Source organism: Amphibalanus amphitrite, unplaced genomic scaffold (genome assembly GCF_019059575.1).
Source record: "Amphibalanus amphitrite isolate SeventyFive unplaced genomic scaffold, NRLGWU_Aamphi_draft 001035F_arrow, whole genome shotgun sequence".
NCBI classification, from domain to species: domain Eukaryota; kingdom Metazoa; phylum Arthropoda; class Thecostraca; order Balanomorpha; family Balanidae; genus Amphibalanus; species Amphibalanus amphitrite.
The window spans coordinates 1-260,006 of NW_024882529.1; the positions used below are offsets into that span (position 1 = coordinate 1).

Genomic DNA, 260,006 nt, shown 5'->3' on the forward strand with positions numbered 1-260,006 from the left:
GGGTCGTTTCGTCGGGCGGACACACTGTGCGGCGGTCGTTCGAAACAGTCGTGCGGTGACGGCGTGTCGTGGTTCCTGCGGTACCGGGACCCGTGCTGCCATCTATTGACAATCAGCGGAACTAAATGTAGGTGTGGGCTGTGTTGCGTAATTGTATGGTGTTACTAACGACAGCTTTGTATGTTTCTCTCCCTCACAGATGTAATTTGTAGTGATAGGAGAAGTGTATATAACCGACACATTTAAATTTGTATGCGCTTTTGTATGTATTTGTGAGTGGCCTAGGCCTTGGGAAGTTGAGCACGAGCTGACATGTTTTACCCTGTGTTTTCCAGTGAAGATTCGCTGGGTGGACGCGCCGGAGGAGCAAAACCCTTCGCTGGCACCCGTGCCACCATCAAGTGTCTCGTCAAGGCCAACCCGCCGGCGATCGTTGAATGGCTAGACGGAAACGGAGACTTCATCCGGAAAACGGACAGGTCAGTGACATAGCACAGGTCAGAAACCTGAGGGAACCTACCTGGTGTCCCATGGCAAGCTCGCTCCTAATATCTGGCAAGGACTTAAAACGCCATAGACGGAACACTTTTGGAGAATCTGGGCCGTCCATGAAATGAGCACATCTCTAGAAAGTTCTGAACACCAGCTATAAAGTTACCATCATCCGACATTGTGGGAACATGCCGCCCTTCCCCTAACATCACCGTCTTTTCTAACCGCCGCGGATGCCGCGCTGAGAGCCGCCGGGAGACACCTTTGACCGGTCGGGGTCACGCTGGGGTCACGCGTGTTCCGGCCGCCGTGAGAGGGGTCACCGAATCGCGTGCATACCGGCCGTCTGAGCAGGATTTGAGCGGGCCGACGGTGTACAGGGTGTCCCATAAGTTCGTTCTCACATTTTATTTGCATGTGAAACAGAGTACTTTGCGTTTTGATATATTTATGACCCCTCAATGTGCTCCCCATTTAATAGGCAAACACATGAACACATGCTGCGGCATGCCAACCGGCATGTTTGGCTGCATAGCAGGCTTAAAGTTAACCCAGACTGACTTGACATGCGCCGTGAGCTCCTCGAGGCTGGAACAGCGCTACGCTTCGACGAGCCTAAATTTCAGCATAACCAACAATTTTTTATGAAATTTTGATCCGATGAGGTGCCTGGCATGTGGTCTTGCCACAAACGCCTGTCACAGTCTCCTTCCACCGCTTTTAAGCTCTGCTTGGCCTGTGCACTGATGCACTGTCTTGCCTGAAGATGGGCCTACGACCTCTCGGATGCCATTTTCTCCTCTATAAATGTGTTCATACTCGCGGTTCGAGTTCAGCTTGAGGGCTGAAACTCCTCCTAGATTTTCTTGGAAAAGCATTATGCTTCCCAAAGCTGTTTCTGGGACACCAATCGCTACCTGGTCAGCGTCTGGACGCCTATAACCCCACAATACCGTGATCTTGGCCTTTCGCATAGGAACATAACGGGACGAAACGGAGGCCTCCTCCTTCGCCCTTATGGGGTTGTTTTCGGGTTTGGACGGGTGTTTCATCTCGAACGTGGACTAGTTAGTCCAGATGACCTGGTTGATGTCCTCAGCCCTTTAGTTTTTTAGCCTCAGGCATAACGAAACTCATGTTTGGCCATTTTAAGACGTTTTTGACTGTTTTGAGCCCTCCGGTAAGCAAAGCTTAAGTCACCTTGAGTTATGTACCCCGTAAGAACAATTTTAGACAGCTGGTAATCCATCCTGAAAAGTCTGCTTACCAACTTTCTAACCCTTTGACCTTTTTGATGGCCACTTTGGCGCCACACAGTTTTGGCCACATGGCTCACTCCTGAGAGCTGACAAAAAAGAGGATAAACTTGCAATGATTGACTCCCGACAAATCATCGGTGTCACTTGCTGACTGTGCGTCCAGTTAGCGATGGACATTGTCTACAGACTGGTAGGCCTCAATCACCCTCAATCGTCGCGAATGGTCACGTGCTGACTAAATACCGAGACGTACCCGTATTGGAGACCTCTATGTTGCGGCGTTAGCCGTCTGTGTAGGAAACGGGCTCTCTAGCAAAAACTATTTTGTCTACAGAAATTAGTTACTGTGGAGCATATTTCTACCAGCCATGGCAACCACGTAAGCTCAGTAACGAACCAATTTCAGCGTGCCTTTAAGCAAGAGAGCCTAAAAACGTAAAATTTAGGTGAGAACGAACTTATGGGACACCCTGTAGTATAGTTGAAAAGTGCAACGAGGACGGTTTTATTAGACGGGTCGGCTGGTTAGTTGCATAGATAGTTAACCACGATCAATCAGGAAATGGGCTGTGGTCTTTCTTGATTAGGTATGTAAGGCAAAATCATCTTATGGATAAACGATCGTAATGATCATTCTCATATGACAACTCTGGATTATATAGGCAAGGTTTTTACAAAACATGAGTTGCATGACGATCAATAATCAATATCGGAGACCTGTTACTGTTTCTACATTTGCGCATGCTCTCGGCGAAATCTATGTGCCGTTCCATACGATTTTCTGCCTCGAGGAAGGAACGCTCCAAATTGGCCTAATTTGGGTGTGAGTGTACCAAAATTGTCAAATCCGGGCTGTTGTGTGGTCAGTAGTGGACACCGCTAGCGGGGGCGTGGGAGGGGCGATTTCACACCTGACAGATCAGTCACCGGATGTTCTGCAGGTCTGTCGCGCCGGGAACAGCGCTGATATTTGCCTCTGGAAGAAATGAGGGGGGGGGGGGCATCCAAATAGAATCATATCAAGGTAATCCGTAGGTTGAATGAATCAACTACTTTGGTGTTAAAGAAGCTGCTTCTGTACGATTATGTTCAAGCGAGTTTGATAGTGTTTATGTGCTGAACCGTATGAAAAACACTGGAATGACGCGTTTATGCATGCATGTTAACACCATGCTTACGTATTGCCCACTCGATTCGGCCTTAGACTTGTTAGGTCTCTTCACCACCTAACGTCTGGAACTCATCACAGGTTTTGGTAAACAACCACATTGCCCACCACTTATGTCCATACGGAAGCATAGCGGCAGAAATTATGGAAACGAGCGACGTCGGCGTAACAGCTGTGGTGACAGTGTCCAGGGCTAAGGAAAAATGCTGTATGATTGCTATGGTGATTGTATTACGGTCCGCAGATCTAATGATAGTCATGGCTGAATGCTGATAGGTTGATGTTTTTTTTTGTATTCCCGATTGCGTCTTAGAAATCGTTGCTGATTTTACTCTATGAAATCCCTAGTTCTTTCTTATGTTTTGTTTCTAATTTATTTTGTGCTACATCATTTATGAGCATTTCGATTCGGAGATGTGCCGTGTATTTATCACCGTCATGAGTCAGTAACACTGAAACAGTCATCCTGTCAGAGCGGTCGACACGGGCGGTCGGACGACTCAGCGGCCGGTCCGCTGTTCACTGGGATGACTCCTCAACATACCCCGGATAGCGTCCCCTGCAGTAGCCCCCTGACAGCCGCCGCCCGATCCAGCAGTTTATTTTCCGTGGACGACCCTTCAGTTCATGGGAAACCCCCTAGACCACCCGTCAGAAAATGCTAGGCCGTCGGGCTGAAAGGCGATCCCCGGCGTTCTCAGAGCCAACAGAGTTGATTGGTGACCCTTGTCGGGTGCTGTTGGTTCTTTAGCGTCGGCTTTCTTGGTACACTTCCGGTGGAACTCTGGGGAAGGATTGGGTCTTAATTTCGGAAACTATAAGACAGTTTGAGAGATGTGGATGTTTGATGAGTGTCTGAGTCGTTAAAGCGCTCATCTCAAACCTGAGCGCTCGTCTCGGTCTCTCCTTATGAACGACGATTTAAGTATGAGTCATGCCGGGTATCGTTACTCATGATGCTGCCCGTGTTGTGGCTGAGATGTATCTGATTCACAGAAATATCCGAACACTGTTTACTGTTGAACTCTTTAGCCTTTTGACCTGCTTCACATAACAGGATGTAGCTTTCTCGGCTACTGTATACAAGCACAGAGGAAATGTCAGAAATAGTAGCCCAACCCTGTGCTTTGCATATAATGAGCTGCAATCACCTGCACTTATGACTGTCTACATAACCATCTAACCGGCACCTTTTCTGCCGTATCCCAGGTACACCCCTCTGGACTCGGGCCTGCTGTACATCGAGAACATCACCTCGGCTGATGATGGCGAGTTTCTATGCCGGGCCAAGGTGCCCGCCGAGGGAGAGATGTCCGAACGACGCATCAAAGTCGAGGTAAGCACCACCGGCGCGCCGTCCCGCCCTGTTTGGCGCAGACATTGCGTCAGGTTTAGTACCGTGTCGGGGGCCGTCAAACCGTCGCGGCGAAAAATCACAACACTCGAGCGTCGACAAGCTTTCTGACTTCGCAGCTGCGCCAGAACTGTAATTAGGCTGTCAGTAAATGTCAAAAGTTTTCTGAATGCTCGTTGCTAAGTTGAAGTAAGGTAGAAGTTGTGTGGAAGAAATTTATTGGTAGTGTTCACGATAACCAAAAGGCATTTTGTGATAGCGCCTGAATCGTGCACACGACTTGCATTTCTCCAGTATGAAACGGTGGCATTTATTTCATTGAACCTTTATGGGTTACAGCGAAATGCACTTGGTTTATCTTTTACCTACAGTATACACAGCTGAAATTTGACCTTTCGCAAACGTCCAACGCTATTACCTATCAGCCAAAAACTGTCGTGAGCCTCACTTTCAGAACAGAACCATTGAAAGTCATTTCCTCATCCATCAAACTATTAATTATCGTCCTCCCCACATATGCCCTTTCTGCCGACCTTCTTCCTTCCCCCCCCCCCCCTCCGGCCGGTCACGTCCGCCCCCTGAGGCGCAGGGGCGGGGTCACGGGGCGGGGCATTGATTGCCGCTGGCGATGGCCTGGGAAGGTCGTCTGGCTCAGCCGCTCGGCCATCGATTGGCTGAGGATCCCCCCACTGTGGGGGGGGGGGGGCAGATCGCTGAGGGGGGGGGCAGCTCAGACGCAGCTGAGACTGACGGCCGATCCCCGGGAGAAAAAAAGTCGCAGAGAAACATGTGAGGCCATAACGCTGAGGCCGTGATCAAAGTGGGGGAAGATAAAAAAGAGCCAAGTTAAGATAATTAAATTACGATTTTCTTTGAAATTTCATTATTTTTATGGATGACAGATTGCTCCTGGTTGACGCATCGAGGGGCTTTCGTCTTCAAAACAATGCGCCTATTTTGATATAAGCTAGTAACTACTGTATGTGGTAGATGAGGGTGGCTTGCGAAACGCGATTACTGAAACTGCGGTGCAAGATAGGTACACGACATTTGGACCTTTTAACTTTTGATAACATCAATGTGAGAATCTAACAAAGTCATAGCCAAACTATAACCAAAAAACTGCATGTAGATCCAGAGTGTAGTATGACGTTATCACTTTAAAAAAGTCGCCAGTAAAACAGAAGCTGTCTGCGCTTCCGGCCATACACCACTGATATTTCTATATTTACAACTCCGAGCGCCAGATATATTTAACCCTGCAGTGGCTGCGTCTTTTATTGCGAAGCCGATATACGACGTCATTTGTCAGAGTTTTCCGCGACTCGGCCAAGCACGGGCGCCCGATAGTCGATCGGTCTGGAGAGCTCTGGAGCTGTCTGGAACCCTCCATCCCCGCGGTCGGACCCCCTGTCAGCGTGAGCCTGATATAGCCCCAGTGGGAGGACTAGTGGGTCTGTTAGCTGACCTAACTATACAGTCGGGCCGGCTCGGCTGACTGGTCAGTCGGCAGAGGAAGTTTGGACCGGACTTGTTCAGGTAGTTGTAGAGTTTTACTGTGTTCGGTTTGGCAGGAGTTACTCTGATGACTAGGCGCTAGCAGGCGTTCATTACGCAACGCTGTGTCCACTCTAGTATGAATAAATCCGATGCCGTGATTACCCAGTTACGGAAAAAATAAGGGCAGAATGGAGCGGTAGTTGTCCATCAGCGTCACAATCGAGCCACTCAAAGAAGTAAGCGAACATTACCATGCAATATGCATCCATCAATGATGGATGTTGTCGGTTGCGTGACCGTGATATCTTACAACTCCATGGTATGTTACGTGTCAACTGCTGTCGTCATCGCACGGAACACACTCCCGCCAGGAATGCCAGCGCAGTGCTTCCGTGCGTCCATTAAGGCACGATATGCCAATAAAGGTTGTACATAATGAATCGTCTAACGACTCACAAGAAATGCTTGCATCGCTCGCCAAAGATTTTACTAGTCGTCACCGCATATTTTGTCTTGCTCTTAGACCTTAGTGTGTATTATCGAACATCTGCCTCGGCCTGAAGCACCTGACCTGCCAGTATTTGATGCCTCGGCCTCTTTGACTCAGGCGTACTGCACATCGTCTTCCTCCTTTATCCCCTCTTAGTGTCAACTCTGTCCCTTTGGTGACCACTCTCCCTCACTCCCGGCAGGTCTACTCTCGTCCCGAGATCACTCTACCCGTGCGCGACTCCGAGGTCGAGATCATCGAGTCCCAGGAGGGCAGCATCCGGTGTCAGGCCACTGGGAAGCCAGAGCCGGAGCGCACCTGGTACGGACCGTCGGGCACCAGCGCCGCGGAGGTGCCCGGGCTGCGTGTGGACGGAGACGGCACGTTGAGCTTCCTGCCTGCCGACCGCAGTATGGCCGGCCAGTACCGGTGCCAGGCCAAGAACCAGGTGGCCTCCGTGGAAACGACCGTCAATGTGGTGGTCATCGTGCGGCCAGAGATCGTACGGTGAGTGCGGGAGGAAGGGGATCAAGTGGAGCTAGGTGGGGGCCGGCGCTGAAGCGGATGTGTAGTTTGGGGCCAGTTGTGGAAATTTGCGTCGGTGGTGAGGCGGGACAGAGGCGCACGCTCAGGAGGCAGGCTGGGAGATGGGGAGACTGGTCGAAAGATACTCTTTGTCCAAATTATCTTTTTTTTGTTATGCTGGCTAGTCTCGTTGAATTCTTTCCCAAAACAAACCACTAGCGACTATGGAATCCCAAACTGACGGTTTTTTCGCGTATGAGGATTTGTGAATAGTCAGTTTCATTTCCGTGGCCCTTAGTTTTATTGTTCATGCTTTCTAGCTGCGCTGCAGTAATTATCCGTTTGTAATAAATGTAACGTTAATCCGTCAGTAATCCGTTTGTTTTCGGCTTCGTTATTTGTTTCTGAAGCCCCCTCCTGTATTCGCCATATTCATCAACCCGAGCACACAGCCGCACCCCGCTGTTTGTCGCTGACAGTAATACCATTCAGCAATGTTTCATTAGCTTGCGCAGGTCCAGGCCGCGGCTTTCTGAGCCGCCTGTCGCCAAATATATGGCCTCATGCATAGACTGTTAATTGGAGTCTAGCTGTATTTATTGCGGTGTAATTTCTTCGGATTGGAACGTTACGAGCCCAGAAAAGCGCTACACTCGATGTGTGATTGTTTGTCAGGGCAGGAAAACGTTTGTCATTCGCTTACAGCCCCAGTCGTAGCATTGCTTTAGCAAGTTAGTAGTGTCTGTGGCACTTCAGTTGTTTCGATAGCCGCGCGGATCCTCCGTTCATTCGACGTAACGCGCTATAACTGCATATGAAGGCCGTACCAGTCATGAGCGAGACCGAATCTATTGTTTCATGATAATGCCTATTGCCTAATCCAATATAGAAGCGAGCGTTTCAAGTGCGTTTTCCTCGTGGTACATTATGGTGATCTCATTCGAATTGTGTTCATCTTAAAAACCAGGAACCATTATTAACCCAACCTTGCAATGCCTCGTTCACTGAATTTCACTTGGCCTATCTTGACCTCGCCCCCCCCCCCCATCCCAGGTACGAGAACGTCACCTTTGCCGACGGCCAGTCGGCCACACTGGTATGCCGAGTGACGGGCTCTCCCCCGCCTACCGTGTCCTTCCGTAAGACGGGCACGGACATTACCTACGAGAAGGATGTGATTCCTGTGGATGACCGTGTGATGGTGCGGCAGACTCAGGAGGGCGACGAACAGGTACGGAGAGAGGAGAGAGGAGAGGGAGGGAGAGAGAGAGAGAGAGAGAGAGAGAGAGAGAGAGAGAGAGAGAGAGAGAGAGAGAGAGAGAGAGAGAGAGAGAGAGAGAGAGAGAGAGAGAGAGAGAGAGAGAGAGAGAGACCGGAAGGTGCGGAAGTAGGTAGAGATCGTAAATAGGGAGAGTGCGGAATCAGGAAAAAGATGATTCAAGCGAACAGACTGGATTTGGATTGGGAGATAAAACGTTCAGGCGTCGGGTATTCTCGACTCCATCATTTCAGGATTTAGCCGGTGCGTGTGCCGGTTTGGCGTCTCATTAGGAGATAATTATCAAATAATTGCTTCTGCTAATGGCTGCCACCTGATAAGAACTGGAGATGTTTGCACGCAATATTGCGTTGACGGTCCGGTAGCAGCTTGTAAAAACTTGTATTTCAGCGCAGCCGTTCTGTATAATAAAACAATTGTCCGTATGTGATGCGAGAATCCTGTAATTTTTACTCTCTAGCGGCATTTCTCATCTGTGTTGCACTGCTCTGAGTCGTTGCTAAAAGAGTCTGGCTCTGCATTGTCGAGATAAGAGAACCATTATAGGATTCTCAGCTCGCCCTGCTGTTGTTTCTATCCCCGTGCTTTTCGTTTGGTCGATGATTTGGCATCTGGGCTGAGGCGACCTTTTCTGAAGGAGGAAGGGAATGGTTGTCCTGGATCTTGGCGAGAAATGAAAGTAAGTTAAAGTGGTCACTGATGCTTGAAGCTGAAGTGGTAGGTAACTGATTATTGAACTTCTCTCTCGCTGTGACTTGAATCTCTCGCTCTAACCGACCCCTCTATCGCTCTAACTGACCCATCAACTCCCTCCCCTCTCCTCGGCAGGTCGGCGAGCTATCCATCCGTGACCTCACCCGTGCCGACTCGGGCACCTACGACTGCGTCGCCTCCAACTCTGGCGGCCAGATCTCTGCGCCGGCCCGACTGACCGTCCAGTACCAGCCCGTGCTGACCGCCCCGGAGACCCCCGAGGTGTTCACCTGGGCCGGACACCCCGCCGAGCTGAGGTGCGGGGTGGAGGCCGAGCCACGCGCGGAGGTCGGCTGGTCGTTCGGAGGACGCAGGCCGGAGGAGGACGTCCATATGGAGCAGAGGATGGAGGGAGAGACGTCCGTTCTGACGGTGAGGAGAGAGGAGGGCAGGAGAGGAGTAAGATGGAGGAAGGGACTGGGTCACTGGACGATGGGTCTTTGCTAGGTGGAGGGAGGTGTTTGGTCACAAGCACGCATACTTGAAAAAGCGGCATGGGGCGAACGATTTCACGTTATTGCTGAACTCTGCCATCATTTGTCAAGTAAAACACAGTACATGAATCTTCAACTAACATCCGATTGTGCTACATCTCGGTGAATGGGCGATTGACTCTGTTCTAGCTTCAGTGTTGGTACGAACGTCGCAGCTTTTTTCACTTGTCTCAAGTATCACCTCTTCTGACCGTCCCCCCACCTCCTCCCTCAGGTGACCCCAGTGGACGCGGGCTACTTTGGCGTGTACCAGTGCTCGGCGTCCAACTCCCAGGGCTCGGCAACGCTGGACTTTACTCTGCGCGAGGCCACTGCGCCGGGACTGATCCACGGAGCTGCCGTGCAGGTCAGACTAGCGTCACAAATGGGCGGGAGGACCTCGGTCAGGGCGATTATAATGCAGACAGTTGTCGCACTCGCGACTACCAGCAGCTGCTGATATTGTTGGAAACCGTGTGCCAAGAGTTGCTGTTATGTTGACGTTATATGATATTTGACATATGATATAAGGCGAGTCCCAGGCATTGTCTGTTAGTGTTACCGATACTTTGTTCAGAGGAGAGGCTGATCAGAGGAGTGACTGGCGTTGACACGCCATGGCTTCAGTCTACGACTCTGGAGTACTCTTTACCTACTCATATCTGACTCTCCCTCTCTCTCTCTCTCCCTCCCTCTCTCTCTCTCTCTCTCTCTCTCTCTCTCTCTTTCTCTCTTTCTCTCTCTCTCTCTCTCTCTCTCTCTCTCTCTCTCTCTCTCTCTCTCTCTCTCTCTCTCTCTCTCTCTCTCCCTCTCTCTCCAACAGGCACCCCTCTCATATCTGACCCTCCCTCCGCTCTCTCCGACAGGCCATCACCTCCACGACTCTGGAGTTCTCACTGCCTCCCCCGGAGAGCGACGGCGGCCTGCCCGTGCACACTTATCTGGTGCAGTACGTCCAGCAGGGCCAGCAGTGGGACGCTGCGCTCACTCGAGAGTGGCCTGCGGACGGAGATTTCAAGGTGGAGGAGCTGGTGCCCAAACAGACCTACCTGTTCAGGTGAGAATGGGTCGATAGCTAGAGGATTGTATGTACAGCCCTCTGCAAACTGCGTGTTAGGTATTCTTTTTTCGACAAAACCGAGAATAACGCGGGTACTTTGCTATCGGTCACTCGGAAATCGTAACAGCAAGACGCACGAGACTCCGCACCTTAGATTGGCATTACCATCGTATACATTTTCCATCCAGTTTTACAACAAAACGTAAAAGTTTATATTTGCCCCAAAATCAAACTTTTGCATTTTGTTGCCACGCAAGGCATATACTTAGTTTAGTGATAGACCCAATCGAAGGAGTAGAGCATGACGCATCTATGTGCAATGAGTTCCGACCAACTGACAACATAGTCTTTGAGTTATTACCGGTTTTGTCGAAAAAAAGAATACCTACCACGCAGTCTGCTGAGGGCTGTACAATCAGATGGGTAGGCATACTGACAAACGGACGGTTTTATTAGATCACGCTGGACTTATCTTTGATGACGCAACAGTGAATCTACGTTGACTGATATTTAAGACTAGAAACTGGGTTTGTGACGGTCAGTTACAAAAATTCAGCTCATGCGCTACTATTTTACGAATGTGCCCCTGTCTTTGTTCTCCATGTTCGCCGCTGAGGAGACGGTCCCGGCGACTGGTTAGAGGATCTATCTCACTCGTTTGCTCTTGTCTCTGTTCCAGGTTCACCGCAGAGAACGAGGTCGGGGCGGGCGACTGGTCGGAGCAGCTGGAGCAACAGATGCCCAAAGTGGACGTGCCGCAGCCGCCCACCCTCGTCTGTAAGTGACTGAGGGAGGGGACCGACGGGGAACTCAGCTCCGAGCTGAACTCGAAGCTGAGCTGTGCTGGGAACTCCACTCAGTTATGAGTAGGAGTGGCTGATGATGACGTTTGGTTGGGTCGGGGAATAATAAGGGGATATTTAAGGGACTGTTAGTGTCTACACATTTACAATATGTTCACTGTCCAAGTCAGTACTGTAACTCAAAAATCAAAATTAATGTGCTGCGGGTAACCCGTACCCCATGTCCTCGTTTTCATCGGTCGAGGGGGTAATCTTGTGTTCTTCCAGGAACCCCACTATCCAACCTCTACCCGTCTGCCCCTATTCCAGCGGCCGACGGTAATCCCGTGGTGGCCGCGGGGGCCGGCCCAGACGTGGTCATCGCCTCGGACGAGTCCGACTCGTACCAGGCCCGATGGACGGCCGGCGCTGACAACGGGGCAGACATCGACAACTACCAGGTCTCCTTCCGCAAGGTGAGGGTCACCAGGAGCGCTGGATGGACAGGTAGCGATTAGTGATGGTGGTAAGGACCGGGGAGAACTGACGCCATGGTGATGTTGGTGGTTACGATTCAATGTGATGTGATGAATCGTGAATCGTATTAGACAGCGATGGGTGATGTGAAGTTGAGCCCAATTTGATCTTGAGGTGGTAAGCAAGACGAGTATGATGTTGGCTGTGAATTCAGCTTGATTTGAGATAAATTTCATGAAATGAATTTGATGGCGGTTCCGAGTAACGACTCTGTATTAAGCATGCCAAGCAACCGGAACGGTAATGTGATGTCTGAACATTTGGTTGATACGTGAGACCGGTCCTAACCCTGCACTCCCCACTGGTTTCGCAGCTGATCTACTTTAAGAAGAAGTGGCAGGTGGTGTCCTCTGCACCGCGGCGGACCTCCGTCGTGGAGATGCCCGGCTCGCCGGCGTTCCGTCTCACTGGTCTGAAGCCGGACAGCTACTACCGGCTTGAGGTGCGCGCACACAACGAGATCGGCTACAGCCAGCCCGCCCAGGTCATCATCCACACGGCCGAAGGTGGGTTCGGAGCGCGCGGAGAGGTGGTCGGGTTCGGGGGACTGGGTGAGAGGGAATGGTGGAAAGGGTGGTGAGCATATTGGGTGTTGTGGAGTTGTCACAGTTGTGTGCTCATTTAGGGAACGGGGTGTGATCTTGTCCGCTTCATTGTCGGAGTTGTGAAGTTTTCTCAAATTTAAATGCCCCTGAACGCCGAGAACTCATCACAAACGGACCTAAGTTACCTCCAGTGCCAGTGAACAATAAGCGACTTGAGTGCTAGTGAGTCGCCACGTAGCTCGTCAAAGCACTCGTTTGAACTCAATGTCGCCCGTCCAGCGCGTGGCGCTCAGAACTCCGTGTTCTGACGCCCCGCCCCGCCCCGCAGGTAAATTCTCGGCCTCCACCAGCGGTTCTGGCCAGGTTGTTCCCATCACTGCCGCTTCTGCTGCCGCCCTGTTATTGCTATTCCTTCCCGTCCACCTGTGATTTCCGCGCCGGCCGCACCGCGGCGCTAGTATCACACCAGGCCTCGGCAGTGCTGAGACGGCGTTATCTAGCCTCGGCCGCTTATGATGCTTAATGTGGGTGGTTCAGCACTTGAAGTGTAGCATTGCGAAGCATTCCAATGTGTGGCCTGGAAAATCTGTGTGATTAGCCAACGGCAAGAGAAGAGAATCGCCAGAGATGATGAAAGTCTGGAGCAGCTGCTGCCTGGTGCCTGCGGATATATTTGACGTCGGTGCCTGACGGATCATTCGTACTCCTATTGGTGACGGTAGTTGACGCGGTGGTGACCTCCATGTGTTCAGTTCGCGCCATTTCTATATACAGTGTGCGCAGTTTCCGTACACCGATACGACTTTGTGTAGAGTGACAGGGATTAGGACAGCTCAGATTCCATATTCCGTATTTAATTGCTGCGTCCCGAAATAGAACGGCATTTCCACGCAGCGTGGCTACCGTTTAAAGTGGGAATGATGTCCTTAGCTTGCAGTGGTTCCTATTTCCTACCCAAGGCTGGGTGTTGTGGCCTGTATCGTGTCCAAATGATTAGGCTATTTAATTGGAAAATGGTACGAATGGGAACGGATCTAGCATAGATGTTGTGGGATGTTATACACTTATGTCTTCCTGTATCGCGAGATTTCGAGCGTATGTACGGGTGATCGCGGGTTGGGCGCTATGATGACGGGGTGCTACCCACTTGGAAGAGCCTGGTGCGAAAGTGGTAATGTGGTGATATACGATGATGCCGTTTGAACTCCGGGGCATGAGGCAAGATAGTATAGGCTGAAGATAGTCCGATCTTCACAGTTACAGCTGGACGCTTTGCGAGAATATGATCGTGGAACAAAATCATAGAACATAGTGAGAACAGTGACTTGAAGGCTGAGTGGATATTTCGAACTGCCGGCTGGCTGTTGTGCAAATGCTCTGCGTGATCTGCCAAGCGCTGTGTGCGGTAGAGCTGGGCAGTGCGCGAGTGCTTTAGTGGTGGGCGCTGTGCGGTACCGTAGTGCTGGGCATTCCGCGTGATTTGAGTACTCTAGTGCCAGCCTGGAGTGAGCCAGTAGTCGAACTGATATCGTGCATCGTGGTGCTCTGCTCCCCCACTCTGCCTGGACGCTCTTCCCTCTCTCCTGTCGCTGTGTCTGTGCGGTGCCGATGTGACTCTCGCTCGATCTGCCCCTCTCTCCCGTGGTGTGCTCCCCCTCTCTCTTTTCTTCCTCTCTCGTTCTGCTCGGGAGGGGTTTCCGTGCGAGATAGCCTGCCGTTGCCAGCCTCTCGCTCTGCCTGAGCCGACACTAGCCTTCGGGAGAGTGCTGAGAGCTGCCGGGTAGAGGCCGAGAGGCGGCGCCTGGCCCGCCTTCCGGAGGCGGGCGGAAGGCGGACTGAGGCGGCAGGCGGCGGCGCCAGGCGGGCTGGCCAGGTAAATGGGATGCATGGCACCTGTAGCGTCCATGTAACCTGTATGAAGGCTGGCACGACGCGGCCGAGTGTTAAATGTACTTTCTGAACCCTTGTCTGGATGTTGTTAGTGCGTGCTGTCGCCCACGACCCTGTATTGGACTAGATTGAAAACGAATGGAGATGTTTCATTTGTGTAGCTTTTGATATTTGAAGCTCTGGGGCGCACTGTTTGTAGAGAACATTTGTAGCTTCCGTCGACCTGCGCATGGTTTGTAGACGTTTTGGTGACAGTGTGACCGTTGATGTAGTTTGAAGCACGTTTGTAGTTCGTATTGGTGTGTTTGATTACCGATTTAGGTAGCACAGCAGCCTTAGTTTACTTAGATTTAAGGCGTCGCGACGCGAGTCGAAAATATGAACGTAGGTACTTAAAACATGGTTTAATTCCGCTGAATATTCGACTTCGCCAGGCATCAAGAACTTCTTATTGTTGCGTTTTACTTATCGTATTGTTTACGCATTGAGCGCGAAAGGTGTGATTTAATGTTGTCGCTTCTCCGCTGTGTGTTTGAAGTTAAACTTGTTCATCTACTTCCCATGCGCACTGTACCGTGGTGCAGTTTCCCTTCGACGCCATGCACGTAACTGATCAATGATGGTAGCTTTTTGCGCCTTCGGCCCTTCATGTTAGTTATTTTCTGCAGTATATTCTAGCGAGGCGCATAGACGCTCATGAAACTAAGCTACAGTGTTTTCAAGTTTGCATTTCCGTGTGTCATCACCACACCTTGTTTGTGAGTCTTTCTGAAGACCCCACTACCACTCCGAGAAAGTCCTGACGAGTTGTTATTTGGAAGGTGTGTTGAGCTCCGCTTGAAGTCACCGTCACAGATTGAAGCAAATATCAAATGTTTATTTTCAAACCCGCTCATGTAAATAATTTACTGCATGTTTAAAAGCAGTCAGCGAAAGCCTGAGATGTATAATGCATGAACTTTGCGTTATCAAGGGTGGAGACTTCCATTTCGCGTCTAGCTAGACGCGTCTAAGTCTTAGACGCGTCTAGCTGGACGGCGGCGACGTCTATCTGGCGACTGCTAACTTAAGACGCGTCTGGCTTGGAAGTCTCCGTCCAACAGTTAGACGCCAAGTTAGACGCCAACTTGGACGTCTGCTCAGTTAGACGCCAGTTGGACGCCAGTGGAAGTCTCCACCCCAAATGTTACAAAGTGGCTCAAATCATTCAAACAGCTCAAATAACAAAGATATGCTTTTGTCGACTTCGTTTCTAGAGCAAGTGCCTCTCTGGCTGCACCATGACGAGATGCCGTCTCGTCTGACGAGTATTACGTTGTCTCGTCTCGTCTCTCGTCCTACAACTCCCGTCTCCCGTCTCCGTCTCCCATCTAACCCTCTCCGTATCCCCGTGTCTCGCGCAGGTGTGGCCCAGGAGGCGGCGGCGGCGCCGGTGAGTCGCTCCTCCAGTCTGGTGGTCGGCGTCGTCATCGCCGTACTCCTCGCGCTGGTCATACTCTGTGACCTGACCTGCTACGCCGTCAATAAGCGCGGCATCACGCACATGCTGTGCTCGCGTGCGCGCGGCTCATCCGACGTCGCCAAACTCACGGAGGAGGCCGCCAGGTGAGCTGATGGGCTGGGTTTGGAGACGGTCCTTAGGTTATAGGGGTCTTTGTTTCTTTGTGTGGATAAAGAGATATGATAAAAGCAACGAATCGGTGTGATTGTTACAAATTAGTTATTGAGTATGAATCAGACACAAGAAGCTTCTTTATAGAGTGGTTGACTTATTTATCAATGATATCGTTTCTTTAACATTTAGTCTGGTGTATACTACACTTAGGCGAATAACAATTAGATCAGCATGTGGGTGAGCAACGTCCACCACGTGGCTGCTCGTCGTTTCACGGTCGCCGCTCGCTCGTTTCAGTGAGAAGGAGCCTCTCCAGGAGAACGGTAACGGCAACAAGAGCTCTCCGCCGCCGCCAGAGGCCAACGGTGAACGGTAGGTGGCTGGGCTGTGTGCTGTCCGAACCCCGGAGAGGTGGAGGGAGGGCCTGGTGCCGGTGCTGGGTCCACGGTCCCCCATCACAGCCCCATTCCACCCATCCCCGACCTAGTCTGCTGAGATGTGAAGGATACAGGAACGTCGAGTGTTGCGATTGAAATTTTGTGTCGTGGTGTCTCGCGGCGCTATCTGTCGCCCTTCTCTCTTTCTTCTCTCACTTTATCTTCGCTCTCTCGTTCTCTGCTGCCTGTGTCGCCTCCGGGCAGGGTGATACGGCTGCCGAAGCAGACCAGTGTGTAGACGGCGCCACTGGTAAGTTTTAGCATTATAGGTGGCGCCACTGAACCGGCATGCGACGAAGCGGCGCCATCTTTCTCAGCCTGCGACTGCACTTTATTTCCTTTATCACCTGCATTTCTCCTAAGGTTTACGTGGTGCAGCGCGGTTGTGTTATGTTGGACATATTATACCCGGCTATCGTAAAGGCTTATCCGTCTTTTCACCTCAGTTTCACCGATTATCAAAGGCCGTAGCAGAAACCACGATAGACCCTATGTTCGTTTTGTACCGTAGTGCCTTTCACAGATGCTGGAGATGCTTGAATTGATATTTGATATTTCACTTGTATCCTAGTGACCGGCTTTATAGTGATGTAGTAAGCTGAAAGAAAATTACGCAGTTTATTTTTATTTTAACTGCTTCCGCCCGTTACTCAATTGTGTAGCCCCATTCCATCACACTTCACCACAAATGAGAATGAACTGTCATCTTCCGCTCACCTACCCACTAGCACTTGTCTGGCGTTTTAGCTTGCACAGAAATGTAAAAAGCCGTGCGCTGTCTACGAATGTCGCTCCTCACTTGCTGTGATCGATCGTGGTTCGTACACAATACGCGTCGCCAATCGTGCCATGGAAGTAATCTGTGACATCTCTCGCTCCCCATCACCACCAAACGCACTAACTAACCCCGCGTTCGATGTCTCTCGGCCGACGAAGATTCTACGTCGTCCGGCCAATCCCGTCCAAGGTCAGCGGGGGCTCGGCTGCAGTTATGGAACGTGATTGGCCGGACGGCATAGAATCTTCGCCGTCCGAGAGACATCGAACGCGGGGTAAAGCACGAAACGCTTCCTAGAAGTAGATGCAACTCCATGCAGTATTATGTGGGAAGAACGCGCTCCCTTTGTTTTCGTTGCTTCATTCCGTGTACTTTCACACGAACGAAAATACGTTCCCGTGTCGTGCTGTACCTACCTGACTCTGTGCCGAGCTAATGCCCCCTGTGACTATCCTTACGCATGTTGTTAGCCCTCTGCGGCTCTCTGACATTATATGTCTGAGCCTCTGTGACTGCCGTAACACCCCTTGTCGGTGTTAAAACCTTCTATGACTGTGTTGTAACACCCCCTGTGCCGGTGTTACATCCTGTACGACTGGTCTGACACCTTCTTTCGATGTAACACCCCCTATTATTGTATAGTAACACCCTGTGTCGGTGTTACACCAATGGTGACTGTGTGGCACTCTCCGTGACGTCTGACACCATCTAGTGGTGTAGCTCTGACTGTGAAGTAATACTCCCTGTATGGGTGTAAGCTGCTGTATGGTAACACGCTGTGTCGGTGTTACACCAATGGTGACTGTGTGGCACTCTCCGTGACGTCTGACACCATCTGACGGCGTAGCTGCCTCTGTGACTGTGTAGTATGTGTAGTAGTACTCCCTGTGTTGGTGTAACAGCTGTATGGTAACACCCTTTGTCGGTGTTTCAGCGGGGCCGGTGACGCCAGCGAGGAGGAGCCTCTGAAAATTGACAAGGCGCAGCTGGATGCTGCCAAAGACTCGGCCGTCTAGATGACGTCAGAGTGACGTCTCCAGCCGACCGTCGTGAGACACGTCATATAGCCCAGATACAGTGACCTCACAAGACGTGTGATGACGTCACACCGACCAACTGACGTTAACCCAGCGGGCAGTGATGTGAGGAAGCCCGACAAGACTAAGAGTGACCATGACGTCAGACAGTTGTCTAGGTGACGTCATATGTGAGGTGACGTCACCGCCGCCCTGATGAGGCGTTCTCCAGCAGTATGGGGGGCGGCCTCAGCCGCCGCCGCTGCCTCGTTTAGATCTGTGTTTTATCGTTCACCTTTTTCATTTTGTGTACGGCATTGTCGAGAAGTTCTCCTTGGTTCCCGTCCTTAGGCGCCGCCCACCGGCTGGCTCTCGGCCAATCGGGTGCGGCGAGCGCTCTCAGGACGGCTGTGATTGGCCGCCCGGCCCCGCCCCGCGCTTTCCTTGGAGCGCGGCTCGAAGGGCCGTTCGAGGGTCGCGTTTTGTACGCCGATGTTTTCCAGTATACATATACATTAGTGTCGCCGCGCTAAGATGTAGAGCCAACTAGTCGGCCTGGGGGTGCAGAGATGAAAACTAGCGCCAGAACGGGCCACACCACGACTGTGTTTGGATTATCCATCACTTCAAAATAAATGTACCGAACTTGTGTGAGCGAGTGAGGGCAATCGTTCAACAAATGTTCGTTGTATTCGCTAAATTTAATGTAATCAAACAAACCCTGTACCAAGTAAGCTGAATACCGTCCCGACCTCGGATTGCCTTTTTTCTAAAAATAATACGGTGCACCATGCTGTCAGAAAATCCCCCAGTTTCTGTCGTGGTGTGACCGATTCTCGCCGTGTTTTCAGCTCTGTCGGCGGCCGCGTATGCGGAACACAGGGCCGCCGCCGTTCTCATGTCTGCGAACGTGAATGTGTGTCTTCTAAGGGGCTGCCACGGTGTCTGAAGGGGGAATGTGTCCTGAGGGGGAGCGGGCTCAAAGTGCGTGCGGGGAGGGGGGACAACCCTGGGGGAGAATAGGCTGAACCTTGATTGTACGACGTCCGGTGCGAATGAGATTCTGAGTAGCCGTTGGCCGGCGTTCGGCCGTGTCGATCCCACTCCCAGATGTGTACATAAGCGATGTTCTTAATGGCGAATACAGTTCATGTGGTCGATGCGGCGCGTCTGGTCGATGGTTGTCGGGTTGGTGATTTGACACAGGAGAGTTGAAGACACGCCTGTGAAAGAATGCTTCAACAGCCTAGCAGGATTTGAATCTTCGCTGAAAGCTAAGAATGGTGGGAGAATTAAGGGTTGCTTATACCCTGTAGTGTGTCATTCACACGTGACGGGGCGAGTTTTTCTTTGACAGCTCTTGGTCCGCGAAAAAAAAAACTATTCGCCAATCGCCATCGATAAAAAAGCTGAGTTTCTGTTACGTTTTCATTTCGAAAATATTGTTCGTTGTGACTATATAATGATGTATGCACTAGACCTGAACAGTTAATGACGAAGCAGTGGCGGCGTACACAAAACTGCAACAAATATCACTGGAATAACACTGGAATAATGGCATATCACGTATCACTCAGACCTTTGCGAAATCGGGTCTAGATTCGGATTGAAGCACAAACATTAAAAAGTCTACATTCTATGAAGCTCGAATATACCTAATTTTTCATCCAATAAACCCTCATATTGTCATCGGTGACCTCAAGGCAGTGTAGAAGCAGCCATAACAATATTTCTACCAATGTTGAGCGACCTGCCCAGCCGTGCTCAACCACTAGCGTACGGTACCTTCGTGTTCGTTCGGCATCCGCTAGGCCCTGCTCCTCTCCACCTAACTAACCTCTCGTGGTCCTGATGGCTGAACATCACCACGCCAAGGCAGAACCGGAGCGCTGCTCCCCCGATACCTAGGAGTTCGCTGACAGCAGTGGGTGAACTAAGGCGAGCAGATGGGAATCATGCTCGGTATGAGCCGTACTTGGCCTGTAGCGTCTTCACTTCCTTGATTATTGCATCGTCCTGAAAAAAGAAAATAATAGTACCCCTGAACCTGATGCATGATAGCTAAAAAGTGATGGACACTGGAAAAAGCCCGTCGTTGATTCAGACACGGCAGGTTGCGTACATGTTAAACTGACCTACACATTCAGTTGCCAGCTCGCCCACATCCAGTGCAGGACAGAAACGTAATCCATTTCCAAACTGAGCCCAATGATCGTCGACTTTGACAGGGTGGAGATGCTACGTTCACTCACCAGTTCTGAAGTCACGGCGCATTTCACCGCCTTGTCAATCCACTTGATGGCGTCTTTGTACTTTTTATCGTCGATGTAGCACCTGTGGATGAAGCGGGGAGTTATTACCATAGAGTGTGGCTATAACGTCATCGTACAGACTTTGTAAGCAGGCAGAGAAAAACGACTGCCACGCATAGCACTCTCAACCGCACCTGGCACATTCACGTTTCCAAGGACTTCGATGCATGCCTCGGTACATTGAACACCCATGCCAACTCGAGAGCCCGACTTACCGCGCGATAATGTATCGGTTCTCCAGCCAGGGTTTCTTGGACAGCTCCTCGGCCTTCAGGAGACACTGGAGAGCCTCCTCTGTGGTGGACTGAGGCACGGAGCCGAACAGCGCCGCTGCAGCCCGCCGCTCGATCCACGACAGGCCCGACACCTATCGGCGAGAGCGGGAGGTAGCGGAGGGGCTGACATCTAGCGGACCTGGCGAAGGGGCTGACATCTAGCGGCAGGGGAGGGCGACATTAGGCAGGGATGAGACCTCTGAACAGGGAGCCAGCGACAGGCCATTGATTTGGGCTGGATGTAGACGCTCAATGATGACAATAGTGAAGATCGTAGATTGCACATTGTCTCGACATGCAACTCCGAACTGCCTCACACTGACCTCATAGTTGAACCTTCCGAGCAGGTGGTGCAGTACCGGGTCCTTGGGGTTCAGTTTGACCGCCTTGTCGATGTGTTCTTTAAACGTGAAACCGTCCTTGATTTTCTCCTGGACGGTGCCAAACTCTGACCTCGCTCCCACCGAGACGCCATACCACTTATGGGCCTCGGCACTCGGCTTCTTGGCCAGGGCACGTTCGGCGAACGCAATAGCTGCGGAAAAACGGGGCAGGCATGGGTCAGACCCTGGGGCAGCGATAGAAGTGCTTAACATAGCCCTATGGCTAATAATGCGCTGAAACGATAGCAACTCAAAATGGCGATAAAAGTAGTCGAATTGTATCACACTTGCCTGATGAGTCTAGAAATGACTGCAACTCATGAATGAGATGGAAAAGTGCGGGAAAGAATTCCGTTTTTAGATGAAAACGCTCCATACACGATGGGTTTGGCTGAGTCGTCAACAAAATATGTTCATACGTGGCATATGTTCGGCGTCAACATGACGTCAGTGCGTGATAAGTCTCTCCAGTTACCTTTGTAGAGCTCTGCCTTGCGTTTATCGGCGTCCTTGGTCTGCAGGGCCACCAATCGGTGTCCCTTGGCCATCCTCCACAGCCAGCCGGCACGGTTCTGGAACTGGGAATGACAGTCGAGGGGTCAGAAAGGGAATGGAATGGGGGCCACGGCACAGGCGAACAAGCAAATGATGGGACGGCAACAATGACAGAAGGACGAGGTACAGAACGGCAACATCGACAGATAAGCGGGAGAACTAAACGGTAACAACGGCATACGAACGGTGGGCGGATAACATCGAGAGGCAAACGAGAGAACGGAATAAGATATACAGATGAACGAGCAAGGGGACGGTAATATCGGTAGACGAACACAAAACGGAACGGTTACGCTGTCAGAGGGTAGCGGAAGCTCTGTGCTTAGTTCGACGCGTGTCTTTTTTCATCAAACAGGAAATTCAGCAATGAAACAATATCAGCCAAACGCGAAAGTTTCTTTCGTTTCACGTACAAATTCTAAGAAATTGCCGACAAGTGTGTTTGCTGTATCAGGGTGCTTTGGAAAAGCAAATCGTTTCTGCCGCAAGACCTCAGAAACTAAATTTTTACCGACCTGTTTCTACAAAGAGATCCTGTCAGAAGCCGTTAGTTGGACGTGATCTTTTGAATGCGCTTTTAATCGCCACCTTTCTCTTAAAAGCGTCATAAAAGACAAAGCCATTATAACACACATAAATATCTTTTATTTTTTCTACTCGACTATTATATAAACCACACAGCTGCACTACACGACAAAAAAAAAACTTCAATCAAGAAGGCCTATAAACAGAGGCCAAATGATCACGTAGGCAATCATGCATAGGCCATGAGTCAGGGAATGTCTTAATTGCAATGTGTTCGGCATTGTAGTTTTCAACTATGAAACGAATGTGTTCTATACCGCATGACTAACGCCTGTTCACCTAAAATGTTTATTATTGATAGATAGATAGAGAAGGGATAAGCTAACGCCTATTCACACTACGCACTTCTGTACTAAACACACCAAATTTCTATATGTGACTGGGAGTCGTAACACATTTGACATGCACACCATGATTGAACACATGTTTGAACTTGGTTTTACAAACCGCACAACAGTCAGGTTAGCTCTGCTGTGAAGAGCGTTACACATCTTCGTTGCAACTATACCAAAGTAAATTCGACACGGGACAGGCAGTGACTGATTACATCTAACTGCTTTTCAAACTGGCCCTGGCCCGAGTGCTGGCTACTACCAAAACAAAACACCATCCAACGACAAAGTATGACATCAGGCTAGTTTCTCAGTTACACCAGACACACGTGGACACTATACGTAACCTTCCCAGTGACTGACTGGAGATGAAACCCAAGCGGCCCTGCTCTACCTATAACCCTGTCGCTGCGAGAAGCTCTCCCCTCTGTCTACCGCTCTGAGGAGGCTCGTCCTCTCCCTCTCCGTCACCCGGCCGACGCCGCCGGCGGCTCGGCGTCTGCCCAGCTCTCGCTGCTGCTCCCCCTGCTCTCCCCGGCCACACTCTGCCCTCCCTCGCTCTCCCCGGAGCCGCTCCCAGTGCCCACCTCGGCCTTGCGCTGCTCCAGCGCCTGGACGGCCTGCAGCGGGTGCTCGTCGATACACTGGTCCACCTTCTCGTAGAACTTCTTCTCGGAGGAGGCCGACCACATGTCGGCGGACGGGTCCGAGTCGGGGTCGTAGAACGAGCCCGTGGTAGTGGAAGTCAGACGGCTGACGGCCTTCTTCAGCTCGCCGGTCTGCCGGCCGCCGGCGATCGCCTGCGACTCCTCCACGAGGACGTGCAGCTCCGAGACGGAGGCCTGCAGTTGGAGACAGAGCCGGTAGAGCCGCTCCACCTGCGGCAGAGGGAGGGTTATAAGGGCACTGCAGAGTGGGGAGTTACTGCTGGTATGCACAGCCACTCCACCTGAGAGAAGGGGAGGGTGGAGATCAGGGGACACTGCAGTGTGAGGAGTTTTGGTAAACTTATTACTATAGGTACATATCTCAATGATTAAGGTTTGGGGCGTAAAATGTGAAAAGTTTAGGCATAACAGACGTAGTTAAAAATTGTATGAATTGTTTTTAAATGATACGTAGCAATGACATGAGAACCAAGAAATGATTTTATTCACTCAACCTAGAACTAGGAACAGATACTTTCACGTGCAAAATACTAAAAAAAATAATGGAGGTAGAACACAATAAAGGTTTAGTTGTTAGGAAATATTACTGCTTACCTTATACATCAGAATGAGGGTGGCAATCCCAAGGGATGCTCCTATCCCCATCGATATTGTCATGTATTGCTTTGGATCCATCTTGATCTCTGAACCGAAAAATACGAAATCCAAAACAATTGCCTGCAATGAAGGGGCACTGCCTTAATGACTGAATATTTAAGTGAGACAAAATAGCACACAAGTGCACACATTAAGAACGTGTGATAACATAATGGCTTAAAATGTCTTAAAATCCGCTTTTGATGAAATTGGAATGCAGCAACAAAGCTTAAATGATTAGAGTTACGTGTCAAGTAAAATAATAATGTATTTTATCTGAAGGAGCAAACAAATACTCCAATTACCTTTTGATTCCTCTCAAAACTTAGCCAATGCCGCCTAACTACCCTCAGGCGACTTGCCTCAGCACCTCCGCCTCAGCCTCAGTCTTGACAAACGTTAGTCACTTTAGGGGCCTGTTCCAGCGCCTCCAGAAGAAATTCTTGACTGGAGGCTCTACCAGAGGTTTTACTGGAGGCGCTGGAACGCAATCTGGAGATTTCTGGAGATTGGCGTCATAGATACCAAAAGAATGACGATTGTTCTCTCTTGAAACGCAAAATTTGTTTTCAATTTTAGTTAAAAAGATAAATAAAATTATAACAATGTAATTTTCTTTACATTCAAGTTGTAAAATAATCAGTTAAATGTCCTTTGTTTACATTCGTGATTGTCACATGTGCACCATAATTGTAGACCAGAGCCTCCAGAGAAATTTGGACCTCTCAACTCTCTGGAGGCTACTGGAGGTTTCTGGAGCTTTGGCGAGAGCTTTCTGGAGCTTTCTGGAGGCGCTGGAACGCTCTCTGGAGGATTCTAGAGCTTTCTGGAGCTTTCTGGAGGTTTCTGGAGGCGCTGGAACAGGCCCTAGGATTACATTTCAGTACGAGTAAAGGTATACCACTTCCAATTTTTCAAAATTACAGGGCAAGTTCCCCCTTTGAAAATTAATGGGATCACATCAGATAACTTCCAATTTACTATACTTGCGTAAATACAACAAAAACTCGAAGATTTCCGATTGTCCGCGCAAATAAAAAATTTGTTTACATCAGTCTCGTCTCTCCTGCGTCATTAATGTAAAAAAGAGATACGACTAGCAAATAAAAAGCCTTAATACAGGATCAGCACTAATCAACTGCTATTTTTGCGGCTATCGTTTTGTCAAGCAGCTACTCAGCTGATCACAATAAAAATGAAAATACTTAAATGACTTTATGCAATTCCATGTGTTTTTTAAGCCAGCGATTTTCAATGACTTCAGGTTTCTCGACAAGTCGAATGCGTACATTATCCCGCAGATATAGATCTGTATTTACTATTTACTATTTTAAGCATATGCCTATTGGTAAATGCTTAATGCCTAATGCCTAGTAATGCCATCCGATCAACCCTATCGCTGGGTTCATCGATGGAAACCATATCCGTCAGTAATGTCACGATTCACGTCATACCATGACACACGGGCCTCGATGAATGGCGCAGTCGTGTGCCCCCTCTGCACCCCCCTCCCACTCTCCTCTCAGGGGTGGTCCGTCCAATAGACACTCCAATCTCGTGTTGAAAAATGGAGGAACCTGTCTCCGGAATGGCTGACACGACGGACGCGCGCGGCATTTACAAACCAGAGGCGCATAATTCAGCATTTCTGAGACGGACGCGCGTGCCACGAAGTACTGTGGGGGTGGGGAGGGGTGGGACGGATGGGAGCGTGGGCTGCCCGGATCTGCGCCCAGCTGGGGTCAAGGTTGTGCCCCCGAGAGGTGACCTTCCCGATTGGCGGAGTTCGGACGGGCTGGGGAGACTGAGGCGGGAATATTCGGTACCTAGTAGATGAGTGATGACGCCGTCATTGACAGGTGCAGGCAGGTCGTTGGCCACGACCAATGTCATTTGGTTCTCGGTTCAGACGGTCCAGCCTACAGCGGTAAAAATCAAAAGTTTGTAGAATGTTTGTCCCGGCAACCAATTATCGGTGATCTGCCTGTTAAAACCAAAACAAGATTTATAAAAATGACTTTTACGCCATGTGTTGTCGATCTACAATTCGGCGCTAACCGGGCCTGTGAATAAGTGCAGTCTCAATTTCAAAGTCCTGGTGTTATTGACCTGTGAGTGATTGTAGTCTCCAACCCTGGTGTTATTGACATGTGAATGATTGCAGTCTCTTATTCTTGTGCTACTGACCTGTGATTTTCTGCAGTCTCCAATCATGATGTTAGTGACTTGTGAGTAACTGCAGTCTCCAATCCTGGTGTTATTGACCTGTGAGTGATAGGGGTCCCCAGTCCCGGTGTTAGTGACTTGTGAGTATCTGACGTCTTCGATCCTGGTGTTAGTGACTGACTTGTGAGTGACTGCAGTCTCTAATACTGGCGTGACATGTGAGTATGTAAGTACCTAACGGCAGTCTCTATATAATACTGGTGTTAGTGACATGTGAGTAATTGCAGTCTCTAATACCGTGTTAGTGACATGTGGGTAACTGTAGTCTCTAATACTGTTGTTAGTGACATGTGAAACTGCAGTCTCTGATACCTACTGGTGTTAGTGACATGTGAGTAACTGCAGTCTCCAATCCTGGTGTTATTGACATGTGAGTAACTGCAGTCTCCAATCCTGGTGCTAGTGACATGTGAGTAACTGCAGTCTCTCCAGTTTCGGCGCAATTGAGATGTGAATTACTGCAGTCTCCAGATCTGATTGTCTTTTAAAACAATGTCCTAGAAATGATTTGGTAGCACTGTCTGATCAAATGGTTATCTGTCTGATATAGCCAGCGTGACTGAGGATCTGACAATCCATCTGAAATTTTGAAGGGGACGAATATTTATCTGACTGATAGGATGGCCCGATTGAGCATCTGGAAATCCATCTCAAGTCTGAGGCGGATGCCGTTCCACTCCTCTGCCGTCCATCTCAGCCGGCACACGTCTTTAACCCGCGCCCCAGTGGCGGTCTCGGCCAACTTCGCCCTAGTGAGGGGGGGCATATGTTACCACCCACCTATAACTCAAAAACTAAGAGGGCTAGAAAGACGCGGTAAAAAGCAGTCGATAGCTCTCAATACGTACGTTTGAAAGTAATTCGGTCATTTTTCACCTTAGAGCAATATTGGGGTCACCAGAGGTCATCAAAGGTCAAAATTTGCCAATTGTCATTATATTTTTCAGAAAACATGCCGCTATCTCAGGAACTATGGTAGCTAGAAAAGCGCATGGAAAAGCAATCGATAGCTTTTGAACTCTTCTTTTGAAAAGGTTATTATCAATATTGTCCTCAGGTCAACGGTTTAGCCTCCAGAGGGCAAAAACTCCAAAAATAGCTGTTTTTACGAAAAGTGTTTTTCGCCAATAACTTTCGACTACAAAAAGCCACGACATTTCTATTCCCAGAATCGTGTTCCCCTCACCGAGACGCGTCGAATGAACTATAATTTGACCTTGAAAGGTCAACTTAAAAATTTGACCTCAGGTCAAGGTCATGACCTGACCGGAAAAGGTCATGTTGCATATCAGTCGATGCGTCTCAACAAGACAAACACAATGAGACCATCCCCAGCGTTCTATCTCTTTCCAATCGCGAGTTATTGGCAAAAAACTGTTTGTAGCCTCAAATGACCTCGGATGACCTTCCTAGAGGCTATCAGCAAAAATGACACCTTGGTCATCACGAGTGGACTAAATCATTGTGATTCTGAAATAGTTGGACTGTTCCTATGCGTACACACGGATCTAGAGGCATTTTCATTTTTCTCCATTGACTTGTAATGGAAAGGTCATGCCACTGACCTGACCTTAGGTCACGGATATAAAAAAAATCCGAGATATACAAATTGTAGGCTCCCATAACAGCATGCAATCCACCAAGTTTCAAACCTTTCTGACAAACACTGCAGGCTGGACATGATTGCAAACTTTTTTTAAGGCTTGGTCAGTTAACTTGACCTGGTGACCTGACCTGACATGACCTGGGGTCAAAAATTTCACACATTGTCCAAAATTGATGTACCAAAAGCTACCCTAAGCGGCGCGGCGCTACGCGCCGCGGTTTTTTATTCACACGCGAAAAACGCGACAGGGTGGTAACATATGCCCCCCCCCCCCACTGGGGCGAAGATTAAGGCACCATCTGACACACCCCTTAGCTATGATAAGCGTGATTCCCCATATACACAGGCCAGACGGAAACAGGTGGAACGGGGAGTGCCCTTATCGTTCACTGGTCTATAAGATAGCGAGCCCCGGTCCCAGATCTGAACACAAACCCTGTCAGCCAGGGTATCCCGGCCACAACACCGTGATATTACATCAGCGTGACAACATCGGCTCGCATTACCAGGTTAAGCTGGCCAGTTTTATGTTTCAGTGCGGCTCCAGGCGCGTAGATAAGTACAAAAAAGGTGTAGGTGCTCTTGTAGAGATCACTGCGAGCCATGCAATGTCTGCAAATAGCAGCGAGAGGCTGAAATAATCCAACTCAGGGCACCTGTTAAGCAGCGCTGCCGTTTCAGGATCTCAGCTCGGATTATCTGCAGGTATTTGTAGATGTGCCTCCAAGCTGCAACTGCTTGTAAATACATACCAGGATGCAACGGAAGTAAAAAATGTTATGTACGTGTTTGTGGTTTTGTGTGGCATTCATACACAATTATCTGTGATGTTTTCATCTAACTACTTTCATTTATTTTCAGTTATCCGCATTCACATGCTGAAAACAGCTTGCTGCCAACATCAATAACCTGACTTGAGACACAGGTACTATTTTTAAGTGGGTATAATATTTTTGTTTGAAAAAATTGATTGATTCAAATGCAAATAAGAAAAAGGGAAATGCGACTTATCGTTGTTTCTAATTTTACGATTTGTAAAACACAATGCTCGACATTGATTTTAAGCACCTTACCTATATGAATCTAGGAAATGGTTAGAAAATTATACTTTTAGACACAACGACTGATTTTCTGGACGAGATAGCTCTCATATCGTATGAAACATCGCTGAGCTAGCGACGCGATAAGATTGGACTTTATATGATGATCGCTCATGCAACACACATATTATACTCATCTTTTGGCCACCCTGTCCCTGTAGGATAATTTGCATTAATTTATTTTTGTCATTACTGTGTATAATGCATAAACCCAATGAGGTCATGTGCCATCTAATCTTCGTATCCTGGTATATGCAGATTAAGGCGATGCAAGATGTTAAGAATGTGACATAATACATTAAAGCATTGGATGCAATGCATTTTAATTAGAGATCCTACGAGCACGTGGCAACCAGTTTCTTAGCGTAATCCGTTTACTTTGTTGCGCTATGTTCGCTTTGGAAGGCTAAGCCCAACGTACGCTCCTCGCCACCGTGCTACTGTAGCTTCCATCTCAACTTCTCTCGTCTCCACCTGTCTCCATTTCATCTCCGCCCTGTCTCCGTCCCGTCTCCGCCCGTCTCCGCCCCATCTCCGTCCCGTCTCCGTCCCGTCTCCGTCCCGTCTCCGTCGCGTCTCCGTCCCGTCTCCGTCCCGTCTCCGTCCCGTCTCCGTCCCGTCATCCACCATATACTCGACCCGGTGGTCCTCTGACGGCACATCTCTGTCTCCCGATTGACAGTTGTCACGAGCGATACACGCTGTCAGCACCTCCTCTAAGAATCTCTCCGCGAGGGTCTCGGTGTCGGACAAGCTCTCCGATGTCAGATCTTCCTCTAGACAGGCCGATATGTCGCCGGAGCTGTCGCGAGCCTGTCGTCGGAGCTGTCGCGTGCCTGTCGTCGGAGCTGTCGCGTGCCTGTCGTCGGAGCTGTCGCGTGCCTGTCGCGTGCCTGTCGCACGATATGTCGCCAGTGGTGTCGCATTGTGCCGCATCGGGCCAGACCTGGTGGTCTACATGCGGATGTGGTGTGTCTGGCAGTCACGAGTGGGGCGCAGAGTCGAATCCAGGGATCGAATGAGGGTCAAGAGCAGTCTGAACGGTCCGGCGGGCATTGTGGATCGGGCTGCAGTGGCTCCCAGAAAGGAGGCGACGACAGGCGGTCTGTGGCTCACTCGGCATGACAATGTCAACACAAGATCGGCGAGTCAGCACAGATTATCCGGTTCTAACTTATTGAATATGGGTTGCGAGAAGTCATATTCAAAGGTAACATATTTATTTTTGTTCGATGTCTAAGTGGTAATTGGTATTAATTAAACGTAACATGATATACAAAATCTTAATTACCGTCAACAGAGTGCATTTCAACCATCGTGGACTGAGGCTTACGCTTGGTTTTTCCAATCCCTTTAATTAAGCTACCCAATAGGCGGATCTTTGCAGCTGACAAACCCATGGCATGGTATTTTGCAAATATGCAGCTGTCTGTATATACATGATTTTCTAATTAGTTGGGTCATACAAACAAATATGATTTACATGCCGCAGCGCATTCCTTGAATGCGTCGTGGCATGACACTTGCCGGAATGGGATAGCATTAAGACGCATCTTTGTCAACTTCCCTTTAGCATATAATGGCGGGACCGTGTAGCCTCGTTCAACACACAAGGTCTTGCATGTTACCTAACGGGGCGATGGTTGAACACGTCCCACTCTGAGAAGACATTTGTTATGCGAGTGATTCTTTACAACACTATCTGCGCGGAGTCCGGTTGGTCATTAAGCACTGAGAAAGGTCAGCACTGTGTGACCATTTGCCAAGGACCATTCGCCTACAGCTCGGAGTTACACGATCTGCGGGCGGGTCTCTGTCTCTGAATTCGCTTGCCATGTCGGGTAAAATACTACCAAACCTACGGAGCTTTCCATCTGTACTCTGATCTGGCCTTGCCCTCTGTGCGATATCACCGGCGCCTGATCCCCATCCAGCGAGGGGTTTCCTCGGTCAATCCTCCCTCAGACTCTGCTTGTGATGATGTCAATGACGGCTCGTGCCTGCATGCAGTCGTGCACGACTCGACACTGCGCCGCCCGCGCGCACCACTGGCATTTTAATGGCACGCTCGTGACTGGGCAGCGGAACCTACCTCCGGTTGGAGTCCGTAGATAACCGCAGATTTTCACAGATTTCGACAGATCTTCGTCAAATTTCAGCCATGTCGATCAAACACACGGATATGGACGAGGAGATTTATCACACGGATGAAATTGTATCGCATCTCAAAATGTGCGAACTCGAGTACGGCGCAGACATTCAGCTTCAGGTATGATGAACATTTGAATATTCTGTTCGATCTTTAACTTTCCAAATCTAATGTAAAGACGCCTCGCCATCATGTCTCATGTCTATTTAATCAAACAGACCCTGTAGTTGGTAAAGGAAGAGAGAGAGAGAGAGAGAGAGAGAGAGAGAGAGAGAGAGAGAGAGAGAGAGAGAGAGAGAGAGAGAGAGAGAGAGAGAGAGAGAGAGAGAGAGAGAGAGAGAGAGAGAGAGAGAGAGAGCGAGAGAGGGCACGACCGGGGTGCGTGTCAATCACACCGACATCGTGCGACGTGTCACTGGTGTCACGACACTCGGAGTCGTGATCTCCTCACCCCTCACCCGGAATGCCAATCACAGCCCGCGACAGTAGTATTTCGCATCGCTGTCGGTGTCGATCCTGTGACGTCATGAGTGACGTATGACGTCATCAGTCAAAGGTGAGCGTGCGGCAGGCCTGTCAGAGGCCGGCGAGACAGAGTGATGTGTGATGACAGCCGCCTGCGAATATCCGGGCGGGAACTGACAGCCGGCACACTAGTTCCGCGCGGCGAATGCTGACCAAACGCTCGTAGATTCTCTTGGACTGTCTTAGACATATCGAGGCACTGACATGTCTATGCTAGTCTAAGACAGGTATGCCTACAGTACATGACCCCGCTATTCGAACTCGAAAATCAGCCGACGCTTGCTGGACTTGGCCAATGTTTTTGCTGATCATATCCAGTTTCGTGCTAAACAGGCGCTACCAAAAAAAGGCTGCACCTATGCTGCCTTGGTAGTCGCCTGTGATGACCGAGGAGTGTAATCGGCGACCAATATGGCATAGCAAAACCCGCAGACACGCTCTATGCCAACCACATTAAAAGATTTTGTATGTTTTCAATGGTAATATCAATCTCGCAATTTGGAGGATGCTATAAAATCGTGGCCGCAATACTTCCAAAAGTGCCGTATTTACGATGGTTAAGCACCATCTGGCATTTATCTGATAACGTGTTTGTGAGCTCCGACCCGGAGACGGTCGGACAGATGGCGACATCTGAGCGGATAAAACCTGGCCAAAACGCGTCCTGTACGCTGTTTTTGGAAACAGGTGAACGGAGGATTTACTAAATGGTTAGCTGAAAATCTACCGGCTCATATAACTGCATTTGCTTACCACATAAGCAGCCACATATGCATGTGAGCTCATGAATAGTAGCGGCGGAACACCTTCAATTGAGGGGGATGGGGGGGGGGGAGCACTGCCGACTTTCGGTCCCATTCTTTCCATGCAACGCCCATAAGGCTAATGTTAAAATGCCAAAATCAAAGGGGGGCACGGTACCCCGATGCCCTCCCCGTTCCGCCGCCTATGCACATCAAAATGAATTGCCCGGCTGCAAAGCCAAGGCAATCGCATTATGTGGGAGGACTGTAGCTAAGTAAACTCGTGGTATGTAAATGAGCAAACTCGTATAAAGTATAATCTAAAACAGGCACTTCAGCAAGCTTGGATGCAGTCAGGTGCTCTTTAGGTACAATGTAAATGTGTTTACATGCTTTAGGCTGTGGGGCATTAGTGAAATTTCTATAAAAGGTAGGTAGGTACTTCATTTCTGCCTACATCATCACTGCATATAACTGCTCGATCCGTTTAATTTTATGGTAGCCGCATTGCACTTTCAGTCGACCCGTGATAGATGCTGGCACTGGGCGTGGGTAGGTATCCATTTGATGCATATTCTTGCGTAGTATTTTACCGTCAAACAAAAGTCAAGAATTAGCCTACTTTTTAGAATATATAATATATATGTAGTGAACATCCATACTAATTTTAGTCTTGACGAAACATGATATTTCGAAAGTCTTTCCATAGTAAACGGTACTCCGCTTACCTCAAATGCAACCGAATAGCTGGACGTAAATATCTAAGTTCTGAAAATGAATTAATCTGATGCACCGTCACCACATCCTTCTCTGATGTAACCAAAACGAATTAAAGGTGACTAGCGTCTCCTCCGCCTCCCACGCAGAAATTCCTCCCTAGTACCTAACTGTTCCCTAATGAAAATCTGTCACAACAATCAGATTTTACCGCTCAACATGACGTGTGCCAGTCGTTACTTGCATAAAAATGGACAGAGCTGCGAATGATATTTATGATGTGGTTAAGGCGAAGGAAAAACAAATTGTGTGGTAACTTTAACAATGAATAGGAATAACATAAATCTAACGAAAAGTACATTTTTGCTCTTTTAAGCATTCAAATCACCTTATATGCAACGCACATTCAGTGAATTGTAGAACAACGATCGTGTACCATGCAGTGCAAAACGTGGGCCTTTAATACCACACACCGAAGGAGCACAAGAGACCGCGGAGACTGCGCTGTCAAACACCAAAACGGCACCCCGCTCAGAAAGAATTGTTGGACTGGACAGCGTGAAAACCTACTGAATAGAGTTTTGACCATTTCCTAGATGCTGTTTTTTGTGGTCAAATTAGCCATGTTATTGAAAATATCGGACGAAATAATTTGACTGCTGTACACGCCTAGCAACTGTGTATTTAGTACCTAAGTGTAAGCGAGCGAAACTAGTTAATGAAGACCAACTTCAACTGTAGTATGACAGTCCGGAGCAAATGCAAGCCACTGTGCCAATATTCAAAACTTCGCAATATATCATCTTTGGTCGTGAGCATTTAACTGATATAGTTAACTACACCTAAATCACTGACTAATTCAATAGGATCCCTTGCATTAAAGACTATTTGGCATATTCATGTTTCTTGGCTGAAAATCACCACTTAAGTCATAAATAAGGATTAGCTGAAACGTGCAATTTATATTTAATCACAATGTGCCACTTAATATCTAATCGTCGCACAAGGATGTGTTGCATTAGCTCAACTATCTTTTCACTAAATAAATTACATCAAATACCAACCAGCAGAGCTCATTGTTTTTAACCACCCTACACAACTACAAATTACCCCATCAGCGTGCACCGAAAACCTACATCAGTGTGAGCCTGACGATCACCTCCGGGCGGCGTGGTCCGCCGGCGCTGGTTTGGCTGCGCGTCGGATCCTTCTCCGGGGTCGCGACCCCGTGAGGCAGGGGTCACACCAGTATCCGGGTCCGGCTCGGCACGTGGAACCGCCCCGCCCCTCCCCGTGGTCCCTCCCCCCCCCCACAGCACGAGCAGGTCAGTTGCCGCACCGCCGTGATCATGTAACGAGCGTCATTAGCCAATGCGATTAGCGCGATAAAGGCATTAACTGAGATTTCATTAAGTATATACAGGATGGTTGGTTTTGTCGCTAGATCCGGTTAGCTGAGTTTCCCAGGCAGTCAAGTGGCTGTGCAGCTGATATGATGGTACAGGTGTGCAGAAAACGTGCAGGGTAGTGCTAAGTAAATGACAGCTGCTTCATGACGTAGGGATAATACGAGTATACTTAATTTGCACAGCAGTGATTGACATTTGCTGCTGATCTGACAAATGTATCAGTTTGAATCGGTTAAAACATTTCCCTTATGGCCGGATTTCATGGTACGTATAAGAAATTTAGAATTTCCACTAGACGGGTAATGACACCTTATTTGTATTTGCCACTGAAACGGACATTTGTTCAAGCTTTAAGGCAGCGTTAAGTTGCATTCAGCCTTAAATTTTGCAGAATATATTGGTACTGAAATGCAGAGGCAATATGTAAAAACGTTGTTTTGACACCAGCTTTATAGTTTTATTGGGAGCTTTCTAAAACTATAAAGCTGGTGTCAAAACAACGTTTTTACACATTAATTATGTCCCAGCTGAATAACAACATATACAACTACAGCAGAGGCAATAAAAAACTTGTGCCTAACAGAAATAACCGAGTTCCCACCGAAGTTCATTCATTCATTCATTCATTTATTGATTCATTTCTTCACTCATTTATTTCTTTATCTATGCATTTATGTGTTGATTTACTCATTAATTTATTCATTCTGTCATTCATTCATTCATTGTTTCATTTATTCACTCATTTATTCAGTTATTTATGCATTTATGTGTTGATTTGCTCATTGATTTAATTCATTCATTCAACTGGTCAATCCATCTATTCATTTATTCATCCATTCATTTATTCATGCTTGCATTCATTCATTTAAAATATTGGATAATAATTGCTGCAAACTCAATCAGGTATCTAGTCCTTTTCTTACTGTAAGCTTATTTATCCTCTAAAATTGAATATCAGTGATTCTGACATTAATTTTCGTGCATCACTTATGCACTGGGCAATTTATTTTAGGTCCAAGCCACTTACTTCCAAGGTGAGTACATCATATGATGATATTCAGATAACCAAAGCCAGATGACTTCATATATGCTGCTTGGTCCTTGTCCGACAAAAGAAAGCTAGCGACTTGTGTTTTGTGAGATAAGCTCACGTCACTGTAGAATGGACATAACATTTGTCGCCTAAAAATAAGAAGAGCTGGCATTTCCATGGCATTGACCTCGAACCTGCTCAGAGGCTTACATAAACAAGACGGGTGACTTCACAATCATAGCAACATCAACATCGTATCATCATTATGATGAACACTCTTAGTTACTTCTCCCAATTTGACTCGGCCGATATGATATCACGGATGTATAGACGGATCCATGAGCTTATCGTTGAGCAGTCATTGAGCTGTCACTGATGTAACAATAAAGCCCACTGGCGCACGCGTCCATTCAGACGACTCCCGACTCAGTGCGGGCTTACGCCGGCGCCAAATTTGGCTCGTTAGCTAGGTGTTGGCCGGAGACGCGGAGGGGAGAGTCCGGCCGGCCCCCGGTCCGGTGACGCCCGGCCCGAATACGGCCTGTGACCGGGTCCAGAGGGTCCACCGGCCGCGGCGGACACCCCTGACCAGGACCTGGGCCGCGCGCGCCAGTGCAGCGGAGGACGCTCAAAGGGCCGCGGCGCGCGCCCGGCCGGCACGCGACAGCGCCGGCGCCGGGCGGCAGCCGGGCAGCAGGGCGGTGGCGGCCCCAGCAGGACGGCAAGGTCCGGATTCCTAGAGGTGGTCCGGCCCCCCGCGAGTGTTACTACATCCCAGTGTGGGGCGGTGCTCCATGTTAAGTCGTGCTCCCTGTTGTGTCATGAATGAGGAGTTGAATCGTTGCGACGCATATACGAGTACTCGTAACAAGGCTCTTATACCTGAGGTATGGAATGTCAACAACAAGCACCAATGCAATAAAGTCAAATAGAGAAGCTTTCTGAAAGTCGTCGTCCTTGTCTGGCGTGTCTGCATAGACGAAGTTCTGCAACATCCAAGTTCTGCAACATCCAAGTTCCAATATCGCTTATAGCAAGTCACCAATGAAATTGGTTCAGGGATTTCAGCTAATATACCTGGGTTCGAATGCTCATCCCCCTGAAAAGTTAAAAAAAGTATTAAGATTCTTTCAGAATTGCAACGTGGTTTTCTCAGAGCACTGAAGTCCACAAGACTACAATAGCACAGATGACCTTCAAGGGGCCGCACTGGTGTCAATTTCATGTGACGCGAGTCTGAAGCTAATTCTAGTATTGCGTCGTCTCCTTATAACAAGACGACTTGTAGAAGATAACGATGATAATCGTGATCTTGCACGAGAAAGATTCAAAGCAGCTAATATACCTTGTAGATATGCTTGCGACTCCGCTCCCTTTATCACGCCTGTACCGTGTGACCTAACTGATGTTAGGCTCTTGAGATGCTTTGAGGATTAAATATCATTCATAAGTCCCGGAATGTGACTTAACATGTAATTACACCGCGGTGAATAGCACTATTATGTAATCTTCTAAATTTGCTCGCATTGTTCACCAAAATCTTGCCCAAAAAGATCAGGCACCTGGTTGGATCCATAAGTAACGCTCAATAAATATGACGAGCGATTACGAGCTTTTGCCTGAAAATCCTCTTGATACAGCGCGTTTACAAATGGAATTACACGTTTTGGCAGAAAAAGCGAGTGTGCAGTATAGGACGAGACAGGCGTCTTAGATTATGACATGCACGCCTTGCTTTTTCCGGTGGAAAAATAAAGATTTCGCCCTACGACGTAACATTAGTCCGCGTGTGATCAGTTGCCGTGTAACAACACAATCGAGAGTCGTTCGCATCTGATTGCTTCGACCTGGTAGCTGAAATTCGGAACTTCATTGGACGCGGAACAAGGCGCTGCACTCGACAGGGGAATCTCAGCCCATGTCTCGCTCGACATGGGACGCGGATTCTTCTTTGGCGTGGATCCCGTGTCTCGGCACGGGTCCGATGTCTCGCTGACACGGGCCAGGGAGCTGTAGGAGCCGGATGTTGGCCGCTTGCCCGACGGGTAATTCCCAGACCTTACACAGCTCGGTCGCCTTGGCTGGCAGTCTCGGTCTCTTCGGGACAACTTAAGCCAGTCGCTGAACGCTCAGCCAGATCCGCCTCTGCCAGCCGTCAGCCTGCGCCGGCAGTAGCCAAAGAGGTCTTTGGATGTCCCCACTTCACCCAGTACACACGGATAAAGTACAGCATGGTGTCACGAATGTCGGCGAGCTCGTGGACAATCTGACATGAGGCACACAGCGATGGACAGAGAAGAGTGAACAGTGAACAATGAATAGTGCAGCATTAGAGCTTCCGGGCCTCTGAGACTTAAGAGGAAGTGTTTGAGACATGCAAGCACAACACAACAAAAATAGCACAATTTCTCTTCGAAAGATGAATTTATGTCTAAAAGGCGAGCTCTACTTCATTGATGCAAACGAAGGATTACGCCGATTTTTTTCATTTGGCTTGGGAGTGGTCTAACTGCAGTAGTCATTTTGCGCCTATAAACCCTCTTCTCATCTTTCGTACTTTTATGCGAGAAACACTCTTTGAAATGCCTAATCGTTGAGAAATCGTAAACGGTTCAGGTCAGGCTAAACGTTCGAAGCAAATATACAACATGACCTTCCTGCACTTTAAATCTGCTCTGCACAACACCAAACATCCTGAAGCAGGACCTGAACTCTTGCTCCACGCACCCAAAATCCGAGCCCAGACGTAACAGCGGATTGTCTACTATCGCGACATTGCAGATCCGTGACTAGTTGTCTCGGACCGTCCGCTTATCCCGTAATTACAGGCCGGACAGGACAGCTGGCAGCTGCAACTCCTACCCGGAGCTACGCCGGATCTGGGGAGGGGCGGAGAGGGGATGGGAGGGGAGAGAGGGGAAGAGGTGAAGGAAGGAAAGACCTGGGATTGGTAAAGCTCAACCAGATGACTGTGAAAGACGTGTGATTGAAGGGTTAAAGCGGTTTACTTGCTGTCAGCGGCAGGCGCCAAAATTGATCATCGGCCATTCAAATTTGTCCTTTTTCTACATGTACATGCCAAAAATCGAATATTTCTCCTCCCCATGCCGCCGCCAGGGAAAGCAGTTCTGACGTTTAAACATTTATCCTACGAGTCAAGCGCAGAGCGGCCAGCGCCGCCTGGTGGAACGGGAGGTATACTGCACCGCATAGCACCGAGGCGGCACGCGGCACGGGTGCTGCTTCTCGATGGAGCTTCAGAGAGCTCGGCTTGTTTAGGGAAGAGTTGCTTTGGGACTGGGAGCGCACTGAATTTGACAGGCCCCGGAAGTGAGCTGTGGTGCACGACTTGCAGGATTGTCTGATTCAACAATCGTGCAGAAATCAATTTTTCACCACAAGGATCGACATGTCTGAGTCCAAATACATTACTTTCCGTATTACTTTCCGCTCGCTGTTCTTCACAAATCTTTTTATCTTAGCAACTTATAGTGACGAAAAATATTGAAGGTTGTATTATATGTAAAATATCTTATAACTTTGCGCTATGTTGAAAAAAGACGACGGACAACCAAAACCAGACGAATGAATAACACATGCATCGCAATAAACCGACGCTTCCCGTTCTGCAGCATAAACTGCAAGTTGCAACGTCACACAATGACTAATGAGTGCAGCAACGTGACAAAGACGGCGGCCGGCACTGAGCCACTCTGTCTCCTCGGCTGTTCCGTGATGGATGGCCTGCTGGTCGGGACATAGATAGCCCATATCGAGTTAAATCGTCCGTGTCAGCGGGGGGACATTCGGGGTAGAGTGGAGAGATCAGAGACCTGGCAGAGGTGTGGTCGTGTAAACCGTGAGTGTGTAATCCGTGGATGCACCAGATGTCAACAAAAAGACCAGCTATGACGCCCTGTAAACACTGTGAATGGGAGTGCGCGGAAGAAACGACACACGCGGTCATTTAAATAACGAGACGTAGCCAACGCCATGTGATCGAATTAGTTTACTATACCTTCTTTCCGATCGACATAATCGGGACGTTTAATATCTTATAGATCTAGCCGCGCAGTTCGAACTTATGCGCTCATTTCATCATTTACGTTAGCATTCAAATTGTACCGTGAGCCGATATCGCTTCATGTTAGCGAACGCGCTGCTTGTAATGGAGCAGACACCCCGGGGAGTGTATATAGAGCGGAGTGAATCAACTGTAGCTCGGACCGCGGGTCGAGGACCTACCATCAGACCGTCATGTCCTCTCCAAACTCGCGCAGCGGCGCTGTTTTACCAGCAATTTACGACCATTCTAAATGCATTAGCGATCTGTTGCATTATGCAGACATTTGTCATACCAGCACCGGCGAACGACAAATAGGGAGAGGGACCTTCCTATTAATCGAAACAAGGAATGCAGGACGTCATTTCAATCGTACGCGACACTTCGGGGAGGTATGAAATGAATGACTTCTGCTAAGAAGCACGGGTAGCATGTGCATGAAGTATGAACGGCCCAGAGCCCGATACCTACTCAACTCACGAATCTGCGACCAAAGTGAGGAAGCCGGCAGAGCGGACGGTGGCTCGATTCGGTGCCGTGATTGGTGGTGACGTAGCCAGGGGGCGGGGCTTCCTACATCCGCCTGGCTGGCAGTGGAGGTCGACGGAGCGTGACGTCAGCAAAAGAGCTCATTAGGGAGATCGCTACTGTCAGGGGCGTAGGCAGGGGGGGGGCCACTGGGCCATGGCCCCCCCCTTGGGCGCCGAAGGCGCCCTTTGCGATTGGAGGGCGCCGAAGGCGCCCTCCAATCGCTAATGCAATTGTGATATAATCGAATCGAAAAACAATCGCGACTGGAGGGCGCCCTCCAATCGCGAATGTGTTTACAGGGAAAATACGGATGGAGGGCGCCCTCGGAGGACGCCCATTCCAAATACGCCCTCCAAATACGGTTGGAGGGCTCCCTCGGGCGCCCTCCAACCACATTTGTAGGCTGTAGCTCTCTAAGCGTAACGGTGGTCGCCTATGTAAGCCGCTGTCCTGTAAATAAGCGCCCTCTCACCCGAAGGCGCCCTCCTGTAGGTCGCCACCCTGCTACACATTGCCGCCCTTCTGCTGATCGGCGTCCTCATAATTATTGGCGCTCTTCTACCTATTGCGCCCTCATGTGAAATTTTGAAGGCCGCCTTTCTCCCTTTTGGCACCCTCTTGTTCAGTGCCGCCCTCCTACCTATTGGTTCCCTAGTCCTTCCTGTTGAATGCTAATCGGGGCCCTTCTCCTATTGGCGCCCTCGTGTTGATCGCCGCCCTCCTAACCACTGGCACCCTCCTGTTGATCACCGCCCTCCTATCTACTGGCACCTTCCTGTTGACCAGCGCCCTCCGCACAGACGCCGTCCTGTTCGTGTCATCCTCTTGAGCAAAGGCGTCCTCCTCACCATTGCCACCCCCATTTTAATCGTCACCCTTCCGCTCATTGGCGACTTGCAGTTGATGACCGCCCTCCCACCTATTGGCGACCTCTTGTTGATCGCCACCCTCCTATTGGTGCTCTCCTGTTCCTCGCCACCCTCTTACCTGGTGGCGCCCTCCTGTTGATTGTTGATCGGGGCCCTCCTACCTATTGGTGCCCTCCTGTTGATCGCTGCCCTTCTATCCATTGGCGCCCTCCTGCTGCTCGCCAACTTCCTACCTATCGGTGCCCTACTGTCGAAACTCGGGATGTTGATCGGGGCTCTTCTACCTATTAGCGCCCTCCTGTGGATCGCAGCCCTTCTACCTATTGGCAACATCCGTTGATCGCTGCCCTCCTATCATTTATTTACTCCTTTGGCATGTTCTTCAACTTAGTCGTTCTATTGCACATATGTAGTTGATGTCTTGCCTGTGAAAACTGCCACAAATGAACGTGCATTCAGCACAATGAATGAAGTACCTATACCTACCAAAACTATCTACGCTCTACGATGCATAAAACACGTCTTCGGATTGATCCTACTTTACGTGCATCATGGCATCTATATGTATTACGATTAAGTATTGTCAACAGGTTCGGCCGCAACAGCAGGCATCTGAAGTTTCGGTGATTGAAACTGGTTATGTGGGTACACTGTATGCACCTGTGAGAAGGCTATGAAGGCTGGTCTGAGGTAATTTGGATGATGTTTACGCATCTCGCGCTCCGGTATCAATCCGATACGGTGATCTGGTGCGTAGATATGCCACCGCCAATAAACTTTTATACATCGACACCCATGAGCCAAGCTTTCTATACAGTTTGTGTGGCAGCGGCCCGACCAAACCTTAGGTATTTTTTATACCTTCAAATTTGGTAAAAGAGCGAGAGGAGCTTTGAACAGTGATCGTATAAAAGGCGTGCCTAAAAAGCGGAGGAAAAGGTTGTTTTCAAAAATTTCGCGCGCCTTCGGCGCAGCATTTCAAGACCACTTGACCTTTTGTGACCTGGAGTATAAAGAATACACTCGATGCAAAATCAATGCAGCACGACCTATACGAGGTTACGCAAAAAAAAAACTGGTGGCATGGTAAAAAACGCCTCCCAACCCCCCCCCCCCCCCCGTTGAGTGATTTTTTATCTCGCGACCGTATGGCGCCCTCCTTGGGTGAGGTGGCGCCCTCCAAACCCTTGGCCCCCCCCTTCGCGATTTTCTAAATACGCCGCTGGCTACTGTTTTATCCACCGGCAGCCCAACCCGAGGAGATAGGGGGATGGAGGTGGAGTTGAGGCCGAGGGGATGACAGGGTGTCTTTTTATTTCGATGCATTGCGTTACACAGGCGTTATGATAAATGTTCGGTATACCTACTCACTATGTTCGCTGGACGTTTGTATCGGTTTTATTCCTACGCGTCGGCCGCAGGGCGTTGAAGGTCTCGGGTCAACCGGTGACCTCCGAGGTCAGGTCAAAGGCCCGAAGGTAGAGGTCCGGATTTTGATAAATAACTTCGCCAGAAAAATGTTCATAGAGGCGAGCTGCGCTTTGGGTCCACCACGTTTGACGTTCTTCATATTCACCTGCATCGAATTACATAAATGCTTTAGGTGTGTTTGGAAAAGGTCAACTTATGACTTGACTTATGAGTTAACCCGCGCCCGGCTGGGGGTCCTGGATTTCCACGCCCTGCTGGGGGGGGGGGTTTGAACACCCCCCTTCTAACTCGGGGCTCCTGGGCCACGTAGCGATACGCGGAAGGCGGCGTTCGAAAGAGCGCCAAAAATAGTGACGAAATCACTTCAGTCACTTTTTTGGTCAGGTCAAAGGTCAGGTCACCAGAGGTCATTGAAGGCAAAATTTCGCCGATTTTCAGGTCGAATGTCGATAATTTCCAGGAAGCCAACGCATAACTCGAGAACCAATAGAGCTAAAGCGCCGCGGAAGAGCGCATTCGATAGCCCTATTAACGCCCTTTCTGAGTAATTCCCTCAGATTTGACCTAACGTTAACGGTTTTGCCTGCAGGGGGCAAAAACTGCAAAAATAGCCGATTTTTTTTCGGAAACAGTTTTTCTGCAATAATTTTTTACCCAAGCTTTGTACGAGCTTACTTTTACCGGCATCGTGTTCCTCTCGTCAAGACGTATCGAATGAACTATAACTTGACCTTGAAAGGTCAACTTGAAAATTTGACCTCAGGTCAAGGTCATGACCTGACCGGAACAGGCCATGTTGCATATCAGTCGATCCGTATCGTCGAGCTGAACACATCTAAGGCGTTTTCATCGCTCTAGCATGCCTCTATCAAAAGTTATTTGCGAAAAACTGTTAGACACCATTCGTGACCTGAGATGACCTCAGGGGCATAAATAGGGGTCACAGACACCATTTTCATGTTCAGTGTGTTTAAACCACTTGTAATTCAGTGTTTGGGAGTGTTTATAATGTCTTTCGTCTATAAGAGGCGCATTTCAGTTTTCTCCCATTGACTTATAATGGGGAGGTCACAAAATTGACCTGACCTTAGGTCACCGATATCAAAATTCTGAGATATAAATTTTATAGATACTGTTACCCTTATCAATCGCTGAAAGTTTCAAAGCGATCGGTCTCTCGGTGTAGCTATGACAGACATTGAAACTTTTTATGAGGTGAGGTCACTTCAAGTGACCTGGTGACCTGACCTTGAATGACCTTGGTCTGAAATTTTCACATCCTGTGTAGAATTGATGTATGATAAGGTGTACCAAAAACGGCGGCGCTCCGCGCCGCCGTTTTTGAGATATTCGCGAAAAACCACAAGGGGGAGTGTTCAAACACACCCCCCCCCAGCAGGGCGCGGGTTAATCTGAGGTCTAGGCCGAAATCACTCAAAGTTGAAAGCCACTCGGTCATGAAGCTGATTGAGGGAGCCCGAGGAGGTCATAGCGCATATCGTTCGATTAGTTAACTCATCCAGAATGCATTGGCACTTTTCTCGACTCGCTAGGTTAATTTAGCCGGGAGACGAAAGGAGGAGAGGAGGAGATGAGAGGAGGGAGACGAAAAACTCCGATGACCTCAAGCGACCTTAGTGACGTAGTCACTTAGGTCACCTGACCACAGGTCACCCTCATGAAAAATCCGAGAAATACAAATTACGAGAACTTGTCAGCTTAATAGTTCGTAGCTCGTTGAATAGCTTCATCTCCATGCATAAAATTCCCTGGTGCACGGAGAACATTGCAAAGCTGCATTATTTTTGGACCGTGCAGAGATTCTCTTATGATGTCAAACACCACTGACCTGACCTATCCCGGAAATGCGGCTGATTTCAAAAGATTCGGCTTGAATTAGTATCCCTGAATGTCCCGGCAGGCCTTTGAACTATTCTGATCTTTTTGGTGATCTTGGCTGTTACTGTTTTTACGAATACCTAGCTGGCTTTATCGAGATACGAGTGTCTCAATTCCGGTGGTTGATTTTTTCACGCATATACTTCTACGAAATTTTCGGCTTTTTACTAGACCTTTCAGCCCGTCAAACCACAGATGCAGTAGGTCGGGGTAGGTCGGTGGGAGGTCGGACGGGGTCGGTGAGAGGTCGGGGGTAGGAGCAGGGTGCCGCCGGTCGTCGTCCCGCCGCCGCCGCCGGGTATAAATGGTGCGCGCCCGGCGCCGGCCGGCAGACGCCTCTCGCCATGGCCCGGCTCGCGAGTCTCGCTCTGCGCTGGCTGGTGCTGGTGACGGTGCTGGTGGCGGCGGCGGCGCGGCCCAGCGGCGTCGGATCACCACTCAATGAGAGGATACCGCCGCGGCCGCCGGGCGGGCCCATCCCGCTCTCACCGGCCGCCTGCCTGCTGATCGGCGGCGGCCTCAGCATTGACCAGCTGCAGGGCGGAGGACTGCCGGAAGGCGTACCGCGGCCGTCCCGAGAGCGACCAGGTCAGTGGGGTACTCTGAGGGGGTCAGAGACCCTCCCGAGAGCGACCAGGTCAGTGGGGTACTCTGAGGGGGTCAGAGACCGTCCCGGGAGCGACCAGGTCAGTGGGATTCCTAGTGAGGTCAGAACTGCAGGAAGCGTGCCGTGACCCTCCCGTGAGCGATCAGGTCAGTGGGTAAACCTCAGCGACCAGATCAGTGGGTACCGTGAAGTCAGCTTCAAGGAGCGTTTCAGGAGGGAGATGTCCTTGACAATTATACGACCGGCGCTGTTCCTAGAAGATCGGACGAAAAAAGTCAACGGCGAGCAATAAATACGGGCCGAGCACAAAACGCATCGCCATCCGGGGAAAATTTTGTGCATTTGCCTTATTTGCAAACATGCAAACAATTTCATTTGGGACCACAAGCAATGCAAAACTAGCTTCAAAACTATGCCAGTTCAGCGTTCTAAGTCGCATGCTAAATAAACATTTAGCATGCGACTAAATAAACACCGTACGCATGCTAAATAAACATTGTCTTGCTGGTAGCGCCTAAGTGGCAGGTCTACAACGTGCTTGAAATGCCTCAGGGATGATGCAAACACATTTGAATACTGCACCATTTCTCATTCTAACCAGCTGTTCTCGAGGTCAATGGCATGCCGTTTGTATGGAACTTTCGGTATGCCCATGTGCTAATGCGACATTCCTTCGAACAATTGGAATGAAAAGTGCAACCGAGAAAGAGAAGCGCAGAGTCCGTCACCCTTCGTCTGCCAGAATTGTACTATTATTGCAGTTGCAGCAGGGTACCGGCGTAAAATGCTAGTTTTCCGGCTACCTGGCCCAGCTTTCAGATAAACACAGACCCCGAAAGACAAAAAAGGACAACTGCATCCAGTTACCGAACCACGAATCCAACTAAAAACTAGTCTTCCTATCGAAATATCCATCATTTTTCAATATCAAGCATATATCAAGCCATTCTGTCACAGAATCTCGAATTGTTTTAATGCCTGCTTTAAAAATCCAGCTTTGCATGAGGTGCTCTAGTTTTCTGTCGTCCCCTCCCCCGCCCCTCACGGCCTTGTGGGTGCTGACCACAACACGGATACAGTAATCCTATCGGACGGAACTGAGGACAGGAGCACAGCACATAAATTAAGACGGCGGTATGCGCAGCATCCAATGCTGTCGAATAAAAACGGATCTCTGGTACACAATAAGCCGATTATCAGAGATAAGACTACCTCCCGTAGAGTGCAACCGGACTTCTGACTAATTACTACGATAAACACTTAAAACGACCGCTTCAAATTTGTCAACAGCTGTCAAACTGTGGCTTTGCCTCATGTATTTGATAAACACACAAGGAGTCGTGACATAACAAACATGAACATCGTTGGCTCAGTCATCAAAACAGTGCTCACAGCACAGCAAATCTAGGCAGCTTGGATTATGACTCGACAATTCGAAATGCATGGCATACATAAAGTGCAAGTGTTGACCAAAGATCAGTGCACAGATTATCACAGAAGCGTTCTACATGCTTAAACTCACTACCCGATACGTGTCGTACTATCAGCTGACTTGCAATCACGCAACAATTAATTCAAAAACACCCGAAAGCCGGGCTAAAATCACGCTCACAACCAGCTGGCACTGACCCATGTTTCTCCTTTCGCAGACGGTTTGGACGGTGGCGAAAAGTACGAGTAACTCTTCGGAGAGCTGACCCGTTCAAATCATGACCCGACATCACGTCCTGAGCCCAGATCGCACACAACGGCAGCGGCACCTTCTACGTCACATAACGACATCGTCACTCCGAGAAAAGCGCCCGGCTGAGGCAGGCCCTACTATGGGCTGCGACGGCTGACAGCACACTGTGGTTACTGGCGGAAGATTGCGACTACCGGCATAATCATCAGCGGTGGCAGCGTCAGCCAGACTTCTACTGAAGGCGTTGTTTGTGTCGAGGATGTCTGAGCAACAGTGGGCGGAATGGCAGCTTCAACACACCTGTTTTCTGAGGCGACAAGCACCATTGGAGCAGCCTGCTGACAGCATGGCAGATCGTCTCGCATTCCCCAGCATTCATGGAGAGACCGATCGTGATCATCTCAGCACCTATACTTCCATCAGCCGCGTTCTTGACATTCCATAGACGTTTCGCCCATCGAAGCTGACGTGCGCCGCGAGTCGCCTCGATACCTGTAGAGGAAATAGATCTCATGTCTCACTCTTCGACCGATATGGAACGTTTCCGGAATATTCACCCGGTAGTGACGCGGGTGCGCATGCGAACGCTCGAGGCGGGCGCGGTGACTGTTGGACGCGTGGTCGACTGCTAGGTCAGTCGACGAAGACGTATAGAGCGGCGCACGCAGCCCGAGGTTAGGGCGCTGGCGAATCTGGCTCTGCTATAACGTACGGCGATTTCTAAGCCGATCTGTGTTAGTGTTACTGTTATCGCATGCATGTCTGCAAATATAGTATTTATCTGTGGAAGCTTGGAGAGTGAAATGAAACGGAACAGCGGCGGGTACCACACATGGGACAAGGGATAGCTTAGAGCTATTATCGTCAGTTGCATCTTCATACTCCTCTGGAAATGACACAAATAGTCATCGGCATACACCCGAGAATACATACTAGACAGACATGAACATCCTAATTATAAATTATAGCCAAGATTCCAAAGCGGGAATGCGAGATTGCTTAAAGCCTCAAGGCCTTGCTACTAGCCCACAACTGCACTGAAAATATAAATAGAATGTGACATCACCCTGCATACAACGAAGCATCATCTGCTGTGAATCGGCTGCGCTTTAGCGACCACCTGCACATTTGGCTGAAATATGAGCCGGACCTTCGTGGCCTAACAACTCACAGCGGTGGCTGGATTTGACTGAGGGTAATGAATTTCAGAAAACGCTAACGATTAGTCTCTATGAGTAAACGTTTCATTGCTTAGTGCTGCATGGTCAGCGTAGTAATGCTGCACCACAGGCCATGCCGGAGCATTTCCACTTTAACTTAGTATATCCAAAGCTTACGATTGAACAGTTCCTGCATCTTTAATGTTACGTCGTCATGTAGCAAAGATTCAAACGAATGAGCGATACATTTGGCAATGCAAGGGATCCATTCGTTTTAATTCAACGTTTTGACACCTTGATTTTTTTAACGTTCAGAATGATCAACGCACGGACCAGTAACATCTCAGAAGAGTACAAGGGCCAGCGGCCACAGAGTGATTTTTTTCCGCCTGACCAGGTCCATTCACAACGCTTCAAAAAGCTTTATGAAGTTTAGGGGCACTCAAAAAAAAAAAAAAAAACTAATCGTACAGAAAGATTTTGGTCATTTCAAGGGTTAGATAAAACGTTGTTGTTTTAGTTGAAGTCAACGTTGAGACCTTTTTCAAATTCACCAAAGGTCAGCTTTTTTGCGGCTGGTAACCAATAAGCGCTCTTTTTTAGCTTCTTACCGACCTCATAATCGCAATAAAAATACACTGTCCAAAAAGTAGGTACGCGACTCGCCGAGCTGTCTACAGCTTGCTTCTGTCGATCGCCAAATCATATTGTCAGTTGCTACTCGCCACTCACAATTACTGGCAGACTACAGTTGCTACTGTCTCGCAAGCTTCGGCAGATACGTTGGTGGCCACGTAATACCAGGAGCTATAGGCGGACACGGAGCCAGTAACAGACATCTTATCCTCGCATCGCGCATCGGCGCAGATTCATGGTCCAATCTCGGACGCAATGACGCAATAGTTATAGTTATCCAGGCGGCGATTGCTATCACCGAAAACAGACTCGGGCCGGGACTTTCCGCTCCCATATCGCCCTGGCGACTCTGGCCGCGTCACCCCCGGGCGTCCGCAGCTGAGCAAAGCTGAGGGTGGTCTCACTACTGATCGTTGTCGGTTAGTTATCTCGGAGGAGCCGCCAGCAGTAACACCACGAGCTGGTCAGGCTCCCAGGCTGGCCACACAGCACGACTGTGATTTGTTTAGCCGTCGGCAAAAATCCGGAAAAACCGACAGCTAGGACATAAAACCGCCGTCTGTCTTACCGTCAGTGATTGGCATAAACTGCAACGAGTTACTTCACAAACTACCTGGAATTTCCACCAAATTATACCATTGTGCAGTCCACATGAAAATTACGCCAGTTACCTGTCCCTCTCCTGGCATCCGGGACTGTCGCGGCGGAATATCCCACAGCCCAGGGCCCCAGAAAGGACGGCCACGGGCCCACCCGTTTCGCATAATTTGCGGCCGAGAAGTTTTCAACCACCCCGTCACGCCGGCCGGCTGAGCGGTTAAACAGCCACCTCCAGTCCGGCTGAGCCTGCTGAACCGTGCCACCCGACCACGCGTGCGCCAATCTGCGTCACGGTGCGGCCGTATCTTTGCCCACCGCGACGGGCCGTGAGTCGCAGCCAAAGATAGCACGCCCAAATCCTATTCAGCGATTATAGAAACGCACGTGTTGCCAGCATAATGATGTACCCTGCGATGTCTGCATAATGGATAATGGATATGCGCTAGTTTGATCAGATGTGGATGAAAATAAGACAGTCCGATAATGGGACGGAAAAGACGCAGCATATGATAAATATGACGGAGCGAACGATTTGGCAACCAATGCTGTCAGCGCCTCCCGAGCGGTGTTCGGTGTCGCTTTTCATCAGCATGCTGCCATTTCCTACATAGGTATATGGAAGTTACTTGGCCTCACATTGGCGAGCCGCACACCCCATGTAAATATTACAAATGAGAAGTCAATAAATGCCGGCAGACTGGTAGCATTCTGATAAAACCGACACCGAAAAGCGCTCCGGAGTCCAGTACCCCAACAGCTTACACCCACCTGTGTGCGTGTATTTGTGCCGATCAGCCAGCCTCGCCCTTTTAGCGTCCACCGGTCAGTCTCCTGGCCTCCCTGTCCCGCCGGCGGCGGTCGTCGTCATCCGACCCCGACCCCTCATCGGCCGACCAGTCCGAGCCCGAGTCATCCGGAGCGTAGTCGTCCGACTCAGAGTCATTGATGAACGAGTCATCCAGGTCGTAAGAGTCGGGGGTGTCACCGGCGGCGGCGGCCTTCTTCGCCTTCTGACGCGCTGTGAATGGGACGGAGAGGGGTCATTAATGCGAACCAGACGTGTTGTTTGTTTATTTGTTGGCAAACTGGGACTTAAAGGCGCGCAGACTTGAGCACCAAGCGTGTAATAGGAGTGGTGAGATGTGTTGGGTGTATGAATGACAACTAGGAAAGTTCGCCGCAAACGGTACTGCTTGAAAAAAGTGAGGTGACATCTGGGGTACAAAAAGCTGGATATTCCGTTAAAGTGCGATGATGCTTGCCTAGCGGAATACACCACCTATTTCCTTCTTAACACTGCTACAATAGAGTCATACCTAACCATATCTCCCTCAAACAAGAGCAGGTAACACCTCAATCCACTTGCATCTCCCGCGCCGCCTGGAAACGCCGACAATCTACCACCACCATCTCCAACCACCGGCCTGTGACACCAATATACACACATCTTCCGTCCTCACGAGATGGACAGATATCTGACCGCTATCTCCTCATCCGAGCAGTTGTCTGCCCTCCAAACTAGCAGTGACGTGTCCCCAGTTCCGGCAAACTGAGTCCGTTTTCTCCGCCAAAGTCCGCGATCGGAGTGCGATCTGAACGCTCTGCGGGCCGTATCTGATATGATGAATGCTGTATCTGATGGAGGCAAGCAGCCAGAGATGGTCACCAAACCCGGAGACGTGCGGTCTCCGGGTCTATGGTCTCCGGGTTGGGTGGAGCGGACACCTCACGCGTGGCGCGCCGGGAATCCTTGGTCGCGTTCCAACCAGGTATCTTGATGGGGAGCGTTACGGGGTTTGGAAAAAAGGCGTCGCCCGGGACGACTGCAGGATGTGGTTTAAGTGGCGGAGACAGCGGCGACTCAAGTATCGCGCACCTCACGACTAGTATGAGTTGGAAGGCATAAGTAAGTGTTCACGAATGTGGCAAATCAAACGATGATACTAACGAAATACTGACAGAAGAAGCACGAAAATAATTAAATTTGACATGTGAGGAAAAATCAACGATCTATTTCAGAGGCAAAAACTTGAGGGTTTTTACAATGTCTGAATCGAGAATTGGCGAATAGAAAGTACACAAGGACAGTCGATGCCCAGATTAATTAGACCTACGAGCATTCCATTAATGCCTGATTGGAGTGATACCAGCTCCTCCACTCTTCAATGCACGCGCTAAAGGCAGTCATCCTCAGCAAAAGGGCCCATCTCACAACAATGAACTCAAAGACCATTTTATAGGGTAATCTCTCCGGCCAACTATGACGCAAGCATGCAGCGGTGTTGCCAAACCCACATAACAGCAAAATCTCGGCGCTTTTCATCTAATTAAAACAACAAACAAAATAACCGGGCGATAATACAGAACGGACACGGTGCAAGCACCTGTGCCACTTATCTTTACTTCCGTGTCCATCTACCGCTAAACTGGGGGACTGCCAGCTTATCTGCGAGGGTAGCCCGAAACTGGGCAGATCATCACCGAAGATTTCCAGCTCATGTTATGTCACCAGCTAAATCTGCAAAATCCTGCTAAAGGCAGCGTAATATCTCAACCAAAGAGTGACAAAGACTGTGTTGCACTTTATGGGAACTTCCAACAACAAAACAATCCACCATCAGACTTTCCAACTTCCGACGACTGCTTAAGAACCACCCTCATCTCAGGAATCTCGCTCTATCTCGTCCTCTCTCCTGACTCCCTGCTCTCCCCTCACCCTCCCATCCTCACCTTTCCGTTTCGCCTCTCTGCGCGGGTTGGGCCGGGACGTGTGCGCGAACTGTTGACGATGCAGCGGGTTGCGTCGGTAGCAGTTGACGCCGAACTCGCACTCGGGCAGCGGCTGACCGGCCGGCGGCGGCGGCGGCGGAGCCTGGTAGTCGGCGTCTCCCGGGTGGGAGAAGTCCCGCCGGTGAACCGGGTTCGTCCTGCGGTCGGAGGAAGGAGGGTATCATTACTGGATCATAATCAATGAAAGACAAGTGGAGAGACACTGATATCATGGTTCACTCAGTCACGAAAACGATGCTTTATTTGACTTCGCTAAGCCGAAATATCACCAAACTTTTTGAAAAACAACCAATATTGTTGCTACTTGAACGACACCAACGCATTTGAGACGTGAAATGCGTTCTTGGGTGAGAGGTGCACCACAAAATGAAGGCCCACCTGAAGCAATTGGCTCCATAGGCGCAGCATTCTCGCTGGCTGGAGCTCGCCGCAGCGGGGTCATCTTCGTCACCGCTATCATCAGACACTGCGTGTCCCCTGGGCGGTTTGTCCTGTGCTGCCACCTTCCGAGCGGGTGGCGAACTAGAGCTTGGTGCCGGCCCGGTGGCAGCGCTAGCGGCGGCAGTGACCTGTTCATCAGACGGAGACCCGACGTCTATGGTTGGAGAGGATTCCTGCGGCGGCGAGGGCTTGGATGGGGGAGATTTCGTCACCGACGGATCCTCAGGGGACGCTGCGGTCTCCGCTGCAGTGTCTGTGCTCTGCGGCGGCGCGGACGGCGGAGTCGGCGGCGACAGCTCGTCGTCCGACTGCTGAGAGAGCTGCTGCCTCTCCGAGGGGCGCTGTCGGCCGCGGCCCCGGCCCCGGGGGGTGCCGCTGGTGCCCGGGGACGTCCTCTGCTGTTCCCCGCCGGCCGAGGAGCCTCCCCGGGCGCCCCCCGTCCGCGGGCGGCCGCGCTTCTTCGGAGCGTCAGCGGAGGGGCCGGCGGCACACACGGCAGAGTCCACATCCAGGTCCAGAAGGAAGGCCGGCAGCTTCCGTTTTCGGGTAGAGCCGTTAATGACTGGCATCTGAGGAAAGTATGTTCATGGGTTAATCAGAATAAAACTAAGGAGTTTTGTTAGCCAAAAGTAAATTGAATTTTCTAACAAACAGATATCAAAAATTGCATGTACAAATAATTGCATTAAATTGGCAAAGAATTAGAGGCACTACAATATAATATTGAACCATGGTAAGTGCATGCACAGAAAGGAGCATAATGTATTGCACCACCACTTCATACCTTTGCAACACCATTGCTCAGCGCCCCAGCAGCATGGTCTGGCGCTTTTGGTGAAGCTGCCACCTTAGATGCCCCTTCTCCCTGGTTCCTTGCACTGTGACTGGGTCTTGTCAACTCATCTGCCTGAGCACCATGTGACAGGAGTAGGACAGAGGCCTCTGGAGGCTCTGGGGCCAGCCTTGTTGACAAGGGATTGTCTTTAGCAGTGAAATTATCAGCTCTTGTGTCTGTGGTGGTCTTGTCAGAAGTAACATCCACTCTGCTTTCTTCAGCCAGGACAGTTTCAGGAGCTGGACCAGCTTTCTCCTTGCTGACACCACTGGTACTGGCAGTGTTCTTAGTCTGAGAGATCCCTTGGAGACTATCACTAGGCTGGTCATCTTCAGTGAGTCCTCTTCCCCCTTCATTAGGACTGGTTATTTCTGGCTTGGTGTCACCCACTGTAGTGGGTGGATATTTGTTCTCTGCAGTGCCAGGTGTCTTTGGAACACAGAGTTTGTAGCAGAAGGTTTCTGGTAGAAGACGGAACTCATCCCCATTAAGGAGGAGCTGCTTCTCGTCCTTTGCCAGATGTTTAACCTCACTCTTGCCAGCAGGCCTCACATATAAGCTAGAATGTATCTGAAAACAGGGAAAAAAGATCAGGAGCAATTCCAACATCAGCAGGAATTTGCAGTCAGTACCTTACTCTTTTTTACAAACTTGGAAGGTAACACAATTCCCAATGAATGCACACACAATGCAGGTTGACCAGACAGACTGTGACAAAAATAGTTTAATTAATTTTCTAGGTCAGCGATTTATGTTCAATGTGTGGTGAGTAATCTCATTTTTCAACCTGAGAAGGATATGTTCTTTCTTTTCAGTTTCATTTCTCTTTTTTTTTTGGTGAATTTCTCCAGTTTTTAAAGGATGCGAAAGCAGAAATTCACCCAACCATTGGAAGCCTCAGACTTATAAGAATCAGCAAGTAGCTTACAGTTGTGATGTAAATTTGTCCATCAGAGGCGAGCTCCAGCAGGCCATGATTTCTCGACACCTTCTTGTCCTTGCACTGAAAATGACAAACACAGTGAATCATGCACAAAAACATAAGCGGAAAAGCACAGTATTGGTTGCAATTATGTACTAACTTCCTAACAGTGAATTTCCTACATTTTTCACAAATACCTACTTAATTTGTTCTTTGAGTCAATTTTAAGAGTATATAAAATAAATGGCATCGTCAACTTTACGGCATAAATTACACTGAAGTGATACTTACAGATATCCAGATATTGATACCCACCCACCTTTAGAAACGGACCTCTTCCAAAACACGTCACTCCCGGCGGGATGCCGATATCTTCTCCGTCGGCATCGATCCTCTTCAGGTAAGGATCTATTCGCGTTTTTAGCTCTTCCTGTGACATGACTGTACTTTTATCTTTTATACAGGATCAACATAAAATCTTCACACGACTACCTACGTGTCACCTATATAAAAACACCGCCTACGTTGACGTGCTCAGACTCGTGGACTCGTGGGACTCGTGTGCGTGTGTCTGTCTGACGACTGGGGCCAATATGTGTAGATATTTATGCGAGATTACCCATGATGCTCAGATATGTTGATGACGTAGGTACTGGTTGTGACGTATTGTAATTTGTAGTGTCCTGAGACGTGCTGTCATCTAACGGCAGAAAAGCGAACTCGTGGTTGACGGCAAGTGAGGGCGCGGCAGCCGGAGGGGTTGTAGAGTTAGACACCCGAGCTAGGGTTGGTCAGTGCTGTATAATATCTGACATTACTGAATACATATCATCGTCTTACGTTATCTGATATCTTAAGAACGTTACATGGTGTCAGAAGTTAACGTAACACAAAGGTGCCGACGATGCTGTCGAATCTTCGCCCACCGGCAGAGCTCGAGATTTCATCACCGCAATTAGCATCAAGATGGCGGACCTGGCGGCGTGAATGGGAGAATTACGCTGTGGCTGTCGAACTCGCTGGCAAGCCCCAGGCCGTCCAAGTGGCCGTTTTTCTCAACTGTGCAGGTGGTGAAGCACAAGAAGTCGCCTCTCATTTCTCTGGGTGGTCTGCAGAACAAGGGTTGGATGAGCTAGTGTCACGCTTCGAGGCGTTCTGTGTGCCCCGCCAGAATGTTGTCCGTGAACGGTACAATTTCTACACTCGCGGTCAGAAGCCAGACGAGTCGGTCAGCCAATATCTATCGGCCCTTCGATCTCTGGCAGCAACGTGTGATTTCCCAGACGGGGACAACATGCTAAGAGACAGAATATGCATCGGCCTCCGTGACCAGAAAATACAAGCAGCGCTGCTGAAGCGAGCTGATTTGACCCTTCAGATGGCAATCGACATAGCGCTATCCGAAGAAGCCGCCAATCGTGATCTCAAGGTGTTTGGAACTGAGTCCCACAGTGAGCAAACAGACAACTTGGCCGCCGTCTCTGGACACAACCGGTCCCAACCGACCTGCAAGTGCAAGTTCTGCGGCCGTGATCACCCAATGGTTCGGTCTCGCTGCCCTGCATGGGGCAAAGCCTGCCTCGCCTGCGGGCAGGCCAACCATTTCGCATGCAGTACTATCTGCGGCTCCCGGCGTCCCCCGCCCGGCTCTGGCGGGCGCGGACCAGTTCGCCAGCCAGCGGCCCGGCCGCTGTCTCTCGCCGCCACCGTGGGCGCCGCCGGCGCCGCCGCCGCCGGCCGCGATCAGCTGACTGCGACTCCGCCAGCCGGCCAGCGCCGCGACCCGCCTCCCGGCGCGTCAGGTGCACATCAACATGAGCACTGGGACGTTTTGTCGACAGCTGCCCATTCCGGTGAGACACCCACAAAAGCACACAAAACTTTGACCGCCTCGGGAAAATCGGTAACGTTTCTGATAGATTCCGGCTCCGAGTGTGACGTGTTGACATGGACAGACTACGTGCGTATCACCGACGATCCACAGGGCGCATGTTTGAGACCGTGCCATACCGTTCTGCGCATGTATGACGGCGCTCTCGTGTCATGTGAGGGGAAAAGGTCCCTGTGCTTTACTAACCCCGTGTCTCGGAGTAGGCACATCCTTCAGTGTAAAGTTGTGAACAGTGCTATCTCTTCCATACTGAGCCTGAACACGTCAGTCCAGCTGGGCCTGATTGACGTCCGCGACTGTGACCCACTGGACTATGTCCCTGCCCCGCCCCCGCCGGCCGTGACCCCAGGGGGTGACCTCGCTACTGAACCGGGTCACGGCCCTCCCAGAGCTCGTCCCTCACCCGGGCCACCGCGGTCGGGGTGTGTGAGTGACGGTCAGTCGCGCATCAAAGCTGAGTATCATGACGTGTTTGACAAAAGTAGCGTGGGACTAGTGGCGGACAACTATGAAATTGTGACAGATCCGTCCGCTATCCCGGTAGTGGAAGCTCCCCGCAGAGTGAGAGTGCACGTGCGTGAGAAACTTAAGAAAAAACTGGACGATCTCGAGACGCTAGGCGTCATTTCTCACATCACTGAGCCAACTGACTGGGTCTCAAATCCTGTGATAGTGGATAAACCGAACGGGGATATTCGCCTATGCATAGACCCCCGTTTCCTAAATCGAGCTGTGAGGAGAGAACACTATCCCACACCCACTGTGGACGAGGTAACCGCCCGGCTCACGGGAGCCAAAGTATTCAGTCTCGTGGATGCATCCTGTGCATTCTGGCAGATTGGGCTATCAGCTAGGTCGGCGCGCCTGTGCTGCTTCCACACGCCATTTGGACGCTATATCTGGAACAGGCTGCCATATGGCGTGAAGTGCAGCTCCGAAATTTGGCAGAGAATGATGCATGAGCTCATCAGGGGTCTTGAGGGTGTGGAGGTCATAGCTGATGATTTTGTAGTTTTTGGTCGCGGCAACACGCGTGCGCAGGCCGAACAGGATCACGACCGCAATCTAGCGGCATTTCTAGCCAGGGCACGTGAGAGGAACCTTCGTCTGAACCCTGATAAATTCAGGTACAAAGTGACAGAACTGAAATGGATGGGTCACGTCTTGTCGGCTAACGGCTTGAAACCAGACCCAGCTAAAGTGTCTGCGGTGCGTGACTATCCGCCCCCCACGGATGTGCCCAGTCTCAAACGCTTCCTGGGGATGGTCAGTTTTTTGGCCCGCTACATCCCCAACCTGTCACAGACTGTATCACCTCTCCGTCAGCTCACACAGGCCAGCTTCGACTGGTACTGGAGCCCCCAGTGTGAGACAGCATTCAAAACCATTCAGCAGCTGCTTACAACAGCGCCAGTGCTCAAATACTATGACCCACATGACGAGGCTACAGTGCAGTGCGATGCATCGAGCCATGGCCTCGGCGCTGTCCTTCTGCAGCGGGGAAACCCAGTCATGTACTGCTCGCGCTCCCTTACGGTAGCGGAGCGAGCCTACTCGCAAATTGAGAAGGAGCTATTGGCCATTACTTTTGCGCTCACTCGCCTGGACCAATATCTGTACGGTAGGCCAGTGACAGTCGAGACTGACCATAAGCCATTGGTCGCGATACACAACAAACCACTCAGTGACGCACCACTTCGCTTGCAGAGAATGCTTCTCACACTGCAGAGGTACAACTTTCACATTGTGTACCGACCAGGATCAGAGATTCCTGTCGCTGATGCGCTTAGTCGTGCTCCAACTCAGCAACCATCCTCACTGTTCGCAATGGAGACCGAATCCCTAGAGTTGTCCAGTGGGATCGCGGTGTCTCCAGAGCGTCTAGAAGCCATACGGGCCGCGTATCAGTCTGATCCGGTCCTCCCACGGGTCGTCAAACAGGTACTGGCAGGGTGGCCGAAGCATCGGCGCCAGTTGCCAGACGCACTCCGGCCGTATCATGGCTTTCATGACGAACTTTTCACACAGGACGGACTGCTGTACAAAGGCAGGTGTGTGGTCATTCCCAGCGCTCTTCAGCAGGACCTTATCTCGCGCCTGCACCGTACTCATATTGGTTTGTCATCGATACTGCGACTTGCTCGGCAGAACGTGTTTTGGATCGGAATGACCAGCCAGCTAAAAGAAGCGATTCTGAAGTGCCCAACCTGCCTAGCCCATCGCCCGGCTCAGACGGCCGAGCCGCTATTGTCGCATGAGGTCCCCTCCCGGCCATGGGCGAAACTGGGAACGGACATTTTTGAACTTAATGGGTCAATGTACCTCGTGCTGGTAGATTATTACTCCAACTTCATGGAGATTGACCGCCTGACTCGGACTACTGTGACACATGTGACCTCAGCTCTAGCGGCCCAGTTCGCTCGCTATGGCATTCCAGAAACGCTGGTTAGTGACAATGGACCACCGTTCAGCAGCTGTGAGTTCAAAGCATTTCTGCGTTCCCTGGATATTGATCATGTTACCTCCAGCCCAGGCTATCCGCAATCGAATGGCAAGGCTGAGAACGCCGTGAAAACGGCGAAGAGTCTAATGCGTAAGGCTATCGCCTCCGGTGAAAACTTCCTTTGGGCGCTGATGACGTGGCGTAATTCGCCCAGTGAAGGGTCAGACATGTCGCCGGCACAGAAAATGTTTGGACGTGCCTGTCGGACGTTTTTGCCTACTCCCAGGTCAAACTTGCTTCCCGCGTACCCGACTCCTCTCCCGCGTGTTCTCGCTGACAATAAACTGCGCCAGGCGAAATATTACAATCGTCGGACGCAGCCCCTGGCCCCTCTGGTCGTGGGTCAGCCCATTCGGATGCGCCTCCCTGGACAGCGCACATGGACCCCTGGCGTCTGTACAGGAATAGCTGGGCCGCGATCTTACTGGGTGCGCGTGAATGAAGTGACCTATCGTCGCAACCGCCGCCAGCTGTTAGCCACCAATGACCCTCTGCCTGTACAGAGTGATCACTCGGACCCAGACGTGCTCGGTCCGCCACGGGAACCCACCGCGTTACCAGAGCCGCCTCAGACTCCTCCCGTCGCCACCGGCACGGGCGTGCGCCCGCTCGTCGTCCCGCCCGTGCCTCCTGGCGAACCGTGGATGGATGTGCCGTCATCTCCTCCGCTCCCGCCGTCCCCCGTCCATGCGCCTTACGCACCACTGACCGGGGCAGGCTCACCGCCGGTCATAAATCGCCGTCCCCAGCGCGAAAGGCGCCCGCCCGCCTATCTGTCCGATTACGTTAGATGAATCACTGTTCGTGTCAGTTCAGTTCGTGTTCACTGTTCTTGTCAGTTCGTGTCATTGTATGCTGAATGTGGCTGCGTACTTATCAGCAGACGGTAGAATGACCAAGCGTCATGAGAGGTATGCAATGTAAATATTTTGTCGTGTTTTATACTGTTTTGCGATTACCAGTACCTAGTGTTACAGTGCTCAGTCCTTCAGTGCCGCGGTATAGCTTCGTCGCACAGTAGCTTTGCGTAGCATTTGATGTGGTGCATTGCACATGTGTGTTCGTGTACGGACACCAGCATGTCCGTGATCTCGATATCTCATTGTCGCAGGAGAAGGGATGTGACGTATTGTAATTTGTAGTGTCCTGAGACGTGCTGTCATCTAACGGCAGAAAAGCGAACTCGTGGTTGACGGCAAGTGAGGGCGCGGCAGCCGGAGGGGTTGTAGAGTTAGACACCCGAGCTAGGGTTGGTCAGTGCTGTATAATATCTGACATTACTGAATACATATCATCGTCTTACGTTATCTGATATCTTAAGAACGTTACACTGGTGACACAAAAAAAAATCAAAAATTGATAACATGCCAATACATGATCATACTCCTCTCCCACCATTATCAAATTATTGATGCCTTTATGTTTTTATTCCAGAAGTCTAGCTTGTCCAACTGAGCTATTGATTGTGCAATTTAGTTCTTCTAGAATACATATGTAGAAATGGGAATGCTGGAGCAACATATTGATATTCAAACAGATACGTTTATCTTGATTTACTGGATACATTGACCAGGTATAGCATAGATAGACTTGATTACTCTACTAATATCATAGGCTGTTCTTCTTCTTACTAACCAATGAATGTTCTCTTTCAGATTGTGCAGCAAAGCATTTTAGAAGACAGACAGGCCTTCTTCCATTTGGCCCTCATCATTATTCAACAAGTGTAATTTTAGCATGAATGTCCTACAATTTCACCCATCTAGAATAATTTTATTGTTATGTGCATTGGTTGGTGTTATTACCATTCTTTATTTTCTTTCATCTTTTCATGCCCAGAGTTTGCAGGTAAATATCCACTCTTCAGCAGTTAAGTTGTATGGCAATTTGTCATCTCCTTGTGGATCCATTTCATCGTTTTTCAGCTTTGTATACATAATTAAGTGTAAACTGCATTCTGCATTTTTTTCAGTAGATCTTGTGTTCCTGCTGCTGCTGATCTTAAAATTGAATTACATTATCTTATTCCAAAGAGCTTTTTCAGTTTAAAGTATGCATTTGTTTTTCCCCTCAGTGCACTAAACAGAAAAAGAAGTAGGTCACTTTTGATAGCATATATGGTGATAATGATGTGCTTGGATTCAATTATTCCTTAGTAGCACATGTGTAATAGCTACCCTTCAGCCTTCTCTTCTACCAACTGTTGCATTGACTATACCCCCTCTTTCTCTCAGGATGACCCTGGCCTGTTCGACCCGGACGCCTCCACGGCGCCCGTGCTCCGGCCCGGCGTGCTCGGTAACTTTGAGCCGGCGCTGTCCGAGCCGGTCTCGGGACCGGGCGAGGGTGGGGAGGCCTACTCCCTGCCACCGGGCTCCAGCGGCGGACCCAGATCGGAGTCGGAGTACGGCATGAACATGGCAGTGTCGAACGCCATATCACCGAACCGGACCGTCCGTGACACCCGGCACCCGGAGTGAGTGCGAGGTGGTAGATATGGCACTTGGCAGGCTTGAGAGTTGCGGGATGGAGTATGAGAGCAGAGAAGGGAAGGATGGTGGGCAGATGGTAGGGAAAGATGATGGGTATGTGGGCAAGGAAAGTCATAGAATCTGCATGTAAGAAGTTTTCGGGGAGATGGATGAGTGAGACAGGATTAAGCGGAAAAATGAACTGACCGGGAGCTACCGTAAAAGATCAGAAAATGACCGACAAAATGACAGAAAATGACCGACAAAATGACAGAAAATGACTGACAAAATGACAGAAAATGACTGACAAAATGACCGGCGAGAGTTGACGGAGTGACGGAATCTGGCGGCAGGCCGCTCGTGCTCTAACTCCCCTCCCCCGTCAGGTGCCGGTTCTGGCACTACCCGCTGGGCCTGCCGGACGCCTCGGTGGTGATCGTGTTCCACAACGAGGGCCTCTCGGTGCTGATGCGTACCGTGCACAGCGTCATCAACCGCAGCCCCCGCCAGCTGCTCCGGGAGGTGCTGCTCGTAGACGACTTCAGTGATAAAGGTGGGTATCGCGGGCAGGACGGAAATGGCCTCACGGAAACGGATAAATGACACGGAACGGTACGGGTGCTGACTGCTGCTCGTTCCGTGGTTAGGTCTTGGTCACTTATCGGCCTTCTCATTTAATTTTACTCGTACTTCGATTATTATTTATCCGCTTTTCATGGCGCGTGCTGTATTCTCTGCATGGAGCGTACTTTGTGGTAAAGTGTGGTCTTTTGCTGTTCTTATCTCGTTCACTCCTCACTTAAGTACTTTTCTTTTTATCTGATGTCAAGCACGACCAAATCTGCTCCTCACCCCTCTCTAACCCCTCCGTTCCGTTCCTCCGGCAGCCGACCTGCGGGAGCCCCTGGAGCGGTACATAGCGGCCCATTTCGCCGGCCGGGTCCGCCTCCACCGTAACACAGAGCGGGAGGGACTGATCCGCACCCGTAACCGTGGCGCGCGCCTGGCTGCTGGTGCCGTGGTGGTGTTCCTGGACGCCCACTGCGAGGTCAACACCAACTGGCTGCCGCCGCTGCTGGCGCCCATACTGGGGGACAGGTGAGGACCGGCAGAGCGTGGGGGAGGGGTGCTGAGAGATCGAGGGAACCTGAGAAAGATGGGTGGCCTTTGAGAGAGTGAGTGAGCACAATGAAGTTTACCTGAAAAAAGCAGACATTTGACGCTTCAGTTCTAGCAGTAACAGGTATCATAGCGTCTAGCTCTGAGCAACATGATTCTAGCAGAAACAACGTTACATCGCCTGATTACCAGGGTAAAATGCTATAATTTTATGCGACGGCTGAAATGACAGCTTGTACTCGTGATTAGACGTTCTCTTTTTCAACCCACCCTCTCTCCCCCTCAGACATACGATGACGGTTCCGATCATAGACGGTATCGACCACGGCACGTTCCGTTACCGCTCCGTGTACCCGGGCACCTCTGTGCTGCGTGGCATCTTCGAGTGGGGTATGCTGTACAAGGAGGCGCCGGTGCCGGTCAAAGAGGCGGTGCGACACGAACACATTTCTGAGCCGTACAGGTGAGTCGGAGATACGGGGAAGGTCACGCGTGGAATGTGTAACCGTACGGTACGTGGAAGGAGGGTTGGGGGAGTTGTGGGGGCAGATGGGGACGGGGAATTGGAGGGAAGGTGCCTATGTTTTTTTTTTAATGTTGTAAGTAACTCTCCCCCAGATTGAAAATATTTATTGAAAATTTGTATCGAATGAAACTGTTTTTTGATTGAAAGGGATTTGCTGGTGACCTGTATAAAAACTATTGAGTAAATAACCCATCAATGCATACCGACAACCGAACTATCCTCAGCAGCTGCCGCGACTATTCACCATCGAGATGTCGCTAGCGTCTCCTCACCCCGCCACCGCTGCCTGCTCAGCGACTGTGTCGGCAGCAGTAGGATGGCCTGTATTCCCGGTAGAAATGACTGACCCCTGTGTCTGTACTCTCAGGTCTCCGACCCATGCCGGTGGTCTGTTTGCCATCGAGCGCTCCTACTTTTTGGAGCTGGGAGGGTACGATCCCGGCCTGCTGGCCTGGGGAGCCGAGAACTTCGAGCTCTCATTCAAGGTGAGAACGGCGGGGTCTTACTGCCGTGGGATGAGGGAATACACATGGTGAAACGAACGGATGTGGAACGGCGCTTGCCTCTGAAAGCATTTTTGCGCCCTTTACTCTTATTTTTTTTTATTTTACTTTCATTTATTGATTATTTGTCTACCTGGCTGTCCTAGCTGTCCTTTATTTCCATGTCGTGTTTTTAAACTACTGGTCAAGCGTGGTGCTGACCATGTAAAGGAGTCGAATACCCAGCTGTGACGTCCGAGCTCCAACAATATGACAACTTACCGAGTTCTATAGTGCTCCGTGGCAGCCACTACCGGCGCGGTGTCGGCAAAGTTAAAACAGGACCCGTGTCGGAAACGCCGATCAATATGTCAAGGGTGATGTTGGGAGGAGGGGGGGGGGGGGGTGCTGGATTCTTAGAGCTTTGTTCAGGCGCGCTGAAAATACCTTACACAGTGTGCAAGTATTAATTTGTTACATGTAACCTTTGCAGAATGTAAAGCCAATTAACCTACTGTCTGATGAGAATTTTTCCGAGGTGTAGATTAAGTCTGGTATTTATAATCAAGGCATTATGCTCGTCACGAAGCGTTCTTAGCTGAGGAAATGTCAACACTGAATCGGCACGTACGGCGGCTCATTGTCAGCTAGACTTGTTTGAGCAGTGCCAGACCAGACGCCTGGCAATGGGAATCCGGAATGAAGCGTTCGCTCTGGAGTTCCCCTTTGATTTCAGTGTTTATCTGGGATCGTTCGTCCGTCTCAGCTGATGCCGAAAATTACGTCATAATGCCTGATTGGATTCAATCATCTGCTGTATGAGTTGGGACTGTTGAACAACTTTCCCCGTTTATGTTACATGACTATGCAGGCAGTTTGATCTCTCAGAGTGCATTTGTCATGAAGTTTCTTTGTTTCGGTATCGTCACGACGGACAAATTTTCTCTCACGGCTTCACAACGCTATACCATGTCGCCGCCAAAATTTAAAAACCACACGACCGTATACAACCATTCCCCAGCCTTGCTGAAGTTGCTGACATAGCATGTTTCCAGCTCCCCTAACCCACCCATCCCACCGCGCCTGACCACCAGTCTCGGCGCCCGGCCGCGGTGCAGTCCGTTCCGCTGTTCCGCCCACGCGCTCTGCCCCCAGACACCCGCCGCGGTGGTCGCCGCTGTCGGAGTGCTAATGAAATTCCCCGCCACCAGGCCGGTCCATTTACGTGCCGGTATTTACGGCAGCACTGCCATTTTCGGCAGAGTGGAGCTTCCGGAACAACCGGAGCAGGCCGCCGCGCAGGAGGCACGGATTGTTTGGCTCGGCAGCCGGGAAAGGGCGCGTTAGTATATTAGCTGATCGCGCGTGGAGATAGTTTTTTTCTTTTACATATTTTTTGGGAAAAAAGAACATCGTTTTTTACCGGAAACCCTGCCTGTTTGTGTGTCTGCCCTCGTCTTGTATGTCACCGATCAACTATCATTGATCGTGCGTAGGAGTCGTGATTGGCAGCGTTTAGCCCTGACCGTACGCTGATCAGTGGCTACATATCCCGTGTCCCCACGGACCATTGACATCTAACGATAATGTCCCCCCGCATCGGTCAATTGGAGACGCGTTTTGTCTTGTATTCGACATATATCCTGCAGTGTGGCATGTTTACGAGGATTGAAGATACGTTCAGTGTATTTTCAATAATGACTGAAATTCTACACGTCGAACAACTTGAAAAATCTGAATTAACGATAAACAATGCTTTGTTTGGTTACTACTTACTTGCCTTTCATCGACAAAGGCGTGATCAACTTGCCTCGATTCCATTTGACTTCCTTCCTCTTCTTATCTGTCGCCCGTGACGTAGTCCAATTTTTCCGATATCCCAGTTTCGACTTTGTTTTGCCCTTTCGCTGCCACTCTAACCCCTCCATTCTTTCCCCAGTTATGGCAGTGCGGCGGTTCCATCCTCTGGGTGCCGCGAGGTCTCAAACCCGCCGCCTCTCTCTTCCGATAGATATGGCAGTGCGGCGGCTGTATCCTATGGGTGCCCTGAGACCACTAATCCCAGCCCCCACCCCCCCCCCCGCCTCCTCCCCCCAGATATGGCAGTGCGGCGGCTCCATCCTCTGGGTGCCCTGCTCGCGGGTCTGACCCTCCCTGCCGTCCCTAACCCTCAGATATGGCAGTGCGGCGGCTCTATTCTCTGGGTGCCCTGCTCGCGGGTCGGCCACGTCTATCGCGGTCACATGCCCTACTCGTTCGGCGCGCTCACCGATAAGGTCAAGGGACCGCTCATCCTCACTGTGAGTATCGTAGTCGCCGTCCGTTGGACGGTCGGTGATTGCCGTGATGTGGAGTATGTACCATGTAGAATGCATTGAGTTCGTGTCTTTGTGCATTTCATAATCACTAGATGTTCTTGGTGTTTTTTTAAGGTGCGTTTTGCGATTCCTGCGATAATTATGTTAATCGAAAAGAACTTGAAAATGTGAGTAAATCCTCAGCTATTCACACAGCTTTGAGTGACGACCTTATAGCGTGGTAATGGCGTCATGCCGGACCAATTACTGTTGTGACGCTTTAAAGCCTGATTTGTGGCAAGCGGTATATTCGGCTGGAGGTCGTTTTAAGCGTTCATTAACATTCTGAATTAAATCATTATGCGCTCATTTTGCATAATCATGCCGGTCTGACGGACTTGCGAAGTATTTGCATTGCCTGTTGTCAAGGTCTATAATTTCATGATAGAATTTTTATGTAAATATTTTGACTGTCAAGTGATAGTGCTATACTATGCCTCAGTATTTTCTTTGCTGTCTTAAAAAGCCTTCTTTTTCATATGATTATGTCTGTGACGATGGATTTTAATGCAGCGTTATGATTTGGCTGGCATCACGAAAAAATATCTCGCCAAAATGGTCCAGTGATACCACAGTCTAAAATGCTGTTTCAAAACTGGCACACGGTGGAGTGACCTATTGTGCGATACCTATAAATCAAAATAGTAATTTAGTGGTTTTGCATTGTATAGTTGGCTCAAAAATAGCATTTATGCTAATGCTCACGCGAAACTACTTGGATAGCATCACCCTGTAAGTCAGCCAGTGGAGACTGATATGTTCTATTTACCGAACAGTAACATATTCGACTCCGCTAATGAAATCAGTGCATTTACCAATCCCTCGTCCTCGTCTATCATTGTGCTTCCGCCGTCCAAATCAGACCATAGTCAGCCTCTCTCAAAACCGGAACTGCATCAGCAGTCGCACCAACTGATAGACCCAATTCATAAATCAATTTTGAACGCATCGGAACTCAATTCAAACTCTCAGTGTCGGCGGAAGGAGGGTCTTTCCTTCCGGCACGGCCGGGGTCGTGGAACCCTGCTCTGGGCGGCTGGAACGACTCGGAGAGTTCTGCTGCTCGAGAAAACAATATCATGGTAATGCTGCCCTGAAGTCGCGCCGCCGCCGCCCTCATGGCTACTGAGAAGTTGCCCATGAGATGTTCACGCCTACCGGAAGTCGGCGACTTGAGTAGTTTTTTTTTCTATCGATTGAGGCGCATGTGAAGAACTGTTTAGAAATATGTGGAGCTGACATGCAGCGCGCAACTGCATGTCAGCTCCACAGATTCGAGTTGCAGAGTCGTCCAGTTGGCAATTCTGCAACCTTTGAAAAGTTAACTTGTACGAAGTAACTTCACGTTGTACGAAGACAAGCACCCACCTTGGCAACTCTCGCACTATCTTGCGTCCAGCCCCCGACTTACACTTATTTTCCCACGGCAGAATTACAAGCGCGTCATCGAAACATGGTTCGACGAGCGTCACAAGGCGTTCTTCTACACCCGGGAGCCCCTGGCGCAGTACCTGGACGTGGGTGATCTGAGCGCACAGCTCGAGTTCCGACACAGTCGCGAGTGCCGCGGCTTCCAGTGGTACATGGATAAGGTGGCCTACGACCTGCTGAAACGGTTCCCCGAGCTGCCGCCCAACGCACACTGGGGAGAGGTGAGATCATGTGGAGGAAGGTGATGGGGGAAACAGTAAAAGGATCTGGGTAGAGGCGCAATGGTTTTTGAAGAAGGAAACAGTGAGTGGAGCTGTGAAGAAATGAAAGCATTCAAAGGGGAGTAAAAAAAACTAGAGAGGAGTCACTTGGAGAATCCAGAATGCAGTAAGAGAATCTAGGTAGCAGTGAAATAATATAGAAAAAATGAGAGGGTCTGGCAGGTTTATTTTGTGCTCGGCGTTTCCTCCAGTAGAATTGTATATTCAATGTACGTGATCATCCCTCCTTCCCCCTGACATGCTGTCCTATCTCCCCAGCTGGTGAGCGGCTCGACGGGTCACTGCGTGGACACCATGGGTCGGGCGGTGAACAGCGCCGTCGGCCTGTCCCCGTGTCACGGCCAGGGCCGCTCTCAGCTGCTGAGACTGAACCTGGCAGGCCAGCTGGGAGCCGGTGAGCGGTGCCTGGAGGCCGTGGAGGGGGAGGTCCATCTGACTGTGTGTCGACTGGGCACCGTGGACGGACCCTGGCAGTATGTCGAGGTAAGAGAAAGTCTGACTGTGTGTCCAGGGCCCTGACATTGTCTCAATGGGAAGGCGGGAAAATGCCTTTGTGCTCTGACTTCAGGAGCTACTAACTTAAGTATAACCCTTAAATGTTTTTGGTGGAATGAACTTGAAGCTCCTATTCGTTCGCTAGCAAGCTGCGGTGTGCGAAGCGCAGTTTTAGATACACATATATCTGCCTTATCTAAGCTAAATTCCCTCTGTTCCCCACTGCAGGATAAAAAGGCGATGTGGCACCGCCCACTGAACAAGTGCCTCTCGGCAGAAAACAGACGGCTAGTGCTGGCAGACTGTGGGATGGACGAACGCAGCCTCAAATGGACCTGGAGGACGGTCAAACCGCGATGGGCCAACAGCTAAGCTGGGTACAGCCGGGCTGATGTATGGCTGAGCCGAATTGAGGAAAGTAGGCAACTAAAGTACGTGCGCACAAATGGGGCAAGGTATATCAGACAGATAACTGAGAAAAGGGCTGAGTTACTTACTGCTGAGCTTGGAAGACACCTCAGCAGAGCTGGGTGGCCGGCCTGATCTGAGCTTAGTTCAGGTGAATGTTGAGACGGGTGGCACTGGGTACGAAGTACGGTCAATCATGGGGTATGGGGAATCGTGACGGTGGGCTGGGAGGGATGCGTTTGCAGTGGGCATCACACGAGGTTCAGGGTTATGAACAGGGCTTGTGGGGTGTGGTGGTAGATAGGTAGGGTGAATATGCCGTCATGTTTTCATCCAAGATTGGTTTGTAAATGTTCAGGGACCAGGCCAGTGGTCTAGAGGCTGAGTATTGAGACGTGTGTTTTACCTCCGGTTCTTTTTGTTTAATTCCAAAAGTCGGTCTTCTTAACCATTTTAATTTTAGCATGCCAGGGTCCGTGGTTTTGCTGGCTGAATTAGCTCACAAAGTTCTGACATGGTAAATTTGCATAACTCTAGCAATACATTTGCTATCAAACCAATCAGCAAGCGTACAATAGTCGAGGAAAACGCTAGACTCAAAATTTGACGACTTGGCGGTTATGCTGTTTTGCGTGATAAAAATGAGCTTTCGTGGCATGTACCGCGTAATTCAACAATCTGTTTAACAGGTTATTTATACGTAGCTGATGTGATAAGGGACAAATTTGATAGTCGTTGTAAGTTGCATTGTCTAACAGCTGTTCTCCACATGCTATTTTCCTTAAAAGACACCGGGCGATGTTTGAAAATGTTGAATCGCTTCAAAATTGGTCACGTCAGTTTACATCATCTGATTTGAAGACTTATAACCTTACCTGACTGAGTTTCGCACCGATAATGCTGGAAGAGACACTCTACTATGCCAATGTTTCGGGGAGCAAATTTCTGACCATATAGCACAAAGACTTGGGCGAAGCACCGAGTTCTGATGCTACTGCTGAGACTTAGAGTGTTAATTTTGCACTGAACTGAGATTCGAGTCACAAAGCTTTGGTGATGGAGTGTCCGTCGCTTTTATTGGTTTCATCGGGCGTTGTAGGGTCATGTCCTGTGCGTTCAGAATACCTACCTGAATAGTATTCGAGCCAAGACATTTGGACCATTGCTTGCCATCTGCGAGATGGGCTGATACACGGTGCCAGTATCATATGTCAGTGATAGCGCTATATGTATAGTAGTGCCAGTAGTGCCTGTAGTCACTCGTGTCCATCGTTGATAGTGCCTATAGCTGTCAGTGTTTGGTGTGCGCTACTATGTGCAGTCACGCTGTTAGTAGTTCGACCACACTATGCAGTGGTATATATAATGTCGAGAGGCCTGGCTTCAGTGAGCTCCACATAGCGCAATCGCGGCGGCCCGGGCGGGGAAGGAGTTACAGGGTTGTTTTGTACTGTGCAGATGGGCCACTGGGGTCCAGGCTTTCCGTTGTTGTGAGTTTGTAGTGGTCGTTGAGCACCGCAGTCACAAGCCATAAGCACTGGGCTGTGTACTATCGTCTGGTTTGTAATTGGGCTTGTGTTGCGCATATCCTGTGCAGGGCTCTTTGGGAAAATGTCTGAGATTGGTAACGTGGTCTAGTCGCTGAGATGACTTGTGTTTGTTTTGGTTTAGCTATTTTTTTGGTTGGTGCTGGTCATCTTTTTGCTGGTGTTTGGTTAGATAAGCAGCTGGGTTTTGTTACATAGCTCGATATCTGCCTATAATAGTAGCCAGAATGTGCTGCTCTAGGCGTATTCGATGCATCGATACTGCTGTGATCTGGGGCATTTTTGGGCACAAACTGGGGTTGGGTCGCTTGGGGGAACAGATGTGGGACTAGGAAGACACATTCCATTTAAACCGACGCACAGCAGTTTGCTTTTTTGCGTTTGTTCTCATTTCTTGGACCATCTATCCGTCAGATATACTTAAATCCCGTTTTGTCGTTAAATTAGTCAAGTGAGATACATCATCAGTGCCTTGAGTAAATTAGTGTCCTTTTTGGCAACGATTACTAGTCAATGGTGTGATAGTGGGTTTTGTTTTAGCAGTCTTTGGCAAGTGCTCTAGTATTGCGGAGGTATGTGGACCTTACGTCGGATATTTAATGCGGGTCGAGTCGTTGCAATTCGCTGGTGCGGGCTGGTTTGGCCATTCTAGTGCCGCTCGTCATATGTTGTCGGATATTCCTGCCGTCTTGTTTAGCTCATTGCCTGAATTTTAAATCGCTGATAGATGGAGCCATTCCCGTGGACCGTGGTGTGGATTTCCACGGATGTTGTTCATGTGTAATTTGTCACTGCTGGTCACTCACGCTCGGGCTTGCATGTTGTGTTGTTTTCACGGGGTTTTGTTCGGTGAATTACGGACATGTGATATGTTGTGATGCTGGTTCAGTCCATACGTGCATAATACATTCACTGGGGTTTGGACACAGTTGTCTGTTTTATAGTAGCGAAGTAGTCGGCAGAGTGCAGTGGCTGACCATCTGTCGGGGTACATATATCGGTGCGGGTCGGTATAAGACGGCGGATCGCTGACGCCGGACGGTGTAGATGTCGCTGTCGTCAGGGCGAGCGGACCATTATTTCTAGTTGATGGTATTTGCTTTCCAACTTAATAGTTATTGTGCTTTCAAATTTCTTACTTGCTCATACGTTTGGAGCAGCCTTCTTACGGTCGGTCATATGAATATGGATATGAATCAATTATCAAAGATACTTACGGATGATAATGCTGCACCTCAATGACTGGTCAACTGCAGGACGCTTCTCTTTCGAATCGCCTCTGGGAATCAGCATTGCCAGGTCTACGGGTATACGAATCTGCGAATTGTTAGGCCAACTTCAGAACCGCTATACTTGATAGAATGCTACCTATATGAAATAGATGCTTCAACAATCACCAACCTTCCAAGTGCCTTCACATCCCAATCGCTCCCCTCCTCAACGTCTACCAATCGTATCTACGTAAAACGACCGTCCCGTGCCGCTGTACCTGGCACGACGACCTCACCCGTCCCACGGCACTCCGATCAATATCCAGAACTTGCCGCGCTCCGCCTCGCAGTCTACCGACCCTCCCAACCACTCCCGACCCTCCCGACCCTCCCGACCACTCCCGACCTTTTCCTGCTGAGTGCATGGGGCGCACAACCGCCGCCGGGCACGCGAGTGTGACGCGTCACGGCCGCGCCGCCCGCAGACAATAGTGACGCCCGTGTGACGTGCCGACGCCCTCCGGTAGATTGGCGTTGACGTCGCGATGGGACGATATTGTCGTCGGTCACGCAGACTGTGGGGAGCGGTGACAGAGGTCACTCGGGTGGATTCAGGGGGCGTGGCTGGGGTCAGGAACTCGTAGCACGATTTGAACTGTGTGAATTATAGTTAGCGTGCAAAAAAAAACGTACAAGTAATTGACAAACTTCCTTACCAGTCTCCTACAAAAGTCACGTCAGATTTGTTATGTCAGGGGAGCTGGAGTCACCCGCGATCTAGTTTTTAGATTATCTGGAGGCTATGGAACGGGCATACAGCTACAACGGGTGCAATCGTGCAATCTTTTGGCTCGCACTGCTAGTAGCATCTCCATCGGCCCATGAGACATCCTATAACCCAGCTGATACGACTCTGGGTGACTCGAAATGTTCCTGTTTCAAACTTCACTCAGTTCGTGAACGGTTCCGTGACCGCCTCTGACCCGACCTGCACTACCTGGCACGGCTGTGACGCCTGTGACGGCTCGTGACGCTCCGCCGCCGTGACGGCGTGAGTGACGTGACCCCGTGACCGGCGTCACGCACAGTGACATCGTGACGATTACATCACGCAGTGTGGCGGGGATAGAGAAGGAAAGGAGAGGCACAGACTGGTGTGAATGTCGTGAAACGGCTAGTTTGGAAATAATGCAGTACATTTTATATTCAGCTATATAGCTTATCCACTGCATGACATTCATTCATTCATTTATCCATTCCTTTATCTTCTTCCTTTATTCAATATTTAATCATTCAAGCAACCACACTTATTCATGTAATTTTATCAGTCCCTCACTCATTCCTTTATCATTCATTCATTCAAACACTTTCAAGCATTCACTCATTCATTCATTCATTCATTCATTCATTCATTCATTCATTCAGCCATTCAGCCATTCATTCACTTTGTTATATATCCAATCCCACTCATCTATTCTATCATTCGTCTATTCTTCCGTCACAGTACCGCATGTACATACTCGTACGGTACTTCTCGTACGGTACTACTCGTACGGTACTTACAGCCATGGGCCCGTAGCCACTCGCGAACGGCCATCCATCCATATCCTTCAACTTGAAACGGAAACCAGCCTCATCGACGCCCACCACACTGCCAATGGATCAACATGGTAGCTGAGCAGCCAATCACCAAGTTGTATCACACGCCTACTCATGACGTCAAATGACGTCACAGACCCACTCAAAATAGTCCCGGCGTCGCTATTCGCATCGCCGACGTGGGTGCTCATGGATGCTCAATACCTAAAAATGGAATCAATATGATAATCACCAATAATGTATGAATGGTTATGGTCATCGGCTAAACTAGCCATCAAAGCAGTAATGGCTCCTCACCGTTTTGGTCCAAGCCGCGTAGCTCTTTTGCTCATTGCAAGTCGTACTGGTATGTCAAGTGAATTTATTTATTTAACCCGGCGTACAGTGATCGATGAATTTAACTGATATGGCAAGCACGGTGACCAGTTTACATAGAGCATGGAAACATTGAACCCCTAAATAAAATAGGCCCAATTCTGTCAATTCCATTTAACGATCGAACTTATTTTTTCCGTTTGCCGTTTAGACAGCATTGTTTCCATTACACAATCTGTTTCATGCCTTTCATTTTATGCTCACAAGCTTCCGGAGAGCCCTCTCGTTAAGCCCAATTATCCAGGTTCTTCCCAATTTCAGCGAGCGAGAGCATGCTCTTCGCAGTCAGTCGCTCCGGAGTTTGGCTTTTCCGGCGCTGGCATTAGCCTGCATAATGCGCTCGGTGCGTGTCGGCTTTACGAAGCTCGCCGAATGGAGACGATTCCGACGCGCCGAATAGGTAATCTGGCGCAGCGTCGCAGGCGCTGTCGTCGCCGTGCAGTGTGGGACCCTGTCGGTTCTGAGTCTGCTTCTGACACGACAATAGGAGGCCGGAACCACTGCCGGCGCTCGGCAGGGCTGAGATGGGGCGGGTGTGGTCGGACGGTACAGCGCTGCCCGCAGCAGGGGTCACGGCAGAGACAGCGGCCGTGATGGGGATCTGATGACGGGGTGGACTACAGAGAGATGATGACGGGATGGGCGGAGTGGGTGGACGACTTGAGGAGCGCATGACGATGAGGCCCAAAGTTCAGATAGTGAAGTTGTCTAATAACTAAGTTTTCGGCGTTATTTACGTATGAACGTGTACGCTCTACATCCATGAAGTCAACCTATCGTCCCACGCTGCATTTTCTTTGTTAATTTCCGCTGGGATTTTCAGGCAGACATTACAGCATGTCCAGAGTCACCCACGTACACAAGCACACACCCAACTGCAGCTAGCGGTCCTGTTCCTGTCGCTCAGTAACTGTCCGGTGCGGTGTAATTTCCACGGTTATAATACCGCCCTGCCACGGTTCAGCCTTGTATTCCATGACTGTTCGACCCACCAGCCGGCAGGCCCGTCGGCCGCCCGATAACGGCATCAGACAGCACCAATTTCAGCGGCGATTTGAGCACGCGCACGCATATTACGTCGTCGGTGAACGGAGCGGGTCGGAGCGGGACGGCAGAACGGAACGGTATTCTCGGGCAGAGCGGAAGGCTGGGACGGAAAGAAATTCTATAGGAAGGAATGCTTGGACGAGCTGGAATGCCTAGGTAGGACGGAATACTGTCTTTTTACGGATTAAATGTTGGGATGAAATTGACGTTTGGACGAAACTGGGCGCATATAGGGAAGCGTGATGTTGAAGAGAAAAGGATGTTGTACGGGCCAAATGCTCTGACAAGACGTAAACATTTAACATCTAATAATGTTACGAAATAAAAAAGGAAAAATAATGACCCTTCGGCCTTCATCTGGATGGACCTTTTAAAAAGCATGTAACTACATACTTTTATTTCGCAGTCATACCCAGGAGACGAGCAGCTAACAATCACCCTAGTTTCCCACTCAGTATAATCCCTTTATCCGTCCGTCGGCACTCGGGACCCTCAGTTGTGAGCCGACACCTCGCGCACGGGTGGCGGGCGGCTCAGTCTCCCACGCAGATTCATCGATTGAGCGCTCAGGCTCACTGCGCCCACAGTCTCTGCTCGCTGCTCAGTTTTATTCTCACATTTTACTCCTCACCGCTGACTCTTCACCCATGCATCAATGTTCATTGTTCAGCTTAGTCTTACTTTACAACGAACGGGAGGTCTTCTCGCTGTTGCCCTTGGCCTCTGAACACAGCTAAGCATCGGATTTCACTCACACCCTTTTTTGCCAGCTGTTTTCGTTTTTAGATACCTATATTCCTTTAAATATATATTCCTTATATTCCTTGCTTTCCGGGAAGTGACTGCAACTCAAACTGGGGAGTTTTAGTGGCTTTCCGTGTTCTCGGAGCTGTTTACAACACCCGTTGTTCTGGATATTATAGTGGGTTTAATGAATGCTACCGTTTTAGAGTGTTTGTCGACTTTGCAATGGTGTGCCAAAGCGTGTGCCAAAGCGTTTTGTCGACCTGCAGGCTAGCACGACACATTACAAAAGTTGCCATTATGTCAAGATGACGCAATGAAAAAGTCGCTGCTATATTGCAGCGTAGGTATGAAGGTAAGGAAGAAATTGGGCATGCCTACAGCTACAGCCGGCAGTTGAGGCCAATTTATGACAACGAAATGACAAATTGCAAAGCTCTCCAACAATGGCAACTAAATAGCATTTCAATAGATAACATTTCAACTAAATAACATTCTACCTCGTGCATCCGTTGTAAAATATTCAAGATAACAGCTTGGTGTTACTTTCTTGTGTGTTCGCATCACTGTGTGTACTGCGGCACAGTCTAATACTGGGAACTGCAACGCAGGACGCGCTCCTATCTGGTGGCTGCGCGACGCGCCGCTCTCAAGCTGACGTTTGTTTATTTGAAAGCGTGTATTAGATATATCGAACATTGACGACTGGTGCCTAGCTATCTGTTATTCACCATTGGTGCAGCGGAACATTGTGTTCATTTGTGCTCTATTTGTCAACTTTCTAGGATCTCTCATGATGTGAAGTTATTCATTAATTATGTAAGTACATAATTGCCGGTATTGAAACGTTGAGTTGAGCATTGTTGATAAGATTATCAGGAGTATGAAAAATAACCTCTTGCTCATATCTGAAGGAATTTAAAAATTAAAGACCAATATATACTTTGCTCTTTGCTCTCTTGTTCCATTGTAACACTGTACCACTGAGGAATCCTGATACATAATTGCCGTCCATTAGTTTCGAATTATGTAAGCAGGTACATAACAATGATGCAGGCTAGGTACCTACCCATTTGGTCAAGAAAATACGACTCTCGAACTTTGTACCTGAGACGCTCTGGGCAGAATAACGTCCAGACTGGACACTCGGACAGGCACTCGCCTATCTAGAGTGCCCTCCCGGCGGCACTCGGCCGGCGGTGACCTTGACTATCCAGCTGAGCGGTCGTCCGTGCTCGGGAATGTTGCGTGTCGGTATCGGCGGCGTCATCGCCCCTCGCTCCCCCTCCCCCCCCCCCCCCCCCCTGAGTGCCGTCTTGGAGTCACTTACGAGCCGGCCGGCCCGCGCCGCCGCCATCGGTCCATCTAGCGCCCGTTTGAAGTCAAAACCGGTTTACTGGTCGCTTCGGTACGCCTCACTGGGGTGGGGGTGGGGGGGGGGGTGGGGGGGTCCTGGGCGACCCAGCCCTGCCGCGCCCGCGCTGGTTCGTGCCGTGCGGCCGGTCTCCGACCCTGCTACCCGCTGAGTTCCAACCGCAGGAGCGCGTGGCACGCCGCGCAGCAGACTGTGCGGAGTCACGCTGCTCACGAGGGGTGGAGTCTCTCGTGGAGTCTCTCGTAGAGTCAGTTCGTGGAAATCCGTCTGAGACAGCGGAGGGGAGGTTCCGGAGTTGGTAGCTCTGAAAGAGAAGGTCGGTATGTGGACGCCGGCCAACTCACATCGTTAGTTGCGCTGGCCCGGGGGAGAGTTGACTCACCGAGTGACCTCCTCTGGCCCTCTGTCCGCTGCAAAAACGCCCACGGAGTTCCGACTCAGGATGTCCGGGTCTGTCCGATGACGGAGCCCGCGGCTAAGGATGGCGCCGCGTGAGGCCACGGTGACGCTGAATGCAGACGACGGACGATGTGTAGGAATCTGGTGACACACCGCTGCATTTTAAACACTGCTCGGAATGTGTGCGACAGCATGGGACATTGTGGTAATCGTATAGTGTTACCAAATTGCTCACCCCACTTCATGTCGCTGGATTTCTATTTTTTAGTATCCAGATGGACAGAGCCATGCTTGATACCTATATCATATTATGCTTCTGAAAAAAGGACTACTAAATTCCGCTACTCGCTCTGAAAAGAACCTCGTATCTCATCACATCACTAAGTTCCTTGGAACTGGGTATTTCTCGGCGTGGTGACATCTGAGACATTTTTATCCGGCGACTAAGCGACTACTGTTCCTCACACTTAGCGCGGGGGTCAGATTACGGCGCTTGTCGGCGGCCATTTCCGCAGCGCTGCCTCTCGAGCTGCTCTGACGGTTATTCCACTTGACACTCTCCAAATCGGAGGATATGGCCGGCACGTGAGAACGCTTCCATTATGCATTCCACACGCATGGCCTGGCGGCAGGCTGTCGCAGAGCCAGCGGCGCCGCAGCCTGTTGGGATATTTGCGTTTTGGCTCGGGGGCGGCGGTGGCGACACTTCTTCCCCGGGTCACGTGCTCTCTGCCTCGCTGGCAGTCCTCTGAGGCGTGTCGGCGGCGTCAGACACTTTCACGCACGAGCTACCCCCCACGCGCACCTGTCACACCCGTCATCGCACCTGTCACACCCGTCATCGCGCCTGTCACACCCGTCAGCGCGCTAGGAAGACATCGGTCGTCACTGCTGAGATGATAACGGGAGGGAGAGGAGGAGGAGTGGCACGTGCGGCAGAGTGGAGAGGGACTGGTGCCGACACTCCCAGACCCGCATGACACACTAGTCACTGTCAAAGAGTGCGCTAGGCAGAAGCTAGGAGAAACAATGAGCAGAACACACTCGAATGCCACGGAGTAGGCAATAGGTACCTACCATTGCAGTTGCATTTATGCAATAACTTCACAATAAATACCTACCGGCTACCTGTGTACCTCTACTAACTACGCTACACAACACTTGACCTATACCTATGTTATAACACTCTAACAACAACAAAAAAGGAGGCAGTTTGCTGTTACGTGACCGGATACGAAAAACGGCCGGTTCTTGTAAGCACCACATGCTGTGTGGCCCGTGTCAAAAACCCCGATTGGTTTTTGGCGTGCCTTTCGGCGTGGCCTCGCCCTCAGCATCTGTTCGATATCAATCACGACCAGCGCCTCTGTCCTGCGCCCAAGGCTGACTCGCGCCGACTCGGCCGTTTTTACCCCCACATCACCGCCTGGTGCCTCCTCACGGCGGTCCTTTCGATTGTACGGCCCATTTAGGGCGTGCGACAAGCGCTAATTACCCATCGCACGCAGAGTTTTTGCCCACGCTATCTGATTATGTGCTTGTACGCTCAATTAGTTACGCATAGACGTTTGGACGGGAGGACCAAAATATGTGGGACCCTTTTACTTTGTGACCGAAAGTTTTCACTGAACGGGATTTTGAAGGGAATTCAAAAGTAGTTATCAAAGATCTTCAATAATGAATTGCATCGATTTTTTCCAAGAATGACTGGAATTGCCGTTCAACGAGCGAAAGTGAAAAGTTTTGCTCGTCCCCACATGCTTTTAATTTGTGATACTCCAAACCTACCAGTCAATGTCTCCCGAATTTCATACCTATTCATAAAATGTAGCGGTTTTAAGTCGTTTAGCCCTTGGGCTTTGTCCCAGATTCATCGTGAAGATGTCACCAAGCAGAGCTTCTGGCCTCCATAATCTACATTTACGTCACATCATTCTACGCTCAACGATACCCTACATCACCACCACAAAAAATCGCCACAAAAAAACGCCCGGTTTCCTTCCCACGGCTCTGGCGTCACGGGAGGTCCGGTAATTACGAGCTGGCCGGCCCGCGGTCGTGAGGAGTGCCGACGCCGTTCTCCCAGTCGCCGGGCGCGGACCCATCTCGTTGCCACGCGGAGAGGAGGCCGTTGGACCGGCGCGTCCCGTCCCGGCGTCTTGGCGTCTCACCGGCTAGCGTCCGGCGTCACTGCATCATGACGCCGATTTAAAGCTCGCCCCGGCCGCGGCGGCACGCGAGCTCAGGGGCGGCGGCGGCGTCCCCGCCATCCCGAGATGGCATCAGCTCGCGGCGCGATCAGCGTCCTCCGCCGCGCGGGGCCGCTGGCCTCAGATGAGCGGACCCGCCGCCGCCGCGGCTCCGGCGATCGATACTGCCCGACACTGGGAGGCCGCCGGCGGACCTCCCCGGCGTACGGTCCGCGGTTTAACCGCCGCCCCAGACGGCGAGGTCGCGCGCGAGGGCGCCTGAGATGACGGCACAGCCGGCCGCTGCGCCCGCGGCGCTCGCGACGAGCCGCAGATTCACCGTGAACGAATACCTGTCGATTTGAACGGAGCCGCCGCGCCGAGCGCCGCCGCCGACAGCGCCCCTGGCGGCAGCGTGGCGCACTAGACTGCCATTCGGCGAGCGGCAGTCGCGCGGTGCGCCGACAGCCGTACCGCTTGAGCCGTGCCGGGGAGAGGACGTAGCCGCGCCGTGCTCCGGACGGACGTGGCGTGCGGGCCGCGAGTGAGCGCCGGTGGTGACCCGAGCTGACCCGACGTGCGGTGGTGTGTCGCCGCGCCTGTCTGGTGATCTTTCCCACGTGGATCGTCTGTTGTAACCGGAACCGCCCGCAGCGCTGTGCCGGGAACTCCGGAGAGTGCCCACGGGACGCGGCGGGCCGCCTGCCGCCTGCCGCCGCTGCCACCGCCAACTGCTGGGGATGTCGACAGACTGCCAGGTAGGTCAGCGCAGACTCGCTCTCTGCGGCGGTCAGCGCGACCGTGACCGTGACCGGCGGTCAGACCGACCGGACCGGACCGGGCGGCTCCGGCAGTGTCGCCGGTCCGCCGCCGCGCGCGGCACGCGGTCCCTGCAGCCGCGCGGACCCGTCTGACCGCCGCGATCACATCAGCGCCGCGTTAGCGCCTACAACACGGCTGACTCAGCGCCGGCGTAAAGCCGCTCACAGCCCGGGGTGGGAGGGGACAGCGTGGGATCGCTGGATACATGGGATTGTTGCGTGGGATAGCCCGCCAGTCAATGTCATGTGTCTATCTCATCCTCCCCTCCCCCTCCTCTCTCGACCATGACCACCGCCGTCCGCCAACTCCCACCACAATCTCACCAAGCAGCACACCCAATGCACGTTGCACATTGCACTCGTCGCCCTCTCATTGCACGGTGCCGGGCTGCGGGCAGCGGGTTGGAGTGCCCTCGGAGGGGGCCGTTGACCTCTGGCGGTCTCTCTCGCCGGCCCAGCGGGCGGCACCGGCCGGTAGGAGCCCACAGAGGTGGACGCTGTCTGCCCTTCCGGCCGGTTCGGGGCGCGGTGACGCCCTCTCGTGCACGCCCTGTTCTGTACGTTCTGTACGCTGCAGACCAAGCCCTTATTGTTATGTAGAACTGCAGATAGGTGACGGGCTGAGTCTGTGAGGTGTCACTGTGCTCGGTTGAATGTAATTGTACCGGTCTCGTGGTTGGAGCGAGCGTCTATACGTAGTTTCTGTACGGGCTGCCAGTACGGATTGTCTGTTGGGTGTGTCTGTACCGATTCTTGTACGGGTGCGTAATGTGTAGGTATAGGACATGTACTAGAGTTGCAAAGTTTTCCCAATGGGCTGCTACCGGCACCGCCCCGCCCCACAAACATTTTCTGGGATACCGGCATGCTACCACGCCCCAAGCAAAAAAATCGCCAAATTACCGGCATACTAAAAAACCTGCATTCTTGATTCTGACTTACCCCTACATGAGATGCCACATTTTGGCAATTTCAGTAACCGCCCCACCCAACAGCCACCCATTGTCCAACTTATTACAATTCAATAGCCTCTTAGTGTCCAAAGTTTGAATCATATGCTGATAATTTTTTGTGCAAAATCAAAAATACCGGCATGCTACCGGCAAGACATGCCAGATACCACGAAAAAATCTGCGGTAGTGAAAAATTACCGGCATGCCGGTAGTGCGGTAGGGAAATTTTGCAACTCTAACATGTACCGTGTGTGTATGAGTCTGTACGTCCGTATCATGTGTATGACCTCGTGTCTGCCCTCGTGTCTCTCCCGCTGTCCGCTGTCCGTTGTCCGCTGTCCTCTGTCTACTGTCTGCTGTCTGCTGTCTGCTGTCTGCTGTCTGACGGGCCCGCTGCAGCGTGTGTCAGGTGCGGATAATGTGTGGGGCCCGGTTACGATGGAAAACCAAACAGTATGTAACCGCTGATGTAGTATTGTGGGTCTGCATGGGGATATATAGTGTAAATGTGTGGGTTTGTAGAGGCGTGTCTCTCCCCCTCCATGCTCCACTGTGTGTTGTCTGCTGTTGGCTGCAGCGTGTGCCAGGACTCGGATGCGGGCTCTGTGGGGTCCGGTGACCGGGTGACAGTGACACCGGTACCATTGGTGTAGATCGTCACCCCTTTACAAAGGGGTGCACATCCACAAGTGGATGTGCAGGCGTCAGTCGGGGCTTCATCGGACACGATCGGACCAGCCATGGTGCGTTGTGGGACGTACCGTGTACGATAGATTTCGTTAACAGCGGTGCTTACGTGTGCGGTGTGATACCTTGATGCCATAATTCGTCGCGATTGAAAGGCTGCAGTCCGTATTTTCAGTTCTGTAAGTCCACACTAAAAAGAAATATAAATGAGACTATCTACATACACAGATCTCTTATTTATGCTGTCTATTGAATGAAAATCAACTCTAAAATATGAGCAAGCAAGAATATGAACCTGTTACAACGATCACGTTTGTAATTTTACGTGACATTAGTTGATAACAATCCCGTTTTATATTTTCATCCCGATAATGTGTCGATTTGTTCCAATCGGATGAAGTGTTTACCTGCCCGCGTCTATTCAGTGTAAGCCTTTAATCGTCTCTTTCTGGGACCAACATGTGTGCCGAGCCGGCCTGTTGAAATGTTTACCAACTGCTCTACATAGGAGCTAGGAGGACGGTACGCACTTTTGGAAACCGCTTGAGCGAATCATCCCAAGCTCCAACTCAACTGAGCACGGCCTGCAAACCACATTAATCCTTTGCTGAAAGGACCAGATGGACGCATAACTGAGGGTAATACCAAAGCTCCGTGACGCACGAGGCGAGAGGAGAGCTTTCGAGAGAGCGAGAGTGCAAGATACGCACGAGGCGAGAGTGCATCTGCTGCCAGACACGTGCGATCAATATTCGCCATTGTCCCTATCCCTGCCCGGCGAGAGGAACGTCGGTTCTCCCTCGGCCGTTGGCGCCCACAGGTGACGGTTGCTAATGGACCTCTCGAGGAGAGGGAAGGCGGCTGTGTGCCTCAGACACCTCTGAGTGCTCCTGTGTGTGGGAGCGAGCCGAGGCAGCTGCCGGTCCAGCCGCCCGTCCAGGCTGGAGAGCACCAGACACGAAGATCCGGGTGTGATTCGTTCATTAGTTGGCTGCAACAGAAAGGCTTGATGAGCTTCCATACAGTGAGGGTTCCCGTAAAGAAGTGGGCAGGACGTTTGGATCTCCATACGTGGAAGCGAATGAGCCGACGCCAAATGAGTAGCTTTGTTCCGCGACTGCCAGTCTCGAGAACTAATCAGACTCGGGTGCCGAGCCGCCCACTGAAATCCAACAAACACCGAACGCAGCGTGATGAAACGGCCCAAAATTTGATACCGCGGCCCCCGGAAATGCGCCAGAGTGAGTGAATCGGGATGAAAACGGATGCGGTAATGTATTCATCATTAGCTCTGAGCGGGGCGCCGTTTTCGTCGCTCTCTTTCGGCGGAGTGCGGACTATGAAGCGGCGCCGGAATGGCCTCAAGTGCGGCGATACTGCCTCGTTTCGGCCGGATCATCACCCGATGTGCGGTAATGGTAGGACCTCAGCTCAGTCCGTGCCGATACGGGGGTCTCCAGTCGGTTTATTATCCACCTAAGCCGATTGACTGGCCACTACTGCGTTTGATGTCGGGGAGATTACAGGAGGACACCGCCCGTAAAGTTATCCAATCAGAATATGGAGCACGGGCAAACACTCGGCGCTAAGTTATGCCGTCTGGGATCAATACGGAAATGCTTGATCTTGGATTCGGAGATTCATGGGCGTCCAAACGGGAAATGTATCAGGCCATCGATAATTTTATGAGTTCTCAATTGTCGTGTTATGTCAGAAGATTTCATTCACATGATCTTTGATATGAAATTACATGATAGATTCACAATTAGATGTCAAATGAGAGTCGTTTTTCCTCAACAACATCCGACATGTTGAATTGAACTACACCTTGCATAATGTTTTAAAAGAAAGTGGCGAGATTACCTACATACCTACCAGCAATACAACAACACTCTTTGTCACGTAGTCGAACGGTGAACCCTACTGGGAATCGAACCGAGCCTTCATTACTTGGTATTTCTTGTGACACGGTACCGGTGCAGCTATGGCAACCCTATAGTTGAAAAGGACTATTGCAAGCTGCTCCACTCTGGTTATTAGACTCAAACGAAGCAAAAACTAAGCAATAAAGACGTGCCGGTGTGAACAACACATGCTTCAGAGTCAGATAATAACTGTTGGCAAGGTAGCAGCTGCATTGTATCTCAATGGGTCCTAGTAACAACTTTTTGTCTTTCGTGACCTACCTGGATTTGATGCTGACATCAAGCAGGGCTAGCCCACCTTATGACGTGCGCAGGCGCTGATCCCCGCTAGTGTCACTCGGGTGATAAAACTCGAAAAGTCTTTGGATTTTGTAATCCAACCGTCAAACACTGCAATCACTGCGTCCGGCCGCGGAGACGATCGGACCACCGGACACACATAAGCACGGTCACATATGGCGTGGTCAGGGACAGGCCATATCTCTGCGGCTCCAAGTTTCTGGAGCCGCTCTAATTGATCGTAGATCTCACTCGGTGTCGTACGACCGTGAGCCACTCGCCGGCCAAAACTCCAATCGTCGTGAAATATCACGGCGCACGAGTCTCTTAAACCATCGGTCCGGTGACCGTCTCGGAATTAAGCTCGCTGGCGGATGCCGGCGGAGCTTTGGTGTCGTTCCGAAGCCCCGCAGAGTTCCACCGGGCGTCGGCCGTTCTGTGAAATAGTGTTGCGCGTGTTTGATGGGAATCACGTTGCCAGGCTGGCTAGCGGTCGCCGGGGGAACGTCTGGCCCAAGTATCGGAGACAATATCATCCCCGCCCGCCGTCTATCTTGTCCCAATTCCAGGCAGCGCCGCTTACGGGGAGCCATAAACTGCGACCACAGTTTCCCTATACTCACACTACAAATTGGCTGCGGCGGCGGTGGCGCGGTCGCGACGCTGCCGGCGCGGCGGCGGGTGTGGGCCGGTCGTTGGGCCCGGTTCCACGGCTCCGGGGCGGTAAACATGCCTGGACCGCCGCTCGCCGGTGTTCCTCTAATGAGATGCCCTTCCGGGAGGCACACCACGGTCATTATCCGCAATGGACAGCGCTAGTTTAGGATCTCGAGCTGCCGCGCGCACCGATTTAATCTCGCCGCGCCGTGAAGCACACCGTGCGGCGATTGTGGCGCGGTGGAGACATCGCCGACGCGCCGACCGGTCAGTCGACGTGGGAGGGACGTCCACTGATGACCCGTCCCGCTCGAATGGATAACGGAAAGGCGCTGTCCGCGACACTCAGTCGAGCGAACTGCGGCGCCGGCGGGGGGCCGCGGGGCGTGCGGCCGCACGCGCCCTCCATGTGACGCTCCGTGACGCCCCGTGACGCTGCGTGACGCTGCGTGCCGGTCCGTTGCGCTCTGTGCCGAGTCGGCAGCGGACGCCCGGCCCGGGCCTGATGGGGGGGCATTCCACGTCAAGTGGGACAAAAAATGATTATTTTGAACCTCACCTCCTCCGATTTTTGCGAAACTTTGTGAAACTACTCATCTATATGTGAAAAGAAAGGAGACATATTTTTGTCAAGATATGACGTCACGTTTCCGAGATACACGTCATCAAACATTGACTTAGGCAAGGCACATTATCATATTTAAAGCGTCATAACCATTGAACTTTTAGACATATCACCACGAGATTAAGTGTGAAATGGAGGGAATAGGTCAGGCTTTAATTTGAGGCTAACAATATAGACGTAATTAATTAATTAGTGAACCTAATTAAAATTCAAAAAATAGATTTTGATTTTCTGAAAAATGGGTACCCTTCGATTTTGCTAATTTTTACATATTTTATCCTCCTATACATTAGCTACATCATATAAAAAATCCAGAATGGGCCAACGTCTACGTAGCCGTCTTTTGGACTTCGTAATGTCTGGCGCTCGCGTGTTTCGTTTTAGCAACCAAGGAGAGGCGCTACCCGGAGATGCTTCTTTCTACCCCAAACCAAAGCAAACAAACCTAACCTGACCTGACGTGACCTGACCTTATCTAACACGCGTAAATATGTACAGCCCTCACGGCAGTTGCCGACTGGCCAAATGCTACCTACTTAGATACGAACATTGCCCTCACGACAGTTGCCGGCTGGCCAGATGCTACTTAAAAAACAAATGCGTGTTTAACACTTCAGGCTCACCCGCTGCGAGCCAGCGACCTTTAGATTTCGAGGTGAGTACACTCGGCACACTTACTACTAAGCCACGAAGATAGCTGGTCATCGTAAGCCAGTTTTTTAATGATGAAATTGGGCATTCTCCGAGCAGCGCCTCTCTTTGGTTGCAAAAAGGAAATACGCCTGACTCTCCCAGCGCTAGGGGAGAAAAGCCCGGTTTAGCCAAAAAAGGTATATAAAAACGGAATTTGAATTGTAGGTGGGGCGGTGGGGAACTTTATCGTGTGCCAATTTCATGGCCCTAGATCAATATATTCAAGATCAAATGAGGTTAAACGTGATCAAATTTGTTATGGTGACTATTTTGCGTGTATACGCCCATAGCTCTAAGAGATACTGGCCGATTTTCCTATTTCTTCCTTTATACGACATTTGTAGTGTTATGAGAATCTCTAGTTAATATTACCATAAATTTGGCAGTTAGTGGCTTGCTAAGAGTAAGATATCGCCGGCAGAGGCGGGGATCGGCCGACGCGGGAAACGTCAGTCACATGTTGTGTTTGCACCCTAAAAATTTAATTTTACCAGTTGATTTTCGTATTTATTTGAACATTGGATTGCCTGTACATTTTTAAGCCTTCACAAAAAAATTGACACGAATCGGTCATAATCAGCGGTAAGAAGCGCGGTGCAAAGATGGAACCGTCCCGCACCGGCACAGTCTACCATTCAGGCGGCAGCGGCCGGCGCCGGCCGCCGAGCCGCTCCGGCAGGAATGTTTGACTTTACACCGCTATTACAAGAAAAGTTGTGGACCGATTTACCTATTTCTTGCACGGGAAGATTTGCAATTCGATTCTAGACAGATACTTACAGTTTGACGTTAATATAATAACTATGGCGTGAGTTATTGGCGATAAACCGGTGGAGTTAGCGAAATCGGCCCCTTCCACCGCCCGTGCTACGTTGCACTACTTGTTGCTATATCATCCAAAGTTATCGTTGGCCCACTCTAATTTTCTCAGCACGTATGCCTTACGTCTAGTGGAAGACAATATCTAAATTTGAGCAAAATCGAAGGGTACCCATTTTTCACAAATTACATTTTAAGAAATTAATTCAAAATAAAATAAATTCAAAATCACCAAAAAATGTAAAAATTGTCAAATTTTACTAGCATAACTCCTTATGTACACGTTTCAGTTTGTTTGAAATTAATAGCTTCAAAAATGTTGAAGCTATAGATCTTTCAAGATTGCAATACACGCCCAATTCTGCTAAAAAAGCAGAAGTTTAGCGACTTGTATCTCTGTAGCCCGAGGGCATATGACAAAATCCTTTCACCCTCAGAGGTTTCACCCAATAGCCAATAAGTATACCAAGTTTGAACGAAATCGCAGAGGTGGCCGATTTTGGCTGTCCCGGTTGACATGGAATGCCCCTGGGATGAGCGATGTGCGGTGTGCGCGCGGACGCCTGTCACACGGCTCTGACCGATGGACGCGGGATGGCCCGCGGACCACCGACGCCCGATTGATGGCTGATGATGAGCGGTGGCCAGCGCTGAGGTGGGCCCTCGCCAATGGGCTCCTCGAGCCGGGGTCAGCAGTGCTCGAGCCAACGACTCGCCGCCGGGCTGATGGCCCCGCGGCACAGTCAGCAGTGGCCCGGCCGCGCTCGCCAGGAGGGGTTTTTGTTTTCGCTCAGCATAGCGTGATGGCCAACGACGAGTGACGTTACCGTATTGGTCTGCAATGCCAAGAGCTGGAGCAGGACTCTCGTGAGCTAATTCATTGGGTGCATTAATTAAGCTGGATTGATTTGGTCTGTGGTTGGACGGTGGACACTGGACACTCAATTGCGCTCGATCGTGCCGGAATAAGTGCTGGAATCGGTGCGGTCTCTTTTGTCGCGTTTGTTCTGAGTGGTGCTCGAAAGAATAGCGAGTGTCGCTGCGGTGCGAAGGTGCTCATTTGGCTACGGACACGGAACGTCTGTTAACACCGACAATGGACGCAGTATCGACGGCGCCGTGGGCTTTGTGGCACGCTGTTACGGCTCACCAATGCTCACTATTACCGTCAATGGGCTGTCATCGGTCCCCTCTTTACCCCAGACCCCACAGCCGTACGCCCCCCCCCCCACAGCCGAGGCCGAAGGCGGCCGCATATGTATACTCACAGCACCTTGTGCCATTGACGCTAGTCGTTCGGAGCTACACTGTAAAAAAAGTTTAGCACCCATGTCAAAAACCAGCACCCTATACCTGCTTATTTTAAGCAGGCTAAATGGGTAGTGAAATTTAGCACCCTTTTCGAAAAATAGCTCCCTGTGCCGGCTTATTTTAAGCACCCTAAATGGCTGCAACCATTTAGGGTGCTTAAAATAAGCCGGCACAGGGAGCTATTTCTCGGAAAGGGTGCTAAAATTTAGCACCCAGTTAGCCTGCTTAAAATAAGCAGGTACAGGGTGCTGGTTTTTGACATGGGTTTTTACAGTGTACCCTGCATGGACCGCACCCCTCTAGCTGAGCAGCGCGCCCACGCATAGGGCGCGACAACTATGGTAATCAGGCATGGAACTGCGTGGCATGAGCTGCACGAACCGGTTTTCTGCGGCGACTCGGTCGGCGCGGCTGCGCAGGGACACTCGGTTCGGTTCCCGGGACGGCGCTCGTAGCTCGGCAGCCTCTCTCGTGGAACGACCCTCGGCCCAGCGACGTCGTCCGATCCTTTGTCAGTGTCGAGCGACGCAGACGACTCATGGCCGTCGTTGGGCGCGACATCGACGCGCTCCACTCTGGGTGTCGATCGAGCCCGCCGGAGGTCCATCACTCCCGGCGGCGAGCGAGCGAGCGACGGCGGCTCCGGCACTCGTGGGTGTTGGGGGTGGGAAGAGATGGGATGCTTTTAGATCGGGGGTTGAGTCGATGGAATACAATCGTTTTGATTAGGTTCAACCTAACGACTTCACCAAGATGGGTGCGTGGTAATGTCAGATAGAAAATCGCCTCCCAAAATCGCCGTGAGCGGTGTGCTTCGTCTCACGCACACGCAGCTCTCCAGGCAAGGCCGCTCGGTCAGAGACCCCGACCCCTGACCTCTCCATGTCGTGACCTCTGGGCCTCCCCGGCTGACCCGGCGGGCGGGGCGCGCGGGCGGCGGCGGCGGCGGCGGCGCAGCGGCGGCGGCCTCCTCGGCCGTCGCCGGGATCGATGCGGGAGGTGGCGCTCGGGGCCCGGCGACGTCCCCGAGACACGGACCTAACCCGTCGAGCGGGGCAGCGCGACGGCCACCGACGCGACGTCAGCGGCCGGGCGTGACGAGAGCGCGCGGCGGTTGGTGATGAGGAGAGGACTCTAGCTGTAGTTTCTTATCCGGAGTCTACACAGCCGCGTCACCTGTCTAGCTCTTATTGTGGAGAGCGAGGCTCTCTCGTGGTTCTCGCGTGGCTCTCGCGTAGCTCTCGCGTTCGCCAGTGTTCCATTGAGCACGCTCGTGGTGAATGAGATGCTTCGGTGCGGGTAACGATAACGACGGAAGTTAGACGACCGCAAACTTTGGGTCGCTGTACTTACGGGGGACGATGTTCACGGTGAGCGTGAAGCTAACCTGCAGGTTCGGTCGGTTCGTTTGTGATGGTTAACGCTGGGCTCACCGTAGTAGGGGCTAAAGATGGCCGTTGACACACCCGACATGTCGTGAGGGAAAAAACGTTTTTAAGTCAACTTCACTAAATTTGTATGAGTTATCGTCAATGCTCAAGCATATGACGTTGCAATGTAAGCTACGCTCAATGAAACAGTTTAACAGCAAACACCTGTGCAGGCCACAATTGTGTTCCTGCCGTCCGTATCACAGTATCAGGGCCATTTTACCTTCCCCTCACCCCCGCATTCCCCTCGCCCCGCCCTGCAGTTTCCGCCAATGCTACCATATATCTGAGATTCCAAAGCTGAATGCCTTTCTGGATCCGGGCGCGGGTGCAGTGCAAGTTTCACCCATATCTTTCCCTCGCCGTTGGGGATTTTCTCTGGGCTCAGACGTTGACTGTGCCATAAAATGCTCGTCCAGGGCCAGGCCACGGAAGACCTGGCCCTATCTCTGCCAATAAATTAGGCCTTTGTGCGCAGTTTGCTCTTCGCTAGCTTAGTGCCAAAGCGGAAATGTGCCCATTCTTCGGTGGTGCATATTTCATGTTTGGGTTCGCCGCCCATCGATGCAGGCTAGTGTACTCTGTGAACTTCTAGATATTCGTGGGTGTCGTCAGAACTGATTGATTTTTTTTGTCCATTTGAGGTGATAACTATGAAACATTTTGGCTCAGGACTAAAGAAGAGATACTGTCGACGAAGGTTTAGGTGTGATTTGGTTTGTGTTTGCGAGTGAGGCGCTTCGACTGCAAAAGTGAAGCAAGCTAAATAAACAGTATCTAAATCCAAATTATCTATTCACGTAAAAATATACAACCGCTAAAATGGTATCAAAATAACTTCTTACGAAATTCGTCAGTGATGTTTAGACGGTACGCCGGCTGCTAGTAATATGGTGTTCTAGATACAGGTCTAGTTCTGCCCACATCATCCGATGAAGGACGGAAAACTATCGCCGTTCCTATGACGTTGATTCGGCGGCCGGTGCAAGAAGGAGTCTGTGACGGCAGGCCGTTTTCCTGGATCGGCCTCCCATAATTCAAAAATCCCCTGTATCTATATCAAGCGATGTCTGTCTTCCTTCAGCGATCGAGGTAAAGCACACCGTATTCATAACGCTGGGAGGGTGCCAGCTCAAGCGAAAATCGCCAGACGGATGTGCTGCCTGCCAAACTGTGCTCAGGGGCTCCTGAATGGCCCGACCGCTTCGTTTCAAGTGACCGTTTTACTGCGCCGGGCCAAAGTGAAGCTCATTCTGCCAATTTCGTTGTTTAAAACTTCCCGAGTATAACTTTTGTTCCATGATATAGAGTGGGCCGCGCGGATGCGGACCATATGAGCTTTACTGGCGGATTCTGGAGCCGCCAAAGCTCTGACCCCGGTGGCGGGGGCGTGCCGCGCTGGCCGTGGCGACATATCATATTTCTGGCCGAGTTAATCAAAGAACGCGACGCTTATTAACATAGTTCTTTATAGTCGGCGAGGCGCCGCGGTTATTATAGCCAGGCTAGCACGGAAATGAGAAGCCATTCCTGGATGCGGCTTATAAAATTCCACTCTCGGGCATTCTGATGCCTCGCTACACAGTAGTCTCGGCGTAATCCTTAGAATGCGCGCTCTCCATATATTCCATGGAAACTTAAAGCTTTGATCATGAAGCTCCTATCCTTCCTCTTGCCCAGATCTAGGAGTGACGCATCAGAGGGGCTTCGGGCTCAGGATTGGGCGCATACTGAGCTACGGCAGCCCTCGCTCGGAATTGGGTGCCTACAGAGCTGCGTCAGACCCAACTCGGCGCCTAAAGAGCTCAGCAGCTCCTGCGTCCTGCTTATAGAGCTGCGTCACCCTCCGCTGGTCGCCTATAGTCCACAGAGCTGCGACAGCCCTGCTCGGCGCATACCAGCCCCCACTGCCTACAGAGCTGCGTCAGCCCCCGCTTGGCGCCCACCAGCCCGCGCTTGGCGCCTATAGCCTACAGAGCCACCTCAGCCCCCGCTTGGCGCCTACAGCCTACAGAGCTGCGTCAGCCCCCGCTCGGCGCCCACCAGCCCGCGCTCGACGCCATCCGTCGCCGGCTTCCGGCGGGTCTTCCGGTCGGCCGGGCGGAGCGCGCTCGGATCTGAGAGCATCTCGGCGGTCCGGGGGCGCTGCGGCGCCGATACAGCGCCGCCAAAATGTCACCGGGCCGGGGCAGAGGTCAGCGGGTATGGAAATATCCCATGCATGGTGTCGGAACAGGCAGAGAGCGGCGGTCGCCGGCGGCCCTCTGAGCCAGGTTGATGAGCCATGTGAACACCATCTGGTCCGAACATTTGATGGAATCACGCAGTCTGGCTGGCACAGCTGGTCGGCGGCTTAATTATTAATTCATGGGCTATGGAATGGCCTGCTTGGGAAATTTGTTATGTGTGTTATTAAATCTCGCTCTTTCATCGCCGTCTAAGGGTTTGCATTCACAACTTCAGATCAATATTTAGCCATGACAGACGTCTACAGCCTAGTAGGTTTAATGCCTACTGTATTTTTGCTCTTGTAAACGATTCTGCTTGTTTCAAAGTTGTTAAAAAACTGCAAGTTTTTTCCTTTCACTCACTAAGGAAAAGAAGATATGCATGCTCCACCGTATAGTGAACCCATGGTGGGCCAAGATTTCCGCAACGTAATCCCAGCCAGCATGTGTCGCAGTCCGACTCCAAGATGCACATTCGTTCCTATTTCGTATGTGACTTTGCATCCGGCGCTGTTTCCCATTCCAGCTCGGAATTGCCTGGGGGCCGGATCGGCCGCGATCTACACAGACCGGCGTGGGTTACGAGCGACACTGGCGGCGATCCAGGCCCGGGGCGTGGTCACCGCCACCCGACCGGAAGTCAGGCGCTTCCGGTGGTGTCGTAACTATCGGAGCGGGTTACCTGTCTGTCAGACTGTGTCACTGTGTCACGGGTGACAGGAATGTCATGAGTGACATGACTGCGAGTGGCAAGAGTGCCTTTCACAACTCACATTTGTCATGAGCGCCGTGCGATTGGCTTGTTCATGTCTCCCCTTCTACCTGCCTTCTGTTCGTTTCCCACGCGGGTTTCTAATGAGAAGGTTCGTCGCCAACTTCCCTCACCCTTGTCAGACAAACCACTGGGCTGTCGGCTCATGTCCTGTGACTGCCCGGGAGTGGGAGGGCCTGACGACACTCTCCCACGGGACTCCGAAAGTAAACATGACGGGACTCTGGTCCAGACTCGATCACCGTATTGCGTCTTGCTTGAAACATTTGGGGTTTAAATTTGGAGGCGGGTCCGTTGTGATTTCGTTTCGCGAAACCTGTGCCCTAAATTGTTCTCTCTGTGGTGTGAAATGTCAACTGACTCCCACATCGGGCTTCCCAAACATTTTTACTTTTACATTCTGTAACTCACAGCAAAGCCATCTCAACTGACCATTCAACCTGACCCGGATCTAAAATCGACCCAGCTCTCGGGTCATTCTGGCTTCGGCGGGCGTGGGCCGCGCTGTAAGACGGCTCTGATCCCGGTCAGAACACGGGCGACCTATCGGGCGTCTGACCGATGGCAGCGACAGGCGGCTGGTGCGGGCGCCCACTATAACAGAGCGCCCGCGGCGATTACCGTTTCGGCGACACGGACAGTCGCCTGCGGGCATCATCGGGCCGCGGCAATGCCGGTTGTCGGGTCAGATAAGCCGGGCATGGTGTAAATAAACGGCCTGGGGCTGTGGACGGATAGCGGTGAGGTGTTTGGATTACCGGCACCGCTGGTCGAATGGGGTGGTCCGGGTTGGATGCTGAGGGTTGAAGTGAAGCGTGCATTTGATAGAGACTGGCAGATGACGTATGTACGTAAGTGGACATGTATGCATCAGGTAGTTGACGATTTATTGGTGGCATTGTGAAGTGTGTTTACATGCGCAATTGCTGTAACTCATACAGGCTCAGTGTGCGGACTGCGGCTCTGCTGACGACTGGATAACGGACGCACTGCCACTTCATGTACTGGCATAATTATACCGATTAATTTGAAGAGGTGGATTAGCTTGGAGCCATCCTAAATGCCTTAAACCATAAACACATCAAAGCGGCCGCTGCTTTTGATAAAGCCTCCCTTCCCCTCAGGGTCACGCGTACGCATATGTAAATGCTGCCTAAGCACTTCTTCAAGATAGTCCAAAGTACTTCTACGTGTACAAAGTACAAAGTTACTTCTACGTGAGCTCGAATTCTATGTTTAATGTGCTTCGGCTTGCCGTTCTGAAACGGACCGAGCTTACTTTGCGGATCCGCCACCCTCTAACGTATTTGGTATCATCCAGGACACAAACAACACATGCCCATGCGCAGTTAACGCCATCGATGACGAACTTTTTAAATCGCAACGGACACGGGCTACCGGGAAGCGATCGCATGCATTTTCATCAGCTAACGTCGGCAGCTCATGCTGGCTATTAACATATCGGGGCGTCCGATCAGAACGGCCTAGTCGCCGATCGTCTGCAGCCAACGGCTTCGTCGGCCATTTGAAAATTTCCAGTTTAAATACCCAACGGTCGCGAGCTTCGGAAGCTCGGAGCTTCAAACCGGCTGCAGCTCACCGGTCGCCGGAGGTGACTCCGGGGGTCCCCGCCGCACCCCGGGCCGGTTTGGGCGGCGGTTGGCTGTTGTCAGCGGACGGACTGACCAGTACTCCCTGCAGAGACTGGTGAGCAGTTCGGTGGCCGGCCTTGGCTGTGCTAAGCTCGGTGAATCCTCACTGGTGAGTCAGCGGAGCTCTGTTGGCGTCATGAGCCGCGGGTGACCGAGTGAGCGCGGAGATTGCGTCACCGGCGCACGAGGTTTTTTTCCGGGGACTGGTGGTGGTTGGCGTTTAGGTTGGAGTTTGTCTCTGCTGAAGGCTGCGGCAAGTGGTGGGATTTTCATAGGTCTTGGCCGGCGCTAAGCGGCAAGGTCTTAGCCCAGCTCAGGGGGCTGGATTGACCGAGAAATCAGGAATCGTGACTGGGCCTGAGTTAAGCCCATTTTGTGGTCGTGAGCCTGCATGCCAGCTGCGCGAGGGTAACGGTTCACTGCAATGCCGGGTCCCGGCGCCCTGGCAGTGCCGCCGATTTCGCAAACCTGCATCCGGCGCAATTTTCAGCATCGTGCATTCCCTGTGAGAGAGTGCTTAAATCTAAACAAAACACGGGATTTCATGTGTTGGAAGTGATTTATGTGTCGTGAGTTTATTACGAAGTTGCCGCAGCTCTACATTTGTATGCGGTACTTGCCACTAACCCTTTATTTATTGAGCTTTTCCCGTCGTATGATTCTCTAATAGATGTTTTCCTAACGAAATCAGCAATGACTTCGGTAGACGTTTTTGACGTGCATACAAAGACAACCGGCTTTGGCGAGGTGATATTTCAATTAGCCATGCCTGCTTTGTCTGCCCCACATTACCCTCGACCGTCGAAACTGTATTAGCCACATAATTATAGCCTTTTGGCTACAACAGTTTCTGGGTCGTAACCCGTTCACCCTAAACGGGGTTCTTTTTTTGTGATTGGCCAGTTACCTGGCTGGTGATTAGCAATTAGAAATCAATGAGTCGTCTCCATGCTCGGGATGACAGGTCTGTGCTATTTCTGTCAGTAACTGACAGGGTGCAACAATTAATGAAAGCTCGGCTTGTATCCATTGTGGTCTAGTTACGCAGTCTATATAATTATGTATGTAATTGTAGATATTATCTGTCGACAACCCGCTGATCTTTTATGGGAGGGAATGGACGTTAGCCCAGATGTGGCGGTTTTACGGTCTGATATCCATCACACTGACAGTAGTTGTTGATTCCCTTTTGTGACACTCTTGCATAATATTGCACAACGTATAGTCTATTGTACTTACTTTCCTCGAGTGTCTCGTTCCATTGTCTTTCGCAGTGGTTTGTTGTGTCGTATAAAAATAGGTTACAACTTCCACTTGCATGTTAATCGGATGTTGTAACATAGGTATGTATTTTGTTTTGTGCAGCATATTGAGTGTTTTTTTATCTTTTCAGGTAAGTTCGTGGATCTCAAGATACTATGAAGAAGCCACTATGATGAACCCAAAACATTCTGTCTACTGAAAACATCAGCTAAATATTGTCTCGTCCGCATAAAACAAAAACCAGTGAGTACAAATATCCAATTCTGCCATATATCCAACACTGCGATGATCAAGGTCATACCGTGCTTATATCTGCACATTGTTTGGCACCAATCGGCGACCCAGTGCCGGGGTGACGGGAAAGTTGACTGACGCCAACTCTTAGTCAGAACAGTGTGCTGTTGTTGCGTGCCAAACCGACAGACAGGATGGTCGTTAAACTTTTTTTATTGTGATTGCCAATAAAATACGCATCAAGTGAGATGAGTCAGTGAGACTATGAATAGTTTGCGACCAAGGCGGCTCGATAGGGCCGTTTATCCGGGCTCTGGTGTGCGAGGAGCCAACGAAATATCCACAATCTGTCCGTTAATGGCTCAAATCCTGGATACCGCTAGAATTTCAAGCGAATCAACTTAGGCAGGCACCTACGGTCCACATACTCTACGTTCTTCGTTCTTCATGTTAGGCTGAATAATAAACGAAAAATGGTGATATAATTGAAGCTATGTAGTTCCCTGTTTTTTTTTTTCTGGAAGCGAACGTTTGAGCAGCTAAGCTGTCTGTGGTCGTGAGTTCCATGCATTCCACATGCTGCATTGCTGCATGCATTTGACCCCACGTCTAAGTCCGAACACGGTCGGTGCTGGGGTCATCGCGGTCTTCTGTTACTGTTCGTGACACGGTGTCACTGACACTCGTTATCTGAATGGAAGAACAGTGTTGGCACTGAGGCGCGTTCCCGTTCACCGTGTGTTGAGCTAACGGCCACTTTACCTTCTGTTTATGTCCACCGATTGCTTCTAATGTTTACCGTCCACTGTCCAGATTCCACGATCCATCATCCACCACTCATCGCCCACCGTCCACCGTCCACCATCCACCATCCACCATCCACCATCCACAGTCCATTTTCCATCGTCCACCTTCCATCGCCCACCGTTCGCCTACCGTCCACCGCCCCACCCACCGACCACCGTCTTCCATCCACCGGAGGCCGTCGGCCGTCCACCGTTAGTTAGTAGCTTTATCACGGGGTCGTTGGGTTATCTGGGCTCGCGGCCCGTGTCGCTGGACGCTCACCTCCGTAATGAGCCAGATAAGACCTCGCCCCCCCCCCCCACCGACGGGGGGGGGGGGCGAACCGGCGCGGTCGCTAAGCCGATGGCCGAGATTTACGTCCGGGCGTAAATCGCCCGCACGTAAATCTGCCGCCGCCCGCGAACGCTGCGTGCGCGAAAGAGGACGAGAAGCGACGAAAACGGGGCTCAGCCGCCGCCGAGGTCTCCATCGGAGCTTTGTCTGGCTTTCAGCGGCTCGGTTGTTTTGAGAAAATAATCGCAGAAGGAAGACCCGAGGACGCAGCAGGGCATAAATCTTCGGCCCGTGGTATTAGTTTATGTTCAGCAGCACTTAGCGATAATTATCCTGCTTGAACGCTTGCTCAACGGCGAATAAGTATCGTTTCCCTGCAGCCACCAATACCCGCCTAAGTTACACGCGGCATACACAACGATTACATTGTGAAACCGGCCAATAAATTGCCCGACAAGTCCGGGGACAAAATATTGCCTGCTGGTCTGCGCTATCTCTTGTTGCCTGTCACCCAACCCTTCCTCCCTCCCATTCCGTCTCTCCTCATCCCCTCTCTCTCACAGCGCTAGGAGCTCGTTGGACAGAGCGGAAGGGTCGGAGACGCTTCTGTTCACTCGCCTCTGCAGGGTGTCGTCTCTCCCGGCAACCACGACGGCGTCAGCTGGGCGGCTTTGACCGCTCCCACTCCCAGCAGGCAGGCAGACAGACAGACGGGCGGGCGAGCTTTCAGGCCTCAGGGCGGTGCGTTTGCAGCGTGTGGGGCGGCGGCTCGCTCAGACAAACGCACACGCCGCTCGCGCTCCCCGCGGCGCCAGCACTCAGTGCCTTGTAATGGTGCAGGGCGCCGTCCGCTGCGGACACTGACCGGTGGACCCTCGGCGTCCCGCTGCGTTCGCTGTGCTCCGCTGCGTCTCGCTGCTGCGTGCTGCGGCGTCTGCTGCTGCGTTCGGCGGCGTTTAGATTCGTGCGACGGCGCCCTGAACTGTTCTGTAGCATCGCTCCGTTGTGCGTCTTCTCTGTCTCTCCCTGTGAGGTCTGCAAATTGTCGGGATGGTTTCGGAAGATTGAGGTTTGGGCGACTTCTAAGTTTACCAGGTTCCTTCTGGTGCTATGGGTGGCCTCCCTCTTGTTAGCGTGGATATTTTTTGAATAATTATTTCTCCTTACTTATATTGGCTGCCATTGTAATGTCGTCGAGCATATTTCATGAGATACCGAAAATATTTTATACTGAATATTTTTGTTTGATAATTCATTTTGAGCAAGTCGATCACGGAAGGAACTCAGATAGGAATAAAGCGATATTTTCCATTTATCCGGTTCTAGTCTGCATTTGTGCCATCATCAGTTCCCTGCTCTTACAAAGACAACGGAGGCAGGCGGAGCCTGCGCTTTACGCGGCACAAGACGGACGGACCGTGCTAAATCTCTACTTTACGGCTGCGTCTCGGTGGCTTTGTTTGGGCGCGGACCATTCGTTGCCTCCGCCCGACGTCTGAGCTCGCTCGTTCCGGCATGGTCCGCTGTGTCCAACCGAGACCGTCTGTGTCCCGTGTGTGTGGTCTGCGGACGGGTGTGAAACCCTTTTCACCGCTCGGCCGCCCGTGAATGGGGCCGGCGGATGCGGCCGTCGGAGCTTCCGGAGGCCGCTGGCGTCGGCAGGTCGTCTGTCACGGAACCGGGGCGACTTTTTCACCTTCTGCAACCTGCCGACACCGGAGCCGGGCGGGGAGGGAGGGACGCTGAATCGGATCCGCGGGATGGGAGGGCGTCCCAGCACTGCCAGCCGACCGCCTCCGCTCGCCACCGCCCGGCCCGCAGCGTTATCGGTCACGGCGGCGGCGGTGCGTGCGTGATCACGTGATTCGGTCAGGTCACGCACTCCGAAGTCAGGTGCTCGTGTGTTGGCGGCGGCGCGTAGCGGGCTCCGACAGGATTGGATCGCTCGCTGGCGTAGTTCCCGATAGGTGAGCGTTAGATCCCACCGCTGGTGCGCGGCGGCCGGACTGAAGTCGAAAAGTCGGGGGATTAACTTCCGTGCTCAAGGAGATTTGCGAGGGTTCGTTCGTTTGGCACCGCTGTGGTTTCTAAGGCTTTTGCGGAAAACGAGAGAAGAATTTTAATCCACGGAAGGGTCGGTCGGACCATCAATTGCGTTTTCACGCTCAGAAAGGTGAAGACTAATTGCGTTTGGAAGGCAATAACTCTCGGGCAAAAGTTTGGGTTTCTCTGTGGATTCACATCTTCAATTCTGAGCAAAGTCATTTGTCAGCATTCATCACTCTGAACGTTTCCTTTTGCTTTCAAACCACGGCGACTATTCGGCTGGCCACGCTGAACAGAATACCGCTGCTCTGGGTCGAAACCAGTCCTGTTTCGCGATCCATGCATTTCTTGTATGTGAGTCGTCTGTTCCTGGCTGTCCATCGGGCCCAACTTTTACTTTCCTTCATACTGTCGGACGGGGAGTTTCGGTGCCGTCTGGTCCATTATCCTCCGTCTGCCAGCCGGTGGTGTGACCTTCCCTCCTCCATCTCCCGGCGTTCCTCTCCCCACCTTCCAGCCCTGTCCCGGCCCTGTCCCAGACGCGCTGGTCCTACCCGGCCCTGTCCCGGCCCCAACCGGCTGCTGGGCGGCACCTCAGACGCCGCCCGTCCTTCGCCCGTCCTCTCTGGTCCTCTCGGACACACCAGCCGGCGCTGGGACGGCCTTCTGTCGGTCCTCCGTTCCCCGGTCAGCAGTCGCTCCGACAGGTAATCAGCGGCGCTCTTTTGTCCCCTCAGTCGCGGCCGGCGCGCTGGAGTGGCGTCTGGGCGGGCCGGCTGGGGCACTGTGCGGCACCTCGCCGGCCGGCCGGCGTCTCTGGCTGGGCCGCCGCCGCACGCCGCTTTCAGATCTGCTCACGCGCAGGTCATTACCGCTGGGGCAGGGGAGGGGAGGGGAGGGGCGGTTCGTGCCGACTCTGCGGCTCGGCTGGTGAGCCCTGCCCGCTGAGAGGTGGTGCTAGGATGGAGCAGAGCTGCGCAGCCGAGGGTTGGTCGTATTAGCCCGTGTGCGAGCAGCGAGGCTTTGTCGCCGGAGGGCGATTGAGCGCGCACGGCCCGCCCGGAATGGGGAAGCCTATTATGGAATTATGCGCCGTGTAGCCGCAGAAGTCAATGCACTCTTCGCCACGAAAGCTAAATGACGGGAGACGACCATCAGATTGGATAATTGTGGATGGGAGGAGGGGCGGAATTAGTGGAATGCGCTTAGGTTCGAGACGAAAAACGCCAGAGCACCATTAAATCAAATAGCAATGTTTGGGCAGGTGCTTGGGAGTCAGATCTTCTGATACCAGATAACCACACGCATAAATAGCAACGACTAAAAACAACTGTGAAATGCAGCAAGGGAGTTTCATTTCTGTATCGTTAAATCTTTTTGTTTTTTTTTTTCTTGTCACGGGTCTCCACTCTGCCTGCGACATGCCAAATATTGGTCTGTTTTACAGCGACTTTCAATCGGTTCAGGCCACAAAGTTATTCTTACCCGACCAGACTCATAAATACGCCGGCCTCCTCTCCCTCTTTCTTCCCCTCCATCTCTCTTCCTGCCTTTCAGCACATTCGTTTCCTTTTTATGTTGGCGGTCTTCCGCTTTTCGGAGGCGATTTATTCGTTGAAGTGAGATTCTTTTGTCGTTCCTCTACAAACGTTCCCAGAAGTGCACTTATCTCCATAGCCGTTAACTAAACCGTTAAGACCTCGTCACTCGGGCGAGCGGAAGGGAGATAGAAATAATGGTCCTCTGCGCAGGCGACAGCGAAAGATGGCTGCTGCAGAAATCCCCTGTTCCACAACAGGTAAACTTTGAAAATCAAACATCCTGTAGGTAGTATTATTTCCCGGCGCGCCCGCGTGTCGTAAAGTAGGGAGCATTTGCAGGGCGACTATTAACATTGCAGCGCGCGCCGTGAGTGCCGGTCGCCGCCGGCGGCGGTGGCGCTCGATCAATACGACATCCCCTGTCGGATGCCGACGCTCTATTTTCTGGAGCCTTCTGGCTAAAAACCGGGGCAGGTTGAACGGCGCTGACCTTTGCCGCGGTACCATTTGGTGGCGGCACGGAGCGGCGCGGCGGCTGTTCCCCACATAACCCCGCTGTTCTCTCCCACCCGGAGCGGCCGTAACGCCGCCACCGCTTCCTCGCCGCCGCAGACGCTCTCCACCCTCCCTGCCTCTGCCGCTCTCTCCGCAACTCTCATCCCTTCCTCAGTTGCTGCCCTTTTCATCCACATCTTCAGCTGTTAGTCGCTTCTTCTGGTCACTTCGTCACTTCATACGTCCCTTCTGCCAGTTCTCTACTATCCGCTACAGCATTCTGTCCGACCGCGTAGTCTCCACTCTTTTTCCGCCTCCCATCTTTCATTCTTATTCGTGTCTATATTTGCATTGTTGCCTTCTTTTCCTTGCTCCTTCTATCCCTTATTCATCCCAAGCTCCCGCCTCTTTCTATCCTCCTCCACCTCTCTGTCTCCTGTCACTTGCACACACGTTATCGTATGCCCTGTCAGCATCTGCCTTGCGTCAACACCACTCTCCCGTTCCCGCCCGGTCGTCTCTGCATCCATCCACCCTCTGCGGTCACTCTGCGGCATTCCTCCCCTACCCCCCACCCCACACCTGTTCCGGGCAACCCTTCCCACCGTTTCACCCGACCCTCCCAGCCCGGCGGCGGCGCTGGCGGCGCGGCGCGGCGTGTCTGGCGCACCTGAGCGCGCCGCGCGCCGCTGATCAGCTGGCGCGCTCTGCGATCGTTACTGTCGCGCCCGGTTGGCTGCCGACGTCGGCCGCCGGCTGCGCCCCGGGAGCACTCGGTCCAATTGACCCCGCCTCCGCACCGATATATACCGACTAGGGCCGGCTCAGTCCGACCCGGCTCGGCTCGACCGACTCAGCTGGCCTGGGTTTGGCTCGGCTCGACTCAATCCGGACCAGCCTGGTTCAACTGACCTGGGGTGGCTCGGCCGGGCTCTCTTAGCCAAGACTGCTGAGGCTGGCTCGGCTCGATTCAGTTTGGCTCGGCTCGGCTGGGTTTGGCTCAGCGTAGCTCTCCTAGCATGAGTTTGACTTGTGCGGCTCACGACACAAGTCTAGCTCAGCTCGGTCTGGGTCGGCTGGGTGGAGCTTTAGTCGGCGTACCTCTTTTGGAGTTGGCTCGGTTTGTCTCGGTCTGTCTGCTCCACATGGCTCCGTTTGGCCCAGCAGGACTTGTCTTGGTTTGGCACCGAATGGGTCCACAGAACTGGACTCGACTTTGGTCTGACTTGGCTAGCCTTGATTAGCTTGGGTCTGTTGGATTGCCTGGGTTTCAGCCGGCCGAACTAGCTCGCTTTGTGTCGGGTTAGATGTGCTTGACTTGCTTTAGTTTAGAACTTTCCTCAGTCTGTCTCTGCTGGAAGGGTTTTGGCTCGCTCTTAATTTGCCTGGATTAATTTGGCTCCTCCTAATTCGACCTGGCTTAGCCATACTCGGCCGAAGTCTTCCTATCTCATTGGGATTTAATCTGCGTTTGACGCAGCTCACCTCGTGGATTACGCTTGAACAATTTTCTTGTCAAATTCTTGGGTATCTTCTATCATGCACGAGCTCGTCATCCCGCACGGCCTTTTCTCTTTCGGAAAGAAAAAACGAATAAGAACAAACACCCACGCTTATCTTCGAGGTTTGTAGCTTTTTACTGGTTTCCTTCTGCCCAACTCGCTCGCGTTTTCCCATCTTCTCCCGCATCGCCTCGACGCTCGACAAGAGTCGCTTATCTTCCGCCCTCTGTATCGCTGTGTGCTCGTCGTGCCGTCGTCCCTACACGCCTCTCGATCATGTCTCCGGTACAGGGCCGGCGCTCGGTCGGCCCAAGAGCGGCATAATTAGGCTGGTCCGAGGCGGCGTTTGCGGCCGTCTCGGCGCATCCCATTGCGGAGGTGGATGACCCTAATGAATCGGCGCGAGCACGAGCGATCCGGCACGGCAAGCGAGGCTGTAAGTACTTAGGTACAGTGTGAGCCTCGGGGTCAATATTCCGTTCTGTCAAGGACGCTGTGGTCTTAGGTCGTTGCCTCGAGGTGTGTGGTGGTTTAGGTCCTGGCTCAGGATAGCGCAACCATCATCTACATGTATATTGTATCATGTACGTTCAACCTTTGATATATATTCTGATCACCTGGTCAGACTCCATCCTTGCTGCTCGCCGTCATAGGTACAGTCCAGTCAGCTCCTTGCAACCTCTCTCAGACTGTGGGAATTTCCATTCTGTCAGAATTCCTGACCTCACTCGGTCACTCCAACGCCCGACCCCACCTGCCCTCACCAGCCCCTCCCACCCCTCTTCCATCATCTCCCGACCTCTCTGACCCTCTGCGAGCCCCGTGTGACCTGGCGCGGAAGTACCGTGGCCGCGTCCGGCTCACATCCTCCCCACCTCCCTGCCATCTAGCGGGAGTCTCAGCGGCCGCCGGTTGGGGTAGGTCGGGTTCCCGCGCGTCCCGGCGTGCCTTCGCCACAAACGCGCCGCCGCCAGCGCCTCAGCCGCGTCACTGATCGCCGCGCGGCGCTACTGACCGCTGCGGTAATTAATTCTGGTGCGCTAGGACCGCCGCCGGCGCCGTGATTGTCGCGTCGCGCCGCGATAGCGGATGTCACGCGATGCGGCTCGTTTGCCTCTCCGCCTGCGGTGCTGCGGGCGGTGCCTACGGCTGTGTGCGCCGCCGCACAGCGGAGGCACTGAGGAGACGGTCTGGTGGGAAACTGGCTAGGCTTGCTCTTTTGCCTCTGAGGTATGGGTGGACGCTAGATGCTCAGAGCCAGTGAAGTTACGACGAAGGGCAAATATGTTGCCTCCAATTGTGATGGGAAACATCGATGCACTGCTCAGTAGCTCAAGACGTTCATGAGGATTACTAAACTGACTGAAAGCTTTCTGATACATTGGTGCTACGCAAATATTTCATCATTTCATTTTTTTAAGCGATTGTAAGCCTGCGAGTGGCCATCTTAAGACCTCGGACAAACATCATTATCTATCCTTAACTATCTCTCCAAAGCCACTAGTAGTCTGTTTTCCTCCCTCCTCCCTCCTTCTCTCTGTGATGATGCAGCAGAGGGTGATGTCTCGCTCTGTTCCGCATGGAGTTCCTCCCCGCCTCCGGCCGCCGCGGAGGGTCGGCTCCGAGATGAGCCCCGGCCGCCGTGCGCAGGTCATGTCACGCCACGTTACGGCCGGCCTCACGTGACGGGGACCGTGACACGCGTGGAGGATGACGGTGCTCCGCTGTGCCCATCCCGGCTCCCTAGATACAGGAGCACGCCGCTCGCGGGAGTTGAAAGAGAGAGGGTGGTTAGCCGAGCCTAATGATGCCGCAAATAAACCTTGTGAGGGACACGAGATGTTTTGTGGTGTATTCTTGTTAGCTTTGCTCAATGGTAACCGTGGCTCACAGGTGCTCTTAGTGCCACCGTGTACCAGCTACACATCAGTACGGTGCTAAATTTACACCCTTAAACAGTATCAGCTATGGTCATCACTTGTTAGTTCCAGCAGATTTGGCCACTCTATTGAGCGTCACGCCCCCTATTTTGACCGGCGCCTCCATATCGCGAGGTTTGCTGCGTCGTTATGGCTATCTACGCCAACACTTTGGCACGGCGCACTGAGAGCGCTGACTCTCCGGCGTGCAGATTAGCGCGACTGATTCAGCATCGCGTCTACCAGACGACCTGCGCCAGTCTGCCGCCGCTCGGCTTCAGTTACCCTCTCCCTCCTCCCTCCGTCCGTACCTCCCTCTCTCTCCTCTCCCCTCCTGTATCCACTTGACCCTTCCGCCGCGCGCCGCGCGCTCCGGACCGCTGTTTCTTGGTTTGTTTAGCGCCTCCGTTGCCGCATTCCTCTCATTGATGCGGCCCGGTTGTTTGGGCGGCGCGGGCCGCCATGGGTGGCCGCCCCCGCCCCCGCCCCACTCGGGCGGCACCTGTTGACCCGCTCGCTGGAGGGTGCGCCGGAATGGCCGCCGGTGCGCCGCGAGCGCCGCAGCGCAGAGCAGCCGTCGAGTGGTAAATACTCTGCGGTCCGGGATGGCTTCAGATGGGAGGGGTGTGGAGGAAATGTACGTACGAGTGCGGAGGTAGGGGAGGGTGTGGCAGATTGGACGGGTTTGGAGGGAGGGGGACGGGTGGTGTCGGCGTCAGACAGGGGCACCCAGCGGCTCAATGAGTTATTAGTGAGGCGCCGCTGGGATAATTAGAGGTGCCCCTGTCATTCTGTCAACAGCGGGCGATCGGGCGAGGGGCGACGGCGAGGCTATTAGGAAACCGTTCCGCAGAATGGGGACAGAAAATAACCGCTTGGGAACAGCAAAGGACACGTATTGAGGTCGTGACGACACAATGAGTGCCTTTGCCGTCCAGCAACGGCAGTTTGGGCCGTGTTTGTGCGACTGATATACGCCCATGTATGCTGACTGTATTGCTATTTTCGGAAATAGATGTTTCGGCTATCGCTGGGACTGAAATTTTTACCGGCTGGGTAATGCGTGTGCAATATGCATTTCATTTCGCACTTCAGTCAGTTCAAGCCGGCCTGTCCAAACAAGCTCTCCAAAATGGTTGCCTACGAGTATATGAGATGTATTACATGCTATAGGTAGGGTAGGCTCAAGTTATATAAAAATGTAAGCATTGTATGCAACAGCATCTAAAGAACATGCGATCTCTCGTGACAAACCTTTCAAATCGCCCACATATAATGACCAAAGACCACTGTAATGTTCATCACTCCCCTAGCCAAATACCGCGAGATTCCCAGGCTGTCAATGCTGTTCACACTCCATCGCACACGCGCATATAAAAGGCAACCACTTGCATAATATATTTCACCACAAAAGCCGTGGCAGGCGACATGACGGTGGTACGTGCAGCCTCACACGAAGTCGTTCACACCTAACAACGAACGGTGCCGTCGATTGTGCCACAAAAACCTGATCGACCGACAGCGGTGGAAAAAACGACATCGGAATTCCCTAGCCCCCCGCCTAATCACCACTTTTAGCATTCGGCGTACCTATTATGCGTGCTCGGAAAGGAACAATAATGAAATAATGGCCTGGGTGAATGAGCAAAAAATAGGCGATGTAGTGAAGCACAGTGAAGCAATGAATGTTAACGCTATGGTGACAATTTTGATTACAAAGCCTGGTATGTAATCATGTAGGCATACAACATCTCAAATAACTGGAGAATACCATTGCAAGGATAACTACTCGGAGCTCTCGTAAGTGTAGCCGGTCAGGCGCTGACAGGACTAAACCCACAGACAGGCTGGCTCGTTTCCGGGTGCTCACTATACGAGCTGCCTGCGGTGGCGCTGTGAACTCGGGTAGCGGTAGTCGGACCTCGCCTGCTCAGAGGGTAATTGCTCCGGTACTGCCGCCAGCTAGCGGTGCCACGACCGCTCCGTTTTTGTTGCCGCCAGAGGCTTGACCTCTGACCTCGCCCCTGCCGACCGCGGCCGCTGGGTCAGACGAGCGCGGCCGGCAGCGCTACTGCCTGTATTGTCTGTGTGTGTGTCTGTGTGTCTGCCTGTGTGTCTGCTGACCAGACTGCGCCACATCCGAGGACCCGCCGACCGGCTCGGTCCATTGTGTTTGTTGTTTGCGAGGCGCCGAGCGTCTGGCGCGCAGATCTCTCTGGCACGGCCATTTCCCCTAGGTTCCGCCTCCGCGACGACCACCGACCACCGCCCACCGCCCACCATCCACCGCCTAACGTCCAATGTCCACTATCCACCGCCCACCGTCCGGCGCCGCCTATCACCTATACCATGATTGTCACCGTCTTTCACTGACCTTGTGTCACTGCCACCGCCACCCAACCCATCACACATCGACGTCTGTATCCAATACTGCACCATCGGTTGTGATTGCTGCGTTCGGTTGTGTTTGTGGTTCGCAGCTCACTTGACCAAACGAACGAGCAAACAGACGGATACACAGACGGGTAGACGGACAGACAGACGGGCAATCCAATGGACGGATGGACGGCCAGGCATGTGAACGGGCAAGCGAACAACGGACAGAGGAGCAGCCAGCAGGAGAACTGACGAGCTGGCGTGCGAACGAACGGATGGACATACGACAGACAGACCAACGGACGGACGGACGGAAGGACGGACCGGCCATGCGAATGCGGACAGGCGTGCGAACGTACGGACGGACGGACAGACAGCCAGGCAGACGGACGGACACACACATGCTCGGATTGTTGGCGGTATTGCCAGTCATGTGAACAGGCGGTCCAGGAATGTTTGGAGCGGATCGGCAGGGCCCCTTCCCACGGGCGGTGGAGGTGACGGTGGTGGGGATGCAGGCGGTAGGGGAGGGGGTGGTTTCGGATAACTGAGAAAATGAATGGGAGAAACAGGCGGAGGAGGGGGGGGGGGGGCTGGAATTGTTGGGCTTGAGAGGCTATACAAGAATATTGTGATTACGGAAAATGATGTTTTTATGATTTGCCGTCTTTATAGCGAAGTCATCACTGAAAGTGAGACATCATCATTTTTTTTTTGCTTCGTCCCAATCTCGTAAGCCTATTACCTCCAATTTGGCATGACATCTGCTGTCATATTCGGCTGTCGCCTCCCCCCCCCCTCCAGGAAGCTTTGCCCGCGACCCCCGGGTGTGCTCAGTTAGCCTTCGGCGTACCCGAATCGCCCTCCGCCCCACAAACCGCCGCGCCGGTCGATGCCGGGGTCGTTGGCGCGTGTGTTCTGTGTAACATGTTCACTGTCCATTTAGTGCGGAGTGAGGTACGGAATAGTCTGCTGTTCTGCTGTCTAAAGAGTCGCACAGTGCGTGTTTAGTGCGCGGAATTCGAGTCGTTAAAATGCTCTTCGTTAAAATGCTTGCTGGTTTAGTGACTTGTCTGCTGACGGGTCATGCCCCTTGCTCAGAGCACCAGGCGTGGTACTGGTGTCGCTGTAGTGCTGCGGTGGTGCCAGTGGTGCCGCTGTGGTTCCTGCCGCCGGACCTCCCCGCTATCCAGCGGAATTTACTCGCGTTTTGGCGTGCCGTGGCGTCGCCATCGCAGCTCATAATGGCGCCGGGATGCATTATTTGTCACCACCGCCGGCCTGCGGCGAATTCCTGCGCTTTGGCCGCCGGCCGCGTCCCTCCCAGACCCGACGTTATCGCCGCTTCCTCATCCTCCATCGCCGCAATCGGAGGACGAATCTGCGGCGCGTCGCTGGCGGCGGCGACGGCCGAGCGGCGCCTATTTGTCCATCTAATTCCCGCCGCCCGCGCCCACCGCGGCGCTCATTATCGTCGGAAACGACGAATGCAGTTGCGTCGTAGACGAACGATGTCCTATCAAGTGGCGTCGGCGGCGGCGGCGGCCTGGGGAGGGGGTGGGGCGGCGGGTGACAGGCGGGCAAGGGTGGGTGGCCGCTTGCGTGACGGCGCCGCCGAAGCGGGGATTTTCGTTCAGTATTCATGTAGCGCGAGGCGCGCGGTCCTCTGTCGATTTTGACATGCATTAAACGTGCTTGGGAGCATGTTTGGGCTCCATTTCAAGTGGACGCTATTCGTGGAAGCGGAGACGCCGGCTAAGCCACCAGCCGGGCCTCACAATACCTTTCAAACTAAACACCTCGCGATGTTTTCAAAGTTGCCGCGTCACATGCAGGGGACGATCTCGGAACAGATCGGACCGAAACCAAACACACAACACTCGCCCGAGAGCCTTTCGTCTGCTGCGGTGTGAGAAAAACACAGAGTCTCACCGCTCTGCGGGTGGACCGGCGCTGTTGAATTGATCTGAGGGTGGTCCTGGACCCCCGGCGCGGCGCGGCCGGACCCACAGACATTTCATCGAATTTCGCAGCGGGCTCTGCGCGGCGGTGCGGGCGGTTGATTTGATGGATTCACAGATGATTCAGATATCCGCAGATCCGATTCAGATCCTCGGATCCGGTCGGAATGTGGTCAAATGGGGCAGCGCCGGCGAAACGGCCTCTCGATCGTGGTGGCTGGCAGCGCAGCTAGAGACAGCGAGAGAAGCTGAGAAAAGGAGGGGCTGTCGGAATCGGTCCAAGCTGCTGACGTCAAGCTTACGAAAATTTTATAGTTGCTATATCAATTGGATTCTGGATTCAAAGTCCAGCAAAGCCATTGATCAGAACGTCTTGTGCAATACGTACGAGATTTTAACCCGCGCGGGGCTGGGGTCTCCAGCCGAACGCGCGGGGCTGGGGGGGGGGGGTAAATTTTACCCCCCCTGTTATCTCACGAACTAATGGTCGGATTTGGAAAAATCAAACGCCAATCGAAAGATCTCATCACGAACAACTAAAAACATGTACTTAATTTAATGTTTGAGGTCAAGGTCAAGGTCAGGTCAAGGGTACAATTTGCAAGTTTCTACAGTATCGGCCTTGCACCGTAGTTGCCGAAGAATGGAATCATCGACTGAGACTGATTGCCCAAAACGTGTTCTTAGGCTACCAAGACAATATTCGTTGCATACAATATCATTCAGAGGTCAAGGTCAAGGTCAGGTCAGGTCAGGTCAGGTCACCAAAAAACAAAATATAGAAAAGGGCATGTGCGACACATGTTTTATGGGTCATTTTACTCATAGAATTCAATAGGCACACTCAATAAGTGATATGGACCACCTCTGGATGAATTTCAGGTCGAGGTCAGGTCAAGGTCAGGTCAAGTGAGGTCAAATTTTGAAAGTGGTTGTTAAGGCCTAAAAAGGTATCTATCTGATGCAGTTTTTCACGGCGAATCGAATGGTGCTTTTTTTGTTTCCGTACGAGGTCTAAAACTTCCAAAAAAAAATCATTTTTCAAAATTTTTGTGTGTCGTGACGTCATAAAATCTTGAATAACTCCCACATTTTTGAACCGATTCTTCTAAAAATTGGTATGTAGGTGCACATAGACCACTTCTATGACATATATTCCGGTTTTTTCGATACACTCAAAATTTTGGATTTTATAATTATTTTCCCAAAAAAGTCAGTTTTTAAAAAAAAAAATTGGCCAAAATCTAAAATTTTCAAAAAACCGAGATAGCCATTTGATAGACAAAGTAGAATTACGTATAACCTTTTTTGTTACGTCTTGATTCCTTTAAAAATGAAGATGTTAGCGGCGTTTGAACTTTTGCCGTTTTTGAGGCGAAAATGGCGAACATGACGTCACTAAAACGTCAATTTCTCAAAAATTTTCCGACGGATTTCGCTCAAATTTTCAGAGAACGTGTCAAATTGATGTAAGAAAAGGTACTGAAAGTTTGGCCGTTTTCGAGATATTGCAAAAATTCGCGAGGGGGGGGTAAAATTTACCCCCCCCCCCCCCCAGCCCCGCGCGGGTTAAGTTAACATTAGCACGATGAATGCGAGGACAGGAACAAATTGAGCATGTTCTTCAACGCTCGGCCCCGCATTTGGCTTCGATTTTTTCCTCGACAGGACGTAGATCATGTGCGCATAGGAGCTACAAAATGAGAAGCGACAACAAGCTTTCCAAGAATGGCGTTTCTGACTCTGAGGGCAGGGAGTTCTCGTTCGCTGCGCCATCCTACCCACGTTTCCCATATGCGGCGTTCCTGTGCCTGGGAGCGGGCACCCTTCCCCATATCTCATCTGACGGGAGCAAAAACCTGCCGGCATGTGTGTATGGGGAGAGGAAGAGAAGAGAGGGTGAGAGGTGGGGAGAGGAGAAAAAAGATGGTGAGAGGGAAGGGAGAAGATGAGAGAGGTCTGTCTGGCTCGTGCCACGGATGCTCTGAGTCAACAAACGGCTATGGTCAGCCAGCCACCGCGCCGTATATGCGTGAGAAGCCCATAGGTATTGGCCACGTGTCCTCGGGGGCGGCAGGGGCGGGTCAGGGGAGGGTCAGGGGCGGGTCAGGGGCGGTGAGGGGCGTGTCTGCTCCTCCGCTGTCCCCAGGGGGCGGACGATGGCCAACAGACTCCCAACAGGTGCTACTGCGTCGCACATTGTCAATAAATACATCACCCATCACACACGGAGAGCGGGAACGAACCGAGCGCCAGCCGGTGCGCCGTTTTGTGCGCTTCGACACTTGTTTGGGAGGAGTGGAATGGTATTGGGGAGCTTATGCCGTCGTTTTTTCCGATTCGCAGTTCCGACTTTTCATTTGAGCGTGCAGTCAAAATGTTGCAGAGCTACGCGTAGCCATCGCCTACCAATATCACATCTTGTCGTGATTTACACAGTGGGTAACTGCAACGCCAACATTAATTATGATTTACCTAAAGTCTCCTCACTCAATGTGAATTTCGATATTTTGGTTCATATATGCCGTGCTGTCTGTGGCCGATTTTGGCCACCGAATTACGAGCGTCATCCAGCTGCAGCTGATTGGGTTGTAATTGGACTTTGCGTATCAAATTGGGAATGTCGCCCGATGTCGATTGGTCGCCAGTCTGTTTGTGCAGCCCGACGGGCCTTGTTTGGACTCCACTTCTGGTTCGTTATGTTTCAGCTTTAAAATGTGGGTACACAATATTGACCCACTCAGTCTACAGATCGCTTCCTGAATTTATCGTCTTTTTTCGGCATGCATTCAGCTTTTGTCCTGCTTGCAAACTGAGCATTGCAACATACAACAGTTTTGATACTTTTGAGTCCGCTCCCTGAACTGAAAATGCATTTTCTGTATGTATGTAACTTTTCGATCTGTATGTACGAGTATGAACACTGTGAGGAGAGCATCACTTAGTACCTAAGCAGCTGTTACAAATGCACTAACATGCGCTCCACGTCACCATCGACACACCCACCACCGAGTCTCTCTGGCTGCACCGTGTCTGTCGTATGTTCACTGTGTGCTCACCCCTGTTCACTTTATGCTCACCCTGTTCACTATATGCTCACCGGTCACTCATATGTCCAGCGTGTGTTCATCTCTTGTCGAGGCCGTGTTGAGCGGTGTGGGGCGGCCCGTCGGACGGCCGGCCCGCCGCCCGCGAAGGATCAATACCACCGAGTGTGGATGTGGGACGGGGGTCGCCGGGGGCGGGGGGGAGGCACTGACGGCCGGCCCCCGTGACCCGGGTCACTGCCATGGGACGGGGCCGGACTGGTGGGGGTAGTCCCCTGTACCATAGTAGCTGGTCTTTTCGCAGCACCTCCCTCCCTTCCTTCGCTACTCCGTCCGGTGTCCGTTCTGCTTCTCGACCACCCTTCCCCTAACCCTAACCGATATCAACCTCTCCTCGTATATTATTTCAAATCCATCCATCTAATCTCTCTCAGTGTATCGGCTCCCACCTGGGTGTATCTCCTCACCTCTCTGTCCTTCCTTCCCACCCCAGCCGGTCGGCCGGGACCATCACGCAGTCTCACAGCCGCTGTCCCGGCAGACGGATGGGTTTCTACGACGATGAACAGATCACGGCCCCTGTGACTGAGTGCCACAGCCGTCGGCGGCAATGAAAGCCCTCTCAGAGAGGGTGGTGTGAGTGCGAGAGCCACACAGAGCGGCAACAGGATGGGTGTGACCCGGAGGGCGCGGGGGTTAAAAGAGGTTGGCTTTTAGGGGAGGAAGGGTCAAACAAATCTTGGGAGGGTGGATGGAAGGAAGGATTGACAACAATACTCTAGCCTAAAATGTATAACTTGAGAAATCTACAATCTACATGCATAACGACTACTTTGCCGGTACGTTGCAAATGCACGGCCGTTGTCTTAATTCGTAACCGATAAACGGGCCAGGTTTATTAGAAACTTTCAGCCTAACCAACATCCTAACTTGTTTTTTTTTTTTTGTCAAACCCCGCCAGTACCCATACTTCGCGCATTGATAGACAGGACGGCACCACTTGCCACCGATCTCGATTCGGCTCCCGCCGTGTGTCGATCTCAGTTTGATTGGCAGCACGGAGTCCGCAGGCCACCGTCAGGCGCGGCAATGTCGCCTTGCTGCGCCGTCCGCGCCGCCGCTGCGCCAGTATTGACGCCGCGCCGCGCCGGTATGGAGGCCTGCACACCAGACAGTGCTCTGTTGGGGAAGATCGAGCGCATTTATAATACAGGCCGAGTGGCTACTAAGAGAGCCGGGAACCGGCGGCCAAAGAGGATTATGGTACACTCACGGTGATTGGTGGCACAGCAAAGGCAATTTCTTAGCAACATTTTTTTTTTTTTGCTTATGGTAGTTTTCTAGAAACGGCCTTCAGGACATGCATACCTCTTGGACATGATTACTTTAGATAACAAATGGTGAGCTCTTTGTTTGCAATAAATATGAGTTCTGAGAAGTACCTAAAACCTATTGCTGAGGCGAATCTTGAAACTCCAACTTGTAAAGGCGAATGAACGACATTGTTGCCGACCTTTTTCATGTGATCTCCTAGTTAATGTCGTCGATGCTTGACTTTTCTTCCTGAATGAATGCTGAGCAAAAACAGCTGGTATCCTGTGAACAATGTGATGTGCCGATTCGTCCAGTTGGAAACGATAATTGGAACGTAGTTCTTGCTGTTCCATTGTGCTTATCATTCGACGACAGTCTGCTTATTAGTTTCAATTCTTTTGGACCCGGTGGGAACTATGTTTTGCATAAGAAGCTAAACGACCTCTACCTTTTACGAAACCTGTCTCATGAAAGGGCTGCCCATATGATTCACTTGTCCAATCCATGAACCCTTCTTATAACAAAATAAAGCAGCTTGCTCTGCGCTAAAACTGGGACATTTTGTCTGCTGTAGCTGCCGATATCCGCTCGATTGCGCTCAAAGTCCATGCGACAGAGAGCTTAACCAGTTGGAAGTATCTGAACCGGTCAGAACAACTTGCGGCCTTGTCCAACTATGTAGAATGATAGGCCGTGATGCTAAGCCCGGCGCAACTTGCCTGTTTTTCACAAAGTATAAATGACAACGCTTTGTGTGCCATACGGAAACATAAGCAACATAAGAAAGCTCCCCGGCTGGCTAGCCAATTTTCTCTATGACCCAAGTCCTGGCCTTCCTTGTATCCCCCTGTTTCACGTGTCCGTCTGGTCGCGGTTCGTGTCATTTCAGACACCCCACACAGCGGGCGGTATTATTCGTGCCTGGTGTGTGCGCCTGCCGCCGCCGGCCGGTCATTGTGAGCGTTCTCACCCTGACAGAGTTCTCACCGTGCCGGTCTCACACCCGTCCGTCATCGGGGCAGCCGGCGTGACGGGCGGACGGGCGCGGGAGGGGGGGATGCTGGGTACGCGAAAACTGCGAACACGGACAGACCATGCGGTCATAGACTGTGGAACGGCCCAAATAAGATACTCACAGTCTTATAACAAATCATTTGTTACTTCCAATCCAATTGCCCAATTACCAGGCTAACATATGTTACAGGCAATGTGTGGAATCAGGCATTCTATAGAATGCCTAGGCATTCTATAGAATGCCTGACCGACCAGGCATTCTATAGAATCCCTAGGTATTCTATAGAATCCCTGACTGCTTAGGCATTCTATAGAATGCCTGGCTTAAGCTCCCAGGCATTCTATAGAATGCCTAAGTATTTTGATTGTCCGAAACACACTTCGAAAATTAGTGGTCAGTGGCAGTAATGTTATTTGTTTACCTAATTTTCATTGTTGGCCTATAGGCCGGTCGTCACCTCACACCATTTCAGGGCAATGAGCTGAGAGGAAGCGAGGGAGGTATTGGGCTATGCCGACCACCAAATGGTGCGCCGCAAGCAGCAGCTGATCCAATTCCGTTGGCACGGGAGAGCCACGGCGCAAGGCACGCGGGAGAGTCACAGGCCAACCAGTCGCTTAAACGGTTACCCTCGGAGGATTATGCTGACAGATACGAAGCTGCATTAGAAGAGTGTTGGCTGGGAGGGTGGACCGTAGGCTTGAATCGAAAGTGATTGCGAATGACGATGGCTTTGTTCTGATGTTAGAAATGAAGGTGAAAAATACACCAAAGGTCACATTTTATATCGTCATAAGCACTTCGTGTAACGACTCTCAATATACATACATGGACAGCTCAACCTACACCGTAATGTCAGGGAATAACCTGAATAAATGGTTCATTATTCCACGTCTGGGCGGTGGCCCGGCCGTAACAAGAGCCGGATTAGGTGTTGTTCGATCTCCCCTTCCAGCTTGACTTCTGGGCCATGCGGTATTCGAAAGGTCGTCAAAGACTCAAAATTATGAAATCTTACTTCAGTTCTTCTTTGGCAATGTTCGAAAGGGTGCCATTTCTAAAACAAATAGCTAAGCCATTTTTAGGTCAGCCAAATTTTTGTCCATTTTTGGCTCGTAGCCGTTTTCTCCAGTTTGACCTTAAATCAATTCCTTAGAAGGCAAACACCTCCAAAAATAGACGATTTGTCAATTTTTTCTGTGTAATTTTTTTACCAAAGGCGTTTCCGATATTGACATTACCACCATCGTCTTTCTAGCGTTAAGATAAATACTCTGTACTCTCAGAATGAAATCCTGATACAATTTGACCTAATAAGGTCAGATTGAATACCTGACCGGAAAATTTGACTGAATGAACATTTGACTGAATGAACATAAATAGCTGAACGCAAGGTAGCCTGGCAGAAAATAATAATGTTACATGTCGGTCTGTGCTCATAATCTTATACAACATACACTTATATGTTGGAAAGATTCGTGTATTTCCCAGGCATTCTATAGAATGCCTGAAAATCAGGCATTCTTTAGAATGCCTAGGGATTCTATAGAATCCCTGGTGGGTCAGGCATTCTATAGAATACCTAGGGATTCTATAGAATGCCTGGTCGGTCAGGCATTCTATAGAATGCCTGATTCCATACATTGCCTGTAACACATACACATATGCGCTACTTCTGAATCGAACCTTCGAGGCGTTCAATATTATTCTGGAAAGATGTCGGACGCTAGTTGGAGAAGTGCCTTTCAGGGCGTCAATACAACCTCTCCGAGTTCAATACAAGTGGCGCGTCGAATGGGGTCAGGCTGAGTGGGCGGGACAAAGAGGACCTCGCCTCCCGGAAATCAGCGCACTCTTTCAGACTGAGATGACCCGCCAGAGCCTGTGCTCCGTTCGCCCGTCTGGCTTCATCAGTGAACGCATCTGAAAGTTGGCCTGACTGGGATGTGCATCGACTTAGAAGCCAATCTGTCGATGACTGATGATGATGAAGTGTAGAAATATCGGCTTCCGAACCTGTTGCTCCACGCTGATGGGAAACCAACAGAGCAAAAGTGACTGGCAAGATACTTTGTTAGGCGCTCGCTGCAGTTTGTGAGTGGAAAACGATACACTGCCTAGATCAGCAGCATTATGAGAAACATATTGGCATTAGCTGGCTTCTGCTGATGTTGATGGAACGAATCGCTGCTGTTTCTCTTCAACGGGAAAGTCGACTTAATCCGATCATTTGCTATCACACATTGATCTCAAGATGGATCGAAACTCATTTACTATTTTGCTCAGTACTGACAACGTAGTCATGATGGCACGTCTATGAATGATGCCTAAGAGAGATAAATGTACTGTGATCACCATGTCTGCTGAATGTCCGACAGCGAACCCCTCTATCCCCAGCGCCGCTCGGTCGGTTTCCCTTCCCACAGAACGTCATGCTCGGTCCACCAATCATCGAGCGCAGGACAGAGCCGCCTCCCCATCCTCCCCTTCCTCTCCTCACATCCTGTGTGACCTATATCTGCCGGTCACGTGGCGTTGTTGCTCCTCCTCTCCTCTCTCTCCTCTCTTCCTGTCGGTCGGGCAGAGAGCGCCCGAGGCGGAGGGCGGGGTCAGGCCCGCGGGGCTGTGGAGTCTCGAGGGCCTCGGGCAAGAGTTACGCCCCATCGAGTGCTCGATCGGCTTGTTTTCGAGACGGTGTTGTTGGTGGTGCTTGGCAGAGGCGTTCCAGATGTTGGAAGGCGATAGATCCGTTTGTCTAACGTTTCACAATGCTTCCTCATGAATTTGATTGCCAAACATGTGGATTTAGCATACCTATACCCAAAAGCTGAATTTTGTCCAATCAAGGTTTTATAGGAATAAAAAGGCATGTCAAATATTGGAATTTGCAATTATTTCCGGCGAACAACATTTCAATATTTTTCATTCTTAGCACAGTTTCAGTCTGTGCCTCCATAATGCACTCGTTTGCTGGCCGACGGACCTCCTTTACGTCCGAGACACTCCCGGGAGGCTCTCACCATTAGCGTCTCCCCCGACCGCAGCCCCTTCCGCTGCCCATCGCCCACCACTGACGGTGTTGGTCAACAACAAACAGGTCGACGGCGGCTGCCCACGAGACAAATGGACCCGTTAGCACCGTGTCCGCCTCGCCATTACACGGAAAACGCGCCGTGCAGCTGGGCTAGTGGAGCTGTGGCGGTGGTGTTGGCGCTGAGGCCGACGCTGCGACTGTCTCCACGTATACTGCCGATGGGATGCTGCCGTTGTGACTGCTTCTGCCGCTTCATCAGCTGGTGCTGCTGTCGCTTACATTCTGCTGCATTAGCAATACAGCTGTGCAGTTCTGGTTCTGACCTCTGCCATCTGCAGCTTAGGCCATGTGTGTTAACCCTCGCCCATGTAGGGGGGGGGGGGGTTGGTGCAACCCCCCCTGAGGTTTTTCGGAAATAGTGCAAAAACGGCGGCGCGCAGCGCCGCCAAATTTTGGGTACCTTATGGGGCAAACCTTGCGCATCTTTTGATAAAAAAAAATTTGACCGGGTCATGTCAGGTCACGGAGTTATGACGTCACAAAGGGAACAGCCTCCGGCCGGATTTTCACAAACTGAGTGCCAACGCCCGAGGTTTCCTGCCGGTGGTACGGACATCGGTTGATGGATCGTGATGAAACTTCCCATGCATATTGGGGCAAGTATTGGCTATCATATGGTATAAGAAACTTGACCGGGTCAGGTCAGGTCACGGAGCTATGACGTCACAAGAGGAACAGCGTCCGGTACTATTTTTGAAAAGCGCCCGAACCACTATTTTGCTAATTCTTGTCACCTCAATGGGAATATGCAGCAATATTAGCTTCTATAGGGAGCAAATGGACATCCCAAATCCAAAAATACAATCAGATTTCAAAAATTTAAATTTTGATTTTTCGAATTTCTGCCGCCGACTGTGACCTTGCCGACTTCCGGCGCTCCCAACGCGCCATGTTTAGAGCTAGGGAAACGAAATACATACCAAACGATAGAGAATTGATCAAGGAACACGATAGTGAAGGTTTCAAGTCGATATCTCCCACCGTTTTGCCGCAATCGCCGCGGAAAATTTGAAAAAGTCTATTTTTCCGAAAATTTGACCTTTGACCGGTCAAAAGTAGGTCAAATGTTGACCTAGGACCAAAAAATATACCACCAATCGCGAGATCTCGGCGAGAGCAATCCGTTGGTCTTTTCCGCTAAGCTCTACGACGCTCCGTTTTCAAACGCCAAGGGGGGGTCGCACCAACCCCCCCCCCTGCATGGGCGAAGGTGGCAGATCGCCGTTTACGGGCGAGGGTTAATGTGAGTGCTGCTGCTGCTGGTGCTGCTCCCAATCCATAAGACTCCGAGACTGCTACTATTGCCAGACTTTCCTCCTGTCTCTCGATGACCTGAGCGCCCCATGCAGACACCAGATGACCGTGTGAGAGGCAGCTGCGGAGGACGGTTCGGGACGCCGGGCGGCGGGGTCTGTCGTGTAACGCTCACGTCCGCTATTGATCGTCAGGAAGGAGGCCAGTCGCACTGGGTGAGGAGTGTTCCACTGCCGGCCAGTTGGACTGGTCGAGGAAGCTGTGAAGAGGTCGGACGCTTGGCGGGGAAAGTGGTTGATCTGCTGCTACTCGGTCTGGCATAGGGGGCTAATAGTGTTTGCTACTTTCTGCCAAGCCGAATGTACATTTCAGACAGAATATACAGACTGATCTCCGAGCAAAAATGAAACTAGGAAGTCCCGATGAACTAGGTGAAAAAACACCACCTTGAAGAACACTAAATTTACACTGCTCTGACTTGGTTGTACCCTGATATCTTAATCGGTCTCTTCGCGCGCTATTGCTTATTAACCTGACCCGCCAGGTCAACTCGGCTGATGTGACCGTCAATGGCTAATAGGAGACGTCGCGGGGTCGGGGCGAGTCCGTCCAAATGATTTGACACGAGGTCGGAGTGGGGCCGTTTGGACACGCGTCTCGGAACTGCTCCGCCAGTGCCGAGTCAGCGCCTTTTGGGACGCCGTCTGACATCCAGTTGGCTCAAAGAGCGGCCACAAATCAATGTGATGGAGAATGAAGAATGACCCACTGTTGTGTGCGGATATTTATGAAATAAAAAGGCACACAGAATCAATAGAGCGACTGCTAGCCCAACGGTAATAGAATTGAGTAGCTGGATATGTGGAACTCGTTTCATTATTTGTCCTAAGAAATGTGTGAGGGTAATATTATCGCTTGAATTTAAAATTACTAAACCTACATTTTCATTTGAAATAATGATAGTTAACAACTCTAGAAAGCTTTAGGCAATGTTTCTCGTTTGTCATAATTTCTTGGCACTGCAATTCCATATTATTTGTTTAATAATACAATTGCACTAACGCTCGAATATTTCATACCATCATTGTATAAGACATTTGGTTTGGAAAACCATAGAATTGAGTCTTGTTACCTACTACGCGATCTATAAAACTCGTTTGGAACACTGTTCCTTTTATGCCAGAAGTTTATCGTGATAGTCGTCTACAACGGAATTGACAAGGCTGTGAATCTGCCCTAATGAACCCATTTCAAACGTCACCCAAAAGTTTCGATGTCGAACGCACTAAGACCATTCTCTGTCTTGTTGAACGGAGTTGGCTGATAACTGATGTCTCATTTGATTTTCAATTTTCTTTTGTCACAGGTTCAGTTCCTCGAAGTCCCTCATGGTCATTGATAAGAACTGTCGAAAACTGGGCCATTCTCGAAGCATGCTGTCTTATTATGGTCGCTCTCCCTCCATTTGACACTACCCCCACCTCCCACAAATCCAGCGTCGCTGTCCCTAACCCCTCCAGCCGCTCAGGGGGTCGTCGCTGTCCCGCTCCACCGACCGCTGGGGGTCGTCGCTGTCCCCCGCTCCGCCTGCCGCTCAGGGGGCCGTCGCTGTCCCCGCTCCGCCTGCCGCTCAGGGGGCCGTCGCTGTCCCCGCTCCACCGACCGCTGGGGGTCGTCGCTGTCCCCGCTCCCCCGGCCGCTGGGGGTCGTCGCTGTCCCCGCTCCGCCGGTCGCTCGGGGGCCGCCGTCTTCCATCGTGGCTCGCGTCGTTGGCCTCAGGCGGCGGCCGTTCCCTATCTGCAGGGTCGTTATCGCGCGGCCGAACCGTCTGCAGCCGGCGGCGGCTGGACTGTCGGCGGCGACGGAGCGTCGTCGGACGGTCCGTCGGGATGGACACCGACGGCTGTCGGTACCGATGCAGTTGGGTCGGATGGCTGGGGTGGACAGGGCACAGCAGGTCTTAAGCGTACAGCCACAGCTACATGCCACCAGCACAGCGTATCTGCTCGGACTCGATCAGGGTGCCTTTCGTGTAATAAGCAGGCGTCTCAGAGTGAAACCTTATTCTGTTCTTATAGCTCTCACTTACATCCGGACAGCCCGATATGGCAGACAGTCAATTCCAAGATGCCGTCTTTTTTCGCTCCTTTCAGCTGTCTGAATCTTGCGTCAAACCTACAGAAATTTTGTTTAAATTTTACAAATTCTGCCTCTTGCCCACCGTTCCTTTCACTCTCCCCGCTCCGCATTTATCTGTCGTACCCCTTGTCTGGGTGCCGTCTGCACGCTGTGCCGGCCCTCCATGTCTCCATGTTTTATGTCTCTGTCGCCGACCGGGTGCTCTGTGCTCTCTGACGCAGGTCGATGGCGACCAGCCGACCTTTCGTGACAGCTGCGGCTCTATGAAGCGCCGGAGAGCGCCGACCGGCCCCCCGACCAGGCCGGCGCGAGGTGGTGGAGATGAAGAGGATAAACGGAGAGATGAGAGCGACGAGCCGGGGCGAGAGGAGGGCCGGCGGAAGGGTGGCCGACAGAGAGCTCTCAGCGAGGGAGGATAAGCGGATTACAGAGACGATAGGCCATTGAGGAGACCAAAAGGTGCCGACCGATAAAAGGGTTGACACAGAAAAATGATTCGCCAATCTGCTCTCGGAGACACTGATCGCTTGAGATGGTTTTAACCAGATCCGTCTATTTTCCGGACATTTTCTTCGCTCACTGGAGTCCAGACATCTTTTTTTGATGTTACATACGTTTGTGACATTTTCCGCACCAATTCAGCCGTTTTGTAAATGACTGGTATGAATCACAGAAACAGAACCAGGCTGTGTTTTTTCGGGAGCATCCCGCGGAGCCGGGTTCGGTGTGACCTTTCTGTCGCCGGAGGCAGAGCCCGGTCGATACCTCGGACCAGCACTCGCGACGTAGTGATGACCTTCGCAGCGGTTCCGCCGGAAAGACCCGAAAGCCCGGCCGGATTCGGCGAAAGGGACGGATGGGAAAGGCGACGGAAGACTGTCGCATGGCTGCGCGACGGGCCGAGTCTGCAAAAACTCTGCCCTCCCTCCGCGATGCTCGTAAAAACACGTTCTCACGGTACCCTAGCCAGCCGCCGCGTGCCGGTGCCAGGCCGGTCGTAAAGTCTCCTGTAGGGGAGAGTGGGGTAAGATGCCCAGGGTGGGAAAGACGCCCCACCCCCTCTAGCGGCTAAACAAAGAATCGAACCTGGAAATTAATGTTCTTAGCGTAAAGCGGAAGCCTGCCTTGTTGACTGCACAAAAATTTGCGAAGCTCAGTTGGGCAACGGCTGGCTGGTGATTGCATGCTTGTTATTTGCTGCTTTCAAAAAATATTTTGGTGTCAAAACATTGTAAATATCAAAGAAGGTAGATAATTTTTGAGTCCCTTGCTATAGTCGTGATACATTAACATGCGTGTACTGTGTCCTGAACAGTTTGTTTCAGAGTGTAGTTTTATGGCTAACAAATTGTACTGATTTAATGTTGCTTCGGTACCTTGGGGTAAGATGCCCCCTGTCCTGATGGGGAAAGACGCCCCCCTAAATCCGTAGACTGTCCTTCAAGCAGCCCGTCAAATCATTTATTACATACTTGTGATGAGAGACAAAAGCCGATCTGGGACTATTGAGAGTCCAGTAGGGTCGGGTGCTCCCCATGCCGGTCTCTCGGCACACACAGCGACTTTTTGGGCGGCATCTGACTCTGAGAGCCCTCACGACGGCCTCTGTGGGCCCCATTATTGGCTCCAGGACCCCTCACGACATCCTTTGAGGGCTCCCACGTTGGCTCCACGGGCCGCGCTGGCATCTGAGGTCCCCACGATGGGCTCGAGGGCCCTCAAGCATCATGAAGACCTATAAGGGCCCCACAGTGGTCTCCGAACGCCACCACGGAGGCTTGTTTGGCCGCGCTGGACTATGATGGCCCTAACGATGACCTCTGAAGCCCCTTACGACTACTTTTGAGGGCCCTTACGATGACGTTTGGTGTCTACTGCAGTCTCGAAGGGACTACTGATTCGTTCAGGCGATTTACGTGCCCGTTTATGCCACTTATAGTGCAGGGGGCATCTTCCCCAACGCCAGGGGGCGTCTTTCCCACCCTGTGGGGTAAGATGCCCCCTTTCACTTCTTCAGGAAAATGCTTAAAGGTAGTGTGCCAGCTTTCTTGGACCGTATGGAGTTAATGGCCCAGATAAGGAGAACCGGATTTTTAGAACTTATCCATACCTTCAAAACTCATGGAAACGTCTTAAATTCTTCAAATTTTGAGTACCCCAGTGCGAAATTCGCCCCGACGGGTTGTCGGTCGTACCCCAACCACATTTCACACCACTATGAACAATAAATGCACACACTGAAATCGCTATTACCGATATGCTCATCCAATCAAGTTTCGATAAACCCGTTCATCATCATCTCCTGCGGTTTCGAACACGCCTGTTAGGTGGCTTCTGATGCTCATCGAGGTCGGAATTTCCAAATACGCGTGGTGCGTCGGGCCGCGCGCTCTGACTTCGGCCAAGAAAAATGCGTCAGCTGATCATTGTCATTTCTGCCACTTGCGTGTGGTGAAATGGGGTCATAACTTATAAGACGGCTTTTTCATATCAATTATTTTACATAAAATCATATTTCAAACCATAAATAATGTTCGACAGCCAAATAAAAGAAACAATACCAATACGGGCTTACAGTTTAAGGCTCGACATTGTGTTGTCTACGATTAGACAGCTGATAACTCATTCCCGTACGTCGTATGGTCGTAACACTATAATGACCTTTGCTTATTGTCACAAGTGCGCCGCATTCGCGATTGTTGCCCGACGCCTGTTTGCAGGTGAGCCCACTACAGTTGTTATACATATCTAAAAACCGAAAAACTTTTAGGCGAAAAAGGCACTATTCCAGGCCCATTTTTGATTTTTTTTGCGATATTAGGTAAAAACAGAAGCTTCTTATCCTAGGAAAAATAAAATGGGAAATCTTTCAAAGGTGGCACACTACCTTTAATAGCAAAAAAAGTTATCATATTTTAGGCACGAAAGTGTGATATTTTTGGAGAAAAATGATGTCGGCTTCCGTTGAAACTCCAAGTTTTTGCTTTCCGATCGTCATTTTCGAATAATATATGACAAAGTAAAACCCTGGGCATCTTTCCCCACTCTCCCCTATGTAGGGGACCGAACGTCAGACGGGTGGGAGAGGGATGCCCTAGGAAGCCCCTCGGTCGGCCGTTTCCGCCGAGCTGATTTGTTTGACACCAGTGTTTGAGTTGGGCGGCCCGATTGCCGGTCGGTTTGTATGGGCTCTGCGCCGTTCGCGGTAGACGGCTGCCGGCGGCTTCCGCAAGAACCGAGTTTACGGGCTTCTGCGCCGGCGGTGAAAAGAGTTGGCGTTCGGGGAGGCGGCGCGGCCGGTGCCGGTATCGTCTTCTAATGAGAGCGCCGCTCGGTGGTGTGGGAACTGTGGAGCCCACCATGTGCGACGGATATAGTCGGCCCAGAATACCCTCCTGGCCGGCCGGAGAGGCAGACCCGGCGCCCCGAACAGCCGGCGGATAAATGCGGCACCGAGCCACGGCTGGGGAGCGGGGAGAGGGGGCTCCAGGTCCGCCCACCGCAGCCGACTACCCCCTCTTCCCCTCCCGCTGCCACCACCGCCGCCCCCATCGCGGCCCGAACTCGGCCATGCAGCGGGCGTCTGGCGGGTCTTGGCTAGAGTTGATCGACGCGATGGGAGGGGCGCTATTCCAATATCTCGTTACACAAACACACCTTTCCCTACGTCATCTGAAAGGTTATGCCTTCAGATCTGCTCTGTGGCACCACGTCTCATGGTAGGTCGGTTGATGCCACTGCCACTGCCCTCATCGCAACACCTCCCTCTGGTGTTTCGTCTTCCTTCTTATTCAATCACTTCCGGTGAGAGTTCGCAAACAAACGCATGATCTGAAGACCGATCTGGTAAGGTCCATGAGTGCGTATTGTAAACCCAGCGTGGATCCTGACTAGAGAGTCGTGTTGTTTTCCAACTTTGTATGCAGATTATGTGAGAACACATCGATCAACTCATCGGGCAAAAGATTGAGTGGTTTGTTTGTTTTCCATTTGTGAAACGAGAGGAACACTCAAACGGTATTTTCGGTGTGTTAGATTAATGAGCCGTTGTTGATCCCAATGATTGGATGGAAGTTTGGCGATATCGCTATACAGCATAGCGATATTGCTTTAAACTTTGAGAGTCAGTCTTTTCGATTCACAAGGTATGTTTTGTGAACATGTGTCATGCGCAGTATAGTCCAACTCGGATGCAAATTGAAATGAAGTTGCTAAATGCTGTCTCCGGTCGGCCAAAGATGCTTCTGTAGGTACAGATGTCTCGGTGTACATATAACATCCCCGTGCTTTATAAATAGGCTCCCTTCCGAGACGCATGGTGCATTTAACACGATCACCATGGTGGCGTGAGATGGTAGACAGACCGGACCGTGCCACCGTTATTTATGGACGCAATAAGTCTTTGGCGCTCCGCCACCCGGCTGGATTTAGCTAGTAATGTATGGCAACATCGCGGCCATTCCTCCGGAAAAATGATAATAAAATGAGCTGTGCATAATGAATATATTCAGCATCACGTATGGCACATCTTTGGTGTACATCACATGATTGCCTACAAAGTGTGTGACGTGGCTTTTTTGCTTAGTTTCATTGTCGAAAAGTTTCAAACTTGCATTCCTTTTTACTTGTTTTTTACTTTTAGTGTTGCAATGCAGTTTCGTTATTATTTATTGTAAAGTGCATCACTATATCATGCGAACTGAAGCTTAATGTAGCTTTGCAGGACCATATCATGTCACACATTTTGTCTTCAATCGCCTGGCTTCGGCCTGCAACTGGCAATCCAAGTACCCAAAGCCGCTCCACTTCTACTACACTCGCATTGCACGCGAGCCGTGACAAATGCTACTTTTCAGTCTGTCCAGCCTGCCCTCGAATGTCCTGTGATTATAAACAGTACACAAATAGTATGTTCTATCGTATGTAAAATCAAGTTAGATGATATTCTACATACACGGCATGTGTACTGTAAACATTGGGGGCGATTGGTACCGTCACTTTTGGGCATGGCCATAGACCTCTGTATACGGTATACAGAGGTCTATGGCATGGCATGTATGCTTCGGGTGCTCTGAATATGAACGAGTCTTTTATCTTGTAATTTACCCTCTCGGGGAGAAATATGGTCCTGTCCGTCATTAGCGCAGCAGTCTGTCCGTCAGAGAGCTAGCACAGAAACATTCCTCCGTTTCCGTCAGTTCACTGGCACAGTGGCCAGTCCATCAGTCTGTGACCAGCGCACATGTGTCAGTCATGACCAGCACATGTGTCTGTCTGTCACCAGTTGACCAGCACATGCCACATGCCACTCGGGTCCCTGTCCAACTTTCAGAGCGGTGAGCGCAGCGGAAAGCCACGTTCCAAGCGGGTGCACTTGACCGAGCGGGGGTGTCCAAGAAGTTAGCAAACCGCCTCTGACGGCGGATGTCAGATTCTGTGGCGGGGAAAAGGGACTCCCTTGTTTGACACCATCAAAATCGGAGTGGATACGTAGAATATGGTTTTATTAGCCACTGAAATTTTTAGATTGTAGCCAGTAAGCTCTGTTGGATTTGCTACTCGTTTCCAGGTGTCTGAAATTTCACGAGAGCGCACTATAGAATATGGAAATGATCGGCGTTTAGTGCGTAGTTTTATTAATCAAACCAATTGATGTTTTTGTTTGGAATACCTTTTTTTGCCTGGAATACCTTACAATGTCTGCTAGGTTGTTTGTTTTAAACATCTAAGGGTAAAAAGATGTGAGGACTTTTTAATTAACGGGCCTTTCCCTACGGCACTTTTGAAGGATGATTTACAAAGCAAAACAGACTAGCTGGAAATGATGCTGGCAAAATTAAAGGTCTTTACAAGCACTAAGAATATAGCAGTTGGCTGGTAGGCCGTTAACTGGTCAGATGGTTGGCGTCTGCCCGGGGCGAATCATTCCCCAAATGGCGCCCGTCTGCCCGATTCTGCATGTGCGACTTATAGCACCTCCTAATGCCTAATTCGACTGGGTTGTATGGAACTGGTACGATTACTAACGCACCGTTGCGCTAGCTAAGTACCAAGTGTAGTGTAAGTACCAAGAACGAAGTTCTCTCGGGCATCTCTGAGCTGGACAGACAGCTAACACTGACATCAGTCTTTATCCGGCTTTGGCCGCTTCATAGACAGCTGTGTTTTATCGCTAACGTCGACCTGCTTTTCTAGCGAAAACGATATGAAATGAAATAAAACGAAATATAACGCTCAATGTTTTCGTTGAATTTCGCGCTCCGAACTCCATCATGCATGCAATACCGGCCGGCTCGGCGGCACTTTAGACGCTCCTTAGCTCAAATCGGCGCCGCCGGCGTCATAACCATCATCATCTTCGACCTCATCATCGGGACCATCAGTCGGCCGTCGTGTCGCCGCCCTGCGCGGATCCAGACACCCCTCCCCCACCCTCCCCGGACCCTCGGGGGAACCTCCACCCCCTCCACCTCCGCCGCTCCGACCCTCCTCCAGACCCGCGGCGGCGTCACGCGTCGGCGGCGGTGCCCGATCGGGGTGTTTGCGGTAATGACGGTGGTCGTCGTTACCGACGGCGGCGGTCGTCGTTACCGACGCCCATCGGCGAGACGCGCCGGACAAACACACACACACACGCCGAGGCTCATCGGATTGGCGCTCAGATGGAGAGATGGATGGCCGCCGTGCAGATTGCGGGAGGGGAGAGAGAGAGAAAGAGAGGAGTGGTGTGGTGCTAAGGAGACCTGAGATGTGGTCGTAGAAACGTTAATATTTTTGGAAGCCTGCGAAGGTCGCTCTTAGGTGGAAGCGTGAAGCATCATGATTAATGATATCAATATATCGTGCAATTCTAAATTAGAATGTCGAACTTTGATTCAGCCGACTGTTTGATCTGTTTGATTGTAGTCTAAATATTGAGCTAGCGATTAATTGAACAACTATTGACGAGGGATGTTGTGTCGATCGGCTCCCCCATCCACAATACGAGCTACCTGTCTCAAAGCTCGGTGGCTCGTGCGCGACTGACGTTTGGTGCGTCCGTTTTGTCTCGATTGAGCAGCGCCCTGGGCCGCTGTGTGCGCAGAGCTGCCACTTTAGTGGCCGTATCAGAACCGGGAGGACGCGCGCTGAATGGAAACGAGCCCCGCGGGCCGGCCAGCGCAGCGCGGCCCGGCAGTGAGAGGCCGGAAATGCAGCCGGTGTAAAATTAGACACGGATACAGCGGCATAAATGGGGATATTATGGACGAGTAGTACAGTGAGTGATTAGTGGACTTGTTTTGTCTCATTTCAGATTACTTAGACGCATGCAACTTACATGAGTTAGCTTTGTTTACCTGCTTCATTTTTTTGTTTTCTAGCAAAAAAATGAAGGCCGTATGTAAGTACTGTATGCACCTAGCAACAGCGCATTAGTCTTGAAAATGGCTCTAAATATTAATTCAATACTTGAGCGTTTGAATAATTTCGTTGATGCCACAACTTCGTAATTAGATAAGACGATGGCGCGCCTCTAATCCTGTGTTCGTGGCAAGGTCAAACACGACCTGTAATTACAAGCCCCATCATTCAGCATGGCGTGCCGGCCGCGTGGTGAAGCTCAACCATCCGCAGTTTTGTCACCATGAAAAAGCCATCTTTCATGTCATCACGGGATCAGGATTGTCAAACAGGACGTTTCTTGTCGGCCGTTTTTGCTGGTGAGTGATGTGTTTTGCGTCACATGCTGTCACGGCACGTTACGATATGGTGGTATCTACTTGGGATTCGTCATGGTGGCTTCCTTGTTGTGACATCATTCGATTGCATGAACAGGTTTTCTTTAACCCAGATCTGCCCAGAACAAAAATGTTTTCGGATTTTTTTGTTACGCTGGTTTTGGGGTACTTTTGAATCACATTGCTCGCCAGCATGTGTCATTTTTTGTTGCCTGTACTCGTTTTGTCGGAAATTGCCGTATCATATATGATACGCTGGGCATTTTCGCACTTTTATGTTACCTTAACGAGCCTTTGCATTTGCCTATAATTTTACTTGTGAAAACGTCTCAGAATGGCCAGCTTTGAGTTTATTTGTAATCATGACACCAAGGAAACAGTAAATCGTAATTGATCAGACCCAAAGATACCTATAGGTGAGTACTAGGGTTACCCGCGTGCTCCGCAACGCTAAGGGGGGATTTTTTGACCCGTGGGTTGGTCTGTGTCGATTTGGTTGGTAAATATCCATTTCGTTCGATTGCTTTTTGACGGCCAAGCATTTTGTAAGAAAACAAAAAGATACATCGCATCGAGGTGCCCGTGTCGTATTATCATGCGTTCTACTTTAGAATGATTCGAAAACTGGCGTGAAGTCTTTTGAGGGCCATCGATGAATTTCGCTAAAAATGACAATGTAATGGTTTGGAACATTTACATTTTTAAGGATACTGTTGCTAATTATGCAAAAATGAAGAGTGAATATTGGACAGAATTGAATGCTCTATCCAATGGTACCATATTCAATTGCCAAAGGTATCAGGTTATGCAGCAAACCCCGTGTGATTAATAAAGTGGCACAAAATTGACAAACACCATTTTCTCCTGTGATTTGCACCACCTTGATTTGGATCAATCAGCTTTTCATAATTTTTATATGAGAGGCGGTACCTTTCTCTTGCAAATAGGCGTTGATTCAACTCGCTCCATTTAACGGTCACCTAAAAATAAAATTAATTCCAAAATCCCTCAAAAACCGCAATTTTTCAAATAAAAGTGCCCTCTCCGGTGCACGTGGCGCGTGCTATCCTCTGCATTGCACACCATTCAATAGCCCGTTCAATTCTGTACACGATGCTGTTTTCCCCGTGCCGGTCGGATCCCTGGTCACCAAGATATTGCACGGGAACTGGACCCGTGTCGGCCAAAATTAGCCATTTTCGCCCGATTTCGCACGCCGATTTATACATGTAAAGTCTATGACGCGAATTTGCACTTTTTGAGCACGCACCACGCGCTCCCTATCGACCCGATCGAGCTGAGACCCCTCAAAGGCACGTCGCGCATCCTTGATCTATGAGTTGTGCAAATTTCACCGGGCTAGGTGCAACGGTCTGGCCTGCAGTCCACGCAAAGCACCACCAAGTCGGGACCTCGGTAACGGACAGACGCACCCTCCTCAAATAGTAATATAGATGTCAACAAGTGCTTTCTGACATAATGCTTACTTTTTGGGCTGGAAGGTATCAAATACAAATTCCGTGGCCAGTTCTTCACTAGTAGACAGTAACTTACCAATTAACGTTTGTCTTCAAGTCACTGGGACACACCTTGGCAGAGAATCTAGGCATTCCAGTGGTGGATGACCATGTTGATGGAGATGATGTCTTCGTAAAAACCACCGGAGGCGTCCTAAGACACGTACGAATACTCTGGTGATAGTAAGGAAGTCACCAGAAAACGTGATATTAGATATCAACCGTCATCCTGCCCGGCAGCTGAACTTGCTCGGGCCGAGGTGCGAGGAAGAGAAAGCTTTCCGGGGCACTATTCCGACGGAAAAAGTCTCGGAGACCTTCAGAGATGCGAGGTAAAGCGGAAACGTTGCTGGCCCAGCGTCAGAGCTCGGGAAGGTCCTTGAAGCAAAGAGACGAAAGGTCTGAAATGGAAGCAAGGGCACTGCCCCTGTCTTCACCGGTACGCATCTTTCAGGCTTCGAGTCACATAAATACCGCGATTCCTCTCTAAATGAGATATCCCTTCCTTTATACATGACGAAGTCCTCGAGCACGTACGGAAGGTCATGGTGTTTCACGCTTTTGACATCATCGAAGTCTGACCTCGAGTTCCCTGACACTATAAACAAGAAGGACACTGATATCCTCCTTCGTGAACACTGCACTCGACGTCAGGCTTCAGGCACGTGCTCCATCTCCTATGGATGTGTTCCCCTTTGTCCACTTTTCATGTCGCTTCAAGGACCTTCTCGACTTATGTTGCTGGGATGCAACAACGTCGCTGCTGAACCTTGCATCTCTGAAGGTCTCCGAGACGTCTTCTTTCTCGGAATCGCGTTTCGGAAAGTTTATTCTTCCTTGCACATTGGCCCTAACACACAGCTGCCGAGCAGGATGCCGGTTGAGGTCATGTTCTTCCTTGACATCCTCATCATCACCAGAGTACTCATCCGTGTCGTAGGACGCCTCCGATGGTTTTACCAAGACGTCACCTCCATCAACATCGTCATCCACCACTAGAATGCCTAGAATTTGCGCCAAGGTGACCGGAAAACATACGGTTTAGGGGCAAGTAATTGTGTAGGCTAATGTGAGAAACTGCCCACCGTATCATATATGATACGAATATGTTGTTATCATTCCTGGCACGCCAGCTTTGGCGCAAGAATGAATTCAACCACCTGGTGTGTGAGCTTGAACATTTGGTACTATATGCTGCCACAAAATTGAGCAGTTTGGCAGAAAGCACTAGTTAGCATACTAACGTCGGCATTATTGGGTCTGGTAAATTACGACTTCTGTGGGCAGCTGTTTTTGTTTAATCATGCTACACGGAAAATATGTGAAATATAGAAAAGGTTACCCACTCTAGAAATAGTACACACGACTGACAACACATCACAAAATAAAGTTTCGGCGTCTTTCGGATGGAAGTCGGTTGCCTAGCAACGGTCGAGCGACTCATCGTATCATAAATGATACGGTGGGCAGATCTGGGTTAACATGTTAGGCTCGGCCAGTCAGTAATGGCTCGGCTTTAATGGCGGGCGCGTGACCCTAATGTGACCATTTGTGCCCCTGCGTGACCCACATGACCCCGAATGAACTTCCGTGACCCATGTGACCCTTTGTGACCTTTTTGACCTCTTGTGACTCGGTGTGTCCTGTTTGACCCCATATGACCTTGTCTGACCCCTCTCCGACCCTCAGTGACCCTCTGTGTGCCCTCAGGCGGTGACCCACCGGCTCTGATGGGCGGGTCGTACCCCGTGTGACCCTTTGTGACCCTCGGTGCCCTCTGTGACCTCAAATGACCCCGTATGTCTCTCTGTGTGCCCTCAGGCGGTGACCGGCCGGCTCTGATGGGCGGGCCATGCCGCCCCGCCGGCCGGACCGGAGCATGAGGACGGCCTGGATGGTGCTACTGCTCGCATACCTACCGGCAACGACCGGTGAGTGAGGGAGCCCACGTCACTGTGACCTCACCATGACCGACAGTGACGTCACAGCGGACTGTCTCGCCGGAGCGCCGGGCGTGGGCCGCCGATTTCGTTTGGTGTTCGGCGGACGTGATGAGTCGATGCGTTCGTTCGGGAATATTTCTTGGTTGCAGAATTTAGGCGTTGGATGACATCATATGTGACGCAAGGTGGCACAACTGAAAAGTACCTTTCAGTCTGTATTTTCTAAGAAAATCGTCGCCACTGCGCGCATTTTAAGACACTTATTTCTTTCAACTTTCAAAAACTACTTTTAAGGTAAAGGAATCAGTACGAGTTCACAGATAACCTTTGGGATAACCACACAGATAACCACACATAACCTTTTCGTCAATCTTCACTCTGTCATCCTATAGGGCACTGCTGAAGCTGGCAGGCTATTTCTGATTTTTTTTACAGCTGCACTGTCAGAAACTGCAGAGCCGTCGGGAGCGTCGTTTGATATTCCTTCGACAATCTCGTTGCTGTCACAGCCAATACCCTATTTGTGTCAAGGTCCAAAGCTGACGCTGCGACCCTAAAGTGACCCGGTGAGATGCATCGCAAAGTCACCGGCGAAAGCGACGGGCAGAATTTCAAACGTTTTTACCACCTCGGGGCCGAAGCACTCGGCAGAGTGGCCTGTCATAAGCAGTTTACACGCTGCGAGGGTGGAACGTGCATTTGGACCGATATCCCAGCCCGACTGCAAAGTGAATGTAGGTTTTTAGTAGGTGTTCACTGCTTGCAGTGGGTCTGACGACGTGATAACTGAAACGTTTTTTATATATCACATGCTATTTTGAACATTTATGTTGTTAGCTTGAACATCAGGGCATAAACTGGCTTGTAACGCGAGGTCACCTTTCCTTTCGATCTACCATCGATCGACGGTCGTGTTCGGTTTTTGTGGCATGCATTTCGGCGGCTGTGTAAGCGTGGGTCGTTTGTTTTAGTCAGCTGATTGGTCACGTTTGGTCAATCAGACCAGTCGCTGGAAATGGTCAGTGACAAAAACCTGCAACTGTTCAGAGAAGTCCGACATCGTTATCCGTGTTCCAGAAATCGTGGTCGTTGCTGCTTCGCCTGACCTGATTCTGGGTAATCGGTTTGCCTTTTTACATAAATTGTTGCTAGATGTTCACGGTAGAAACATTAGCTATTCGTGGGATGCTCCAATCGCATGCGCTTTGTTTCCTACCACCCCACTTCCGATCGATCTGTGATTTTCGACCAGGTGAGGTCTACTCAACGTTAATTGGTTTTTATTATCATTTTGTGTCATTTGATTTTTTTCTTCTTTCTCTTTTCCTTCCCTTCTTCTTATTCTTTCAATCCCTCTTCATCTTTTCTTTCTTTTCCGATATCACGATATTCTTCCAATCTTTGCCTATCCACCTCAAAATTACCCCGTTGATAGCAATGATCCTCCACATACACCCATCTGGCCCAATATTCCCACTCATTACCCGCCCATCCAACGTCCTCCCACCCTCTCTCTGACCCTCTCTTACTCTCTCCCCGACCCTCTCGGTGCCCCACGCATCTGATCGTGTCAGTCGTCGCTGCCGTGGCCGCTCGCTCGGTCCCGTGGCCTGTATTGATTAAAGTTGCTGACGGTGGTTTTCTCTGAACTCACCGCTCGCCGAACCTGGTCAGGAGGATAGGGGCAATGTGTCTTGGTGTCTACCGACGTCAACTGAATACTGTGTGCCATTTGTTATCAACCGCCCAACGTCTGCCGTCCACCGTCTACTGCCAATCCACCGTCCACCGTCCACTGTCCACCGTCTACCACCCACCGTCCACTGTCCACAGTCCACCGTGACCGCCCACCGTCCACCGTCCACCGTGACCGTCCACCGTCGATCCACAGTCCACCGTCCACCGTCCACCGACCACCGTCAACCGCCTGCCTTTCGTCACTCAGTCTGCACGGGATTCGGAAAGGTACATTTGTTTTTGTATTTGTATTTGGACTTAAAACACTGAACCGTTGACTGTTTTTATGTGAAAGGAGATCTATGTTTTGCAGTGTTAGAGGAATTCTGATTGAGAGGTTCTTTATAATGTTTCCTTTTATATATTTCCGTGGATCCGATATCTCTAATTTGTATCATTCTATCTGGACTATCCCACAGATAGAATCTCGGCCAATGCCAAATTGATATCGCTCAGCGACTCGAAATAGCGGCTCCGAATCTGGCCTCTGTGGACCACACTGGGCTTCTGTGTGAGGCTCAGCGGCTGGTGACGTTAAATCGATGATAATACGTCTCCGCCAATAGCCGAACACTGACCGGCATTTATTCTCGAATTAAAATGGATTTGTTCCACCATAGTCCATTATTTTCCTTTACCGCTTGGTTGGCTGCGAAGCCCCGCAGCTTAGATTCCAATCTAATAGCTTTGCATTTTCCCATCTCTGGCGATAATCTTTTCGATTGTTCGAGCGAGAAATTCGCGGCAAAGGCCTTTGGAAATCTGACTGAATTTGGCAGAACCGCAAAGCTGGTTTGTCGTCTTTCCGAGTTGTGCGATAAATCTGTCGAGCTGCGCCGTGTTGGGCTCCTTTGCCGCAGATGACAGTTAGTGCTCCGAGCCAGGCCCCTGCTCTATTCGAGTGCACTTTCCGTAAAGCGATCATTCATTTGTTGTAATAAGTGAGGAAACGAATGGTTCTTTCATCTCTAATGCTCCATTTGTTTCCTGAAGTATCTCGCTGGGAAGGAAAGGCTCCACTCTTATGCGGAATGATGACGAAAACGAATTCGCACAGCCTATGTAAGCTGTGGAAATGCTTTAAGTTTTGATGCATCTTGTCGCTTGGTCGGTGGGTACGAAAACGTGATAATTTTGATATGGTAAGGTCGCGGAAAGATGTTAGGCTTCAAAAGGTTACACCACGCTCCTTAGATCTGCATGGAAAGCTCTTGAGTCATCAAAAAAGCAGCGACTGGAGAACTGAGAAAGAAAAGCTGAGCTGAAAAGAGAAAATCAGTTGACTGTAAATGCGTCGTCACGCATTGTGCGACGGCTATGTGTTTGCCTAGTTAACGACAGACACCACGGCAGATGAGGGTCATCTATAATGGTCTACCAAGAGCGGAAACGAGCATGTCAGCCTCCATCAGTCGATAACAGACCTCGGTTTGCACAGGGTGACATCAAACATCTGTACGGGGTTGACAAACATTGTGCCTTCCGCTGCCGTAGTACCTGTCCCCCGCCCCGTCCGGTCGGCCCTGCCCCCTACCCGACCGGGCACCCGGGAACAGGCGCTGACCGATAGCTTCATGTCCTTTTCCCCGAAGCTCTCGGCGGGATCCCTTGCGATCCGCGCCTCTCTTTGTGCAGCTACTATCTCCCTCCACAGTGGACGGCCGACCCGCGCGGAGTACGGACTCGCCTGTCCCCCGGGCGCGACTCTTGACCTCCCGTTATTTCTCCTCAGCCTGTTGGCTCCCGAGCAGTTGGTTCTTCCTGGCACTGCCGCTCTCCCTTGGGTCGCAGAGCATCTCTTGACCCCATTTTCTTACCAGTCCCACCCTCTAGTCCTGGCTCTCACCCTCCTCCGCTAGTCATCCCTTGGGATGCACACATACGTAGTCACCTAGTTATCTCCCGACCTCGCACAAGCACCTATGTAACCCCTCATACCTGAACCACCCCAGGTTATCGACAGGCTCCCTCAGAGCTCCCTGGTCACAGCGGGCGCTCCACAAATCTCCCAGGTCACAGGGAGGCACCTTCAGGCACCCCAGAGGTCACAGAGGAACACCCCGAACGCCCGGATCACCGCCTCCGACGCCCCCTCTCCTCCTGAGTGACACCAATCCGTTTGGTGTGCCATCAGCTCCGGGCGCGGCCTATCATCAGCCTATTGGCGGAGCGGCGGTGGCGGTGGCACGGCGATTATTGCTCGGCGCTTGTCCTGGGTGACGCGCGCACTCACTCAGCTCGGCTGGGGCGCGCCCGGAATAGATATCGCTCCGTCTGATCAGAAAATATTCTCCGGATGAATATAGCACACGGGGAGAAAAAAAAACGAATGGAAAAGAAACCGGTCGTCGCTGCCCAGCGAGGGTTCGTTCTGGTGAGAGAGACGTTGGTTCGGGTGGAGATGAGGAGTGCATGACGTCGAAGCGTCTGATCGAAAGATGTCGGCGGGTCGGAGTGGCGTCGGCGGCTCGCCTGGATCGATGGTGCCGCACCGCTCGGCGGCGCGGCCCGCGTCGGTGCCGTCGACTCACACCCACTCCAAGTCGACGCCGACGATGTACCGGTGAAGATGGGAGCCGTGACTCCGCCGGCTGGGAGATCACGGCGGGGTTTATCACAGCCTCCTGCCGCATTTGCTTGCACGTGCGGCTCTCACGATAACTCGAGATAGATTCTCAGACGGTTTATGTTTAGTGGCATTTCAATCCCATCAACATTTTTTTTTTTCAAGCATCAACAAAGGCCCACGTTTGCCGTTTGTAGGAAAAGTCACACATCTCCATCGATTAATGTTTCGTAATGCCGCTCCAGTTTTTTATCGATCGGCTGCACTTCCAGCTACTCCGTGGCAACGTCCCGACGTTACATCCTGTCCGTGTAGAATTCCCTCCGTCGATATCGGCATTCTGTCGGAGCTGAGGTAGCGCGGGTCGGTTGCTGAGCTGAAATAGGCGCTCAGTTGTGTCTCCTCTCCGTGTCCAGGTCAAACTATGGCCACCGACGTCTGTATAAATATTCATGAGGCTGTGCTTGTTGTTGCCGCTCAATACCCAAGGGAAGCGAAATTAAAGGCGAACGCTGCGGCTTTCGGAATGATGCTTTATTGACATCGCTTTATTAAGTGACGCTGTGCTTTCGATGACAGCTTTGCCATTGTCCTCTAACTGTTTGCAGCCTCAAGCGCCAATAGCCATATTCTTATTTAAACCGTTAAATAACTATCTTTTTTAGACTCGAAAATTTGGTGCTTCGATTTGAAACTGAAACTTTTTATCACGCAGATAACTGGTCGGCCTTCGGCGGAAGCAGGTTCGGGTCATATTTTTATTCTCTTGGCAACGTTCGCTTGAAAATTCGGAACATTCAACATGGTATCATCAATGGTTTGAGAAAAGCATCTTTTCGAAACAAGCATCCTGACATATTCTTATCCTCTGTCGAACACTCTCACCTTTCAGATTCATTTTATCGCTTGTCGTCTTTTATTTGGTTCTTTCATAATGCATAGCGATGGCAGATTTCGTGCGAATCGTTATGACTAGTTGTAATTCATATCAATCTTGACCTTCTAGATGAATATGAGCAATTACTTAGATGACAAATACTCTTGAAGCACCAAAAGCCAAACAGCGATGCACTTCGCCGCATTACATCTGCCTTCGCCTGCTGCGCTCTTTCTACGCGCAAATGCTTCCTCCCTGGAAATTAGCCTGAGCTCCCGCGGGGACTGGATATTTATCTTGTCTCTGTTCTGGAGACAGCCGTGTCATCTCTCTGGGACACAAACGCTCTCAAGGGGAACAGCGGCATTTGTATTCATGCTCATCCAATTGTAGGAATGGTAACGACACAGGTCGATGGGACATCCAGTTTGGCTTTTTTCAGTGCCCAGCTTGTTGGATCTTACCGGCACAGGTGCTCTGATGCTATATTTTGAGTTTTGAGCGCACAGGTGCTCTGATGTTATATTTTTGGTTTGGAGCATATGTTTCACTTTCGGCAAAGGCAATGTGAAAACATTTGTTGTAACCTGCAACAACAGCATGCATTCTCAATTACAACTTCGTGAAGCATTTAAGGGCTCTAATTATTTTTATCAATTCTCATTTGCTTTATAGATATCCATGAAAACAAGCATCTGTTCTATGGCGATTTTCACGTGGAACATCTTTTTAAACTTTTTTTTCGCGGGGCTTATTCTGATTCAGCTTCCAGTTCATAGCCCTCATATCCTTAGTCACTTCAAGTTACTTTTTGGCAGCGTTGGTCAAATCAATAAAGAAACGAACCGTGTTAATGTGGGAATTGTATTCGAATGCATTCATCAAACCCAAGTCAAAGAAAAGAGTGAGGGTCGTTTTGGACCACGCTGGACCGGGCTGGGTCCCTGGAAGAGGAATGGACCGGCAAATGGTCCGGTTTAGTGGTCGTCACCCCTGGTCTGCTTCTCATTATCGCCCGCACGGCTCGCAGCCGTTAGTTACTAATGACCACGACTGGGTGGGTGGGGGGAGGAGGAGGACACAACGAGAAACAAGTGATGGTGTCAGACGTCCGTCGCCGGCGCGGCGGGCAGTCACTTGCCGTGGTAAAGATCAGACGTCTGTTTGGCAGGAGTGGGCTTTGGGATATATGCTGATGTATCTGGGATGAGAGGAAAATTCGTTGCGTTTTAGGGAAAAAAGTTGTTGTGCTTGCATGACACTCGTTTGTCATATGGGCACAAACTATTTTGTTGGAATTTGCGTCACTCTGCTAGTTTAATTGGTAAAAGACGTAGCTCCCGCTGTCTTGCGTTCACCATTATTGCTCGAGACTTCTCGCTCACTGCATTTTCTTTGTGACCTGACATGTGACCTCTTCTCTCTCCGCAGGAGTGGACATGGGCAGAGGCAAGCACGTGACGGCCCTTGTGGGCCGGAAAAGTGTCATCCTGGACTGTCCTCTCGACTTCCCCGATGGACAGCCTGTCCCCTACGTCATCGAATGGAAGAAACAGGCGAGTTCTCGGCCGCTCATTGGTCAGTCAACCGTGACGTAACTGGCTCGAATACGCTGAGATATTGCCGACATTCTACTTGACGTGAACTGGAGCGGCATTGAAATGGAAAATAACGACATCGATTAGCCATTACTGTCCTTCAGTAGACGTGGTTTGTCGCAGTTTGTGCGAGACTTGGTGGATTTGGTGCAGCTACAAATGCGAGCATGCATGCATGCAGCATGACCGTTTCGAAATCGTCACACTATCCTTATCACAACAGTGTGTTACGCTCTTTTTTACATGAAACGAACGCTCTTTGCTCTCATCCTGCTATAAGGGTTTGTATAAATGCCAGGAGTATAATCCTCTTAGTTTTTGTAACATCTTGCCAGTCAGATGCGCAGAACAGACAGAGCAGCTGTCGTTCATTCTTCAGCCGATGGAGCCGCCCGGCCGCTAGAGGTGTATTGCGGGACAGTATAACAGTCAGTCAGTGGTGTAGTGCGGCGCAGTCTACCTACCAGTCGCCGGCGCTCGCCGTGCGGCGTCTTTCCTTTCTGGCTGGCGATTGGAATGCCTAAAACGGTAGTTTTTTTTAACTAGACCACATACCTCTATCTCTTTTTTAAATAATCATCTCATTTATGTTGACTCACGTCAAGTTATACTGTCGGAACAACGTCCTCCGTCCTAGATATTCTAAGCAAACGTCCAACAATTCGTTCAGCAGAAATGATAATGCATTTTATTTCCTGTCCACTCGGCAACTCGCTGAAATAATTCTAACATTTGGACGTCATTTATCAATTTAACGCCTTAATAACGCAATTCCATTCATTCTCTGGTCTCATAAAACAGGCGCATACACTACCGCGATCTGCGACTAAGTCGAGCATCCACATCCATCTGCTTTCACGGGTCGACAGTTAATTAAAGCCGTATATTGCCTCTCTTGTCTGGGAGCTGCAATTATCAGCGTCATTTATTCGGCGCTCCCAGCGTGGTGTCTGTCCCTCGCTGGACGCGTCTCCCGAGTGTCCTCTATTGGATTAGCCTGGATCATAGCGCGGCCAATGTCCAGCCGTCCCCGGCTTACGATGATGCTAGTTATGTCATATGGGACACGTGGCAGATTCTGCGAGATGTCATGTGCTGGTTGATCGTGTGTGGATGCTTCCTATTGTGAGATATGCTCAGGGGAACATAACGAATCATTGTGGCAATGCTTACTAACATTAAATACTGGACACCTACAATAAATAACGTTGAGGTTATTTATCGTTATTAGGCAAGGAGCCAACTTTTTATGCGGTTCAGCTACGATTCACCTGCTCACATTCTCGATTCACCTAGCCCACCTGTCTGTATTCTTTAGCGCTAAGTGCTAATATTTCTCCCACCCGTCTCCACAGAACTCCAACACGCCCCTCTACATCTGGTACGACGGATACCCTCCGCACGTGGCCGACCCATACAAAGGCCGTGTGAAGCGGGTCGACCTGAGCAGCAAGCACTACGGCATGGCCTCCCTCAACATGACCAATGTGACCGAGTCGGACGCCGGCTGGTACGAGTGTGTGGTCCACTTTTTGGACCGGTCGCCGGCCGTGCTCGGAAACGGCACCTGGGTCCATCTGGACGTGCATGGTACGTTCAATAGAGGGGATGGGGATGTAACGTTCGATAAAGGGGGCGGTGTGGCCTAGCCAGATAAGGTCAGACGATGACGAGAGAGGTTGTGGTCAGTGCTGATATGTGGTGATAGTAGAAGTTCGCGGTAAGATGCTGATTACTGGTGTGTTTCTATTGCTAATGTTTTCCTGGCGAATGTAGTGTATCGATGCATCTGTCTGTTTATGCTTCATGGATGCGTGCTAAAAGTTAGATGTGTATTCCGATATATCTGTTGATTGTTTGTGCTAAGGCGTCTTTGATAAATCAATGTCACCAGTCACCAGTCGTGTTTTATTCTCTAAACATCGATAGATTGATGCATCCCTGCAAAAGCTGCTTCGTTTCCACGATTGAAACATCACTTCGCGTCCATATATCTCGATGCATAGTCCCATCTGTCACACAAACATCGTCCTCTGGGTGTTGTGTATGCGCCAGACTAATCTGTGTTATCCGGCACGTCACCGCCCAATGTTTATCTAGTCGCCCGTTTTTCGGACGGGCCCGGCCGTCTGGAGTTGGGCTCTAATTCTCGGCGTGTGTTTTTGTTTCAGCGCCACCAAGACTGGTGCGGAAACCGCCCGCTAATATTTTCGTCAACCTCGGTGATTCGGAGATACTGGCGTGCGTGGCACAGGGTACACCGGAGCCTGTCATCAAGTGGTATAAGGTCAGTGGGGTCACCTGGAGGGGTCACGGGGGTCGGGTGACGGTCCGAGCGGGGTCAAAGGGTCCGGCGGCGCTGGGACCGGGAATGCGGCCCGGAATGAAGCATCCGTTTGGAGCCGCGGGACATAAGCCGCCGGCTTAGGCGGCATATCTTTCTTTTATTTCATTTAAAGGGCCAGTCTCTCTTTTGCTCACACTATGCTAAATGATAAACTAGTGCATGGGAGATTGTCAGCAGATAGTGTAATGGTGCGACAAGGTAGATGCTTTAGCAAATTCGTATGTTAATTATTGATTCCGAGCAGTTTTTTTAGACTTGCTCTGCTGTAAAACCTATGCGATAAATTTATTATACATGCCTGATGCCGCCGTGCTACTATAACATCTTATCCTCAGGGAGTGGTGTACCTCAGGGAGTGGTGTAGGGCGTTCCTTTTCATTTGGTGGCACATTTTAGATTCGTATATTTCATTGTCTTTCTGCGCCGTCCCGACCCTAGGAATTCTTTTTGTTGCTGAAGGCTCTGGAGCACGTGATGCGTGATAAAAGGCGCACGCACTCAGACAATCGTCGGAATAACAAGCATAATGAATCTGAATTTCGAACGTAAATTTTTTATTCCAAAAAGAAGAAAGAATAGCACAGCTTTGTTTGCCTTATTACTTCTCTGCCGTCTCCACCGCCGAAATTAACTCTTATGTGACGTTCACTCCGTTTTATCTTATACCCGTCCTAAAACAACAATCATCTTTTTAGTAGAAAGCCTTCTAGCCTGCTGTTGAAAAGTTTCAACCCACCCCGGGGATCTTTTATTGTCATAAATTAAAAGTTAACGCGTCGGGAACTTTCCATCGCTGTTTTTGGTAGGCGGTTCGCCGCTGTCCTCTGGCGATTTTTGGCGGCTCGGAGCGGTTTTCCGTCGGCTAATTCGGGGACAGGGCGCCGTCGGTCGGACGCTCGGCGGCCGCGCAGGGTTTGTCTCGGCGCTGACACGACGTCACAAGTTAGCGCCGTCCGTCAGCCGCGCCTGTCGGCCGCGCTGTTGGTGGTTGTCGGCGGATGTCACGCAGCTCTTTATTAGCTCAGCCGACCCTGCGACTTTTAAAATAAACACCAAGAAGCTAGCGTGGTCTTTCAAACCCTCTTTGTGCCTTTGCAATTTTAATAAATTGCATTAAACACTCAATGTCATTCGCGTTATCAAATTTAAAATCTACCGACGGTGCTTTTAATTTCTATCGATTATTTCGCCTCGTTTAATATTGAGCCATCATCACTGTTTTTTTTTTTTTTGGTAATGATCACATGTTTCCCATATGTTCTCATATTCCATTCATGCTATGGCTGTCTCCTAAGATGTGACACTTCCTCCTTTTTTTCCAACAGGAGGACAAACGAATTCAGGATACGGAGACGGTGGCGGTAAAAAACGACGGAACAGAGCTGCGGATAACTCGAATAAGTGAGGCCGACACGGGCGATTACATCTGTGTGGCTGAAAACACCGAGGGAAGCGTACACTCAACGACCAAAGTCATCCTAGCAGGTGAGATATGACGTCACATAATCAGTTGTCGGACCGTGGATAGGTTGCAGCTTTGTCGAGTCGGCTGCCTTTCTGTATTTATATCATCGTAAAAACGTGCCATGTTTGACAATAGACAATTTACGATGCGTCGTCTTATTCAGCTGGTTATTTTTGAATCAACACCAATTCAATATTATCGTAGCTCACATTTTCATCATTGCGCTTGAAAGCTTGGAGCAGTTGAGCTGATTTATATCTGCGTGGGCTGTAGGGGGCCGTGACAGTTTTCTGCGGAGTGACCGGGGGAGGGTCAGAGCAGTGTGTTCGTCTCTGCTGTCCTCGCCCGGCCGGGTCGGTCGGATGACGCTGACGCTAACGGCGCCCAGAGACGATTTATCGGCGATTAAGTCAGTGTTTTAACATGGAACTTCTTTGCAGTCGACAGAACGACGATTTGTTGGCGGAAAAGAGATAAAAATAGACCGAGAACAGTTGGATATGGTTCTGGCTGCGTATCATAGATTCGCCAAATTACCTACAGAGGCGAATAGATAAAGAAGAAAATGCAAACGAAGGGAACAAATCTCCATCTTCATCCGGCTAATATAGCGCGATCCGTAAAGCTGTTGTGGAGGTCCCGCCTGCCCTCCCCTCACTGCGCGTGCGTGACCGCCCCTGCGCGTGGCCGGCTGGCTTGTCGCTGATTGGTTGCCTTTCGCCCCGGGGCATGACCCGGCCCGGTTGACCAGACGACTGTGACGTAGCCCGGGGCGGTTAACTACCAGCAGTTGTTCTAAGTGCATGCAACACTTCTCAGTGTTCAGCGCACCACGATAGGCCTCGGACTGCCCAACAGTCTGTAATGTCCTGCCTCCGTCGCAGATGTCGCTGTAACCTCCACTCTCCACTTCCCAGGTGGCGCTGTGATCACCAGCGGCCCTGCCAACCTCACACGAATGGAGGCCACTCAGGCCGTGTTCACCTGCGAGGGCCGGGCGCTGCCGGCCAACTTCACCATGCGCTGGCTGCGAGACGACATCCCTGTGGAGCAGCACAGCGGTCTGGAGAGGCGCTTCCACATCTCCAACAACGGCTCGCTGGTGATCGACCCCGTGGCGGCCGAGGACTCGGGCATGTTCACCTGCGAGGTGTCCAACGGCATCGGAGCGCCCAAACGCGCCTCGGGATTCCTCGAGGTCGAGTGTGAGTGCAAAGGGGAAATTCAGTGGGAAATGCCAGTGAGCGACAGCAAGGACTGCCTTGTCACATATTGAGCTGATTTAATCATTGAATATTGGTATAGTATGTCAGCGATGCAATGGAGAGCATGGAATGACGGTTTTAGGATCTTATCGGCTGTTGCCACTTATTTAAGGTAGCCTCCACTTGATTCTTTGTGATATTATCTGATCGATACAATGACTGGGATATTGATTAGAGATGTCAATCGGATACCAACTTTTTGGTATAGGTACCGATACCAAACCGATACCAACTTGGTATTTGGTATTTCAAGGCGAGTGCATTTGGTATTTTGTTGATATTATTAAACCTCACTAGTGTCAAAGAGGCTGAGAATTTGGTAAAAAGTTGGTATTTTCCTAACATTCCCAATTCGGTTTGGTTTCGGTCTTTTTCCATGGATATTGTTGGTGTTTGGTTTGGTATCGGTATCACGATTTTCCGTAATTGACATCACTAATATTGATACTTCTGTTGATTTCAAGAATGAGCTAAATCGATCGTTGCTTATGTCGGCTATTTTTCGATGTGACGTCACATTGTGATAATTCCACCCTTGGCCCATGACGACCAGTCACTAATGTTTCTTGGGACTGCATCCTGCCAGCTTGAACGTCGTACGCTCCTGCCCCACGTTTGACCACGTTTGTGCTGCTGTGTTTTCAGATGCGGCCCACGTACCATACACGCCGTCTATGCAGTACCTGCCGGCCGGCCTACAGGGAGTGATTCGCTGCCACATCAAGTCCAACCCACCCATCCAGTTCATCAAGTGGTACAAAAACAAACGCGAGTTCGACCCCAAAGTCGAGCCCGGCCTCCGACTGCTCATGAACGGCTCAATACTCATCGATACGGTGAGTGCAGTTCTTGCGATTGTGATGTTCTTTGATTGTTTGGTGATCATCGGACATGTGATGTTCGGATGCATTTAACGTCAAACTCATCCCTACATTTCGAGTAAATCTTACGAACGTTGATGGGACACAGACGGTCATTTCTTTCTGTTCGAACGGATTTGATTTCATTGGTAATGCTGTATGTTATGCGACGTAAGCCGAACATTTTCCATGCATTTTTGCTCAACAAATGCAATTGACCTCGGCCCTGCCATCTGGATGTCGGGCTCCTTTCTGTCTGCAGCGACCCCGTAAACCTCCTTTCCCCTGACGTGTAGCGCCACCTACCCTCCTCAGGTGCGTCCGGAACACCAGGGCGTCTACACGTGTCGGCCGTTCAACTCTCACGGCTCGAGCGGCGAGTCTGGCAACATGCAGGTGGTGGTCAGGGAGCCTCCGAGGTTCGTCATCCGGCCCAAGAACCTGTACCAGAGGAAGGTACACGACTCCATCGAGATGCCGTGCACAGTGGAGGGCTCGCCCACACCCAAAGTCGTCTGGAGGCGGGTGAGTTGCATGGAAGGAGATGGAAGGGGAGGGATGGAATGGAAGGACAGCAAACCGTTCCATCTTTTCCATCTCAGGATAACAAATTCTTCTCCCCCACGCCTCAGCCCCCTGATCCGGGCTGGACGGGCAACTTTACCCCACGCGGACAGCTCCACCGGAGCACACCCGTAGCTGGGTGTACTGAGTGTTTTGGGGGCACTGGACGGCCGTTACATTGAATGAGCCCAGCCCCGGTGACTCTCTATGGTGCCTGCCCAGACCAATGTCTCCCCCTGCATCCCTTGTCCTCCAATCCACTCCCTCCCTCTAGCCCTCCCGCCCCCCGTCCCCTTCCGTCCTCCTATTTGCTCCTATCCTCCATTACTTCCTGTCCTCCCATCCTCTCCTGCCCTATTTGTTTTTAGTCAGGGGAAGGAGGCCCAATTTTGGGCCGAATAACGCAAATTGGGTAGAGCTTAGCAAAGGGTGGTTTCTGGGACAAAAATGACCGCTGAACCCGAATCTGACCGGTGCGCATCTCTAACTAATGTTGCACCACTTCCAGAGCACGTGCAACTGCGTGGTTCTTCTTTTTTGAAGAATGGTACCCTTTTTATATATTTTAAAATAAAATTAGTCGTGTAGTTGTGTTTTATTCCAAAACTTTAATATTATAGTCAAAATTCATTGCATACATGAAAATCATAGATAACGCATATCGCAGACAATCTATGACGTCACTGTGACGTCATTTATTCGTAAACTGACGGGAAAATGAGGTGCGACAACAAAACATTTAACTTTATTCACAGGATACGCTCATTGGCGGATTTAAAATGCATTGAGCATGCTCAGAAAATATCTCCCCGTTACAAAAAGTAAAAATCGTTTGGATGGAGGTACCATTTTGGCCTACAGGGGGCGAAATCCGCGGAGTGTGCGTTTTTACCCCAAATAGTTTTTGTGCAATAACTTTTGATACAATGCTTGTATGTCGTCCATTTTACCATCGTAGTGATTCTCTCACCGAGACGCATCGAATAGTATGCAAATTGGCTTCGATTGGTTAAGATTATATTCTACCGCAGTTCATGAGCTCAGGTCGATAATCACGCTACTGAAGGTTATGACCTAACTGGAAATGGTCATGAAGCTTACCAATCGCTTTGGAATCAAAATAATCACATGGCCAAAATGTTTTCATTGTTCTTATGGTTTGACCAAAAACTACAGCTGAAAAATTGCTGATGACGTTTTCAGGACGTCACATGACAAAATTCAAAGGTAACTAGGTATAGAAGTCGGTCATATCTGTATTGGCGCCGCAAAACAATCGTAAGGCATGCAGTATGCTTGCGAGATTTTAGACTTAGATGTGTGCTTAACAGGCGTAGTTTTAGTTTATTACGTTGGCATACGAGTACCTAGTAAGGTGGGCGTAAATTTCGACACCGACACCGTAAATTTCGGTTTCACATTTGTTATGTCCCAAGTTCTTATCAATGTCTTGTGGTTATTCATGTTTTTAGACGTCACATACCCCAGCATTGAAGAACACGTAACCACTAACCGGAGAGAATTTGATTCTGGTTGGTTGTATTTATCTCTTCTGGTAAATATACACACACACATACACACGCACAGGCGAACACGCATAATGTAGCACGGCTACTATCAGGACCCATTCGGCTGGCAGCCGCCGGCACGGTGACTGTGTGCACCCTGGGCGGTGGCCTTCGCCCAGGACGTCTGCCTCGTCCATCCAGCGGACGCGTCTCGTCGTAATGATACAATATGTCCTGTCCCATTCTGTACAGTACACGGCATACGCACATAGGTAGTATCCCGAGTGCTTGGCACAGCCGTTAAATTGTACGACGCCAACCAGCCGGTACGTGGAGTCGCCGACCAGGTCGACGGAGCAGAGCGACTGGTCGTTCTCGACGCAGGACTCGGGTAGATGTGCCTATTCCGATGCGTCAGCCGGCTCTCCCTTCTTTTTCCGTGCACTGCCGGCCGTGCCCTAGGGCGCGGCAGACCGGGGCTGGTCCACAGGTGGCGTGATCCGCCCCACTCGGTCGAGGAACTCCGTGACGTATTTAGCCGGCCCCGAAAGCACATCCTAGAGGGTGGGGAGCGACCCCCAGAGCCGGGTTCGCGTTCTTGCGCGGCCGGGCACTCGCATAGCAGGTGCGCGACCGTGTCCTCTTCGCCGCGCTGTCCGCAGAGAGGGCTGGTGGCCAGGTCAATCTTGAAGAGTGTGGCCCGGACCAGGGGTGAGCAGCCGCTGCGGATCTGCGAGACAGTGGTCTGTCCCCATCGGTCGAGGTCGTCGTGGCCAGGGGTGCTCTCCAGATGTGGGTGGTGCTTGAAGCGATCGAGGGTGAGCAGGCCGGTTCAGTGTCTGATGGCGATGCGCGCACAGGCCAGGTCAACTGGGATCCGACGCTGGTCGCCTGATGTTGCCGCGATGTTTGCTAGGCGGTCCGCTTCTTCATTACCCTCGACCCCCGGGTGGCCCGCGGGATCCACTGGAGACTGATAGCTCTGCCCCCGGCCGCGGCAAAGTGCAGGAGAGCCCAGATGCCCTGTGTCAGGGCCGATTCCTGCGCTGCCGGGCCTCGGTTGAGCAGTTGGAGGCTGGACAGAGAGTCCGAGCAGAGCAGGACAGACCGAATGGCAGCGAGGGATGGCTCCGGCAGTCCCAGGAAACATTTTAACGCCTCCGACATCGCCGCCAGCTCCGCCTGCATGCTGCTGCATACGACTTCTGCCGGTACGGTACATTCGATCTTGCGCCCCTCACGGTACAGTTCGAGGGGGGCTCCTCCGCCGCCTTTCTTGGTACCGTCTAGGGCAGAGCCATCAGACCAGATTGTGAGGTCTGGATTTGGGTAAGCGGCCAGGGCCTCCAGGGTTGTAGCCTTCCGTAATTCTGGTGGGTCAGTCCTCTTGGTAGGTTTCGGAAGCTTCCAGCCGATGTGGACGTTGGTGTGGTACTGCTTCCACGGCGATTCTCCCAGGTGCAGTGTTAGTGGGGCTACGGGCACTCCACCCAGTCCAGCTTCCTCGCAAACCCACTTCCCCACTCGACCGAAACAGGGTCGATGCTGGAGGCCGGCAACGTCCTCATCTGGCGGCGACGGCGCCGGCACTCCCACCTCCTGGGCTTCCTGTTTCTTCCGCATCCAATGGAGGTGGGCTCTGTACTGCAGTCTAGATGGCGGTGTCTTATCAATGAGCTTCCGAGCGGGATCGTCCGGAGGGAGTCGCGTCAGGCGTCCATACTCCTGGCCTGCCAGCTCCCTGGTCCGTACTGCCAGCTCCGGCTCTCCCTTCTCCATCAGCCGCATGCTGGTACTATTCAATCTCTTTTGGACTCAGACGGGCGAGTCGGGTGAGCTCCTTATTCAGCTCGTCGTGCCGGTCATCATCAATCTGCAGCTTTGTCTAAAACGGTTCCATGTGTGTTCCAAGAGCATCTGATAGTGTCGAGCCGCATGCATGTTAAAGGTGTCACCAAGCTTCAACTTTATAGGGCAATCACGAATCCATGCTCCTTTGATACAAATGAATTTTCACTTACAATGTAGTCCCAAGAAAATGCACTTCACACAAACCAGGTTTACGAGGAGGCATTCGGTTGTCAGATCATTTTTGTAGGTAGGGTAAGGTGCCTAATTAGCGACCCCCTTAATTTGAACCGTCATTGCTCACGCTCTGTGGGTGCCACTGTATTACTGGCTTGATTTTCGGAAAGACCGTTCATTTTCCTATTAAAATATAGTCATTTTCTGCCCCAATATTCACTAACTTATTTGTAGTGAGCATTTTGGCAAACCATTGCAAAAAACGCTAATAGGGAACTCTTCCCGATTAGCGACCGGGGAGGGTCGCTAATAAGTCTATGGGTTTCCCCATATTAAAAATGGCAAAAAATGCGACGCCTGAAAAGATGAAATATGATCTCAAAAAGGTAACCTATACGCAAAGCACTCAATCACTCGAACAGGAACGTTTACCCAACACATTTACGGAAGTAAAAACTGATCACGTGATGCACCGAAAGGCGAAAAGAAGGCGGAAACCCAAATTTTGCGGGCTATCTCGTATGATATTCGAGGTCCGCGCTGAATTCGGCACCCCTGCAGTCGGTGACGACATTTGGCATCTCCTGCCACACATTGCAAGCTTCAGCAACACCTCATTTTCATTTCTCTCTTTTCCCCTTTCTTTCCCTTCTTGAGCTATTTGCGACCATGTCAGGCGCAAATAGGAAATATGAGTTGCGACACATTTTTAACCGTCATGCTGTGCACAGTTGAGCGATTCACTATGGGAAAACGGCAATCAATTGAAGAAGGAACGTCGATTCAGAATAAAAAAGGTGCATCATCCTAATGTGCATCGCTTTTCATCAGAGAGGGCCCAAATACACACGTTTTGGATAAGAAACTCGTCATTTTTATTTAAACTCACCTGAAACGTCCCACCAGAAACATCGACGACCGGAAAATAATTTAATTTGATAACCAAAGTATGGCTGACCTTTTGGCAATATTTTTACCCCGTTTTCTCCTGCCAGTTTTTCTGTAGGGAGGTAGGTCGCAAATCGGAAAGGGTCGCTAATTAGGCACCTTACCCTACTGTTTTGTTCCTGCATCGTCTATCGTGTTGTCTCGCTTCGATCTTAGATTGTTTTCCTCAAACATCCAAGATATTTCACTTTCTTACAAAGGTGATTTTTGCCCTTTTTGATAAAATCACAGCTGTTATTTTCTTTCCCAGTCTTCATGACAAGCACAATTCTGGATCATTTTTTATCGCTTGCCAAACACGCGTAACGAGTAGGCTGAACCCACGCTGGCTTCCGTTATTCATAGGAATGGATATTTACTTGAAATAAATAAAAAAATATACAATTTGAACTATAAATAAGACCAAAGGAACAATATTTAGTCAGTTCAACGCCAACAACATTTTGATTTAAATGCCGTCGCAGCGCCAGAACTGGCCAGAACACGCTAAAAATGATATAAAAATATCCTGTTTCACGTGATTTATCAATTTGCTGTACTACTTCATCCATTTGACCAAATCTGTTAGGTGGTGACTTGGACTGTCACGTTCTCAACGTGACTCACATGTACCTCTGCAAAAACGATTTTAGCATGATCCGACTCAGAAATATTCATAGATCATGTTTGATTATTTTCCCTTCTCTGATTTGCATACGACGGGAATAAAGTTAAATGCTTTAAGGACAAGACGACTTTTTCAACTCATTTATCGGTAAATGACGTCACGGTGACGTCATCGGCTGCCCGAACATAGCAAAACTTCAGCTTTCAATTACGCTATGTGTTTTTAGCACAGGGACAAAATCTCAAAACAATATCTCAAATATCAACGACGTTACACTGCAATTCATTAAGAAGGTACCATTCTCCAAAAAGATGAACCACGCAGTTGCACGTGCTCTGGAAGTGGTGCAACATTAGTTAGAGGTGCGCACCGGTCAGATTCGGGTTCAGCGGTCATTTTTGTCCCAGAAACCACCCTTTGCTAAGCTCTACCCAATTTTGCGTTATTCGGCCCAAAATTGGGCCTCCTTCCCCTGACTATTTGCTGGGTTAGGCTCTTTTGGTCTGACGAGACCATTTCAGAGGCTGAAGGATGATAGGACCTGGGAGGACGGAAGGTATGGGAGGCTTGGAGTGGATGGAAGGGCTACAGGGATGGAAGGACGGTAGAAGATGGGAAGGACATACTGGGGTGAAATTAATGTTGGCTGCACACAAATGAAGCTAGTGGTTTCGGGTCAGTGAAAGTTGTCCTCAAAGCCAAGGCGCATAAAATCGTAAACATGAGCTGCGAGGATAAGAGCGAGGATTTTAGTCGTTAGTGGTGAAACACTGCTAGAAAAAACATTTTCCTGACTTGAGGAATTGCAGATAATATTTCTTCATCGTCAACAATTAGAAATACGCGCATCGCACATCTACATGCACACATCTTCCGATAACATTTTACGTGATACCACCTCGGCGGAACCTAATCCGCGGCACGCATGGATTCTGTGCGGCCCGAAATAGCTCCTTACCTCTGGGCCCTGATCAGCGGGACACGGGGGCTTCTCTCTCAGATAGGCACTGGATTGGCAAAGCGCCAAGATGTGGTGGGGACTTGGGTGGCTTATTCTCCGATATGGGTTATACCTAAGAGTTGCCGGTAGCTTCGTGTTAGGGTTCGTGTATGCTGGGCTAACGAATCCTTGCTTTGAACTTGCGAGTCAGCTAATAAAGCTAATGTTGGTTCCCATAGTACAATGTAGTTTCTTGTATGTTGTTTACGCAATACGTGGGCTATTAAACGAGCATGCTTATACGAGTAGGGGTATGGCTTGATGTAATGTATGTGTTTGATATTATATTTAATGGCTCCATCAAACTTCCGTACGTTCCATGACGAAATGAGTTTGATTTTCATTTCTTCAATGTTTTTAAGCTGTTGTAATCATTGCTTTGTAGCTGAACGGTGTTTTGCTTTTGCAGCTCGCGGTCACTACTATGCTTTTATGTCAGCATAATCAGTTACCACGATAATGCATGTCCTTTCTCTGTTTGCTCATTTCCCAATCTAGCAATGGTTGACTTTCGTTGTCATTTACCCGCTACTGAGCTACCAAACCAGTACAATAGATCCCTTCTATAGCTCACTGTTACCGTACCGTATCCTTCACCCTGAACATGGCCATTTAATATGTTTGCCCCGGCACTTGGCGGCGGGAAGGTAACCCCACCGCAGCTAATAATGGTGACCTTTAGCGTCACCTGGGTGACGCACCGTACTTGTGGCGTTGATAAACAGGCACGTTGATAAACCGGGCGTTGATAAACACGTCTGCCGCTGTGCACTCACACATATTTACTGGCCAATTACGGCTCGCGGGGCACTAACGACCTACCTGGCTGTTTGGAAATAATTGAACGTCCGCGTATTATGTACCTCCACCTCACCTGATGAGCGCTGCACAGGAGCCAGCTCTGAGCTGTGCTCGTTCGCCCGTACAGTCCTGTTTTTGTGTGCTCGCTGATTTATATAACGTTGTTTCTGCCCACAGCACGATAATCAAAGCCTTCCGAGCGACCGGGCAATCGTCAACGAGGGGAACATCACCATCAAGTCGCTGAAAAAGTCCGACTTCGGTTACTATGAGTGTGTAGCACGGAACAGCGTCGCCACAATTGTAACGTCCACCCAGGTATGAACCGCTGACTGTTTATGTGGCTGGTTAAGTCACAGACGTGGTGAAGCTTTGGTTGTCCTTGCTACTTGATTTAGTTTGGGAAGTGCGTGGCCTTCAGCAAAGTGTTCAATTTTGAACGTAATGCTATGGCAAATTATGATGGAAGATCGTCTTTTCCGGCTACAGTTCATCAGCAAGTACAGTATTATAATTGTTGTTTGATGCAGCTTGAGAGAGCAGCATAAAAGGCCAAGCTCGATACCGTTGCATATTTTGTTTGAGTTAAATGTACCATTAAGTATCTAATTACACTAATGCAATTATCTAGACAGTAATGCTATGCGGATGCCTGGAAAGACAATTTACTCTGTCGTAGTTAATTGATACTAAGTGTTCTCATTATCCCATTCCATGTTCAGAGTATAATCTTTATCGAGATTGTCGCTACTGTACCACAGAGCTAATCACGGTGTCCGCTCCTGTAAATTCTTTTTCTCTATGTTCCTCGGTACGATCCTGTATAAGAAGTAAAAAAAAAAAACGCTTCTTGAAACAATAATGAGTGTGGTGCCATTGACCGGTAAAATATCTCAATTTCATAATTACCTCTTGACCACAATCGTTGGTTTCCCCCCCCCCTCACCTTTTTGCTGACCGTGTAAGATCTTGGTTTGTTTTCTCCACACTTGCTATAATGTTCGTTTTCATTTTACGAACTTTACGGACCGATAGTCTCCTTATGTAACAACATCATTAAATTCCATAAAGCATACTCTTCACCAAAAAAACTGACAGGATCATTACATTACATAAAACATTCTTTTCACATTAAAACAAGGGGACCATTTCGTTTAACAATTTGTATTGACATCAAAAGTCTCCCACATATAATGTGGCAATTACGGCTTCATGCCACTGAACTCTAATATATACTGAGCTAATATACTAATATATACTGAGCTTCATGCTCACCTATCTAATGTCTAAGCAAATTAACCCGGTAGGCGGTGGGCCTCCCGGCCACCTTCCGCGCGGTGGGGGGGGGGGGGCATTTTTTGCCCCCCCCGTATCTCCGAAACTACCGGACGGATCCGGGAATTTCAAACGGCGTTTGATAGCCCTGTCAAATTTGTCGAAGGAAACCAAATTTCATTGACCTCGGGGTCACCGATGACGTCACAAGTCAGGTCAAAGATAAAATGTTTCACCGTTCACGGGGCTTCTGGGGAAAGCGCTATAACACCGAGTAAAACGCATTTTGTCGAAAATCAGCAATAAGGCGTCAGTTGTCTAGTACATATGTTGCTATTAGAGGTCACTGGTCATACCAGGTCAGGTCACAGGTCAGGTCACCAAAGGTCACCCTCACCAAGGGTCACCACATGAACCCAACTTTACTAAGGTTGTGCGATGTATGTTTTATGGCCAGTTTTTCATTTCCAACTCAATGGTGTTGGTTATAAGACCATCAGGTACGGTTTAGGTCACTTTCTGGTGGAGGTCAGGTCAAGGTCAGGTCAAAAAAGGTCAAATTTCAAAGTTGATATTTTTGCATAAAATGGGTATTGATTCGATGCAGCTCTTCACGGGGAGTCTAATGGTGGTCTTTGTTTTGCGCTACGAGGTCTAGAATTGCTACAAATTGAGTTTGAAATTTACGTCATCAATTTTGAACAGTTTTTTTTTCGCTATAACTTGGCCAAAAAGAGGTATCGATCTCAAATTTGGTATGTAGATAGAAGGCGGTAGGGACTATCACATTTATTCCGGTTTTTCGAAATTCAAAAAGTTTTTGGATTTTTTGGCTATTATATTCAAAAATCTATTTTTTATTTTTTGGGTCAAAATCCAAAAAATTCGAAAAACCGAAATAACAGTTGTGTAGCCCTCTTGATTTCACACCTTTTATGTCTGAAATATTTTTCTGTATCTCTAAAGCTGTAGGCCTGACAGCTCTTCCCGCGAAACCTTTTTTTGGGTCGAAAATGGCAGAAATGACGTCACTATGACGTCATTAGCGGCCAACCTATCATAGCCTTAGGAAAAAATTTTGGTCACCATGTGCGCTAGCTACTCCCGGGAGGGTACTGAAAGTTTGGTGACGATCGGCGCAGCGGTTCTCGAGATATATCGAAAAAAACTAAGGGGGGGCAAAAAATGCCCCCCCCCACCGCCTGGAAGGTTAAGCCTTTGCACAGTTGTTGCAAATATTTCGGTGATAAAACATTGATTCGGTATCACACGAAAAACTCATTGAAATATTCTACGAACTTCCATTGTCAGGGATCACTTTGCTAAAACAGAGCGCTCAGAGACCTGCATGTTACGATAATGTTGGGTTTCGTTGGAGGCATGGAATTGAGCGCGCTGCGGTGCTGCCCTCGAGACAGCTGTCACACCAAAAATTCCACGGAATGGTGTTTGCGACTCCTGTCTTTTTTATGTACACTGGGACCAAAGCTTATTTCGCCATAAGAAGTTGCTTGCTGACTTCAGTCATTTGAACTAATAAATAAGTAATAATAAATAGGTTAAATAAGTAAATAAAAAGACGATCGATGCATTTTCGCTACGAGTCCACCACAGCGCTCCGCCGCTGCCTGAGGGTCCCGTTCCGTCCTTTCTCTAGCCCAAGGGAGGAGTCGGGCTAGTTAGCCGTAGACGGGGGGGGGGGGGCAGTCGGCCGCAGCCACCGACCTTGTGACGTCACACACCGCTGATGACGTCAGCGATGTCGTCAGTACGTCATCAGGGGGTGATGGAGCGGCGCCGATGTCGTCGAAACCGATTCGCGCGATCATCAGGGCTGGGGCGGAACCCACGAGGAGCTGCGGCAGCTGAACAAAGACGGATGCTCAGGGGCTGCTGACTGACCTCAGGGAGTTGGGTGAGGTCTGGTGTGGGACTCTGCAGTCTGTAGGGAGAGGCCTCTTTTGGATCCGGGGATAAGTGTTCAGGAGCTGACCGGAGAATGGTCATTATTTTCCCATCTAAATCAATATTGCTGAATGCTCTCGCTAGACTAGATATGTTTGGTCTAACTTTTATTTTGGACAAAAGCTTCGAAGGTTTTCTGATTTGCTCAACGATGAAATTGTCCATGGAAGTGACAACGAATGGAAGATACCATGGAAATTAACTACGCCATCCCCTATTGCTTACCCATATCAAATGCATACCAGCGGGAAGGAAAGCCTTATGGTGCGCCGGTATTAGTGTCCTCTAAGATCTTTGCTGCTAGCTGCTTCAAACTTAAAATGTGTTGCTGCCGCCATTATGCTGCATGTATTCAATTATGGATCAGACGTGCGTTTGCTGTCGCTGAGGGCGTGACAAAGCTTTGATGGGGCCGAGTTTCAGCTGTGAAAGGCGTATTTTCTGTCGCTGAAGGATGGTCCCACACGAGCTGCGAGCCCTCCACGCGCCGCGAGTCTGCTGTTACCAAAAACAGGCCGACCTCTTGGGAGACTTCAAAGGAATCGCAATGCAATGGAGGTCGCGTGCTCGAGTAAAATGGACGGAAATTGTGGCATTGATTCCGCCATTTGACAATTCTTCTATAGAAGAATACTGAGAGATACTGAGAGTCTTTCAGAACGAAGCATTGTTCGTAGCCTGTTTTTCCTGAATAAGACGTTAATGAAAGCTATTGAGTTGCAGCGTAATTAAGCTTCGTATTTGGACAGCTGATAAGGCCTATTTCACTGTATTGAGAACTAGGGTTAATTACAACTTTTTAAGTGCTTTATGTTCTGGTCCATTTTAAAACTAAAACCAGTTAAATTGTGAGACTTTTATGTGGTAACATTTATTTGGCTTTCAGTGTTTCGTCGAAAACTCGCCATAGCACTCAGACCTTAGCTCCAGCCCACTCTAAACGATCCGCTCTTCCGTGGAGAGTTTCTTGGTCGCTCGACCCCGATATTAATTCTATGCAGTTTATTTTTGCCTGTGATTTTAATGTCAAAAAGTGACACTATTTCCCATTCGATATGTTTAGGTTTGGGGTAGGTTTGAAACAATGCCTGACACACATTTATTATGCACCTTCCTTTTGGTAAACTGCCTGAAGGCTACCTGATTTGATTTCATGCTTATCAAAGCTGCATTGCCTTGGGACGTGCTCCGAGAATCTGGGACACTCGGAGCAGAAACCAATAGTCTATTAAACCGGCAAATGACGTTACGGAACGGCAAACTCGGAGACAGCACGCCGCTCTGTTCCCTTCGGTGCATCGGCCAATCTCGGTAAACGATATCGAAAAGGTCGAGCCCGCATCGGTGGGCCGGCTGTGCCCCGGAGACACGGCACGGGTCGAACGGGGACCATCTGACCCCCTCCCCCCTCCCCCCACAGCTGGTGGTGGAGGGCACGACGCCGCACGCGCCCTACAACATCACCACCAACGCGTCCAGCTACGCCATCACCATCCAGTGGCTGCCCGGGTACAGCGGCGGCGACAACTTCGACCAAAAGTACTTCGTCTGGTGAGTGGGTGGGGTGGTGACAAGTCTGCTGCTGGGGACGTTCTTGTTAACATCGTTAGGGGCTTTTAGTTTGTACCCAGCTGAAAATAGTTCAGTCGGGTCCGCTGGAATGAGAAAGACTCGCTCAGACTCAGTTCTCGCACAACCTTAGCTCAGCTTAGAGTACTTTAGGCAATTTCATCTCAGCTGTGCTCAGTTCACCCTGCGTTGATAATTTCCGGTGCATTTGCCATGTTGGCCTTTCCATGGCGATTCTTTGACGCCTCCTTCCGCCCTTGCTCTAATATGAATATCTCTCCGCCCACAACATTTCTGATAGCTGTTTTGATCAGCGACCTCATGAATGTATGATTTCAAGCTTTTACGACTAGACATCTTAATTCAAGGGAGGTACGTTTTTCGGCTACTAGTCGTTTATTGTTTTCGTTTCGAATTTTCGACCTTCGCATCGAGGTCGTTGTCAAGAAACATACAAACAACCATTGTTGTATGTTTCTTGACAACGACCTCGATGCGAAGGTCGAAAATTCGAAACGAAAACAATAAACGACTAGTAGCCGAAAAACGTACCTACCTTGACCTCATGAATGCCTCGCGTCATTTATCCGTAATTGACAGTTGGGGCAATGATACGACACACGTTACTCACCAACGCCAATATATGAGGCATGGCATCACCAACATCGTTAGCCCTCATATGCACATTTCCCTGGCCATGTGACCTCCTGGGAGCGTCTGATATCAGGTCACGATCGCGAGGATCGCTCCCTAGGGGGCGGTAATCATTCGACCTGATTTGGCAGCCGTGCTCGGATAGTCCCCGAGCGCTGCTGAGGGCTGCCATATTGCGTTTGTCGTGCCGCGTACGGCAGCGCCAAGTCTGTCGATGCTGGTGTACATATTACCAATCACGTGTTCAATTTGACACATGACTGCTCGAGGCGAGGGGGTGAGGGGGATGGGTGGGACAGCTAGCGAGAGACGTCGGGGCTCAAAGTAGGGACCACTACTGAATGTTATTTTCCGAGAGCTGGGCCTTGAAGTCACAGTTGGGAGACATTATATACGTCACATGAACTGTAGTGGGTGATATAGTTAAATGGGACATCAGGTCCAAAAGTTATGGCGCACATTCGTCATAATAAATTATGTTTCTCGTGCTCAGCTTAAGGTTGCAAGTAATTTCACAGCGTTATGAATAATGAGCCTTGAAATGCAACGTGGTTTAATATTCTCTCAGAGCCATACATACAAGATCTTGTCAGAAGTTTTAATCTAGAATATAATAAAACTTTTTTTTACAAACGCTCGTTGATCAACTGCTGAAGACTAATCCGCATATTGCTTCTGTGTAAGTACTTTACAGTTATGACTGTGTGTAGTTTATTGCCGGCTTGTGGCCTTTACTCAAGGCACATATACATATCTTCAAACCCATATATGTATTTTATGGGGTGAATACGTTTGGTAATTGACGTTTATAGCAGATGCGTAGTTCGTTTCCTACAATTGCCTGCTATATCCGCAGGCGGCGTTCAAAACATTGTTATAACAAACTTTATTACGTCTGTACTCGCTACGAAACACTCTACAAATAATGCTCACTATATAGTGACACATTTCAACAGCATGCATATGTACAATTCAAGCCTTTGTGCTTATTGTAGTGCATGCACAACACTTTCGTCGGTCGGTCAATTGTAAAAACCGACTGATTGACATCTCTTTGAACAATCTCACGCGTCACTGTCCACAAAGAACTCGGCACCACATTCCGTGTGAAACGCACAATGTGGCAACACTTCCGTTGAACACTTTCACAAATGGACACCACATCAAAGAGACCAGTGCACAGTGATGCAAATGGGGTTCACGAGTGGCCATAAATACCAAAAAGTCAAGTTTACCAAACCGAGTAAATCGCGATATGGCTAACCAAAGAAATGTTTGGCGCATCTAAATTCACATAGTTTTCATATTTTTGTCAAAACCGGCCTCGTGTATGATTGTCAGAAGTCGTGACATTTTCTATGTCGTACTAGGGTTGACTATTAAGTAATGGAAGTGCCTCTAGCAATTAAATGTTTTTGCACGTGCACACATTTTTTTGGTGTCATCACGTGCGCCGATCTTTTTTCTATCCAATAGTGAAGACCAGATGTCTTTAGCTTCATTTACTCTGAGCTATCGACGTTTTTCCAAGAGACCACCCAAACCTGCGGCGCACGACAAAAAAGGAGCCTGGCAATGGCCAAAATCGTGCGCCAGGGCGAGATCACCAGGGCTCAGTGGCCAAGTGATATGGCTACACGAATAAAATAATGGAAGTTGCTATATTTTCATAAAAACAATGCATATAACACAATAAATAACACTAGCACCCACTACTCCACATAATCGCCTCCTAGCATCACACACCGTTCCAGCCTCTTGACCCAGTCCTGGAACACCGCCAGGAGGCCATCTTCGCTGATCTGCGCGAGCACGCGGCACAACCGCCCGTCGCACCTGTTGCCCGGCGCACCTGATGACGTCGCTCTATACACCTTAAAAGAAATTCCCTGATCTCAGCAGGCCTGCCCTTTTCCCTACCACAAACTGAAATTTAATGACCTCGCGCTGGCGCGCGATTTTGGCCATTGCCAGGCTCCTTTTTTGTCGTGCGCCGCAGGTTTGGGTGGTCTCTTGGGAAAACGTCGATAGCTCAGAGCAAAATGTAGCTAAAGACACCTGGTCTTCACCATTGGATAGAAAAAACATCGGCGCACGTGATGGCACCAAAACAATGTGTGCACGTGCAAAAACTTTTAATTGCTAAAGGCACTTCCATTACTTAATAGTCAACCCTAGTAAAATGACTGTCAGATACTCGCAACTTCAAACGCCGCTAGCGTGCGTTCATTTCATACAAATGACAAAAATTATACATGGCAATGATCCCTAAGGCCTGCTGCTTCTCATGCCGGGCAACAAAAAGCAGCATCTTTTTTGGTTTGGCGGTTATCTAATCATTTGTCATCATGTTGCAATCGCAGTTTTTTACTAAGAAATATTTGCTTTCGTTTCACCTACAGCAGTTAACACAGTGTGTGCCCGTTAGTGCACCATACCATAGCATTCCCTAACCATTTCTGAGTCACACCGTGAAAGAATTAAGGCGCTAGCACAGGGCAGACCGGCTTTATTGAAGTTTTTGTCCGGCGCGGTCGGGTGTCGCGGTCGGGGCGGATTGCTTTCACCGCGGATCGCAATTTCGACAGACGTTTAACTTTGAACTGCTATAAGTAGGTCAAATATTGATCTTAAGTCAAAAATAATATGCTCGCTCGCGAGATCTTGTCAAGAGCAATCCATTGGTTTTTGTCGCGAGGCGATAGGACACTTCGTTTAGGAACAGCAGAGGGATGCACCTACGAACCCCCGCTGAGGCCGCCCGCCCGCGGTGCGGCCGCCCGGGCTGCCCACCGCGCCGCGGCACCCGATCGCAACGGACGAAAACTGTAGTAGCGCCGGTCAACCCTGTGCTAGCGCCTTCATTCTTTCACAGCGCGGCTCAGAAATGATTAGGGAATGCTATGGTATGGTGCAATAACGGGCACACACTGTGTAAACTGCTCTAGGTGAAACAAAAGCAAATATTTTTAAATAAAAAGCTGCGATTGCAACATGATGACAAATAGTTAGATCAACGCCAAACCAAAAGAGATATGGCTTTTAGTGACCCTGCATTAGAAGCAGCAGACCTTGGGAATCATTGCCATGTATAATTTTTGTCATTTGTATGAAATGGACGCACGCTAGCGGCGTTCGAAGTTGCGAGTATCTGACAGTCATTTTACGACATAGAAAATGTCACGACTTCTGACAATCATACACGAGGCCGGTTTTGACAACAATATGAAAATCTTGTTTTTTTCAGACACCCCAAACATTTGTCTGACTGGCCATATTACGATTTATTCAATTAGGTGAACTTGAAATTTGGGCCTTTTCGGTATTTATGGCCACTCGTGAGCCCCATTTGCATCACTGTGCAGTGGTAGCGCTGACTATATTCGCCGGTGCTACCAGTGCGCTGGACAATGTGCTTTGTGCGAAGCCCCGATGTTCCGAGTGGTGAAGTCAGTGGCACTGGTCACGTGGCGACCGGAGTTCATTGTCCAAATCGATAGCGCCGGACCGACAAGACAAACGGGCCAGCTGCGTAGCGTCGTTTAAAGAGAGCGCAGCCGGCCGAGCCGGGCAGCGATTTCCCCGTATATCTATGAATGATCAAATTACCAGAAATATGTTCCAGTCATACCCGTTTAACTCAATTACATGGTTATAGATAGGCCGTGCCAGGCCCAAACTGAATTTACTTGGGCGTGGGCCGAGGATCGTCTCACGCGCGACATTAATGGAAACGGAGGTCTCAGGCCAAACCGCTTTTCCATAACCCCTGAAAGGTTTCTGGTATTCCAATCTCGTCCAATGCTCGCGAAAATAACCAATAAATCGCGCCACGTAGAAGCGACAAGAGGTGACAGATGCTCCGTGGGCGCTTTTTATGCTGTCTAAAGATCTAGCATAGACCTCTTTATACCGGTATGCAAGGGTCTTGTATCTATGGATCCAGATATATAGATTTCCAATAAGCTTTTTCGCACTTTTTTGTTGACTTTGGTGCCTTATTCATTTATCTCTTTAGTCGTTTCACCCTTTTGAACACATGTGGCTTCATATGAGGCATACACATAATGATACACTTACTCATGAATGCCTACATTTCCTAATCACGTCCAATGCTCATGGACAAAACTCGGCATCGTATTTTTTAGCACTTGCATCCTTGAATGCTTTATTTCACCTGGAACCGCTCGTAGTATAATTGGCTAACTAATAATGAAACGGAGACTCCTCTGTAAGCGGAAATGCCGCACGCATCGCGGTGGCTCGGTAGTTCTCATTCCCACCGCTAGGTGGCTTTCAAAGTTAGCGCCTGACGCATGCTGTGCCGCAGGACAGAGTTTCGTCACTCAGCCGCTAGATGTCAGCAGTAGTAAGCGCCCGGGTAATGCTGTGTGATCGAAACAATTTATACTGCCCTGAAGTGCTCACATGTGTCTAAAATGGAACACCATTCCGTGCTTCTATCCTCAGGATACAGAAGTCCTTCTCCTCCACGCCGCAACCCCCCTCCGGGCTGGACAGGCAACTTTATCTCATGCGGGCTTGCTCTCTTGGAGCGGCACCGCTGCTCCCGAGGGAGCGCACCCCGTAGCCGGGTGCAGTGAGTGCCTTGGGGCTGGGTGGCCTGTCCTCTGGACGGGCTCAGCCCCGGCGACTCACTAGGGTGCCCGCCCAGACCAATGTCTCCCCCTAATTCCTATCATCCTTCCGGCTCTGCAATGGTCTTGTCAGACCGAAAGGGCCTAACCCAAAAAAAAACAATCGAGAATATTCTGCCGACATTCACAGTAGTGGTATACTATAAATTTGGTTGAACATGCATGCATCAGGAATTGCTATGCAGGGCAGGGCTGTTCAATGCGAAACAGAAAATAAGGAATCAACCCCTGTATGTGACTATTCTGTTCAGCTGAAACACTTCGGAGTACTGTTGCGACACATCCTTTCCCTGTACTTTGCAGGTATCAGCAGTACGGCACTGCCAACTGGAACACATACGAGGTGGAGCCGCCGGGCGCCTCGCGGGTCACCATCTACCGGCTGCTGCCCAACACGCGCTACGAGCTGATGGTCTCCGCCAAGAACGACCTCGGCGACGGCATGTTCTCCGACAAGGTCATCGTCAAGACGCTGGGTGAGTGGCAGAGCTCGCCGAACTGTGTGCACGCCCGGGATTTGAAGGCTAAACCGGGAGAGGGTGGCCCAGAGCTGCGTAGAGATTAAGATCTTTTCTCGGGATTCATCGGTTTGCAATGCTTTGTCGCTAGAAATCGCACAAGTTCCTGAGATGTTGTCGCCGACACTTTCCTGGGTGGATTCAATTTTCAGAAGACGTACATCGGATCAATTGATGTGGTTGAAGGCACTTTGAAAGCTTTATTAGATTAACAGACAGGTATTGAAATTCTCGGAAAACACGATAGATGTTTGGGTAAACTCGGCGGTTATCAAGAACGAAATTTAAATCTCGAACTTCTACTGGTTCCGGCGACTTGCATGTGATGTTAATGCAACCACGCCGTGTCAATTAGTGTTTGATGCTATCATGGTTGATTTTGCTAATAGCTGGAGCTGGAAGCCTTTTTAAGTGGTATTTCATTAGCTCTGAGCGAGCGCCGTGCTTTGGTCCACTTAAGCTATTAATTTGTGGCGCTAAAGTGAACGCTCGAATGATGCTATATGTACATTCATAGACCTCTGTACACCGTGTACAGAGGTCTATGGTACATTATAACTCGATTGGTACGTTTACGTTTCGTTATTTATTTTAAAATATTGCCTACCAGCAATGCCCACTATAATAGACGGAAGAAGTCATCAGATGCCATCATTTTTGGAGGAAAAAGCTTAAGAAATGGACTGAATGAATAAATGTCCAAGCAATAGGCGCAATAAAATCATAAAAGAAGTACGGCGCAGGAATATGATATGCTATGATAGCATATGTTATCGGTATTTTTTATACAACAAACGCTAGGGTGCTCTAGGCAGGTGTACATGCTGGCATATCAGTCAAATTCAGGCTGAGAACTTTCAAAGAGGATAAGCCTGTTTGTTAATAAAGCGTACGAAAGGCCATATTTACTTTAATGCGAAATATTACATTAAACTAAATGAAATTAAAGATAAGCTACCCGACGTTTCGCTTATATTTGCTTAGTCATGGGCGATCTATGACTGAAGGAGGAGGCAGATCGCCCATGACTAAGCAAATATAAGCGAAACGTCGGGTAGCTTATCTTTAATTTCATTTAGTTTAATGTAATATTTCGCATTAAAGTAAATATGGCCTTTCGTACGCTTTATTAACAATTGTCTCAAATAAAACTTCAAGCCTGTTTGTGTTTAATTCGTTTAGCTATCAAGTCCACGGGCGATCTATTTCAAGTTTCCATCGATCGTATTAGAACATTTTTCTTTGGGAAAATCAACTAACTACACCACATCTTTACCTCATGTATGGTGCTAACAACATCAAAGAAATTAATTACGCCAGTATTCGCGTCCCACGCTAATGATTCTGATTGTTCTGTACCAGCCCATGCATTGCTCTGCTACTTCTAAGGAGCAGCGCAGCCATGCGTGGCCCTCGGGTCATTTCTGCAGAATCTCGCGGCCGGATTGTCCGGGGACAACAATAGTGGGGCGACCTGACATGTACTAATGAGCAGAGATGCGCCGGTAGCGGCCCTGGCTGACCTTTGTCGTACCCCCCCGCCCCCCTCCAGACGTGGGTGTCACTGCAGGTACCGCTGCCCCAATGAAGGAGGCACCCGGTAAGGGAATGTGTAGTGTGTACCTGCAGATTGACAACGGCACGAGTTTTTTTTTTGCATGTTGTGTGTTTCATGTTGTAGTGCAAAAGATGGTACGTTATTGTTCAAGAGCTTGTGCTTTGCGATTTTGCTGTGTTTTGCACATATTTGTTTTGTGTTGTGCTTGAATTTTTTTGGCATGGATTTGTTGGGAGTTGTATGTTTTGATGTGCACAATGTGATTTCCATTTTGTGTGTGTTTTGTAGTCAACCCCATTGTTTGCGTATTGTATCGTGTGGTCATTTGTTGATGGCGGTGCTGTTTCTCTCATTACCCACCCACTCCGCCACGAGCCGCCTTCATTTCCCGGCCCTCCAACACAGCCGCCCCGTAAACTGTCGGTCGCCGACCGGCCATCGCCGGATGAAATGATTGCTGGCCATTCGGGGATTACGTGTCGGTCGGACCGCTTTAGTGGCCGGCTCGGCAGGCGGGTCACGGGCTCGCACCTCCGTGGGCGGTAGCGCTAATGGCCGTCCACTGACCGCCCCTCGAGGGCCGCCGAACCGCCGGGACGTGCCTCGGGGCCGGGGGTGACGTCATACACAGGGGCAGTCCCACTGCCAGGCAATCCGAGATCGACCTGAGGGATTTTTTGTCTGGCAGCGTAGCTGCTCCTTCGGAATGACATATTTCTGCTCTGGTTGGCACGAAAAGGAAATATATGCGACAGAGGAATGTAATACTGTCGGAGACGAGGATGCATAAACGAGTGATCGCTCATGTGCCAGAGGAAATTAGCTAGTAAGAAGTATCTGACCTTATCGCAATAAGATACATCCGTCGTGGGCACGCCTCTACAAACATCCCAGACGAGGACACTGGTCTGCCTCGCGGGCCGAACGACTGACGCTACAAATTGAGACAGTACAAATGCGGCGGCTATCGTGTCCCATTTCATAGCGATTGCTTCCATCCTATTTCACCCTGGCAATTTTACGGCCGTACCCAACCGGACCCGATCGGCTGCCATATTTTGTCGCATCGGCTGCCATATTTTGTCGCATGTCTACCCGGGCTACCATATCCGCCGCCGAAGCGATCATTCTCCCAAGTTGGACCGCCCGACGCCCACCGTCTCCGAATCGAGTATGTCTTTATGGGAATACACGAGCGCGGGCGGCGTCCGGTTCTCAATCACTGTACTGAGAGACTCGCCCATCGCTCTGTCTGCACGTAGTTGTGCTGCTATGTTTTTAGGCTTTCATATGTTATGGACATGCTCGTTTTTTAACTTCAAAGCTACATTTTCACTTCAAGAAAATGGATCTAGACCATTTAAATTTGCCATTTTTCTTTCATTTGTTTTCATCATAGTAACCGATTCTTAAAAATAGTTCGTAACAAATTTATTCGAATTTGACCCTGCCGACCACTTACCACCACCACCACAACCACCTTTCCAACTCACACCCGCCCACAAACACCGTCATAGGCCCAGCCCACATCCAACACCCACTGCCCCACCGACCGGCCCAGCCCACAGCCACCCACCACCACCACCACCCACCGGGTGCCACCTCACCGCCCGCCGCCGGCCCCGCCGCCGCCGCCGCCGCCGCCGCCGCCGCTGGTGCCTGGCCTCCAGACCTGCCATCGATCTCAGGCCACGGCGCGGAATCCGAGTCGCGGCCACTGGGAGGGCGCTCATTTTCCCGCCAAAATGTCGCGCCGCGCGCCGCAGCTCCGGTGTCGGGCGGCGGGCGCTGGAGTGGCGGCGCCCGGAGGGGCCTGGAGGCAGGGGCTCGGCCCAAATCGGGCTCCCGCGTGCCGCCCAGGCCGAGCGGTATGGTACGGAGCGAAACTGGAGCTGCGAGCAGTCGCGCCCGAGACTGGCCCGGCAAATTTTAGAGAGGCCTTCCAGGCATGGCAGAAGGACGGAGTACCCGGGTGACTTTTGCTGGTCTGTGTCCGCTGTACCTAACCCTCAGGCTATTTGAGGATGTGTTGGTGACCCGTAGCCAGGTTGAAGTGGTGGCGTGAGGCTGTTATTGCAGAGATGAGAGCGCGGCGCTGCTTGTTAAATGTAGATATGTTTTTTTTTTGCATTAAATGTGATGTTTGCGCGTAAAAAGAGTCTTTCAGAGGCAATTTCAAGCAAACCCGCGAAGTTCTCTGTTTCATAAAATACCGTAAACACTCTGGTATAATTTTTTTGGGCATGGTCCGTCAAATAACTATATAGTAAGATATACAAATACGGCGGCGATGCGCTATGATAATCTTATCAAATCGGATGGCTATAAATGAGAGAAAATTTGTTCGGAGATGATGTGATCCACAAAAGAAAAGAACTTATGAAAATGTAATCCCCGTCCATCGTCTTACTCATATAATCAGAAGATCCATGACAGCTCTGAGCTGGATGTCATTACCGAAGTTTTTGACGTATTGCCGCTTTCATGGCTGACCAGTTTGGAGAAATTGGAACGCGCTCGCCAATATTAAACCACGCGCTATGCTATATGAGAATTCCGCCTGATCAGAAACTCGGGCTGCCTGACTCCCCTCAACGACAAACTTTGGCGCCCATAAACCCCTACGACTGTCCCCATAAATAGCCCAGGAAGTTCGTCTTCATCTGAGCTGGCGGCGGATGCCGATGAACTTACATCATAAATGTAAAATATTTGCCATGTTGGTGGCTCGAAGAGCCCGCCATTAGGCGCTGGAGCTATTCTATAGCCACGATGCTCTATGACTTGAATGTCGCTCTGGTCGTATGTCAAGATCTGTGCTGGGATGAATGGTGGCGTCAACTGGCCGTTATATTAGGGATACAATGGAGATTCGGCTGGCAATTCCCATATTTCGGCCCGCCATCGGAAAACATGTCGAACCTTATCGAGAGGAGCCACATTCCTGATCGTAGAGAAGTAGGAATGACCGTCTTATTTCCTCGGTCACTTTCCACACGATTGACGAAAAAAGAAAATAGTATTTCTACCATGCAATAAACGCTAGCATTTACCTACGTTACTAATAGTTTTGTGATAAGCTTCTATATTTTTGTCTTTGTTGGCCCGATATAAGATCCTCACGTATGCAATACCCATATAACAAATCACACCATTTGTCAGCACACTGTCATTGTCTCTCTCGCTGACAGGACCAAATAGTCTCTCTGTGCCCGCACAAATCAGCATTCCCCTGCATCAATCAATGGTCGGGACCCGGCCGGCGGTCCCCCGGGCGATACATCAATGGGGACCGCAGTCCCGCGTGTAATACATCCGGCGCCAGCGAACGTCTCCCCAAGGCACCTGACTAACCGACTGTCCTGGGAGTCGGCTTCGACCTCTGCTGTTCCTACTTCTCTCCATCCTCTTCGCTCACTTCATCCTCTCTGTCTCTCTGTCTGTGTTTCTGTCTCATCTCTCTCTCTCTCTCTCTCTCTCTCTCTCTCTCTCTCTCTCTCTCTCTCTCTCTCTCTCTCTCTCTCTCTCTCTCTCTCTCTCTCTCTCTCTCTCTCTCTCTCTCTCTCTAACTTTTTCCTTTTCCTCTCGCTCTTAACATCCAAACACGATTTTGAAATAACAAACGCACTAACTCAATGAAACATTACACACCGGCCACCGGCGCGTGGCCCTTCACCTTTCACCAACCTACCCTCCCCAGCACCGCTCCTCTCTGGGGGCGGCTCCGTCCGCCCGCTACCTGCCTGTGTCTGTCAGCACGTGCGTGCAACTGTATGCAGCCGCGGTGTGTGTTAGTGGCCATCGGCTGCCGCCGGTGACGTGCACGTTTATCGGGCCGCGCCGCAGTTTATTTGATGTTGAGATGTTTGCTTATTTGATCGACAGGCGTTTTGCCGACTGACGCCGCCGCCGACGGCTTCTTCCCCGCCGTTTTTGTTTCGAAAGGTAACAGCATGCCTCCCCGAAGGCCGCCCCCGTGCTATGCCTACAGTCCCCAGCGCGATATTCGGTCCCGTGTTTGCTTTTGCATCGCTATGTTTAATCCCGTGTTGCTGGAACTGCACCGTAGTAGGCCACGTCAGTCATGTCATTTTTCGGTGACCTGGCCCTGTTGCGTGCCGCTCCAGTCACTGCTGCTGCTGCTATGGACGCCTCGCTAGTGACCGGGCAGACTAAGAATCCCAGCAGCTCTGTCTGGCAGGGTTGATTGCAGTCTGTTTGATTAATGGATTAAGGGGCTTTGGGTCGACAATAGTGCTGCAGTCCGGTCTTAGAACCGCTTAGTTGCCCGCACTATTAACTGGCCGGCTGTGGCGGTCTGGCGGGTTAATTGCGAGCCTCACCACACGGAACGCGCTACCGGAATTGGACGGCGCACGCAATCCGCCCCGTGACGTCATTACCAACACCGGGTGACGTCATGACTCACGTATGACGTCACGGGCAGGGCCGAAGCCGAACCCGGCGCGGGACCTGAAGATGGAGGGTCTGTCTCATGGCAACCTGCTGACCTGGGCGGCGCCTGTAGAGGTGCCCGATGTACCGGTACACTACTACTCACTGCGGTACAAACCCGAGGAGGGCAAATGGAAGCGGCTCGGACCGGATAAAATCACCGACACCGAGTTCTTAGGTGAGTACCGACTACTCTGATACTCTTATACCTTTCAGAGCACTCACTCATGCGCGGGCTCCCGTGACTCTGTGCTTGCTTATGTCGATGTTTTTCTATCCAGTACATTTCCTTCTTATTGTATTTTTGGGAGCCAGTTGAACGAAATATGCAGAAACGTCGTTCAAATCAGTATCCGCACGGGTTAAGTCATGCGTAATCAGTACACCTGTTAAACGCAATATAAATTCACTTGCTTATTCACCAGTTTCATCCTGCCGTTAGTTTCACCAGTCTTCTACCGTTTCTATATAAGGGCAAAGTATTCAGGGAGGACTATGTATTCTTGAAGGCCGCTCATGTCGGTCTTGTATTACACTCCCAGCTCCGCCAGGAACTGCGGCGACGAGCCCCGACGGCAATTCTCAGAGTTACTTTCTTCGCGACGCTCCCGAATTGGCTACAAACGATACTCTGGGCGACATTAGATGAGCCGATCTCTCTCCAATATGGACGCAATGGCCGCTCAAAACGGATCAATCTGCCCACTTCCTGGGACACTTGATACGGAGGAGATTCTAATACAATAGTCATGGTGGTATGCGTTCTGTGATGGGTGATAGCTAGAGTTCTGCACGGCTGCAATTTTCCACAGCCTAGCCGCCCCGCAGCCGTGGCTCCACAGCCACGGCCGCCCACAGCCGTGGTAAACTGTTGGCAGCCAGCCGTCAGCCGGCCGTGGATACTTTCAATGAAATGCAACCAAATAGTATATAATAAGTTTTTTTTAGTTGAAACATATAGCCAAAAGCACATTGCAATGGGCTGTAGATTCTCAAGCTCATGAAGCATCATAGGTTAAGTGGTTGTGTATCTGGCTTTAGGCCGAAGGCCAGAAGCCTGATGCGCAACGCAACGCATGCCTACAAAAGCCCTTGCAAGGGGTTAGGAAAGATGGGTAGGTAGGTACCTACATCAAAAGAAAACATAAACAACGAACCAGAATAGAAGCACTAGCAGTGTAGACATCTAATGCCAAATCCTGAAGCATGGTTGTGGGACAAAACAGACCCTGATGCTTTTCATTATCAATGTTAGGTATGGAAAATGAAACTGAAGTTGATGGACTGTCAAACAGTGATTGTCTAGTCAAAACTCTTGCTTCTTTCTTACCTTGCATATTTTCTGGGGTGTGATATGCGCCAGGCTTGAAGCAGCCTTCTGAGCAAGTCTCAAACTAATTTGATGTGCAAGGCATCAAAACACTAGTGAGCATCCAAGAAAGAAAAACATTTTGATTTTTATTTGATTTTTCCAAATAATTTGATTTTTGATAATTTGATATTAATTTGATAATTTGATTTGACTATTTTGATTTTTCCAAATAATGATCTTCGCTCAAATCCCCAAGGACGTGCGAGCCACAATTGTCTCTTTCAATCAAAAATTTTACTTGAAATTTAAATGACGTCAATAGCAAAGAAGTGGCAATTAATTGTTTTGTGTCACTATCAACAGCCATAAAAATTTTGATAAATGAATAATAATGCTACACAGGTTGAAACTTTTTCTCAAACAAAGATTGAGTATCAAATTTTTACATTTTCAGAAGAAGACGTCATTTTATAAGTAAAGTCAACAGCTCGCGTAAGAAATATTGTGTTCAGGGTTTTCACCGTCATGTGAATTACGTGTTCAGGGTTTCACCATCATGTGAATTAGCCGTAAGTAAGGTTCATGCTCACTTAAAATCTAATTCCATTGGCTTCGTTGATCAGCATTTTCTGTTAGCGGTCACTCACACACCAGTTAGAACATAAAGCGCCAGTTTTATATTATGTAATTGGACTTGCCGAAAATCCAGAAATACATCTAAGAGTTATTTTAGATAATATTTTATGAAGCCCTTACCTGCCTTTACCTAGGCGTGATTTCTTTTTCTATTACCTGAAAGAATTATTGAACGCTCGTCTTCAATAGCTGTAAGGTGCTCTCCTAATAACCAGGTGAGATTGATTCGAGAGGGATGTGACAATGCAACATGTTGCATTTTCTGCAACTGCCAAGCTCTTGATGATGAAGGAACAATTGGTACCTATAATTAGTATTCTGTACCAGAGTGCAAACTCCCCTACAGCAAATGGGAAAACCATTACAGGTTTTCAAAGGCTTCACCACTTTCAATGTTGCTGGGCATCCTTTGCATGATTTTTACAGGCTAGACTGCTTATTAGAATGTAAGATTAAGGAATTAAAATTTTATATTTGAGTACTTAAGATTGAGCTTGAAATCTCACAGCCGTGGCCACAGCCGTAGCCGTGTTCTTGGAGATATTTGCAGCCGCCCCGGCCCACAGCCGTGGGGCTGCAGCCAGCCGCGGCTGCAGCCGGCCGGTGCAGACCTCTAGTGATAGCTCTAATGGCAGGTTTCCCATAACTGTGTGACGCGTTTATTTTACCAGCTTTATCCGCATTTCGCTGGGTGCAATTGTTTGACACGTCCGTCCATTAGTTTTTGCCCTCAGTGAAAAGAGCTATGGTGTCTTACTGCGTAGCTCTCATTTTTTTTCTACCAACCGGAATCCTTCGTTCAAAGGAGCGAAGAAAAAACAGCAGTGTCTTGTCAATTTGGAACCCAGGAGCATGTTTTCGTGCTCTATAGAAGAATGGCGATCAGAAAAACATGCAGGCTCATTAACGCATGGTCTAACCAGCTCTACCTCGTAATATCCACTACTCTGTATCAGTAATACCGCGCATGCGATTCTCTCACAATGCTAATTCTTACCTACCAGATATCCGATGTAGTTATGCGTAGTCTAATGCCATTAGGTAACTATTGACTGCGGGCTAATTTCCGACTGGCAATCTTGTTAGCTAACTAGATCATTCATCGACAGGCTTTGCTAGGTTACCGGAAATGTGCATGTCTACTGTAAATTCCTTGGAGGCCCAGCCATATTTACAAGCGGTACTGGCATTCTCAATCGTCTGTGCATTTCCAAATATACGAATTAGATTGCCACCGACGAAAAGCTTATTGGAATCGAATTCAAGAAATGATGAATTTGATTGATGACGCATTCACACCCTAATTAAATGCTTATTTACGCTTCATTTTTCAACCTGACTAGTTAGTTACCGATATAAAGGGACAGGTATCGGGACTGAGTTGCGGGGATACAAAAGGTCTCCAGCTCTTAGCGAATGTCAGTGAGGACCGGGACTTTGGTACTTGAACAAGATCTGATTATGGCGTGAATTTTTATACTGTATAGTTTACGAGTATAACTATATTTCTAATTGGAGTAAAGTATAAGGCTGGCTCATCACAATAAATCCCTTTGGAAACTAAAAACTCATTAACCCTATTAATGGCAGGCTCCTGGCTACCCCATATTAGTGGCAGGGGGGGGTCTGTTTACGACCCCCCCTTGATATCTCGAGATCTAACGGGCCGATTTTCAAAATTCAAACGGCATTCGATTTGGCTCAACGAGATCTACATTTCTAAAAAAAATTAAAAATGTCAATAGGGGGGTAGAGGGGGATGAAAAAGGACAAATTGCAGATACATTTTAGACTGTTTATCACGGCCAGGTTTCTGAACCAATCTTAACGCAACTTTTGCCGATCGATAGAGAATGAACCAGGAATTCACATGGATCCTAAAAATATGCATTTTCAAAAATCATAGGCGGATACAGATCATTGAGATTGGGGGTACACAAAAAGTATAGTAAATAAGGTTTTTGTTGGTACTGTTTCTAAAAAGGGTGGCAATGGTCTTGTTATGTTACAATTTTCTTATGAGAGAACGACTAAAATTGTATTGGTCATGCATAGGCGGTGTCAGGGCACCTATGTTGGGAGGTAAAAAATAACCCCCCTTTTTGGACGCCTGGATCCGCCTATTATAGCAAAAACGTGTCAAAAGAGGATGCACAATAACTTTGTATATGTTATCACATGATACCTTTCATTCACTGTTCGTAAAACTGGTGCAGCATCGTGATCTTCGCCCAAATGACTCGCTTCACGAATAGGACCCCCCCATTCCCAGTGCTCTGGAGCCGCCCCTGGTAAAGTTATGAACTTGAAATTTTCAGGGAATGTGCCCAATTTAGTTTTAGGAAAAGTCAGAAAATTTCAGCATCGTAGCTTCAGCGGTTTCGGAGATATTCCCGAAAAACCTGAGGGGTGGATAAAAACACCCCCCCTGCCACTAATAGGGTTAATGGACGCTCTCTCGCAGAATTGGTATTTATCCGATAATCAGATCAAATATTCGTTTCGAGCTTCAATCGCTTAGCAACGTTTGATGCATTGTTGCAATAAATATCAAATCAGCTTTCCATCTGTCCTGGATTGGCAATAGGGAAATTCGGAGTTGTTGATAGGACGGAGTCGAAGGCTTGGTGACTTGTGTCGAAAACTCAATTTTGAAAAAAAAAAACACTTCTAACGGTTGCTACACACTACACAGTCCTCAGAATGAACATAAGGATTAAGGAAGATTGAGTTTATATAGTTCACGATTCTATGATTCTGTTTACTCGGCTGTCTGTATATATTGCCTCATATAGTTACGTGGCCGTTTCTTTTTTCAGTTATAAAAGAGCAATGCCAGCTTTCAATGTCCGTTGCAATTATTTATTTATTCGATGTCATGGAACAACAGGCGAATTGACGCCCAGTAACAGTCCATAGCAGTTATACGTTAGGAGCAGTGTAAACATTGCCTTTAGTCTTTCGTCTCTTACACATACAATCCCTCGATATACCAACCATATCTATCACACAGTCCATACAGTACATGCATAACACAATAAATACAGTCACGCGGTACACACCAGGACTCACATGTTTTGTATATGTCGTCTTACTTTAGCCCGAACATCCCGCATTGAGTCGTGAAACAAATCCAAATCTGTTATCTCGAACATAAATTCATTTATGATAGTGGGTGCCCTAACAAAAAGCGAACCTTTCATAGTGTCGACCCGCGCAAATGGTACATTCATGACACCACGAGCTCCTTCAATCCTCCTTGTAATTCTTGGAGCAGCATACAGCGGAAACCGTGCCAATAGTACATGTGAGTCGAGGACACCTTTGTACAGTTTTTCCACAAACATGATATCGTATTGATGGCGTCTTTTCTCTAATTCAGTTACGTTAAACATTTGGAGCAAACGAGAATAATCAATATCGGATGGTATCGCGCTTCGATTTACATAAAAGTATAGCCATCTGAGAAAGTGATACTGTATCTTTTCTACTCTATCTAAGTGCGATTTTGCCGCACCACCCCATATGACACAACAATATTCTAATATCGCACGAACATTTCCATAGAAGGCGGTCAAAATTGACTTCCAGTTTACTATGCCAATTTTTGATTCAGACTGCATCGCCCTCATAAGAATGCCATTCATTTTGTTTGCCCTAGACACAATAAAGTCAACATGATTACAAAACGTGAGTCGTCTGTCTATAACCACCCCCAAGTCCCTAATTGTGTGCACGATTTCCAGGCGAGTGTCACCAATCATGTATTGACAAGTAAGGGGGTCACTTTTTAAGGTAATACAGAACTGCTTGCACTTGGAGGGATTCAATTTCAATTTCCAAGTTTTCGACCAATTATAAAGTCTCCTAATATCCCCTTGTAGCCGTGCAGTATCTGTCAAATCTGAAATCTCTGAGTACACCTTGATGTCATCCGCAAACATTAAGCATTTTGTTTGAACACACAATGGATAATCGTTAACGAAAAGAGCGAAAAGCAATGGCGAAATAAAATATACTGTGGTAAAAATTATGCAATATGCATACCTTCTACAATGCAGTCATGCCGTAGAGTGCATTACCTACTGTAATTTAAATGATTTTAAGAATTGCACAAACCTAAAACCATTCGATAACGTATGGAACATCAAACTCATTCTCCGAAATTGGTCACACATGTCAAAGTCACACGGTTACGGCAGTCCCGCCTGTAAATCGGTCCGAAATCACCCACTCCCCTGCAGCCTTTACGGCCGTCCTTTTCTGAAATGCATGTTGCCGACGACAGCAGTCGTTTTCTGCGACGTCTGACTCTGTGTCAGCGCGTGCTGCCGCGGCGGGCCGGCCCGGGGTGCTGGGTTCGACTCCGCGAACGCCACGCCGGCTGAGCACGCCCCCACTGGCGCAATTGCAGGCATTCAGTCGGCTCTCGGAACGCGACGAGGTCCATTCATGTGTCGTTTGTGCGACTGTGGAGGCTGTTTCAGGCGTCATTTATTGGAATGCTGACCGGCAACCCGCAGTGGTGGCGTCGCAGAACGCTCTTTTCGGGCGTTAAATCTTCTTGCTTTCAACAATTTATTATATTTTTGACTTGTGGTGCGCCGAGCCTTGCTGACAGCGAAGTACTGATCTAAGCAGGGTTCAAATGACAGCCGAAATACTATTCAAAGCCCCATTCTGTTTCACTTATGCAATCTCTGATGTTTGCTTTAATCAAATGACGCAAGCTGTGACAGCAGTTCACTCGTTTTGTTCACGTTTTCAATTTCGACAGGGCTTCCCGGAAAGCTTTTCAGTCAGTCATAACAAATTTTGCTATTCACCTTGGACCCAGCGTCAGGTGCCCTTCACATTTCGTTTCGCAAATGATGGCTGTAAAAAACAATAGTTAAAATCCAGTGCAGGTATGCCGAATTATTCCAGTATTGTGTTTCTTTTTCTGAAAACATCGACTCTTGGGAAAACGATGTGAAAACAAAGTGGAAAACAACAGCGGTAAACAAATAAGATAACTCGGCACAAAAATTGGTGAACTCATTGTGGGCTTTGAAGTCGAAAAGATGACTTCCTTTCAAGTCACTCCGTTTCGCCTGCACTTCGAAATGTCTTCGTTATTTTCCTTCCGGTATCATCATGCGATAAATGAACCGTGGCATGATTCGGGCCATCAGCCGTGCCGCATGTGGTGGTTTTGGCGTGGCCCCGGGGTTCTGCCCTCGGGCGCTCGACCCATCGTCGATACCGACAGGACGGGGGCGGGGATAGGGGGGAGGAGGGGTTGCCAAATCGGCACCAGTTCGCCGTGGGCGACGCTCCTCCTCTCCGCGCGGCCGCAGATTGGCGGAGCCGCGCCGAGCGGCCGCTCGCCGGATGCCACGGCCTCGTAACAACTGCTGCGCGCCGCCCATGGCCCCGCCACTCGGCGGCGAAATATGACGCCCCGGCGGCGAAATGCGGCGCGCCCCGGCGGCGGCCAATTGCCGGCCGGCCGGCGAATATGGCGCGCTGGTGACGCTGGCGGCGCCGCAGCCGACGTCGCCAATATGCCGGGAGTCGGGCCACCTGGCTCCCGCTCGGTCGTTTGCGCTAACACGCTGATCTTCTCCAGTAGTGACCACTCGCGCGGAAGTGTCGCCGTTCGCCGCCGGGGGTCACCGAGTGACGTACTTGCCTGACATAAATAATGTATTTTTGTATCTGAACCACACACCTTGTCTGTCTTGAAATTGTGTGCTAATGCAAAACAACCATAATGCGCGCAGTGCATTGCAGCATTTGGTGTTGTTTGTTGCCGGCCGTCGTCCTCGGTTAACCCCGTAATTCGAGCCGAGACCCAGTTCATCTCTAGTTAGTCGGGTGGTAATTAATGTGTCTGCGTTGGTGAATAATTCATAAGGTCGCTTGTGACGGTGGCGACAGTGCCGCGGGGCCTTCCAGGCGGCTGCAATATCAGAGGCGCGGCGGCGGTATCACGCGCTGCCGTGGTGCGCGCCCAGGGGAGCGTCAAGGGACGGTCCAGGGACAGCCGCGGGGATAGCTGGGTTGTATCAGTGTGGGGCACACCGTCTGCAGATATGTTAGAGGTCTTACCTTTTCTGATATATGTAGGGTGAATATCAGTGGCCTCTTGATCAAAACGTATGGGCGTCGCGATGTGCTTAGTGATATTCATTCCTAGCAAGTTTTTCGTTGGACTTGTTTTTATGGAAATGCCTTTGTCAAAGTTTCTTATTAAATTGAAATTTAAGTCGTAGCTCTCTTTTAAAACTGGTTAGCCAAAAATACCAAGTGACACGCAGTCCACCATGGGGTTATGGTAATCATTTCTGAAAAATGAATGAATATAAGTACCGGAAGTTCTGGCGAACTAAATATCCCCAACGGTTCTTTCGTTTCTTTTAGTCATACATATAATGACGAAACATGACACTAACCACCGCTACTCGCCGTCTTTTGGGCAGATAATTTCACCCAATTACTGTACCCGTTTCCCGAAATAACTCTTCTAGGGACGCGCCGCATGTGACCACTTCTTTCACCTACGTCAGTGGTCACTGCAGGACTCCCCCTATCGCCTCTGTAGCCGGAATGGACCGGTTGCCACGTCCGGTGAGCGGCATACGTCACCGCCACACTCAGCCTGGTTAATAAACTGCGAGTATTGCATTCGAGCTATATTGGCGGCGCAAATGTCACGTCTAAGTCCAACGAAATGGTGGAGGAGTGTCGAGCTCAGCTACCACGGGTGCGAGAGGCGTGTGCCCTAGCCGTTGTATCCCACGCCAATCCTCCTCCACCCACACACACACCGACCCGCAGTGATCTGGTTCAGAGCCGGACATCCTTGTCGGGTCAATTACCGACATTGTCTAGCACAAGCCCGCTCACAACGCTCAAAATGATAAATAGACGGCTAGTGCTGTCCTGAAACTAGCAGTGCATTATGAAATTAACGCTCACAGGGGATTATAAAGGTAATAAGTCGGAACCCTTATGCCATTCGCACAGATTTTCATGTCTGCGGGGGCTATGTAGAATATTGCAAGGCCATTCGACATGTTTACAGCCAGACAATATTCTTCCATGGGCCCCTATTCACGCAGCTAATCCTGTCGTAGCCATCGCATAATGGGGTCATTTTGGGCAGCTCAGCTTTGTTCCGGATTGATGAGACTGCGTGTAGCGCATGCTGGGATGGATGCATTAGTAACTCATAACCATATTGTTTTATGGCGGCTTCCGTCTAGGCAGGCCACAAAATAGATGAGAGAGGGTTTGCGTGGCAATGAATCATCTTTTTCAGAACAGTGTTAGGCGATACATTCCTACATTCCTTGTAATACTCGCATTTAGCGTAACTGTTTGTCATATTCCTAACATATTGTGATACACTTGAAACGCATATATCTTTCCAACGTTGTAGCCAGCAGATTTAGTGCTATTTGACAGCGGTGTATCGTTAGATGTGCTACGGTAATTTTCTGTTTGCTGGCAAAGTAACGCGCTCTAACAAATACTCGCGTGTAGCGTAACTGTTTATCTTATTCCTAACATATTTTGATCACTTGAATTGAAACGCATATATCTTTCCAACGTTGTAGCCAGCAGATTTAGTGCTATTTGACAGCGGTGTATCGTTAGATGTGCTACGGTGATTTTCTGTTTGCTGGCAAAGTAACGCGCTCTAACAACTTGTTTTTCATCGTTCCAGTTTCAATTAACGCTCCCTTGATATCTAGAGGTCTGCCAATTACAGGCCTGCTATGAAAAACAAAGGTTTTAATGCAAAACTGACTAGCTATTCATCTGGGGATGGCTTCTCGAGCTTGATGTATTTTATCAGGTGGCTGACACGTCTACCCATGCCTGCTCAACGATAAGCTATTGGTACATGTCCATCCCAGTTTTCTATCATTCGTTTATGTCGCTTTCTTTGAACATTTGCTCAATACTTAAATCGTATCGCCCGTTCCCTTTCCGTTTCAGTTTGCTGCAAATACGTGAGTTTAATTTACTTGTTTTTATTAACGTTATCTTCTTGATTGAATTCATTTTACGGACGTCTTCCCTTGCATTATTATGAAATCATTTTCAGATCTCTTCAATAACAAATTGGATACAAGTGTTGAAAGAGTTAAGCTCCTTTTCGCATTTCAAGGGATTTTCTTCATCTTGGCAACTGGTTACGAAATCGCTCGAGGATATAACCAATGAATTTATCCAACTGTTTTCCAGGGAGATGAGAGGTAACCGCTCTGCATAACTCGTTTCATCGCGCATAAATGCATACTCGTAGTTGTCGGTTGATGTGTTATCTGACTCAAGTAGACGGTAAGATAATTCATTGCTTATTGCCTTAGCGCTCGGTAGTCTAATGCCCACCTTTAACCCTATTCCTGGCGGGGGGGCCTCAGGAGCCCCCCCTGAGGTTTTTTGGCTATTTCTCCCAAACGCGTTGAGCTAGGAAGCTCAAATTTTCTGACTTTTCCTAAAAGGCTTCTACGCAACATGTCTGAAAATTTTGAGTTGATCTGACCTCAGGTCAGGTCACCAGAGGCGGTTTGGTGACCCTACCTCAGAAAAGTTTGCAATCACGCCAGAGCTAGAGTTTTTGACCGATCAATTTCTTCTCTTCAGGGTTTAGTTAGGGTACCAGTATGTGCAATTTGTATATCTCGGAATTTTGATATCGGTGACCTAAGGTCAGGTCAATTTCGCGACCTCCCCATTATAAGTCAATGGGGGAAAAATCAACTCCCTGTTTTTACCACTAAAACGGGTCGGAATGGCCCCATATACCATACATGACTTCATATACGATCAACCTTCACTACCTTGAGGTCTGTTTTGCTGTTGGGCAGCTGTGAGGTCATGTGACGTCATCAAAGGTCACCAAAGGTTTTTGGCCAATAACTCCGTACAGGAACAAGATACAGACGCGTGGATGGTCTCATTGTGTTCAGCTCGTCAAGACGCATCGAATGATATACATGATGACCTCGAAGTCACGTGATCTGAGGTCAACCTTTGACCTTGACCTTTCGAGGTCAACATATATATCATTCGATGCGGATTGACGAGAGGATCACGATGATGCCCTTAGTTTGTTCTTATCTTGACTAAATCGAAAGTTATTCGAGAAAAACTCTCTCCATATCTAGTGCCGCCATTTTGACTTTTTCGACCCCTGTGACGTCATCTTTGACCTGACCTGAAAATGACCTGTGTAAAAATTGTAGATCTTGGCCGTGCGTATCCGATGCCGTTTACCGCTTGTCGCTATCTTGCTTCGTTCTCGAGATCTCAGGGGGGGCCGAATCGGCCCCCCCCCGCCAGTTTCTTGTCCCGGCGGAGCCCGCCAGGAATAGGGTTAAGTGAACTATGATATTATTCGACTTAATGATAAATAACCAATTTTATCGTGTGCAGCGATTTGCATTTACGTCACTTTGTCAGTTAAATGCCTACACTAAGGATGTCATTGCGTTTCGTTTGTTCTCAGAACTTGCAGGTGCAATGAATTGCATCATTTTGAAAACATTCATTTCAGCCAAGAACTTTCATTCAAATGATAAATAGGAGTTGAAATTGAATATAGGACACACTACGGGAATTTGTTTCAAAGTTCTGTAGACATACAGTTTAAGTTTAAATATTCTGTTAGAAACATTGGCAATGTGTTGTGTACCATTCAACTTGGTCCCTTGTGGTTTTTGCTTGTTTACGCCGTCATCTATTTTCGTGATCTTAAGATGTTAAAAACAAGGTCAAAATCAAAACACCCGCCATAAGCCGTTAAGGAAGTGGTTCTGAAATGAGTGTTCCTTTGCAGACGCCGACTGGTAATTTAGACGGTCCTATTTCGTATCCTTCCTTTGCGAGTACCATTTCAGCCGAAATTCCGTCTGATCTTCGTCGTATCAACGCGTTCAAATTTGTGCCCGCCCTGGCAATGTACCTCAATTCAGGGAATTGCTCTCATTTCTGCAAATGCCAGCTCTGGAAAGGCCACTCCACTCTTGCAAGTGTTCATCGACGCCGTCAAATGAGCGTATGAAAGACGACCTCGCTTGTTCGCCGATCGCACATAGCGTATCACGAGATGCGAGCCATCTAAAGCTTCATTCGAAATAATCTACTTGTTCCTCTGAATTGTGTTATACTGCATGGTCACTCATTCAGCCCTGCAATGTGATTTTTATGTCTGAAATCAGTCGTCACTTGATCGAAAGTTACTCCTTTTGCATGTGCTCATCTTGCCCCAATATATGATTATGCATTTACCTCATGGCTTAAAAACTCGTCGCAAGGGACTTGCGTTTGGTTAAGCTGGAGTTAATTACAAAGCGAAGGCTTAGAAAACGATAGTTATGTCATGGCATGCTCTTATCCTGGCATTGCAAGGCGTATACAAATAAGGACTATTTTTACAAGCTTCTTTACTTGGACGTATGCATATAGTTTTCTGCGCCACATGGCTGTCCTGCCACGGGGCAGGGGGGGGGGGGGGGTCCTGCCACTAAGGGAGGGGAGGGGAGGGGGAACTGATACGAGATCTGGGTGGGGGACGGAGATTGACGGCTGGATGAAACAGTCCACCAAACGACCGTACCGCGGCCGTCCGAACCAGGCCGGGCTTTGTCGCTAACTGGCGCCCGGCCAGCCAGCTGCGTCCGGAAGCCAAATCGTGCCGTGCAGATCTGCCACCAAGCACTGTTTAATTTGCTGGACGATGTTAAATCGATGATCCGTATCCGGAAAGTACCGCTTTATATCTTTTGTTATATACCGAGCTGGCATTCATCCGGGCTGTAAAACAGGTATTAAAGAAATGTGGTGACCTACATGCAACGCGATATGTGTGCGCTATTAACAAAATTCAGTTGTGGAGCTCCATAGTTACAACTTGGAAAATGATTATCGTGAAACTTTCTGGTGTCATTCAATATCACTCTTCATATTTCTTACACTGACTGGGGTAGTTTAGGAAGTGTCTTTTATCGCCGTTGATAATTAATGAATTGAAGTTTAATTACAGCCTGTATGATACCACATCTATGCAGGCGGCAGGCTGTACACATGTTTACCTGAGACGCGGCGTGATGACGCTGACACGTAGTATAAGACAGTTGTGATACTTTTTCCGTTAGCAAGTTAGGCCCCGAGTTTCTGTTGTTAGCACACACGGCACCCGCCCTGCAAAAGGCCTGGCCACTGGGGATGGAGGTCCCGGGCACAAGTTACGGCTCTCCTGGAGCAAAGAAATCCACACTCTTGAACAATGCAAAGCCGAACTTGGCCGTTCAGAGAAATGTGATACGGGTTCTCTGTTTTGCAGTTGGATAGATGCGGTTGCATAGATAAGGCGGGCGCGTTGTGCTGTTGCTGGCATACTCCATTGAATAGGTTGAAATACCAATACCATCTAACACAGGAAAAGCCTTTGTTTTCTTTTCTCAGCAGGGTTTGCGTAAGCTGGGTCTAGTCGCATACTGCCTTCGTTATTTGCAAGTTTGCAATAAAGACAATGTAATGGTTTCATTCCAAATGAGGCTGCCACCTGAATGTCGCTATGCATCTCTTAGAAATGTGGGAGTTCAGCGGCTTGAGATGCTCAGACCCACTGTGGAATTACAGAAACGCACACTGCCGCCGGTCCCTTGAGCTGTGTGGTGTTGACCGTGAACACACAGTGTTTTAGTCGAGCAGTTTACTAACACCACATGTTGTGAAGCTAAAGTAGGTAGTCGCCTGCGTAATATGGAATACACTTGCTAAATGTATCTTACATGTTTTTTTCCTAAAGCTATTCCAGATTTTAACACGTCTTTACGGATGTCGGCCCCACCGTCTTTTAATTTCGTTTTCAAACCATTATGGGCGTTTCCTTCACTGTGAGGTGTGTCCATTCAAGGACTCCGTTTCCCTCCCACGTCCAAGTTTTGTCACACCTCCCGACTTACTTGACCCTCGAGTTTCTCCCGAGATCAAAAGTTGCTCCTGATTTTCGACTTCAACTACTCCAAATACTCGACTCACCCCGACTGTCCTGTCTCAATAGTCACTCCCCACTCATTACAGACTCGCGACTTGCTCCTGACTCACCACGACTCACCTCGACTCGACTCTCTCTTCCTCTCGGCAGTGCGGAACCTGGACCCGGGCATCTACTCGTTCCGTGTGTACGCCCACTCAGACTCCAGCTTCAGCGTTAGTCCTGTGCTGGAGTATGAGATCTCGGACCGGATACAGCAGAAGGCCATCACTGCCGCACTGGTCGGCGGTCTGCTGCTGCTCATCGTCTCCATCATCCTCTCCGTCTGCACCGTGAAAATATGCAACAAACGAAAACGAAGGAAACAAGAGAAGGGTGAGTCGGTGCTGGTTTCGGGGAGGTTTAAGTCTGGGAGATGGCGGAGAGCGGGGCAGACAGCCGGAGAGTTTTGGACGAGGCAAAGTCCGTCGGAATTGTTTGTTGCTCGAGTTGGGCCGACAGATTGTGAAGAATATGCTAATTCGAGCCGAGCTGTCGCAGGTTTTGATTTGGAGTTGACAGAACGGATAATTCGCATAACTTGATACTATTTCTGGCGGTCCATAGCCATAGCTTGCGTCGAGATTTGTATTATGCGCTATATGGCCAATTTATGTCTGCGTAAATTTCAGTCTGAACGCTTGGAAACTGGTTGTCTAAAATTTCACATCGATTTGAGACAAAACCAGCTACGGCGCGCGCTCGAAGCGGTTTCCGAGATTCCCTCAATGTATTGCGATCACATCTCCCCGCCTCGGACGCAAAACCCTCCTGGCGCGTTGACGCCAAATTAATCGCGGCAATGCTGGCGTGCCCATGTGGCCATCAGGCGCGGACGAACGCCGCTGTTTCTACTCGGGATCACCACTTAGGGCGCCGCCATAGATCATTCCCGGTGACCCCTGACATCTAGGTCGGTCACGTGACCTGGCCAAGGCGGCAGCTGCGCCAGCCTACACTAATCGCCCGGGGGCCCACTGCTGATCAGCCGGGACCGGAGCGGCGCAAAGTGGTCCCATCTGCGCTCACTCGCCGGCTTTTGGAGCTCTTTTTCCGCGGTCTACTTGCGTCTTGTTTGCAGCGTGTTTGTGACAAGTTTTCGGAAAAGCAATCGAACTTTACGCGAAGGTCCGAGCGCGGGCTTGGTTTTATCGACGGGAACGGACGCGGTATTTGATTAGCTCACGTCGGCGACTGTCAGTCGTGGTTGTGGCCGAAAACACTGCACTGTTCTCTGCGCTGTAACTCTGACCTGACGGACCGCGCCCTGTTTCAGAGTACAATATGGTGGCGTGTCGGGTCACCGAGGCTCGTAACGGTCTGCACAGTCCCGTGCCTTTGAAAAAGTAAGTCTGAGCTGGTCTCTGGGACAGATTCGCCATATCTGGGGTCGGTGAAGGGAGGCCAAGGGATACTTTGACTAAAAGAGGTGCTTGAACCGAAGGAGGCAGTTGGACCGGGAGGGACACTCGGACCGAGACTGTTCCGGTCTCGGTCGCCGCCGGCGCTCCCGCCGCGTCGGATCGCCGTCCGGGGGTCGTCAAGTGTTTGTGTGTTTGCTCTGGTGCGGTGTGCGGCGCCTGGGGCGGGATGCGAGTGTTTGCCTGGTGGTACAGCTCCGGTGACGGGTGCGCTCTCTCTTCTTCCCGCACGCCGCCGGTCAGGACACTCGAGAAAGGTGACGGACCAACACTAGACCATTATTAGACAAGGCCATGTAATTACCAGATGAGCTATTTCCTCTAGATGTGCCGTGGCTGCCTGTCCTCACCACCGCATGCTCAGAGGAACATGCTGTGCGTTTTGTCTCTACGTTCTATTCACTCATTCGTCCCGTGGAATGTTTTGGCTCATTTAGCTTTCCATTACGGTTCGTGCTACCTGAACCGGCTGGTTCTCAATGTGTTTGGAGACAGTCATGTAAATTGTAAGAAGATGTTTTGGCTCTAATATCCTGTTTTGTGCATGTTTTTCAGTGTAAGCCTACTAACCCAAGTTGAAATTCAGTAGAGACAAGATTAACAGCGTGGCGATAGATTGCACCAGCCAGCACGAATGATGCCAGCATCCCTACATTTTGCATGCCGACAGCCGCGTTCAGACTGAGTTATTCGCAATTCGATTTGGCTTCGATCGACTTGAAAATGAGTAATGCATATTGCATTTTAATTGTTTACACCAGCTAGCGTGTGCACTCAAATACTTTCTTAAGATGAAACGTTATTGGTGTTTAATTCAGCGTCCGCGTTTTCAACTGGCTGCTTGCATTCTCCTCTTCTCGGAAAGCCTTGCGTGCCGGTTTTGCTTTGATTTCAAATTGGCCAAGTTGGAACTGTTTTCAGGGAAATTGTGCACAATGGAAAGATTGACATTTTATTTCCTTGAACTTTAAAGACGAATGGCCTTTGAGATAAGGGTTCTTCCTTTGATTTCCTTTGTGCTCTTTCAATTTTATTGCTTGCGTGCGTTCAGATCTATAGTTTTACCAGGGTTTATTACATGCACGCACGGTGGACTTTTTGCACCCTGGCACAAAAAAAACACATACCTATTTATAAATACCACCTATGAAATTGTTCGACAAGCACGCCATCAACTATACAACCCTCTATCAAACCATTTTTCCTTCGAACTACCTCACAAACCTGTTGCAAAACATTAATCACCGCATGTTTATTGCGGACCAAATAAGTATGTATGTACAAAGCACTCGCCACCATTGCGGGTATACCGCCTTTCTGGGCCTACCGATTGGCCTTTCGGTCTGGCGGCGCGGCCAGCCGCTCCATCATAACCGTCGACGTCGTTTGTCACCGCTGTCGGAGGTCGTGTCCGGCAACGTCGGCAACGTCGGCGACGCGGATTACGCGCGCGCCGGCGGCCAGCGTCGATCACGACGAAGGAAAGGCGACGAAAGAGGGAGGTGACGAGCCGTGTGGGCGGCGGCGGCGGTAGCAATGGCGGAGGCATGAAGGGAGAGGGGCGCGATAGGGGTGGCAGAGGCAGGGAGAGAGAGGGGAGGGGTGGTGGGAGTGGTGTGTTGAGGGCGCGATAGGGGTGGCAGAGGCAGGGAGAGAGAGAGAGTAGTCGGTGTTGGGAGTGGTGTGTTTGCCCATGATCGGCTTCCGACGGTACCAGACTCACCGAGGCGCGGCGGTCCGACTCCTTCAATTTAATTCGGTCGTATTTTGCACCAGTTAGATAAGGGATGCGTCTCATATGTAAATGAAAAGACTTAATACTGAATCGATCTACATCGTATCACTCTGTGCTTTCACGGACGCGTCGCTGCTTGGACGTAAAATGATGTCTTTATCCGGTCCTGTGTAAATAAGCACTTTGCATATCGCCCGAGGCAGAGTCACTTAACAGCGTGAAAGCATTGCGCCCTAAAAGCTTTGCGGCGCTACTAAGCATACTTTAAACACATAATGGCTTGGGTAAACCGGATTAGGATTATCGATCTATGTTTAAATAATTCAGAGCATGTGTGGTATTTGAGCCGAGCTCCAATGTTCATTAAATCTGCTGGATGTACCATGCAGTGTCGTTTGTCACTACCGGTGAATTTTAGGCAGGTGTTCTGCCTGGAGGTTCAGAGGGAATGTTTGTTGTTTATTTGGAAGAGGAAATGTTCCATAGGATCAATTATTTAACACTAAGGAGAATAATTGTTGGTCGTCTAGCTTAATGTAAATATTGTTGTATATCAGCTGGATGCTTTATTAGCTGACTTGGGCTGTAGTCCCTGGACGTAAACTGAAATGAGCTGCCGGATATATTCCAAAGCAAATAGGAGAGCAATATTAAAAGCAATATTTAGCAAGCTGAACGGACCAGTGGCATCGCCATAGGACAGGGGGGTAAATCGTAATACGGCTTAGATGGCATCATAACAGGATAGGGAACTTGTTCGGTTACACATTCGCTATTCGCATGCATCGGTTCCATATTCCTCTGTTTGTAAGGAAGGAATACAACCAACTGAACTGAAAAAGGATAACTTCTCCAACAGCAATTCCAAAAGCTGTTTTTATTGCTATTTTCCGTCTCAGGTTTGATAAGAGAAAAGTATGTCTTCTCAAAAGCACTATAAAAGGGGCATTGAACTGGCGTCTGTTCTCTTATAAGCGACCAAATACAACAGCTCTCGTATTGGATAGCCCGTATATTTGGTCCAGCGTTTTCCGCTCCGATATTTATTCCACGACAAACAAGAAGATGCGAAAACAGACGTTTTAGGGCCAATATTGTCCAAAGCTCATTTCGGCCGTGCTTGCTAGTTGCTATAGCAGTAGTCTCATATCAGCCCTTGCGAACGAAACGTAATGCCGGTGCTAGCCCGATATTGGAGACAATTGCAGTGCACAGAGATGGGCATCGACGACGGATATTGAGAGCCCTTGATATTGCTTTGTTGTATTATGTAAGAAAAAGTACCGTGACTTGTAGAGACTTGTGCCTTATAGGGTGAAATTGTGTTTATTGCTTGAAAACGTTTTTTATAACAGGTGCGTGGTTATATAAGAAATACGCGAGCATCGGAAACGCCAGCCTCGAAAAATCAGCTAATGACACTGGATTGCGGTCTTCGGTCGCCCTTTTATCATTTGTAAGAAAAACGAACTTTGATGAACCAGTTATCATTTGCAGTGTAAAGAATGCGACAGAATGAGGCATACCACATCGTGAGGAGCTGTGTAATTGGAACTGCAGGCGTAATCTCGGTGATCCTTTTCGAGTTGATTCGGTGGTTTACAAATATGGCAGTGCTGCGTGGCCAGATTTGATAGGATTTGTTTCTAAAAGCGGCATCTCATTCAACTGGACGGTTAGGACAAGGTATTGCGGTACAGGACAATGCTACATTTCATAAGAGGTGCTCCTTATCAGAGTTGTTGAAATTGCGGCGGAACTACTCTTTTTAAGTGAATTGGGAGCGAGCTAAATAAATTTACCATACTTTTGTTTCGCTCATCCAGCACGCCACTAGGGCCTTTACTTGACACAAAAGAATGGTGCGTCGCCCAGCGAATCATACGACTTTCATAACACAATGCTCTATTCTTTAATGTATTTCAAGTGCATTGTGGGCCGACTTATTAGGTTCGTCGGAACACCTTTCCATAGCGGATTCGGCTTTCAGAACCCCGGCACGGCGACCAGGAGAGGCTGATATCAAAGTCCGTGAAAGTCGTCTAAAGTCCGCGGGAAGTCGGGCTGCAAAGTTAGCCAGCGTCAGGATTCGCCGGAAGCGTATTATTCTCGAGAGAGTGGTTTCCTGCCAGATGGGGTCTCAGCTAAATGAACGGTCTCTTTAGAGAAGGTGTCTGAGTGTGGAAATAATGGCAATTTTAAATCGCGGGCTTGTAATAAAAAACACGTTGATTATGAGGTCGATTAATTTTGGGATCGATGGACACACGCATATTTAGCGTTAGCATTGCTCCAAATTGGGTATGATGCTAATCTTGTTAACTATAATAGTATGCTAATTGCCAAAGTTAAATGCGTTTAGAGTGAAACCACTTCTGGCAATGCCTGACAAAGCTACGCCTATCAGCTCGACACATTTTCACTGGAATCGGTGGATAACTTCGTTGCTTTGGCTTTCATGAATAATCAGTACACATTAGTGAAATATACGCAGAATCATTCAGTATATGTAGACACTATACGCCAAGACATAGGTATTAGATGCTAAGAGGTTAGTCGCAACTTGCAGCTGCTATTCATTTGTGATAAGGTATGATCAGCAGGTTTCTGGGAAGTTTGTGTCAAACGTGCGTGTTCTTACCACAAACATTAAGCAAGCTACATGAAGAGGCTTACAACAGCCGGAAAACCAACAAACCACTCGTCTTTCTACATTCTTAGTCGCGTGTGTACCTTTCTGCGCGCGAGCGCTCCAAATCGTCCCCCTCCCTCCTAGCGCGTGCTCATTAGTCATTACCCTGTAAACGACCGTCGCTCCCCGGACAATGGCCGCGCCGTAAGGCGGCGTCCGGGGTCGCTCAGACGTCATCTGCTGCTCATGACTGTCTGATGACGTCCCCACGTCATTGACTTCATGATGGGCGTCACCGCGACTCTGGCCGGCCGTGATGAGGCCAAACGACCACCGAAATCCGACCGTCATGAGCTGCGGCCGCCGCTGTCACCTCCGCTCAGTGTGAGCTCGAGTAGTCTCAGTTTGGTTTGACAATCTCTCATTGCCCTCAATGACAGCGCGTCGGACGATACGGCGCGTGGGCTTGTTTCCCATCACGTGACACGTGGCTCGACAAAGGCTGTCGCCATTTGATGGGTCACGTGATGGCGGTGAAATTGAGTGTCATCTGCAGCGCCACCGTGTCAGGGTCGATGCGGGCGTATTTTACAAATTAGGTCGGATTTGAGGGAGGTGCTGTCGTGAACGGTACTCCTCACGACAGTAGCGCACGTCTTTGACGACCTGTCAACGAAACACTGTTATCGGGATCAGGTGCTCTAAGGGAGAGGGGATTATTTAGTTAAGATATTCATTATTCAGGCTCTTCCACTGAACACTATGGTAATTTTGATTATTTTTTCCTTTTGAACTATTATTTTGTTGTTTTTATTCTCGACAATCCTGTTGTTTAATTAATCAGGGATAGGTTATTATGCATGTTGCTGTGCAACTGAAGCATGTTTGGAGCTCACTATAAATAAGTTCAAAGCTCCGATCAGAACAAGTAATTACAAAATTCTCCAGAACCTACTACTAAGAATCCAAGCTTCATTGGGCAAACTCTTAGATAGGTGATGGGCAATATTGGGCCGAGCCTCTGTACACAGCAACTATAACGGAAAACAGCTTGCACGGTATCCAATTATATCTCCGAGCTCGAAGTTGTTTGCCGTTCGTCTCATCGAGCTGAGTTTCACTGTAACTAGAGCACTGATGGACTTTGATTGGGGTTCGATGACCAATTTACCCCGACCCGCCACCCTCCTTCGCCTTTCCTACGTCATCTTCGCATAAACGGGGATGTCAGTGGAGGAAGTCGTTCACTTACAACTTAACGTCGTCACGCCTACATCTCTGTCGTTTTTGTTTAAATTTGTATGGTTTATTAAATTAACCCGCGCGGGGCTGGGGTCTCCAGCCGAACGCGCGGGGCTGGGGGGGGTAAATTTTACCCCCCTGTTATCTCCCGAACTAATGGTCCGATTTAGAAAATTCAAACGCCAATCGAAAGCTCTCATCACGAACTACTAAAAACATGTACTTAATTTAAAGTTTGAGGTCAAGGTCAAGGTCAGGTCAAGGGTACAAATTGCAAGTTTCTACAGTATCGGCCTTGCACCGTAGTTGCCGAAGAATGGAGTCATGGACTGAGACTGATCGCCCAAAACGTGTTCTTAGGCTACCAAGACAATATTCATTGCATACAATATCATTCAGAGGTCAAGGTCAAGGTCAGGTCAGGTCAGGTCAGGTCAGGTCACCAAAAAACAAAATATAGAAAAGGGCATGTGCGACACATGTTTTATGGGTCATTTTACTCATAGAATTCAATAGGCACACTCAATAAGTGATATGGACCACCTCTGGATGAATTTCAGGTCGAGGTCAGGTCAAGTGAGGTCAAAGTTTGAAGTTGGTTGTTAAGGCCTAAAAAGGTGTCTATCTGATGCAGTTTTTCACGGCGAATCGAATGGTGCTATTTTTGTTTCCGTACGAGGTCTAGAACTTCCAAAAAAGTCATTTTTCAAAAAAATTGTGTGTCGTGACGTCATAAAATTTTTGAATAACTCCCGTATTTTTGAACCGATTCTTCTAAAATTTGGTATGTAGGTGCACATAGACCACTTCTCTGACATATATTCCGGTTTTTTCGATAGACTCAAAATTTTGTATTTTATAATGATTTTCCCAAAAAAGTCAGTTTTTTGAAAACATTTAGGTCAAAATCCAAAATTTTCAAAAAACCGAGATAGCCATTTGATAGACAAAGTAAAATTACGTATAACCTTTTTTGTTACGTCTTGATTGCTTTAAAAATGAAGATGTTAGCGGCGTTTGAACTTTTGCCGTTTTTGAGGCGAAAATGGCGAACATGACGTCACTAAAACGTCAATTTCTCAAAAAATTTCCGACGGATTTCGCTCAAATTTTCAGGGAACGTGTCATGATGTAAGAAAAGGTACTAAATGTTTGGCGGCGCTGCGCGCCGCCTTTTTTGAGATATCGCAAAAATTCGCGAGGGGGGGGGTAAAATTTACCCCCCCAGCCCCGCGCGGGTTAAGGCAACATAATAGCCCCAGCAAATCACCGTTTATATCATTTTTCATGGATCGATCTATTTGATACGGTAACCATTAATGCTATGTTTGCATTATGCTTGACTAAACGTTGATTGATATCCAAACCTTTCTTGTCAGATTGTGACTGAATTATGGGCATCGGGGAATATATGCTGTCAAAACCGGCCATCATCATTCAGTTTTAATCTAGTGTTTATCCTAAAAGCTTCACCGAAATCCTTCAACCTTATCCAGCCTGTTCAAAACGTTAAGCCCACAGTCCGCTGCAAATTGTAATGGCTTCCTCAATTCGAGGTGTTGATTTCAGTTTAATCTTCAATACAGATGTTTTCTGCCCACATCGATTCCCGATCTTGTTTCGCAGCAGCGCGGCGATGCCTTTTTGCGGCCGTCCGTCGGGCTGAACACCCTCCGGGGACACATCTGTCTTCATTTTTGGACGAGCACTTTTTCTGCCGAGCTCTGTAAATGCGAACTCTGCGTGGTGGTGGTGGCCACCGCTGTTAGGTTTACATTTGTGGGACCCCGCGACGGGGACGATATTGGACGCTGTGTTTAGAGTGCAGTGTCGGGCCGAAGTTGTGCTGTTGTTCCCGGTTGTTGAACGGCCGGAGTTCAGGAACACGAGCCGCTAGTCTCCCTCTCAGCACCTTCTCAAACATCTCAAATCCAATAGATAAATTGATTATATTCGATTGTTTCACCTTTTTACAACCAGGATCTTTTTTCTTCTGCTATTATAAAGACTCGCCCAACAGGAACATACGAGGTTCCTCCAGCATTAAGTTCTTTTGTAGATATAGCCTCAGTAGGCTACAGCATCCGTCATATAATCTTCCAGCCTCGGAATAACATTCACCAATACCTCTTTTTGTAGCTGTTGGCATTCGTCGGATTATAGCCACAAACACATCTCAATGCTCAATGAGGAGAATTGTGAGGGACGTTTTTCATATATGCTGTTTAATGGAATACATGCACGAGGTACGTGATTTAATCTAGGACATCCATAGTCTCATCTAAACAGGAATTTTGCATTTCGTGTTGTGATTCCCTACAGCCGAAAGGTATGCATGTAATGGCGCCCGTCTGTGACAGAGATGATAAATGCGGCTCTGACCGCATAATGCAGCCTACATGATGTGCCTGGTTAGGTATTCCTTCTTGCCTCGGGATTTTTCCTGAAATGTAGTACTTAACGGATACCAGGCTGCATTCTGGGGGATACAACGGCACTGCAACTTTTTGAGATCCGATCACTTTGCAGTAAAACGGGTGGAAGACGAATTTAATCGACGCTTTATTGAAGAAGTTCTCTGAAAATATACAACTGTTCCTTCGCATTCTGATGCCAAACCAATGCTTATACGAATGCGACTATGTGTGTAAAAATGCAAGTGTCAGCAAGGCCGTTCCGTCGCTCATTACGTTGTAAAAAACACTTTAACTCCCGACGTTTCGCTGTTTATGTTAAAAAGAATGCGACTATTTTGCATGTTTGTGATTCTGTTGTTTTGCATGTCTCTGTTACTTTTGTAAGTTACTTTTGCGTAACATGCATGCAATGCGACTATCAAAACATATATATAACATCAACTGCATGTCTTTTCTTCAATTCGCTTCACTGGGTACTAACATTGGCTCAATGATTAAATGAACTTTTTAACTACATATGCATCGTGCAATGTAAAAGTTCCAACGTAAGATCTCAGTGTCATTTATCACCGCCCATCACCCGTCCAAACCCCGCCCTGAATCGGGGCCCCGTGCTAAGTGTGACCCCCTCCTCCCTCCCTACATGTCTCACATCGCCCGCCGTGTCGCCGTGTTCACAGCCTTGTCCGCCGAGTACCGGGTCTGATTCGGCACGCCAGCAACCTTCTGTACCGGCCGCGGCTCTCGGCCGGCCTCTCGCAGAGTCTCATCGACGATCTGGACCTGACGCCGCGCCGCGCCAAAATGGTCTACAGCGTCGAGATGGAGTACAGCCAGCCGCTGGCCTGGATCGCGCGCACGCCAGACGGGCGCTTCGTCGTCAACGGTGACGATGACGGCGGTTTTCTGACGCCGAGCGGTGAGCGTCGGCGGCGGCTGCGGCAGGCGGCGCGTCCGCTCCAGTCGGGGATCTACCACGTCCACCCGCGCCGCTCGCCACGGACCCCGGTGCCGGCTGGACGCAGGGTGAGTCACGGGTTCGGCAAACACCAGATCCCCGAGCACGCGCCCACCTCGCCCGTGGCGCTGTCACCCGACGGCCGCCGGTTCCGCGCCTCCTCGCCCGGCCCTCTGGCCGGCCAGCTGGGGCCGTTCGAGTTCTCCGACCTGAGCTCGGTGGCCGTGCCCGGTTCGATAGAGAGGACGTTTCCCAGCACGGTGCTGTCGTCTGGGTCCCAGCCGTCGCAGGGGGCGACCCCGGCCACCGGAACGGCGGCGGCGATGGTGCATCGGCGCGACGCGGCGCCGCAGGAGACGCCGCGGCGGCGGCCCGACCCGCGACTGCCGGCTCTGCGGACCATCCATGAGGCGGCGGCGGCCGGCGCGTCACCCCACTACGAAAACTGGCCGGTGGAGGGCCGGTGGCGCTCCGCAGTTGCCGGCCCGGCCGACACCCGGCTGCTGCGGCTGCTCGACCCGCGACTGGCGTTCCGCGACTCGGGCCAGCACGTGCACACGGTGGGCCACATCGAGCCGCCGCGGATAGCGGACATCCCGCGGCCGCGGCCCCGGCAGCGGCCGCAGCCTGTGTACGCCAACGTGCCGCGCTGGTCGGCGGCCGGTGGCGACCCGTACCGGCCCCAGAGACCGCTGGCCACCAGCTCACCGCCGCCCGTGGCGGCCATCCCGCCGGCGCCGCGCCGCTTCGTGTCCCGCGCGGAGCCGCAGGCGCCGGTGCCGCGGCCGGCGGCCGTGCCCGCGGTGCCCGCCGTGCCGGTGGGGGTGGGGGTGCCCCCGGTCGCCGTGCCGCCGGTCGCGGTGCCCCCGGTAGCGGTACCCGCCCGGACGACCACTGAGGAGTCGCCCTCCAGCTCTCTGGGCCGCACGGACCGGCCGCTGGCGTACACCCGCGATCGGCTGCAGGCCGCCATCGGCCGGGTGCGCTCCCAGCTGGGTCTGCTGCGACCGGCCAGCGCGCCGGCGCTCTCCCGCTGGCCAGAGGACGAGCTGCCGCCGCACGAAAAGTCCAGCTCCAGCGGGCTGGGCTCCAGCAGCAAAAACACCTCGCAGCGGACCCACTCGTCGTCGGGTCTGTCTCAGCAGCTGGCCGACTCTCAGCTGACGGAGCCGCCGCCGTCGCCGCCGCCGCCGCCGGCGCTGCCGCCCTCACTGCCGCCCACCCACTGGCGGCCGGTGGAGCGGCCGGGCACTCAGCTGCCGGCCCAGCTGCCCTACCTGCCTCCCTACCTGCCGCCGCCCGCCTACCTGCCGCCGGCGCAGCCGCTCGACATCTCCGTGGACGACCATTACGAGTTCGACCCGGTGCTGACTCCCGGCACGGAGTCTCCGGGTGGAGCGGCTCCCGTGCTGCCCCGCTCGCGAGTCCGGCCCGTTCCGGAGATGGAGGCGCGCGTGCAGGCCATGAGGCAGGAGTTCCAGCGGTACCGACAGCGTCGCGCGCGCCGGCACCGCAGTGGAGACGAGCCGGTGACGGAGACCGTTTGCTGAGAGGCGCCCGCCGCCCACCCCCTGTGTTCGCACATACGCTACTGCCATTCTGCTTTACGTTAGCCACCACAGTACAACCCGCGTGCTTTTGTTCAGCGCGTTGCTTGCGCTCGCCGGTGGTTCGGGGGTTATTGTTTGTTTGGTTGGTGTATTGGTTGTTGGTTCGATTGGGTATTCTTGCGATGTTTTGTTCGTTTTTTATCTCGATTTTTCGCCCGGCATTTTGTTCGAGTGTTTGCGATTTTGTTGCGGCAGCTGGTGAGATTTTTTGTTGCGTCGTTATCGCGTGTGACCTGCATTGTCGAGGCATTGCATTTGCGTTCCTTGGTTCAAATGTGACAGCTTTAACGCGGCGGCGGCGGCGGCGGTCGGCCGGGCTCGTCTGCTGGCCGTGTCTCCTTCGAGCACGATCCTGTGATAACTGACGCGCCAGAGAGGCCCCTCTCGGAGCCCTGGGTCCCCGCGGGGCCCACCAGGTCGGGGAGGGTCTCATCGGACCCCGGACTGGCGCCACAACCTGTACATAGCGCGAGATTCGTCGCGACGTCATACAAGTCTGTGTACATACCGTCTTTTGTATCGCTGTTCGCGTCCCGTCCCCCGTTCCCCAGTAGTCGTTTTGAACGCAGTGGCCCATCGTACCGGTCGACGCGGCCACCCTCCACCCAGTTCGACGGCCGCGACTGCCGCACGGTTGCCTAGCAACCAGGGCCCCATCCGTTGATCTCCATGGCGACGGGTGGACCACTGCCGGCCAGTTAATTCCCGGTCCGGACCGGACCGGACGCCCCCCCCCCCCGTGCGGTCTCCTGACTAGGTGCACCGCTCGGACCCGCCGCTCGCTCGCGACCCCTCTCCCCCGCGGCTCCCACTCAGTGACATGACCCGTGCAGTCTAGTGCTAGCTCGAGTGTGTGGGCCGCCGTGCCGGCGGCTGGCGGCGTTGTTTTGTTGAAGCGGTTCGCGCTGTCGGCCCGGACTCTGTTCACGTTTGGCGCGGGCCGTGCGCCGAGTATGTGTTTCTCTTCCCTCGATATTACCTCACGGGCATGCTGTTTTAGTCACTGACGCAACGAATGCTCAAGGCGTGGGCCGGTGGGGTCACGGCGGCCGGACCGAATCACCTTTGCTTGGCGTCGCATGTATTATATATTGTACCACTTGTCAAATACAGTGTTCTTTTGTACAAGGATCGCCAGCGTTTTTACGGGGTGCTATGAACTGGAGCCTTGGAAACTGTTACCTTTGGTAAATGGGTAACAGTAAGTAGCGGCGGAACACCTTCAATTAAGGGGGGTCGGGCACTGACGACTTTTGGTTCCATTCTTTCCATGCAACACCCATAGGGCTAATGTTAAAATGCCAAAATCAAAGGGGGCACGGTGCCCCGGTGCCCTCCCCGTTCCACCGCCTATGGTAACAGTTTGGGGAAACGGCTGGTAACCTTACTCGCCAATGAACGAAATCACGGTAATTGATGCCCTATCTACGTTATTGTGGGCAATAGTCATTTCGGTGCTATCAGAATGAAGCAACTGGAGACATACAGCAGCATCAGCCCCAATTGGCTGAATGACCCCACCCCAATTGGCTGAATGCTGGATGGTGGGTGCTTCAGTCTCCAGTCCCTTGTCTATTGCATCCGTCCATCTGTTTTCTCTTGTTTTTTTTGCCATTGTATCAGCTGATGAAAGTTGCCAATTAATGTGTGCTCTTGTGCCAGGTGGTGTGTGCCATTTTATCAGGTCACAGGTGAAGTGTGTCTTTGTATCAAGTGATGTGCGTTGTTGTACTTACCAAGTGATGTGTGCTGTTGCATCAGTTTATGTGTGCTGGTGTGGCAACTGATGTGTGCTGTTATATCAATATATGTGTTCGGTTGTGTTGTGTGCCATTTTATCAACTGCTGTGTGCTAAGGTATCATGTGTTCTGTGTGCCAACTGACCACTGAGTGTGCTGTTGTGTCTGCCGTTGTGAGCTGATGTGTCAGTCTTTGTGTCGTCCTTTGTCTGGCGTCGTGTCAGCTATACAAGCCTGAGCGATGAACTCTCAGATAAGCCGTCACCGCCAGGCCAGGCCACGGAAGCAGTGCTGCAGACTGACGTCCCGTCGACTTTTCCGTCCGTCAAGGAAACAAAGCACCATCACAGTCACGAGCAACAGCGCTGCACGATAAATAAATAGCAGGATGCATGGTGACGGGAATTTAATTCCTGTCAGCAGGATAAGACGTTTTGCCGCCGTGGCTCCGGGCTCGGGTTCTATGGAAACCGCGGTCGGTAGGTCGCTTCAGAGATGGAGCGAACAATTTGTTTTGCAGCTGGGAGATGATCAAATTACTTTGCCGTGCAATAGGGTGTTTGTTGCCTCGGATACTTCGAGGAATGAAAAATATAGTGAGGAAGGATACTATGCTTTAGGAGGATGACACACCTATGAAATACGCTGCGATTGGGTGGATGGAATTTTCATCTTTAGGTACACTACGTCATGATCCATTGTGGATAGTTATTACTCGTCTTGTATATAACTTATTGATTTATGCCATTCCATTCGATTTGTTTGCTTAGAAATATCAAATCACGAAACAGTAGAATGTGCTAACAGGAAACATCTGCACAAAAAACGTGCCCAACATGGCATTCATTATAACACAGCTGGGTACAAGTTGGAACTTTAAATCTCCGTTCACCAAGCTCAGATTTGAGGAGTAAATAGAATGGGCGTTGACTCGAGTCGATCGAACCTCCGAGTAGGGCAACGCAGAACGCCACATCTAGTATTCTCTGGCGGCCGTGACGGTCCTTGGCCATCAGTATCGGGCTGGTTACTCGGATATTCACATATTCAGGTAGCGTACCGACCAATCTCGGACCAGACGGGAGCCCAGACTGTCGGCGGGTTCGGCGGCTAGAATTATTGGCCCGATCTGGACTGTGCTCTATCGTTCCCTCTGTTACCGAACATTGCTATAACGGGTATTAGCATAGACAGATCATTTGGCGCTGCTGCTTCAAGGAATCATTTACATTCGATACTGCAATTACCGTGTAGATTTTGCATCAGGATGATCATCAGAATAATGATGGCCTCTTTGTGACATTTGATATCATGTAGTTGATTACAAACGAAATCAAATGTAAGCCACTTTGGAATAGTCGTGGGAAAAATGATTTTCATCAGTGATCAATTTCACTTTTAAGTATCACGCAATATGTGTCGCCAGTTTCCATCTTAAGCATCACGATATTCGACTGTTTTGATTTAGATTAAGGCGCTCACGTCAGCCACAATTACTGTGGACCGACATGAATGACTAAGCTGGAAAATTGGGAGAGACAAGAAATCGTGAAAGGGTGGGATAGAACAAAAAAAAAAAACAGAAGCAAATGGAAGGTGTAGACAACCACTTCCCCCATGTCACTGGAGGCTGAGGCTACCAAATGACGTCTGGTCGCACAAAAAGTGTCTGTTTTTACGGCCAGGCTCATGTCAGTGATGATCCACAGTAATACACCACATCGCACCTACACAGAAAACACTACTAAGAGGATTGCGACTTGTGTGTCTTCTCGGCCGTACATGAATGTGTCAGCGACCTTGCAACTTTAGATTGGCATGCGCTTCGAGAATTGGTTGTTATTATAAGAAGCGGTTCTTGTGTGCCGTATTTTGCCAAAACGATCGGCTAATCAGGGGTTGTCAATAGTCGTTTTCTCGACGGGCTATCCGGCGATTGCACCTGATTTGACCAAATCTGCACCTAATTTTTTACAGCAAATATCTTCATTTTATGAATTTATTTCAGTGTTTTAATCGATGATGCTTTCTGATAATATGACAAAGCAGGCATATAAGCAATTAGTGCAACCCTAGCTGATAGCTGCTAAGAGACACACTGAACCTGATTTGACCAAATCTGCACCTAATCTGTACCAGATGTGCACCAAATGTGTACCAGATGGCCGTCGTGAAAACGGCTAATATTAGCTGTTTTCACGACGGCGATATGCTACACATTTGGTGTAGATTAGGTGTAGATTTGGTGCAGATTTGGTTAAATTAGGCTCAGTATGTTTCTGTTTAATTAGTTTTGGTTGCACAGATGCTTATACACCTCGTTTTTTGTATCATCAGACATTATTTTGGATTAAAACAAAGACAAATTCATGCTGTGAAGATACTTATTGTAAAAGAGATTTAGTGCAGATTTGGTCAAATTAGGTGCATTCGCCAGATAGCCTCTCGTGAAAAAGGCTATTGCCTTCTGCCGATTGGCTGTGCTTCGTTCCGGTGCATAGCTGGGCGCCATCTCGCCTTGGTCATGTGGGCTACATAAAGCTGGATATGGGATGTCGTGTAACACTTTTGTTGGACCGTACCTTACGAGTATTCTCTTTTAGGGGCGCCTGCTGTTCTGCGGCACATTCGACATAAGATGGAACGTTACACAACATCTCCTGAGTCAGTCATCCGGCCCAGGAAAACAAAACATTTTCAGTTTGCAAGTTAACGTGTAACTTCGCTTGCGATTTTTCTACCATGGATTTTTTATACATATATTTCTCTTTCTAGCACGCTTTGTAGGTACCTCCCACTTCGCCCTGTTGTTTTTATGCCGTCACCTCTCCGCCACCCTTCCCCTCTCCCTCTCCCTCTCGCTCCCTTCTCGCCACCTCTCTGCTACCCCCTCCTTCTCCCTTTCACACGGTCGGCACACGCCGGCTCCTTTTCCTTTGTCGGTAATGGCTCGCCATTGATCCCTGGCGATGAGACCTTGGCTAAGTCGTGGGACAGTCAGCCATCGCCACCACCGCGCGCCATCCGCCCTCGGAGACAGCTGCAGGGCGCCGGACGGAGCACTGGCAGACGTCCCACGCAGGCCCCGGTCGAGTTGTAACCGAGTCCCTATCCGAGTGAATGTCGGCCCGACTGAGCCGTCCTCTCCATTTCCCGTCTATAGGAGAGCGAGTGTTTGTCTCCGGTCTCTCTATTCCTGTCGAGCCGCGGAAATGGGTGTGTCTGCAGGGAGGACGTCCGCCGGTTTCGGCAGCAGTTTTAACCCACTGTGCGTGACCGGGTGGAGATGGAGGCGGGCCCCTCGCGCTGGGTCGCCCGGGGACCATATATCCTGCCCGTGTCGCCGCCGGCTGACGACCGATAAGGGGCCTGCCGCGGCGGCCACCTGTATTTGCACAATGCACATGGAGACAAAATACAAAGTAGCGTCGTTTACTGTGTACAATAGCAAGAATTGAGTTTCCTTTACGACCATGGAGAGAGAGCATAAGAGCGTTCGAGTAAATTGAGATAAAGTATTCGAGCATATTCGCGTGCCACCAGCAATTCGGATGAGCTCGCACTTTCGCGACCTCATTTCGACGACGATTCGGTGGCGCCTTTGCGTAGGTTTCTCGTTATGTCCATTGACCCGGGTCGGTCGTCAGTGGCGCGGTGCATCCGACGCGCATCAGACAGGCCGCTTCCGTGATGGCCGGCGTTGCCATGGTTACCGAGGATTTCCGGCGGCCGACGGGCGGCCCTCCTGGCTGACGTCGTTAATCATGGACCGGGCCGCGGTGACGCGCGCATCTCAGTCATTGTGCAGGCATGACACTTCTGTGAATTCTTGCTCATTCTGTCTGTCTGTCTGTCTGTCTTTCTCTCTCTGTCTCTGTCTTTGTCTCTGTCTCTTACTCTCTCTTTCGCTCTATCTCTCTCTTCTCTCTCTCTCTTCTCTCTCTCCCTCCCTCTCTCTCTCTCTCTCTCTCTCTCTCTCTCTCTCTCTCTCTCTCTCTCTCTCTCTCTCTCTCTCTCTCTCTCTCTCTCTCTCTCTCTCCGCCGAGTGGCATTAGATTTACCGTGCGGTGTGCGCCTTTCAGCTAACATCAAAGATCTGTTAGGGATGAACATTAAGACAAGGGAGCAAGTGCGTGGACTCTTGCGGAGATATTTCAGAGCCATCCCAGAAAATTTGAGAAAGAAACGTCATAGATCCCGGATTTTAAAGCGATATCGAACAATAATGGACCCTAGAAGTTTTATTTTCCATGTTCATGGGAGCTACTTACAGACCATACGTAATCGGGCAATTTTTGCTTTTTATTGTTATGTTGAATGCTCACATTTTTACGTAAAGTGAAAGGTTGAGCCAGACACTTTGCATTGCATCAGTGTCCTCATTTTGCTATGTTTCGGTGCAGCTTCTTGCATTCTGATTCTGCTTATAAAAGCTAACAACATCCCCTGCTCAATTCCATGACTTTTTGAAAATTTCAAAGTATTGGGCAACTGGTTTAGTAGTCACGACAGTCGACAGAAAACTATGTAGGACGTTGCAGAAAGTGAATGACATCAAGTAAGGTTACCCGAAGAATGATTTTGGCTACATGAAGCGCAGAATGAAACGTGCTTCCTTACAAAAAAGTCAGCCGTATTTAACTCACCGAACAAGACTCTGGAAAGTTTCCGTGATGACTTTACACTTTACAGGCTGAAAATGGCCGTCTCGTCCTGCTCTGTCAGTTTAAAGCCGTGGATCCAATTTTATACTGGAGGTTAAGGCCAGCTCTGCGCTGTACCGAGTCTCGCAGTTCAAAATATCATTTCCTTTTCGCAGAAAATCCCACGGTCCGAAACTAAATCCTATTGGACACTGTCTATTTATTTATATTTCAAGCTAAAATATCATTTGATGTAACATAATACCTTATGCTATTGCAGACCATTGGGTCGAAGAAGCCTCATATAGTTCAGCACACAGCTCGCATAGTTGAGATAATTACCGTGAAGCTCCAAAGCTGAGTAGCGCTCCATCTGTTGTGCATCCCCTTCCTGAATTGATGAGTGTTGACAGCGGCGCACGATCCAGGCTCCTCGGATACGGCTGTTTGTGCCGCTAAGTGCGGATGTGAAGCTGATCGGTCACCTAGAAGGTCGGCATCCTCTAAGGGGCTTATGGGCTTATTTAAGTTATCCATTATGAAGAAGTTGGTAAGCGAATAGCAATACGTCCATCCCAGACTATCCCAGCCTGCCGTAAGCGCAGAGCATATCTTCAGCTTTGATGTTATAGTAATATCTGCTTGGTGACAGGTAATATGCACAAAAAAAAACAACAACAATAACTCAACCACATTGCTGAATGCACTTTGTGACTTTGTACTGACAGCTATTGTCTTTCATCATCCAGCTGCCCGTCACTTTATAGCTGAGGACTTCCACAGTCATTAAATTTTTACAATTGGCATCTGCATTGCATGAGGATCGATCTATCTAACCGGCTAACTGCTTGGCCTCCAGATGAAGGACTATTAAAATGTTTTCAATTTCTCATTTTGTCTTTCTTTTATTTGCCAGCATTGTGCTTTTTCTACATTCTTATTTATATCTGCTACATGCTTTAGATCTTCATGGTATATGAACAGGTTCAACGTTGCTCCCCTTTCCCCAAAAAGTATCCAAAAGCGCCGCTGACCCAGTAAGTTTAGGCATCAGAGCAGGCTTTCTCTCCGTACAATTTCGTGTTGGAAGCGACACGGTAGTTATTTTTCACACCGCAGATTGCAGCGCGTGGTCTTTCAGAGCCACGCCAGCAGTGGAGAACTGAGTCAGCTAGAATCAGATAGCCTGAGGCTGTTATAGCTCTTGTAGTCCACATCGTCCTGATCGCTTCCCATTATTGTATTGTTGTGCCCATTTTTAGCGCTACACCAGGCTGTATATAGCCTGCGACCTTTGTTTTTTATGTAACCACTAACGTTTCCCAGTAGCTCGGGTGTTTCATTTTGCACGACTGACTGCCAAATGTATAATACAGACCTGGGCCGTCGATACCTGATTTATGGCGGAACTTTCGATCATCAGACTAAAGAAAAATAGATAAGCCAATAGGAATGAATAATGGCAGACGGCCCCATCATCGGCGTCAATAAGATGCATCGAATTATACGTATCCGTCGCCATTGACTTGAAGGAACATATTTATATGCAAATTGATTGATGCACCATTATCTTTTTTCTTGCACTTGTGTCATTTGCCTCTAATTTACTAGCATAACTAGCGACGGCTATTTGCATAGGTGGATACTCTGTCACTTGCCGTGTGACTGACCGCCTCTCAGTCCATGAATATAAACGCATGTCGTTCTTGCCTGTCATGACAAGTACCCTGCAAATCACCCGATGTCCTTCGGCTGCCTGACATCAGGGATAGGTACCAGTTGTCCACAGACCAATGGGGGGCAATGTGATTAGACAGTGGTCTAGTCATGAGCCACAACATCGGCACCGAACGCAGTCCTAGTCAGACGTGACACCCGCGACGGGAAAGGTCAGGGGTCATGACCTTGGTTAGGGTGGAACGCTTCTGCCGAGCCGATTCGACTCCGGATATTGCTTTTGCTCGTTGAACAGCAGACTAGATGCGAGAACTGACGGGAAATGCTTAGCAAAAAATAAAAAATAATTAGAGAGAAAAGGTTGGGGCTTGTTTTGGCTGTTGAGTTAATGAGGAGAGTGTTTTGTTTCATTATAATGATAAGAAGAGCTCTCACAAGAAGCAAAGAGCAATATGAAGCCGGAAGGTATGCCTTGCATAGCATAATTAGCATAGTTTCTTGGAGCTTCTCAGACGAGCTGCGCCTACGAAATAACACACGGTCAGACACTTTGGGTTTGGACCTACCAGATATTTACAAGAGCTAGCCTTTGGTAACATTCCCGTGCCTGTTGACGATCCCTTCAAAAGCATCTCGCTGTAACAACTGGACCGATTGTTGCCGTGTATTCCGTATGCCCCATTTCGACGACTCCTTTGCGTATCAGCGCCGATAAAACCGGGTCTCGAGTCTGTCGTGCCCTAGTTTATGACGGTCGACTGGGCTCCCGGTGCAGAGCACGAATCCCAGCCCTTGCTAGACGGCTATAAAGGCACGGCCTGCCTTTTGTTGAGCTTTCGAGGAAGGATCGGAGATCGATGAAATATTCAGCGGCATACAAATAAGCAGGAAAAAATGCGACGTAGAGCGACTGTTGTCGACCTTGCAACACAAGACAAAACAGGATAGGTAAAGGGTTATGTTAAAATAAACGTTGATGGTGTAAGATGTTTATGTCCTTCTTCTCACATATTGAATTCGGAGTAATTTAACGTTAATTTATTAATTTGACGTGCATGACTGATTAAATTGGCCACCTGCCGATTAGAGGTACGCGGCTGCCGTCTGTGAACCCTGCTCTTTGAGACGTGCTTCAATTCATATTTGGTAATTTAACATCAAAGGTGCTGCAAATTGCAGTTCGGCAGTCCCGCATTTCAGTACTCTTTGCAGGCTCCTGTGAGGCTGCAGAACATCTAACAGCGTCGCTCCTTCCGCTGGCTTGATACGATCCATTTAATTTACAATTGCTTTGTCTCATTCAAATTGCTGAACATGTCTTTTGTATTGCCATGATCATTAAACATGCCAATAGTTTTGTGCAGGTTTTTACATCACTTCTTCATATTTGTATATTGCTTACACTTCTAAAATTGTGTTCGCCTTTGTGAGCATCATACAGACAGCATCATTTTGTACGGTGCAAAATTTTGTCTTTTTTGTAGTAAAATCCCAACGAACTCCATGTGTCCAGTCAGCAAACCTGATAGCATATTTATGATTTCCTGTGTCAAGTCTAAATCACTCGTGCTGAAACACGTCATATTATTATTCACCGAAGCATTGACATCTGCCGACGCTCACCCACAAAATGCTAAATATCTGCCCGGCGGCGTCGACGGCGGCGGCGGCGGCGAGCAGTCGACGCCGGCGGCGACACAGCCAGACATGTTTGTACCGTTCAGTCGTCTCGGCGCTGCCGGCCCGCCATAACGGTGATTGGTGGTCCGCAGGGGGCCCGGCCGGCCTGAGCCGATCCTCGGCTGATTAAATTCGTCCTGAGCCGCGGCGGGCCGAGCAGACGTGCCGCAGCGGGCCGAGCAGACGTGCGGCCTGGGGCGCCGCATCGGACACGTCGTACGCGACGAGACGCTCCGATGTGCGCTGTCGGCGACGGAGCCGCCCGCTTCCCTGACAGGAAGTGTGGCGTTTCCGGTCCGTGTCAATGAACCGCCCCCGTTCCACCCCGGCCGGGCACGCGCCCAGAAGCCCGGAGCGATGCCCGTTCGTGCCCTGACCCCGCGGGAGGTCACAGGGGGTGGTTGGTATGCATCGCGGCCGGCTCATTTCGTTCCTGGACGCCTGAGGTGCAGCTGGGCGGCACCAGATTCCCCGCGCCCCCAGCCGTTATCAGTTTAATGGAACACACAGGAAATGAAAAGCTGGCTCTGTAAGGAGACTGATGATGCATGTTCAATAATACATATTTCCGATTGTGTTTGAAAACGATGTTAATGCTCCTCCGCCGTGTTAGCAAAGCTTCAAACCTACAGAGAAAAGATTCGGTAGTTGCTTGCTGCTGTGTAGTTATGAATGGCGCCGAGTTTACTCTTCTGATTTCCTTCCATTTCACTCCCTTCTCTCATTCTTTCTTCTTCCTCTCTCTCTCTCTCTCTCTCTCTCTCTCTCTCTCTCCCTCTCTCTCTCTCCTCCTCCTCCCTCCCTCCCTCCCTATCTCTTTTTTTTCTTCCTCCGTCTCTCTACCTCTCTATTCCTGTGAATAACAAGAGGGACTGACCGGATTCGAGTGCGAGCAGTTATTACCAGTCAAGCATCGTGCTTTTTTGTTCAGATAAGGGTGATGAGAAAAACATGTTTAGGCAGACGTCTGCCGCTGATGTATGTAGCTCTAATTAAGCATATCAGTTGTCGCTTATGACCGTATTTTCAGTACATGGTCTCCGTAGAATTGTAGATGCTATATGAAATGTCTGACTTCCGCACATTTTTACAATTCTCATCAGTCACGTAACCACGTGGAAACAAATGGCATGAGTTATACAGCAGCCCTTTCACCGAAGTGATATTTCTATCCGTTATAGGGTGGTTTCCTGTTGTTCCAAGTGCCATTTTGCGGCTTTACCATCCCCTTCAGATAGCGTTCCGGGAAGTTATCACATATACATTATTCCTGCCATCCGCGGGTGCATGGTCGCGGGCCGTGTGCTGTGGTGCGGTTAAGGCTATTCGCGGCTGTGAGCGCGTTTGTGTGCGATAATCTGATCTGCGGTGGGTGACCTCACTTATATAGATGACTCTGGAAATGTAATAAGCTAATGCACACGCTCAGAACGGATGGCCACAGTATGATTACCCCAATGCTATCTGATATACTCTTTTCTGGGTTACGTTTTATGTTGAAAACGTACTTTGTATTGGGGCTTATTGTAGGTATCAACCATTTTACTTGAAGTATGTCCGAACTGGGAAATGACTGTTCACGCAGCCCAGAAATAAAAGTTTTGGCTTCTAAACGACCCGTTTTAAAACTGGGCTAGCACTAAAACTGTCCGGCCCATATAAACTTTGGCCGAAGGGTTGGACACATGGATAGCTTTAATTTTTGATGGCCTTATGTAATGAAACTGACCACTGCTTTGGTTATTGTACTACCGACTGGGCAGTATGAAAACTGCTGCTGCTTAATAACAGCAGCCCGCCGCGGTGCCCCCAATTAGTTACGCCTTTCGGCACCGTTCCATCTGCTCTGAACACCTCAGGACGTCCGGTAAACGTCGCTGATGAGCACCACCATCGGAAACGGATAGCTGCCGGCGCACCCGGCCGTGCTGTCGTCACTCGTTACTCCCCGACAGGCCCGGCGGCAGAGACGACGACGCGGCAGAGACGGGACAGACGACGGAGAGGATGGAGCTTCCTGGACAATCGGTAAGGTCAAGCGACGACCTCGCTGATATAGTCGCCGACGGTGTGAGGCACGACCAGGAAACACGCGATGAATCAGAACTGAGGCAATGAGACACGGCGCCGAGTCAGGACTGGGAGCGTTCAGTGAGACACATGGTTGAGACACAGAACCGTCCTGAGGAATTAAGTTAAGACACAGGGCAGACCACCTGAGGCACAGTTGAGGCACAATGCCGACCTGTTGGCAATGCAGAGTATAGAGACTGGGGCGACTTGAGGTCTTTATAGATATATTTTGGAGGCGCTGTGTGGACTGGTGTGAACTATACAAAACTTTTTTAGTAGCTGGGACCCATGCAGTATCCACTATCCACCTGGTGATATTTTTAGCCAGACGATGGCAAACATCTCTCAATGAGTTTGCAAAAGTTTCCTTAATGAAAATTTCCGCAACAGTTGAGCTCTTTGTGAGATAATTGCCCTTTGTGTGATAATTCGTTAGCGATGCATAGAGTTGGCGCCATTGGCCTGTTGCGAAATAACGGGACCCATTAACTGAAACGAAGCTGCTACGTGCGGGCACCAGGGTGAATGATTGTAAGTGCACCTACATTCCGTTAAGCCCGGCACAGCGAAATTTAAAAGCACATTCGAATTGTAGATGGGCTATATTGAAGAGTGATAACGACATCATATTGCCATTGCGTTTGGTGTTGTCAATTCGCCGATCAGTGTCAAATAGTGAGTATCTGAATGCGTAATCCGCTATTGACACGAATTTATCCCGAAAGGCTGAAACCATTAGCTTAATCGATATTAGAAATCTATATAGATCTGATATACGTGTGCTTTCTACCTTATGCTTTATGATATGCATATATGTCAGAAAGCAGTTTCTATAGCTAGGTTCTGGGTCGCTCCCAAACTGAGTATATTATAGAAGCATACATTATTCATTTGTTACAGCAAGAACCTTGAGGCTTAAAAATTCATCGTCAGTATTATGATACATAAATGGCACTACAGCGCGCACATCGAAATTCATTGTTCAAAAACTGCACTACCCTTCACAGAGTTGTCAAACGGCATCTAACATTTACCATCCTTTCATTTATTCAAACCTCAAGGAATGTTTGCACCTCAAGCCGGCGCCTATATAGGCACCTCGGCTGTGCAATGCCCATTCAGAATGCATGCGACGCCGGGCGCGCGCCTCAGATCCGGGTGGGCAGATAGTTCCGGGCGGTTAGAGGTTCCCCGGCCGGCCGCAGGTGAGCCGCACACCACCATTCCGCTCCCGGCTCGGCCCAAAGTCGGTTTACATTAGACGGCGCGCCTCTGGATCGCCTCAGCGCTACCGCCGCCGCCGCCGGCGCATTAAAGCCGTGCCGGCGGCGGCGGCGGCGGCGGCGGCGGCGGTGGGCCGTTTCTGGGTCAGCTTTTAGCCGGATGATTTTTACCCTGAACTGGGTCGTGAGCTGGCCGGAGCTTCGGTCGCCCGCCGCGCTGCTGGCTAGCCCCGCGGGAGGAGCGGCCGCGACCTGAGCAGCGGGCCCGCGCCGGCGGTGGACAGCCGGGGGCGGCGGCTGATCACACGGCCATGGTCGGCCTCTCTCTCTCTCTCTCTCTCTCTCTCTCCTCTCTCTCTCTCTCTCTCTCTCTCTCTCTCTCTCTCTCTCTCTCTCTCTCTCTCTCTCTCTCTCTCTCTCTCTCTCTCTCTCCCTCTCTCTCTCTCTCTCTCTCTCTCTTTCTCTCTCTCACTCTCAAATAGTGACAAGCCTAAAAATAAAATTGTGTCGTTTCAGCTTGCGTATAGTCGACTACAGAATGATGTTCTTCTCCTCAGAAGCTATCAGTTAACCGGAGAGCTAAGTTGTGGCGTTTATCACGTAAAGCGTGTCGATTGTGAGCATTGGGACAAAGCTATAATTTGTGAACTCAGCCCATGTGATGCGGCACAGCCTACCACTCCAGGCAAATAATTGCCAGTGAAAAGTGGAACATCATTCTGTAGTCTACTATACCTACGGTGAACTGAGAGCCATAATAACGTTTTGCATCAGCTTGTCCGAAGTAATAAAAAGTGTCAGTTTTATGTCACCGAACTCTCTCCGTTACCTCAGCAATGTGTGAGCTGTGAACTTAGACAATGATATTACACAATGGTATCAAGTTTAGCCAATGTGTTCCTCTGAAACTGGAAATTGTTTCAGCTTCGTGTCTAAATTTGCTTCTTTGTTATTTGTAAAATAAACTATTTATGGATTTTTGGTTTGCAGGTAATGACACACAAAACAATGGCAACTGTTACTGATTTGAGCACTATGTAGTTTTTCTTATTGTGTGGCCCAGTTGCCATTTTTAGAACTTAGTGTACATATAGGTAAAGTTTCTCGCCGGTGCCAGCTCCTCGCGCTCCATATACAGAGCTGCAGCCCGGAGCCAATCTTCAGCAGCTGTCACCAAGGCTCGGCTCTGATTAAGATGAATGACTTAAGCAATGTTTAAGTGACATTAGCGGCTGACGATTCGAGGCAGAAATATTCAGCCTTTTGTAACGTTGAATGCGGATCACGACTAGCGTGCGAGGCTGTTCGCTATTTTCTGTCCCCAGACCAGCGTCTGATATGCAGATAGAATGTGCAAATGTTCACACATAGCCGAGAAAAATAGTTATCTTTTTCAGGAAATGTGCTCTAAATAGTAGCCCTTACTTAATTCAGCATTCGCCACCCCTTGATAAACGTTGTGCATCTACGTTACATGTTCCGCAATGTCTTTAGTGGTGTTCAGCTTAGCGCAAACGGCACGGGACGTTGCCACCAATTTTAAGTCCGGGTAGCGCTCCTGTTGACAGTCCCGCCAATCACCGAGGTGCTCTGGGACAGTCCGAGAACGCGAACCAATTACCTTTTTCTCGGTGGCAGGTGATCATCATTTCTCAGTATCGGAACGCCCCTCTGAGCAGTTCCGCTGGAAAAAGGTGGTAGAATTCAGAGTCCATAGACGGCTCTATACGGCAGTAAGTGGTCCGGTACCAACTGATGATACTGGATGAGTTATGGTCGCCATATACCGCAGTCAGGAATGTCCTCAAAGTCAAAGGCCCGCTTGACAGGTCATATAAACCTGGAGAGGATTCACACTATTGATCGTACCGTTTGTCTGCCCTACCGTAATGATGTGGAGCTATATTCTATATTTTTGCAGCTAATGGGAGCAACAATTATCGATATTATAAATAACTAACAGCACTCCATGCGGCGTGGATCCACCAAACATCCCCACAGCAGCGGTAGGGAATCAGAAACACTTGCCGGATAGACTAGCCCGCAAGACACGTGTGCTACGCGGCACAGCCTATAAGACAGGGTCCGAAGTAGTCGAGTGGCTGGTAGGTCTCGGTCTTGTCATCGGGCTCAGGCGTTCTTTGTTGACTAGTGCCCTCTTCCCTTCCACTCTCCTTCCCCTTCTCTCATCTCTCTCTCTCTCTCTCTCTCTCTCTCTCTCTCTCTCTCTCTCTCTCTCTCTCTCTCTCTCTCTCTCTCTCTCTCTCTCTCTCTCTCTCTCTCTCTATCTCTCTTTTTCTCTCTATATCTCTCTCTCTCTCTCTCTCTTTCTCTCTCTCTCTCTCTCTCTCTCTCTCTCTCTCTCTCTCTCTCTCTCTCTCTCTCTCTCTCTCTCTCTCTCTCTCTCTCTCTCTCTCTCTCTCTCCTCTCTCTGTATTTTTCCACTGCTGACAGGTTTATTGCCTGCACCATCAATATTTTGATCCTTCTTATCACGGCCTTCCGTATGGCAGTTATGCTCGTATTAGGCATGCCACGCATTAATCCCATTACACTGTTACGATGGTTGAAGTCAGCAGTTCATCTGAAACTCTTCTAGTGTGACAAGAGGCACGAACTTTTCAACTCGGGCGAGAAAAATACCTCACTGCCAAGGCTGAATGCTTTCTTCACCTCCCACGACGTTGAATTGAATGCTATGGTTTTTATTTTTGCAGTGCTTACGCTGTTTTGCTAGTGCCATGTCAATCAAACTAACCTACATATGTGCTCAATATCTACACGTGTATGTAGACCCAATTTTTCATGCAGCGAAAACACGTTTTTGTCCCGCCCGGCTTTATTACATTTAAGGACACTAGCCTACAAATTAGCAGAGCTGGGCGCGTTCCTCGATTTTCGGTAGTGCGTTAGCGTTCCTGCGTTCCTCCGGCCGCGGTTAGTGCGTTCCTGGAATAGCGTTCCTCAATTTTTTTTCGCTCGGTGCGTTAGCGTTCCTGCGTTCCTGCGTCCCAAACTATTAACCCGTATTGTATTCTGGCTCAACCAAGCAGCAAATCATACCAAAATCAGTGCAACGCAACACTGTAGCGGACAAAGTAGGCAAATCGCGCCAGTCCAACACTACAGGCGTGTTCTTCACAACCGAAGTCGTGGACAAAGAAATACCGCCGAACCACGCGGCGCGGGCCCAACCAAACACGGGGCGAATCGATCACAGAATACCCAGAATGGCGACGCGGGGCCGAAAAGCAACTCGACATCTCTTTTCCGAATCGAATATCTGAAATACGTTTTACCTATATCATCCGTAGGGTTTTCAACAAAAATACGACCTGCTTAAAAACAATAGTTAAGTTGAAAGATGTATCTAAGTAAAAGTTATCATATTTACTTTACACACTAAATGCCTGAAACCGAATCGAATAGTGAATATCACCACTAAATCTAAACAAGCCTTCCTCGATTCGACCGACAAGTGGCGTCTCTACCGGCAAACACACGTACTCGAGATTCAAACATTTGACACAGAGGTAATTGGCAGCAATATGATTTTTCGGGTGGTTCCGCAAGAACGCAGGAACGCTTCAAAATTTCGGGTGGTGCGTTCCTCTTACTTGCGTTCCTTTGAAAACTTTGCGTTCCTGCGTTCTTGCGTTCCTAAAAAGGGCGGTGCGTACGTACGGAAGAACGCAGGAACGCACTAAAGGAACGCACTTGCCCAGCTCTGCAAATTAGTGATGACACGATTCTGAAAACATACAACGTAATACGATCTGCGAGAATAACAGCTTATCATGAATGCGAACAATGCCAATTTTATTCAAGCTCGCCAGTCAACAGATGACTCGAATGGCATGAATCAGTGTTAACCCTAGAAAACTAACGGCTTCGCAAACATAGCTAAAATACTTAATATGAAGCCAATTAATACACGTTTTTTATGAGCGCTCAGTAAAATAAATTCCGTATTAAAGAGACATTGATAAAGATAGGACGCGGTAAAAACAGGAAAGAAGAAGAAATCAGTTCGAATGTCGAGAGAAAATTACCAACAAGAAATGTAAGAATCATAGTCACGACGAAGGCAGCGCAGAACACACAAACACAAAATCAACAATGTGAAGCAGCGATGAGTGCTAGGAAAGAACAGAGCACATCTTTTGATTTTTTGTTTCGGGCATCAGTTAGATGCTGCACCGGACACCTCCAGAGCTCTCGCTACATATATGAGATAATCTCAGGAGCCGAAGCTAACAGCGATAACAGAGCTCGAGCTCGTCTCGAAATCAAGACGATTATTCACATCTATAAATGCTACATCGACCATATCGCACACTGCTTACAACAGCGCATCACGACATCTCAAAAACACCCATGGGGGAGCAGAGAGAGTGGGAGAGCGGAGAGAGTGGGGAGGGCGGCCGCCGAGCTCCACTCCAGGGCTCAGATGTGACGCTGGCGGCCGCCGGCGCCGGTGCCACGTGCCGATGGCACGAGCCACGTGTGCCGCCCGTGCGCGACACGGGACAGTGGACCGCACGTGGCTCAGCTGGTCCTCCAGTGACCTGTGACCTGTGACCTGTGACCTGTGACCGGTCAGCTGACTGTCAGACGGTCACGTGTCCACTCGCGCGCCTCGCACCCCTCTCGGCCGTCATCTCGACACTCCCGGTGCCGGGCCACGTGCGGTGCCCGGTGACAGCACGTGGCGTGCCCGTGTTGGCACGTGGCGCCGGCAGCACATCACTCCCCCGGTGTGCGGCGAGCGATCAGAACAGCCACCGCGACAGAGAAAATATACATCGGCGGCCACTCGCACACACACATACACACACAGCCAGTGGAGAGGTGCCCGGCTACAGTGACGGCACCGCTCTCCCAGAAACACATCCGTCGTGTTATACTCCGATAGACATCTCGCCAATATTGAGCACAATACCGCGAACCACAGAGCAAACGACTATGCACTGCCGCCATTCGACATAACTCGCATTTCAGCTCCATTCTCGCCTTCGGAGGAATCCCCTCTCCCGCCAGCTCCCGTTTCCCGCCAAATCCGCGTCTCCCGCCAAATCCCCGTCTCCCGCCAAGCTCCCCGCCCGCCCTCACGTCCTTGGCACGTCCACAGACCGCCCCGCGTGTCATCAGGGGCCCATTATCTGCCGGCCACCAATCACAGTTCAGGAATCCACTGACGTCAGACGTACACAGAGGGAAGGTGACGTCATCGCTGGCTTTGGTTGATGATGGGAGATTTCGACCTAAAGTGACATAGGATTTATGCTGTGGGTGAAAGATGCTTAGAGTGCTGTGCAGAGGGATGAGAGGTATAATGATGTCTCAGAGCGCACTGCGTGGAGGTGGCACTATTTTTAGTGTTTCTTCATGCCACTGGGTAGCTCATATTTCATTCATACGCTCATCTTTGAGACTTTTCAAAGCTGTTCTTCAACTTCATAATATTTTCTCAATTGAGATTTCAGTTCCATTTCACGCTGATGACTTGTATCTGAATGTTGGGTTTTGCTCAAAACTGGGCAAAAAGTATGTCTTTTTTACAAATCAGACTGATGAGCGGCAGTAGCTTTCTATTTTTTAGAAGAGTGAGGTCTTTGAGTCGGTCTTTGGTAATGTCTAGTCTGTTCGACAGCGTTTCGGTCACTATCATCTTGTTGCCACCGGAAGCTTCGCCGGATCTCACCGCTCAATAGCAATAGATTGAAGTCCAAAGTACCCTGTGTAGTATTTCAGCGCTGCCTATTTTCAATCAGAATGCACTTGGCCGCAGCTCTAGCGTGATTTATTGCAAATGAAAGGTCGTAGCCGCTGGGCGAGGTTGACTCTTGGGAGATTATTAAACTCGGCATGCGTGCAAACTGCACATTTTCGACACGTGGCCTGACCTAAATGAGAGTTTGGCACGTGGTACGTCGTAAAAATCGATCCCCCTGGATTACGTCATCTCCTTAATAACGCATCTTTACAAAGCAGAACGCCAGGCGGTGCCTTGGGAAGTTCGTTCATTTCTTTCATAGATTTATCGTAGCCGTTTAGTCACAATAAAGCACCCCTGCAGCACACCGGCAAATGTACGCAACACCCCATGTTTACGAGATAATTCGAAATTTGAATGAACGCGCCTTCTCACCTATCTTACTGGATGTTACGTGTGGCATGACAAACAGACTTCATCCTCAGTTTTTATCGTGCGGTTCTTTGGCCGGTTGCGGACACTTGCTTCTTTTCTGGGAGTGCTGGAGCGCGCCCAAGCTTTGTCTGTGAACGAGCTGACCTTTATTCGCCATAAATAAACAGCAGACCGGACCGGCGGCGTGCGCGCAACAGGCCGTTCGAGCGAGAGCCGGCGCGTCCACCGCGGCGGACCCCGTACCTCTGTGGCTCTTAGCGTGGCATGGATGGAGTGGCTGATCAATGGTCATCGAACGCTGCTTTCAGAGATTGCAGTACCGTCTCGGTTGTACTGAAGGTTCATGCGCCAAGACTAAATTTCAGCCGCGGAATTAATGAATAGCGAATTTTTGAAGTCAGAATGCGATTGTTTGGGATGCAATCATCAAACTGTTTGGAAGGAATAAACATACACAACATCGTAACCACAACATCTTCGCCAGATGTTTCATAACAGTTCATGTGCTTGAGATAGAGCCAATGCAGGCCAGACAGCAGGATACTAATAATTACTGCCACTGATTTTCATTGCCACTCGAGTTATCACTCGACTGCGCAGCACGGAGTACCGGATATATGTCTGGCCTATGCCTTCCTAGTGACTTCCAGTGTCGTCTAATGTGAGGCGACATGACACAAAGTATTTCACGGATTCACTAGACGAGCCATACCGCTACGCTGGCCGCTTCTTGGAACTCAGAAGCTAGAACATACACGGTTTGCTCAGTTCGAGAAAGGCGAGCTGAAATTGACTTCTCGGCTGAAACTGAGCGTGCGGCCACTGGTGAGCAAACTTTGCCCAGTCAGTGCGGCACTGATATGCGTCCCAGCCGAGCCAAGTTCTCCGTAATATGCCGCCGCACAAAGCTCAATGCTCGCCCTTTGAGCATATAGCCTCAGCTCAGCTTGCAGCCTGCAGCTATAAGCCTCAGCCTGCTTTGTCCATTAGAGCGTGTGCCATGAAGCCTGAAAGGCAGCACATCATGGGTCGGCCAAAAGTGGACCAAGGTCGCCATCCACCGCTGTGACACGTGGAGAGAAGAGTAGAGCACATCAGGGCCACCACACCATTCCCGGGCCTTTCCGAGACAAGAGAACCCCGCCCCTCCCTTTCTGCATTCTCTTCCCGTTCCGTCCATCAGGTCCTCATCCCGGGCGCCAGGGGCACTTCCGGTCACCGAAAGGCTGCCGGAAGTGCGCCCGCTGCAGCGTGCGGAACGGGCCGCGCGCGAACGAACGTGGGATCCGCCCGCCTGGGAGGCTGTTTTGCCGCCTCAGCCGCGGCGACCACTGACGTACGACCTCATACAATGAGCGTTAGTCAGAAGACAAAACGGTGCGATGATGTGCTGAGATTGGGCGCAGCCGGTACGGGCAGAGTCAGCGCTCTCTGCCGGGAGAGAGGGATGGGGGAGAGAGAGGCGAGGGAGAGCGGGAGAGATGAGAGAGAGAGAGAGAGAGAGAGAGAGAGAGAGAGAGAGAGAGAGAGAGAGAGAGAGAGAGAGGAGAGAGAGAGAGAGAGAGAGAGAATGAGAGAGAGCGACAGAGACAGAGACAGAGAGACAGAGAAAATGAGAGACAGAGAGACGAGGATGGAGAGAAAAAGGAAAGAAAGGGAGATTACATCCGAGCAGAAATGCATAAATGATAAAACGGTAAGAGAGAGTTGCAAATGATGATCGAACAAGGGTCGACATGACAGCAAAAAAATCCCACTTGTAAGATAAAAAACAAGTCCGGAGACAGAGAGTCGGAGGAGGACAGGGTGAATTGGCAGAGTGAGTGACGAGGAGGAGCGATGGGGTCGATCCGGTGATGGACCGTCTCCTTTGGTGACTGACGGACCCTCTGGGCCGCCGGCCAGACTCACCAGACGGTGGAGGTGCGACACAATGCCAGAGGACGGTGTAGCTGAGGGGCGTCAATGGAGGGACGGCATGTGGCCAACGAGACGCCGACGTGGACTGCTGAGAGCCGCTCACCGCCGTCACAGCTGGGAGCTGAGATGATGTGGTGGTGATGACTGAAAGTTTCAAGAGGATAGGAAGGTAAATGGATTTGCTGGGAACTGGAGATAGGTTAATTTTAAGTACCAAGATATAGTGACGTAGTTAAGCAAGATCAAAAGACCTGACATGTTAAATTAAGTGGCAGGGTGATTCATAACTATTAGCAGAATAAATAACCCTAAATAGATCATAACCTTCACGAAGCATGCTATATCTATGACATTTAACAGCCGCGTTGGAAATGCTATCGAGTTCTTTGCAATCCCTTCTAGCGTCGTTAGCAACAGTTGCTCTCTCGCCCTCGACAAACAACGCTCACCCGCGCGCTCGGTAAGCTTCAAAGGACGCTAACTGTTTGCGACACTCTGCCGGCTCTGCACCGCTGTTCCCTCTTGGCCCGTCTCACCGACACGCGTTTTCACTTCGGTCAGCGCACAAAACGCACGCATCCGTAAAGTCTCATCTCTGGCGCCCCTCGTCGACAGCCGTTGTCGCTAAGGTGACGTGTTGTTCTGAACGCACGCCGCGCCGCCGCCGCGGTCGTGTGTCCAGCATGCACAAGGTGCGTACCGCGGCGTCCCGTCATCAGTGACGAACTCGGCGCGGACACGGCGGCGAACTCGTCGCTGATGACGTCGAATGCCCCCTGGGGTGATTTGTTACCGGAAGCGGACGTCGGCGGATGACGGCGATGGCGGACACGGGACTCGCGGCCATGGCGAGCTCCTTCCGGCGCGCTTCCGGCCCGCCTCCGCAGCAGATGTTCCTTCGTCGCTGCACGCGCTATTGCCTGCAAAAAGAAAATGTTGTTAGCTTTGTATGCTGTTTTTTGCGATGACGGGCGAGGGGCTAATTTGAAGCGTGCATAAAATATTTCCGACATCGCTTTCCCTATGACATTCGTTCATCTGTGTGACAGATATCTGACAGTCCGCAATGTTTGCATTGTTTTTAAGTATGCTCCCTGCAGTCTGCAGCCTCAAGGACGCGAAGCAGAGTGAGCTTGACTTTAGTCATAACTTCTCGTTCGAAGAAATATACCGAAGTTGTAAGCTTCTCAAAGCGTTTTACTGTTGTCGCCTACGATTAAGAAATCTATGACGTCCCAGATCTAGTCAGGATTCGAGTCTGACTGCTCGGCTTGTGCTGGATATCGAGTGGACTGCCCTTCGCGTGCCAGTTCGTCACCATTGCGTGCCCGACCACCGGTCCGCTGACATGTCCTAATAGGCCGGCGAGCTCGTAACGTGTTGCTTCAATGGTGACGCAACGCAGCCGTCAGACCTAAGCCCTCCGAGGACAGGCTGAATGTTTTATTACCCGACTGTCGCTAAAGCGTTCCGTTTTATTGCTGAGGTCATCACGTGATATGATATGGCTACTGCGTGTCGTGCGGTGACATTGTAGTTCTACTAAGCTCCAGTCTAAGCAGTTAAAGAATGACTTTGCTGTCTTTGAAATATACAGACCACGTACGTAGCAGATATTTCAATGAACTGCTTAAGACTGCGTAGCTAACGAATAAAATATAAGAAAGCAGAAAAATAAATGTTATTTATATTTAACCTTTAAAGAATTCCAAATAATATTTCAATGCGCCTTGAGAATGCATGAGAATGCGAGAATGCGTGCGCCGTGATCTTTGAAAGAACTGAGCTGTAGCACAAAACAAACACACAAAATGAGCGAGCCATGCTAGTAAAGATGATCGTATTCAACATGCATCCGCGCTATCTGCTGAATCTTTCCTTCCAGCAGCCGTGCAGCGGCACAATGATCCTGTCAATCGGTGGCATTGAGTCCGATCGTCAGGCCTCGCGGCTGGTCATTGTTCACTGGGGCGAGGCTCCGTCTCAGAGAACGTTATCGTCCGGCAGCACAATCTCGCCGAGACCGACTCCAAAGAGACTTCAGCGCGGCCAACTGATGCGTGATGGAGCGATAGGCGGCGAAATACCGACGTGCCGTCAGTGCAGGTCCCATGGCCGATTTATCTGACCGGAGAGCATTGGCGTGTCCTGGATCTGTTTGGAACGGCCCGAGGCTTTAATTGCTAAGCCATTGAACCGAAACCGGCAGGATAACTGTATTACGAACAGGTGAAACTTCATCACAAGTGGATGGTCGTGGCACAAGTTGTAATTATGTGATCGGGATTTTACTGAGCAAACAATGATCCTCGCAAAGGTGCAGCACATATCTCGAAATTCCAGCAGTGACAGCCGGTTTCAACAGACATATCTGCCATCCCTTTATTAAATATAACGGTCACATTTAGTTTGCCCTTGTCATTATTCAAACCAGCGTCTCCAGCCATTCTGTGCCATTCCTTTCCGCCCTGTCTCCATTTTTGTTCTCCCAGCTCATCTCGGCTGAGCCCGCGTCACTCAGCCGCGCGTTCCTGCCGTCAGCGGAGTAGCATTCAGCGCCTGATGGGCCGTCACAATTCTGGCGCGGACGGCGGGCCTGTCGGGGCGGCGGCGGTGGCGGTGGCGGCGGCGGCGTGGGGCTGGCAGCGGGAGGTGTCCCGCGCTCACTGAGCGGAAACCCCTGCCTGGGCGGCTACCGGCGCGGGGCCGGGTCGGCCGCCGGGTCACCAGCGCGTTGACGTCTGTGTCATGGGTCGATATTGGGGCCGGGCCGGGCCGGGCAGCCGGTGGTACACCGCACAGGCGCACCGCACATCACTATCGATTGTAGCTCTCGCACGGCCAGTGCGAGCGGTCAGATAGGGGGCTGAATAAACAGTTTGTTCGCGGTCAACGGTACAGGCGCCGCCGCCGCCGCCACCCCCGCTGCCGTTACGGGTGAAGGATGAGGCTGGTTCTTTTCTCCCCGTCTCAGTGGAATCTAAATGTGAGCGGCCGCTAAAAGCGGCAATACTGCTGATGTGAAGATGGTCCTATTGTTGTACTTAATGGCTCCCAAAGTGCTCTGTTATCGGAGTGACTGATCTGCAAACATTTAGAAATACTTTCGGACTTTGTCTGCATTCGAGTATACAGAAGTTGCATTTCGATTTCACCCACACAATCATACTTCTTTGTTATTTTTATTTGCCCTAGGTGCATTGTTGAATCATAAGTAACTACTGAAAATGCATAAGTGATATAATGTAACTACTGAAAATGTACGAATAAGTATGACGGCAATTCGATTGGACAGGTTGGCGACATTAGGTTACGGAAGCTGCGAGAGGAGATTGTTTCACACTGCGCCAGTATCCCGTGCTAGTTACTACGTCGCTTTATAATGACTGCAAATTGGCATTGTTATTAACTGAAGCCTTATTCATGACATCTTACCGACAGCAAACAAGAACGCCAAGGTGGAAGGTTCAAGGTTGTTTCGATGACATGACAGCACATCAATGAAATTAATTCAGAAAATATATATCAAAGCTGACGTTTTTTTTTGTAGATTTTCTCCAGGACTTTGAAAATTATTTTTCTTTCATTTCAATCCAAAACGCAAGGCAATTATGAAAAATATTTTCTGCTTCGGCTTACAGATACATCATTCCCCAGTCCCCTGCCTAACTGCGGTGATTCTCCTGAATATGCTTCAGACAGAGTCAAAATGGCGTGTCAAATCAAGGCTTTGTTCTTTATAACGAGCTGCGCACTGGTCTGGGCCCTACTACCCGGTAGAAGAGCGGGGCTGCTGCATGTCTTTCGAGCAGTGGTTATATAAGTCAGTTGGGGGGCAAGAAATACCAAGAATGTAGGTAACGAGAGGCAGACTTACTTTGATGGTGCACAGACAAAACGGCATTCGTCGTAATCGCGGAATTCCACAACTTTGAAAAAGTCAAATGCTTGCCTCGGAAAATCAATTAATCAAACTTCATCATTAAAGCACCAGAGAACGATAAAAATGGGCAGGTGTTAAAGGGACTCTGATCAGCTTAAGATCTCCCACCTGGTTTTGTTGCACCATACATTTTCCGAATTTGCATACCTATATGAGCTCACACAGCGATATGCATTCATGAGTATTAGGTACTGTGCTTTCCTGCGTGCATCTATTTTTTTCTAAGAAAATCTACAGTATCCTGCCGTTGGCCACCCCCCCCCCCAGCTATTTTTTGTTCACTTGCACTGCAATTTTAAATAAAATAACATGGCGAAAAACATAAACACACCAATGCACTTTCTAAGAATACGGCGGCTATTCCTAGACGGCACTGACCTTTGGCTCCCTCTCCCCATGTAGCTATTCGTTTCCCGCAATCACCCACCAATCAACCACGGGATCCCAGAGGTGTGGCACCGTGCACTCCTCCGCCGCCCTATCAATCTCAACCAGGCAGTGTACATCACGCGGCTCCCTCTGCGGCCGCGGCCATCGGTCCGGTCCGGGACACGCGCTCAGCGGGAGCCGCGCATACATCAGCCCCTGGCACCGGCGGCGGCTGACCCGGCGCCCCAGCCGATCATGCCCCCGGGGCCACTCGGCGCCGCTTCCGCCGTCCCCGGTCAGATTAAGATGGTCGATGGCGCCGTCATACACCGCCGATTGCCGCCAGCGCGGCCAGAGCGCCACACGGGAGCGGGGATTCTGAGAGAGGACGACTCTCCTTCTCTCCTCTCTGTCTCTGTCTCTGTCTCTGTCTCTGTCTCTGTCTCTGTCTGTCTGTCTGTCTGTCTGTCTGTTTGTCTCTCTCTCTCTCTCTCTCTCTCTCTCTCTCTCTCTCTCTCTCTCTCTCTCTCTCTCTCTCTCTCTCTCTCTCTCTCTCTCTCTCTCTCTCTCTCTCTCTCTCTCTCTCTCTCTCTCTCTCTCTCTCTCTCTCTCTCTCTTCTTTCCCTCTCCTCTTCTTTCGTTCTCTCCTCGGCCATTTGTGCGGGCGTCATTGTGCGCCATTAGCGTGAGTCGGCAGCGCAGTTCTGTACAGGAGTCTTGCGGCACAGTATGCTTTCAGGCGTGGAACAGTGCTGCCATCTATGGGCTGGGCTCTCCCGCCGGAAAACAACGCAGCGAACACTGCCTTAGGAACCGTAAGTTTCTGGATAGAATAGAGATTGTAAATGCTCCGTGGAGTGGTTTTGAAGAGAAATCACAATTGTGTTTAGTTCGCAAATGGATTTGTGTGCGTGTACCCAAATACCGCATCAAATCGTTTGCCTTTGCTGACCTTATCCGATCGACATCTCAGTCGGTTGGCAAGCATTGCATTATGGCTATCTACCTACATCTCACTAAGTGAATGGCATTACATGTACCCTCTTCTCATAGAATTTGCGTGTTAATAAGTCTTGGATAATATAAACGTAGACATTTTCGACACCAAACACTTCAGTTTACATTACCTGATGAGAGTACCCACTTAGGCACTGTCAGTGCCACTATTGCGAAACCTATGTAGCCAACGAGTAATGTTTACAAATTATGGACAAGATAAGATGGAAATGGTAATATACTGAACATATTATAATAACGTTGTTTTTACTAATATCATCATATCATACTAGTAGTCAATAGTTTCACTTATGTTACATTTGCATTAATCCAATAGAAACGAAAACGTGGGGCCGTAACCGAATGCCGCTGGATGGAGCTCGCTGTTGATGCACATTTACGGCTTCTCATTTTTTAAAAATCAGACACATAAACGTGAGTGTAACTCTTACATACTCATTTTGGAATATATGTAGCTACCACTAAATTGTAAAACGCAAGCTGTCTTCAATCGCAGCATAATGAAACATTTACTCTCATTAGCATTTGTAAAGCCGCTTGCCGGCTTCTTGTTATTCCCAAGTGACGTCGCTCGAGTTCACAATATCCGGCTATAATGAAGCGGTCACAATTGAAGTGGTATCTCATTTGGTGTGAGAGGATGTGCTAAGATCCAGAAGACAAATGGCCCTGTCTGGTGCTGTCTCAGGAGACATTTGTCTCTCTGGGAGCATATGGTGTCACGTGCTCTCGCCCGCTTTCCCCAGCCGCCGCGACCGCTGCTGTTTACATTTCTTTTGATGAACTCTGTCAAGTAGAGTCACTGGGAAGTTTCCTTTCTGCTGTGATGGACTTGAATGAGTATTCCAGCTGCCTGGCCAGCCAGCTGTTGTTGTGAAGTGCTGTCGCATCGTCAGTATTGCAGTGTCAGAAAGAACCATGCCTCGGTGAACTGTATATGAACAATGTAGCACGCCAGCCCTGGGCAAGGTCAGAGGATATGATGTGAAGCGGCCAGTGCGAAACGTCCAATCTGTGTCACTGCTCACTAGCGTGACAAACTCCCCGCAATTTTCTGCAAAACTGTCATCGCCGAGCGAATAAAGGATTCAAATGTTGTTTTTTTCTCGAGCAGAGTAATAAGTGTCTTATTGCCACACAGCGCTAAATGTTCATTACACCCTTGAATCATGTTGGTAAAAAACCTTGTGATCCGAAACAAGGAAACTGATGGAAAACACAGACACCTCAGCATTTCCATTTGCGTCCTAGGTAAATAACACATCTGTGTGCTGTGTAATTGAGCGCCTGAATCAATGCATTACAAGTTAGAGCAGTGGAATGCCCTGCGTCTATGTGTCGGCACCTCCGTAGCAGCCGAGCTCCACAAACACAATTACGGTGCGGCGCTGCCCAGGCTACCGACCAGCCGATGACGCCCTCCTGATGAGACCGTCTGTAGGGGGGCGCAGGGGGGGGGGTGACCTGGTCAGTCCGCAGGGGGCAGGCATTCCAGCGGGACGCCGCAGCGGCTCCGGACAATTCGCGACTGCCGCAGCTCAGTCGCTGGCTTGATTGCCTCTTTCTGCGCCGCAGATGATTCGCCCCGCGGAGGGACAACATTCTGATGGGGAATTTATGACGTCATGGATGCGCTCCGAGGTTGTAATTGGGTCTTTTGACGTGCATACTGGCCAAGTTTGTGCGTTCCTGAGATGCTTCGAAGTGCCTTAAGTTGTCTGTTGATAGTTTATTGACCAGCATAATATCTGATCGTTCCGACTTGAAATCGCATATTACTTAGTGGGGCGCAATTTAATTCATGAAGTTAATCGTTTATGGGCTATTACTTGTCAAATATCATTAGCTCCTCGGGCGGTAAATTTACATAATTGCCAATAGATCGAATTGAACATGTCACGTCCTTAGTGTTCTACAAACCTTTAACGATTTTCTTCGTTCTACAATTTTACTCTTTTACAGCACCCGGATATTCAGTTGCAATATGAGCCAAATCACTAATGAAATGGTTTTGTGGCGCCTATTTTGGGCCTGAACCTGAACAGAAGACCACAGACGATTGACTCGTGATGTAGACGGCCACACAACATCGTCTTTGATGGCCTATGAAGACGGATGTTTGCCGTTTCAACAGTGGCGAGTAATCTTTCAGCGCGCTGTTCGGCCCATGCCGCGATAGCGGGTGTGCACACACAAACGTCTACAGAGCCGGGTGAATACTGGACGCCGGCCGATGACATTTATAGGTTTGTGTGCTCAGCTCCCGTCGACATTCATCTTTACACAGCGGAGCTTTTCCACACCCAACATAGACACGAAACTGAAACCAAATGTCATTTGACAATGTGTGATTACCTTTGACATTGATGTCATATACATAAGAATACAACAGAAGTTTTGCCAAAAGTTGTTTTTATCGTGTCCTGTTTGATGTATGCTAGAAAGTGTACTCATTTACCAATAAGTTATTATATCGTTCGGCTGACATGTGTTTTCTTGCTGTAACTTGACGTTTTACCAACCCTCTAAAAGGCCTTTCGTTTGGCCATAACTGATGCTATGCCTATAGCTCTGCTATTCAGAGGCGCTATTTCCGATCGGAGCAACACGTTTCACTATTTGAGGCGAAATGGCGCCGAACGAACGGACCCGTTCGTTCGGCTGTCGAACTTTCACGACCTCGCCCACGCCTGAGATAGGCTAAGCCAGCATAAATAACCGCGCCAGCGCTCATTATACTGCTTCTCGGTAAAGGAAACAAGATTCTTATTTATAAAAGACGCATAGTGGTAACTTTGCCCACTATGCATAGTGTATACGCACGAAATATTTCACGGAGTCATACGGTTTGAAGCTCAAAACGGCCCTAGCACTGGGCCTTACCAACTGGACATTTTGCTTTGCATATTATTTGTGTTACTGAAAAAAAAAATTGTGATGCTGTCCCAGAGCTTTATATTTGTTTCCCTGCGCCAAATGGAGGCTCCGTGTGGCCCAAAATGACATTGGCTCTAATCTTATTTTTTTCTAAAGTGAACGGTATAAGAAGCAAAGTGATTGAAAGAGTTGCCTTGTTATCTGCAAACAGTAATAGGATTGAGAAGGCTTTGCCGAGTGCATCGAGGAAGGCTTTTAGTTGGATGTCCCATCAACAACAGAGGGAATGCAATAATTTATTTGCTACATAATAAAGCCTCCAATGCATGGTTTTTGGAACGTTGGAATTTGGAAAAATATACCCCATATAACAAAATAAAAAAGTAAAATACATGCCAGGCACGAGCTAGTATTCCTAAAATTCTCGTAAAATCCCGGCGAGACTCGGTTAATGTAACATGCCTATCGCTGACGGCGCAAACACTTTTGGCTCCGTATCCATTACGTGGCGCGTGTCATGAATATGCGGCCGGTACTGACGGGGATTGATGGGTGGGGCGGCTGGCACCGAGCGGCGGCGGCACCCGGAAACGTCAGCTTTAAAGAGCGGCCGCCAAACACTGGGTCCGGGTCACATGCACCGCACTGCTTACCACCTGTAAACCGCATATAACTACTCGAATGAATAGACGAGCTCAAAGCCGATGGGTTCGCCGGTCACCCAGTCCGCGTTTATCAAAATACGTCTGTCGGCTCGGACTCGTTTCCCTCGTCATTTCTGTCCAATTAGAGCCGGGTCCCACCGTCGGCTGTGTCAGTACAGACAGACTGACACACTGAAATCCGGGCTGACAGACTGACACACTGACAGCCAGCGCTGACAGACTGACACACTGACAGACAAGAGGAGGTAACTGGCGAGCGGGCGGCGCGTCCCTCCCCGCTGAGATCGCGGCTGACGGGAGGTGACACGGGCGGACGCGGTGCGTGCCAGAGGCCAAAACACCGCCTCGCCCCGTCACCTCCGTCAGACGGAGCAGCTAATGGTGGCGGCGGCCAACAGCTGGAGAGGACGGGCCTTTGTCGGAGTCATCGTGTGAGCTTATGCATGCGAACAAAATGCGAAACAATTTATCACTAGGCTAAAGGCTGCCATTCCTTAGTATCACAATTGGATCATGTGTGTGTATTTTAGGTTATGGTTGTATCAAATGATAAATTGCTCAGTACTCAAAGTCAGCGCTATGAAAACTGTCACAAAGCTAAAACTGTTACGATAGCGTGCTTTCATCGAGATCACTGTATCCATACGTAAAACGTTTAAAGACACGCTCAAATCGTCTCATGAAATGTAAGCTGAATTGAAGAAACGAAATTACACATGTGACATGAGTAGCAGAAAAATACAGAGCTCATCTCAGTTTTTAGTCAACAAGCGAAACGTTTAAGGTGGCATGGATATTCAAGCATTTCTTTAAAAGAAAAACGTAATAAGGAAAAAGAATTGTCAGCTGTTATTTACCTTTATTTCAGCGTTTTAGCGCTGATTTTCACCAGTGATTGATGCTCTTTCTGCTCTCTTTTTTAGCATTGGCGCTGTAATTGACTGCTTCGGTTCCCGAGCTCTTACAATGAGGCTAATAAATGGGACTAATAAATGGGAGCTGTCGGCAGCTGGTGACTGTCAACACCACGAGTGTGTCTAAAAACTTTTCGCTAAATCAATTTTACCTCCTCTGAGAAGAACTGAAAGTTGTATCCATCCCTCGACGTTGTGAAGCTGGTTTCTTTAAGATGCCCAGTGTATGTGGTGTGTTCTTAAATAATTAGAATCATTTATATGGAAATAATTTACATCTATTGAACCACGTCATCAAATTTATGTGTACCGAGGATGCCACAGAGACCTGCCCTGGCCAAATGTATTGATTACTGCCAGACAGTAAAATACGATGATCTGAATCGTCCAGTTTTAGTACAGACCACGTTCACGTGAGCCCCTCATTTCATTGATCTCTAAATCCGCTGTTGTCCCGCACTCGCCAGATTGGCGGCGGTTCTGTGCCGACAGTGGGCCACATGTAACCGTTGCCGGGGCCTTGTTTGCGGCTTGTCGCGATCATTCGGCCCACTAACGGAAAGAGGCGCAATCTCACGACCACCGGACGACCGGCAATCGATAGCCTGCACTGGAAAGCTCGACAAACACTGGTGCGGCCATGGTGCACTTTTGGATATCACACACAACACTGCCAGCGCGTGTCAACTTGGTGCTGTCACACGCTCCAAAGTGTCAGCAGCTGGCATTAAAAAGGCTGTTGTTGCAATGTTCCTGCTAGGTAAATTGCAGGTTCAAATACGCTTTACTACATTTGTGTATCGCACAACCCAAGGTTAATATTAGCCGTTTTCACGACGGCCATCTGGTACACATTTGGTGCACATCTGGTGCAGATAAGGTGCAGATTTGGTCAAATTAGGTTCAGTGTGTCTCTTAGCAGCTATCAGCTAGGGTTGCACTAACTGCTTGTATGCCTGCTTTGTCATATTATCAGAGAGCATCATCGATTAAAACCCTGAAATAAGTTCATAAAATAAAGATATTTGCTGTAAAAGAGATTAGGTGCAGATTTGGTGAACTTAGGTTCAGTGTGTCTCTGAGTAGCTATCAGCTAGGGTTGTACTAATTGCTTATGTGCATGCCTTGTCATATTATCAGAGAGCACCATCGATTAAAACACTAAAATAAATTAATAAAATAAAGATATTTGCTGTAAAAGAGATTAGGTGCAGCTTTGGTCAAATTAGGTGCACTCGCCGGATAGCCTGTCGTGAAAACGGCTATAAGTTCTTTATTTTTTATCGCAAGGTAAAAACAGCACTGTTTGTACTTCGGTGGCGGTGAGCTAGTTAATTATTTTGCTTTAATACTCGAGCACACTTTTACTGTTACCTCAGAGCGCAAGTTTTGCTAGAGCCTGCAACGCTGAAAGCCTTTTGGTGTCGCGAGTTCAAGACCTCTTTTAGAAGATGCCTGCTACACGGGGCTTGCATTGGAAATTAATAATGCCGAACTTTGCGTTTGTGCAGTTCAATACTACGATACCATCACAATTCTTCCTTCTCTTATGTTTACGTTGTGCATTATGCCTCACACTATACAAGGCCGTCTTGTATCAAAGTTTGTCCAGTCGAGCTAGAGTTAGGTCTATAAATTCTATAACATATAGCTTAAGTATAGATAGTTAACTCACGGTGAAGAAAACAAAACGCGTGCCAGTATGACCCGTGAAAGGCAATTAACGAAACTTCCTAATTGGTGCAAAGTACACCAAGCAGAAACACTCAACCAACTTCGTTCAGTTACCTCAGCAACAGCACACGGTTCAGTACTTGTTGTAAATTCGTGCCAAAGTAGACCACACTGGCAGCCATAAATGAGCTTCTACAAAACCTCTGAATAAGCGTGCGGGGCCAGACAAAATCGTGCAACACTTCGAGGAGCGGAACTCACCTAAGCTGACGCGCTGAGCCGCTCTAGAGCACTGTCTCTGTGCGTGTGCGGGGCCCGTTAACGGTAGAGAAGCGGCTGCTGCCCGTCAAGCTGAACTGCGTCGTCTTCCCGGCGATGAAGAGGTCGCGGAACGTCTCCCGGAACTGGCGCGACATGCCGCAGTAGATGGCGAAGTTGATGGGGTACGACAAGCTGATGATGAAGTTGATGATGACCACCAGCGCCTTACTGACGTCGTAGTCGAGGATCTTGGCGTTCTCGATGAGGTTCTCGAGGATGTGGAGACAGGTGACCACGGCGAGCGGGATCTCCACGATCAGGAACACGCTCACCACCACAATCAGCATCATGGTGGTGCAGTTTGAGTCCATCGCTCGCTTACACTCTCGCTTCCCCTTGTTTGTGCTGTCACGGAAGAGCATTTCGCGCTTGGCCTGCGCCTCTTGTAAGGTGCGGAACAGAAGGATGTTGAACACTACCAAGGAGATGCACGGCAACATGTGCACAAACAGTACCCGGAAGCCGAAGTAGAAGCCGAAGTAGTAGTCCTGCGAGATGCCGTGGGTGATCCAGCGGGGGATTTCTGTGCGACAGCTGTAAGTCACCTCGCCTTCGAACCAGATCTCCTCGAGGACGAACGAGCGGTCAAAGAAGCGAGTCGACTGATGCAGCAGCGAGAGCACGTAGATCCAGACGACCGCCTTCAGCACGCGCGGTCCGGTACACCAGGTGCGTGCGACAGCCGCGTGGCAGACGTAGATGTAGCGCTGTACGGCCAGAGCCAAAGTCAGCCAGATACTGCTGGTGTGGAACAGTGACGGCAGAGTCTCCGTCAGCGTCACGTAGGCGTAGCAGGCGTACACCGAGTCCATCGGCCGGTTGTAGTTTCCAAACGTGTACAGGTAGAGCAGCCAGGGAGCCGGCAGGAGCAGCGTCAGCATATCAGAGATGGCCATGGACATGAGCACCAGGTTGGTGGGCGTGCGCATGTGTCTCCGGTTCATGACGACGACGATCAGCGTGTTGGCGATGATGGTAACCACCAGCAGGAAGGGCATCACGTAGCCGTACAGCGGCAGGGCGTACGCCAAAGGGGTGTAGTCGGAGACGTTGAGCGCGCGCGGCGGAGGCACACGCAGAGCTGCCGAAGCGTTCATGTCCCAGCAGATAAGGGAGCCGTTGCCGCGCTCGAAGACCACGTCTCCATCGCGGCAGGTGTAGTCTTTGAACGCCTCCCGCAACACGGACTGGTTTACCTCCATGGCTACGGTGAGCCGTCTCCTCGGAGCCGGGACAGTCGCTGCCGACGTGAGGTCGTCGCGGTCGACTATCTCGGTAGACTGACCGCCACAGCAGAGACGAGACACCACCGGATGATCCTCGAGCGCGGTGCGCGCCCGCCGCCGAGCGTGCAGAGATAAAATAAACACGACCGGTGTTTGGGAGGCGAGCCTGCACGGAGCGACGTCGACGGGGTGTGCCGTCGGCAGCGATGACCAGCCGACTGCGCCCGGGATCGGCCGGCGGAGGAGGCGCAACAGGTGACCGTCGGCGTGCGCGACCGAGGCCGCCGGCGGCTACCGGACAGCCGCCGGAAATGGGACCGGAGTGGACACAACCAGACAGGGCCGGGGAGAAGTAGCAGAGTACTTATTATCCCGCAGATTTTACAGTCCAAAGGACTGATGCTGATGCTAATCCCACAATCCTAGTGTTGTTCAAAGGTCGGGTTCGGTAAGGTTTGTGATGTGTCTAAGCTCCTCTCTGATAGGGTTATGTCCTGGCAATGCTTTGAACAATTATTATTTTTTTCAATAGTTACATCAAAGCATATCAGCTCTGATTGAGTGTGGTTTGTGAATTTGATAAGTAGGAATGCATCAAAACAGTTTGAAATGAAGTTGCCTGTGTTTCGCGCAATTAGCAAAAAAGTTGATGTAACCAGTAGCCTTACACTAGAACTAATACAAATTCAACAGAACGTCTACTTCTGACTGATTCTTCTTTTGTGATGCTCTTTTAGCGACACTGCAAGGCGCTGTATTGTCGTCTCTTAGTTTGCTGTGGAAATTGCTGAGTTGTCAGGTGTGATGTGATATTTACCAGTGCCACAACTCACTTCATTTGTGATCCCTGTCACGACGGGAAGTAAGTCGCATTGGTGTACGACGTGAGATGATAAATGCATGAGTTTGAGTGGATTTTGTCATGACCTACTCAAACCAATTCCTGTCCTTGCCATCCAGTCTCTGTTGAAAGAGGCCAGCGGCAGTTGTCGACACATATATCCGGTTTCACTCGCGTTCCACCGTCAGGGAGGATGGCCGGATGCCAGCTTGACACCATTCGAAAACGACTCGCAGGAGTGGCTCCTTTTTGTATTGTTGACCTGACAGTGTGACATATCGTGCCAATTGTCCGTGTTCGTAGCGAGTGACAGGCGCTTTAGCAGAGCAAACCGCACGGGAGTCCAGCCCAAACTTCTCTGGTGGATTTTGCTTGTTGTTGTAAAGCTGGGGATGGAGTAAGCAGGGTAAAGATGCGTGCCTGTTTAGTGTGGAGTGTAATTATTTACAAGCTATAATTTTAATTTGTAAGCCCGGTCTGTCATTTATTTGATCTATTTTGTTCCTGGTTTATTATCTCATTTTATTTCACTTTTATCTTTTCACCTCTTCCAGAAATTCAAGCGTAAGTCTTTCGTAGAATTTACCCTTCGTCTAGATGTTGACGCTCTTCCGTGGGAAAATTGCTGCTCGTGTTGCACGGAGACCGGCGGAGGCAAAAATTGGCCCGTCTCGACAGGTGCGTGAAACTTCAGCTCCAGATAGAAATGCGGAGACGATGGCTGAATAAAAGAGATGTTGCGTGCTGAAGACAGCAAAAGACGCAACGCATTAGTGGGCCCGCCCTGTCACCAGTAAAACACCGGTATTTCGAATCATATAATTTTTACATTTCGATGAGCTAGTATCAATGCGTAATGTGGCGCTTAGGCAATGAACTGTTGAGCGAATCGCTCCTCACTGCAGTGCTAATTCCTTCTCATAGCACCCTAACCCTATGTCAGTCACCGTGGAGATGGCAAACCTTCATCATCGATTGATAATCTTGCCTCGGTGCCTTAAATTTAGCCATTCGTATCAATATTGCCATATTGTACCATGCAATGTCCCACTTACTTATCAATTTTCTGTTCTCCAAGGAATGCGGATGTTGAAAAATAGCTTGTTTTTGTTTCCCGCGACCCACTGTTTTCGCCGTTCATCACGTGTTAGTAGACAGTTACTCGGAGGAAACGCCAGTGAATCATAGTTCGGGGCGGGTCAGTGTCAACTATAGGCCGCCACAAGTGCTGTATGTACTGAGTGCTGTATGTTGTTTTATTTCCCTTACATAACTATATAATTAATCTTCAAATGGCTCTTTGACTGAAAGGTTGATGGATTAAACGTTACATAAAATGCCGCTATGATGAAGCACATCAGAGACTGCAAAATGCCTGCCACAAGCACTCGCAAGAGTCTCATAAGTCAGCACATAATCTTTAGAAAGTACATTATTGTAATTTATACTTGCATGCATTGCGTTGTTACTTGTTAAGTACATGTAGAACGGAGGCGTAATATTGATATCGGCGTATGTAGGTACCTTGTAATAGCCATCAATGCCAACCGTTCCATATGTAGCTGTTGAAAAAGTAATGCTCAAGTAGATACAAACTGGATAGGGAATTGAGGTAGGTACCTCAATTACTTATTAGGTTGCGTATGCCATGCTTTTCACGCGAATATCAGAACCTTTCTCTCTTCCGCTTCTGTAATTCTTTATTATGCGGAAAAAGTTTATGATGATGTGCGATTAATCATCATTTAGGTGCAAAGTAGAGCGCATATTACATCGTCCATCTCACTTTTTGACGGGTATTTTCGCAGGTTTCATTCTGACGGTGGAGGGTTCATTGCACGTGTTCGCACATACCTATATCAAGACAGAAGGCGCAATACAGCACGTTGTTAATCGAGAAGTTGTTTAGTACGTGAAAATGAGAAGAAGAAGAGAGAGGGGAGGGGAAAGAGAGAGAGAGAGAGAGGGGGGGAAGCCAGTGAAGGTGAAAGAGATGGACAAAGAAAGAAAACAGACAGTAACTGAACACGTTTTGCTGAATTTGGGCAATTCTATTTCTGATACCGCTCCGTCACTCATCTACCGAGATTAACTTAATTCATCATTTCCTCTGGCCGAATGTTGGCTCTATCATTATTGTAGCATTTGATCATTTCCTTGGCCTTAACGATCTCACTCTATTCTGATGAAAGCATGTTTTTTCATGAGTGGCGTGCTCCTTTCTTCTCCATAGCGCTGAGCCTGAAATAACATTATCCGATGCAAGCTCTACTCTTCTTGATGTCGGTAAGGCTGCCAGATGCTGACAGTGTAAGCTTGAGGTAGACACGCTTAAGGTAGTCCGTTGTCTTTTAACATGGAACAGCGGCAAACATGGTACACATATGAGCATGATGTGATTTGACCTTCTGTATAAAACACGACCAGACACTAGACAGGAGGTCCCTGATGCTCTATTGATTTCCGCTAATACGCTAGTGGTGTCGGCGACCTCCCTGGTCGTCAACAGGCTCCACTTTATGGAGCCAGCCTCAGCGGGCCGGAGGCGCTCGATTGAATTGGTCACGTAATCTATTCGGCGGCGTATTCGATTGAACCCTCGCCAGGGTGCGAGGCGGGGTCGGACGCCGAATAGATGGCCGGTTCTCGTTAGTTTTATAATTCATATTTTACCAGTAAAGCGCCTTTTGGGGCGACCAACGCAGCGAGCGAAAGGGTGGGCCTTGCACGTGCGAAATTGCGACGGGGTACCCCCAACTATCTTGTGCACTGCACCCTACTAACCGGTCTTTAGCGATGTGACAAATTTGAGCGCAATCGGCCTAGCCGTTCTCGATATCTGGAAGCGGCACCCTGCACGTGCGCACGTGCAAAATGGGTCCCAACTGACTTTTGTATGGCACCCTACTAACCGGTCTCTAACCAATAACCATGTACCAAATTTCAGCGCAATCGGTTCAGCCGTTCTCGAGATTTAAAATCGACCCCTGCGCGTGCGCACGTGCAGCAGCACCCGAACTTTGGCACATGGATATGCATTGCCTAGTGGCTGCCTACCTACATGCCAACTTTCAGCGCAATCGGGCCAGTAGTTACCGAGATAATGCAATTGTTACAAAACTGACACCTCTTCGTTTTGCACGTGGCACGTGCATAAGGTTGAGCCCAACCGATAATGACCAAACTGTACTGTCCGGCCGTATTTGAAAATAAGCGCATCCAACTAAAAATTTACAGATTATGGAACTTCAAGGGGTTAAGTTTACGCAGTATTTATCTTGTTTAAAAGAAAAGTTTTTTCCTACGAGACCTATTCCGACTGCCATGATGTTGAAATGTTGCAATTGTCGTCCTACTTTACATAAAAGCCGTTTTCACGACGGTCTATCGGGCGATCAATGCACCTGATTTGACCAAATCTGCACCTAATCTCTTTAGCAAATATCTTCATTTTATGAATTTATTTCAGTGTTTTAATCGATGATGCTCTCTGATAATATGACAAAGCAGGCATATAAGCAATTAGTGCAACCCTAGGTGATAGCTACTAAGAGACACACTGAACCTATAATTTGACCAAATCTGCACCTAAAATGTACCAGACGTGCACCAAATGTGTACCAGATGGCCGTCGTGAAAACGGTTAATATGTACTCGTAGATCCCCCATAGTGTGAAGAACACGGAATAAACAGGGGGATACTTTAACAGAAATTTGCTGCTAAATGCAATGCAGCACAATTCTCTCTTCCAAACGAACCCACAGTCACCAGCTTACAGGAGCATATCAATCAGTATCCGCAAGCACACCCACACACCAACTTTAACCCATTTACGCCCTTCGTTGCGTTTTCGCAACACAAGCAAGCGTCGACGTGATCAAATATTGAGAAGTGTATAATGGCTTCTCACCGATGAGACAAGTTTCAGCGCGTTAAGCATAGTTGCGCGCATGATGCTACGCAGTTACAAGTCTGTGCGGCCGGTAACTTACCGTCCAGAGCTCCCAGAGGGAAGTCGTAGGTCCCGTCAGTGATGACGTCACGAAAACCAAAATAAGTAGATTAAGTGATTAATTATATCGTAATGAATAATGTGTGAACACATTCTGCAGAGTCCCTACAATAGCTAGAAAATGCATTTTATTAACAAATTCTGCTGCAAATAGGGTTTGTGACTATTTTCAAATATGACTACAGTCGTGTTGCGGTAACGCAACGTTGGGCACATCGGAAAGACAGGGGTGTTGCGAAAACGCAACGAGGGGCAAATTGGCAGGGCAGCGTAAGCATAGGAACATCAAATAGACTTCACTTGTGATACGTTGTGGGTTCTTTCCTTCTCTCCCCAATCTTCCTCCCTCTCTTCCACGCTCCCCCAACTCTCTCTCCTTCCCTCCCTCTCCCTCTCCCTCTCTCTCTCTCTCTCTCTCTCTCTCTCTCTCTCTCTCTCTCTCTCTCTCTCTCTCTCTCTCTCTCTCTCTCTCTCTCTCTTCCTCTCGTTTTGTAGTCGTGAGAGATGTGTAGGTATGTAAAGTGCAAGGTGCATTTGCACGTGAATATTGCGACACGTTTCACATTAACTCACTTAAACAGCTATCAAACACTCATTTCTTTTTCTCTCGCAGATTATCGGGCTGTTCACTAAGCAATGGGTTTTCGAGCATCTGAAAATCGCATGGTAGGAAAAGGACCTGCATCAAACGGTCGGCGATGCTAACGGAGCTGAGAGATAGCGAGGTACTTTGAAAATTGGATCTACTTTGTACTAAATAATGGGGACGTAGTCTGGTATCAGACGACAGATAGGCATTGTCATTCTTTGGATGCAATCCGCTGGCCCTTACGTAAGAAAAGATCACTCCCAGAGTCGGCAAATGTGGGATATGCCCCCTCGGGGGGATGGCAACAGACCCCTTCGGCAGGGGTGATGAGGGCGTCTGGAAAATAATAGTTTATTTTTAGAATTCATGGTTTGCACGGATTGATAAGGTGGTTGATGTGAAGCATTGCTTGTTTGTTTACTGAGGGTAGGCCTTTTGTCTAATTAGACCATTTTAGAGCTGGAAGCATTATTGGAATTACGGAAAACATTGGTCTGAGCGGGCATGGTGAATCGTCGAGGCTGAGCCCATCCATCCAGGCACCCATGAACCAGCCCCCCCCTTCCCAAGCACTTTCTGTATCCGGCTACAGACGTGTGCTCCTATGTGAGCTGCTTGAATGCGATATAGTTGCCCGTCCAGCTCGAAACAGGGGTTGAGGCATGAAGGAGAAGGATTCTACTATCCTGAAGATGGAAAGGACGGATTGACGGAACACTTGGAAACTGTGAACTGCGTCGAATCACCAGTCTGCCCTGGCATTGTCTCGAGAAAGAGGTTACAAGTGTGAAGGTCGCTGAGAGTGGGACAATGAAAATTTTGGATTAGGTGTAAAAGTGATAAATGGGTCCTGGGAGACACTTCAAGCCGAGTTGTTATGACGCGCTACGCTTTACGCGGGTAATTTGTGAAAGCCGGATAGGTTCATTTTTTGCTAAGAGTGGGCACGACTACCCTGCATTTGAATTTGTCTTTACTCCTAGAAGGGTGGTTAACAATGGTATTGCGGATAGGCGCTTAGGCGAGGCACTGGTTTACTCCCAATCCTCGGTTAAATTGTTTTCAGTTTGGGGTTCTCATATGAGAGGGTAATGGGCTAATGGCTCTGTCTAACTTCCAAAAAGAAAGCACCGCCCAGGGTACGTGCCTACCACTAGGTACTTTAAATGGACAATTGTTGTTGATAATGACTGTTTGTTGCCATCTACCCGTTCGCGAACCCTTAACTTATGCTCCCTTATTGAGGCTCTTAGACGGGTAATAAAGCATGAGGGATGTCGGTTCCGCATTCTCAAGCAATATTTTTCAACAGTTGGTGAAATATATGTTAAAACAAACTAGCATATACGGCGGTTTAGTGTACTTTATGTCCGTCTGATGTGCCCGTCGTTGCGTTTTCGCAACGCTGATGGCGCCCGGTGTGCCCCTCGTTGCGATTTCGCAACGCACGTTTTTTACGTTTTTCTCGAAAAACTTTTGCTGCCGGCAAAAATTATTTTCGATTCCATGCAAGGCCCTGGTAGAAGCGTAACATATCTTGATTTCATCGATTTTCATGATGGTCAATATTCCTGGGCATAAATGGGTTAAGCCATCCTCGTCCCAGCGGTGTCTGTGCGTTTTCGAGGAACAGTCCCGGGGCGGTGGCTGGACAAATTACCTAACCGAGCTCGCCGCGCAGCTCGGAGCTTTATTGGAGTGTTCCTAATCACATCTCTAATGATCCGGCAGCTCATTAACGCCCGTCGTCTCAAAATTAGCGGCTCGGATAATTTGGTGGCTTTCAGGTGAAATTGCCAACGTCAGAGAACTGCTTGCGTTAAAGTTTGTGTTCGTCGGTAGGGGAGAAACTCAGAAGTGAACATCCGGTTTAGTTATATCGAAACGTTATTAGCTCACTGCTTTTCACAATCGGATGGATGTTTGTTTATTGAGAGACAAACCACGGCAATATACATGCCTTTGGTATATATTGCCGTGAGGTGACATACCTATTGCCGTGACAGTGAGATGACACCATGTATATTGTGAATGTGTAGCTGAGCGCACAATCAAAAGTTAATTGGTAAGAAAAAAATGTTAAAACACGGATATGTCGCAGTTGGCATGCATATCACAAACTTAAACACCAAGTAGCATCAAATGATTGTCAACGCTAAATTGAAGCGGACCAGTAGGTACACAAATAATTAAAAATTGACTTCAACCTACTTCTTAACGAAATATCATAGTAAACCCATGGATTAAGTTCAAACATGAATTGCAGCAGCAAAGTGCAGCCTTTCTGTGAGCACCTTGCAGTAACGACCTGCGCACCACGGTCGGGCGCCGGGCTGCGGGGCTGCGAGGGCGGCGGCGACGTTCGCACCACCTCCGTGCCGGCGACTGATGGTCCGCGCGAGTGGCACAACTCAGCGGGCGGCCGCGCGCCGACTGATCCCCCAGGTCGTTAGGACGTCTGGGATGAAGAACTGCCCGCGTCCCAGGAGATCCGTGTGTCACAGAGCTGCCACTTTTCACCGGCCGCCGGCTCAGCGCCGCCGGCCGCCAACTCAGGCGGCTGAAGAAGCAGCTCTCACCGTTTCAGAGGCCATCAGCAACTTGGGTCGCCCATCATCGGTGCCAAGTTTGGGAGTTGCGTGCTCGGCTCGTCGGCGGGGTAGAGTGCAGGTATTGAGCGTCCTTGAACGAAGACGGAAGTGATGGATGACATCGGTCAGTGGGTACCGTGTACTCCGGGCCCTCCCTAATGGCCTCATCGGCTGATCCATTTGTCGTAAGCCTCAATTGCATAATTTCAATATGCAGTGGTCTATTCATATTCAATCAAACATCACTCTCACAATGAATTTGAGATTCACGTGCGTCTTTTACTGCTCCCAGGAGGAGTCAGTATCTATGTGTAGTTTCCATTTTCTTATGTTCAATTGACACGTACTTAATGACATATTTCTGACTTTTTGGTGGCCCTAAAAATTGAAAATAAGCCATATTGGTCGGTACGCAATTCGCAAATGATATTGTCGCGGCCCTATTCTTGTCCCGGACTCACCCCATCCTAGTAAGTGACACCAGATCCTTAATGAGCTGCTCGGCCTGCTCCTCCAGCATATCTAATGGTCATCCAATCAGCTGGCAGCGTCCTCCGGCCGCAGAACACTGCGTCACAATCGCCTCCCTCCTCAGAATCGAGTTACCTCCCGGCCCTCCACGTGGACAATTGTTGAAAGGGGACATGGGGAGGGGGTTCTCCAGGAAGTGACGCCACGGGGTGAAACACCGTCATTTGTAAGCTCTGTGTCCGCGTGGGCTGGCTGATGTCTATGATCTCTATCCATTCTGATCTGCGCTCTGCGTCTTGTAATGAGGCTGGAAGGACGCCGGCGGTGACAGCTCTGACGTCAGAGAGCCGTCCTGGGCAGTGCTGCCAGATTGGATGACCGCAGGAAGTCACCTGGGTCGGATGAGCCCTCCGCGTCACGATGTCCGGATGGAAGGCGCTCAGCTGGGACGGCGTTTTATGGCCGCTGTTACGGCAAGGTCGCTTCACTTCAGGGCCGGGAGACGTCGAGAAATTGGGGTCGGCTTTCTGGGCTACAGCTGAGACTGAAGTAATAAAACGCGAAGGAAATACACGGAAACCTGGGACAAATTCAATGCTGATATTCGTTACTTGTGTTGTAGCTTGTAACTTCCGTCAGCATGATAAATCGAATAGCATCCACAGTAGCGTATTCGCATCAATCGCTCCAAACCATCAAACTTAACAATTTTACCGATAAACAGCAGCAATGGCTTGCCTGCATACACCATCATCAATGGTCTGTATCTAAGGCTCGCACTTACTCCGTGTCAGCAGTGGCCCTAACCACCGTGGTGCTCCGCCTGTCATGCTCGTCCCATCTCCCTGTGTCAACATTGGTCCATCCTGTCTGCCTCTCTCAGTATCGCCCCAGTCTCGATGCGTTGGTGCATGTCGGCGGCCAACTATGCGCGACTCTGGTGTCGGACACATTCCTCCAACTGATATACGGGTCTCTCTGTACGGCGTCAGCGCGACACGGGGATAAATGATGTGTCGGCGGCACGTGACGCCTGAAGGGGGGCTGGCCGGCCGGGCTCGACGGACCGACAGTGTTCAGTGGGCAGTGGCTGATTGTCACAGAACAGACGGCTTGAAATGTCCGCACAAGGTGTTTGTAGTTAGGCAAGTTTTGTGCGATTCTTTTCTTTTCAAGAGGATACATTTCCTGAGGCAAAATTCTGAATCATTCTTCATCGTGGTAAGTAGCCTAAGTAGGTACCTTCCGTCATGTAATTGTATGTATAGTCGACTACAGAATGATGTTCCACTCCTCAGTAGCTATCAGTTGACCGGAGCGCTAAGTTGTGCCGTTTATCACGCAATTAAGCGTGTCGATCGTGAGCATTGGGACAAAGCTATAATTTGTAAACTCAGCCCTTGTGATGCGGCACAGCCTACCACTCCAGGCAAATAATTGCCTGTGAAAAGTGGAACATCATTCTGTAGTCGACTATACAGTTCCTATCTTTACTTTTTTCCGAAATCCCTTCTTTCCTGGAAATTTACTGGGTTTGAATGACTTATCCTCACTTACGATCCTTGCGTCAATTTTTTATTGTTTGAGCTTCTTATTCTTTTCCAGTTTTGAGGGCGCACTTAGCCTTGCGCTTTGATAGCTGACAGAACTTCGATTAACAAGTTGGTGAGCGAGGTATGTGGTCAGATATCTCCAGCGAAAAAAAGTGAAGTGGTGAGGATAGGGGCACAAATATTTTGTTTTGAGTTTGTTTTTAAGGGTCCAAAATTGCATTGCAGAATGAGATAATTTTACCCGGGGTTTCCAAGTGACGCTGCCCAAGATCTGGCTATTGTTTCATTGTTCAGTAACGAACAGTAGACCCCAGTGACCGGTTAGCAGTGTAGCAACACTTCACCAGCGACCTATCAGCAAGGTCAACAAATGAGCGCTTGTGGCTACAGTAACGAAGCGAAGCACAGAGAAAGAAACACGGCATACATTGTCACTTGTGATGTCTTCTTTTGAGACATTCAGACACACCTGTGGTCAGATGATTCCCCCATGATAGCCAGCGGCTTCATTACTCACAGAAGGGGCACGGGCAGCTGCCGAGGTGCGCTGCTTGGGTCCTTTTGGTGTGGCCGCTAACAAGCCACTGCCCCGTCGAACACATCCGGGATATAATTGGATTATGGACCGCCAATGTCAATAGCTTGCATTCAGCTGGCAGCCATTGGCTGCAACAGTTTCACGGAACCAGGGGCCAAATTACAGGCATTATGTGTGCTCGGTTTGACACTAAAAGAATTATGTAAACACCAATTGCATTTGGCTCAACTCGTGTATGACACCATGATGAATGGATGTGGCATGATTTTTTATAATTATTGCAGGGTACACTCATTAATAATGTTGTGCCATGAACTGTATTACACTAATTCGCAAAATAGCTTCCACCTAATGCAAAAACGAAATGCACAGCACATGCAACGTAAGCGCACCAAATAAACTTATTCGCTCCTCTGAACGTAACGAAAGCATCCTCCATTCCCTTCGGACGAACCATGGCGGTGTTTTTAGGCTGCCCGGGCTCCGATATAACTTATAACATCGACAGTCGGGGTGTGAACGCAAGCAGGCGTGACACCAATTCCAAAACGACTTTCATCGTGCGACCTACCGCATTTTCCAATATCACCCGCAGCCTACCGGTCCTCCGACCAATATCTATTCAGTCGCTGGAGAGCAGGCGCCACTTCAAAGGATGGTGGCTTTGCGGTGAACGGGGAAGCCGGAGAGTGACTGAGACGGCGATCAGGGGGGCTGGCGCGGCGACATTTAATCGGAGCCCGGTGGGCCAAAGACCAACTGAAGGTCATATCGGCGGACAGCGGTGATACCCGGCAGGGTCATTTTCAGGAGAAGGATTACTGTCAACCGTTTTATGGAGCATGGTGATGAATGTATTTGAGAAAATAATGTCTTTTTCACACACCCAACGCTAATTGCTTCTTTATTTTGTGAGCGATTGCCAGGCAAGATGTTGTTCACTGGCGAAACGTCTGAAATGAACACACGGAGCAATCGCATCAAGAAAACTATCAGAATATTCCCCACAAATCTTGAACATAATTTCGAGTGAGTGTGTGACCTGCAGGACTGCGGAGTGGGAGTCGGAGTTGGAGTCGCCAAAATATTACCAACTCCGACTCCAGAGTCGGAGATGACACTGCATGGCTCAAAGTCATACTCTACACCTGTTCGCTTGACGATGCTACGTTTGTTGACCTTCAAAATTAGATTTTGTCGACGCCTAGGCCACACCCCTGTTTTGGACGACCATTTTCATTGAAAAAAGGCAGAGCACGGCGTGTGCGCCAGAACCTGCTTTTAGTTCTGCATACTATTTGAAAGGTAGATTTGCAATGGAACGCGCAGTCATTTCAGGTAAGATAGAATTAAGATCTCTGATATCAACTTTACTTCATGGAATTAAAGAGCAGCGTCGGAGCTGGAGTCGGAGTCGGAGTCAGAGTAGAAGTCATCAGAAAATCCATCGTGACTTGGCAACTTTGTGAGCGACTATACCTGATACTGACTAACACTTAATATATTACATGTCAGGCTTATCTTCAAAGTTGTCACACAGGCGCATTAACATCACAGCGATAACAAAGGAACTCTCCCTCATTCCGAATGTCATGGACATTCTGTTTGATCTTCCTACGTGAGCTAATCCGTCCATTAAACAAGCTCCGTATGTAGCATAGCATCACGTACTGGACCTGACATTTAATTACGATTTCAAGGTACATACTTGGCTTGTACTGAACGTTGTTACTAAAAAGAGTCCTGCTTTTAGCATTGATCATGATCATAGACTACAGGCCGTCAAGCTGAGTTTGCATATCCTGGTCCGCTGATGGTCCGTTTCCACTCTTACCTGGTCCGATGGCACTCACGACTTCGGTCTCAAGTGGTCCTGCACCTGGTCATCTGCTCCTGAGGACGTCGTCCCTTTCTGACCAAAAGTACCCGATTCCCTGGATTGGTCCGTCATTACCGACGCCAGTCGCGAACCAATTCTTTAACTGCGGTCCGTTGGTCCTTTGCAAACGCCATCCAATGGTCCATCAGCTTTGGTGTAACAGCCCGTTACTGATCTGCCAATCATGGCCAATCGATCCTTTATTGGTACGTCACTCCAGTCCGATCGCCTGTCTCTGATCTGTCCTCGGTGCGATCAGTGACCAGTGATCACTGGTCCGTCAGTTCTGGTCCACTGGTCCGGAGCTGGTCCATCGGTCTCGGTCCACTGGTCCGTGACGGGGTACAGTCCACATCCTCTCCAACTCGGTCGATGGGACAGCATTCCCGAGGGGACGAGATTGGTCGCTCCTCCGCTGTCGAGGAGCGCTGGCAATCGGGTATTAATTGGACACAGCGTTCCGCGGCTCAGAACGACTGCCGCCGCGACGCTGCCTGCAAGCCCCGCTGGATGGACAGGGATTTGTGTACCGTAAGGAGTTCTGTCGGCTTACCTTACATAACCTGCGTGGTGTTTGGGTAAAGAGGCAAACGTACCACATGCTGGTTACCTAAAAAGCTTTGAAACGAGCCATCTACCATAATGCTGTTTCGTCGCACATTGCTGCTTATTTTGATTATTTGTATGGAAAAATCAAAATAAATATTTTAATCAGGGCTATCAGCCTGTCATTATTTATACGACATTAATAAATTAAAGTAGCTGAAGGGTTTATATGCAGTGTAGCGGAGTCAAATGATTGATTTCGTCACGAACTGCTTCAGCGCGTTGAGATATCGGCCAGCCGGTCCAGGTTGAAGGCTGATGAAGCTTCAGGCGGGACCCGGCCGTCGGCGCTGGCGACGGCGCGCTGCTTTCGACCGTCTCGGCCATCATCGTTCCAATGGGGTGATCAACAAGACACATCCTGGCCAAACTCCGTCTGCGGGACGGTTTCCGAGCCATTTCAGCCTCATATACGATCAGCAGCGGCGGCGGCACTGTTCGTCTTGGCTCGACAGCAGCAACGAACGGCGCCGTGGGCCGCTCGGCGCGACTGACGGCTGTGGAAACACGGTGATCCGGTAACAAACCATGGAATCGTCCGCCGCCAGACGCCCGCTCATCAGACCGCTTCTGTGACGCGCGCAGCGGGGGAGAGTTGGGCAAACAGAGCGGCCCACAGCCCATCTCAGAGGGACGTTGAAGGGTCGCTGAGCGCCGCTGTTGCTGTGCCTGTTCCCGTGAGGAGGTGTGTGGGACGGGGAGATTCCCGGGTTCGGTGAGTGTTGATATGACGGAGGCGTGCTGCCTTTAGATTATAACTGTGATTCGACGGTGAATAATTTTGTTTTCCTTCTATTGCACCACTTTCTTTGACATTTCTTGATATCAGATTTCTCACTTAAAAAGGCCTATGTTGCGTTCGGATTTTTTTTTATAGCCTAACTCGTACGTCATGCAATTTCGCTCTATTAATGACGCTTGCTAACCTTACAGAAACGCCCCTGTTGATGCAAGTTGGCAAATATTTACATAACATTTACCCACTCATCTGACGCATGAGTTGGTGGCCTGGTACAGTTGTATGGCTAATCCGAGTCTCGACATAGCACAAACATTACATATACAACCATATCGGTGATATCCGTGATATGGCTGCACTTTGTCAGCAAGGTCGGTTAAGTCCAGTTTTAATTATTCATCGTATTGCCAGAAGTGTCGTACAAAGATGTGAACAATAATTTGTCCATACATTGCCTGATTTCTCCAGAGGACTACGCGAGGAACCAATTTGTAATCCGATTCGAAGAACCAAGGTTGAGGCCTTGACCAATCGCCTTGCCTGCGATGTTGATAAATTTCGATTTGCTTCACTCACCCCAAGGGCCTACGGTTGACATTTCCCAGATGCATTGACCACGCCGGAAACCCTGTATTGCACCGTGTGGCTGTAACCACAGGAGGGCAGTTTCTGGAGCTCAGTCACGATGTAACGAAATCCAGGGGTCTTGTTTCAGGGGCTCGTGTCGATAAAGACAGTCGTGTCGCGTCTCACAGTTCACGATATGTGATCACAGGCTATATCAGATGTCAGTCGGGGGCTTCCCAATGCGTTTCCCATCCACCGCTAACGATAAGATATGTACGCTTCTTTGATCCTACTGGGGTCTCCTTAGGGTCTTCCCGTCTCCTAACTACTTACGTTCGTCACTTAGGCTTTGGCCGAGGTGTGATTTTTATCTGGTTCCTGAGTGCGGTGATTTCATTCATGGATTGGTCTCCGATGAAGTAGGGGACCAAACATGTCATGACAGGCGTTTTTCTCATATTTCTAGGAGTTCACTACTCACAATAACGCAATGCATAGTGCAGGTGTTCCGCGTAAGGCAGACGGGACATTTGTCATGAAATGTCCAGATATAAGTAACTGATACACTTCTAAGCGGCGCTAAAGTTGCACTTAAAGCATACTATGTGTATAGGTGCCTACCTATAGGGGAAGGTGGGGCAATATGCAGGCACACTGAGAAAATTTGTCTCCTATTCCTTAACCCTATTAGTGGCAGGGGGTTGTTTTCATCCACCCCTCAGGTTTTTCGGGAATATCTCCGAAACCGCTGAAGCTACGATGCTGAAATTTTCTGACTTTTCCTAAAACTAAATTGGGCACATTCCCTGAAAATTTCAAGTTCATACCTTTACCAGGGGCGGCTCCAGAGCACTGGGAATTGGGGGGTCCTATTCGTGAAGCGAGTCATTTGGGCGAAGATCACGATGCTGATATATTATAACTGTATACACCAGTTTTACGAACAGTGAATGAAAGGTATCATGTGATAACATATACAAAGTTATTGTGCATCCTCTTATGACACGTTTTTGCTATAGTAGGCGGATCCAGGCGTCCAAAAAGGGGGGTTATGTTTTACCTCCCAACATAGGTGCCCTGACACCGCCTATGCATGACCAATACAATTGTAGTCGTTCTCTCATAAGAAAATTGTAACATAACAAGACCATTGCCACCCTTTTTAAAAACAGTACCAACAAAAACCTTATTTACTATACTTTTTGTGTACCCCCAATCTCAATGATCTGTATCCGCCTATGATTTTTGAAAATGCATATTTTTAGGATCCATGTGAATTCCTGGTTCATTCTCTATCGATCGGCAAAAGTTGCGTTAAGATTGGTTCAGAAACCTGGCCGTGATAAACAGTCTAAAATGTATCTGCAATTTGTCCGTTTTTACCCCCCTCTACCCCCCTATTGACATTTTTTTTTAATTTTTATTTTTTAGAAATGTAGATCACGTTGAGCGAAATCGAATGCCGTTTGAATTTTGAAAATCGGCCCGTTAGATCTCGAGATATCCAGGGGGGGTCGTAAACAGCCCCCCCCCCTGCCACTAATAGGGGTAGCCAGGAGCCTGCCACTAACAGGGTTAAGGAATGAATCAAAACTTCCGTTCATAGTGCTAAGGGAGACCTTGATGCCTTGCTGATAAAGTGCCAGTGCATTTCTTTGATCTGGTATCCAGACGCCTTTGAAAACTTTTTTGAAACAGGTCATGCACTTTTTCCATTTTGCCCCACCCCTGGGGTAAAACGGGAAATGGCGTGGGGCAATGCGGGCTTCGATGACTTCACCTAGCTTTACTATCTTCCGCGGTCTCCGTCCAAGCTGCTGAAAATGAAAGAGCTTATCTCGGTTATATATATTAGGCAATAGGCACATACACGGTATCTGTGTACTATATAATAATGAACAGACGTCATGACAACGTTTGAAGCGTTTAACACAACCACTCCTCTTTGGAAAGGGTACTTAAACATGCTTTTATGAAACGTGAGTAGGCCAATAAAGGCAACTAGTTTTAACTGTAACAAAAAAGCACTTCCGGGCACGTAAATGGGGTAAATGTGGCTAAATGGGGTACAACCCCATATCGCCTCTACCGGAAACCCGTTCTACCCCCCCCCCCGAAGGACATTGACAATAGAGCAGGATCGTACATGTTTATCAAAACAACCGGCAACTTCCTTTCGCAGCGAAAGGCTGGCTAGGACGAGAGTCAATGCTTTCACTGACTATCACAAACCTACTCAAGCGGATTTTCACCCAGGAAGTTACCAAACAAATGTTGAAAAATACATCAGCACCATGAAAAGAGCAAAAAAAAAACTTACCCACGATCCTCAGCAACGCCGCGTCCCGCCGGTGTCCCGGAAAAGGGCGGCAAATGAGCAAAGTTTGAATACCCAGGAGTGATTCCATATAGCAGCACCTGATAAGAATAAAATGCACTTTCTCATATTGCCCCGGTACCCCATTATGCCCCACCTTCCTCTGCTCTAGAATGGTGTTTTTTTTTTTACAAAGTGTAAAATGTAAATGCAAACCAACTGTCAATGCCCTAGGCGTCAACGCAGTGATGAAAAGTATTTTATTTTAGTAATTATTCCCAAATAATTTAACACTCGTTTCTCAGTATGATAGCATCTCCACTTAGCCATGGTGGACGTCCACCTATGGCCTGTCAGTTGTTCTGAGCAGATTCACAGCCCCTTGGACCCCCACCACCCGCCGCGGGCATTGTCTGATTACTGATTAGCCTTTTCCCTGTAGCTGAGGCGTGGAGCCTGAGGCGCATATTGACCTCAGCGTGTCAGCATCGACCGAGGCAGGTCGGCGCTCTTCCACCAGCCGGGAGAGAGGAGTGGAGGAGAGGAGAGAGGGGAGGGGGGATAGCCGGAGGCGCACTGCCGTGCGGTGACCGGTCAGAAGCAATCAGAGGGCCGGTAGGAACCGGTGCTTGGATGCCCACCGGCGCGGCGGGCAGGGGTGAGGGCAGGTGGAATGGGCTGGAGAGGGAGAGAGAGAGAGAGAGAGAGAGAGAGAGAGAGAGAGAGAGAGAGAGAGAGAGAGAGAGAGAGAGAGAGGAGAGGACATGCTAGTGATCCGATCCGATCCCCGACTTCATCTGGCATGCACCGATAACCACTGCGCAACTTGCAGCGTAGCTCCCCGTCAGGGCGTCAGAACCAAATGCTCACTGTCCATGAAGGCCGGAGTGGCTCGAACACGACCCTCACAATCGGGTGGGTCAGGGGTTGTCACTTAACATGTCATGGCGAGTCGCTAAGGCAAGCAATGTGTGTAAGCATGTGCCTCCTCCTCCCAACACACACACACACAGAGAAAAGAATGGTGCAAGCGTGTTCGGTTTGTTTTCCGTTTCACCGTTGCACCACTAGGCGTTGCGTAGAAAAAACGACTTTAGTTGATACCCGCTTGTCCCTCCCACTGTCGGTTCTTAACGTTTTGGAGCTCCTGAATCACAACTGTATATCACATGATGTTCAGGCATCAGCTGCATGGCTCCATACGTAATACGTTATATACGTAATACGTCAGCTGAAGCTCATGTAGCAGCAAGAGTTTTCACACTTTCACAGTGCAGTGATCAATCTTAAAGCGGTTTTTGTTTATTGCTTACCCAGACAGCTGTTCCCTAAACAGTCAAACATAAACTTTGAACACACTCGTGATGTCACTCACCCATTATAGAGTTCAGTGCAGTGTGCACTCACCTTATGATAACCGGTCGTCCCTCGTCAGCGCTCACACGGTAGCCAATCTCTCCTGCACGACATCTATTGAGCAGACGACAGCGCCACTGGGCGGTGGCTTGTAAAACTACCGAGCGGCAGGCGCCGACATTGCACAGCAGCTGGCGTCAGCATCAGTTTATGGTCGCCAATTACACTTCTCTTTGCGGTCGTTCGAAGGAGCCAGACCGGGGTTCCGATAAGTCGCTATTTTTTCGTGCTACACGGAAAAGCATATTTTTCAGGTTAATCATCGCAATACTCGTATTCTTAGCTTTCTAACTGCTATTTTGTGCAAAACCGTTTAGAAGCCATTTAAGTATTTTCATTCCTGCATTGAGTGGTGTCGTACATTTCCTCTGCCAATTTGTGTGTTTTGCCCCAATAATAGCAGAGCTGGATTTGTTTTTGTCTGGGATAGTAGGCGCTGGGCAAAGTGACAGAACAGAGTGGGCAGCTCCTAATTCCGAAGGTTACTTCAACTTGGAAAGCAAACATTTTTTTGTATTGAATTGTATATCGTCTTTCGCTCAACTCGGCATATCGGTTACACAAGCTACCCAAATTATGTCATGTTTTTCTATGAATGTCCTTGCATTATTTACCTGTACAGGTGAACGATGACAAAATAACTTCATCCTTCTCTATTTAACATTTTTACCGTCAAAAAACATATTGAGGCAACTATCCTGTATCTCATATTGGGGTAAGGAAGTCGCCGGCGTCCTATTTGCCCCGAGGTCCGGAGCAATGTGGTCTAAATGCATAGGCTTATGTTTGGCCAATGTCTTCTATATGAAAACGCCTTTAAAAACGAAACGAAGTTGGAATAAAAAGCAATTTATTAGGGATCACATTAGCATAGATAAGTTTAAAAATGAAGCGAAATCATCCTAAGCGTAAAATCATCGTAAGAAGCAATAGAGTGCCCACTTTGTGCAGTTCTCCCTTACCTGAGATGTCTTGTATACCTATATCTTAATATACATGACCGGCTCTGGCTTATGAACACAATCAAACAAAAGAAACGTATTTAATTGGATGGCGATTTATGCCCAGCACGACAGTCTTATCTGTTCCGTTGACTAATGATTGCATTCTAGTCTCTAGACTAGACCAAATGCGCATCGGCATTAATTTAATCCTTTTTCGTTTTAAGTTTCACGCATCTAAAACCTAAAAGGCAGCGAAATAAAGGTTGCAGCCGTAATTTTCAGTCATGTAAAGCTTGCTTCGTATAAGTCACTTCAATATGGCGTATAAGTACAATGGTACTTATAATAAACTATACGACGCACCGAGTTAGGTGAAAATGTTTCAATGTCGTTGAAATATAACACTCTACATTGCTTTTGCTTTGCATAAAGTACATAACAAATTCCATGTACCAAATGTTTCATCGCAGTACCTACGCAAATCTTGCCTCCTATGTATATTATTTGAACTGGTGGAAGCCCTTGGTGAAGCCTAGAGCGTCATCCACTTCACGCTAATGCACTAGCCACCATGGTACGCAGTAGATGCAACTCAAAGGCCTGATGCTGTGAGCTGTGGCTCGTCAAGAAACCGTAATGTTACTCTTACTGGCTCAATTTTTCCGAATAGGCAGTGCTAGGAAAGACTGAATGGCGAATCCTACGTGTCCGTTATGTTATTCAAACTGGTGACGTGCGCAAGTCACGCCCTGGTTGACTTGCACGTTTGAGTGAATTGTATGTTTTATGTCCCGCCTAAACGGATGAACAAACAGCGTGCGACTGTTATGATAGTGTGTATGTGTTTGAAGTCACCATGAGAAGAGCGCCCTGCGCTACCGGGACGTCTGAGCTCATATTCGGTGTAGTGCTCGCTGCGGGTATAAGCCCAAACGAAGCAAAAATGAAAGTCATTGCAGTCTTATAGGGATGAGTAGCGCAAAGCCAGTTCCTGCTCACTACTTTTAATTGTTTTTCTCCATTGCAACTTGGTCACAGAACAGCTACCCGTTTCCTAACCAAAGGTTTGTTTGTGTTTTTGGTATACACGTGTGACGTTCTTTACGTCACAGGGGCAGGGTCCACCTCGTATCTTGGACTCCGTGAGTCATTTATACACGTTATACCACTGCAGTGGACATCATTCCGCTGGATTTCCACTGTCACGCTGACTAGATGTGTAACTAGTAGCTACCACGGGTTCACCTGTGCTGCTCCGGACGATCTATATTCCAACTCTAGAAATAGCTTAAAGAAGAAATAACTTTTAGTACTTAAAGATGTGAGCAAGCTAATAATAAACTGAGAGACTCACTCCTTTGTTCGGTGACCCTGCATTCTGCACTACAGTTGCATCCTTGGGTCTAGCATGCCGCTTGCATGGTTCCTATAAACCGGCTGCTTAGCGCAAGCCGCTTGACCACGGATAACGTTCAGAATTTCTCCGATAACGCAGACTGTAAATAACCCATAACCACAATAGAGGTCAGTGATCCTTAAACGTGTTGAGAAGCAAAAACTCAACGTCATAGCTGCACCGGTCAAACCAGTTCTGTTTATTTTGATGACCCCCTCCCTCCCTGTGTTCACCGTCGTCTACAGACAACGAGTAGGCGTATTACTCAGCCAACATGTTCTGGAACTGGAAACCATACCAATGCGTAACTGTCACCCGTTCAGAGGCGTTCTTTAACGCCCACGCGCCAGGCCTATCACTGAACGTCATAGTGCGCAGTGCACCCCATCCTAAATTGCGCACATCTGAGAGGTTTGCAGGAAGGGGCACTTGGTCGATCAGTGAGTAGGTATTTACGTCTCGAGATCTCCAGCAGCGTCACCGTGTCGTCAATGGTGGCGTGATGATCGCTCCAGCCGGGCGTCTGGTCCCCTCAGTTCCGACGAACGATTCCCTCCGTCAATTTATCACGCGTGGCGCGCGCGCGGCGCAGAGGGCCCTGACCTGAAACCTGTCTGGGCTGACTAGAGAGGACGCTCGTAGGCCGACATGCCGTGTGGGCCAGAAGAGCCTCTGAAATAGTACCTACCTGGGAAGTCCCGACCCCCTATTAGTCCAACCATTAACGATCTTAGCTAATTTGAAGTAGGTACCTCATTTGGGCGGGGAAGCCCCTGAGTGCGTCTGTTCAGATACCGCGGGCGATTTACAGCAATGTGGGGGTTTTTGAGGGGGCTTGAGAAGTAGCAACTGTCTTTCTCCTTTTTTAGGTGGCATGAAGACGTCGGTGATTGATGAGTCACAAATAATAGGGAATCATGAAGCAGAGGCATTTGCAGTCCCCTCCGATGTAGCTGATGTCGAACCGCTCCGAATGTTTGCGTTTCATTATGAGTTCAAAAGTACCAATCTCTTCCCGTTTACTCAACGGTTTTTAGCTATCAATGTCAACTGTGCGCAAGTAATGTGTAATGTATGTATATTTGTAGTTACTTCTTTATTCACACGATTAGTTACAATGATGAACTGATTGCAAAGAAACCACAAAACAGTAGATAAAAGTGGCTATAAACGCAGCCAGGAACGTACACCATTTCCTATCTACCAAAGTTTAATGAGAGGACACCTGAAGCTGATTCATTCATTCATTCATTCAGTGTATTTTGGTAACCACGAACAAAAAATATCGGCGAAAATAATCGCGGATCGGCGCAAAAGCAAAATGCTTAAATCAAAGCGCCTCTCCCACAAAACATAAGCACAAAAAACACACAAAAAAGGAAATATTAACACGAAAATTAAGTGCAAAGTAAAACCACCTGGCCACAGGTCACGACGGCCCCGCCAGCAGCCCGCCGAGCAGCCCTCCGGACATAGTCACCAGGTGTCCGGGCCCCGGGCAGCAGCAATCGGGTACGATGTTGTGTAGTGTGTGTGTGTGTGTGTGTGTGTGTGTTATTGCTGTGTGTGTGTGTTGAACCGTTGAGTATGTACAATGTATGCATGAAGATGATGTGTTATGCTGATTCCCTGGTTCTCAGTAAGATCATGGCCGAATAGGATTGCACTAAGCTTGCGTTTGTAGGAAATGTTTTCGAAGTTTGGTATGATTGTTCGCGCCGCGTTAAGGAGGAGTGATCTTTGGTGTGTATATAGGGGGCACCGGAGTATGTAGTGGGCAGTGTCTTCTTGGTGATGTCCACATGCGCATGCTGGGCTTTGTGCAAGTTGATACTGATATAGATGTGCATGTAGATGTGATAGACCGACTCGTAGTCTGGTGTGGTATGTGTTGGCCATTTTGGTCCCTACTGAATGCAGTGTTGGTGGCTCCGGTGCCCCAAATCGCTGCCAGACTTGACGAGTGAATTCACGGCGGGATGGGGTATTGCGAAGGGTTTCAGGAAGAAGATTCCATTGCCGAATGGTGGTAGGGATAAAGGACTTGCGGAAGGATGTTAAACGGGTAGTAGGGACTGAGAGAAGTTGGGCTTGGCGTAGTCTTAGTCCCGTAGCTCTTTGTCTCGTGTTTGTTATGAGGTTTGTCAGGTATGAGGGGAGGGGAGGGTCGTTGTAGAATAGTCGATGGAAAAATATCAGTCTGTGTATGCGTCGTCTGTCTGCCAGTCGTTCCCAGCCTAAATCTTTAAGTAGTGCGTCAGTAGATGTTCGAAATAGGGCCCCAGTCACCAGTCTTGCGCAGCGATTTTGTAAAGTTTGCAGTCTCGCTGAGTCGAACAAGGTCAAGTGTCCATCGTAAATAATGTCGCAATAGTCGAAGTGTGGTCTAATGTATGTCGTAATCAAGTCATTCAGCACACGTCTCGGTAAGAATTTCGCAATAGGGTAAACTGGTCCTAAATGATAATTCACTGTCTTGATGATCGAATTTACATGTTCGTGGAAATGTAGGTCAGTGGAAAAGGTGAGGCCGAGATGTTTGTGACTTGTTGAACTTGGTATTCTTTGTCCGTTAAACTTTAATTCGGGATTTGAGTTATTCTGTTTGTTTGTAAATGTTTGCAATACTGTTTTTTGTGCACTAAAAGTAATAGCCCATTCTGATCCATATTTACTGATATTGTCTAAGTCGTTTTGTAGGGATTGTAAATGTGTTTTGCTGTTCTGTGGATAGGAGGAATATAAAGAAGTATCGTCTGCATAGAAAAGAGTTTCGTTTGTTGTTTTGTTTGATAGGTCATTAAGGTACATCAGGGCGAGCAGAGGCCCAAGAACCGAGCCTTGAGGGCAGCCTGCCATAATTTTTTGTGGATGAGAAAAACTGTTGCCTATGCGTACTACTTGGGTTCTGTCTGAAAGGTAACAAGTTAGCCATGATAACAGTGAGCCGGATATACCGTATTGAATTTCACATTTTGCAAGAAGTGCTTCATGCCAAATTTTATCAAAATATTTAGAAATATCAAGGAAAATTGCAGTGAAATTTTTGTTGTTATCCAGGGCGGAATACAGTTGATGTGTCAGATAAAGAAGTTGAATTTGAGTGCTATGACCCGGCCGATAACCACTTTGTTTTTCAGTTAAAAGATTATTTTCAATTAAGTGTGTGTATATTTTTGCAAACACTATTTTTTCTAATATTTTTGATAGGGAGGGAAGAAGACTGATGGGTCTGTAGTTAGTTGGGTCTGAATTTGAACCTTTCTGCTTGAATATTGGAGTTATGCAAGCTTTTTTCCATTGAGAGGGAAATTTTCCTAGCCTAAGAGATTTATTAAATAGTTTTGCAAGAGGTTTGGCAATGAGTAGTGCTGACATTTTTAGCAATTTGTTAGGAATTTTGTCAGGACCTGATGATTTGTTAGCCTTTAATGTATTGATAATTTTAAGAACCTCATGCTCGGTTACTTGGGCCTCTGATAGGATAGGAATTGGGAAGGTTGGAGGGGTAATATGGGGAATTTGCTGGTTGGATGTGTCTAGTTTAGTTTGTGCTGCAAAATGGTTATTGAGGATAGTTGCCTTAGCAGAGTCGTCAGTAACTGGCATCCCGTCTTGATTTATAAGTGGTGGTATATTATGCTTTGCTACTTTACCAGTAAGACTTTTTAAGATGTTGTGATATGCATGTGGATTCTGTTTTTGTTCTATGAGCCTGTTTACCTGCGATTTTATATGAATATTTTTAAAACGTTGGTTCATCTCGGTTGTTATGTTGCGTTCCTGTCTCCATCGTGTCCAGTCCTGTGGGGTGTCCCTTCTTTTGGCAATAGAAAATAACCTGTTTCTCTTCCGAATTTGGCGCTTTAGTTCTGAATTAAACCAAGGTTTGTTATTTGTTTTGGATGAAATTGTTTTTTGGGGAATAGAAGCTATTGCTGCAGCCATTAAGGCATCGGACATATTTTGAGTTGCAGTGTCTAAGTCACAGTCTAGTAATGTGTCCCAGTCAGTGTCCATAAGCAGTGATACAAGTTTGTCAATGTCTGTTTGTCTGAAGTCAAATATTTGTTTGGTGTATTTTGAAATGGAGGGGGTGTCGATAACGAGGGACACAAAGATTGGGATGTGATCTATTTTGGAGAAGGAAGGAAGTACACCACTCGAGTTGACCATTGATCCGTTATATATTATTACGTCTCTAAGATTGGCAATGTTGTTGATCTCTGAGTATCTAGTTGGTTGGGTAATCAGTTGTTCAAAGTTAGATGTTGAGATAACGTCATGGAGATAAGTTTCGTAGGATGATAGAGGACTATAGTTTTTGTACTTCGGACTAAGGAATGTATTACCAGCATTAAAATCGCCAAGAATAACAATGTTATGTGGAGAGTACACTTGTGCCAGGGTCATACTTTCAGTTAATTTATTAAGGAATGTTTGATATTGATCTGATGACATGTTAGGGGGTATATAGACAGCACATATTATCAAGGAAATTCTCTTTATTTTCACAAGGCACCATATCCATTCAATTCCGCTTGATTCAAGGTCAGGAAGTCTCTTGAAGGAGAGATAATCTCTGATATAAATTGCAACACCCCCTCCATTTCTGTCTCTATGTCGTGTAAGTGGGTCATGAAAAGAGTCTAGTGAAAACAAAGATGGGTGGATTGAGTCATCAAGTTTTGTCTCTGAGAGGCATAGTATGTCAATGTTATGAAGAGTTGTGAAATGAGAAAGCTCGTCAAGTCGGCAGCGAGATGTGATAGAGTTGATATTTACGTGTGAGATGGTGAGGCTGTTGGTGTGGTCTTGCTGGAGTCCAAAGCTGGTGTCTGTTGATGATGGTGTAGAGGGTGGAGTCCCGACTGCAGCTGCCCGGTGCTCGGAACCTGGAGAACAAGGTTGGGGTGTAGATGGCATGCTCAGCAGAAGCTGCCAGCGGCGCAGCGGTGGGTGGACTAAATAAATACACAATAGCTTGCAGCAAAATAGAAGATAAGGCTAACACAAGCAAATAGATGACAAAAGTCAGCTGGCAAAACAACCATAGATCAACATATTACTAAGTATAGGCCGGCAAAGTACTGGGTAATTAATGCAACTAAATATATTAAAACAGAGCTAAGCTAACAACGTGACAAACTGAATTATTTACTTTGAACATGTAAGTCAAGTCAAAGTAGGGGCGAAAACTCAAAGCCGTGGTGCAATAACTGGAAAAGAATGGGGCAAGACAGAACGTAAAAAAAAAATCACAAATCACACTGATAAGCTGCTTAGTATCGGCCTAGCGGCCTATTAGCATATTGGCCCACTATTCTCATTTTTTAATCACAATATGGACAAGATTGTATTTATTATACATGAAATTCAAGGGCAAAATATCAAGACAGTTAAATCTATGGCGCTAATAAAACATCACTTCGCCGTTAGCCCGCGCCCCACTGGGTGGGGGGGGGGGCTATTTATAGCCCCCTCCCGTTTTTCTGCAATAACTTCCAAACCGCTTGACGTATCGACGCCAAACTTTCAGTACCTTAGGTTGCATCAATTTGACACCTTGTGTCAAAATTTAAACTTCGTAACTACTATAGGTCGGCCGGAAATGACGTCAGAGTGACGTCATGTTCGGCCGATTTCGACGCAAAACATTGAACCAGGGCAATCGCTCCCAAGAGCCCAGTTTTTAAGCTAGATCTAATTTCTTTGCATGAGAGGACTTAGAATAGACAGTGCTATCAAACTGCGATCTCGGATTGTCGAAATTTTGAAAATTTTGGAAAATTTAATATAATAATATCCAAAATTTATATCTTTACATTTTTTTTCAAAAAGTTTTTGACTTTTTGAAAAAAAAAACGGAATATATGTGATAGAACGCATTATTACCAGTATAACGCCTTATGGGGCGACTAACGGAGCGAGCGAGAGGGTGGGCCTTGCACGTGCGAAATTTCGAGGGGGTACCTCCAACTGACTTGTGCACGGCACCCTACTAACCGGTCTCTAGCGATGTGCCAAATTTGAGCACAATCGGCCCAGCCGTTCTCGAGATCTGGAAGCGGCACCCTGCACGTGCGCACGTGCAAAATGGGTCCCAACTGACTTGTGCACGGCACCCTACTAACTGGTCCCTAACCGTGTACCAAATTTGAGCGCCATCGGTCCAGCCGTTCTCGAGATCTGGAAACGACCCCTGCACGTGCGCACGTGCAGCAGCACCCCAACCTTAACACATGCAGATGAATTATCTGATGGAGACCTAACTGTGTACCGAGTTTCAATTCAATCGGCCCAGCCGTTGTGCCGTTATTGAGGTTGCAATTTTGGGGGTTCTTAAAAAATGTCCAACTTTACCACGCGCCACGTGCGGTGGTTGGCAAGAACGCATGGTGGCCATCACACCACAGAACTTTTACGTCCAAGTGACATTCAGTAAAGCTTTGAAGCTCATACTAAGGATTTTCCCTTAATTCAGTATGAGACTCCGCTCGCTTCGCTCGCTCCGTAATGACTAACTCTAGCAAGTTTTAGCTAAATATTATCAAAAATGGCCAAGTTTTACGCATTATTGCAAAAAAATCACAATTATTAATTTTTCAAATCAATTTTTCAGCACGCATTTGACATCGTGCGCCAATATAAATAGCATCATCGCGTTATTGAGCTCAAACTGCATCCAATAGACACCTTTTTTGTTGAAAAATTTTAACTTCAAAATTTGACCTTTTTTGACCTGAAAGTGACCTGACCTAAGCTAAATTCGACTCAAAATGACCTCCAATGACACAGAAGACATCAAATTCGAAATCTCTGACCTAAATGGACCATAAAACATGTGTCACGTGACCGACGCATGATATGATATTTTCGTGACCTGTGATGACCTGACCTTGACCTGAAAATCAAAGTACAAGTTTGGTACCCTCAGGGTAACTAGAACATCTGTTCCCGAGTGTGTGATCCAAAAATGAGACTGATCTGACTTGTAAGACGGCGGCCAGAGCCCAAAACGTGAACAAGCCAAAATGCTAATAATTTTTACTTTGACCTGACCTGTGACGTCATCGGTGACCTCGAGGTCAATGAAAGTAGGTTTCTTTCGACAGTTTTCCCGGGGCTATCAGACGCCGTTTGAATTTTGACGATCGGCCCAGTAGTTTCGGAGTTAGGAGGGGGGCTATGAATAGCCCCCCCCCCCCCCCCCCAGTAGGGCGTATTATACGCAGACCCCAGTGGGGCGCGGGTTAATGAAGCTGTTTTGATATTTTTTACCGTGTAATTGCATGTGATCTCAATACAATACTCTAATTTTCTTCCGCCATGCCTTTAACACAAAGCATGCCACCACACGGCACCCTCCGTCCTTCTATGGCTTGTAATCGCATGCCAACGTGTCTAATGTCTAATCTTCAGCGGAATACATTCTGAGTAAGCACTTTATAGAGCTTGTCGTGACATTTACCGCGTATCCTGTTTATGACTGATCTATTTTTTAGACACCCTGAGGCCTTCGGTAGTCTGTAAACTTCTGACAGTGACGCGCGTTAATGCCACCGAGGCATTATAGGGACCTATGCAAATCTGGTACCTGTTTCCGCTGCCCCTGTAATAGAGATGTGTCTATTGCATGAAGTATATTTCATGCTAATACATTTGGTGGCTTCTGGTCTACGTTTTTGTATTGTATTGCATTGTATTGTATTGTGAGCGATCCAAATTCTCAAACTGCGTGGCGACTACTGCTCAGAATCCGTATCCACGGTTACTAATCAACATTCACACATTCAGTCACGTCAATGTGACAATCTTTAATTTTCACTTTTTCGGAGTTGAATTATCAGAGCAGTGTCGCTGCACATGGAAAACTAACAGAAGCACGGCCCCGCATTGTGATGCAGCGCTCGTACAAGTGCTCTAAGTGCAAGTAACGACATACGACTCAATACCTTCCTATTGTGAGTGCTTTGATTAAGTCCACATTCCGTTTTCTGCATTGTTCATTGTTCATTGCTGCTATGTAGATTAAAGATTTTAAGTTCAACCAACGACTTGCTGCGAGCTCGCGCTCCTGTGAAGCGTGCCGCCTTACCCGACTGCCGCCGGATGATCCCAATTGAATGAGGGTTGTGAAGTCCCCTGTCGGGGTTTTACCAGGAGATTCAGTCACTGTACCCTGGAATGAGTCCTCAATGCCCCATTGTACTGCAGCAGCAGCCTTCCGGGTCTCATAATAGACGTCTCCAGCGTGAGATGACGGGTCATATCGTTTAGACTGGAAAAATCGGAGCTGTGTAACTTTGAAAAACTATGTGTTTTCAGAGATTTTGTAGATTATTTGGAACGCATCTAAGGCGTTATGCTCGACGATAGGCAACGCTTGAAATATTTAGCAATGGATTGGATGAGTCCTAGAACGACGTTCTAGGACTCATCCAACAAGTGTCTAGTATCCGGTTACCTATGTGTATCCAGTAGGTAATCTTTTCGGCATTGCAACTAAGTACATACAATGACATTTGTGACAGTGCGGCACACATGCTCAGAGACTACTAACGCGGTGATTGTTTACATATGTGTCAGTGACGCTTCTATTTCCCGGGCCAGGTCGGACCGGGTCGGGCCACTTCTTTTGGGGGACCGGCCTGCCTGCTGTCGTCGACTGGGGCGGGCGGGTGGTGAGCGGCCGGCTGCCGAGGCGTTGCTTTGGCGCATTGTGGATGCAGATTGTGAGGTCTGTCCCTGCTGCGTTTCGGGGGTCAGGCAGGAAGCCGACAGGTCAGAGAATAGTGATTGACATCGTTTGTACTCAGTAATTAATATGGCCTGATTTTGAGCTCAAGTTGTCCCATACGTTATGAATATCTCATGTTTTTACGTATGGTGATGAGTAAAGGCAAAAAGTTATTAATATAAAATTAAAATGTTGAAAATATGAACTATACTTAAGCATAGTTATTTATTCGGCTTTTTGTGATGTCTTTAACTACATCCTTTTGCAATCTTGTAGTATTTGTGACGTGCCACTCATCAGGAATGTTTTAATTAAAGTGATAGGCACTTTCACTAAATGATTTATCATTATTATGATGGTAGAAAATGACCTTATGCTCATGATACAATGAAATGATATTAAAATAAGTCCAAAAAGTATTATACTTTTTAATAAGTATAATACTTTTTGGACTTATTTTAATATCATTTCATTGTATCATGAGCATAAGGTCATTTTCTACCATCATAATATTCATAATTATGCTCAAACTAGCCATAGCTCACCTCCAATGATTTATCATTGTCAAATGTTCAGCAATGTAATAATTCAGAGTGTGAGGTTACGTGGGATTCAGCCATAGAGCGCTTCAAAGTGATGGAACTTTTCCTCCGTCTGAATCGGCGCATACATGTGATCATACAAGAGCATTCACGACTGTAGCTGTTTCTCATGACATTATATAACTTACCAGTTACTGCATCAAACCGCAACTAGTGTCTCATGCTGTATTCCGATGGCAGTGCATCAATAATTTATTCTCAATGCGATCCCAACATTGCGCAATGTGTTATATAACAACGGTGTTTAGATTAGTTTTTCTCTGATGTTCCCAATTACATAACAGTACCTAATTCCTGATCCTTCTACGGAGATATACATTCATAGCTATTATTCATTAATAGCTCGTAGAAACTCGTGTGCAGCCTACGCTGCTCGGTCGCGGTCAATGGTCAGTGAGGTTCTTCCCCCGGCGCCGTCCGTTTATAAGGTAGGTAGCCGAGAGAGGTCGATTCACATACCCACCCCTGCTACGCTCGGACGGACAGTGCCCGCCCGCCAAACTGCCGACGCAATGCCACGTGACCGGTCAGGGAGAGCGGCGGGAGCGGCGGAGCGCTGCCTCCAGACGGTGGCAGTCGTGTGTCTGCTGGCGGCCAGCGTGCAGGGACGAGGAGTGAACACGGCACCGGCAGCAGCCAACAACGTTAGTACATCACCGGGACATCAGGGTCAATGCGGGGATCTTAGAGTCCGAGTAAAAGGACATTCGAATCATTACGAGGGGTAGGTAGCGGGTCTTAGCATACTGCGGGGAAATTTTAGTTATTTGGCGGACCTTAGAAACACAACGGAGACCTGTGTTGTTACGGGCCCTCAGAGTAGATACCAGAACATCCGAGTTCAGCTTGATATAAGATTTAGCCGGGACCTTCGAATCATTACCAGGGCTCGGAAACCATGGAGTCCGTGGACAACTTACATGGACCTACTGGGATCCTAGATCTGGGACTTGGACCTAAAAGTAGGAATGGAAACCTCCGCCCCATCACGGAACCTCAGAGCCACAGGAGCCTCAGGCGGGATCAAGTAGGTAAGCTGGGCACCCAGGGAACGCCATACGGGCAGGGGAACACAGTATCCGTGTTAATGTGAGTGGGATGTGTGCCGTGTACTTAGGCTTTACTTGTTTCGTTTTTTTTCAAATTTGTTTTATGACATTTGCCGCAAAATCATTAACCGCAGGCCGCATGTACAAAGAGATCTTACCTGAATTGCTCCTTATTGCACATGCAAATGTGATTTTAGGCCTTCATCGTAAAGCTGAAGTGTCACTACCTGTGATACCGCTTCAATGCAGGTTACAAACGTTTTCTTTTTCTTTTTCAGATTATCTTTTTCAGACACACCTATTCACATTTGGACAGCTCCAAAGGTAAGCAGCCATGTACATTTTGTCATATCCAGTGTTTGTAATACAATACGCATTGTTCATGATGTCAGTCAGGTGTTTCTCTCTTAACTTCGCTTGTAATTTTGAAGCATACATCCACTTCATCTTGCACTACTTCAAAAAAGTAAAAACCAGTAAAAGCCTTTTGGGGCGACCAACGGACCGAGCGAGAGGATGGGCCTTGCACGTGCGAAATTGCGAGGGGTAGGGGAGAGTGCCCAATCTGCGCCCGGTCTCCTACTTGCGCCCTCGTCATTTTCTGTGATCCCAATAGGTCGATTGGTGCTTAGAAAACAATTTATTAATAACAATCATCAAAACAATATTTTTCGACCTACCGCTACCAGCGTCAGGTTGTAAGCCGCGAACTTGGAGTGGTTTTTTTTAAAATGTAGTGTTTACTTATCCTGAGCCTGCTTATTGTACTGTTACTGCTGTTCGTGATGAAGGGTGGTTAAAAAGTGATTTTAGTAGTATTATGGTATATGTGCTGGGTATGGAGAGACAAAAAACAAGACGGTACCTACATGCCTATTGTGCAGCATTATCAACATTTTCCTGCTATATGACACATTCCGAATTGCGCCCACACAAAATGCGCCATGGCATGGGCGCATTTAGGGCTATGTCAAGACATCGAGGCTTTCAATATTATCGTATAATGTTATAAAAAGTGGTCTTTCAATAATTGGTGCTAGAAGCCGGAGTTTGACCCCAGAAGGTCTGAGGGGCACGTACTGACCAATTAAAAGACATTCAGGGGAACATTAATCGCCCTTGCCAGTAAAAGGGCTAATTTTGCATGGTTCTTTAATGCATTATTTCACGTGACGCAATTAGGGCATGCTGTGCCTAAATGCGTCTTTTGCAGGGGTCAGGAAAACCGTAGTTTGTTCCAATAAAATGTACTTTAATTATTAGGGTGGAGGTAGATTTAACTAGAAAAATGTTTATCGATCGTTATCAAGCAGAGACCGCATTCACCAGACACATTGCTTAAGCACAGGAAGAGTTTCCGCTTAAGCGGGCGCATAATGGTAACTCTCCCCTACCTCAAACTATCTTGTGCAGTGTGCACTGCAACCCTACTTAACGGTTCCTAGCGATTTGCCAAATTTGAGCGCAATCGGCCAAGCCGTTCTCGAGATCAAGAAGCGGCTCCCTGCACGTGCGCACGTGCAAAATGTGTCCCAACTGACTTTTGTACTGCACCCTACTAACCGGTCCCTAACCATACCAAATTTCAGCGCAACTTTCGACCCTTGCAAGTGCGCATGTGCAGCAGCACCCCAATGTGGCACATGGATATGCATTGCCTAATGGGTGCCTACCTACATGCCAACTTTCAGCGCAATCGGCCAGTAGTTACCGAGATATTGCAATTGTTACAAAACGGACACCTCTTCGTTTTGCACGTGGCACGCGCATAAGGTGTCACCCACATG

The 260,006-nt window shown here is 49.4% G+C and overlaps 6 protein-coding genes across 24 annotated transcripts; 3 read left to right on the forward strand and 3 right to left on the reverse strand.

Moving 5' to 3' along the window:
- Nucleotides 1–19,113, forward strand: LOC122369438 (fasciclin-2-like). 2 transcript variants are annotated; one of them, XM_043344182.1, is made up of 14 exons: nt 1–479; nt 4,129–4,255; nt 6,466–6,770; nt 7,842–8,019; nt 8,896–9,192; nt 9,529–9,660; nt 10,160–10,350; nt 11,033–11,130; nt 11,466–11,611; nt 11,986–12,178; nt 15,511–15,712; nt 16,020–16,094; nt 16,364–16,409; nt 17,872–19,113. In XM_043344182.1, the coding sequence occupies exons 1-13, from the start codon at nt 313–315 to the stop codon at nt 16,395–16,397; spliced, it is 2,145 nt and encodes a 714-aa protein (XP_043200117.1). In that variant the 5' UTR covers nt 1–312; the 3' UTR covers nt 16,398–16,409; nt 17,872–19,113. The 2 variants fall into 2 exon arrangements, with proteins under 2 accessions (XP_043200117.1, XP_043200116.1); XM_043344181.1 differs by lacking the exon at nt 16,364–16,409.
- A 258-nt stretch (nt 19,114–19,371) lies between these two features.
- LOC122369439 (regulator of microtubule dynamics protein 2-like) lies at nt 19,372–24,770 on the reverse strand. 17 transcript variants are annotated; one of them, XM_043344184.1, is made up of 9 exons: nt 24,690–24,770; nt 24,005–24,191; nt 23,658–23,780; nt 22,983–23,273; nt 21,399–21,501; nt 20,864–21,075; nt 20,481–20,632; nt 20,206–20,287; nt 19,372–19,969 (listed from the first exon to the last, which is right to left on the reverse strand). In XM_043344184.1, the coding sequence occupies exons 3-9, from the start codon at nt 23,736–23,738 to the stop codon at nt 19,907–19,909; spliced, it is 984 nt and encodes a 327-aa protein (XP_043200119.1). In that variant the 5' UTR covers nt 23,739–23,780; nt 24,005–24,191; nt 24,690–24,770; the 3' UTR covers nt 19,372–19,906. The 17 variants fall into 17 exon arrangements, with proteins under 17 accessions (XP_043200119.1, XP_043200125.1, XP_043200128.1 ...); XM_043344190.1 differs by having other exon boundaries at nt 24,005–24,087; nt 24,690–24,753; XM_043344193.1 differs by having other exon boundaries at nt 24,005–24,087; nt 24,686–24,753.
- A 21,136-nt stretch (nt 24,771–45,906) lies between these two features.
- Nucleotides 45,907–54,218, reverse strand: LOC122369440 (aprataxin and PNK-like factor). Its single transcript, XM_043344202.1, has 8 exons — nt 54,206–54,218; nt 53,995–54,167; nt 53,682–53,756; nt 52,703–53,323; nt 51,856–52,487; nt 51,418–51,614; nt 49,456–49,705; nt 45,907–46,783 (listed from the first exon to the last, which is right to left on the reverse strand). The coding sequence occupies exons 2-7, from the start codon at nt 54,112–54,114 to the stop codon at nt 49,497–49,499; spliced, it is 1,854 nt and encodes a 617-aa protein (XP_043200137.1). The 5' UTR covers nt 54,115–54,167; nt 54,206–54,218; the 3' UTR covers nt 45,907–46,783; nt 49,456–49,496.
- Nucleotides 54,219–59,721: 5,503 nt separating this feature from the next.
- Nucleotides 59,722–70,110, forward strand: LOC122369441 (N-acetylgalactosaminyltransferase 7-like). The gene is made up of 10 exons (XM_043344203.1): nt 59,722–59,917; nt 60,304–60,545; nt 60,927–61,093; nt 61,428–61,638; nt 61,946–62,122; nt 62,553–62,670; nt 64,842–64,967; nt 66,455–66,676; nt 66,995–67,219; nt 67,460–70,110. The coding sequence occupies exons 1-10, from the start codon at nt 59,807–59,809 to the stop codon at nt 67,601–67,603; spliced, it is 1,743 nt and encodes a 580-aa protein (XP_043200138.1). The 5' UTR covers nt 59,722–59,806; the 3' UTR covers nt 67,604–70,110.
- Nucleotides 70,111–78,572: 8,462 nt separating this feature from the next.
- LOC122369442 (protein turtle-like) lies at nt 78,573–194,386 on the forward strand. 2 transcript variants are annotated; one of them, XM_043344204.1, is made up of 17 exons: nt 78,573–78,883; nt 130,314–130,423; nt 137,047–137,171; nt 138,569–138,803; nt 139,385–139,500; nt 140,886–141,045; nt 141,943–142,230; nt 142,936–143,126; nt 143,466–143,675; nt 150,781–150,921; nt 155,264–155,394; nt 161,028–161,200; nt 166,686–166,745; nt 167,248–167,433; nt 181,352–181,576; nt 182,517–182,586; nt 191,368–194,386. In XM_043344204.1, exons 2-17 carry the CDS (start codon nt 130,345–130,347, stop codon nt 193,193–193,195), a joined length of 4,218 nt encoding a protein of 1,405 aa, XP_043200139.1. In that variant the 5' UTR covers nt 78,573–78,883; nt 130,314–130,344; the 3' UTR covers nt 193,196–194,386. The 2 variants fall into 2 exon arrangements, with proteins under 2 accessions (XP_043200139.1, XP_043200140.1); XM_043344205.1 differs by lacking the exon at nt 166,686–166,745 and adding an exon at nt 162,795–162,842 and having other exon boundaries at nt 78,580–78,883.
- A 19,665-nt stretch (nt 194,387–214,051) lies between these two features.
- Nucleotides 214,052–227,564, reverse strand: LOC122369437 (sex peptide receptor-like). The gene is made up of 2 exons (XM_043344180.1): nt 226,083–227,564; nt 214,052–215,282 (listed from the first exon to the last, which is right to left on the reverse strand). The coding sequence occupies exon 1, from the start codon at nt 227,342–227,344 to the stop codon at nt 226,106–226,108; it is 1,239 nt and encodes a 412-aa protein (XP_043200115.1). The 5' UTR covers nt 227,345–227,564; the 3' UTR covers nt 214,052–215,282; nt 226,083–226,105.
- Nucleotides 227,565–260,006: the final 32,442 nt, after the last annotated feature.

What these genes read in the sequence shown, in the direction of transcription:
- LOC122369438 (XM_043344181.1), top strand. Translation starts at nt 313, where the DNA reads ATGTTTTACCCTGTGTTTTCCAGTGAAGATTCGCTGGGTGGACGCGCC. An exon ending in GAGAGACGTCCGTTCTGACG is followed by an intron (nt 9,193 to 9,528) that starts GTGAGGAGAGAG and finishes CTCCTCCCTCAG; the next exon opens with GTGACCCCAGTGGACGCGGG. An exon ending in CTCACGGAGGAGGCCGCCAG is followed by an intron (nt 15,713 to 16,019) that starts GTGAGCTGATGG and finishes CGCTCGTTTCAG; the next exon opens with TGAGAAGGAGCCTCTCCAGG.
- LOC122369439 (XM_043344184.1), bottom strand. Translation starts at nt 23,738, where the DNA reads ATGGATCCAAAGCAATACATGACAATATCGATGGGGATAGGAGCATCC. An exon ending in CAAGGCAGAGCTCTACAAAG is followed by an intron (nt 21,076 to 21,398) that starts GTAACTGGAGAG and finishes GTTTTTCCGCAG; the next exon opens with CTATTGCGTTCGCCGAACGT. An exon ending in TCGGAAGGTTCAACTATGAG is followed by an intron (nt 20,633 to 20,863) that starts GTCAGTGTGAGG and finishes TCTCGCCGATAG; the next exon opens with GTGTCGGGCCTGTCGTGGAT.
- LOC122369440 (XM_043344202.1), bottom strand. Translation starts at nt 54,114, where the DNA reads ATGTCACAGGAAGAGCTAAAAACGCGAATAGATCCTTACCTGAAGAGG. An exon ending in GAAGAGGTCCGTTTCTAAAG is followed by an intron (nt 53,757 to 53,994) that starts GTGGGTGGGTAT and finishes TGTCATTTTCAG; the next exon opens with TGCAAGGACAAGAAGGTGTC. An exon ending in TGAGCAATGGTGTTGCAAAG is followed by an intron (nt 52,488 to 52,702) that starts GTATGAAGTGGT and finishes TACTTTCCTCAG; the next exon opens with ATGCCAGTCATTAACGGCTC.
- LOC122369441 (XM_043344203.1), top strand. Translation starts at nt 59,807, where the DNA reads ATGAATGTCCTACAATTTCACCCATCTAGAATAATTTTATTGTTATGT. An exon ending in CGTGACACCCGGCACCCGGA is followed by an intron (nt 60,546 to 60,926) that starts GTGAGTGCGAGG and finishes CTCCCCCGTCAG; the next exon opens with GTGCCGGTTCTGGCACTACC. An exon ending in GACCCTGGCAGTATGTCGAG is followed by an intron (nt 67,220 to 67,459) that starts GTAAGAGAAAGT and finishes TCCCCACTGCAG; the next exon opens with GATAAAAAGGCGATGTGGCA.
- LOC122369442 (XM_043344204.1), top strand. Translation starts at nt 130,345, where the DNA reads ATGCCGCCCCGCCGGCCGGACCGGAGCATGAGGACGGCCTGGATGGTG. An exon ending in GGTCATCGTCAAGACGCTGG is followed by an intron (nt 161,201 to 166,685) that starts GTGAGTGGCAGA and finishes TTTGATCGACAG; the next exon opens with GCGTTTTGCCGACTGACGCC. An exon ending in ACGAAGGAAACAAGAGAAGG is followed by an intron (nt 181,577 to 182,516) that starts GTGAGTCGGTGC and finishes GCCCTGTTTCAG; the next exon opens with AGTACAATATGGTGGCGTGT.
- LOC122369437 (XM_043344180.1), bottom strand. Translation starts at nt 227,344, where the DNA reads ATGGAGGTAAACCAGTCCGTGTTGCGGGAGGCGTTCAAAGACTACACC.